This window comes from Dunckerocampus dactyliophorus, chromosome 14 (assembly GCF_027744805.1).
Source record: "Dunckerocampus dactyliophorus isolate RoL2022-P2 chromosome 14, RoL_Ddac_1.1, whole genome shotgun sequence".
Taxonomy (NCBI): domain Eukaryota; kingdom Metazoa; phylum Chordata; class Actinopteri; order Syngnathiformes; family Syngnathidae; genus Dunckerocampus; species Dunckerocampus dactyliophorus.
Window position 1 is genome coordinate 16,944,346 of NC_072832.1, and position 238,520 is coordinate 17,182,865.

The window sequence follows — 238,520 nt, forward strand, 5'->3', positions numbered from 1 at the left end:
TGGAGTCAGCCGTGGTATGTCCAACATGACGTATGAAAGCAATTTCTTCTCCCATTGCATGTGGAAGTGGTAAGTTTTTGCTTCTTACTTTGTCACTCTTCCCCACTCCGTTTGAAACCCTTTCTTAAGTTTAGAATAAGTAAATTGAAGGCTAAGTAATTAGCTTGGTATACGTAAAGCAGCAGTCGTTACTTGTGTCCCTGCAGTGATCCCGTAGCCTGAGCATGATTTTTGTTAGATGTGCAATGTGGCGTAAGCAAAGATTAATAGGAGTGTGAAGATGACTATAGGGGTGTTATTTCATGTCTGCAGGGCTCTAATAATGATAAAAACCTATTTAGAATATCATAAACAGGTTTTCTGCGCTTTAACTACAAAAACAACATTCAGGTTGGTTGGCCCTGCCAACAGGGTGTCCCTTGGCATTACAATTTTGCTGGTATTTAGCCTACCTAAGTGTTTTTCTCACCATTTCCGTATTAAAAATGGTCAGTCTTGTCTTTTTGAGGGACAAACGGAATATGGTGACACATTTGACTTTTTTCATCATTCAGGCCAGGCTCCGTAAGCTCATGTTGTCAGCAAGTTAGCTTTCAAGAAAACAAAAAAAAACCTATTAAATCATCTTAAGACAGACACAACCTCAACTCCAAATCCAGCTCTTTGCTTCTAACTTGTTCCGACAACACTTCTTTGTTGGTCTGCTCTCTGTTTGGATTGTGGTGGTCAGAATGCTTCCAGCCATTGTGTTTGGTGTTTGGTGTTTGGTAAGGCAGCTTCTTACAGCATACTCCAACAACACAGGGCTACAGCATTGTTTACCAGAGCCGCTTTAAAATGAATCCTGTCTCGAAGTCCTAAAAATTCATGTGTGTCGCATTACAGTCGTTCGAATCAAGGCTCCAGACTGCCACTAAATGGCTGCATTTTGCGACAAAAATTTGAGACATTGCGAGTACATTTTTCGTCTACTCGCGCAAGTGGGACCAGTTAATTTGCCGTTATTATTGAATATTTTTGGTTGTTGACAAAACTCTGCTCGACACTTCAGCCCAGTAGTTGTCAGTAATGCCCAAATGAGCTAATTTGCCAACCGACATTAACTCCAAAGGAAGAAGAAAGGAGACGAATACCAAAGAAGAAGAAGCTTGGGGACAAATGGCCACTGTGATACTGGAATTATGATGTACGTAATGTAATGTAATGCTATTTCATTATGTGTTGCGTATAAAACAAGCACAAGCACAATGTAACCGAGGGTCTTTTTTACACTGACCACTAAAGTTTGGAAAGCTTAACGTGAAGGAAAGGTGACTACCGACAACACACTTCTGGTCTTCTCAATGAAAGTGCTGCGCTTTACATGTCTGAATTCACTGAACAAAAGTCTCAGAAAAGTAGCTCCCTACAACATCAAATTAAAATCACAAAATGAATACAGACTCACCGTTGATACGAGCCGGGGGTTTGTTTTCCACGGAGAAGATAATCGCATCGTTGTTTGATGTAGGCGGCAGTCAGTGTGCTAGCATGAAATAACTTGACACTGAACAAATTAGAAACATTTAGCGCTCAACAAAGACAAAATAACGTCATCAAAAATCACCTTTATGCATTCACAGCATTTGGAAACAACAATGTATCGGAAAAATATGTCTGTTTGTCAAAGTTAGCGAAACTCTCACTTTGTCTCGTTCAAGGACCGCTGGGAAATGTAATGATACAAAACAACATAAACATGCAAAAACTGTGGGCTTTTAACAGTATATTATTTTCCAATAAAATAACAGGCCAGGCATGGTGACCTAGCGGTTAGCATGTTGGCCACACAGTCAGGAGATCGGGGAGACCGATGGAGTTCTCCCCGTGCGTGCGTGCGTTTTCTCCGGGTACTCTGGTTTCCTCCCACATTCCAAAAACATGCATGTTAGGTTAATTGGTGACTCTAAATTGTCCATAGGTATGAATGTGAGTGTGAATGGTTGTTTGTCTATATGTGCCCTGCCATTGGCTGCCGACCAGTCCAGGGTGTACCTGCCTCTCGCCCGAAGTCAGCTGGGATAGGCTCCAGCATACCCGCGACCCTAGTGAGGATAAGCGGCATAGAAGATGGATGTATGAATAACAGGCCATGTTTCCAAATTCATATGCATTTACATAGAATTCAACGCAGTTATTTACAAAACATTTTAAAAACATGTCTTTTCTTTACCATTGCTTCTGAAAGCTTTCCACAGCCCAGTTCGGCCCTACTTTTGGACCGGTTGGGACCCCTATTTGACATCTAACAAACCATGTTTGAACTCAACATATGATGATAATGATTAAGCTGTTTTTGGTCTACATTAAAGTATTGAAGGAGTAATAAATAATTGTGCATGACATTCATAACATGACATGTCATGACTATTGACGTCGCATGATGTGATTTCACTTGTGTATGTGTATAGAATGCCACCAAAAAGGCCTTCCAGAAGCTAGGGAGAGAAACAAGGTGCTTACAGAAGACAGTTATCATATATTTCTCAAGTATTTATCAGTAAACCAGTGACAATGAATATTTACTTTGCAAGTCGATTTCGGTTTGTGCGCCTACATTTTTTGCTTGCACTCCTAAAATTTGAAGTTATGGGTCACTGTGCTCCTGTTAAAAAAAATAGTTAGCCTGAAGCCCTGAAAGGCCTTGCTGTCTAAAAAGTTGTATTTCCTGTAGATCGTTTTCTAATTAAGAAATATCAGCCATGACTCTTGAATGACTCGTGGCTACGTGCTAAACCACAAAAAAGCACATGCTCAGTTTAAGTGATCTTTACAATACTGTAAGTGTACATTAGCCATAATTGGGCCAGGTTGTCACAAGGGTGAGCAGCGCCCTCTACTGTTCTGTGTAAACACAGACAACTTAGTCCAACCTAAGTTGCTCGATTTTAAATGGAATGGGCATTTTAAACAGAAACTCTCCCCCCCACCCCCTTGTTTTTTGTTTTTTTTGCTAAGGCTGTGTTCAATAGGGTTGGGGATTGTTTATTTAGAAATGGTCCGATACCAGTTCAAAATTAGTACTTTTCCAAATGCGCCGGCATTTTAAAAAAGGAAAACATACAAATATTGTACAGAATTTTGTGATTGCAAGTTTCAATACTTTTCAATACGTCAATAATATCAATGCAATGATAACTAAGTAATGCATTCACCAATATGAAATACATTCTAGAACAAATTGTCATAAATATCACAGCCAAACACAGAAACGATGCAGAACACAGGAGGGAAAAACACAAGATTTTACAGTACTTTAAGTGCCGACATTTCACTGTTTCACACAATTCGAGAAATTGATAGCTGATACACAAAGATTTGTGTATTAACAGACCAAAATGGAGTTACTTGCCTTAAAGCACTTGTTGCAGGTGGCCGAGTCTGCATCTTTTGAGGTAAAGTGCAACCTAACTTTCAGCGTTTCGGCCTGAGTATTTTAGCTCGATGCTCTTTGTTGTCTGTGCAGGTGAAAAATGAACATGAAACATAAGGCATGGCAGTAGACTCCGGAATTAGGTGGCGGTAACTATTGTATTGTATTGTATTGTATTGTATTGTATTGTACTTTATTTATCCCACAGCAGGGAAATTCACTTGTTACAGCAGCAAGCTTAATACGCAAGTAAAGAATACATAGTGGCTACAACATGGTTCAGGTGGTGCAGGTGTTGTAGAGCCTGACAGCGGTCGGTATGAAGGACCTGCGGAACCTCTCCTTCTTACACCGTGGGTGTAACAGTCTGCTGCTGAAGGAGCTGCCCAGGGAAACAACAGTGTCATGTAGCGGGTGAGAGGTGTTGTCCATGATGGATGTCAGCTTAGCCAACATCCTTCTCTCCCCCACTTCCTCCACGGAGTCCAGAGGACCGTCCAGGACAGAGCTCGCTCTCCTGATCAGCCTATTGATCCTGCTCCTGTCCCTGTCCATGCTGCCCCCTCTCCAGCAGCCCACAGCATAGAAGATGGCTGAGGCCACCACAGAGTCATAAAAGGTCCGTAAAAGAGTCCTGCACACACCAAAGGATCTCAGTCTCCTCAGCAGGTGGAGGCGACTCTGGCCCTTCTTGTAGAAGGCGTGGGTGTATACCTAATTTTAGTGTAATTTCACTGCGCTCAAAACAGTAACCCAAATGAGGCACCGATATCCGCATAGTTTTTCTTTAGTATATAGTTTTAACTTAGTTTTAATCGTAACTAATAATTTATAGTGACTATTAATTTACCCAAATGAGGCACCGATATCTGCATTGTAAAAAAACATACTGTATCCATAAAGAAAAGACATCACAGAAAAGCTCCATCCATCCATTTTTCATTCACTTATCCGGTCCGAGTCAGGGGCGTCAGACTTGTCGGTCTCCGACATCCTTATCAGGAAGGCGTTCGGGAGACGTCTGATCTACAGTAGATGCCTGAGCCACCTCAACTGGCTGCCTTCAGTGTGAAGAGAGAACACCTGGTGGCCCCACGGGTGAAGGCCCAAGCACCAGGTGCTCGGCCCTGGTCTCCCACATCCGGGAGAGGTGCGTTCTCTCCATTAGTTGTTTTTCATTGGGTCTTCTGAATAACTTTTTGTATAGTTCCTCGACAATGACTTGTTTGCCTTGGGAGACCCACTCGAGCTCCTCCATCAGAGCAGCTTTTGTGACTTACTATGTGACGAAACTCAAACATTCAAAACATGCTGGGTTAAATATGATTGTTATTTTTTTATAATTCGTTTTACCAGGCTCAGATTCCACAAAAACCACGCAAAACATACTTTTAAAGAGTGCCATTGCCACATGCCACATCCGGGAAGCACTCGGTCGTGAAGGCTACACAGACCAAAGACACAGGCCGTTGCTAAAATTACAGAAAAGAGCATGAAGAATTTGCCAGTATATCAGAGAAAGTGCATCAGAAGCGCTGTCTCTGCTCCATTCTCTCCCTCTGTGTGTGTGACATTGGCAACCTGTTAGTTTGCGTGTATAAACAGCAAGCGATAATCCTGAAAACACAAAAAAGACAACCATTACCACTGTAAACATTAATTTTACCTTTTTTATTTCAGCAAAAACACGTCACCCATGATGATTGTGAATGAGTGACGGGTCTTGGCTCACTTTGCACCTTCGCAAAACCACACAATGTCAAACGAATTAAACAACACAACAGGCTCAACAGTTTTAAAGTGGAACTTTCTGGATGTGTTTTCTCCTCTCCCAAGGATTATGTCCATGAAAAGCACCGTGAGAATCCTATTTTTGTATTGCAAGGCGAGACACAAACTCATCCATTGTGTTCTACATGTTTTGGTCATATAAGTGCCTGTGAAATGTATTTATACACTAACTATTCCTATACAGGATGCCACAGCCTTTGGTTCTTGTCTTGTGTGAAACCCAAACATGTTTGTGGGCAGTAATTACTCTATTATGTGGTTGTGAGCTAAAAAGAATGAGTATAAGTAGAATGTACTTGCTGACATGTGTGGAACCAATGGGTGGCACACTGCCCGCACTCAATTATTTCGCCAATATGCTTTACAGCATATATATATATATACTGCTCCAAAAAATAAAGGGAACATTCAATTGACACTCAGTCAAAACTGCTGTGCTGTTATTCAAACTGTCCATTTTAAAAGCAACACAGATTGACAATCAATTTCACATGCTGTTGAGCAAATGGAATAGACAACAGGTGCTGTCTTTTTCCAATTTCATTTTGAGTGTCACTCCAAATCCAGACCTGCATGGGTTAATAAACTTGATTTCAGTTGATAATTTTTGTGTGAATTTGTTGTCAGCACATTAAAACTATGTAAAGACCAAAATATTTCATAAGAATATTTCATAAATTTAGATCTAGGATGTGATATTTTAGTGTTCCCTTTATTTTTTGGAGCAGTATATATATCCATCCATCTTCTGTGCCGCTTATCCTCACTGGGGTCGTGGGTATGCTGGAGCCTATCCCAGCTGACTTCGGGCATATATATATATCATTTGTTTCATTGAATGAGCACCATTTTTTGTGCAAATTTAAATTACATGTCTACAATTAGATTAAAGGCAAATAAAAAGACAATATAATCAATAATTAGTAGACAATTTGAAAAATACACCTTTAATTTCAGGTATTTCACAAAACACTGGCAAATTTGTTCATGAACACCACCAACCACAGCTTTAATGTAGCTCTAAAACCAATAAGCCAGAAACCCTTGATTAGTTACCCTAACATGCCATCTAGTGTTCATACATGTGTGGTGCAATTTTAATCTGCACATTGGTACATACAGAATGAATAGCTAAATCCAACAAAACAAATGTGTTTGTCTGGGTGAAAAAGACAGAGAGGGAAAGACAGGCGGAGGTGAGACATCTGCTGTACTTTATGCTGGCCTCCCTGCTGACTTTTAATGGCAAGACCATCTTACCATGTTGCTGTGCCAGGGTGTTACGTGTTTGCGGTCTGTCAGCGTCCTGCATACAAATGGAACGTAGATCAATAACAGCACAATGAAGGTTACACAAGACGACAGACGTGTCCGCAGCATTGTACAAGTGCTACATGTAAGCAGCCGCATGGTACTGCCATGAAATGTAATGCCGCTGAAGGCTTCCCTCATTTTTTTTCTGTTTGCTAATGCAAAATGTTAAAACCCCAATAGGAAATACTTCTGACCTTCTGTGATTGATAGTTAATTATATATACATTTACCTGATTTAAAGTTTCACTCTATGGCTTTACCCCCTTTTTTGACCCACTTGTGTTCCCATAAATCTCCCGCAGACCGGGGTGTGTGTGTGTGTGTGTGTGTGTGTGTGTGTGTGTGTGTGTGTGTGGTGGTGGGGGGGGGGGGGGTCGTACGTTTAGCGATCTAATTTATCTTATTTATTATGTATTGTGTAAAACTAAGACATGAACAACATCACATTCAAAGCACAAAATGAATGCCGACCCACAATCCACCAGTTCAACTTTTTCAGAGAGATGATTACATGGCTGTTTGACGTGTGTGGTAAAAGGCAGTGTGCTAGCATGAATTAACTTCAGACAAATGTGCACATTAGCACACAATAAGTCGTCAAAACTTACCTTTATATTAGTATCAGCATTTGAGACCAAATTTGAGGTGAACGAAAAATGCTAAAAATACAGCAGCATTGGAGAGAAAGTTAGTACACGTACAATGGACATGCGTCAAGTGAGACCGGTGTAACAGAGAGAATCCGGCCACTTTTCAAAATAAAACATCATGGAAATTATTTTTTTCTTTCTGTGCGGCCCGGTACCAAATGACCCACAGCCCGGTACCGGTCCGCGGCCCTGGGGTTGGGGATCACTGCTTTACCCTATTCTGCCTCCAACAGCTATTGCGTCCCCTGTTGGAAGTCATCATGCATGTCTTCTGCATGCCTTCATAGAGGATCATTAAATGCATGGCTACTTTCACTTGCTATAAGATGGCAAGCAATGCCATTAACCTTCTGACATCACTCACAGAAATGTCTTTAAAGGCTCGCTGAGGATGACAAAGGAGTCACTGAAACACCATCAATCCCACCCATCAACCAGTGTATCTATAGTAACAATGGGAGTGGCAAATATTCCCAGCTAAGCCATGGTGACTGTGGTATCATCAATCTCTAACACTAGCTAATGTATAGTTACCTGTCTGGGCATCTTTGATTGATGATTTCATCAGTGAGGATCTTGCCCTTTTTAAAAGGCAAATTGGTATTTTTAAACCTGTCTCATTCTGTCACATGTGCACACTAAACAAGGACTCAAAACTATAAATGGAACACATTATATATACCGTATGTACATATATGAATTGAATTCATCTTGTTGCGTACAATAGAGAAACGGGTGTGGAAACACACAAGTGTGAGGCAGCCCATCAAAATTCAGTGATGAATCCACCGATTGCCCAGTTTTGAAAGCCAATTAAGGGCAACATCACATTAAGTCTCAGGAAAATAAAGTACATACAGTATAGTGTACTTGCATGTAGTGTAATGGCATGGCTGGATACTTGGATGGTACAGCTTCTGCACCATTTTTTCCATCAGAGCAAACCAGCTAAATGTAGCTACGCGCATCAGCATATCACAATCCATTGAGTTGATTGCTGTTGTTATTTGATGTTTAAGGTCATCAAGGTTAGTGGGAGGAAGTGGAACATAAAGGAGATCTTTTATATATCCCCACAAAAACATAAATAAATCACACACGCTGAGGTCTAGGGATCTCGCAAGCCAAGCACAAAAGCCCCCTTCCGACTAACATTGCTGGGTAAAAATGCAACTACACCCCCATGTGACAGACCTTCAAAGAGATTAGTGTGTCACTATTCTTGATTTATTTTGGGTACAGTGGATCCCCACACATTCACAATTCAGCAGTCACCCACAAATTACTTGACTTGTTTTTTTCTTTTTTTCTCCAAAACTAGCCCAGAAAACATACCTCATTCACGCTAAGTTGGTAAAAATTTGAAATGCGTGTTAATGCAGGTACAATGTTCAGCATATGTACACCACTGTGCAAAAAGCCCACAGTTTATGTCTTCATGCTTCACTGATAATGTTTTGTCCTTGAACACACCATAGTTGTTGTGAGCGTGACAGAAAAGTGAAACATATATAGATCACATTGTCCAAAATTAATTAGTTCATAAATGATTGCTGTTTTGGCTGCACGATGTCCTATTGGTTAGCATGTTGGCCACACAGTCAGGAGATCGGGAAGATCTGGGTTCGAATCTCACGCACGCAAAACCCACGCATGGGTTTTCTCCGGGTACTCCAGCTTCCTCCCACATTCCAAAAACATACAGGTTAGGTAATCGGTGACCCTAAATTGTCCATAGGTATGAATGTGAGCTTGAATGGTGGTTTGTCTATATCAGGGGTCACCAACGTGGTGCCCGCGGGCACCAGGTAGCCCCCCACGACCACATGAGGTGCCCACAAGCCTGCTTTTCATTCAGGTTTTAAGTTCATAATGAAAGAACAGTAGAAAGAAATGCATTCTGAAATACAAAATGTGAGTTGTGGACACCAGCATTTTGTTCATGTTCTGGTAAAACAAGCATATTTGGGTTTAAAATAAGCTCTGAAAATAAATGTTACAAAAATGAGTAGCTCTTGGCTATTTTCATTTTGTAAAAGTAGCTCTCACACGGAAAAACATTGGTGACCCCTGGTCTATATGATTGGCTGGAGACCAGTCCAGGGTGTACTCCGCCTCTCGCCTGAAGTCAGCTGGGATAGGCTCCAGCATACCTGCGACCCTAGTGAGGATAAGCGGCATAGAAAGTGGATGGATTGCTGTTTCGTGGTTGACTACGGCCTATTAGTCAAAAAAATGCATATTTAAGCAAATTGTATGTATTATTAGCCTAAACTAAACATTTGCAAGTGTAAAAGGGTTCTTAAAGAACTGAAATACAAAGAGTTAAAGGCAATACGAGATGTGGTTGATGAACTGCCACGAGGTGTCACGAGTAACACGCACCAGATTTCATCGCCAACGACAGCCTTTTATTGCCGGTTTGAATTATCTCAGGCGCAGGCACAATAATAATAATTATCATCATAATCATAATAACAACACAGGCTACTGTTGTGGCCGTACTTATTCCACCCTAAAACTCAACTCTGAATCCCCAATGTCACTTCCTGTCCACACGTCCGGAAGACATGTATTGAAACACACATGAGCACGAGTCTTATTGGTCTCTTAAATGCCTTATTTTCTCTGATTATAGCTACTCTATTGGGTAATGTGAGTGAAAAGGTGACTATAGGGGTATTATTTCATGTCTAGCGCCTTCTAATAATGTTAAAAACCAAACAGGTTTTATGCTGAAAAAACTACTTGGCGGAAATTCACTTACCGCGGTCGGGGCTGGAGCCACTTCCGGTTTATGCCCCGCCCACCCTGAATACAGATACGGATCATTTAGATGGGTGCACTCGCTCATCCCTAGTCCTAACCCAAACCCTAAGAAATTACACTGGTTTTATGCACTATTTTATGCAATATTTCAAAGTAAATGTTGAAATGAATACACTAGTGGCCTAAGCCTAACCCATGGAGGCAGCAGGCTGTCAATGCAAACATTTTATAATGATATTGATTATTTCAGGGCAAGCAGAAGATATGTAAAAGAAGCAAGGGATGCACCATGACACGTATTGAGTGAGCGATGTATGCTTATCACCTTTTTCCTTCTACCTGAGATCAGCTCAACAAACGGCACCGCTTGGAATTAATGTCCCCGTCATGCCCGCTCGTAACTATTCCAGAGTATTTTCCTGCAAAACGGCGGCAATCAAATAAATTCTGGCGAAGAAAGAAAAAAATGAAGGAACTTAATGTTGCAAAAGGGGTAAAGGTGTTAACGAAAGAGAGATCGCAAGCGATCCGACGTTCTTATGGAGGAGGATTCATCTTCCAAACAATAACCTCCTCTCCTCCTTCTCGCCTCCCCACCGTCTTCCACATGCCAACAAGAGCTTTTTAATAATGGTACAAGTGTTGTTAAAAATTAATTTGTCCATTTCATCATATTTATTTGTCTTTAACTAGAATTATTCTCTATGAAATGTATTTTTTGTTAATATTTTTGGGTGCCTGTAACAAATAACTTAATGTACATTCAACTGCTTCAGTTTTTGTACATTTTGGTTTTTGTCTGACTGAAATTTCACCCTATGTACAAGCATAGCAAGCATCACACTAGCTGAGTTTCGAATAATTTGACATACTTCCCTATTAAATGTCTACAGAGGCTGAAGAACAAGATGTGCAGAGACAAAACAACCCACCATGTTGCCTCCAGGTGTATATTTTTATCATAATCCAGGTTGTGGGCTGGCTGAGATGTTATATCCCTGCCAAGTGGTGCAGAGCTGCCAGTGGATTTGCAGATATTTGTTCTCACAAGTGAATCGCTGCTGTCAAAGTGGCCAGCTGCCTCACAAGCAAACGTAGTCCCTCTGTACTGGTACAAAGCCAACTTGCTGCAGAATGGAGACAGAAGACTAGCTTAGTCAGGCAGTGATTTACTGCCATGCTGTCAATTCAAGTCAAGGCCACACCTATCTATAAGCCACAGGTGTCCACGTCGTTACATGGGATGTTCAGTACACAGAAAGATGTTACACAGAAAGAGTTTTAAAACTTTTTATTAAATAAATGCTTTTTTTCCCCAAACAGTGCCGAACAGTGCGTGTAATAGGACTAGTTAAGAGTAGCCTACCAGAAAAATAATTTATCGCTATCCTCGTCCTCCTCCTGGGTACTAAAACCACTAAAGTCGTCCTCTTCAAGTATTGGAACCGAACAATACATCTCTCTCCTTTTACCTTGTCGCGAGCTCATGCTGTCTTCCCCAGCACGCAGCAGTCCAGCCCCTCGAAACACGCCGGCAACAGTGGTCTTACATTCTTGATTTTATGAGCTATGCTACGATTTAAAATATACTACCTTTTAACATTTATCCGACACGTTAAGTGAATTTGCACAAACTATCGGCATCGCTGATACCAGCCTGAATTTTACTCCGCATCAAATCGGAAAAGAAATCAGTGGTATCACACATCACTAATGATGAGAGCGCACGCACAAAATGACTGCTTCGAAGCGCGCAAAATGTCCCGACTGTATAAACCACAGGTTTCAAAGCATGACAAAAAAGAGCGCGACTTATACACCGGAAATGACGGTATACTTTTGTAAAATAACAGGGACGGGCATGGGTGGCACTAAATCTAATGCAGTTGGGTCATTTTATTTTGAAAATCCGAGACCGCCCACCATTAACGCTGACAGTATTCACTGTAAAATTACAAAGGAAATTAAATCTAAGATAGCAAACAAGATTAGTGACATTATTATTTGTAGGTAATCATTGATAATCTGCTCTCATAATTTCTCATTTTAACTTCATCCGGTGTCATGGTCTATTTCCGCGATGGATCATGATGATAATTTCATGGACTGATCTGTTTAACATACGAGTTGGCTTGTATATTTTTTAATTGAAATGGTAGCGGCATACGTACGGTACAATAAGCACGCGCTTTGTAGAAAAAGATGTAAAGATAAGTGTTTCAGTAATTTAAGCAGAGAAAAAGAACAAAGTGTGTTAGAAAAGTTTCAGGAATGTTGATGTTGATCGCATTTTCCGACGTGAGGGTGCATCATCCACTCCGAGACATTAAGATGATTACGATTAACATTAAGACGGCCATGATGACGGAGCTGTAGAGGATCACAAAAAGAATCCTTCCAGGAGTGCATGAAGGTGTGGCAGAGAAGGCTGGGGAGTTGCATTAGACCCCAGGAGGAAGGGGAAACTTGTAGTTTGTATTTGAAATACAGTGGAACCTCGGTTAGCATACACCCCGGTTAGTGTGTTTTTCGGTTAACATAAAACATTTAGGCCAAAATGTTTCCTCGATTTGCATACATTTTCTGTTTAACGAACAATATTTCGCTCGTTTTGTTATTAGCACACTCATGAGTCCAACTCATCATTATTTATATCTTAAATGGCTTATTTTCTCTAATTATGTTAAATATGTTGGGTAATATTAGTGTAAAGGTGACTGTAGGGGTGTTATTTCCTGTCTAGAGGGCTCTAATCTTGGTAAAATTGAGAAAGTTAAACCGGTTTTCTATGCTCTAACTACGAAAATATTCAGTTTTTTTTAATTAATTTTGAAAACTACTTTGCGGAAATTCACTTATTACTTACCAGGGCTTACTGTATACCTTTTCTGACGCCAGTCCTGGAACTTTTTTGACCTCGGAGGTTAGGTTAATTTGATACACAGTGAATGAAGTGTGTGTGAGTCATGTGACTTAATTTGATCATGTTCCCATTTGAGTATCCACTGTCCAGCCTCAAATATTACACTATATTTTCATGGTAAGGAACCCCCCTTAGCATGAACCTCAATACCAACATATAGTTTATTTACCTGCCCTTCGCCAGACTACATTTTGCATGGTTGAAGACCTCAACACTGTTTCCACTCTCTATTCTATGGTGCAGTTGTGTTATTGTGTCTTTTTTAAAAACACAGTCACATATAAAGGTTAAATGCTCTATGTTGTTTCGGGTTGATGGCTACTTAAATGTAAAAAAGGACAAGCAGCACCCGAGGGAATGACAGAAACACCGACAATCACTTATCTCGACTTCTTTTCAAAAACCTTTTGAACAAATATATCTAATCCTCAAGTGTCCACCTCAGGGTCAACTTCTCCTACACTTTCAATTCATTGCAGCAGGAAAAATGAGAAATGACAGCCAGCATTGACCCTTGTAGGCGATGTATGCTTGGCGATGTTGTGAGATTTGTTTCCTGGGTAGCGACCACACACTCCATCACTGCTCTTTAGTGCTGCATCTAAGAGGTGACCTCTTGGGTCATTTTTGCCTGCAGAGGCCCACATCCCAAATGATTCACAGTCAACCCTCGCCACATTGCGCTTCGAATTTGGCGGCTTCACTCCATCATGGATTTTCAAACATATAGTAATTAATAAATCATGTTGTTTCGTGGTTGAATGCGGCCTATTATTGGTCACAAAATATGCATATTTAAGCAAATCCTTTGGATTTTTTCCCCCAAAGCTCTCCTGTGTCCAAGAACTTATTACCTTCATTTGTAAATAATCTAACAGCAATGTCAAAAATACGAACACAACAATAAAAACACGGATATTTCTGAAAATAAACGGAATAAAAAAATATAATAACACTGGTTTGCTATCCGATGCGGCGATACCAATCCGACACTGATACTTTGTGCAAATATGTGTCTGCTAAATCTTTCAAAGTAGTGTATTTCAAATCATAGCACACAACGTATACAATACATTTATTTCTTTTAAATTAAAAATATACTGAAGTAGTGGTGTGATGACACAGGAGACGAGCAAGATTAAAGCCCAAGAATCCTTGGTGTTATATGAGTTATATTTGATTATTCGTCAATATATATGCGTGTTATATGTACAATAACTAATACATTGCCCTTTAAACATGTTTGCCCATTTGAGTTTAATGTGAACGCTAAAGCAAAAACTGTGCAAACTAAGAAGGTGATGCGGAATTGTAGATAAGAAACACCAAGAAAATATTTATTTAAAAGACTCGAGATTTGACCTAATTAGAATTTTGAAATGATTTACTATTAAGGGGTGGTTATTAAGTTTGTTCGCTCACATCACAGTTAAGCTGAAGTGGATTTTACTCTTATCTGCTATTTTGAAAAAGACTTCCAAGGTCCAATCATAAAATGCTAAAGCCCCAAGAGAAGCTAAGTGCTGACTCACATAATCATTACACATACCTGCCCTGTCTGGACGCCTGTGAGTGCAACACAACTCATTTAAAAGCAGTGCACGCACACACACACACTCACACACACACACACCGGTGTGGAAAATGTACCTTAACTGTTGTATTAATAAGAGATGTCTGAAGAGAAGCACAAGTCAAAATGATGTACCTCTTTCTATAAAACATATAACATACAGAAAATGTAACCAGTAAACTCTGAAATTCTATTGTAAATATTAATGATTAGTATTTCACATTCGCATTTTCAAAGCTTACAGGTAATCAAAGTAGTTCCTATCGTAATTCACTTCAATATGGAAATAAAGATAATTACACATAACTCCTAAATAGTGGTGTACATAACCTGAGTACTGGTAACATGTCAGTCAAATTAGCTAAGTAACGTTCATTAGGGTACACAGGTCATGTATTACATCCAGTTAGCATTTGCTATCAAACATTACCCATATACAAGAATTTAAAATGATGATGCAAAAGACAATGCAGCCGAAGTCAAGGCAACATATTGAAAAGGTTTCACCAACGGGCACATTTTTAATTTCATCATGAAATAATAGTTTAAGAAGCGAACGTGTAGAAAACACTGATTTCTGTAGGAGAGTTCATGACGCCAAGCAAAGCCAGTAAACAATAGACTTTTTTTCTACGTAACTAGCCGCTACAAGTAAACAGATAACTTTTGTTATAGATATAAACATCTTACCGCAGAGTTAGTCCATCCATAATCAGAATAATAAAGATGAAAGTTGCATCTTCGTGCGTAGCTTCGCGAATCAGGAGGGGAGCTTCATGTCGGCTGACTGATGTCATATGACAACGACAAAGTGACGTTTATGCGAGCTACCTCGGGCGATCTACGGGTAGCTCGCGATCGACGTAATGGCCACCCCTGATCTAGGCAGTGACGTGCAGTCGGGTCACGATGAATTACGTTTTTATGTGTTTAAGAGTAAACAAAATACTACATGCATAATACTACATACTGTAACTACTGTCGTGGAGGCAATTCAACAAGAACACTTTGCCAGACACATAGAATTATTTCAGCAGTGATAGTGCCACAGCCGATGGAGTTCCGTCATGACGATAAAATGAGCTACACTTCACAGAATGGTAGTGATAATCTGCTACATTTGAATAAAGAACACGTTTCATCAATTTTTAGTTTTATATTCAATACATTTTGCTGACAATTGCGAAATAAACGACTGAACAGCAACTTTGCTAGCAGTCCACATGTATCTTTTCCTGTGAATCGCCGTGTTTGCTGTTGTGCGTCTTTGCAAATGACGTTTCTGATTGGCTGAAATTGCCTTAACAGTCCAAGCTACAGCGCCACCATTACTTGCATACACATGCATGACAGCCTGTGAAGGCGCATGCAGTACTCGCTTCATCCTGAAGGGGTCGGGGACGTGCGTGAGCTGGAAAGTGCGTCCCCCTGCTGTCCTTCCATAGAGAGGAAAAGCCAGTGCTTTTATTGGACAGTTGGAGAGCAGCAAGTCAAATGCAAGATATTTTTATGCTCTGCTGAATAAATGATGGATTTGACTGATGGAGGATTATATATCTAAGGTCCGCAGGAAGTGATCAGGTTTGCAACTTACAATAAAGGATCAGAATTTTTCCTAGAGAAGGACAGGGTGCATGTGCTTTATGCATTCATTCAGTTATTCAACTAAAAAGTATTGGAAAATAAAATGTAACCAAAGTCAATTATTTTCTTCTTTTTCTTGTTATCCTCTTAATGAGCAACCTGTATAAGTACAGGTTGTTAATTAACATAAAAAAAACTCCAAAGGAGTCAGTGCCTCACCAGCCATGAACTTCACGGCGTGTCACTGATTGTACTGTAACTAAACTGCAGTCCACTTACTGAAATGATATTTTGGGCTGGCTGGATATTCACATGTAGTCGTCAAAGTACACAAAGCATTCCAATGAGAGGCTTCTCATCTTGTTACCAGAATGTGTATTGCTTCAGTACCACTCTGTAATCGATAACACCAACGGAGAATTTCATGAGAAAAGCGTTTTTGGTTAAAAACAGCGGCATTTAAAAGCATGACACAAGGCCACTGATGGATTTGTTCTATAAAGAAACATCCTGTAATTACGCTCATGGGTGGGTGGAGCGAATGTCTCCCTCAAAACAATGACAGTAAATTGAGGGTTCAGTTAAAAAGCTTTCCATCGAGGACGTTGTCAGCACTGTTCAGTGGCATCCAAACCACATAATCACAGCCTTTCAAACATCGATGAGGGAGGCTGACTAATAATGCATATGTCAAGGTTGTAATACTCGAAATTGAATTTGGGCACATGAAGTTTTACCATTATGACATGCAAGTATTTTTATTCTATTTGTAGAAATGAGTGTGTAAAGTGACAAGGGGTGACCGCTGACAGTATGTGGGCAAAGGTGTTTAAATGAAGATAGTAGCGTTCCTCTCCACTGCTGAGGACTCCATTAGTGGCCTGTCACCACGCTGCCAGAGAAAGAGCAGGACAAGATGAGATCGCTTGGCTGATTCTTCTCCACTGGGGACTCACTCTAACAGATGAGGAGTACGCTTTACGAACAAAGGTCATCAGTTTAACAAAGGTTATGGGGCTGCGAGTGACACTGACTGACAGTTCAAGGCAAAGCGCTTCAAGGTCTCACAAAGCAAGGACTATTCAGCACATTTCTGCGTTTGTTGTTAGTGAAGAGTTACTTCCAATGATTGCAAAAGCATTCATCCTGATCAACCCTTTACTAGGACGTTCTATAAAGTTGCTCTGGCTATTTTATTAGAAAGAATATAGAGTCGTCCCTCGCCACTTTGCGGTTCAAATTTTGAGGCTTCACTCTATGACATTTTTTTAAAAAGATGTTCTATATAATATACTAAAATAAATCATATTGGGCCGCACGATGGCCAAGTGGTTAGCATGTTGGCCACACAGTCAGGAGATCTGAAAGATGCGGGTTTGATTCTCCGTTGGGCATCTCTGTGTGGAGTTTGCATGTTCTCCCCATACGTGGGTTTTTACTCAGGGTACCTCCTCTCACATTCCAAAAACATGCATGTTAGGCTAATTGGTGACTCTAAATTGTCCATAGGTATGAATGTGAGTGTGAATGGTTGTTTGTCTATATGTGCCCTGCCATTGGCTGGCGACCAGTCCAGGGTGTACCCCGCCTCTCCCCTGAATTCAGCTGGGATAGGCGCCAGCATACCCTCGACCCTAGCGATGGTAAGCGGCAAAGAAGATGGATGAAGGGCTGTTTCGTGGTTGAATACGGCCTATTATTAGTCAAAAAATGCACTTGAAGTAAATTTACCCGATTTTTGCATAAGTTAAAGGGATAGTTTCGATTTTTTTACATGAAGTTGTATGACATCCCCATTGGTAGTGTAGTACATCAGAGGTGACTTTTCCCCCACTTTGTCCTGTGAGCCGAGCTCTGGTCGGTTTTCGTTGTGGAGGAAAGTAGTTCCTGGGGTCTCTTAAGTGAAGCGTTTTGCTTCTCAACAAAACATGCGTTCAAAACAGTACAGTGTTCCATCGCGGTTCATCTCTCGCGGATTCGCAGATTTCTTTAAAGTGCAATCTTGCATGTTTTTTTTTAACAGCGTATGAACTGTTCTGCGTCCTTGTGGTGTATTAGAGCGATTGGTGCTCTGTTGTATGTGTCTGTTATTTGTGTTTACTACCGCTACAAGTAGAGGGTGTATACTCATGTGAGAGTTGAAGCCGTGCTGGAGTAAAGATGTCTTCCCTCCACCTCCTCTCAGTATGTGTAGCCGGCTAAATATAGCGCCACAACAGTCCTGATTGGCTAAGGGAAAACCCGCCCAATGTATTCTGCGTTCTGATTGGCTGTAGACCACAATGTCAATCAATCTCCTTCATGCAGCACTGCCTTTGTATGATCCATCCAAACATGTACATGAATCTTCGAGGAGGAGGAGTAAAATACTACGCCAGGACCAATATGTTTTAACAAGGATACAAAAACGCTACAGCCGAACGGCGCCAGGAAGAGGTACAGTCAGAGGAGTGAATACGCTTGAGTCACTTAAAAATTTCTTGTGTCCGACCTAGAAGGCTGACCATTTCAATTCAAACGAGGTTTGAGCTTTGAGACTGAGAGATGTGAGTAAATGTTCATGCCTGTCTGAGAAAAGTGTATGACGTGTATGGTGAGGGGTTTTACACCTTTAAAACATATGTAATAACTGTAAAAAAAAAAAAAAAAAAAAAAAATTGGCTATTTTGCTTTGATTTCACTTGTTGCGGGCTATTTTGGGAACCTACCCCCCGCGATAAATGAGGGAACACTAATACATTTGCTTCACAAAACCGTTGCCCGCAAAAAAGTCAGACCTCTCAGTCACTTGGCGTTATTTTCTCTCCGTTTGTCTCGTTGCGCGCTGCCGCTTGTCCATTGTTGTGTATGTGTCCCAGCGTCTACATGAGCGGAAGATCATCATCGTATTGCGCAAGTGTACTTAATGTTGTGGCCAAAAAGTGTATCCAGTCCACTGATTCATGTCATTGTTTGGAGACAGATTGGAGACAGCATATTGTGACTGCCTGTCTCTCTATGAAGCGCTGCCTGTTCGTTCAGAAGAAGCAAACACAAACAACTTGCAAGCAGTCATACATCTAAATCCTAAATTCAGTCAGCAATGTGAATGACTGTCAGGCAGATAAACATAGATTGCGTGGCAAAGGTCAAATCCCGAGGAGCAAATAAAACCAACCAACTGAGTAAATATGCGACTGTCATGAACAAACACAGAGCCAGCATTCATTATAGCAAGCAAGAGGTTCCCTGACAGTTCACACCACAGTAACCACATAAAATGAATGTCCACCAATGACAATGAATGTTCATGCTTGTATTTACCAAAAAGACCCTGCACATTCAAGATGTAGCAATGACTTTTGGTCAAAACATTACCGTAATTTCCCGTGTATAAACCGCTCGTTTTTCTCAAACCCTGTGGCTTACACATCAGTGCGGCTAACATGTGGTTATATTCTAATCCCGTGACATCTCGTATACTTCAGCACTACTACTAATTGTTTAAATATGAATGTCGGAAAACGCTATAATTAAGATGGCAAAAAGCGCTCAGGAAACAGCCAAAAAAGGCAGAGAAGCCACCTTTCTCTGCATTTTGTTGCTCTAGTTGTGTGGAGCCAGGTATGCACATTGGTGAGAGCAATGTGGATGGATCCCGGTATGCCGACACGAGGACAGTTCAAGCAATTTGAGCAGTCGTTAATAGAGATGCACAACCAAGGGGAAAACGGGAATTTAGGGTGATGGAGCAAAAACAGGAGCGGCACCGTGGAAAAAAGCAGAGGACAAAAATACTAACTAATAACTAAGGATACTACTGGGCTGGAGGACGGCAGAAGAAGACAGTCGCAAACTAACGTGTGGTTAGCAGGAGCATAGAAAGGGAATAATCCAGGTCTGGCTAGCTTGAGATGAAGTGATTATGAATGGTACTCACGAGGCACAGCTGCAGGGGTCCAGTAGCTCTGCCCAGCTCAGGAGGTGTCAGCATCTGAAAGGCCAACAGAAGAGACACAAGAAGCAACACTACTGAATAATAAACACAAACAGACCTGAGTCACAGTGGAGCATGACATTGGATTTGGATTATTCAATGAACGCCACCAAATGCACCGCCAAGATTGCAAAGCCTGTTATGTTGAATGGAAAAAAAAAGAGGGGACGTATTGGAATTTCTGCAGCGTTTGCGTTGTTGACACATACCTGCATCTGCCGGGGGCGGCCACCAAGGTGCCACTGGATCGTGGTTCTTATGAAGTCCAGGGCCGGGTTGTTCAACACTGGGTTATTGTTTTAACCACTGGTTAACTAGACTTAACTGACCGTTAACTTTAACGGCACGTTATCTTGTTGTCAAAAACTCAGTTAACTTTAACGGGCTGTTAACTTGACGTTGAAGTTAACCGACCTAAGGACCGCCGCTAGCATTTTAACAGTGTGGTTAACTCTCAAGATGGCTAACGCTGCCTTCATGATGCCGTGCTGTCATGTCTCCTTGCGTGCTTTGCTGACGTCTGGGTCATGCATTACTTCACACTTTACTCTACACTGCAGCTTTCCAGCACGCAACAAATTATTTATACTTGCAAGACAGAAAAACACGCTTTTAACTGCCTAGATTTTAAAGGAAACTATTTTATTGACCCGTGTTAAGCTTGCTAATTCTATCTTAGTCATGTTTAAAAACAACTGTTTTGATGGAATAATTGTACATAGAGCTATTTGAGGCTTTATCGGCATCACAAGATTGTATTTTTATGAGTTAGCATGTTGGCCAACAAAGACAATTGAAGAAAGAAGTGGACGGTCCTGGAGCTGAATCTAATCTAATAATGACAACACTTGCTTTTAATGCAAATGTTGATCCCAAATTGGAGGAGAATGTCAAGGGCAAGCTAATACGAAGTTTGGAGGCTGACCCACTCACCCGCCAAGACAAATTAACACAAAGAAGCTTTGAGTTAATTCACATGATCTTGATTGTTAATGAGGAACTGTTGTAGCAATACGAAACTATTCGCCAATATTGTAAAGCAGAAAAGTTTTCAAAAGTTTTTTCTTAAGATTTAAAGGCCCTGTGGCTGAAGTGGATCGGGTTGATCCGCCATACGAGGCACTGAAGGGGGTTGAGGCAGCCCAACCTTAAATGGCCGTTTTATCCCACACCAAGCTAAAACTAAACTCTGAACCCTCCTCGTCACTTCCTGTCACCTGGGATTGGCTCAGTTTACCGATGACCCTGAGGGCGAGCACTATAGAAAATGGATGTATGGATGATTGTGGTTAATACCCCTCTGCTCAGCCCCCGGCGTTGACATGTTTGTGTCTGCCGACACCACTCTTCCAGGAGCTTCTGTCAGCCTGTGTATCAGTGTGTGTCTGGCCTCATTAGAGGTGGTAGTGGCAAGCAGCCAGATGCCAGCTTTTCCGACTCATTTGTCACAACACTGCCTTTATCTGCCGGCGCCGATAACCACCTCCACTAAAGTGTGATGAGGGAGGCAGTTCATGGGAGGGTAAAGGGGGAGAAAGGAATGGAAACCAAAGTGAAGAGACAGGAGGCTAGACTCAGCACTAAAGCTATGAAACATGCCAGTCATGAATACACGATAAATCGTTTCTCAGCACCTGACCCGTTACAAGCAACGCAGTGCGTGAGGGAACGAACAACATATTTTTATTTATATTTTATTTTTTTATTAGCCAATTCCGCGATTTCGTTCCGTTCTCTTTAAAGCTATAGTCATTTATTGACAGTCCGGAGTATAAAGAAGCAGTGGTTAGAGCGGCACTTCCCGTGCGAGCTCACCGCACCATGACACAGCAGTCCGGTCAGAGTGAGGGGGAATTACCGCTGTAGCCAAACAGCTGGAGCGAATTATCCAACGTCCAACGTGAAACTAACTTCACCACGGTACACCGCGGGCATTTCTGCATTGTGGTGTTGCGTTTTCTTCTTCTTGCATGTGGCGGGAGCCAAGTGGCAACCAGCTTTGAGGCGCATTACTGGACCATGTTGGAGTGTGGCTCAGAGTTTTACGAACGTTATTTGGCAACTGGATCGGCCCGATCTCGTGATGGAAGCCGATATTATCCGATCTTCAAAATACAGCGACCCGGGAGCCGATGTCGATCCTGAACTTCGGATCTGGACATCCCTACTTGTTATGTCTGAAGTGGACAAAAAAGAAAGCTACATTGTGAATGAAATACACCTTGCTGACCTTTTCAACACACACACATACAAGATACCACAGAATGGAAGTTGAACGACCTCAGGTTCAAGGTGTGATACTACGAGTGTGCACGCCTGAAGGCGCTCACAGGTCGTTTGTGTGTATTCTCAGACACTTGAAAAATTAGCAGCATTGGTTTCAAGCCTATCTTTAAATAAAACAACAACTAAAGACTAAGACTAAACTTTCTTTTGGTTGCACATGGTTATGTTGGAACTCCAGGCATATTGTAACCTTGGACTGTTTACTGTTGCAGTTTTCCTCTTGTTTTGGGTCATCAGCAATCCATTTAATCAATTTGGTTGATTTTGTCTTTTCTTGCTGCCCCCTCCATCACTCCCTCACTCGCTACATCCTCCTCACTGACCTTCAAATACTCTTTCATCCTCACACACTGCACCATGTCCTCAAAACCACTTTACACACACACACACACACACATCTTCTTTTAGTTGTGATGTGATGGTTGCTATAGTTACAAATAGCGGGATAACAGCTAATATATAAACTAGTTATTATGTTCTAGATTCATATGGAGATGATGAATGAGCAATTAATCCATTATTTTTTGGTCTTTTTTAAACTGTTTTTTAATCAACAACAATCGACAATTACAGATTATGCCAAATTCAACAATATTAAAAAAACAATAACCAATAAACCAAACAAAGCCAATACGTTATTGCTGAGTTTATAGAGAGAAATGACTTAAAAACTGTGCGATTCAGTCAAAATGTTTGTTTATGCTCAATTCTTTGGATGTACATGTTTATTTAATGCCTCTGTGTATTCTAACTTATTTCTATTTATTGTTAGCAATATATTCCTATTGTATCACTTTTGCTACATTTTTATCTTACTTTATCATTTTTTTTTGTGAAAATTTATGGAAATTATTTGTGAAAATGAATGCACTGTAAAAGCAGCAGCGTCACGGTTGTCCTCAAATCACAATAGACAGTAAAAGGTTTGCCGCCAAGTGTCTCGATAATAAATGAGGCCCAATCGATAGCCCGTCTGTTGAGAACAAACCTTAAGCGGAGGAGAAAGCGATAAAAAGACTCTTTGTTGATTATGCATAAAACGAGGGTGAGATATTTTCTTGCCGTCGCACAATACACGCTGTTGTGCGGGGGTCTCAAACACAATTTACCTGGGGGTCGCTGGAGGTAGAGTCTGAGTGAGGCTGGGCCGCATCAAGTATTGGGAGTAGGGCTGGGAATATCGGGGTACCTCACGATACGACACGCAATACATGGCTCACAATAACAATAATATCTTGATACAGTAATAGGGTGAATCAAATAAATAATTTCACAGTTTATATTTTGCTGCATTCAGCTGGGATAGGCTCCAGCTTACCCGTGACCCTGACGAAGGCAAGCGGCATAGAAAACTGTTAGTTCAGTGTAGACTTATGTGTGCATCCTACGAGTAACATTGGCTTGTCGCAGGCCGTATCACAGTCATCTTTAAAGACAAGTCGCGGGCCACAAAATGCGACTCGACGGGCCGCAAATGTCCCACGGGCCACGTGTTTGAGACCCCTGCTGTAGTGATTTTTCAAATGTGAAATTATTGATTGCTGAATGTCAAACAGAAAGTATGATATACAGTATTTATATATACTGTATGATATACAGTATTTACAGTATTTAACCACCGCCTTCGGCGTGGTTCTTACTTCACTTTGACATTGAAATGCAGTCGCACATATTCAGCTGATGCAATTTCACAGCAACATGTCAGAGCATTGCTGTTCCGCTCAGGGAATGAATATGATTTGTGTGTCTGATGTATGTGCACGACTGCCCTACATCTGAATCTACATTTGATTTCCAAACAAATTCTCACTGATACATTTTATGAATTCCACTTATGTTACATTACCGCCCCAAGGTTTGGGCACAGTTTCTCTGTCTGTAGACATTCTATTGTATTGCACAGTGGAACCTTGGTTAGCATCATTAATCCGTTCGCGAAGGTGCGCTTCTAACAGAAACGAATGCTGACCAAATACATTTTTCCCAGAAAGAAACAATGTAAATCCAATGAATCCGTTTCAGAAAGCCAAAAATGTTAACACAAAACACATTTTCGGAATTTTACAAGTATAGTTTTACATGCTGAAAACAATTCAAAATGCACATAATGAATGAAAGGAATAAATTAACATTTAAGGTTACTTTTACCTTCAATGAAGACGTGATAACATGTCGGCAAAGACCCGACGTGGCAGTGAGATCAACACGGACACCACCTTTGTGAGTTATTTCTTGAATTCAACAGTGTTTCTCACCTCAAGTCTTTGCTTTTCTTATCGATCACGGAATCAGTGGGAGACAGATATAACGCCGAGCGTTTTGTGAGGTCCAATTTTTTTGAGAAGGCATTTCTGTGATGCAAATGTTTTAATCTTTAGAACGCATATTGTTTTCAGAAACCAGACTCTTTACTTAATTGTCCCCAGCAACTAAGTGGAACTATGTAATTCATCACGGAAATCTGACCAGAACTGGACTTTGGAGACCAAGTGGGGGGTAAGTCGCTTTTATTGGACTACAACGCTGACCGGGATGTCATACAACTTCAAGTCAAAAAATCGGAACCATCCCTTTAAGTTGCTGTGTGATGAGTTTAGTGTGATGAGTCAGACTGCTATATTGAGTAATGACCTCCTGAAATTTCCAAAGGGTGGACAAGCTCGATGGGAGTTTTTTCATAGCTCATGATGGTCAAATACAGAGCTGCCTGGTCCTCACGGACTCGTGCATGCCACAATGCGCCATTTTACAACGTGGCCACATGCGGCTTATACACAGGTGCTGCTTAATACACAATTTAGGGTATATATAGAAGAAAGAGGGATCTGGAGCTGGATCTAATAATTACATGCCACTTTTATTGCAAATGTTGATCCGAAATTGAAGGAGAATGTCAATGTCAAACAGGCAGGAGGGTTTGGAGGGCATACAGTCGTTGAAAAAATGATTAGACCACCCTTGGAAGTTGCTAGATATTAGCGCTTAAATTAAACTCTTATGAGCTCTATTTGTTATCATCATTATATTTGTCCAAACAAATGTAGCTTTAGTTGTCCCAGGCATTAAAATGGATCAATAAACTGGGTGGTCTAATTATTTTTTTCCATGACTGGATGAATTACTTGCTGGAAGGCGTGGAACGTAACACACACGAAAAACGAGGATCTACTCAATTCATCCACTCAGTGGCTTGAAGTACTGTAGAGGTTCTGCACGACAGCCGGATGCGTTCATCAGTCATCCCTCCCTCGGAAGCCATGTCAATGAGAAAATATGGAACTAACTTTGCACTTCGTGTGGGTGCACAGACATTGAAATGACTGTCATGGACATTTTGCATGTTAAGTTCAAGTTAAAAATCGCCAAATATGAGAACATTTTCAGTATTCTCCCTGCAGGGTAATGACATATGCTTTTTTACAGGGGGAATAAAACGGCACATATAAAATTTCTGTCATTTATGATAAAACATGGTTGACATCAACCTTTCATAAAACGTAATGAAATCTGTCATTTTTACATTGTCTCTGGAGTTATTTTGTCCTTGGTGCCGCTCATCCATCCTGCCGTTACATTAACTGCCAAAACACGTTAAAAGACCTCTGAGCGGAGAGCCCACATTGATCTAATCACATTTTCTGCATCAGTTGCTATTTGCTTCAAATAATTTGGCGACACTGGAAGGCTGTCCGCCTCCACTGTGCTTGAAAACCAGTGTGCGAGTCAAGCGGGACTGCTGGGGGCATTAAATTAACTTAAAAGTTATTTGTGCACAAGCCAGAATGAACTGTTATTCCTTATTTGTAAATATACAGTAGAACATACTTGTTTTTTCAGTTGGGACAAACTGCGGTGACATTTTTCTGACAGTAAAGGTAAATGGGCTGAATTTCACGCAAACTATACACTAGTTCCGGCAGATACAGTCACTCTCCACATCATGCAGAGATGCATTTAGATCGGTACATTAGGTGGTCATCCACGTAATGGACTGTAGGTGCCGAGGTGACAACAGATTGGTTCATAATGTGTTGGCAGTGTTATGGCCCATTGATCTGAGCCTGTAAAACAGAAGCATGTTAGGAGCAGTAGTATCGAAAAATTTCTGTACTCACCTTAAATAACAGCTTTTGTTCATGAGCACTGTCACAGCCGCTTTCCAGGAACCATACTTTAGCCAACAAAAAGAGGCAAAAAAAACAGGGTACATTGTCAGGAGTGTAACACATTTTATAACACATAACACATCAGTTGTCCCCCAATTTTGATTGCCTCGTTAGCTGTCACTCACATACATCCCTATACTATAGAAATACACACACATGCACTCCTCAGGTACATCGAGGTCAGCCCTCCAGAGCTACCTCCTCCGTTCCTGGGCGGGGCGTGGGGGTGGGTGGCTGGCGCTCCCAGCCGTGGGCAAGCTTTATTCCAGTTGGCGGGGGTGGCTCTGGGCTCGCTGGTGTGTGGCCCCTGGTGCCCGTCTGCCCTTGCGGGGTGCGTTCTCTCACCGGTCTTGGGGGTTGGCTCTCCTCCGGCCTGCCGGTGCACTGTTTCTGGTTGGGGTTGCCTCTCTGTGGCCCCTTGCTGGTCTCCTTGGGCGGGGGGGCTTTGTGGGCTGCCTCTTGGGGCGCCGGTCTTGGTTATGCCCACCAGCGTGGGGTCGGTGGCCGGTTTCATTGTCACTGTTACCACTAATAACTAGGACCGTTTCAATTCGGTATGGTCTTTATGGCCGTTATAGACATTTGCTAATGTAGTCCTGTTTGTTTTTGGTGTTGCTGTTGTTCTTGTCCGGCCTCTCCAAATCTGCATAACAACAAAACATCAAATTAAGTCAAATAAAATCTATATAACAGGGGAAGAGTATCTTCTACTTTTCCCTGGCAGAGCACATCTGTTTAGCATGTAAGGGCATTTAGATCACCAATACTAAAAAAAAGATTATAACACATTTCACTATATCAGCTTAAACTCTAAGGTAAACTAAGATGTAGTGTTATTGTCATATATTATGTATGTAATGGAATATGCTGCTGGGTGTTTCGAATATCGCTCCTTCACTCTATTGTGGTTTTTAAAAAGTAATTAATTAGTAAATGATCACTGTTTCGTGGTTGATTAGTCGTGATGTTATTAGTCAAAAATATTGAAAGACAAGGTGTATGTAGTATTCTGGCCACGAGGCGTCAGTAATGTTACATTGAGACGACATGACATTAGATTGCATCACCTACACACTGCATGGAATATGCCATTTATTCATATTGATTCTTACATCACGGAAATTCAATTATAACAGTCGGGTCTGGAACCAATTAACCGCAATAAACAACAGATGACTGGACACTACTTTTTACAATTCAGCAGACACATTAGGTGTATTTGCACAAAGTGTCAGTATCACATCGTTATCGCCGATACCAGCCTGAATTTTAGCCAGTATAGGATCGGAAAAGAAATCAGTGGTATCGCAGATCACTAAGAACGACTAAAAACAACACACTTCCAGTCTTCACATTAAAAGTGCTGTGCATTACATTCTTGCCTGACTGCGCTGAACAAAAGTTTCAGAAAAGTTACAGACTCACCATTGGAACACGCCTGGAGTTTGTTTTCCAGAGAGAAGATGATGTGTGGGTAACAGCCAGTGTGTTAGAATGAATTCACTTGACATTGAATAAATACGAACATGAGCACTCAATACACACATAATGACATTGTTAAAGCTCGCTTTTGTGTATTCACAACCAGCACCGGCATTTGGGAGCAACGAAGAGGAAGTCTATTTGTGACAGCACCAGAGAAACTTTTACTTTGTCTGTGAGAACACAACTATGGTGCGTTCAAGGAACCCTGCGAATAAATGCTCCGCGTAACTCGTTTTAGACGATTATCCGTTACGGATAATGCATTTTTTCCGAGTATGAGCATGAAACAAGTAGCTCGTCTTTATCTGTAATCGTGATGAAGGACAATCCTCACGGGGTAACTACTTATGTTTACACAGCGACCGCCCCTCCCTAGACAGACTCCCTTCAGCCAGAGAGAGGAGTATGCGGTGCATTTGACAAGACAGAGTTATAAAAGGCTCGTGTCGCCTCCACTCTGGATGTTTTTTTTACGTTTTTCCTCACCTCAGCTCGTATTTAAAGCTACTTGGTAAACTTGTTTCGTTACGTACACCGTGCATTTGACAAGACTGTAAACGACTCGTGTTGCGTCATTCACTGCTGGTGTTTTTTTGGGGGGGAGGGGGTTTCGTCTGCTTGTTTGTAATTTGGCTGGTGATATAAAATCAGTTGGAAAACTTTGCTTGTAGTACTGAACGCGGTGCTTTTGAGAAACTACAGTGAACAAGGCTGACAGATGAATTCCCTGTTTGCCACCAACTTCGCACAGATCATGAAAAAATTATTAAATAATAGTCTTACAGATCACAAACACACATACACAGTACGATATAGCTGAATAACAAATACATATAGAAACTTCTGATGTCTCCGTGTCAATTTCAGACTTAAAATAAGACAGATTTAAGCTCCACCCATTTCAGGTTAAACCACGTCCACTTTCGGTTTATGCCCCACACACACTCTGAGTACAGATACGGATACAGATCATTTAGATGGGTGAACAGAAGGGATGTGAACGATAAACCGATGCGACCGGATATCCGGTTTGAGCAGGGAACGATTACATTGCCAGGAGGAAACCTCCTGTATCGATAATAATCAGCCATAAATCTTTAGATTAATCGATTGTGGAGACATGCACCGGGTATCGCGAGAGAAGCAATCAATTGACGGTGTCTTATAAACAACGTGAGAGGATTGTCGCGCATGCCTCATAACTTGCCGTGGCTGAAGACAAGAATGCTAACTGCCGGCTATCAAGCCAGCTACCAGCACGCCCCGGCGAGCTACAAGCATGCCGGCTGGCTAGCTAGGGAAGCTAACCTGTCTCATGACGGTGTAATCCCGCCAAAGTTTGGATCGTCTTTGGATTAATTTCGAGTAGGGTACGAACTTGACCAACCGGACCAACAGAGGCGGGTATGGTAACTTCTAACTTCATTGCTTTGAAATGTTGCCTCTAGAGTTTTGAAAATGCTATGCTCAGTCTGAAATGTTGTACGACTACCAGTTATGACATTTTGAGTATGAGATTGTTTACTTTTCCAAGCTAAAACAGCATTTTCATTGCACTCATGACAAATACTTCTATTTACTTATCTGCGCTTGGAAGAGATGTGTCATTACATAAGAGGGGCTTTGCACTGTTTATTCATTGTGTATTATTGATTGGACTGAAGGTTAAGTCTTGTGTTTTGTCATTGTCATATTTTATATAGATCGATAGATACATTTTTTATTGTCATTGCACGCAGTACACAACAAAACTTCATTTGGTGGCTCCACTTCCATTTCTCGCAATGTAAAACCTTAAATGTTATAAAAAAATCTAGATATAAAATACAGAATGTAAAATATTGATCCCATCAAAGAAAAATATGTTCATTCAGCAAGTCTTTTTTTGTTCTGGGTCTGAATGATATATACCTGTACATTTGACATGTTATTCAGTTGACTTTATTTTTGCCAGTGCCTTACAGGATGCTTGGAGATATGATGTGCTCTTTTATACATTTAGAATGACTGTAAGAATGGCACTTTCATATAATTGGCATCTTTATTTTATAATGTAGGATTAATATCTACTGTACATCAACAAACATTCACCGTAGAATTGAATAGAATTGAATCGTATTGAATCGTATTGTTTTTACACTGCATCGAATTGTATCGAATCGTTATGTTATTTAAAAATATCGTTTCTGAATTTTTGTATCAAGATTCGAATCGAATCGTCTAATGCAAAGAGATATACATCCCTAGTGAACAGATACAGATGGTGGTGTACTCGCTCATCCCTATTGCTGACCGTTGAGGTTGTATCTAAAGTTTTGAACGTTGAGCAAGAACTTCTGAGGTTTGCGTCAAAGTGAAAAAATTGTCGTAGTAGGAGAAAAAGCAAAGTGATTTCATACAAAAATCCTACAAAAGTATTGAGAAAGCGGGCTTCATAGGGAGTCACCCAACGGACTGGAGGACACTCCGGTTATGCTACCTATCAGTATTAGGACTATGCTACCTAACTGCCTCCTGTTGTATTTTTAGTCTTTTTTTGAATACACACTCACTGTTCAGGAAAACAGATTTGGCATTTAGTGTAACCACTATTTTCACTTTTACCTGCTTCCTTCTCTCATATTATGAGGATACACGACACAAGCATGTTCTGTCGTGCTTGTTTTTTATTGTTATTATTTATTATTACACTGATTATTATATACAAATATTATATGGAAAGCAGGAAGTGAATAATATGTACTGTATAAGATGTGGAATAGATGGGGGGGTAGGATTAAATAAGCTTTGCTTCTTTCTACTAGCAGGCTTGCACATGACTTACACAAATCCGTGATCCTCCCAGCACCACACAGAGGGAAATAACCTGAGGAAAACTGCATATTTTATTGCAGTCTTGTGGCAAGTACCATGCATACTGATGAATCAATGGATGGATGGTAGACTGTTAGCCGCAAGTATTTGAACCTAGGTTTTTGAAGGCCTTAATTCGGTTTGGGATGGATATTTCCGTACAAGTTTTGCCCCAGTTTTCGTACACGTGTTTGTAGTTATATAACATTGCACATTAAAAACTAGTCTGTTTGTCCTGTACAGTTTAGTTTCATTCTGCAGAATCGAGTCCCCATACAAGCATCCCACGTGTTGCTGAGTGCAACTGATACATAACCTGCCATGGGGCCAAAGAAAGTTGCATGTTGCAGAAATTTGATTGAATTCAGAAAGAACTCATCATAAAGTACGGCGTGGCCGATCTCACCAGGGTATACAAGAAGTCTGCATCAACGATAAGTTCCATCCTGGCGAAGAAAGAAGAAATCAAGAAAGTTATTTTTTGAGGTTGAATACAGCTTATTATTAGTATAAAATATGTATATTTAAGCTAATTGTATGCACTTTTTCCTAAATTAAGCATAAAAATGACTTAATAAACTAAAATACAAATATAAGGCCTTCGGAAGACGCATTCAAAGACAATGAAGTCATGTAGTATTCTATCCTGGTCGCTTTGTGTCAGTAATCTTAGTGAAATGTTCGGTGAGACACACAAGCACCGGACTTGATCGCCGGAACAACAGGCTTTAATTGCAGGTTTGAAAGACATAAGAAAGACGCTGGGCAAAAACGGCCTGCATGGAACATCTTGATGATCCCCAAGACCTTTGGGAAAATACTCTGTGGTCTGTTGAGACAAAAATTTAACCTTTTGGAAGGTGTGTGTGTCCAATTACAACTGGCATAAAAGTAGCACCACATTTCAGAAAAAGAACATACCAACAATAAAATATGGTGGTGGTAGTGCGATGGTCAGGGGCTGTTTTGCTTATTCAGGACCTGGAACATGGACATGGAACAGTGGTGAACCTTCCCAGGAGTGGCCGGCCAACCAAAATTACCCTAAGAGCACAGCGACGACTCATCCAAGAGGTCACAAAAGACCCCACAACACCATCCAAACAACTGCAGACCTCAATTGCCTCAGTTAAGGTCAATGTTCATGACTCCACCATAAGACAGACACCGGGCAAAAACGGCCTGCATGGCAGAGTTCCAAGACCAAAACCACTGCTGAACAAAAAGAACATTAAGGCTAGTCTCAATTTTGCCAGAAAACATTTTGATGATCCCCAAGACCTTTTGGGAAAATACCAACAGTAAAATATGGTGGTGGTAGTGTGATGGTCTGAGGCTGTTTTGCTGCTTCAGGACCTGGAAGACTTGCTGTGATAAATGGAACCATGAATTCTGCTGTCTACCAAAAAGTCCTGAAGGAGAATGTCGGGTCATCTGTTCGTGACCTCAAGCTGACACCAACTTGCGTTCTGCAGCAGGGCAATGATCCAAAACACACCAGCAAGTCCACCTCTGAATGGCTGAAGAACAACAAAATGAAGACTTTGGAGTGGCCTAGTCAAAGTCGTGACCTGAATCCTATTGAGATGCTGTGGCGTGACCTTAAAAAGGCGGATCATACTGGAAAACCCTCCAATGTGGCTGAATTACAACAATTCTGCAAAGATGAGTGGGCCAAAATTCCTCCACTGCGGGTGGCCCAACCAGTTATGTTTTAGGGGGCAATAACTTTGTCAACAGGGCCATGTAGGTTTGGATTTTTTTCTCCATTAATAATAACAAGTTTATTTTAAAAACTGCATTTTGTGTTCAGTTGTGTTATCATCAACTAACATTTACATTTGTTTGATGATCTGAAACATTTAAGTGTGACAGACGTGCAAAAAATACGAAATGAGTAAGGGGGGAAACACTTTTTCACACCACTGAAGATGATCTTTTCTACCCCCGAAATTGAGTTTGAACAGCAATCAAGCTGTGTGACATCTGCCACGTTAGTTACAGTGAAAAAAGGTGCAAAGGTCCTTGCTACAGAAACTAAAGTTTTAAACATTTTCCTTTTGAAAAAATGTACAGGCAGGATGCTGTGAGATGAATCTCTAAGTTGGTAACCAAAGCAGCCATTGGGGAAAATGTATTTCATCCGAATGGGTGAAAAATGGAACTGATTTTAGTCACTTTACCTGTTTTCCCCTTTCATGTCGATATGAGGACTGTGAGGGAAAGAAACAGTGTAATTTACCTGATAAATACATGCATATCATGGCATATCTCTTACAACAAAAGGGTTTCCAAGGGCAAAGAAAATTTTCAGCGTCTTCTCTATGATCACTGATATTACCTTCAGCATTTATCTTTCAGATACCACTATCCGCACAACAAGCATTTTCCTTCACAAACACCTATTTTTTGGCAGGTTTTTCCTCAGTGTGTCATGACTTTGACATTAAGCAGGAAGTAATTGTTATTCCTCACATAGCAGGCCCATACTCACATCAAGATATAAACCCCTGTGGTTACACATTATACCTGCGCCACTGGAGATTTTACTCCGAATGGACCTTGAATAAATTGACCTGCTTTGCACCGCCTCACAATGGAAGCATTTCTATTGGACAAAATAGTACACAGTATGTCAGTATTTGCACCACACACTTAATGTAGCGTCATTGGTGTAAAATATTCTCTTATTTCTCAAAAATTCTATTCTGTGGCACACAAATGATTGACTGAAAACAGCTTGACTGTTAATCATTCAATTTTTTATGTCTTGAATTTATGACAGACAATGACCTACCCGTCATGATGGCCTGACATTATATCACTGTTAGACCGTCATTACAGGTGACAAAGCAGTCTACTCTTGGAAACAAGAGTTTAGATATTAGGAATTATTTTGCTTTGTACACTCTAGCACAGACATGGGCAACGGCCCGTATATGTTTTTTTTAATACAGCCTAATAGTTTCCAAATTATTGTTTTTAAAACTGACACGCCTCGAGGTAAGAGGGATTCCAAATGATGCCGTAAAGCAGGTAGAGGTGAACAGAAAGAGTCTTTTATTGGTCGTTCCTACAGCATACAGCGACCAAGAAGATAAAAGGGCATCAACAGAGAGCTATGCAGCAAAAAATAATTAATACAACAAAAGGCACCACGAAAAAAAATAGCAAACTACACTGAACAAGGTGGAAACTAACTGGCTACATACTGGGAGAAGCTACCTGGCCTGGCAGGAAGGCGCGAATAGCAAAAGGTTAGGTCCTCTATTTTTAAAGTTAGGAACTGTCAGGCAAAAGTCTTGGCTGAAGCCGAGAAACAGGTAGCGTGCATCCATGTGGAGCAATCAAACAACGCTCTCCTGCAACCACAGGTGTGCCTAAAAAGGTGTAGCGTAGATATGAAACACCTGTGGCTAGTTAGGTAGCTCCTCCCATAAGGACACCCTAGGGTCTGAAAGGAGAACACCAAACCATAAGCAAAGAAGGAACACTAAACCAAAAGCAACCAAAGAGAAACTAATAGGCAGCTCACCTGAAACAGACATGTGTCACTGCAGGGCGTGACAAAAACCTTTAACATCTGGAAATAGGATTTGCATTGTTGTTTTTAAATTACCGTAAGTTTTGAACTATTATGGGAATTATTCCAATGGCTTCTCAAGCGAGAGACTCTGCACTTTCTAGTGATATACACGTCATTACAGTAATCACAGGGACTATGTCGCAGCAGCTCCAGGGAGACGAGGCTTTGATAGAAAGCAGTGAGTGGGTGAGGGTCTGTGTACAGAGCAGCTGGAATGTTTGCTACCCAGGCAGTACATTAGGGACATCCAAAAATGCGGATAGAAGTATTTATTGCATAAAAATGCCTCGGGTTACTCTATTAGCGGGTATCATTGCAAACATCACCACAATCATGCCAAGTAGATGATTAATACCTTTTTTTTTGGGCATTTTGTCAAACTTTTCCAAAAAGGTTTTAAGCCCAGACTTTACTCTGAAATGTTTATTTCTTACAATAGAAAAGTCATACGAGTATGTATAGTCGTCCCTCACTACATCGCGGTTCAATTATCGCTCCCTCACACCATCACAATTTTTCAAAATTTACTTAATTAATAAATGATTGCTTGTTGTGCTTGAATACGGCCTATTATTAGTTTTTAAAAATGCATATTCAAGCAAATTGTACTTATTATTGGCCTAAATTAAGCAAAGTATAAAATGGTTAAATGAACTAACTTAAATGAACTAAAATACAAATACCGTACAAGGCAGAAGAAGCATTCTAATTGTGAATGTAGTATTTTACATTGGCCACTAGGTGTCAGTAATTGTTCGGTAAGACAGGCACGAGACTCGTCGCTGAGGTTCCCTAGGGAGCACTGTTATACATAACAAATATGCCTCAGACACTGAAATTGAGACCTCTCATGTTTGACCCACATACTTGTATATGGGTGTGTGTCTATAGATATACTGTAGATCCTGTTTCCCTAATTGTGATGGGGGTACGTGAATAAAAATGAAAAATTAGCACCTAACACTCACGGCGGGAGGAGACCGGAGCAAGAAGGAGTCAGAGCGTGAAGTTGTTCATTGCTCCATGTGCATCACAAGTACGTTTGCTGATTATTTTGCGCATTAAGAGTGCTTCATCTTGAAGATTTCATTTATATTGTTGTTCCAATCCCCACACGGTGCAGCGGTGAAAACCTGTCACTGTGAGTGGGGATTCACACGAAAATGAGGTGTTGCTTGTATGTATTTTTGTATTTCCGATACTATTAAGAAGGGGGTTGTGGTTCTTTTAGAGTTGGGACACCATGGAAAGATTCGGGTCAGATAATCATTTAACCATGTTTATTACGCGTGTGGATAGGCTCTTTTAGCAATATATATGTGTGTGGCCAGAGGAGCGTGTTTTTTTAAGTGTGCAGGAGTAGGGGGGTACATGGCTGCAGGTCAAATGCCTGAAGGGGTACTTCACTTTAAAAAGTTTGGGAACCACTGCCTTTAATCCAATGTGGCTTGCGAGTCAAAAAATGTGCCCACCCCTGCTCTAGCATCTTATGATTGATATCACAATAGACATAGTAGGTAGCATTAAACTCAGTCAGGGACACACATTTGTTTTGAAAGCTTTTCATTTGTTGATTTGCATAAAGAAGTGTTGTTTGGAATGATGTGTTTGTGTGAATGAATTACCAGCACACTGGACTATTCTGTTGGTAAGACACATACAGTACAATCGCATCGAAAAGGCACCCCAAACCTCTTCCTTCCTTCGAGTCTCATTCTTTCCAGAGTGGCAGAAGGCCTTATTTCCCATCCGCAAACTGATTCCTAATTAGATTAGAAGACTTCAAACACGGCTCTGACTCAGCCTTGCTCCCACACAGACCAAGGGTAATGCATAAAAGATGAAACCATCTCATCGTTCTGTACCTGTTTCCGTTATCCCTCTGCACTTTCAGACAATTCACCCGTTAACATCCACACACTTGGCTGGCTTTTAGTTTCACTGAAATGGCAGGTGTGTTTAATTGACAAGAAAGACACAAAATAATGTTTAAGGGTTGTTTCTGAGGCTAAGCGGGACGGTCTATGGCACAGCCCATGGAAACATTATGATGGAAGTATGGTTTCATTTGCAGAATGAGAATGAGGGAATGGAAACTTAAGTAAATATAGTTTGGAGCAGGGGTCACCAACCCGTCCACTGCGAGCTACTAGTCGATATTTGGGACTTTGCTGGTCGATAGCGAAAATGTGAAATGAAAAAAATGCATTATTATATCAGTGCCCTTCCCTCCCGCAGAGTGACCACTGAACACACCCGTACGCCTCGCCGCACTCCAGGCACGCAACCCGCAAGCTCCACCCAGGAGCCCAGTCCCCAAAACCCAGCACGCACACCTGCTCTCCAACAAGCCTTCCGCAACAAGCGAAAGAGAGAGCTTGTGTGAGTTTGAGTGCAGCGATGTCTGTGAGCACACAAGAGCAGTTACTGAACGTTAATATGGCTCAAAATCTGCCTTTGCTACCTCAAAATTAAGGCACAAATATAACTCCGTACACGTGCACCTACAAAAAAAAAACCTCCGAGCTGCGGCTCACTAGGGCTGACTATTGCAACACACTGAGCAGTGTGTCTCCTCGAACCGCTCGCTCTCCTACAACACTGAGCCAACAAGCAGAGTTTAAAAAAAAAAGCAAAAATGGTAAAAATAGAGCAAAAGGCACAATGAGAAATGTTGACGGCACTAACCAATAATAACACAAAGCTTTGTATTTAAAGACATCCATTTTCTCCTCATTAGGGTCGCGGGGGTATGCTGGAGCCTATCCCTTCGGGCGAGAGGCGGGGTACACCCTTGACTGGTCGCCAGCCAATCGCAGGGCACATATAGATATTTAATGTTTAGGAGTTATTCGGCTAGTCACAGACTCCAACATCATTTTTTTTCAAAACACATATTTTTATAAATGCTTTGGCCTTTCATCCACATGCAAAATTCGGGCCAAGGTGACGATAGGACACACACACACACACAAAATGATGAGGTGTCCAAATCATCATGATTGTTATCACTGTCATATTTCGGTGAGTGCAAGGATTTATTTTTCACTATTTTTCATGAATTTAACACTGTACATTTCTCATTTTACATATTTTTTATGATGTGGCCGTGATTGAACAATGCAATAACAATCACATTTTGTCAGGTTTTTAGTCATCAGGTTGAGCGAATGTGTCATATACAAAAACTGGGGAGGTGTTCAGGTCACGTCTGACCCGTAGGGGGGCTCAGGAAAGACCCAGGACATATTGGAGAGACTATGTCTCTCAACTGGCCTGGGAACGCCTCGGGATCTGCCGGGAGGAGCTGGACGAAGTAACTAGGGAGAGGGAAGCCTGGGCTTCCCTGGTTAGGCTGCTTACCCCGCGACCTGACCTCGGATAAGCGGAAGAAAATAGATGGAGTCATGTGAAAATTGTCATGGAGGTAACCTAATTTTTTCACACAACTGTACAGTAAACATCTCGAGACAGCTGGTGTGTAAATACCTTTTTTCATGAAAAAAGTAAAATAAAAGACAGAGATTTGTATGATCCTTAACTGCGAAATTGTGTCCAACAACCCACAAAATGGCAATTCTTAAATAAAAGGTAATCTTGTGGTTCATTGATTAAACCATTGCATGCTTAATGGTAGCCCATTATCAGACAATGAAACATATTTAGTTAATTTACTGTGCGTCTGTAAAATGGACCCCTCACAGTGTTTCCACTCCTGCAAGCTGGAATAGACTCTAGTTACCTGCAACAGAATATGCAGTAGAAAATGGACGGATTGGTTGTTCAATTTATGGCCCAACTGCTGTAAAATGCTAAATCCCTAACAAGGATAATCAGCAAAAGCAACCATAAATCAGTTTAAGGATTCTTTGTGCATCATTTGACTTTTTTTTTTTTTTTTTTTTTTAACATTGTCACATCCTTTACTGACAACACATGAAAGCTGTTTTCTACCTGTACGGTGGTTTCATTGTGGGTATTTTTCTGTCTTTGTATGCACCTGTCACACTGAGGTGGGATATAACACTGAGTGGGCTTGATGATGATATTCATGCTTTGTACTGACACTGTACTGTAAAGCTGTTTGTCACCGTTGTGCATCACATTTATCGTCTCTCACATTGTTGCGCTCAATGCGATTATCAGTGAACCGTACATAGCTCTTTCAGTCTTTCAACACGCAAGGAGTTAATGGTTTGGGCATTGACTTACAGTATTTAACTATATACATTTATACATATACAGTATATTTTGTTGCTGGATCTCTGTTACATTCAATCCTCCACTTGAACTCTGTTCACATGAAAGCAAGCCAGGTGGTCTGTCCCCTCCGTGAGGTCACTCAGACTCAGACATGATTGGCATCATCTTCTCACTGTCTTCTCAGGTTTCAACCTACTGACTGGCTCCTTTTTCCAACTCTGTGGGGGTTTACACACTGGGAATAGAAGCTATCGTCGTTCTCACCACTGTCATATCACATTGCAGGCTGGTGTCCAGTTGTGGTGGGGAGGACTTTACAACCATACAATAGTATGAGGCTACTACAGCAAATCCCCTTCCAATAACTCATCGTGTGGGTTTCAGTCATCATTGTGCTCCATGCTAATGTTGAGCATTTATTTACAAAAAGGCATCAATACGCATCGCATGCATCAATACATTTGTCCAGTGGCTGTGTGACATTTACCTGGCTTTTACAGATCGAATGCATCACTTTCAGTATGATCATGATTTCCACTTGTTTCATCCTTGTTCCCTGTGGATTGCGGTCAGGGAATTCAACACACAGGTACACTAATCTTGGAGTTTGCAGTCCTAGTTTCTCTTCTGCCATGTATTATTATAACCTTTCGACTTTTGATATCTCAGTGCAGCATCTGTATCTGTAATGTGATACAGTTGGCCTTACAGGAAGCCTTTGTCTACACCAGGAATTCCCCAAGTTTTTGGGAACACGGAAACCCTTACAAGAAAGAACGTGTCGATTTGCAAAAAAAAAAAGTCTGCTACAAGATACCATAAGAAATTGGGGAACAATCATATATTTTGTTATTTTGTTAAAAAAAAATAAAAAGTTTAAAAAATGTCCATCCATCCATCCATCCATCCATTTTCCTCCGCTTATCCTGGTCCGGGTGGCGGGGACAGCAGTCTTAGTAGGGAAGCCCAGACTTCTCGGTCCCCGACCATTTCCTCCACCTCCACCGGCAGGACACCAAGGCGTTCCCAGGCCAGCTGTGAGACATAATCCCTCCAGCGTGTCCTAGGTCTTCCCCGGGGCCTTCTCCCGGCTGGGCATGCCCGAAACACCTCACCAGGGAGGCGTCCGGGAGGCATCTTGACTAGATGCCCGAGCCACCTCAGCTGGCTCCTCTCGATGTGAAGGAGCAGCGGCTCTACTCTGAGCTCCTCCCGGATGACTGAGCTCCTCACCCTACCTCTTAGGGTGAGTCCCGCTACCCTACGAAGAAAACTCATTTCAGCCGCTTCTGCGATCTCGTTCTTTCGGTCCTGACCCAAAGCTCATGACCATAGGTGAGGGTGAGAACATAGATCGAAGGGTAAATTTGCCTTTGCCTTCCGGCTCAGCTCTCTCTTCAGATTTGGAGGTGTTGAGTCTCATTCCAGAAGCTTTACACTCAGATGCAAACCGTCTCAGTAAACACTGCAGGTCACAGCCCAATGAGGCCATCAGGACCAAGATGAGATCCTAAGACCCCCGAACTGGACTCTCTCGACACCTTGGCCGCGCCTAGAAATTCTGTACATGAAAATTATGAACGAAATCGGTGACAAAGGGCAGCCTTGGCGGAGGCCAACGTTCACCGGAAACAGGCTTGACTCACTGCTGGCAATGCGAACCAGGCTCCTGCTCTGGTTGTACAAGGACCGAATGGCACGTAGTAGCGCGCCACCAATCCCATACTGCCGGAGTACCCCCCACAGGACACCGTTTAAAAAATGTGATACATATTTTTGTCATTACATTATCTCTTTACTTACTGTATTCTTAGCAGATTTGCTGTTTAGATTTGTTTTATGTCATTTACATCATTGTACAGCTAATATCTCATACAGTGATGGACAGAGGTGTTACAATGCACGACCAGTCAAATCCAAACCTACATGGCCCTGTGTGAAAAAGTGATTGCCCCCTAAACCTAATAACTGGTTGGGTCATCCTTAGCAGCAACAACTGCAACCGAGAGTTTGCGATAACTTGCAATGAGTCTCTTATAGCGCTGTGGAGTAATTTTGACCCACTCATCTTTGCAGAATTGTTGTAATTCAGCCACATTGGAGGGTTTTTGAGCATGAACCACCTTTTTAAGGTCATACCACAGCATCTCAATAGGATTCAGGTCAGGACTTTGACTAGGCCACTCCAAAGTCTTCATTTATTTTTTCTTCAGCAATTAAGAGGTGGACTTGCTGGTGTGTTTTGGATCATTATCCTGCTGCAGAACCTAAATTGGTTTCAGCTTGAGGTCACGAACAGATGGCCGAACATTCTCCTTCAGAATTTTTTTGTTGACAGCAGAATTCATGGTTCCATTTATCACAGTAAGTCTTCCAGGTCCTGAAGCAGCAAAAGAGCCTCAGACCATCACACTACCACCACCATATTTTGCTGTTGGTATTTTCCCAAAAGGTCTTGGGGATCATCAAAATGTTTTCTGGCAAAATTGAGACTAGCCTTAATGTTCTTTTTGTTCAGCAGTGGTTTTGGTCTTGGAACTCTGCCATGCAGGCCGTTTTTGCCCGGTGTCTGTCTTATGGTGGAGTCATGAACATTGACCTTAACTGAGGCATTTGAGGTCTGCAGTTGTTTGGATGGTGTTGTGGGGTCTTTTGTGACCTCTTGGATGAGTCATCGCTGTGCTCTTAGGGTAATTTTGGTTGGCCGGCCACTCCTGGGAAGGTTCACCACTGTTCCATGTTTTCGTCATTTGTGGATAATGGCTCTCACTGTGGTTCGCTGGAGTCCTAAAGCTTTAGAAATGGCTTGATAACCTTTTCCAGACTTATAGATCTCAATTAATCTCAGTTAAGTTAGGTTTTAACAGGGGGATGCAATCACTTTTCACAAAAAACACATAAAAAAAAATCTATGTAAAATTATTAGTGGGGGAACATGGATGTTCTGTAAACATGCAGCTGCTCACTTAACTTATTAGTTAAAAAGGGTAAAAAAAAAAAAAACATGAAGTCAAATGTTCTGTGTTTTACAATTAACAGTTAACATTGGGTTCATTTTTTTGTGTAGCTATGCAAGATCATGTTTGTTTACCCCAGTAACCACAGCACACTGGTAGCCTTTTTCAAAAGGGAACATCAGAGACAAACAAGCAATTCATGACAAATGTGTGTCCTTTGAGAGGAGGAGTGCGGTACTGCTACTTAATATGTTTTATGTACTGAAGCAAGAAGGAGCGCTAAGAAGGTTTTTTGAGAGAGAAAGGCGATATCTAAAAGGAGGAAGGTGTGAAAATGATCACTGGTAGGCACATAGCTACATATCGTCCTCATATAGTACGTAAACAGTTATTGAAACAATTATTTTTAATCCAAAAAGTGTCAGTCATCTGTCAAGTCATGGTTATGCAAGGTTGCATCATGCATTACCAGCCATCAACAAAAGGTGAAGAATCTGCCGAGCAGACAAGCAGGAGTGAGCACCATCTCCGTAATGCCATGCAAAGAAATAATAAAAAATCTCTACAATGCAATCCAGCCCCTGACCAACAGAGCCAAAGAGTTTGGACACAATCGCTTGCCGCACCACGCCACATGCATGGGTGTCCAAATTGTGGCGCAGGGGCCATTTATGGAACGTGGCTCATTGCAGAAAAAATAAAAACCCAGCAAAAGTAGAAAAATACTAGAGCTAGAACCTGCTAAAACGATACAAATAAAAAGATGTCTTTAAATATATTCTGTATGTGTGTGTGTATATATATATATATATATATATATATATATATATATATATATATATATATATGTGTGTGTGTGTGTGTAGGTGTGTGTGTGTGTGTGTGTTTTTTATTATAAATTGTTCATTTAAAAAATTCTAAAATGTCAAAGTACAGCTGGAAAGCCCTGATGTAAATACTTGTAGACAAAGACAAGTAGTTAAAAGAAAAACAGTGAGCTGTGTTATTGTTGTTATTCCATCCATCCATTATCTATGCCACTTCTCCTGTTTAGGCTCGCGGGGGTATGCTGGAACCTATCAACTGACTTCGGGCGAGAGGCGGGGTACAACCTTGACGGGTCGCCAGCCAATCGCAGTATTGTTGTTAATATTTATTTTTATTATATATTATCACACAACAGTGGTTTATTTGGTCTCAAAAAATATTGACAATAATATCTTTGAGTGTTAAGTTGTGGGACAGTAAACATTTCATTATTGCATTATTTTGTGACTTGGTTAAATAAAAAACAGTCTGTCCAGTCATTTTTTTTGTTTGTAAGTTGTTGCAAGTCTCGTTCTCATGGACACCATCTCGTGCATCATCTCGTCTTGTGAGTTGGGTGTCTTCTGACAGCCCTACTCATTACGGAGTCCTTTTTTTGAACATTTTATTTCAATTTTAGAGGAGTGGGGGGGTTAGCTATGGTCTTCAACATTTGATCAGCTGATGAACAGCCACACTCCCATTTCTTCTGTTTGCGTTTTGAAGTTCAACTTAGATCCACCTTAAGATCCAACAGTGCAAAAAGTAAAATTCCTGCAATTAATTTTTTTTTTTTTTTTTTTTACAGAAATAAAAGGTTTGTTTCTACTTTTTTTTCCGTTGTTTAGTAGTCAGCAGTAGAAAATAGGTACGTTGATGGCCAAAATCTGATGGCAATTGATAGCGTTGATTAATACAACAAGAAAGTAGGGCAGTGGTCTGATTTTGTCAAGGGGGCATTTTTGTCATGCAAATGTATTACTCTTTCCAACGCATATTGTTTTGAGAAGCCAAACTAACTAACCGGAACTACGTTTCTCATCACCGAAATATGACAAGAACTGTGTTCACGTGACCAAGTGCGGGGTAAGTCACCGTTGATGGACTATACTGCTGATGGCAATGTCTTCATGTCAAAAAATCTGAACTATCCCAGGGAGCAAATTAAGACAAGTTTAAATCTGCAGCACAACAATGACAATTGGCATTTGAATTTGACATGGTATGTGTGGGGGAAGCAAATGCATTTGAAACCCACTGATAAAAAAAACAAAAAAACTAAAGCAATGACACTTCTGGCATACACTGGTGCATACTCTGCGTTGCAGACTGCAGTGAACATTCACAGATATCAGTAAGATGTGAAAGAGAGATAGAGGTGAAAACACCCTTCAAAAGGACAGGGGACGATCAAGGAGCCATGAAGAGAAAATAAAACCTCAGACTCTGTAAAGACAGATGTAGGTCATGCATCACACATCATGTTGTGTAAAGAAACTTGAATCACTTCAAACACAAAATGTGTGTCGAGGCCACAGACAAGGAAATTAAAGCTTGGACTTTCACACAAACACTAGACTATTATAAGGATACCATGAATACTGCACACTTTATAACTGAACATACGTACGTACGTGCTCTAATGTTTTTCTGTCAGGTTTTCCACTATAAAAAAATACAATTTCATGTGAATGTTTGGCAATGTTGCCATACATACCAATACTGGAGGAATTGTACAGGATTTTGTCTGTGTAATATCAGCTCACGGCTCGCTAACGTTGCCACGATTTTAAAGACTGAACTTTGCAAGCAAAAAGTTAACCAGTTAATAAACAATGTTCATACAAAATCAAAAAATGCCAGTATTTGGATCAACATATATTACGGGTGTCGCAATATCTTGCGAGATTAAAATGTGACAAGATTTCTCAGAAAATTAATCTTGTGGACACTAGGCCTGGGACAATTACAAATTCATTAAATCACACACTAATCAAAATGAATTTGATCATTTTGCCGGCCTTAATATATTGCCACGTGCATGCGTGTCTGTTTTCCTTGTCTCTCGCCTCCAAACAGGCAGGAAAAGGGTTCATTTTTATATTTTTTTCATTGTACTTTTCGTTAAAGTAATGTTAAAATCCCGTCTCGTCCCCGTAGACCCGATCTCATGTATCGTCACGTCTTGTGACACCCCTACTTTAGATAATTTTTTTTCTACAATACGCTCAGTATTTTGGCTGTCTCCGAATGCTATCGTCTGTAAAAACTATTTGTTCTCTTCAGTCTTTCTTCCTGGTTCATTGGACCGTGTTGCTATCAGAGAAGTAATCAATGATCACAACTAAAAAAGGCTTTCAAGTTGTTTTAAAAAAAATAAGGGCAATACACAGTACTTTGTTACAGCGCTGGACTCTGTAAATTTTTCAAGCAGATTGAGGAAGAGCCTACGATGAAAGTACACAGAATGTATATATATAAATATATATATATATATATATAGAGAGAGAGACAGAGAGAGAGAGAGAGACCAGTTGCCGCACACCTCCAGAAAGTGAAACTTAAGCTTGTGTGCCTGGAAAGTAAAAGTTATTCATTATTCAAAAAATGAAAGAAATGCCTCTCTCTCTGCCAAGAGAGTCAAGTAGAGCAGTGGTTCCCAACCCCCGGGCCGTGGGTCATTTGGTACCGGGCCGCACAGAAAGAAAAACTAATTGCCTTTTTTTCATTTTTTTTTATGTGTTATTTTGAAAAGTGGCCAGATTCTCTCCGTTACATCCGTCTCACGTGACACATGTCCATTGTGCGTGTGCTAACTTTATCTCATGCTGCACAGATAGACTACTGCTGTATTTTATTTATTTTTTTTTTTGCTTTCACCTCATATTCGGTGTCAAATGCTGATACTATGTGAGAATGCATAAAGGAAAACTTACCTTTATGCATTCCCACATAGTGGCATGACTTATTGAGTGCTAATGTGCACATTTGTCTCAAGTTAATTCATGCTAGCACACTGCCTTTTACCACACACCTCAAACAGCCATGTAATAATCTTTCTGGAAAAACTTAGCTGGAACTGTCTTAGTTTTACACAATACGTAATAACATAAATTAGGTCGCTATAATGTACGACACCCCCCCGGTCCGCAGGAGATTTGTGGGAACACAAGCCGGTCTGTGGGTCAAAAAAGGTCGGAGACCACTGAAGTAGAGGACCAATAGAATGGCAACGAACATCACCAGTAGGTAAATCCATGACATTCATTCAGCACAAGCATACAGTATTCAAATGCCGGTGATGAGTCAAGTAATGTAACGATACTGAGCAGACAGTACTGACACGCAGATATGTGACCTCTGATGAGCTTTTCTATGTTACAGTTGGCGACGTCTTTGTTTTAAATTTTACACACATATAGGAACGACTCAAAAAGGCAAGCAGAGTTCAGTGTGCAGTAAAGTTTTACAAAGATTAAAAAAACTTTAAAGTTTATAATCTATGTCATGTTTTGTGGCTCAAAAATATTTTTCTTTACTGGAGGAAGAGGCAAAATGTCTCTTTTGATGATGAAGATTGCCAACCCCTGTCCTAAGCAAACCAACCAATAGGAACACACTATGAAATGACGTCAATATCTCTAGCAGCAAATACAAAAGCAGATGTAGAATAAACAGAGATGGGGAATTTCTATATGCGTGGTACTCAAATAGAGGTGCATTGTTGTCATGTCATGCCCTGTGATTGACTGGCGACTCACCCAAAGTCAGCTGGGATAGGCTCCATCTCCTCGCAACCCTGAACAGGATAAGCATTAGAAAATGAACTGACAGATGGATGTTGTCCAGTGATGTGCAGCCAGGGGAGGCAGGTGCGGCCGAGCCTCACCAGTCATGATTTAAAAAATAAAAATAAAAAAAGGAATCATAATAACATAAAACAAATACTAATATTTGTCCACTGTATACTAAAATGTATTTTCTGTATGTGTGTGTAATTGTTTTTAAAATTTTCTTCAGTAAAAATAGTTGAATTTGCACATTTCCTGATCATGTGAGGCTGCCGCGAGCGTGCCATTCTACCGTCTCAGTGTACACTACGCACTGAAATGGATCATGACGCCTGCTAGTTTGTTTGTCAGCATGTCGCTAATAATATATTGTGGCAGAAACATTTAATGTACACCGTGACTTTCTACAGCCTGTGTAATGTCTTTAATGTAAGTGTGACATCATTATTCAATATAAGACATAGAAATGTCATATGGGAGGCACTTGCTGTACCGCTGCATCCTGAAGAGGTCAGGCGTGTGTAAGGTAGAAGGTGCTTGTCACTGTCGTTCTTCCATAGAAAAAACGCCAGCGTTTTGTTTTTGACAGCAGCAACACTAACTAGCAGAAGGTTAAATGTATTCAATATATTTTTATGCTGTGGTGAATGAATGAATGGATGTGACTGTCAAGATGGAAGATTATATAGCCAAGATCACGAGAAGGCTTTACAACCAAGTATCAGAACATTAAAAAGATGAACAACATAAATGTTTTCCAGTTAGTAAAAAATTAAATAAATGGGAATAATAAATATTTGAAGACAATCTGAAGACTTTTCGTCTTGTTTTTTTTTTTTTGTGAATTATTCTATTTTGTTATCCTCTTAATGAGCAACCTGAATTAACATTAAAAAAAAGAGTCAGTGCCTCACCAGCCATGAATCTCACTGCACATCAGTGTTGTTGTCATGTTAGCTGGCAAAAGCTAATGCTAACTAAGTGTAAGCCAAAATTTCTGAGCACACAGCACAAATAACAAAGAACACTACTGGCTTGGTCACAAACACAGCGATGCTTGAGAGAGCGAGTAGAGAGGGAAGTGATTGCTGTCTGCCTCCTTTATGCCAACTCCACCTGATTGTCAATCACCAACACCTGGGATGCACCTTCCAGGTGTGTCTCCACTCTGCAAAGGGGAGAAAAAAAAACACAGAGACACACACACATGCACACAAACAGCCACACCCACTACGGGACGTAAGACGGCCCTATTGCTAATAGTGTGTATGTTATATGGGCCAGCACTACTGATTCTGAAGGCCCTGGGCAGATTACATTGACATGGCAACACATAGAAGCTGAAATGTGATTGGACTAAAAAATCTAACATACACACCTGTACTAGCAGCAGTGTAACCAAGAGACTACAAAATGAAGCAAATAGACTGTTGGGAATAAATTAATACAGTTTAATGGAACAAATACTAAAATTGAAGTGGGTTGAAGAAATTGAAGAAATGTAGGTCAGTGTTGATGGTGTTTAGGCCAGCAGAGAAGGCCTTGTTAGTCCTGACTGCGCACCACTGAGTAAATGAACGATCTATCTATTTTACACGGTTTGCATTACAAACGTTGTACAGTGACAGATATGGAAAGCGACATGAGGTCATTTTTGTTGTGAATTGGTGCAATACTTTTATTACAAGTGGACTGAATTGCACAGGGCAATGTTCCCTCTAAGCTGCACACGTGCACAATCACGACAACCTGAACTGTAAATGAAATAAACACATAGCAATTTATTGTGTACCATTTTGGAATGCATCTCAGTGAGTGACAGGGAACAAGAAGCAGCAACAACACAATGACGAACACTGTCCGGCCAATTATAAGATCCTGTTTGCACATATTTACTTACGCAGCCAATCAATTCATAACCAATTCATTATGTAGTACATGCAGCTGTTTTGCAGGTTAGCGTATTGCTAATGCTGCAGCGGAGTCAAGAGAGCTAAATGCTGCTTGCTATCCCTGTATTATAGCAAATAAGTCTGTAGTTTCCTTACAGCAAGCATAAACCTTGACTATCATTGCACTATATTGTTATACTAACACCTTCCTCACTATTTAAAGGCAGTAAGTACATTTGGAAAACAATAGGTGAATAAATGTATTACAGCTGATGTGAAACTGATGAGGGGTAGGATTAAATTAGCTTTGCTTCTTCCTACTCCTTTATGGACATGTGAAACTGTGAATTGTGCTATGTGATGTGCTACAGTGTAACTCTTGTGCATGTTCAAGATGAACTAAACCATTACATTTGCCATTACCATTTGGTCAACTTGTGTTCATTGTGTTGCCACATTAACATCTTCCACGGCAAACTCAATTAGAGGCCAGCATACAAAAACAACAAACATAACGCAAAAAGTGCACCTGCATATATTCCCAGAGTCCCCTATTAACATTTTGGCACCACAGGTAGGAGCATTTTACAGGCTGCATTCTCTCTATTGACAACAGTGTCCAGATTTGGAAACACAAGAAAAACAAGGCGCCTGGTTGGCTGTGTGCCATCACTGAAGCACATGCAAGAAGCTACAGGGAAGGAAAATAAATGCAAAGAATCCAGTAATCCCCTCTTTCCCTCTCTGACTGTCTAAGAACAGCAGGCGCCTGGTAATACAATATTAACCTTTTAGATGTACACTGTGACTCGTTCAATGCCACAGCACAGGTTTTAGTTTACATTTGCCATCATTTAGCTATGATGTCTTGCTTTTCTCACACATCTGACGATCCAATTACTGCAGGAGAAAGATTGTCATGAATTGTTCAAAAGACAATAACGCTCTCTTTCAAAGGTTATATTTAAATCTTGATCTGTCTTTAACTTCCCGTCAAGGTTTTACTACATTGTTTTGCTGTTGCGGAATTGGGCCACTAATCTGGGACTCAGTGTGATTAGACGGTAATTCTGTCTGCCCTCACAGCACCACATGGCATTTGACTCGGACCTGATAAAAAGGAACATTGTGACATTTTCTCAACACTCACTAATGATTCGCACTCTCGATCACCATTAATCGCTCAAGGACAGACGCGCAAAGTGTAGATCGCTTCTTCATCGGTTCACCAAGCACGTTCTTCGTGCCAACATGGCGGAAGATTACATCTCTATTTGATTTCAGGCTGGAGTAACCTTTCATGCCTCTTTTACACACTATGAACACAATCATGCTGCACGACTCAAAAAATGTATACGTTCCTCCTTTGACAGTATATGTTATTTACAGCTTTTTAAAGGAAGTCAGTCTGGGAATGATGTCTCCATGTGACCACCTAGTGTGATGATAAACCAGTGATTATTTTCTCACTCAATTTACTACCTGCGTGCCTTTTGAAACTAGTGATGTGCGGATTGATTCGGAAATATCCATACCTCCGATACCAGATATTTACGCTCTAAGATTGATTCTTAAATCATGATATCAATACTTTGATACTTAAGTGATTTGAGGTAATGTATATCATGAACAGGATCACAGTGGAAGGTAATTAAACGATTGAGAGCTTGTCTAAATGATATGCGGTTGGTGGGAAAGTCGCTTATCACACTCAGGTCTGGAGCCAATTAACTGCGAAAAACAAGGGATTACTGTATATATAATCTAACACTAACCTCACAAAAGGTTTTTTATGACATTCTCTGAGGGAAAAAAATCCGGAGAAGAAGTAAAAATGCAGACCTCAGTCACACTTGCAAATCTGGGAGTAGAGGATCACAACAGTATGTGAGTTTATATTGCGGTAGAGAAAAAAAAAAGTCTATTTTTTCTGCAAAGGTATTTTCGGACAAATTAATGAATTTGTAAAGGGCATAAAATGAAATAGAACTTCATTAAATTGGTTACCTGACAATACTGCTCTGCACAGCTAACGTTCCCATAACCATCAATCCTATTTATCAAGTCAGTAAATAATTGCATTTTAAATGTTATAGATTGTAACGTTAATTGGTTTCATTCATTAGTTTGCATGTTAATGAGTGGACAAAGTGTTCTGCTTACCTCAACACAGCAGCAATTAAGGGCGTCAGGAATAATGCAAAGTTTTATTTATTTATTTTCTGTTTGTAATATTGATTGCATTAGACTACATTCAGAAATCATAAAACACAGTTCAAGATGCCATCTAGTTCAGGACTGAATTTCATCATCTAGCATCTTATGCCCTGTCAATAAGAAGCGGTGACCATAGCCTGCTCACAGCCTGGATTGTTGTCTTTATTTTTACAAATCGGTGGGAAAGATTGTCCAACATACAGTAGTAGACTATGTTTTCTCCGAAGCATGCAGATCTCTATTGTAAACTGAATACTCCTCTTTTTTGAGGCTGTGTGCTGTAGTTTTTATTTCCAGTACACTAATTTGCGTCATTGAGTCCAAAGTGACAAGTCAACAAATTTGCGCCTTTATTTTCCCCTATGGTGGTGGGGTCTTGCATGAAAAATGTGTGTAATGAGCAAACAAGCCTGCAGCCATGCACACCTTCTGCTTCACATTAACCAGGCAATGTGCAACGTGCTCTGTGGGGTGACTGGAGTACACCAGCAGAGGCGAAAGGGAGACGTGTGAAATCAGTTCAGACCTTTGGCTTTAGAGACCTGCTGCATGAATATTAGACTATTTGACAGTTTGATTTGGAGTCTGATTCGACTAATCATATGAAAAAGTCACATGATCAAAAATGTACCATTCTGACTAAATGGGGGTGCCCACAGTAGGAGTGTCTTGGAATAGTCGACAAATCGGCAATTCAATTCGTAGGAGTCTGATTGAAGTATCAATCTTGCCGTCAAATCATATGAAAATGTCAAGCGATCAAGATTGTAACATTCTGACTGCACGGGGGTGCCCACAGCTGCTACTGAGTATGTATCTTAACATATAAGGTCTTATTTTTTGTTATAAATTACCTATTTTGATACAAAATTAGCCTAATTTGTGTTAATAAAGAATTGAAAATGAGGGGTGTGTTTAACTGTAAACGGAAAACCTATACTTACTACGCATGAGTAAAATCACCCACTGCAGTTGCACAAGATAAAGGAGCTGAGATGAGCACTCGGACGACCCTTCAACATCAGCTGACTTATTGGCTCATAATAGCTACAAAAAAATCATTGTGTGCAAGTGTTTTGAAAAGGTTAAAGATGAGCCCAAGAAACTAAAGTGCAAGTGCAGTAAAGTGTAGTGATGGAAATTTCGGCTCTTTTTAGAGAGACGGTCCTTTTGGCTCAGATCACTAAAAAGAGCCGGCTCTTTCGGCTCCCACGTGGCTCCTCAGATTTTTTTGTTGTCTTAAATTAATTTATTACCAAATTATGTGTATTGTGTAAAATTATTTACTAATTTAAAAAATACATGATATCAAATGTTTATTATTTAAATGGATTTATTTACACCTCAATGAACAGCTACAAAAACATATTATGTTATATGACAAAATACAAAAACAAAGTCCCATTTCAATAGACAAATTTGGTCAAAATAGGTCAAATCTCTTCATGCAAATTTCTCACGGAGGAATCGCCTCTAAGAGCACCACAGCGTGTTTGACCCCGCCTCTCCCCCTGCTCAGTGTGGACACACAGACGCCGCCACACATCCTCACCAATGACATTCGCCTTTAACCGAAAACAAGACGGGGTAAAAACTAATCAGCTCCCAATTGGCTCCCAACGACGCAAACCGGCTCCTGTCGTTCATTTCAAAGAGTTTGTTTACATCACTAGTCAGCAGCTTCTTACATATCACATGACGTATCATTTAAAACAGGTCTTCATTTTCTGTCCAAGCTGTGGATTTTAATTCAGTAAATTAGGCTGCTACCTGAGATCTTTGCCACGTTGTTGGATTTCAAGCCGTGTTGTTCCTATTTTATGTGCGCTTGGCTGATGTGTGATATGCCCACTTTCTGAAAGGAACCTGGCTTCGCTTTGGTTCATCTTGCTTTCTGTGTCACTAAATAAACAAAGGTACTGTTGTTGCACACCCACCGTGTTTATTTGTTGTTTGACGATTAGTCGACTACAGGCAAACTCTGACGAATCAGATTCAACTATGAAAATCAGCCTTCTTTAAAAACTGTCCACTGTCCATCTAAGAGTGCATTTGCATCTTGGATGCTTGTTGTTATGAGAGATTGTTTTCCCAAGAGAGAAGGCACATCTGTTCAGAGATTACACTTAATAACATCCCATTCAATCAGGACCTACCATGTCCATTGCCTGTTATTAACTAAAGAAGGGAGGGGAAGACAGCAACACAGAGATAGACTGCAACAATTGTTTACATTGGAAGTGCAAAAATGGAGGGAAAGTGTTCCCTCCAGATCCACTTCTCCCCTCCGCTACCTTTCTTTTTTTTTGTTGTAGCGCCCTGATGTATAACTCCTTAGAAGGCCTTGATGTGGAATCAAATGCCTTAAACGCCCGCCCGGAGGAGGAAACCACCAGATTGTTATCAACTCTCTAGTGGTGACACCAGCTCTCTTCGATGTTCAAGTAAGATTGTTTCTTTGTGTTTTGTGGTTTTTGCCACTCCTTTTGACCCCCTGCTTTTCGTGCACTTTTTGCAGTGTGAGTCACCTTCTTCCCTGCCTGACCCCGCTGCTTTGTTCGCTGCCCAGCCTTCCCCGCACTGCCCACCGAGGATTCCCTCCACCCCTATTCATGTACTCTGAGTATCAATAAATGACTGTCTTTTGCTCACACTAAGGTGTCTGCATTTTGGAGTTCAGCCCACGACCCTAGTACCTATCCATGACAGAAGGGTTGTCAGTGAAGTTAAATAATATGCTTCATCTGTATTTGAGTGCTCTTGACCTATTTATCAGGGGACTTTTTTCTCTTAAACTGTTGCAAACCCACATTAATCAAACTCAGTCAAGTAGAGACTCTGACAACAACCCCTCCTACAGTGCATTAGCACCAAATTTTACACCTTCATAGACACCCACTAATATTCATGAATTATTCGCTGAGAAATTCAAATCTCATAATGTTCACAAAAGGAAAAAAAATCCTCACCTCATCACTATCGCTTGTGTCCGGTCGGTACCAAAAATGGAGGGTTTTCAAGGTCTAATAAACGTGAAAAATTGGTGGAGAGAATAAAACATGGACAGCATTACTAATTGTTATGCCGCTGCACTGTTACATGAAACAGGCACCTTCACACAAAAATAAGGTAAAAACCAGGAAGAACAGGCTGACATGTGTAGGTGAGTGCGCAAAGGAAAACGAGAGTAAAATGAGTGGTTTGCATCAAGCAAACACATTGCATTTCATCAAAAGGTTTCTGTGTCACACAATTCCAGACAGGTGTAATACTTCTACATATCAGCTATTGTCAATCAACCCAAAGCTTGTGGAAAGCGTAAACAACATCACAGCAGGCTTTCAACATTTCACCACAGTGCCGTTCCTCTGTGGACGGAGAGAACACCTCGAAAGGTCACCAAAATTACAAATGCCCCGACATAGGAGCTTGGTTGTTTCAAATCTCGCATGAACTAGCGCGTGTTCACATCTCCTATAAGGCATTCATTTGTCCATCTTGCTCCCAACCTAAAGATTTAACACTGCCATGAAAACGCCCATACATCATGAGTGCACTCTTCCGTATAGGAGGCAGAGGAAAAAGATGTCACACAAGCGTCTCAGTGAGTCGCAGGGGACTGAAAATCACGCTTTGTGTCACCTTCGCTGCAAGTGATAAAATGCAACCAGATGTTAAAGGCACCACCCACATTCACTCACTCATTTGCACATGCACACACACATTACCCTGCCATATTATACACACAAAATTGAAATTATGAGCTTCATTCTTCCCAAATGTATGCAGGAAGTTGAAACATTTTAACAATGTTTGTTATTATGGTTGTAGAATTGCATTGCATCATGGTGAGAGAGTTCTAGATTTAAAGTGACATTTACATTGCAGCATTTAGGGACCTGCCAATTTCTCAGAATTTCTCAGAAAATTGGTAATTTTTTTCCAAAAAACACGTCATTCACACTAATTAATAAAAGCAACTGAGTGGTGGAATGGACAGGAAGTGACGCTGGGGGTTCAGAGTTTAGTTTTAGCTTGGTGTGTTACGGCTGTAACAGTAGCCCGTGTTTTTCTTAGGGATTTTTTTTAGGGATTATTGTGCCTGCGATAATTCAAACCAACAATAAAAGCAATGAAGTCTGGTGCTTGTGTGTCTCACCGAGCATTACAGTAGCATTACTGAAACCTAGGCTACGTTCACACCACATGTCAATTCTGATTTCTTTTCATGTCAGTGTGAATGGTACAATTCTGATTTTTTCAAATGCGACCCAGGCCTTGTTTGTATGTCGATATAAAATTCAATATGTATGGGATCATACTGCAGTCATATCGCAGTCGCATATATCCGACCAAAACGTCATCGAAAGGTGTGGTTTACTGTGCGAGACTTGGATAAAGTTACTCACCGATGTAGTCAGAAGTTCTCCTTGCTCCTCTCCTCGGAAGAGACGCCACCGCAGGATCCCCACGAACTGCCAAATTCTTGCCCTCTTTCATCTTAATCTCCTACACAGAATCATGTGGTTGAGAAAATATTGACTCCCATTGCACAGAATCCTTGAAATTGCCACAAACGCATTAAGGAGAGCACACACGACAGCAATCTTTACTTCCGTAAACACATGGAAATGTGTGTGACATCATGATGTTGCTTCCCAGACACTTTGCGTTCACTTTAAGTCACATTTTTTTGGTAACGTGAGCGATCACGTTAAAAAAATCAGATTTTTACCCTGCAGTGTGAACGTAGCCCTAAGACCAGTGTTGTGTTGTTGTTGTTGTGTTGTTGACCAGTGTCTAGAGACTATCACGTCTTTGATTGTGTCTTGTGAATACCTTACATTTGTATTTTATGTGCTTTAATCATTTTTATGCTTTAAAATGCATAATTTAGGCACAACTATGTACAATTTTCTTCAAAAAACATGCATTAAAACAAATTAAAGGCCGTATTCAACCACAAAAACGGCATGATTTATTAATTAATATAGTTATGAAAAACAGTGATAGAGAGAAGCCGCGAAATTTGAACCGCAAATGTTGGGCGGGATGACTGTAATGTACCTTTAGTTTTACCAGGCATTAAAATGAACAAGAAACAAAGGAGGTCTAATCATTTTTTCCATTCCTCTGTAGTTACGTCGTCACATACGGTATGTCTTTGCCTAAAATCTTTGCCCTGATTTATTGTGAATATATATCATGATGAAAAACTTCAAGGAAAACATCACAAAATCATTCAATAAGCTTGAAAATTTGCAAATAAAAAGTATCAGCAATACTGGCCCTGGACAGTAGAGCCCCAGGCATCACTGGAATGGCGAAAATGAGTAAATGAGACGCCAATGAAAACGCCTCCCCCCAAACTCACCTGCTAGCTTGATGTTGTCTTCTTTCTTCACTATGTCTCACACACTTATTAAACACATTTTAAAATATAAAATGTATAGGTACTCATCACTAATAAATGACGTTGTAAGATGATCCATGAATAGATGGAATCTGAGTCACGGTGTAGAAGTTGTACTGTAAGTTTCACTTTTGTGTCTCGTAATTGCTACGGGGATTTTTCATTTTTCAAAATAAAAGTATGCAAATATTAAAGCTTTTACTTCAGTAAAATCCATAATTCATCTGAGTGTTTGTCTATAAACTTGTAGGTTGATATGACTTTAGATGTGTGAATGCGTGTCATGTGACAGTGGTACACTGACCCAATTTCGGAGGAGGCGTTCTGCCTTCTGGTTTGTTTGAATGAGCAGCGCGCGCCGTGCTGATGTGCAGGACGCGCGCTCGACCCGCACGCTGGAACCAGCACGTCACTACACCACCATCACAATGCCAGAAACCACGCTTTTATCCCCGCAATGAATTCTGACAACGAAACTAGAGCCGAGAGAAGCACCGAACGTGACATATTTGCGTTTGGTACCTACAAACTTCTCGCCTTCACCATCGGAACCATTGGAGTGTTTGGCTTTTGCAACAACGTTGTTGTCATCATACTTTACTGCAAATTCAAGAGGCTCAGGACGCCGACGAATCTGTTGCTGGTCAATATAAGTTTGAGCGATTTGCTGGTTTCGGTCATCGGAATAAACTTCACGTTTGTTTCGTGCGTCAAAGGTGAGTGGATTTGGAGCCAGGCAACATGCGTTTGGGACGGCTTCAGCAACAGCTTATTCGGTAAGAATGTCTTAAATATAACCTTATTTAGGTCATTATTATTACTATGTCATTATATTTTTGCCTACTTATTTTCCGTTCATTAATGGAACTGTTACCATTATTATCCAATCTGACTGCTTCTCTGTACATATTAAGTGACTTTAAAAAATGACCTTGAAATGTAGTGGTTATATTGTGTAAATAATAGATCCTGTAAATATATGAAAAGTACTGTAATATAGGTCAGTGGACCATTTTCAGTCATCACTTCTGTCTGCTCACCATCATTGAATTTGTGAATGAGTCTCCACCCTTCAGTGGTGTTTTTTGTGCATTTATTATTTGTATATGTACGCACAGAACATTCTTCATGGCTGGGAATGCTTTTGACACACGGGTATGGTAGTGACGTGTGAATGAATACTCTGGGGTCATTTCTGCCAGATGCACCCCTGGAGGAATTAGAGCTCAAGATGTGTGATGATGCTCCCATCAGGACAAACTGTCATTTATCAGCAGACTAAACACGCTACATTTGTGGCCCACACTTTACAACTTTGGTGCTTTTCTTTGACATCCTCTGTTCACAGCTTTACAGTTGGCAACATACTTGTTAGGCTAATGTGTATTGCGAGCACAGGCACGGACAAGAAGTTATCGCTCAGGCAAAGCTGGTTTCAACTGGTTTTCTAATTGACATTTTTCATCTCATGAATTGTGTGTTTCATCAGTGGAGTGACATTGAAATATTCTGTAGATTTGGCTCACAATGAGAGGACAAGGCCGGCTTTTAATGCAGATTTCAATAAAAGCAATACCACATCTCCTCCCTTGCGTTCCAGATGTTCTATGTTACAAGGGTGACGTTTTATACCCCAAGGTCATGTGGTTTAGAGAGCGCACCATTCAAAGTGAGACCTTAGAAAAAAGGTGCACTCGATGCTTCATTCAATACACATCTACAATCTAAGAAGATCCATGACATCGCAATTCAACCTTTACGAAGACCATACCGTACTGAATCCAATGAAAGATGAGCCCGAACAGTGTTTCCCATACATTCATTTATTTGTGGTGGCCCGCCACAAGTAGGTTTTACCCTACCTGTTCACTCTCACTCATAAACATATTATAATGGGACTGTCTGTGACTGTACTGTAGCTTGACGTTCCAAATCCATACAGTAGATGGCATCATCACGGCGGTTGTGAAGACACCTCATGCGCATAAGAAGACGAAGCAGGAGGGATCAGTTGTGGATAGCTACTGTATACAGTAATCCTCCGTTTATCGTAGTTAATTGGTTCCAGACCCAACAGCGATAAGTGAATTTCCGTGAAAGATAGAGCAGTTAGAGCGTTTAAAAAAAACTGATTACAACCTTCAAAATATGGTTTTTAACATTATTAGAGCCCTCTGGATATGAAATAACAACCCTATAGTCATTTTTACACTCATATTACCCAATATGGTGTACTTTGGTGTACTAATGGTGTAATAACAGAAAAGAAGACATTTTGAAGACATAAATAAGACTCATGCTAACGTGTGGTGCTGTAAATGTATTCCGGTGGCTCGGACAGGAAGTGATGTCGGGGTTCAGAGTTGCGTGTCAGCTCAGAGAGGGTCACGGTAACATTACTGACACCTATTGACCAGTATAGAATACTAAATACTGCATCATCCAAGCGTCTTTCGTAGGTATCTTCTGAATGCCTTACATTTGTAAGGCATTATATTTTTATGCTTGAAATGCTTTAGGCAAAAAAAAGAGTACATTTTGCTGAAATATGCATAGTTTTGTACTAATAATAGGCCGTATTCAACCACAAAACAGCGTGATTTATTCATTAATATATCTTAAACTAGCGACAAATCAAGACTTTTTCTGATTTTATTGGATTTTTTGGAGACTAACATAAAAATAATAATAATAATTAGGGCTGTCAAATGATTAAAATTTTTAATCAGATGAATCACGGTTTTCAAATTAATTAATCATGATTAATCACCATGTCACACTATGTCTGAGATGTGCCCATTTTTACTGTATTTTATTAAAAGAAAGATAAATGACAGGGAGGGATTAAATATATATTTGTATGTATTAACAGTGCCAAATTAACTGAAAATTTTAATCTAGTTAAGAGATGGCACACGTCTGAAAATCTATTTACCCAACACTGGTCTCTTTAATAGCAGAATATTTGAATCATACTTTAACTGTTATTATGAGCAATGAGGAGTTGCGTTCAAAGACACCACATCATTTAAGTTGAAGTCACGTTTTGAGTGAATTTTGTGGGATTTCCAAGCATACTTAAATTCAGCAAATTGTACTTCCGCATTAAAAGTTACAAAGTAAGTGATTAGAATATCCATTTATTGTTTTCTTTGCATTTATGTTTACTTTGACCGCACATACACACATAATAAAGACGTTGATGTGATGTTCGCAGTGTCTGTGAATGCAATGCATGCAGCATTTCCCTCACCCCTTTTGAAAGTGAAGCTTAATTGTGTGTGCCTGGAAAGGGAAAGTTAAGTTTGTGTAAAAGTGAGCGTTAAGCTTGTGTTAGTGAGAACCATGCATCTATTGTGTGATTCCCAGTCATTTTTTGCATGAGTCATATCTAAGTGTTGTGCAACTTCGATTGTGCTATGTGAAGGTGTGTGTCAAGAAGGCCAACAAGCAAAGAGACTGCAGTCGTGTGGGAAAACATTGCTGATTAGAAAACGAAATATATTTTCAAGACAAAATAAAAGACCAAAAATATCATTATATGAGAAAGATAATTAATATCAGTGAAATAGCTGCTCGATTTCTATTTTTAAAAAAGGCTATTGTATTTTTTAACTGCTCAACAATTGAGGACTCATTGCTTCTGCTACATTGAGCACCATTACCTTAAAATTAACATCATAAATCCTCTTCCTTGTTTGCCAAACCTTTGAGACACAAGTGGGTCTCTGTCATGGCTGCATCTCTCTGCAACCTGCCTTTTCGGACTTTTTTTGAGGGAAGATGACTGTCTAATATTTGGGTAAAGCCAGAACAATGTATTAATTCAACAACATGACATCACAGACCTCTGATATGGCAGTTCTACATGGCAGCATTGTTTTGCTGAATACACAAGCATAAAAACAGCAGTTCTGAGAAATGATAATTACCGTAATATTTTGAAAATACCGATTATTTATTTAATTCATTTTAGTCAAGCGTGTAAATGTAGGCAAATGACCATGCTTAGTGTTTGTTTTTATCATCAGTTTACAGTGGACCTTGATCAGCATCATTAATTTCTTCCAGAAAGGCCGACTAACTGAAACGGATGTTTCTAACCGAATCAATTCTTCCCATAACTAATAATATAAATCCAATTCCAGAAAGCCAAAAATGCTAAGACAAAACACATTTTTTATAGTTTTTACAATTGCAGTTTTACATGCAGAAAAGAATTTGAAATGCATATAAATATATATAAATGATATATATAATATAAATGATGAATGAAAGCGATAAATCAACATGTAAGGCTACTTTCACCTTCACTGAAGACGTGATTGTTGATGACTGTTCCCAAAGACAAGATGTGGCAGCAAGATCAACCACCACCATCTTCTTGGTTTGCCATGAGTTATTTCTTCAATTCATTAGCGTTTCTCACATTCCAAGTGCCGGCATTTTGACAAAGGTGAGAAACACTATTGAATTAAAAAAATAACTCATGGGAAAACAGGAAGGTGGTGGTGGTTGGTCTCGTTGCCATATTGTGTCTTCTATTTTGGTAAGCCTGTGCCTTGCTCAGGTCTCATTCAATTGTGCTGCAACATACTGTACGTGTTGGTGGCGTATATATACGGTAGATCCTTGTGGCATTGAACCAAAATGAATATTGTTGTTCATCCTTCTTCTCTGTCCTCCATTGTGAGGAAACAATGTTCTCTGTTGGCAAGTATGCCATTTCATCCTTGCACCTCATCCAAAGTATTACTCAGTGGAGGTTGTTGAATGACACGTATGCAAAAGCCAAGGAGCTGCAGCAATAATGGCTGTCAGTTCAGGCTCAGCACGTCCCTCCTGCTTAAACTCTATCTGGGAAGTCGTGATTTGAACCCGCACCAACTCCCTGCGAAGATTGTCTGTCCATTTATTGATGCCGATGCAGCATTTCATCCTTTAATGAGGAGATTTATGAATTATGACAGCTTTGACAAGGGTATTAGTCTATGTAATTGGATAGCTATATAGGTTGTGTTTGTGTGTGTGTGCGTGTGTGTATTGACCGAAATTCAACGATCAGCTCCATGACAGACATGATGATGAAAGGGGCTCTGTGAAAGAGCAGGAAGTACATTGCACATTCATGTCTCAAAGGTGTGTGTGTGGGTGCGCGCGTGTGTGTGTGTGAGTCTGCAAGGTTTCAAGGATTTACAATAAAAGATCTTAGAATTCTGTTTAATGATGAAACGCAGAGTAGCCACTGACCCAAATCCTGAGTTCTGGTCTGTGTCTCTCTCCCACTGTCAGGCATCGTTTCCATCATGACTCTGGCAGCGCTGGCCTATGAGCGCTACATCCGGGTGGTCCACGCCCAGGTGGTGGACTTCCCCTGGGCATGGCGGGCCATCGCCCACATCTGGGTGTACTCCCTGGTTTGGACCGGTGCGCCTCTCCTGGGCTGGAACCGCTACACACTGGAGATCCACCAACTGGGATGCTCCTTGGACTGGGCTTCAAAGGACCCAAATGATGCTTCATTTATCCTCCTCTTTCTCCTGGCTTGCTTCTTCGTACCTGTGGGGATCATGATCTACTGTTATGGGAACATCCTCTACACTGTGCAAATGGTGAGACATGCAAATGTGCTTTTTATCTGGAGTTTGAATAATGAATGAGTTAGAATAATCAGTTGTAAAAACCTGTGAATGGGAATGGCTGATTAAAATTCCTTGTAAAGCACAAACATGATGCAGTGTTTCCAACAGGACTGCGATCTATCTGTGTCTTTAGGTTGCAGGGTGAAATGATGTCATCATTCAATTTGCATAATGTTGCAGTGCTTTGAGGCCATGTCCGCACAAATACAGATATTTATTCTCGTCCACATGCAAACTTAAGTTTTTGTCCTTAAAAACTGAGCTTTTGGAAAACTCCAGCCACATGGAGATTTAAAAGAAAAAAATCCAATTTCGGTGTTTGTGTGTTGATGGGTAAAGCTGAGCTTTTTGATTTGTGTCACATAAGAAATGTGCAACATTCCACCACAAATACATGTACGGGAAACACTGTGATGACAATGCTCCTTCCAAGATGAAAACAAGTGTCTTTTATGATAACTGTCAAGATTTATACAGATTTTCTCTTGGACTGAGCATTGCACTACTGGCAGTGTTGTGCAAAAATATTCAGCTACCACCTCTTTGTTGTTTAAATGACCTTTTCTCAGTACTGTAGTCCTTTTGGCATACATCACATAACATAACATGAAGTGACGCAGAGAAGACGCGTGACGAAGAGACGCTAATACTTAAATGACTGTAATGAGAGAAGACCGGCGAGACCAACTATTGTTGCTTCACGGTACAACAGTGGTTGGTCTGAGTTGTGATGTCATACTATTCCTCTTTGATTTAAAGGTTATCAACCTAACCTGACAAGATCCTGTAAATAGTTGAGTGAAAGTGTGAAATAAAACTCCTGGAGTTGAGTTGATACAGCGTCCTCGGCAATCTTCTCAGCTTTTTCAAGTGCAGGCTGGCTTTAGTGCAAAAGAACTTAAGATACATCGAGTTAGAAGGATGACACATAAAATCCAAAAGCGATTTCCACAAATCCGGTTACATTACATACAGTACATACATTACATACATAAATGAGCTGATCCAGGAATTACTTTTCAGCATTTGAGTCACCATGGCACCAGTCAAATCCTCCACCCCCTACAATCATAATGGCACCATCCATTATTCTCCATGAAACAGGAAGTAGCCTTTGAACAGATAACAGATAAACTGTCACATTTGCGTGTGGGCACGACCTCAAGATGCAGAGACAGGACCCAAGTGTAGGTAAGAGTCATTAATAATTGTAAAAAGCTGAGCAGAAAAAGGAATTTGCAGAAGCATGTATAACTAAACATGCACGGAAGGCACCATACATAGCAACCTACGCCCAACAAGCAAGAAACAAACATGGCAATGCTCCGACAAAGGGAAGAGCTGAAATAAATAGACCCTTAAACTAATCAGCACCAGGTGCGCTCAGAAAGTTGCCAAAGGAAAGGTAGAATTGCTGCCCACAGTGCAAAACAGTAAACAGAAGATACAAAATAAGAGCCTAGAACAGGAAATAAAAGGAAGACACAAAACAGGGTCCAACAAGTCATGCAGGGCGTGACATGAACAAACAAATACAACACTGCACAATTCTTTTGCGTCTGCACTACAGTGAGAGCAGTGGAACCTCGGTTGGTATACGGCGCTGTTAGCATGTTTTTCAGTTAACGTCAAAAATTCAGGACAAAATTTTGCCTGGGTTTTTGTACATTTTCCAGTGAGCATAAAATATAGAGCGCATCATGTTATTGATACAGTGCGTGAGTCCAACTGTGCTCTTAATGTGTCTTTATCACAAAATGTGCTCGTTAGCAGCTTGTTAATACATGACAACAGGAACTGGAGGTCCGCTACATCACCTGTCTATGATGTCATCAGTGGTTGACTGTGTTAGTTAATTGATAACTAACACAGTTACGCCTCAAGTCTCAAAAATGTTAACACAGACCACTTTTTAATAGTTTTACAATTCTAGTTTTACATGCATGAAACAATTCTAAATGCATATAATGAAAGGGATAAATGAACATTTAAGGTTACTTTTGCCTTCTTTGAAGATGTGACTGTTCCCAAAGACACGACGTGGCTCCACCATCACCACCTTCCTGTTTTACCACGAGTTATTTCTTAAATTCAATGGTATTTCAGTGTTTCTCACCTTCAAAATGCCGGCACTTGAAACTTTCTTTGGCTCCATTTTGGGTTATTGAGATGAGAACCACTACTGAGTTCAAGAAATGACTCATGACAAAACAGGAAGGTGGTGTCCGCATTGAGCTCAATGCCACATTGTGTCTTTCTCAACAATCACACCTTTTACGGAGGTAAAAGTAACCTTAAATGTTCATTTACCCATTTTATTCATCTTTTATATGCATTTCGAATTGTTTTATGCATGTAAAGCTATTGTAAAACAATAAAAATGTGTTTTATGTTAACATTTCTGGCTTTCTGAAACTGCTTAATTGGATTTACATTATTTCTTATATTAGTACGTGTTGGTTAGAGTCTGACATTCTGGAACAAATTAATGACGCCAACCAAGCTTCCACTTTATACATTTTTGTTATATTTCATCAATTTGTATGGCTTTTGTATTTTGGGATCCATTGCACTTCATTGCAAAAGCTGAATTACAATAAAGTGGATTAGTTTGGACCCCCTGCATGATTGTCAACGCATTGGTCATTAATAATTCTGACGGTTATGTTGAATTGATTGTTGATGAATAACATTGTGTAAGGCATGCAATCAAAATGGAGTGTTCTGCTTGGCTGTGAACAGCAAAAGTGCTGTTCATTCAGTCTCAGTTTGCTTTCTGAAGAAGACCAACACGATGTCGTCTTCAGGACATGCAGAACAGAACATTCATGACATAACGATATCTATCTCTATGGAAAAACACACTTCATGTAATATTTTTTTCCATCTAAAATTAATACAAAAAGTAGTATTTAAAACTAATTAATATGTTTTTTTTTCTTCTTTTACCACAATCGATCAAGGAAGCTTGGTCAAATAGATCTGAACTGTAATCGCATTGCCAAAAAAGTCGTGCGCATATGTCAAATACATTTATTTTGGAATTAATATCACACGGCATAACATTTCATAAAAATCCTGCAGCACTCTTTTGCAGCGTTTTGGTTTTCTGAAAAGAAGCTGTGACCTTCACTGACTGACTGCTGCCTTTCATTTCCGTCTCTATTATCATAATGACCTGTTGTGGCTTCAGGGTTTTGTCTTCTGTCGCCTGATAAAAGACAAGTGTGGGGGGGCTATTATGATTCAAATTAAATACCTGTATTAAGGTTATTATTCCTACACACTGCTTCACAGATCTGATCTCTGTGTGGGAGTTGCAGGTATGTACCGGTAATTAGAATTTTGTTGGTTTAGTGTTTGGACACGGCAGATGTGTTAGTGTCAGTCTGTCAGTAGTGTAGTGTAAGTGCTCCATCTCTTCAAGTGTTTGTAGAAGTATGAGCTGATACACCTCCTTGCCGCAAGCTACTGGCTTGTCTGTTAAGTCCCTGAAGGCCTCAGAGGCATGAGTGAGGCTTAATACACATCACATCATGTTGACGCGGCTATCAAAATCTTCAAAAGCCCACAGAGTAGTTTTGGTGCCAGGAAAATCCCACTACAGATGGGGAAGATTTCAGGGACACAAATACAGTGCGTTTGTATAAAAACAGAACTCATCAAAACAAATTTGAGCTTTCAGATGCAACGGAACATCTTTTTTCCATCATTAATTTGTTCCAAAAGGTTGGATGAAAACTGAAACAAACAAGGCAAAAGGCAATTTTTCCCACAGGAAATAATATAAATCCAATGAATCTTTTCCAGACACCAAAAAATATGAACAAAAAAGATACATTTTTATAGAGAATCATTACAGTTTTACATGCAGAATAGTAATTATTGAGGAACCTTGGTTAACGTCATTAATCTGTTCCAGAAGGTCCGGCTCTAACTAAACGTCCTTTAACCGAATACATTTTTCCCATAAGAAATAGTGTAAATCCAATTAATCCGTTCCAGGAAGCCAAAAATGTTAAAACAAAACATGTTTTTATAGTTTTACAATTATAGTTTGAGATGCAGTAAACACTTAAAAATAAAACAAACAATAAATAAACAAATAAATAGATAGAAATGACAAATCAAAAAGATAAATGAACATTTAAATTTAAGTTTTCCTTAAAAGATCAGCACAGACACCACCTTAGTTTTTTGCCATGAGTTATTCAATAGTGTTTCTCGCCTCAAGTCGCTGCTTTTCTTTTGATCACGGCTGCAAAATACCACAAAATGGAGCCAAAGAAAGGTGCAAGTGCCAGCATTTTGATAAACAAGGTGAGAAACACTGTTGAATTCAAGAAATAATTCATGGCAAAACACACAGGTGGTGTGTGTTTTGGTCTTGGTACCACGTCATGTCTTTGGCAACAATCACATCTTGGAAAACTGCACTTTTTTTGGAATTTTTCTCACCATCCACAACCCTGATGTGAGACATGAACACATACGTCTCTCTATTTTCTGTACGTTCTAAAGATATAAAAACAAATGAAAAGAAAGAGCTAAGAATGCACGTAATGGGAAGCACTTCTGCCTATAAAGCCCGCAGTGCGTCACAGTTACCTAAGGGTAACGCAACATATTGGAGATGCTGATGTGTTCTTATTTTTGAGTTTGCAAAAGTTTTAAAAACAAAGTTTGCAGTAAAACTACAGAGTACTAAAACGACCTGCGATTAGCTGGTGACCAGTCCAGGGTGTGCTCCGCCTCACGCTTGCCTCAGCTGGGTTAGGCTCCAGACCCTAATTAGGATAAGCAGCATAGAAATCGGAAGGATGGATAGTAAAACTACATTCTTGAAGCATTCTTGACCCATTTTTTTATACACTTGTCCTGTTTAAGGTTTAAAGTTGGAGCCCGTCCCAGCTGCCTTAGAGTAAGAGGCGGGGGAAATCCTGGACGGATCACCTGTCAGTCAAACACAGACAACCCTTCACCCTCACATCTCCGGGCCATTTAGAGTACATGCTTTTGGACCGTGGGAGGAACTGAAGTAGACGAGAGAAAACACCCAAGCATGAGAAGAACCTTAACCCACTCATACTTGTTCTCCTGTTTCCTTTAGCTGCGCTCCCTTCAGGACCTCCAAACAGTCCAGATCATCAAGATCTTGCGATACGAGAAAAAGGTAGCTGCGATGTTTCTTCTCATGATCTCCTGCTTCCTTGTGTGCTGGACCCCCTACGCTGTCGTGTCCATGATGGAAGCCTTCGGCAGGGGGAGCGTGGTTTCGCCCACCGTGGCCATTATCCCCTCATTCTTTGCTAAGTCCAGCACAGCCTACAACCCCCTCATCTATGTATTCATGAACAGAAAGGTTGGTTGTCATATATTCATCAACTTTTACAAATTTTCCACTTGTGTGGGAGGAACTATTTATTCTTGTCTGAGAAAAGCCAAATGGTGTAGCATCAGTATAGTTTCATCTTTTGTCAAGGGATGTGGTATTACTCTTCACACAGGACATCGGAACTTAAAATAGAAATGAAAAGCAGATGAATTATGTTTCTCCACTTGGGGTGTAAGCAGAATGTGTTAAGTGAACAGGTAAAATGGCATGTAGGGGTGACAGTATCACATCTACTGTATTTGTTATCCAATGAGAGATGTCTTGTGTTCCTGGTAGACAAATGAGCATGCTGAATTTCATGGTCACATAAAGCACCAGCCTTAAATGTTAGGAGTCTTGGGAATCGCAGACGTGGGAAATGCAGGCACAGCCTATTACGTGGCGTAGCATAATGACGAAGCCACACAGAGGCACCCAAAAGTGCAGATTTCAAACTGCCTACAAGACTTTTGAGAAAATCAGTGAAGTAAAACCAGATTTGTGACAAATAATGATTTGTCATTCTGTCGTCAAGTTGAATGAAACATGACGCCGCCTTTGTATCGGTGGAAATAAGCTTGTCAATCAGTCAGTCAAAGCATGAACAGCTGTTTGGTTGCACGGGAAGAGGGGAAAGGTGAGCCAACAGTGACATCAAGTGGCCAAATGACGCCAAGACACACATCATTTCACGGCATCACTCTATGACGGTGTTTTAAAAAATATATTCATTAATAAATCATGCTGTTTTGTTGATGAATGTGGCCTGTAAGTCCAAAAATATAACAAATAAAAATTAAGCATTTTCATTTCGCCGGGACGGTGAGCTCGGCGGAACCACAGGTGCCCTCCGGGGACGGCCAGGACGGCATGTGAGGCGGAGCCGGCGAATGGGTTGAGCCACAACAGAAACCTCAGGCGAAGCGGGCTTGAGTGTGGAAACCTCGAACACAAATTAGAGGCAGGTGTGTAGGAACATAAAGAGGCAGAAAACAGCACAGGCAAAACAGGAAGTACTCCAAAATAAGAGTATCAAATCAGGAACTAAGGCGTCAAAGTGAAACTAAACAAACTGTCACGCAGGCTACAACACAGCGTGACAGCAACAGTAGCTCGTGTTAGGGATTATTGTGCCTGTTGTGAGATCATTCAAACCAGTAATAAATACCTGTTGTTTCGGCGATGAAATCTGGTGCTTGTGTGTCACACTGAACATTACAGTAACATTACTGACACCTAGTAACCAGTGTAGAATACTACATATCATCACATTTGCGTCTTCTGAATGCCTTTTATTTGTATTTTAGTTCATTCAGCCGTTTTTATGCTTGAAAATGCCTCGTTTAGGCAAAACACAAAAACAGGCCGTATTCAACCACAAAACAGCATGATTTATAAATTAATATTTTTGTGAAGCTGTGAAATTCAAATTCAATATATATATACAAAATATATATATATATATATATATATATATTTTTAGGTAAACACAAAAAGTATGTAAAAACACTAAAAACTACCATGGACTCCTAAGTGTTAATCTCTCCCTTCTTCCTCACCTCACAGTTCCGACGTTGTTTGCTGCAGCTGCTGTGTTCAAGGTTGTCTTGGCTGCAGCGCAGCTTCAAAGAGCGGCCCCTGGAGCCGGTCGAGCGCCCCATCCGACCCATCGTTGTTTCAAGTTCATGCAACAGCAGAAAACGACCCAAGAAGAAGGTGACCTTCAACTCCTCCTCCATCGTCTTCATCATCACCAGTGATGACTTGCACCGCTTAGATGTGACTTCCAATGCCGTCGAGTCTTCTGTTAACGTCATTCAAGTGAAGCCACTGTGATCCCCAGAGACTGAACTTCTCATCCTCCTGTACAGCTCAGACCTGGCATACAAAGTCAAGCCAAAATCCACATCATCTCCTGCAGGAGATTTTTTTTTTCAATCTGCACAAGACTGTGAGTGTAAATACCACTGCTGGGGCTGAAGTTCAGCTCCTCTCTAATGCACTTATTACTGACAGAGTTTCATCTAAACGCAGGTCGAGAGTATGTATGATATTCTCATTGTATATCACTTGTGGTGATAAGACATGACATATTTGATGCAGTTGCAATTTATATCAACTTTCCCATGCCATATATGTGTTAAGGACTTTATCAAGTAATGTGTTTAGCTATGGATTTCCATGTGATAAGAAATGATTTGGTTGTGTGCATCACATTAAATACTACAATAAGAAAATGAGCATTTTAGCTCACTTGCCATACATGCAGACACTGACATTATTGATTCAATAAAGAGATCCTATTTTAGACTCCCTGGATCGTGTGCCTTGTTTGTATTTTCAATCGAAATCTCTCCAGCGTGACAAGGGCAGCCACTGTTGGAAGTGTTTGACTTGTATGTCTGAAGGGTAGTGAATTGAACTTGATGAGAGGAGGTGAGTCTTGGCGCTCAGTGTGCTCCTGCACGTTTCTTTTATAACCTCCTGGGCAGTCAGCTATGAATATATAGCGATGCTTGATCAATGGATTTTTAAGGCTGTTTGAGACCCAAGGTGTGGACATGTGCGTTGCATTTGTGTGTACTCTTCAACTGCAAATATGTTAGATTATTTTCAATATTAGCAATGGAAGTCAACACGGTAACTATTTTTATGATGAGGTAGGTATTCTTCTATAGTTATATAAATATACTGTATATATTTTACAGTATGATGGCATAGCCATAGTGGTTAGTATGCCTGTCTAACAGAGATACAACTTTGACTCACCGGGTACGGTGGCTTCCTCTCACATCCCAGAAACATGCATGTTAGATTAATATAATTGTCGTTTAGCGTGAATGTGAGTGTGAATGGTTGTGTGTCTATATGTTCTCCATCATCGACTGGCGACCACTCCAGGGTGTATCTTGCCTCACAACCAAAGGCAGCAGGGACAGGCTGCAGCTCAATCATGGTCCTAACGAGGACAAGCAGTATAGGAAATGGATAAATGGATGGCTCTTTTCTGACAAAGAAAAACACTTGTGAGTCGCTAAAAAGGGTTTGGGCTCAGTTCCTGTTCTGTGCTCTTATTTTGGAGTTTCTTCCTGTTGTGTGTGTGTAATGCGTTAACTTTACGCCAGTGCTGCTGGGAGACGCAGCTGCCAATTAGTAATTAGGTGGCACAGCGTCATCTCTCAGATGCTGCTATTACTATCTTCCATCCTGTGCCAGTCCACAACCATAGTCCTTGCCAGTTTGTATTTTTTGGATGTATCTTTGCCTAGGTTTGTTTTGTTTGTACTTTGCATTTTTGTGTGCCTTTGCCCCAGCTAGTGCTGTGATTTTGTTTTGTACTTCTTTCCCTTGCTGCTACCTTTTGCTACCAGCTTGTATTCACATTCCTGTGCCCCTTTCGTTACATTAAAGACACTTTTCTGCACTTTGCCGTATGTCTCTGCATTTGGGTGTCTAACCTACGACAGCCCTTGAGGCCCCCGTGACATTAAAAATGAAAAATGAAATCCCTGCACATTTGCGATTTAGTATTCACAGCCCAATTTGCAGATTTTTGGTCGAAAAATATTTCTTGACTTTTTTTGAACATTTACCATCCATCCATCAATCCATCCATTTTCTTCCGCTTATCAGCAGTCTCAGTAGGGAAGTCCAGACTTCCTGGTCCCCGACCACCTCTTCCAGTTCCACGGGGAGGACACCAAGGCGTTCCCAGGCCAGCTGTGAGACATATCGTAAATCACGGTGTATAAACCGCACTTTTTTTCCACCGGTAAGAAGCAAAAAATCGAGGTGCGGTTTATACACGATGACAGGTCTGTGACCAGACTCGGTACGGGGGAAATTGACAAGAAGCCCATTTTAGAATAGTCGTCTGTGGGTCAGACAGTTGCTTTGACTTTAGCGCCCTCTGCTGTACAGCTGCTGAAAATGCTTGTGTATGCAACTAACTTATCTGACAGCTGTCTGTATTTTCACACAGTGAAACGATCTCTATATACACTGAAGCTAACCTAAGCTTCCATTAAACATTGCAGTTGTAAAATACAATACAACGTTGGAGTTTATTCAAACTCACACTGAAGCAATGCAGCGTTGTGTGTTATGTACAATACATGGATAACTGATCCGCATGCGCAGAACGTCGCTCTATCACCGCTCGCGTCACCACTAAACCAACAATCGCTACCGTTAAATCAAGGCTAAAGCAACGCCGGCTTCAGCGGTGCACCGCTAGGACAACGCCCGTGTTTTCAATTTTTTTTTCCTATTTTGTGCGCGGTGACGAGCGTTGTCGAAATTCGGCCCCTTCTTCCTACCGTTCAAGGGACGCTACAGCAAAGTTCGGGCGATGTGACCAGGCCTGTACCCTCTCAAAATGCCAAGGTGATCTTTCACCGCAGCGTTCAAACTCTCCGTCTGCTGGTATGCAGAAGAGTTTGGGAACCGGGCAGCAGGACGGCAGCACGGTGTGGACGAGTCAGTCATCCGGCGTTGGAGAGCGGACATCATCGGCAAGTTGACGGCAAACTTTTCTTACATGAATTCCATTGCAGATTAATTGATGGACGGCAGATTTCTCCTTTCTTCTTCTTTTTGAAATTGCTTAGTACCTTTACGCATGTTGATTTGAGATGAAAGAGTTGGCAAGCATTTATGAATTACATTTTTTTTTTTCCCCGCCGTGAGCTTGAAAATGGGGGTGCGGTTAATACACGGGTGCGGTTTATACACCGTGATTTACGACAATCACTCCAGCATGTCCAAGGTCTGCCCCGGGGCCTTCTCCTGGCTGGTCATGCCCAGAACACCTCACCAGAGAAGCGTCCTGAAGGCATCCGGACTAGATACCCAAGACATTTCAACTGGCTCCTCTGGATGTGAAGGAGCAGCGTCTCTACTCTGAGTCGCTCCCGGATGACCGAGCTCCTCACTCTATCTCTTAGGGTCCAGCCACCCTACGGAGGAAACTCATTTCAGCCGCTTGTATCCGCAATCTCGTTCTTTCAGTCACAACCCAAAGCTCATGACCATAGGTGAGGTTGGGAACATAGATCGATCGGTAAATTGAGAGCTTTGCCTTCCGGCTCACCTCTCTTCACCACGACGGTCCGGTACAGCGACCACATTACTGCTGATGCTGTGCCGATCCGCCTGTCGACCTCACGCTCCAACCTTCCCTCACTTGTGAGCAAGACCCCGAGATACTTGAACTCCTCCACCTGGGGCAAGACCTCGCTGCAAACCCAAAGGGTGCGATCTACCCTTTTCCGACTGAGAACTGTGGCCTCGGATTTGGGGGTGCTGAGTCTCATCCCAGAAGCTTCACACTCAGATGCAAACCGCCCCAGTGCATGCTGAAGGTCACAGCCCGATGAGGCCATCAGGACCACATGGACTCCTCTCCATGCCTTGGCTGTGCCTAGAAATTCTGTCCATGAAAATTATGAACATTTACCATATTCCTGCAAATAGTGGCCTTTTATTAAATGCCTTTAATAGATACAAAATAGTTTGCCGATTGATTTATGCCATGCTTTTGTTCTATCAAATATTAAACATTGTATCCTGTCTCTGCCTTGTTTAATAGTAAGAGTTTTCACAAATACAACTGTACAAAAAGGTGAATAGTAATAAAGAATGTACTACTGGGCTAATTTTCACATGATTAATCTCAATAATGAGTTTAATTGAACATGAGTTATGACATTTGGTCTCTCTGAAGTGGATGACTAAATTACCGCAAGTCAGGTTGTAATCACCGCAATCAGGTCAGAGAAATGGTGCCGAGTACTCAAGAGGTCCCAAATGGTGTGAGCTTGTTCCAAACTTTCTCAATGGTGATGCAGAGCTTGTTGATGTCTGGGGGATTTTTAATGAGAAGGTAAGAGCCTCCCAAAATTGCTCCTGCTGCACCAAAAAACAGTCCACGATTTATCACCTGTAAAAATACACACAAAATATTTCCATTTTGAATTCCATGCAGTCAGCTAAATGCTTGTATACACAAAGTCCCTACTAACGAACATCCGACGTGCGAACATTCGGAGATACGAACACAAGCCGACTGGTCTATATTTTCATGTGTTTTGCCTTATAAGTCCATATTTATACTGCTAGATGCTTGACCAGCAGAGGGCACTGTGACACTGCCAATGGGACCAACAGATACAGGAAGACGAGGAGGAGAGAGGAAGGCTAAGAGTTTTATGATACAACCCCGACAGAGCGTGTGATTAAAGTTTATGAAGAGTTAATAGGCCTGCTTAATTCTACACCACCCACAGAACACTACCTCTTTTAGAAGAGTCTAACGACGACGACAACTTGTCCTTTTTTTCAATAACTCCTCCTCCTCCACCACAACCAACGACGTCTGCTCGACCACTCCTCTTCAAAGGTAAATAATTGCATTTTCTTTTGTCATTATTTGATTTTTCTTTGTAAACGCTGAACTGTATTACAGCTCCTCTATTACTAAAGTTTTCAGGCGTCCAGTCCAGTCCAGTCAGTGTTTGTTTTTGTTTTTTTAATAACATGAACAGACCACTCCGTAGGTACAATGTACTGCGGATATTGCTGATTTCTCTCCTTCACAGCTCGTAAAAGTTGTTTCGCCCTTTGGCCACATCCCTACAAGTTCAGGCAATTTAGGAAAAGGTACAAAAATACTTGCTCCATCCATTAGGCCAGAATCCATCAGTGAGGGTCAGCTCCAACAGTTCACAAGTGCTGTGGTAGCTGGCAAGCACGTCCATACTCAAGAATGATATATTTGAAATGTTTTGTGTGAGAATGAAAGGAGAATTCACCCCCATGCTCACTGCTACTTCAAAAAAACACTAGGTGCAGTTTAAAAGGTGAAAGGGTTAAACTAATGCTGAAAAACACAAATACTGTATTACCTTCAACCGTAGCCGCAAACAGCTGTTTATATGAAAAGGATTCATTCGTCTTTTATTTGTATTATTAGATTATTATACATTTAGGTTCAGTTTAATACCTTAGTGTATTTCGGTCTAATAGCTTCTCATGGGAATGCTTTCATGACACCACCACTCACATAGCACAACTAGAGTTGCACAACACTCAAAGATAACTGATGGAAAAGTACTGACGGGAGAAGATAGTAAACAGAAACGCTGTCAGCATTGTTAGAACCAGTTTGAGCTAGTCTCTCACACACAAGCTTAACTGTTACAGTACTTTCCAGACACACGAGCTTAACCTTCACTTTATATAGGGGTACGGCAACTGTTATATAGACTATGTGTACTTTCATTCTGGGATCTTCTTCGACCTTCAGCATTGATGATAGAGTCCAGCGCTGTAACCAAATATATTGCTCTTTTAACACAATTTGAACACCTTTTAATTTGTGTGATCATTGATTACTTCTCCAATAGCTATGTGGTCCCAAGAACTAGGAAGAAAAGCTAAAGAGAAGGGATAGCCTTTACTGTATAAAGGCTTGTGCATGGATGGAGCAAAAAGAGGCTTCTCAATGGAGACAGAGACTTTCATTTTCAGCAATGGAATGGTTAACCATTCCAATGGTCACTGAAGAGTCGCTTCACATCGAGAGGAGCCATTTGAGGTGACTCGGGCATCTAGTCCAGATGCCTCCTGGAATCCTCCCTGGTGAGGTGTTCTGGGCACTCTCAGCCGGGAGGCGGCACAATGGCAGATCGAAGGCACGGTGGAGGGATCATTTCTCACAGCTGGCCTGGGAACGCCTCGGTGAACTCCCAGTGGAGCTGGACGAGATTGCCAGAGCCTGGGAAGTGTGGACTTCCCTACTGAGACTGCTGTCCCCGCGATAAGCATCCGAAAATGGATGGCTGTATGATTGGAATCTGTCTATAGTGTCCAAACTCTGAAAGAACCACTATCTATTCCTCACAGAGCCTGAGTCACCAGCGCGTGGTTGCTTTGTTTGGTCACTCAATTCAGTGAAATGATACGCAGGGAAAGAGACTAGTTTGTTTGGTGTACTGTTTGGCTGTATGGTAACTGAGACAGTGTAGGAAAACCGACACATATTTTTGGGATTCATTTTTATCAAAAACCAAATCCTACAAAACCCGAGGTTCTACTGCATATGGTATTTAAAAAAAGGCTTACTTTGTCTTGCCAGTGCCAGCGTGCCACAGCTTCATGATACCGTGTCCTGGTGAATGTAACCTGGAGACAGTGGAGAAAAATTAAAGATACTAAAGTTTTAGTTTTAAATGACTAAATGACACATGACATTCTACATATTATAAATTGTACTTGCCATTGTGTAAAGTGGGATTATTTTCTGTGGCATAAGAAAGTGGAGGATGTTATCAACACGTTTTCGGAAAAGGAACCATTTAGAGTTGACATGTGCTCGCATCTGCAAAACAAATGACATGCGAGTTAATTCATTCTTATTTTCACGTAAAAGAATCTCACAACCATATCTAGTCAGAATTGAGGAATAAACAGAACTCATTTAAATCAAAGAGCCACCTTTTACTGTCACTTTTAACGTCAACAACAAGCAGTCTGTAGCAATAATGGGTGATGCCTACCACCGACATGATGAGTGCATGAATGTGAATGATTGTGCAGCCTGTCACATGTCACGGAGCATACATTTCAACATATAAATTGACTCATAAATAGCTTGTGATGAATTTGCTTTTGGGCAAAGTCAGGCAATGTGAAAGATAAGGTTGTATTCAGTTTCCGAAGTGTCTTTGTTTTTGCAATGTCTGTGTCAGTTACTATTTATGTTCCTCATTTGAATTTTACATGAACGTCACAGTCAGTCTACAAGAAAAGCAATGCATACATTTGCATATCGTAGAGTCATTAGATTCATTACAGCTCATTGGATCCGCTTTTGGCTAAATCAAAAGCTGTTTGCTTGCTCTGATGACAACAGAATATTATTCTATGTACATGATAAATACAGTCGCTTTGGATTTTTTTTCTATACAGTGACTAACAGGTATTATAGCAATTTGGTGTTGCCCATTCATAATGGATTTAACTAAAAACTTGATTATTAGGTATTGTTCATATTAGGTCTTGTGAAAACCTTAATTGGAAATACAGAGGCTTTTAAAATGATATTGGATCCCAGTGGGGCACTAAGATTCTCTTAATAAAATAGGAGCCATTTGCGACTCCTGGCTTGTTCTTCCCAGGTCTTTTTTTCAAGGTTTTTTCCATATTGTTCAAAAAGAAAACCAAAAAATATATAAAAATTGGGTAAATACAATATAAGGCAAAATGTAACAAGAAAAAGCGGAAATGTTGATATTAATAACTAATAATAACGTAAGCCTGTGTCATGCGTACCAGTTTTTTTTTCATCTTTTTTACACATAAAAAAAAGTCATCTCCTGAGACCTGAGCTTTTGTCTGCAGTGCATTTTTTATTTCTCTTTGATAATTGGGATAAGAAGGACCTAATAATTATAATAACTAAACTTTGCCTTTGTACAGGAAGTAGTTTTTGCAAAAAATGATGTCCTTACATGTCCACCCAGTCCTGGCCCCTGTCCAACATTTGACATCATAATATCTAACCATCTCTTTAATTGCTGCACTGTTGTGTCTTAAAAGTGTGAAGTCAAGTTGGACACATGAAATAAACATGCATTACTTCTACGTAGTTGTACATGGCCAGGTCTGCGATTGCATGGTCATCTGGAACTCGCAATCTGGTGTACTCAGGCAGTACAGCACCTGTGTACATTCCACAAGGGAAACACTCAGACTCTCCTCGAATTGATTAATCCACTGTCCGTATCACCTTTCATCTTTGTCCGAGCACTTACCGAAATCCTCATTGAACTTCTCCATTACTTCATCAAAAACCATGCAGTCTTCGAAACCCTATGACGCAGAAATGGATAAACAAATCTATTCTTGTAAAAATCTATATTACTGTGTTCTTTCCCCCCCTTGGTACACTTACAGCATTCATTCCCTGCCCGTAGAACGGCACCACTGCATGCGCAGCGTCACCCATAAGGACACATTTGTTTCCAATGTGATATGGGGAGCACTTGATGGAGACCATGGCCTGGGCAGGCAGGCGGAAATAATCCCTTTTGAGAGCATCACTGGGAGGTGCAAATGGAAATAAAAAGTAATTGCAGGACTCATTTGTTTAGACAGCTGGATCCTTGCAAACAATGCACATGTGGGTTTGACTGGCTTCCTAAGGCATCTTTCCCTGCTGAGTAAGCTAGAGCAACTGTGTGTTGAATTGAACAGCCAGAGAGGTTGAAAGAAAGCCTGGAGCACTGGTACAGCTCGTTCTATGTTCTCTGTCTGTCAGCCACAACACAGTCTTCACCTCCAATTAAAACCAGCCGGCACAAAGACATGTAACAGTCTGACTTCAATTTCACGCTTCATAGACCGTGCTCATCTGGCTGGAGTCAACGGGATGACAATGTTCTTAGGATGGCGTGCCAAAGCTTGGATGGGGAAACAAAGGCAAAGGACGATGAAAGGGGAAAGTGGGGGGAGAGGTGGAGGTGAGGAAGTGGCTTACACTCCTATTAATGGTATGGCATCAGGGAAGTATTTCTGGAAAAAACCAATGACTTCATCTCCTTTGGTGATCTTCTGAAACTCTTCAAAGGGCATGAAGAGAGTGCAGGTAAAAGTCTTGTCCTATAAAAGAAGAAGAAGATGGACAGATTTCAGCCCTTCATTTTCAAACAGTCATTGCGAGATGCTCAACAGTATTCATTATACTAGTGTACTAAAAACATACAACTTTAAGTAGAAGATCTACTTTGAAAAGTGCCATATAAATGGGTGAGGCAAAATAATAATATAAAAAAATATTTTTCTAGTGAGCTGTATTATAAATGTTTGGTTTGGTTTAGTTTATTTGAACATGAAGGTTACAATGGAATACATCTCGTGAATCATTCTTTGACAGTTCCACATGTCCAAAAGGAGTAGGAAGAAGCAAAGCTTATTTAATCCTACCCCCCATCCATTCTACATCTAGTACAGTACATGTAGTTCACTTCCTGGATTCCATGTCATGTTTTCAGTGATAGTCAGGATAACACATAATAGATAACGGTGAGATAGCCCTCCCCCCAAAAAAAGAAAGAACATTAATAATAATAATAATAATAATGACCTTTTTTTTTTTTTTTTTTTTTTTTTAAGCACAACAAAGAAAATTATAAAAATAAATAAATAAATAAATAAATAAAAATAAATAAATAAAAAATAAAATTTAATTAAATAAATAAAAAATAAAATAAAATAAAATAAAATAAAATAGTAAAAAAATAAAATAAAATAAAATAAAATAAAATAACAAACCTGACAGAACAATCAGGACTCTTCTGCCTTGTATTTAGCAAACATCAACTGCTTGTATTGTTTTTTGAATTTGCTCATCTCTGTACTCTGTTTGAGTTCTTTACTCAATCCGTTCCATAATTTAATTCCACACACGGAAATGCTGTGGGTTTTCAGCGTTGTTCTCGCATATAAATGTTTTAGGTTTAATTTTCCTCTAAGATCATATTTCTCCTCTCTAATTGAGAAATACTTGATTAGATTTTTGGGTAACGAGTTATTATTAACTTTATACATTATTCTAGCGGTTTGAAAGTGTACTAAATCTGCGAATTTTAATATCTGTGATTTTAAAAATAAAGGGTTTGTATGTTCTCTATACTTGGCATTATGAATTATCCTCACAGATCTTTTTTGCAGTACAGTGAGTGAGTGAAGATTGCTTTTGTAATTATTTCCCCATATCTCCACACAATACGTTAGATATGGTAATACTAAGGAACAGTACAGAGTGTGGAGTGATTTTTGATCAAGAACATATTTTGCTTTATTCAATATAGAGATATTTCTCGCCACCTTTTGTTGTATATATTTAATATGAGATTTCCAACTCATTTTTTCATCCATTATAACCCCAAGGAATTTATATTCTTCCACTTTTTCAATATCCGTTCCATTAATTTGTATTTGGTCGTACGTGTCCTTTCTACTATTATGTATTTTGTACTATAATGTATTATGTAATGTATTTTCTATAAGACTTCAATGTTAAAAAAAAGTAAAAATTGCTGAATTTGCACATTTCCTGATCAAATCTTTCATTTGTTTTCTTTCTTTTCTTGGGAGAATGAACAGAATAAGATTTTCATTGCATGGTATAACTGCTGTTTTACTATGCACATGACAATAAAACTCTCTTGAATCTCTTGAATCTTGAAATACAGGGGAGAAACCTCAGATGAGGCTGCCGCATGCGCCTCTTCTCGAGTTAGTGCGCAAGCCCTACCGAAAGTCTGAGTACACGAGTGCACTGAGTTGGACAATGGCGCCTGTCAGTTTCTCTTTGTCAGCATGTCGTCAATTATATAATTTAGCAGAAACACCATTATACACCATGGCTTTCTACTGCCTGTGTAATGTATTTAATGCAAGTGTGACATCATTATTCTTGCTAATCAGACTATACAATACAGGAAAATGTAATGAACCCGATTTGGATGTTGAACAATTATTTTAATAAAATTACAAATTAAACAGCTTCATCTACTTTTATAAAGTAATCCGTCGTCTAATTATGCTTAAAGTAGAAAAAAAATCACTGAAAAAAAGTATTGGCCTGTATAATATTTCTAAAGTATTTGAAAAACCAGGAAATGTATTAATTAATTACAATTTTACATTTAAAAAATGTAGTAAAATATAGTATTGGCCTCAATTGTGTATGTAGTCAAGTGTATTTAACTACTTAGCAACACAGTGAATCCTGGTTTACACCCGATTTAGCATTCACAACCACACAAATTTGCGGATTTTTGGTTAAAAAAATTATACGAAAATAAGCTTTTCTGACTGCAGAAAACACATCTCATTCACCCTAAGTTAGTAATCATTTATAAATACGTGATAATACAGGTCAAATCTACAGCATACATGTGCCACTGTTAAGAAAGCCAACAGTTTGTACATGTTTATTTCTTTACGCTTTACTGATGTTTTTTTGTGAAATGTTGAGATTTTGCATTTTCTTTGGCAGTCCTTTAAGGCACCATAGTTGCGATGAGACGCAAAAGTGAATGTATAACTTCTACACCGTGACTCCGATTCCATGAGTTGAAGGATCATCTTACATTATCATTCATTATTGGTGAGTACCTATACATTTTATACTTTAAAATGTGTTTAATACGTGTGTGAGGCATTTTGAAGAGAGTCTTGGAGAGTGTAGAAAATATACATTTTTAGTTTAATCTCAATTCCTCAGTTTTTCACCAATTACTGGTGGTCCCAGAACATAACTACACTATCTACTGTATAACAATCTGATTTAATCCTATTACCATTATTAGTTTTAAATGTTGATCAAAATCTATATGTCACAATCTGGTGACGGGCTGATTGGTGTCGGAAGCTTGACCCCCAGTATGCAGAGACGAGACACAACAACAAAAAGCGACAGAGTGGAAGGCTTTGCAAGAAAAACAACACAAGTAACTGTCCACGGCAGAAACGACAGGTAGGGAAAACGTGTAGGTGACACAACCGGCGAGGAGACGAGGATCAGCAGGAACAATGAACCAGCGCCGTCGAATGTGCGGCCTTTTAACCGACACTAATGTTAATTATCCGCAGCTGCGCTGCCACCAGGTGTCAAGTGGTTGCCTCTTCCTCTCTGGAGAAAGCACAGCCCGCCAAAATAAGAGCGCAGGACAGGAGACGCTTGCTCCTGTCCTGCAGTGCATGACACTATATTGAAAAAATGTACAGAAAGTGAACTGTGAGTCACTCGCAAGATTTGTTTGACTTAATTTTTACACCGGACACCCTTCCTCAACTCCCCCATTTATTCCAAGCTTGGGACGGGCACTGGAGCACTGCAGTGGCTGAATGTGCACATGGTTTGTTTGTTACTATCAGTTGGGACCTGTCAATCATTCCTCATTCCCACTTGCAACCATGACACAACTCTACCTAAAATACACTCTGATTCAAAAGTGAGTTGGTTGCCTCAAAAATCCATATCATTTATGCCCAACATTAAAAATTGTACGGACCCCTCAACATATTCTCCAGAAGTATCATGCTAAAATATAGACAAACTCTTTGTGAAAGGTTCAGCAAAGGTCTTTCCTTCTAGTTGAGATGACATCAAGGTCTATTAAATAACCTTTTTTGCTCGTCACAGTACTGATCTGGCCTTAATGTCAGCGCTGAAATATGGTAACAGTGACAATGCTAATTAGCAGCTAATGACATTTAACACTGAAATCTGTCCTTTCCCAAATCTGATGATGGAAAAGAATCATGTGGAAAGAAAGCAGTGTCCGATGCAGAAAACACAACTAGAATCTTAAAATGATGATGCCTTCACTTGGGCAATTGATCCATGTAAATATCCTTAATGGTTTTTTTAATCAAGTGAAAAATAGGAGACAAAGCACAAAGTCGACTGCAGACCTCCGGCAAAGTGGAAAGATTCTTGTTTGCATATCCACACTTTTAATCATTGGTTGACTTTAGTGTGTGCTCAATGCAGAGTTTTGACAGACCTGTTCCAACTCTGGGGAGGGGGTAAACTGCCGTAAAGTGCAATACAATGACTGGCCGCACCTGTGCGATTCAGGCAGTTTTTTCACCATTTTTTTTCCCGCTTCACCATAAGTCGTTAATAATTTATAAATACATTGTAATACAGCTAAAATGTACCACTGTTACAAAGCCAACAATTTTTACACACCATGTCTTCATTTTTCACTGATAATGCTTTTTGTCAAGCATTGAGATTTAGCACTTCGGTGGTCCTTGAACGCACCATAAGCCTAGTTTACACTTGCACGCGTTTTGTTCTTGCAGTGGCACACAATTTGCGTGCCATTGACGTACCAATGATTAAATTAGTCGTAAACAGGTGTAAAGTATGAGGTGTGTCAGAAAGGTTTTAGGACTGTTCATGCTGTTCATATTCTTCTATGTGAGAGGCAACATCCACTGCAGGTTCTTGCCACAGAGAAAGGATGATCAGCCAGTACGTCTACAAAGAGATCTTGCAGCGTTTCCGTCTTTCAGTGCACGAGAAAGGTGAGAGTTGCGGCAGGACAACTTGTGGCTGCTCGCAATGCCATGAGTATCCAACAGTTCCTGGCCGAGAAGAACATTACTGTGCTGGAGCAACCTCCCTACTCACCCAACATGACTCTGTGTGATTTTTTTTTTTCCTCTTTCCCAAACTCAAGACTGGTCATCAAGGGGACCCGTTTTCAAGATTTGGATGATATCAAGATGGCCTTGACGACGAAGCCGCAAAGGATCCCGGAGGAATCCTTCCAGGAGTGCGTGAAGGTGTTGCAGAGAAGGCTGGGAAAGTGCATCAGACTCCAGGGGGATTTGAAGGGGAAATCTTGTAGGTTGTATGCAGCTTGGAGGTCCCCCAGACACCATCCGTAGTCTCATTAGGAGCATGCCCCGACGTTGTCAGGCATGCGTACAAGCACGTGGGGGCCACACAAACTACTGAGAATCATTTTGAGTTGCTACAATGACATTTTAGCTAAATGGACCAGTCTGCTGCATCATTTTTTCACTTTCATTTTTGGGGTGTCTGTGATTTACCCCCTCTATAGGGTGATCATTTTCATTTCTATCAAATTATGTGGCATCATTTTGTTACTAATACATCACCCACTTATTATCAAGAAAGATATTCAAGATCATTTTTCCCCCAGTTTAGATCTGATGTGTTTTCCAAGTGTTCCTTTAATTTTTTTGAGCAGTATATATCAATGCACGTAGCGCAGACGTAAACATCTTTCCGGTTATGTATAACATACATAAATAAATAGAATAAAACACATAAAATGCAGTGATATTTCAGTGTAAACAACCATCAGCATTGTGCAATGATGGATTAATCTGGAGGATTCAGCTTGAGTTTTTTTGTAAACACAGAAATATCATCCATCTAAACATATCTTTGCAGTTTATTAACACGGCAAGACGCGCGCCATATTGTACGCTAACCAGAAAATGTACACAAACAGGCACAATTTGGGCATGAAGTTTCAATGCTAACTGAGACGTACGCTAACCAAGGATCCACTGTACTTTCTTTTAATGTATTTTAAGGACATTCAGTTTTTCCTTCACTCAAATATCTTCAGTATGCAATTTCTACACGTTAAGTGGCATTCAGCAGTTAATTATTATCCAAAACAGGGTATTTTATATGTCACACTCCATGTCAGAGACAGCTCTTTCAAGATATGTCTCCAAGGTCAGGAGTTAATGCTCATGTATAATATTTAGTCTTTTTTTGTGTCAATAATTTGCATGAATTCATACCGCATTTGCTCAGGGAAATAGTGGTTTCCCTGCCTTCCACATATCTGCATAAGACATTATTCACAGAGTTTCCTTGTAAATACGATAATCACCGAACTCCACCCGCTCTACCTAATGGCTGTCATTATCTGCTCATCAGAACAGTTGTTTCCATCAACATAGTTCTCCCAGTGGGGACTGATGTGCACTGATTCTGTTACCATGGTAGCCACAGCAGCAAATACGTGTGCTCTTTTTCTCACAGCCCAAAGCTGTCCTGGGTGCTAAGGACAGTGAGTGACAGTGCTAATGCACTTTAAAGTATGCTGCTTTAACCTTGCCTCACAAGAGACAGTGAAGGAGCGGCTGCTGACTCAGCCATGGAGAAAAATCATTTTGGGATTAAGAAGGACAGGAGAAATGAAGAGAGGTTTTAATGGAAGCAGAAGAGAGAGTCATGACATGGAAGATAACAGCTGTGTGAAAAGTAGGTCAAAACCACAAGGTGGCTTAACATTTTGCAGTGTAAGATTCCTGATGACTAAGTCTGCGCGGGCAAATTAGGCAAACTAATCTTCCGCATGTCTCGGTTTTCGTACGCTGTCTCTGTTATTGTACGGCCAAATAGTGCGCATAGCATAACAAACGCACCTAAAAGCATCTACGCATTGGTGACTCAGTCTCTGTGAAGAATGATAAGCTCCGCTTCTTCCCACTCCTTTTCGGACGCGTTGAATTGTCGAACTGCTGTATTCCTATGTATGGAATGCATGTATGCATGGAATGCATGTATGCATGTTCAAAATGAACTGAAAACTGAAACTGACTGAACTGAACTGAATGGATAGTGGTTCTTTTAGAGTTGGGACACTATAGACAGATTCCGGTCAGGAAATCCTGTAATCAGTAGTCCCTAAGCTTTTTGTACCCATGGACCGGCTCGTTGGAATTTGTTTTTGTTGTTTTGTATCAGGCAGTGTGCTACCATGAATTAACTTGAGGTTGTGAACAGAACAAATATGCACATTAGCACTGAATGACATCATCAAACCTTACTTTTGTGAATTCGAACGTAGTATCAGCATTTGGGACCATATAGAAGGTGAAAGAAAAACGGGTTACAAATATGAGGCGAAAGAAAATACAGTACAGTAGTACATCTGTGCAGTGTGGGAGAAAGCTAGCACATGCATAATGGTGCGTTCAAGGACCGCTCCTCGCACCAAACAACAAAAAAATGCAAAAACTTTGGGATTTCTAACTGTATATTATTTTTGGAATAAAATAATGGCCCACATTCCTAAAATTGATATGCATTTACTAGGGGTGTGACGTGACACCCCTAGTAATTGGGTGAGATTGGGTCCTCAAGAGATTACGAGACTTTAACATTAAGTACAATGAAAAAATACGACTGGACAAACTTTTTTTTATTTAACCGTGTCACAAAACCATGCAGGTGCGTTTTGGAATGTTTATTGTCCCACAAATTAATGCTGAACGATAGTATTGCTAAAATTCATTGAGAACAAAAAAAACACCGTTATGATAACAATAATAATAAATAGTATATGATAATAATGCAATATTTTATATTAAAGTACGAAAGTAGTGTCTGTTACAATAGGATTGTAATGTAAAGATTCCTTAGCTACAAAGGTTGCAGGGGGAACGGTTTAATGGAGACACATAACAGATAGTGAGCTGGGCCAGTGTGTGTAATGATTGTACCTGCTGCAGATATACAGCTCTATCTGTTCACTCTATAGAGCAGAGTTTAATGAAACAGCGTCTGTGTGGCTCTTCTGTTGCCTCCCCTTCTCCTCCCTGCACTAATTTCTACTGCATACAGTATTTACTTTGTTTCTGCGTGTAAAACTAGAATTATTCTCAATAAAATGTGTTTTGTGTTCATTTAGTTGGGTGTCTTGAACGGATTAATTGGATTTACATTATTTCTTATAGGAAAAATGTATTCAGCTTTTGTACGTTTTCATTTTCGTCTGACCTTCTGGAACAAATGACAGTAATCCTTCATTTATCACCAGTAATTGGTTCCAGACTCGACCGTGATAAGTGAATTTCTGCAAAGTTGGATTCATTATTTATGAATGGAATATTTTCGTAGTTAGAGCACGGAAAACCTGTTCACAACCTTCCAAATACGTTTTTTAACCTTATCCGAGCCCTCCAGACATGAACTAACACCCCTATAGTCACCTTTACACTCGTATTGCCCGATATAATAGACATAATGACTGAAAATAAGACATTTGAGACATAAACAAGATAGTGCTTTTTGTGTTCCAGCGGCATGGACAGGAAGTGACGTTGGGGGTTCTGAGTTGAGTTTTAGGTGCAACAGTAGGTTGTGTTACAAATTATTGTGCCAGTTGTGAGATAATTCAAACCAGCAATAAAATCTTGTTGTTCCGGGGATCAAGTCTGGTGATTATGTGTCTCCCTGAACATTACAGTATCATTACTGACATGTAGTGACCAGTGTAGAATACTACATATCACAACATCACTGCCTTACAATTTGTACTGTATTTTAGTTCATTTAGCCATTTTTATGCTTGAAAATGCTTAATTTAATAAACAAAATACATAACATTTGCTTAAACCCACATATTTTGACTAATAATAGGCTGTATTCAACCACAAAACAGCATGATTTATTAATTTATATATTTTGGAAAAAACGTGATAGAGTGAAGCTGCAAAATTCACAGCACAAAGTATCGAGAGACGACTGTAATGACGAGAACTGAGGTTCCGCTGTCATGTGAGGTAATGCCATTTAAAATCATACATCCACACTGACGGGAAGAAAATGAATGACACATACCATGTTGGGGAGCGCAATCATCATGAATGTGTTTCGGGGCCAGATGTGAAGATAATTGGGCTTCATGGCATACTGGGAATGGGCATACAGTACATGCAGGGTCAACACACTTGTTTGTAAAAAATGTGATCCTTGCACTCGGGGATAAACTGACCTCTCCATTGATGGGCGGCATGGTGAGCTCCATGTAGCCGTGAGGGATGTAAGTCTGACTGTAGTTGAAGCGGCTTTGACGAAGGAATTGTTTGCGGACAGCTGAAAAGGCTCCATCACATCCTACAATGAGGTCTGCTTCTATCTCTTGCTTGGACCCATCTGGCCTGATGAGCACAGCAAGGCATTAAAACGTTCACACGCCAGTCATTTCATTAGGTACACTAGCTAAATCTAATGAGAGCCAACACAAGAGCTGTATTTACAATGGCACTACAGGTATTACTCGGGCATTTTCCCCCAGTGTAAATATACAGTATAATGAAATATATAATATGATTTATTAACATAGTAACTGGATTAAAAAATTGAATGCAATGCACAGTGACTGACAATCCCACAATTGCACTCACTGCTGCGCATTGATGCTCCATAATTATATCTTGTGGCAGAAGCAACTCAAACATGATAGCTGATTTTAAACAACATATTGGCCCTCACAAGACCACCAATATCATACTCTGCAAGAGGAGTTTCTGTTTCCACGCATCCAAGCATTTCTATCCGTGATGTTCGTAGTTTTACTTTCACATGTGCTTGTCATTCAATGGCTTGGTATTGATGTTATTTATTTGTACGTTGTTCTTGTTATACGTCTATCTGCCAGGCTTGTTGCTCTACTTCAGCCATCGCTGCGAAATGTTTTTGGACATTAAATGACTTTACCGCTGCATCTTCTCTGCATCGGGTTACTACAAACGGAACAAACTGTAACAAAACATTCCTGTAATAGTCCCTTTACCCAAATCCTCAACAAAATATAATGGATTCTTCATTAGTCCATGAAGCACCTCTCTACATATACTGCAAGTACTGTATATTGTATTTGTAGAGTAATCTAAAAATCATGCTGTGTATGTTTTTAATTTTTTTTAAGTACCCCACTTTGGGAACCTAGGCATTAGAGTGTCCCACAACGGACGGAAACGTAGTTGTAATGCTAGCCTGTGACTCAAATTCCATCTGTTCTATCATCATTCTTTGTCCTTAGTCCTTGTCCTTGGCATTAGTGTACCTATGCATTTTGTAAAATGTGTTTAATAAGTATGCATTTTGTGCATTTTATGCATTTGGTAAAATGTGTTTAATAAGTACGGCTCGTGCTTTGATGCATTTAGCTTGTTAGCTTCTTTTATCGCGTATGAATTGATGAATATCAATTAAAGTATAAAAATGCTCAAGAGCGGAGTCTAATCTAATAATCACAAGTCACTTCAAATCAGTGGCACCTCGGGCATCTCAATTACTTGCGTTTTATTTGCTTTTCACGGGTAGTTCCAAAATGTAACCCACACAAATAGCAAGGCCCTACAGTAATCCCTCACTTATCGCGGTTAATTGGTTTCAGACCAAACAGTGATGAGTGAATTTCCGCGAATTAGGAGTCCTTATTTATAAATGGAATATTTTCATAGGGCATAGAAAACCAAGACAAGTTTTAACATTATTAGAGCCCTCTAGACATGAAATAACACTCCTGTAGTCACCTTTACACTCTTATTACCCAATATAGTAGCCATAATAACAGAAAATAAGACATTTAAGTCATAAAAAACATTCGTGCTTGTGTGTGTTGCTATAAATGTGTTCGGTTATTAGGGGAATTGAGTGGTTGGTGGACAGGAAGTGACGTCGGAGGTTCATGGTTGAGCTTCAGCTTGGCGTGGGTTATGGCTGCAACAGCAACCAGTGTAGGGATTTAGGGTGTAGTAGGGATTTTTATTAGGGGTTATTGTGCCTGTTGTGAGATGATTCAAAACTGCAATAAAATCCTGTTGTTCCGGCAATCAAGTCTGGTGCTTATAAGTCTCACCGAACATTACAGTAACATAATGACCAGTGTAGAACACCACATATCATCCAGGCATCTTTTAATGTGTCTTCTTAATGGCTTATATTTGCATTTTAGTTCATTTTGCCATTTTTATGCTTGAAAATGCTTTGTTTAGGCAAAAAATAGCTAACATTTGCTGAAATATGCATATGTTTTAACAAATAATATGCAGTATTTAATCACAAAACAGCATGATTTACTAATTAATATATGTTTGAAAAAAGGTTATCAAATGAAGCAGCAAAATTTGATGCCCGAAGTGGCAAGGGATTACTGTACTGTATTTCTGATTAATGAAGAGGTTGACGTTTCAGTCAATGCTATTCATAAATTAAGTCTGTTATACGGTTGAATGTGTTCACTGCCTCATTAAACCTTCATTAACATTACATCAGTCTTATGAAAATATAGCCTGGTGATTAGTGAGTAAACTATACAGTATTAGGAGAAACAAGTCATCCATATATAAGTGGCTCTTGAGTACATTTATTTGTACTAGCTGCAAAGAACACATATGAGCTGTCATTTTTGAGCATGTAAAAGCTAATGAAAGGTTGCAGTGTCCTGGATGTGTGACGTGCTCATGTTCCGGTGAGTGTGGAGTTACAGCACACTCACTGCCGTTGACATAAAACCTGATTAAAGTGCATTCACTCGTGACTCATTCACCCATATTTCCAACCGAGTACATTATTGGCAACCAGGCATAACATACTGTAAATAAAACACAGGATGAATATGGATTAATTCAATCCAAGAAACTGTTTGATTCAATTAGACGTGTTGCCCTCCTGCGTACTGCAATTCCCTCGAGGAAAGTCCTTGAGGTGTTTCGCTGTTAATTGGGTTGTAAATTGTGTGCCGCATTTACCTCCAAAGACAACCAATTAGAAGGCTAGTAAAAGTCGCACTTGCAGACTGCTGAATGATTACCACAGTCAAGGCAGTAAACATGTTCAAGGCCGCATGCACTTACATGCAGGTACACGGAGGGAACATAATCAATGATGCCAGAGTTCAAACAAAGAATCCAAATGAGCAGCACCCCCTCCCACATTAGCCTTCATGTATTATGCTTGTGTTTGTGTGTCTTTACACGTGTTCCACTGGTGCCAAGACTTACTTTATGAAGGTCATTAGCCCTGTTTCAACACTCCAGTCCTGTAGTTTGTACTCAAAGTTCAACTTTGTGTTTGCATATCTCTCAGCTTCTGTTGGAGTACAATTACACAAACAAATGAAGCTTAAATCACCAACACATTTTGTGACATAACAACAGCAGTTTCATGTGATGGTAACATCTCAAGGAAACACTGTGGACTTTTAGTGCAAACATATATATAAAGACATTCAGTGAACTTTTACGTCCATCCCCTGCTGAACTGGAACGAGTACCCCATGCCCATTTGTATTCATATTGAAAAATACCTAACACAGCAGTGTATTTTTTAGTGGATATGCTTTTGTGCAAACTAATGGTTCAGGAATATCTTAATGTCTGTTTTCATTCCAGGGGTCTGGTGCAGTCAGATAAGATCAAGTTCAATTAAAAGATAGAACCATGCTGTCACCCATTATCTCACAGCGTAAACCGGAGAAAGTCACCACATAGAAAAAATCTACTTTGAACTGGACACGGACAAACAGCAAAGATTTAAAAAGTTGAATTCTAAAAGCAATAAGACAAACTTAAGATTCAGTACACTCAGGGATTTTGCAGTTACAGTATAGACAAATTAATTTTGTTGAATGGTCATAATTGCTCAAATAAACTCATACGGTAATCCCTCCAACAGTGATAAGTACATTTTTGCAAAGTAGGTTCATTATTTAGAAATTTAATGTTTTTGTACTTAGAGCATAGAAAACCTGTTTACGACCTTCTAAATACGATTTTAACATAATTTCAGCCTTCTCAAAATGAAATAACACCCCTATAGTCACCTCGTCACCTTTTACACCAAATTACTCAATATAGTAGACAACAGAAATAACAGAAAATAAGCCATTTAAGACATAAATAAGACTCATGGTTGTGTGCATTGCTATAAATGTATTCCGGTGCTAGGGGACAGGAAGTGATGTTGGGGGTTCAGAGTTGCGTTATAGCTGTAACAGTAGCTCATGTTAGAGATTATTGTGCCTGTTGTGAGATAATTCAAACCTGCAATAAAAGCCTGTTGTTCCGGCGATCAAGTCTGGTGCTTGTGTGTCTCACCGAACATTACAGTAACATTACTGACACCTAGTGACTAATGTAGAATACTACATATCATCACGTCTTTGAATGCTTCCTCTGAATGCCTTATATTTGTATTTGTGCTCAATGAGCCATTTTTTGTTTTGGACCAAAAATACCGGTAGGTAAAAATTTGCTTAAATATGCATATTTATTCGCAAAATTTGAATCTGAAGTGGTCACTTATACACTTCATAACACTTATTAAGTCCAGCAGTACCTCTCAATAAGTGGCAGCACTGTACTGCAAACGCTTTCCTCTTCTCTGTCCATCATGTGTCTGTATAGGGCAAGGTTGTCCAAAGTCTGCCTTGGGGACGATTTTTGTCCCGTAGCTTGTTTTTTATTGGCCCTGAATATTCTGGAAAGTCAGTTACAGTGAAACCTCGGTTTTTGCACGACCTGGTTTTCGTAGTATTCGGTTTTCAATGAAAATTATTGCTAAAATTTAGGTCTGTCAAAAATAGCGCGTTAACGGCGGTAAATAATTTATTCCATTAATTACGTTAAAAGCTTTAGAGTGATTAACGCATGCGCTTTATGTCCAGCCAAATCTGGGTTGGCATCTCTGTGTGGAGTTTGCATGTTCTCCCCATGCGTGCTTGGGTTTTTTCCGTGTACTCCGGTTTCCTCCCACATTCCAAAAACATGCATGTTAGGTTAATTGGAGACTCTAAATTGTCCATAGGTATGAATGTGAGTGTGAATGGTTGTTTGTCTATATGTGCCCTGTGATTGACTGGCAACAAGGGTGTACTCCGCCTGTCGCCCAAAGTTAGCTGGGATAGGCTACAGCATACCCCCGCGCCATTAATGAGGAGAAGCAGCACAGAAAATGAATGGATGGATGGATGGACACCTCTCTGTTATGGCAGCAGATGAAGCCACAGTAGTTTCCCCACAGAGTTACACAAAGTCTGCTGCTCTTTAATAACTTTATTCTCACCTGAAAACATCAACAGCAGTGCAATCCCAACACCGTACATGTATCTCCAACTCACAAACACGTCCGACACTTCCTCATTATCAAGAGGCTACAGCAAGATGCATTCACTGACACTTTGAAAATCACAACGTCTTTATTATGAATAAACAGAAAGAAAAAGAAAAACAATAAGTGTAAAAATGTATTTGGTTTTCGTCTGACCTTTTGGAACGGATCAATGGCGAAATCCGAGGTTCCACTGTAATTCATTATCAAATGTATAAAAGTGGCCTTCGGCATCCTTTTATTTTTCTGCATGGGTGGAAAAAATTTGGACACTTTAGCTATAGGGTCTGTAAAGGGTGAGAAATTTTACTTTATTTTAGTTTATTTCTGATTTATTATACTGTGGCGACCTTCTCTTTATTCTTGTATGATTATAGTTGAAATGTTACTTACAGCATTGCCTGAAGAATAAAACAGCGACAATTTGAGTCTAGAACAAATGAATTCACTTTAAATTACATTTTATTTGTGTTGATGTTTAGAACCTCTTGGAAGTCATCCAGCATCACAGAACTGACGTGAAGTTAGAGGTTCCACAGTATTATAATCCCTCGCCACTTTGCGCTTTGAATTTTGCAGAGTCACTCTATCACCGTTTTTCAAAAATATATTAATGAATAAATCATACTGTTTTGCGGTTCCATATGGCCTGTAGTGCCTATTTAAACTAATGTTATGTATTTTTTGCCTAAATTAAGCATTTTAAGCATAAAAATAGCTAACCAAATGTAAGGCATTCAAAAGACGCATTCACACGATGTGATGATATGGAGTATTCTATACTGGTCACTTGGTGTCTGTCACTGTAATGTTCGGTGAGATGCGCAAGCTTTTGTCTAAATGTCAGTACTAAATGTCAGTAATACCTACAGTAGTTGAAAAAAGTTGATAAGCCACTATCGTCAATGTTCAGAAATGTGTTTATAGATTAAGTCTCATTTCCTTTTGGATAAAAAAAAAAATGTAAGTGTCGTGTTAATTTGGCCATTGTTATTGTGGCTGTCACACTCTTATCACATTCATTGCTCAGTGTTAACATATTGAGAGCATTTCAGCACTATTATGTGAAGACAAAAAGGTCTGACCTGTTAGCAGCTCCTTGTTCAGATTGGCTCGGTCCACTGACAGGATGTACTGAAGAGAAAACAATGTCTCATTATAGTGCAATTCTGCAGGTGCAGCTTCACAAATAGGCAGCATGATGTTCATCTAAATTGGAAAACCATTTTCCACATTCATTATGCCTCCATATTGTGTATTCTTCTTTCGTTATTGGCACATGAAAATAACAGCAGCAAAATTAAACAAACAGACATGCAAACCATGAACACTATAAGCACATTATTCTAGGGATAGAGGAAAGTAAATTTGACACCAGCCAGCTTTCTGTGTGTCTACTTGCATGAAATTTTTGTTTGGCTTGCTTCATTGCCTGCAAACATGCTTATCTTGGTGTCTTTAAGTCTACTGAAGTGCAAAAATGAATCTTTAATCTTCCTACTGGCACGGTGCAAAAAGAACCTCAGGCAAAAAAAAAAAAAAAAAACGCGTTATAGAGAATGGTGTGTGTGTGATAACAACATTTAGCTATTTGATGAATTCTACACTGCAAATGCATATGCAAACACATGTTATGAAGGCAAAATATTGTTGCAGGTTTGAAAAACATTCGATCCGAGGTGCTTCGTAGTGGTGAGTTTGAATGCCATGGAAAAGATTGGAAGAGTGGCTCACCTGGCCCTTCTTGCCATATGGGATTGGAGATTGTACCCCATTTAATGAATGGATCATTCTTGCATGCATGGGGATTCCCTGGGACACAATCTGTAAGAGAAGAGAAAGACATTGTAAAACAGTCACATCAAGTAATCCAAATGCACTACACAGTGGATCCCTGCACATTCGCAAATCAGTATTCATGACCCCGCAAATTCACAGATTATTGGTCCAAATGGTCCTCATGTTTTCTTTTTTTCCACAGCAAGCCACACCTCTCTGTTATGACGGCAGACAGAGGCAGAGTTTAGAGCCCCCACAGAGTCATACAAAGTCTGACACTCTATTCTGACTTGAACACGTCAAGAGTAGTGCAGTTCCAACACCATATGCAGCATGTATCTCCAACTCACAAACACACAAACTACACCGTGCATCCGCAGAACGACACTTCCTCATTCTCACCAACCTCTTTGATTCTCACTACACGACCACGAGGTGCATTCACAGACACTCCCAACATCACAAAATCATCTCTATTATGCGATCATGTGTGGACTAAATCAGTGGTCCCCAACCCCCGGGCCGTGGGTCATTTGGTATCGGGCCGCACAGAAAGAAAAAATCATTTCCATGTTTTATTTTGAAAAGTGGCCGGATTCTCTCTGTTACATCCGTTTCACTTGACGCATGTGCTATTGTGCATGTTGTGCTATTGTCCATTGTGCATGTGCTAACTTTCTCTCGCCGCACAGATAGACTACTACTGTATTTTTACCATTTTTCTTTCACCTCATATTTGGTGTCAAATGCTGATACTGTGTTGGAATGCATAAAGGTAAGTTTTGATGACTTATTGAGTGCTTATGTGCACATTTGTCTCAAGTTAATTCATGCTAGCACACTGCCTTTTAGCACACACGTCAAACAGTGATGTAATAATCTCTCTGGAATAACTCCAGGCTTGAACTGGTGGATGGTGGGTCGGCATTCAGATGTTGTTCATGTCTTTGTTTTACACAATACATAATAAATAAGATTAGATAAGATATTATTAGATGGCTATAATGTACAACCCCCCCCCCCCCCCACCCCACCCCCCACTTTAGTCTGATGACTTGAAAATACTTGAGATTTTCAGTGAGTGTGTTGAGTGAAATCTGTGCCCATTAAAAGTATTCAACTAACGTGACCATTGTTATCATTTCCAGCAACACAACAATTTTTTCCAGACTCTGTCTCATTAAATTTCATTTAATTGCATAATTTTGCCCATCATCCATGTTTGAGATGAAATTTTCCGGAGCCTACTAAAGATCAAAAGGACCACTTTAGAAAATTGATTAAGCCAATTTCACCTCCCCTTACAGGTTCGTTAATCTCCAGTTATGAGAAGGAAAGAAGACTCACACACTGGTATTAGATTTAATAAATGCACTGAAAAATAAATCAGAATAGAATTTGCAATTTTGAAGCTCCGGACTGTGTCTCTTCCCATGGACGCCTGCAGCCTCCTCGCTAAAGGAAGAGAGACAGGTCCCTCTGCCTTTTTAGAATTGTTTTCCCCAGACCATTGGCGCCAGTCTCTCCAAAGATAACTTTCTCCTGGATTCCGGATTCCCGGAAGTTGTGTGACGCCAGCAGGTGATAGTCGGAGCTTTCGCTGACTTGTTGACACTTTTCTTGCACAAACAGCACATACTTCCCAGTCTGTCTCAAGGCTTATTTTGACGATGTTTTTGTTCCCATATCTGGCTGCTGATCCTGGCTGGCCTTTGCTGATTGTACACTATGTGTGAGGTCACACTACTTCTGTTTGACCTTTGACATACTTAAATAGTTGTTCATCTGCTCAGCTAATTGTCTAATAAAGCATTATTTCTATAAACTACTTGTAATCACTTAGGTTAATCATAAAATAGTTACATTTATACTATACTTATATTAAGGCACTCAGTTAATAATTCAATCAATAAACATCAATGCAAACAGTTATTCTAAAATCTACTTGTAATATTTACCCACTCAGCTAACAACTTAATAAAACAATATTATACTACATCCACAATCCTTATGTAAGACATGAACACATGTCTCTCTTTTCTGTGCGATCTAAAGATATAAAAACATAAAAACAGACAGCTCGAGCTGTCTGTTTCACTGTACATAATGGGATCCACCTATGCTAACGTTTATAGTTTTATATCCATGCTGTGACCATGTAGTAACAGGCATATTCATGACAACATGTAATACTTACAATGATTTGTGTGTTTTGTTTATTACCGGAACTTCCTTTCTCGGCGCATTGATTTCACATAGCAGCATAGAAACGAACACCTACACGTAGCGTTAACTTAACAAACTCAAAAATAAAACCACAACAGCACTGGCTGTGTGAAGCTCATCGCTAATTGGCTAAATTGGCTAGTAGCTACACGGTGTGTTGCGGCGAAGTGTCAATGTGGCAGTAACGTAGTTCGATCGGCGTAACAATGTCAATAAAAATAATGACAATGTCGCTGTAGGGTGGTTAATATGTATGTCAGGTTATATGTAAACGGAGCGTTGTTGCCGCTTTTTGGAGACTTTTTCAGACTTTACAGACATATTGTACGTGAAGCAGTGAGCTGTCTATTTTTATGTTTTTATATCTTTTGAACGCACAGAAAAGAGAAAGACATATGTCTTCATGTCTCTCAAAAGGTTGTGGATGATGGGAAGAATTTTTTTAAAAAGTGCAGTTTTCCTTTAAGAACAAACAAGGATGTGGCTTACACATACACACACACACGCACAAACACACACATCCAAGGTTAATTTGGTCAAATGAATACATGAACATCTTGAGAAGTTCATTTGTTGTTGTACTGGTTTTCACTTACTAAATCCTGAATGCTATGGCAGCACTTTTTCTGTGACTTATGGGCGCCACGCACGCGAGGCGACAAACGACCGCGATTGTCGAGAAATACTATGCTAAGCCATATGGCAACTGCACTTGATGCAATTAAATCTCCCCCCTCAAGATCAGTATTCTGACCGTGCAGCAGCACGAAGAGCACATCAGGGCCTTTGGGCCGCCGCTGCCATCACCCACAGGCACCATCAGCATTCCCAAGTTGCAGTTGCAGTTGCATTGCACAATTTGTCCATACAGATTTACAAAACACAACTTCAATATAATGTTGTATTATTGCTTTTTCATTTCTCGGGTTATTCAGAACTGGCAAAGGGAACACGTTGAATGTGAAATTAACAAATGTATCAGCAATTGATGTGAGATGTATTAGCAATTTGATGTGAAACAGAGCGCTGTTAATACATACACTCAACAAAAATATAAACGCAGCACTTTTGTTTTTGCTCCCATTTTTTATGAGATGAACTCAAAGATCTAAAACTTTTTGCACATATACAATATCACCATTTCGCTCAAATATTGTTCACCAATCTGTCTAAATCTGTGATAGTGAGCGCTTCTCCTTTGCTGAGATAATCCATCACACCTCACAGGTGTGCCATATCAAGATGCTGATTACACACCATGATTAGCGCACAGGTGTGCCTTAGACTGCCCACAATAAACACATATAATACATGTATAATACATAATCCTGCCTAGTTATTTACTTTTCTGTTAATAAAGTACTAAAATTGGCATATTTCAGATATACAGTAGTTGCAAATGGTGATTCATCATAATTAATTAATTTGGAAAGTGTAATTAATCTGATTACATTTTTAACTAATGTCACAGTCCTAGTTGTAATACAAGTAAAATGTAAAGCATACATGTACCACTGTTTAAAAAGCCCATACTTTTTTTACATGTTTATGTCTTTATGCTTCGCTGATCATGTTTTTTGTCAAGCATTGAGACTTCACACTTCAGCGGTCCTTGAACTCACCATAATTGCTGTGAGATGCAAAAGTGAACGTTATATCACTCATTAGTGGTGAGTACCAATACATTTAATAATTTACGTGTAAATTATACGTGTAAATACGTGTAAATAAGTGGGTGAGGCATATGAAAGCGAGACGGGGAAGGGTTCTGGGGCTGAATCTAAGCTAATAATCACAAAAATCACTTTTGATGTTCCAAAATCAGAGAATATCGACTTCAACCTAGCAGGAAGGTTTAGACGGGGAGGAGGAGCAAACCGTGTGCCAAAAATGACATTTTTATGGCCGTCTCAATTACTTGCGGATTTTGCCCATTGGCTGGTGGTCCTAGAACGTAAACCCCCGCGAACAGTGGGGATCTACTGTATTGTATATTTATATATGGTATGAGACCATGCGTTGTGTTTTTCTACACACAGATAATAGCAGGAAATAGGAGGAGATGGACAACATGTATCCCATTAACTATAGGGGAAATTAGAATAAGATTTTAGTATCAACAGTAAATCTACATAGACTGTATCTGATAGCTGGACATGTCTTACAATAAGACTAAATCAGATCGACAAACCTTCTCCTCCATTCCAACATGCTTCAGTGACTGTCGGCCTCTGTGAGATAAAGCCAGGTTGATGCTTCTCCCTCGGACAGTTTTTGCTTGCCGGATATCTGTCCGAGAGATCAGACAGTGAGTTTATTATCATCTGTTTCCAAACTGCTCAACAGTAGCATAGGTCTATGGGTCATGAGATATTTAAAATAGCCATCATACCTTCCCGTGTTTCAAAAACATGCACATCAAAACCTCTTTTGGCAAAGAAGCAGGCATTCAGTGCACCAACCTAAAGAACAATGTCAGAAAAAATAGTGTGCTATAATGTGTATTGGATTTCTTCTTATCTGATACAAGCACTCCTTGAAATGTCAGTATAAAGATCAGAATATGCAATGAGTCAACATTTAACTTTCACTTGTTCTTACCAATCCACCACCCACCACTGCCACAACTTTTTTCTTCTCCGCTCGGTCAGTCAAGTTGTCCATTGTCTCACCCGCTGGCTGTCCTCTCCAAAGTGACAGAGCTGAGTAAAGGTTAGCGATATAAGAGAGGTGGTGTACAGAGGCCTATGAATGTCAGTCTTTTCAAAGTAAACAGACAACTCTGTCCTATGCCCTTTGCACTTTAGCCTTTGTTTTGTGAGAGGATATGTGGTCCAATGCAGTATCCTAGACTGAAATATAAATGGATAGCAAAAAAAACATGAATATTATCTTATTAAGTTAACTATTGACTATTTTTACAAATACAGTAGTTTTTATTTGTGCTGGTAAAGAAATTTGTCTCCATCTAGTGGTGGTGATCAGAGCAATTGAAACTGTAACCGGTGTACAGAACACACTCCAGCAGAGGTCCGGAACCTTTTTGGCTAAGAGAGCTGTGAAAGCCACATATTTTAAAATGTATTGCCGTGAGAGCCATATAACATTGAATACAAGTATAAGTGTGCATTTTTAAATAAGACCAACAATTTTACAATATAATAAGCCTCTAAATGTATTCTTTTTTTAATAACATTGTTATACTGAAGCTATCCAATAATGAATAAAATACTTCTTACCATGAATGCGACGTGTGATGCTGCATGGTTGTTTCTTTTCGCCATCTTCTTCGTCAGAAAGGTTGGCTCTGCAGATTTAGCTAGCTGATTATTTGATTAAACGAGGGAAGTTTCCTTCTTGACATCTCAATGACCCAGGAAGGCTACTGCATTATCCAGTAATAATCCAGTTTTGGTGTCTGACCCGGAAAATATCTGAAGCACAGCTGGCATTGGCTCTACGGTCACACGCATTGCGTTAGAAAATAGATGGCTAGATTAAAATGCATACGAAATGTTTAAATTTTGAATGTTATTTTTAACACTGTGATTTTTGGCATGTTTTACTTAAAAATGTCAGCAGAATTTTTTTTTATTGTGTTAAGAAATGTCTGAGAGACAGATGCAGTCATAAAAAGAGCGATCTCTGGCTCCCGAGCCATACGTTCTGTACCCCTGCACGACATGTATATACTGTAGGCATATACAGTACTATAGGTGGGCGCATTGATCCAAATATTTGTTTCTATTTGTTAATAAAAATAATTGTTTGTGTGACATTTTTGTCCTGAACCATAGTTACTATTATTTTTAAAGTACACATGTTTATTATGGATCATTATTGCGATGGATCTTTTGTTTTATGGACGTTCTATTTTTAGATTATACACTACCGTTGGTACTTACAAATAAACGTACTAATTTGAAAAGAAAATGCAAGATTATCCATGATTTAGAATCCAGATGTTGTATATTGTTCCCTTGTAAACCCCGCATACACCTATATAAACCCCATTTATACAGTATAATAATATTGCTGACTACTATTAAGTTACGTATGTCTATGTCGTAATCCCTCACTCAGGAAATTCATTATGACGTTACAATAATGATCCGTTTTTTAAAAACACGTAGCATATTCAACAGGTTTGTGACCATTTGTCTGCAAACAACTGCGAAAACACTGACTGGACAGGACAAAGCTTTGAAACCTGAGTCACCCATGACATTCGACGTGCAGGCTTTGTAATCGATATTACAATCAGTATTACAATTATGTTGCTTCAAACTATGTTCCGTATTATTTGAGTATCAGCAATAGCTTGTATAACCTTGAAAATTACACACGACTGTTACAAAGTCATACGTCAGAAGGTTGAACTGAATACAGAATTTCCTCTGGGGGGCGATGAGTGATCGGTCATCGGCTCTTTTTGTCTAGCGCAAGATGGCGGTCTGAAAGGCAAGGTTTGTTGCCCATGGGTGCAAAGTATGTTTAAGTGCATCAACCGAACGGCACAGTGTACGAGATATTTCCAGTCAGCGGCAAACGGCTTCCATCTTAACCAAGGAATAAAGTAAGTGTTGGGGGACAAAATGTAAATGAATTAGTTGAAATAAGTATGTTGTTATCGCACCAAGTCAACAGTAAGCGCCCGGGCCGTTAAGCCGGGTGGTTGACCTCATCTTTGCAGCTTCAACACGTTTGTTTGCTACCTCAGTTGTTAGGTTGAGGTCAGTTATGCCGCCGTGGTCATAAATCATCCACGCAGTTTTGATATATTTCCAAATAACTACACCATTGAGTTAGGCGACTACAGAATTGTGCAATTCGATTGCTATTTAGTCCGCTTGGTTTCTCGCTTACAATGATGGAGCTGCATGGATTGGGGCTGAGTCACAAAATACTAGCACGCCACGGGTTTTTTTGTACCAGCTGTAGTTGTAGATGCTGCTAGAGGTTGCTAGTGTTTGCTTTTTGTGTCCATAGTAGTTGCTAATTTTGTTTGGTCCCTTGCGTTGTGAGTTGGACCAAGTAACGTTAGCATCCCAGCTATTTTTTGTAAAAGTCACAATACCTGGTTTAATTAACATGACATGACTAATGACTGTTTACATGACTATACTGCATTTATATATGCACATTACTCTACACGAAATTGTCTCTGTTGTAGGCTGGTGTCATCGTCCCCCCTCAAAATGACTGACCCGGCTCTGAATAGGGTGGTCGCTGACATAATTCGTTCCCCTGAAGACAAACGGGTTTACAGGGGCTTGGAGTTTAAGAATGGCTTGAGGGCCATGCTCATCAGTGACCCAACAACAGACAAATCATCGTCTGCCTTAGATGTCCACATCGGTAAGAAATTAAGACTATCACTGTGCCGTACAACCACACGTTTTACTGTTTATTTGACAACAAAGCATGTTCAATAGGTAGTTATCCATTTGCTCTATTGGTAGATATACTACTGTTATAATAAATGTACTGTATATGTTAGTTTGTTATAACTGTTGCAGAAAGGAAACAGTTTTCTCCTACAATTTTAAATATCAGTGGTAGTCTGTGTTCCTCAAAAATTTGTGGCTACACAAAACAAAACAAAAATGTGCATTTATAACTATTTGCACACATAGTCAAATTAAAATGCATGCACCGCATCTTTGGCTGTATTTCAATTTCATTTCACTTTAATTTGCAGGTTCCCTATCGGACCCAACGAACATCGCAGGGCTGGCGCACTTTTGTGAACACATGCTGTTCTTAGGGACCAAGAAGTACCCAAAGGAGAATGAGTACAGCCAGTTCTTGAGTGAGCATGCTGGCAGCTCCAATGCCTTCACCAGCGGAGAGCACACTAACTATTACTTTGATGTGTCTCATGAACACTTGCAGGGAGCTCTGGATAGGTAATTGATTATTGATTTGATTATATTTCATCTGTGGAACACGGTTACAGTACTGTGCAAAACTCTCTTAATTCACTCACGTAATTTCGCCTTAGTAAATAGCAGGATTATGGTAAAAAAAAAAAAATGCATGGAAAAACAATTACATTTTAGTGAGGATCTGGATTTATTCCAACATTTGTGTCACAGTAACGTCATGGAAACCATCCATTCTCACCAGTATCATAATATAGTACTCACAAAAAGTTAAGGATATGCGCAATTGTTATGTTGGAGAACAGCAAGTTGTGTGTTAAGTGTAACGTAAGTATTGAACATGTTGGACACGTGCATTCAAAATTAGAGAAGCTCAAATTAAGGTCATCTGTAAAGTTTATACAGTAGTACGTTTTAGGTTCATCCTGAAATGTATCTGACATATCCCTAACTTCTTGTGAGTAGTATAACACCACCCATCTGTTCATCTTACATAAACCAGTATGCAGCTTGCTAACACATAAAACAGGACAAATAACGTTTGGATAGTCCTGTATACGTACATTGTTTACACCCTTTGTGTGTGTCTTTCGCTCATGTTTGTCTTTTTTACTAGATATGATGACTCCACTGTGTGCGTGATGTTCTTTGTTCTGTATGGTGGATTGGATAAGACAATCAGTCAATTGTGGGATGACATTACCTTCTTCATAAATGAGGAGTCACCTAGCGTACACCTGTTTGTGGTATCGACTAAATGTCCTCCGCTGCTAGTGAACTGTGAGGACCATCAGGTTTAGTGAGACTGGACAGTGCAGGCTAGAGTGTGATGAAATATTAACGGTGCACCTTATACGTGTTAGTTAACTGACTTGACGACACCTGACTCTTACAACATTCAAATTTTAAACCGTAACAGGACTTATCTTGAGCAAAAAAAGCTCATTTTCAATCACGGAAATGACATTCAAAAGTAGTCCGTTGGCAAAGCATGATTTATGTACATTATCAACGATCTTGTCAACTGATCACATCAATTTGATTGTTGCAACCTCTAGATTTGCCCAGTTCTTCCTGTGCCCGCTGTTTGATGAGAGCTGTAAGGACCGGGAGGTGAACGCTGTGGACTCTGAGCACGACAAAAACCTAATGAATGATGCTTGGAGGCTCTTTCAGCTGGAGAAGGCCACTGGCAACCCAAATCACCCCTTCAGTAAATTTGGAACAGGTAGCGCTTACTTCACAGGAAGCCCCGCTATACACTTGCTTGAAAGACCTTTTTGTCAGTGAATAGCAATAACAATTTTCAACAGCTTTTAAACTGCCGTGTCCTTTATGGAGGTACGCACATGATTGGCAAGGTCTTTTAGGATGGCTTATATATCAGAGATAGCAGGATCGCCGGGGCAGCAGTGTCAATCAGGAAGCTCAGACTTAGACTTACCTGTCTAAATCCGGTTCCTCCAATTCCATCGGGGACACACTAAGGCGTTGCCAGGCCAGCTATGAGACATAGTCCCTCCAGCGTGCCTTCACCAGAGAGGCATCCGGCAGGGATCTGAAGTATATGCCCAAGCCACCTCACAGCCATTTGATCTTATTATTCTGTTTTGTAGCAGTGTACACATGTACTAGTATTATTAGTATCAGTAGTAGTTGAATACAGATCTGTGTGTAGCATGCTGTTTGCTGCCCCTGTCAGCTGCAATTCAGGGGTGAAAATAAAATATCATTGATGGGAGTTGGAAATCATGGTTAACAATGAAAGCACATTTTATCTTCTGTCTAAAAATGAACACCTGATGGCAGTCTTGGATGATATTAGAACATAGTCCCTTACAGAGGGGAAGCAACTTGCATTTGGTGTGTTGTAACTGTCTCCTTAAGTCTTATCATGTTTAATATAGTACACCTCCGAGGGCTATAAAAAAAGCTCACCCCGTGGGGCCAAATGATAACAATTGAAGATCAGATTATCAGTTTTTTTCAGACATGCAAAGCATGTAAACTGCTTTGTTTGTGAAATTTTAAAAAAGTCACACATTTATACTGTAAATTGATAACCTTTTGCATTTGGCATTGCTGAAGCCATTGTGCAGTACTTCAAAAGAAAATGATATGCACTCTTGTTTTTTTGTTTAGGTAACAAGTTGACCCTCGAGACCAGACCATCAAATGATGGCATTGATGTCCGCCAGGAGCTGCTCAAATTTCACTCGATGTATTACTCCTCTAATTTAATGGGCCTCTGTGTTTTAGGAAGAGGTAAGACTTTGTTAGTGTTCCTACATGGACATTCATTGAATAATTACTCAAACACTAATACCATATTTAATATTCTTCCATCAGCTATTTAGTGTCAAATATTTGGTATTCAATATCTAAATAACATCACCTCAGTCATCATGTTAATGGAATGCAAACCTATGAGTGTCCTAATATTAATGCTCGAGCCAAATGTATGACGTAGTTAATTATGGTTATTATCATTAATGATGTAGTCATACTTGATTTAGTTTGAGATTGTTGTAAGCTCATAACAATTTAAGTTCTAGTGAATGGTACTTGGCAGTTTAAACAGTAACTAGTGTTTTAACAGAGCCAAGGCTCTAATATGACACGTTCTCCGAACCTGCAGAAATCTTTAGAAGGATCTTCTATTCCATGTGCATTTTGAAATTGTTAATTGCAGGTGAAAAGGAAATTCCATGGTTACATGATTGAGCTGTAGTGATGGGGATGATAAATGAGTCATTATTGGTGTTTTATTAGCAAAATACGCACAGTTTAAGCTACACCGATAATACTGCCTAAGTACAGGAAACATTTGGAAATCCACTAACAGTCATTACATTTCGTGTCCGTCACTGTCACGCGCGTTAATTAGTGTGGGAAACGCTTTGAATGCCTTGCTTCTAACACACACCAGGTGCAAAACAAGAAGCTAGTCTATACCTGTGGGGCCAAATTACTCCGTATGAATAAAACATGAAATTGATATCTAAAAGTCACGTTGTGTCCAAATCATCATGCTCGTCATCGCTGACACATTTTGGTGAGTGCAAGGTTTTCTTTGCGCTATGTTTATGAACTTAACATTGTACAGTTTTCAGTTTTTACTTTTATTTTTATTTTTTTTATGCTGTGGCGGCGATTGAACAATGTAAAAAAAAAAAAAGCACTTGAATGCACCTCAACTTTAACTATTGGCTCCCTTGTCAGGTTTTTAGTCAGAAGGTTTCGAGAACGTGTCATATTTTATCACCATTTTAGCAAAATGCATTTACTTATTATAAAAGTGTTTAATCATAGGTTAATGTTTCTGCCTTTTTTTTTACCCACAGAATCCTTGGATGAGTTGACCTCCATGGTGGTCAAGCTATTTGGAGAAGTAGAGAACAAGAATGTGCCTATCCCAGAATTCCCTGATCACCCCTTCCAAGATGAGTACCTCAAAGTGAGCATTTGTTCTTCACTTTTGCTGTTTTTTTTGTCATCATTTTACAAATAACTGTGAACTGTTACTATGCTGTTATCCCTCGCCACTTTTTGCTTCGAATTTCGCAGCTTAACATCGTGGTTTTTCCCGAATACAGTATATAATTAATAAATCATGCTGTTTTGTGGTTGAATACGGTCCATTATTAGTCAGAAATATGCATATTTAAACATATGTTTAATTACGCAAAATTAAGCATTTTCAAGCTTACAAATGGCTAAATTAAGTAAAATATAAATATAAATGTGTATAAAGCATCGATGCATTCAAAGGTGTTGATGTAGTATCCTATTTAAGTCACTAGGTGTCAGTAATCTTACTGTAATGTTTGGTGAGACACAAGCACCAGACTTAATACCCAGAACAATGGGCTTTTATTGCAGGTTTGAATTATTTCTCTCTATAATCCCTAACACGGGCCACTGGTGCGGCCGTAACCCACGCCAAGCTAAACTCAACTCTGAAAGACCGGCATCACTTCCTGCTTGCACCACCGGAACACATTTACAGCAACACACACGAGTGTGAATCTTATTTACGTCTTAAATGGCTTATTTTGTTTTATTATGTCTACTATACAGTCGTCCCTTGCTACATTGTGTTTCGAACATCGCACACTCACTCGATTGCGTTTTTTCAAATATGAATTAATAAAGGATCGCTGTTTCGTGGTTGGAATACGGCATACTATTAGTTAAAAAAAAAAAAAGAATAAAAATAAATGCAAATTTAAGCAAATTGTACTTATTATTGACCAAAATTAAGCATTGTCAAACCTAAAAATGCAAGCGCACACAGCTTGATGGCCCTCCAGCAGGAACCCCAGGCAGTCGGCAAACCCAATTTCGGCCGACCTTCCAGTCTGACGAATCCAAACACTTTTCAGGCTATCCGCCTTGTACCTCCGATGGCCATGCACACATGGTGTCCTGTGTTTTGGCTAATTTGCCACCGCCCGCCCGACATTGCGAGCCTCAAACTCACCACACCCTGCCAAGTGCCCACCCCCCAAATGCTGCACCAAGCTAAAGCATTTTTTGTGGCATGTTTTGCACGGGGGAAAATTTATATCACTCTTACAACGACAGGAAACGACAGGAAGCACAGCAGACATGCTTGTTTTGGCTTTGTGAAGGGAAAGTGGGCGGGAGACGCTATAGGCTGGATGCTGCAATGGGGGCGGAGGTGATCGGCAGAGCTGATCTGCGTTAAAATGCAAGTATCGGCATATGCCAATACCACGTTCTTTCACGGAAATTGGCTGATACTGATCGATCGGAGCACCCCTTAAAAAATGTATTGAAAAGATTGTAAACAGTATGAAAATATTCCATTACGTAATTCTAAATCCTACTTTGTGAAATTTACTTATTGCATTCGGGTCTGGAACCAATGAACCACGATAAACGAGGGACGACTGTATTGGGTCATACGAGTGTAAAGGTAACTATAAGGGTGTTATTTCATGTCCAGAGGACACTAATCATGTTAAAAACAGTATTTAGAAGGTTGTATGCTCTAACTACTATATAATATATAAATATTCCATTCATAAATAAGGAATCCTACTTTGTGGAAATTCACTTATCACTGTCGGCTCTGGAACCAGCTAACCACAATAAACGAGGGATTACTCTATAATTGTCCTATTGTCTATAACTGTCCTGGACGGTCCTCTGGACTCCGTGGAGGAAGTGGGAGAGAGAAGGATGTTGGTTAAGCTGACATCCATCATGGACAACACCTCTCACCCACTACATGACACTGTTGTTACCCTGAGCAGCTCCTTCAGCAGCAGACTGTTACACCCACGGTGTAAGAAGGAGAGGTTCCGCAGGTCCTTCATACTGACCGCTGTCAGGCTCTATAACACCTGCACCACCTGAACCATGTTGTAGTCAATATGCATTTCTTTACACTGTACTCTTTACTTGCGTATCTTGCTTGCTGCTGTAACAAGTAAATTTCCCCGCTGTGGGATAAATAAAGTACAAATACAAAATACAAATACAAATTATAGTATTCTTATATAATTATTGATTTATGTTGTACTTGTGTGTTGTACTAGCAATTCTACAAAGTTGTACCCATCAAAGACATCAGGAATCTGTATGTGACGTTCCCCATCCCGGATCTGCAGAAATACTATAAGTCAAATCCAGGACATTATCTCGGACATTTGATAGGTCACGAAGGACCTGGAAGTTTGTTATCTGAACTAAAATCTAAAGGTAGGACATATTGAATCTACACATGCAGTCATGATGAACGCAAAGGAGATCTTACGTTTTTATATGTTGAACATATTTACTTAAAATAAGGCTTTATATTTCTCAGTTTAAAAAAAAGGAAACAACCTTATTGGGAATGCCATTTTCTTAAGGTTGGGTGAATACGCTTGTTGGAGGTCAAAAAGAAGGAGCCAAAGGATTCATGTTCTTCATTATCAATGTGGACCTGACGGAGGAAGGACTTTGTAAGTCGTGCTTGCTGTTTGCCTCTCAAGTGTTCTCCGACCTTATGTTTGTGTGGAAAATGAAATGTCAATAACTTCATTAAAGCTTGGATTTTTGCGTCACCACAGTGCACATTGAGGACATCATCTTTCACATGTTCCAGTACATCCAGAAACTGCGCACAGAAGGGCCTCAGGAGTGGGTGTTTCAGGAGTGCAAGGTAGCTGTTAAGATGCGAGGATAACGTGTTATGGGTTATGATTGTTGGATTACTGCAGCTCTCATGTGCTTTGTACTTGTCACACACACACACACATCACTTAACCACACATACAAAATGTCAATGTATACATTTTTGTTTTTGTGTCTCTTTAGGATTTAAACAAGGTAGCCTTCCGGTTCAAAGACAAGGAACGACCCCGTGGCTATACCTCCAAAGTGGCTGGTTTACTACATGTAGGTTTCCTAAGACATATTGCAACTTGTGGCCCCTGTATTGACTATTGTCAACAGCCCCCTGATGCAGCTCTTCACTCTGTTTCGAGGTAGTCTTGGCCTCTGGTACGCAAATGGGTTTGCACTTGCGATTCAAGCAGTGCTGTGTCTGTTTTTCAGTATTACCCTCTTGAAGAGGTTCTCGCAGCAGAGTACCTTTTGGAAGACTTCAGGCCTGACTTGATTGAGATGGTGCTGAACAAGCTGAGACCAGAACATGTCAGGTTAGTGGAAGAACATATACAGTCAAATACAAGCTCAACTGAAAATGATTGAAAACCGCAACTGCTCATAATATTTGTTGGCTTCTTGCAGACTGCTGTAAGTTCATAAACATTTCAACATTTCATGAGTATAATTTAAAGTAGGAGTTAGAATGATTTTGAACACAACTGTCATTACAAACATCGAACATTGCGTCCTCACTCGATCAGTTTTTCAAAATTAATTGATAAATGATGGCTCTTTCGTGGATTGACTATGGTTGACTATGGCTTGTTATTAGTCAAAAATATGCCTATTTAAGCAAATGTTATGTATTTTTGGCCAAAATGAAGCATTTCAAGCATAAAATGGCTAAATGAACTAAGAAAGAATTACAGTATAAGGCAGGGGTCTTCAATTCAAATGACGTAAGGTCCATTAATGCAATTATTTTCACATTGACGGTCCGAACCTCATTGGCCTTAAGCTGCATCAAAAAGACCAGCTCATATGAATAAGAAACATAATGAAACTCAGCACATCTCCCTATTGTTTCAATACAACACAATTAACTTGGCACATACCTTACATTAAAAGAAAACAGAACCAAATAACAAATAATAAACAGTTTTAGTGTGCAAACAATAAAATGAACACATAAGACTATTTTGTCATTGTTGTAGCTGACATTGGGATTTGCTTGATTTTGTCATACAATTCCTCTTTTCGTTTACCTTTGAGTAAGGTCTGTGCAGCAGAAGCATTCCTTCAAAAGTCTCCCATCAGTGACGGATGTTTTGTTTTGCCCCAATATCCATACAATCCTTAGTGAACACTCTAACACTCTTTTCTTTTCTCTTCTTCTCTATCTCCTCCTGCTCCGGTCCGTCCCCTCTAAATTTGCATAACATTTAGAGCCTGACCAATATGGGATTTTTGGGGCCGATACTGATATTTGGGGCTGAAAAAAAGCTGATATCCAATATATTGTCCAATAACTGATCTATCGGCCAATATAAAAGAGCACAAGATATATAAAACATAAATTTGGAACATAAATTCTTATAATACAGTGTTCCCTCATTTATATAAAATAGCGCACAAATTCTAACAAGGAAGTTTAATTAGTCTGTCAACAAAAGTACATGCCTCTTTGTGATTTACTTTTAGGTGTTGCCGCACAGTAGTAGTGTTCTTTACTTGGTGGTGCTGGAGCCCTGGCTAACTTGCACACTGCACATGTTGCATCTAATGTAACGCCTCCACACTTTACTCTTCCCTTCCGCCTGTCAAATGAAAATATATACATTTAGTGCATTTTGGTAATTAGCCTAGAATTTGATACTATACAGAGTATCAAAAAAAGGTACTCTCCAAAAAGTAGCCACAAAAGTTACAATCGAATATTTTCCTGATATTACTGTTGGAATGGACATCATCCTTCGGTCCATACCAACATTTATTGCATAATTGCATGCATGACTGAACACAGGCCCGTTTTCCGGTGTGCAAAAAAAATAAAAAAATTCCTCCAAAAAAATTAAAGGGTTAAAATTTAAGGAAAAGTATTTTTGTTCTTCTATGCTGTGATACCCAGATTAACCCTTTGTTTTACGCTATTTGCACTGGGGTGATGGATGTAAGTTTTTGTCAACTTAGTCCTCAACATGACCTCCATTTCTTTAGATTCACAGTTGCGCTCTCCTCCGCATGTCCTTCACTGCTCGCCTGGTCATTCCCCTGTCCCTCCGGTGGATGTTAACTTCAGCTCTGATTCGCTGTTCAGTGTCGTCAAGGTCATGTGGTGGTGTCATATACACTTTTAATTTTAGAAAAATGTCCAGGGGTCTCAAATCAGGTGACCTCGGGGGACATTCCACAGGGCGATTCAAAGCAATAACATGGTCACCAAAAAGCTCTGTCAGATGATTAGTGACAGTTCTCCGGTATGGTGGAGCACCATCTTGGGCTCACCAAGCACATGCCAACCGACTTTTTCTTTGAAGACGAAAACGCGGCATTCCTCTGAAAGTACGAACCCAATGCTCATTCGACATTCGGAGATAATCGTCACCGTTGATGTTGTTGCGGAAAAAGTAAAGTCCAGCAATTAAACTATTGACAAAATTGGTCTTGTCGGAAATTTTCTGGGTATCCTCTGAGAGTATGAACCCAATGCTCATTCGACATTCGGAGATAATCGTCACCGTTGATGTTGTTGCGGAAAAAGTAAAGTCCAGCAATTAAACCATTGACAAAATTGGTCTTGTCGGAAATTTTCTGGGTACCGCAGCGTAGAAGAACTGAAATTCTCGTTTCGCATCACAGTTTATGACTTTTCACATGCAAATAACAAAATTTAAGGAAAATATTCAATTGTAACTTTAGTGGCTGCTTTTTGGAGGGTCAACTTTTTTTTTTAATACGGCCTGTAGTTTATCACTTTTAAAATAAAAACAAGTGGCTGCATTGGGCTGAAAGTGATAATACATAAAATACAGAAAGTAAAATAAAATCTATGGAACCGGAGAAGAGTATCTTACACTTTATCCTGGTAGAGAAAATCTGTTGCGCATGTAAGGGCATCTAGATCAACAATACTATCTGCCCCAATGTCTGGACAGGATAAAAAAAAAGCAAGCCATGGTTTTGTCATTCACCCCTCTGCAAGTAAACAAACTATTTCATTGGCTCATTTTGACTGACGTTGCCGCGTTTCCCATCACTGGGTCCGTATCCGGACTGAGGTCTGCCATTGGGTGATGGCTGGTACAAGGCATTTAAAGACATCAATAAAATGTTGTCTTCTATACTAGTCGCTAGGTGTCACTAGTAACACATGCACCAGAATTGACTGCCGGACCAACAGGCTTTTATTGCAAATTTGAATGACCTCAAAACAGGCACAATAATAGAATAATAATAATCATAAACATGATAACACTGGCTAATGAGGCCGTAATCCAGCTAAAACTAAACTCTGAACCCCCAATATCTCTTCCTGTCCAAAGAAAGGCATTTACAGCAACACACATCTTATTTATGTCTTAAATGGGTTATTTTCTCTGATTATGTTGACTGTATTGGGAAATAATAGTGTAATATATATATATATATGTGTGTGTGTGTGTGCGTGTGTATATTATATGTATATGTGTATACATGTACATGAATGTTGTATTTTCTTCTAGTTTTTTTTTGTTGTAACCTGACAATTGCTCCATTCTCTTTCTAGAGTTGTTTTGGTGTCAAAGTCATTTGAAGGACAAACAGACAAGACAGAAGAATGGTACGGTACACAGTACAAACAGGAGGTTATCTCTGAGGAAACCATCAAGGTGAATCAATGCGCTCATACTGTGCAGATAAAATCCGTCACTACTGGCAATCTGCTTATTTTTCTTGAGAAACACATGTGATGAATAGTCTGTATGTGCATGTTTCAGAAATGGGCTGGTGCAGACCTCAACGGCAAGTTCAAGTTGCCTATGAAAAATGAGTTCATCCCTACCAACTTTGAAATCTACCCTCTTGAGAAAGACTCCCCATCTGTTCCTGTTTTAATCAAGGCAAGTGTGTTTGCTGCTGTTTGATCATCAAAGTTGTGCCACTCTTCATTACATACTCTAGCAGCCTGATTAGACCTCCAAATTTATACAAAAATAAATTTAAAAATCTTCTTTTACTTGGGATTTTCCTTTTGCTGAAAGCGACACACTGGCAACTTTCTAACTGTTGTCTGTGCCATCTTCTTCCAGGACACCGCTATGAGCAAGGTGTGGTTCAAACAGGATGACAAATTCTTCCTTCCTAAAGCATGTTTGAACTTTGAGTTCTTCAGGTATGTAATTATTCAGCCGCCACTAAAGCGAACTACCTTTTTAACTAACTGTTAGCAAATGAAACACGACTGCCAAGATATAAATAAAATAAAATATTAGTGATGAAAAATATTTACTATACAGTAATCCCTCGTTTATCGTGGTTAAGTGGTTCCAGACCCGGCTGAGATAAGTGAATTTCCGTTAAGTACATACACACATACATACACACAAAGTACATACAAATACAAATGTTTAAGTAAGACTCCTTATTTATAAATGGAATATTTTTGTAGTTAGAGCATAGAAAACCTGTTTAAGACCTTCTAAATAAGTTTTTTTTTGTTTTAAACATTATTGGAACCCTCTAAACATGAACACCCCTATAGTCACCTTTCCACTCATATTACCCAATATAGTAGATATAATAACAGAAAATAAGCCATTTAATTCATAAATGAGACTCAAGTGTGTTGCAGTAAATGTGTTCTGGTGCTAGCGGAGCTAAGTGGGGGGCGGACAGGAATTGATGTTAGAGGTTCAGAGTTGAGGTTTAGCTTGGTGTGGGTTACGGCCACAACAGTAGCCGTTTTAGGGATCATTGTGTCTGTTGTGAGCTCATTCAAACCTGAAATTCAATAAAAGCCTTGCTTGCGCTTGTGTCTCATAGAACATTACAATAACATTACTGACACCTAGTGACCAGTGTAGAATACTACATATCAGCTCAACGTCTTTGAATGAGTCTTCTTACAGTTGTACTTTAGTTCATTTAGCCATTTTTATGCTTGAGAATGCTTAATTTAGGTTAAAAAAAATGTATATTTTACTAAAATATGCATATTTTTGACAAATACAAGTCCGTATTCAACCATGAAACAGAATGATTTATTAGTGTGTTTTTGAAAAACCGCGATAGAGAGACGGCCCCAAAATTCGAAGCACAAGGTGGCGAGGGATTACTGTAATAACACCCGTTGAGGAAATGCTAATATATGAAAACATAGCAGTCTTATCTGTGTACAATATCTACCGCTCTCTGTTTCCATTTAACATGATCGACACAGAAAAGTTACGATGGCAAATATCCCAGACCATCATGTGAATTACCAGAAAAAAAAACAATGTGTTACCTTTGGTGTGCAGATGATTTTCATTATGGCAGACTGAATTTAGAATGTCAGTTTTCGTGCAAAATTTGCCAGCACGGGACCAAAATATTTCCACTGTCCAAAAAATATTTTTAGTAAATATGTAATGACTTTTCCAAGATACATGCAGTAATATAAAATGTAATGTTGATGGATAACATTGATAGGTTGGGCTGCTTTTGCCCTATTCTGTAGGTGATTTAATGTTAAAATCTTAGATTTTTTTTCATCACTGTATTTGTTTTTTTACATTAAGTTAGATATTGAACCACATTTGCTTAAATTGCTGACCTTTGTTGAGCACAACAAAAACAGGGAAAAAAAAAACTGTTGTTTTTACTCAGTGCATTTTCTCACAACTGCTATTTTTCTACAGCCCATTTGCGTATGTGGACCCATTACATTGTAACATGGCGTATTTATACCTGGAGCTCCTAAAGGACTCCCTCAACGAGTATGCATATGCAGCCGAGCTAGCTGGCTTGAACTATGACCTCCAAAATACCGTCTATGGGATGTATGTAAGTATCCTGATTCCTTCACTATCATATTCATGCTGCATCCCAGATCTAAAAGAATCCTTCAACATTTAAGCACCTAGACAGGGTAAATATTGGCTCAGCCAGGCCTCATAATCATAAATATAAAATACCTTTTCTTCAACCCAAAAAATATTTGATATATCTACACAAAACAGGCGTGGCTGGTGTCAGTATTACCTTTCTTCTATGTCCATCTTCCTCTCTCTTCATCGGTCTTAATTTCCCCTTTTCAAATCCAGCAAAACATTCCTGCCTCTTTTAGACTTTTTTTTGTGTCTCACATAGTCAAGTACAGCAAATCATTGCTGTTGCTCTTCTGTGCAGCAAACAAAGTTAGCTTTAAACTTGTTCAAATGTTTTTATGTCCGACACAAAGCCAGTCATGGGTCTGCATATTCATACTCTTCTGTCATTCTTCACATACTTGTTTTGTCTGGCGTCTCCATCACCTATCTTTGTTTTGTTCTCCTTCCCCACCCTTCCTGTAGTCGCTACCTATATGCAGATCCGCTGCACTGCAACATGACCTACTTGTTGCTCAGGTTACTGAAGGATGATTTAAAAGAGTATACATATGCAGCTCGCCTGGCAGGGCTGGTGTATGGTGTAGCCTCAAAGATGAATGCCATCCTAGTAAGTAAGCTGTTCAGAAACCTGCAGGGAAGTGGGGCGAATGTTTAGGGGTTGCATTTGTGCAAGTGTGTGCAATAAATGGCTTGCTATTGCTTGATTGATTGTCTTGACTGTACCCTAAATTTAACTTCGTACCATAAGACCAGGGAAAGGTATAATAAATGATTCAATAATTAATTCATTATTAAGAATCTGGTTGATTGTGTCTCAGAGCAATTGTGGCAACATGTGTGTTACTTAGCTGCAACAACTCCAGCAGACATACGTTGTGAGTGGCGCTGCAAACACCGAATGCAGGTTGGATTGCAAGGTTTATAGTGTGCGTACAGCACTTAATGTGTGGTTCCAGTGCTGCCTCACGCACTGCCACAGCCATATTTATGTGTGCTTTTCTCCAAACGAGAAATCTGGTCACGTTTTAACCTTGCAAGTTCTCCATTTAGGCACCCCTACTTATTACAGTGAGATCTGGAACCAATTCACCCAATAAACGAGGGATTACTATACGTTGAACGACCTTTAATTCAAAAGATATTAAAATAATATTTTTTTCAGACTTAAATGCCAATTGAGCTTCTCAAAATGTGCATTCTAACGCACTTTTTTTTGTCAGGCTGGCTGATTTATGGCTGCAGTGGGCATCAATGTGATTTTGAACTGTATTTTATTATCAAGCTGTGATACATTTCAGTGGTTTGTAATGGTTAACAACAAAGTGATAGAGAATGACATTAATTTGCATGCTAAGGTTTTTCTGTTCCACGACACACTGCATTGGTTGGGAAAATAACCTACTAATCTGTTTCTACTGCTCGTATTGATTTTTAACGACATCCCATCATCGCAACCTCCCTCTCCTTGGACATGACGCCATGGTGCATGTGTGAGCTGTTTGTAATTAGATTGAGTCAGCGCTATCAATGTGGCCGGTTGGCCATTTGTCAAGGTTAACGATGTTAGTAGAGATGACTTTTAACATGTCACCCATGGGACTTAAGATAAATAGGAGTGATTGCTGAATCATGAAGGGCCTTGAAAGGTGCAGATGACACTGCAATTTAGTGGCTTTCAGTAGTGCTGCCTTTTCTTCCTCCATTTTTCATTCATCCTTATTTCTTCCATTTGTGACACACAACACTTGTCTTTATCCCTGTAGCACTACAGTGGAAATATACTGCATATGTGACTAAGAAGAGAGTATGCACCGTGACACCCGATCACAGTCAGCTAATGAGAGGGAAAGCATTTAGTTGACATAGTCTTTTCAGCTAGGTTGTGTGTGTCAACTATTTTAAGAGAAATCCATCAAATTGATAAATGATGACCACTGGCTCATTGATCATGCTTGTAAACCATTTGCCCTCTGTCACTGTTGCAGCTCTCTGTTAAAGGTTACAATGACAAGCAGCACATCCTACTAAAGAAGATCATCGAGAAGATGGCCACCTTTGAGATCGATGAGAAGCGTTTTGACATCATCAAGGAAGCGGTAATCACGGCAAACCAAAAAGCAACTGTTTATTGTGGAAGTCTTAACTCGTGCCTGCCGATTAAACCAGAACTTTGTCCTCCGTCTCTGCAGTACATGAGGTCTTTGAATAACTTCAGAGCTGAGCAGCCGCACCAGCACGCCATGTACTACCTCCGTCTCCTCATGACTGAGGTCGCTTGGACCAAAGATGAGCTCCGAGAGGCTCTGGAGGGTGAGATGTCTTACTTCTTTTTTTTTATGCCCAATTCGAGACCGGTAATACTCATTTGAGCTGATCTTATAGTTGGAACCGGGTTGTTCTGTAGAAAGGGTAAATATTGATGATCATTAACAATTGGAGGATGCACTGTGAGAGGCATTGTGGTCATCTACTGACATGGAGTCAGTCATGGCTGTTTTGCTCTGCTCACTCTTTTGCAATGATTTTCATTTGGATGCTTGAGCTGACCTCCAAGCTAATAGTTACTGACGTACTTTATGTTCATTCTGTGAGTCACTATAGGGGCGTAACTCTTCTTAAATGCAGGTCAGATGTAGCTTAATTAAAATTCTACATTGGAATTAGCTTGTGTAATCCTGTGACGACCGTGGCAGGAATACGAAACGATGACATAGTCTCATCTATAAACACAATGATTTGTTGTCTTGAACCAATTATTCATTGACAGCAAAGTGGGTCATTGCATTGTGATATTTCTTTGATTAATAGCTCTTATCTGTATTCCAGATGTAACTTTCCCACGCCTCAAGGCCTTCATACCACAGCTGTTGTCACGGTTACATATTGAAGCCCTTCTCCATGGCAACATCACCAAGGAGGTTTGTTTGCAAGTCAATGTGTTTTTACTGCTGAGCAAAATTGTATTTTTTTGTCTGCTGTTCGCATTCAAGCTGCAATATCCTGGGATTTGTTTTTTTTTTTTCTCTTGAAGTTTTTACCGTATTTTCCAGACTAGAAGTTGTTCCGGAGGATAAGTCGCATCAGCCAAAAATGCACAATGGGGGGGGGGACATAAGTTGCATTTTTGAGGGGAAATTTATTTGATAAAATCAGAGATCAAGAACAGACATGTCATCTTAAAAGGCAAGTTACAACAGGCTTAAGAGTTGTCTGTTAAAGTAACATATTTAGATAACTATAGCCTAAACAAAGTCATCTATAATTTGCCTTGGCACCAACCTTGGTGTGGAGACCTAACTGCACTGTTGGCAAGCCTCTCCTGGCAGCACGTTGTTCACTCTTGGTTAGCTGTGGCCAGCTAGCTTTTAGCTCACAATTAGCTTTGTTGTCTTCATTGCAGTTAAGAGTATCCTCCGCTTTTCGCCAGTTTCTCACAAGTTTCTCATTCACTCCAAACTTTGTTTCTGCTGCTCAATTACTGTTTTCGGCTGCATTGCACTACTTGCAGCTTGTAATCTGCAGAATATGATTTTCTCTGCGGGGGCATCTGTGTTCCGTCTTTCTACACACTTTCTTTCTACACTACACGTCTTTCTACACTACAGAACACTGTTCTGTTCTCTTTACTTGCGTATCTTGCTTGCTTGCTGCTGTAACAAGTAAATTTCCCCGCTGTGGGATAAATAAAGTACATACAATACAATACACCTACGTGTGGCGTTGTGAACAGGCACGCAGACGGAACCGCGTGACATTCCAAACCATAGAAGAAGAAAGAACGGATGTGTGTAGGTCCGTCGTCTTCCACACAATTACTTCCGCGAATCATTATGTAGTATAAGACAACAAAATATCAGGAGACTGTCGACTGAGGTGAGTCATGTCCGTCGAAATACTCAGATATTATGTTTGCTTGTCGTCAATGTGACGGTGACGAAGTGGTGGTGGGTCGGTCATGTCATTGTTCTCGTATCGCCTGTATAGGAGTAGAAGATAATGGCTGTGATATCTTCATATGTCAACTAAAAATAGACAAACTTATCTCTTGTTTGGGTGGCTTTATTTCAGAGCAGTCAACAACATCTTGTCTCTAGCATAGCGACAGCACAACTGACAGCTCCTCCATACCACAGACATACTCCACAGATGCCTAACACAGTAGTGCCATATAGGGGCATTGAAGTGTAACAACATGACAAATACACTCACTGGCACACAAGCCTAGAGCACGCTGTCGTGCCTGTCATTGTGGAAAAAACACATACACATACTGTATAAGTCGCTCCGGAGTACAAGTCGCAGGTCCAGCCAAATCATGAAAAAAAGTATGACTTATATTCCGGCAAATACTGTATTTAATAATAAACTGTGCACAAATTAATGCCATGTAATTGGAATTTCCAAAACTTTTAAATAAGATGAATTAAACAAACAATGTAATAAAAATAAACAAAGAAAAAAGACAAAAACACCCAAATTAAAATAAAATGGACTCTCTCTTTTAGCAAAATGTGCACTTGCAATTTGCACTAAAAATCACAATCACAATATTTGTAATTTTGAATCAGTGTCACTTCCGTTATTGTCTGAATAAAAAAAAAAAAAAAAAAAAACGGAGACATAACCCGGAAATCAGATATCAGCTCATTTGCATATATCCTTCCTTGATTCAATTTTATCAACAATTGTGTGGAATACACTGTTTACGTTTAATGTTTTTTTGGAGTACATGTTTTGGATTCAGCAAAATGCGTTTGGTGCACACTGAGGTGTTATAGTTTGAAAATCACGGCGGCCGAAGCATAATTTCTACCGTTTTGTATTTATTTCATTGTCGCAAAAAGGCTGAAACTGACCACAGATCGTGTTTTATACACAAGAGGCATGTAGAAAGTATTTGACACTGTTTCCTTTTGTTTATTCAGTATGTTTTCAGTATCTTTTCACATGGCTATTGCTTCAAATCACCGTAATGGATGCGTCATGACCCTCGAAGTTGCTGGTACTGTCGCTGGTACGCCTGTGAATACTCACATTTGCTGGCCCCTTTCAGGAGAATCACCCATTTGCATTTGCTTGCTTGTTTAACCCTTCCGACACGCCCTTGCATCACTCAGTGTGTACAGTTGCTAACGCCTTGCTAGTGCCAACAAACGCGCTTGCACATGTCAATTTATCGAGGCCGAAGTTTAAAAAGGAAAAACAGCTGCAATTTCGTGAGAATAAAGTCAGTGGGAATTAAGGCATAATATTATGAGAAGAAAATTTATAAGAAGAAAGTTTAAATATTTTTAAAATAAAAAAAACAGCAAAAATGGGGTGAAAAAGTGCTGTAATTTTACAAGAGTAAAGTCAAAATATTAAGAGAAAAGAGTAAAGTGCCGTAATTTCTGGACTATAGGCCGCACCTGTCTAGAAGCCGCACTTGTCCATGTTGTAACATGTGATATTTAGTACACAGATGCAGGTTGGTTTGCAAAACACCACATGTTAGACAGAAAGAGTTCTTTAACTTTAAATGAAATAAAGAGAACAGTGCGTGTAACACGGCAAGTTAAACAGTCCCAAACTAGTGGCTAGTTAACAGTAGCCTACCAGAAAATAATTCATCGCCTTCCTTCTCCTCCTTCTGCTATTCAGCATCACAATTGAACAGCCTCATAATTCTTTCATCACACACTTTGTCAGTCTCTCTCTCTTTCGATGTCGCTCTCTGTCACTTTTGGCTAGAGACATTAGCCACTTAGCTTGAGCTAAATCTCTTCATCACGCAGTTGTCCAGCCTTTGATGATAGTGGATGGTTGGTGGTCCGAGTAATGCAAACAGAAGCTGTAGTAATTCTACAGTTGATCAAACTTACTTAAGATGTGTCAGAGATCGCTGCATAAGACTTCAAAACGAGATATTAGCTTCTTCCACTTCACCCGTCCACGTCACTACTTCCTGAAGCTGCACTCTAAGCATCATGGGAAATGTAGTTTTTAAGCCAGAAATTAGCCGCATCACTATACAAAACAGGGCTAAGCATGAGAACAAGGTAGCGGCTTATATACTGGAAGTTAGGGTAAGTAAAAAGGAAAAGTCATGATTTTATGAGAATAAACTTGTAATATTATTGGGAAAAATGTCATTTTAGTAGCATCGAGTTGAAATATTAAAGAGAAAAATATTATTATTTAAAGTCGTCATATAAGAAACACAATAAAGAATAAAGTTGAGATTTTTGGAAAATTTGGTTGGGGGAAAAAGTCATAATATTATGGGAATAAAGTCATAATTATGAGAAAATTTACAATAAGAAAGTTGAAATGGTTGGAAAATGCAAAAAGAAAAAAAAACAGTAGCTAAAAGACCAAAATTAGGACTAATAATATGCTTTTTCACCTATATCACAAAGCTGCGATGCAGTTTTTTTTTTTTTTATATATCATTTCTTAGTGTAGCTACGTGTTTGTTTACAAAATATCAGCCTTTGATTTTTCAGTATATGGCCCTTGGTGGAAAACGTTTGGACAGCCCTAACTATAACATATTCTTCCTTCCCGCTCCTGTCCATCATATTTTAGTCTGCTCTTGACATGATGCAAATGGTGGAGGACACGCTCATCGAGCACGCACACACCAAGCCTCTCCTCCCGAGCCAGCTGATCCGCTACAGAGAGGTGCAGGTTCCGGACGGTAGGCCTCACACTCCCTCACACTACAGTGAAGAACTTTTAATCAACACCCAGACATACCAGTTTCCATAACAACCACCCAGAAGGGCTCTCACCCTTCCTACATGCTCACGTCATCTTGACATCGCCTTTCACTGGAAAAGGCTTCAATTAAATCCAACCGTTCTCATTTCCGCATGAGGAAACTCTTAGAGTCACTCAGTGGAAATTGACGTCATTGAGCCAAAACAATTACACACATACAGTACACACACGTTGGCAGAAAGACACACATTCATACAAGCATGTTGAGTGAACTAGGATTGTGTAGGAACACCAGGAGACATCCTGCGTCCTGCCGTGAAATGGGGGGGATGTTTCCAGGCTTGGCTCCAGGCAGACATACATGCATGTATGTGTGTACATACTGTGCCGTAGAACCGTGTACTGTTTGTTTGGGTCCTGCACAATCCACCTTATGAACCGGCTGTGTGTGTGTGTGTGTGTGTGTGTGTGTGTGTGTGTGTGTGTGTGTGTGTCCCTGTCCCATGACGTAATGTCCCATTTCCCACACTGTACACTCTGCCTAAAAGCGGAGGGAAAGACGAGGCATTTGGCCACACAGTATACATCGGAGAGTATAGGCGACAACAGCCGCATGGCCCTGCCTGTCCGTCTGTGTCGGTGATGCACGAAGGTGACTCGAACCTCCTTAGCAACGGTGCCCGTTGGGCCCCTCCCGGCCTGCTGGCCCTGACGTTGAGGTGTGATGCACCTGTTTTTGGGCGCTTCACCTCCGTAAACGAACAAAGATGAGTGCATGAGATGAAAGCGGCATGCTGCTGTCGTTCAGTAGAGATAAGAACGGTCTGCACGCTGCAACTATTAATGATGCACTTCAGGTAAGGAGCTTTACTAAAAATAAATTAATCATCACCCTGTTCAAACTCTTAACTGTTGCACTTGCACCTCCTAAAAAGAAACAGTCAACCAGGGGTGTCCAAAGTGCAGCCTAGGGGCTGTTCTTCGAATGAGATGTATTAGATATGACACTAATTTGCTTTGTCACCTGTAGCACAAAGCTTATATAGCTTATAGTACAATATACTGACCTACTTTGGGTTGCTTTTTTGCATCTTTAATGTACACATCGAAGTGGCCCCTACCGCCTTCAATTTTTCTGTATGCTATATTCATATTTTTATTTTGTATTTGAGAATTTTATTTTTGGGAGAATTACTTGCCAGTAGATTGCAATTTCATTTTCATGCTACATTTTTAAAATAATTTAATAATAATAATAATAATAGACAGAATTTTGGGAGAAAAATCTTTTTTCTTACCAAAACCAGACTGAAACTGTAGCCCAAATACAGAGGCATGGACCATACCGTTTGCCCCCTCTTGATTTTTTTTTTTTGTCACACTTAAATGTTTCAGCTCATCAAACAAATGTAAATATTAGTCAGTGACAACACAACTGAACACAAAATGCAGTTTTTAAATTAAACTTTTTATTATTAAGGAAGAAAAAAAAATCCAAACCAACATGGCCCCATGTGAAAAAGTGATTGCCCCCTCCGTTATCACATAACTGAGATTAGTTGGTATCAATCTGTCTGGAAAAGGTTATAAAGTCATCATTTCTAAAGCTTTGGGACGCAAGTGAACCACAGTACACACACTGTCCACAAATGAGGAAAACAGTAGTGAACTTTCCCAGGAGTGGCCGGCCAACCAAAATCACTGCAGGAGCGCAGAGACGACTCATCCAAAAGGTCACAAAAGACCCCACAACAACATCCAAAGAACTGCAGACTTCACTTGCCTCAGTTAAGGACAGTGTTCATTGGAGGTACCTATTTAAAAAAAAAAAAAAAACACCAACAGTGTTCCATTTACATAACTGACCTGTATATTAACCAAGCTACAGCGATATTGTTATTGTAGCATCTAACACGAAAAACTATATCTGGTGGAGTAACATCACTCCTTGCTTGTATCAGCGTCACCCACAACGCCTCAAGCCACCGCAACAGGACAGACGGAAAAGTTCATGTTTCACATAAGGATTGCGGATGATGGCCAAAATTTAAAAACATTTTGGCCAGAAAACATCTTGATGATCCCCAAGACCTTTGGGAAAATACTCTGTGGTCTGACAAGACAAAAGTAGAACGTTTTGGAAGATGTGCGTCCCATTACATGTGGCAAAAGTACCACTGCATTTCAGAAAAATAACATGACTTGCCGTGATAAATGGAACCATGAATCTACCAAAGCATCCTGAAGGAGAATGTCTGGCCATCTGTTTGTGACCTCAAGCTGAAACCAACTTGGGTTCTGCAGCAGGACAATGATCCAAAACACACCAGCAAGTCCACCTCTGAATGGCTGAAGAAAAACAAAATGAAGACTTTGGAGTGTCCTAGTCAAAGTCCTGACCTGAATCCTATTGAGATGCTGTGGCATGACCTTAAAAAGGCGGATCATGCTGGAAAACCCTCCAATGTGGCTGAATTACAACAATTCTGCAAAGATGAGTGGGCCAAAATTCCTCCACAGCGCTGTAAGAGACTCATGGTGGCCCAACCAGTTATTAGGTTTAGGGGGCAATCACCTTTTCACACAGGGCCATGTAGTTTGGATTTTTTTTCTTCCTTAATAATAAAACGTTTCATTTAAAAAAAAAACTGCGTTTTGTGTTCAGTTGTATTGTCATTGAGTAATATTTAAATTTGTTTGATGATCTGAAGCATTTGTGTGTGACAATCATGCACAAAAATAACTCAGGAAGCGGGCAAACACTTTTTTAAACCACAGTACCGGTACATGTTTTTGTGTGTGTGCATTAGCGTTTCATCAGCTTCAAATTTTGAAAAGCAGAAATTTACATTTGACATTTTGACACAAATGTTTTACTGCTGTGCTACGCACAGATGTAGTGCTTCCTTTATTTCACTTGATTCTACCAAGGTGAGCAAAATGTAGTCAATAGTCAATCACTTGACTATTGCGACCATCATTAAGGATAAAGATGTTATTGTAACGTCAACCTGGCTGCTGTAAGGATGAGGAGCAGGTGGTCGATAAACGCTCTTTATTGCAAAAATCAAACCATATCAGCAAACTCAACTGTCCTCTCTGCACGCAGCCACACACGGTCAGGAAAGACCCATGTCACGTTCACAGACTGTCGGAAATCAAGTACATATGCCTTCCAGGTCACCGATCCTCTGAAAGCGACTGACGAAGCACTGTAGTGGTCTCGTTATTGTTGCTAGTGCTTTGGCTTCTATTTAATATAACTGTTTAATGTAGTTATTGGATGTAGTGTTTTAGGCTGTACTTTATGTTCTGTGTTAGTGTGAGTCACTGGAACTCTTCCGTCACCTGTGGCCTCAAAAATATTGCTTTCTCCTAAGGTTATTTTAGTAGATTTTAATGTGAAGTGAGATGGTAAGGAGAGTGCAAGCCTCTAAGTGCATGAGCAAAATGCAATTCCTTGGCCAAAACCTTGATCACTGTCGATCTCACAAACTGAAGTTGATCTCAAAGCAGGCAGTTCACCTTGCATGTCGCCACACTTCATTCTAAAGAAAACAGCAACTGAAATAAAAAGCTTTAAGGGTCCACTGTGCTGAAAAGCAAGAACAACTTGCCATGACTGTCCTCCATCTGAACCCTCTTATCGTATCACGCTTGCCACATAGCAGGGTTCTCCTATGTGCACTTGAAATAAACATTTCTGCTGGAAAAAGCTCTGCAAGGTAGTATAAGCCCAGGCCTCTTTTTAAAAAAAATATATATATATATATAATTCATTTTAAACAAAAATGATGGGACACATCACCTGAACAAAACAATCAGTCCAGTGAAATGAATCAAACCTTGTCATGCCTCTCTGGCAGGGGGCTGGTACGTGTATCAGCAGAGGAACGAGGTGCACAACAATTGTGGCATCGAGATCTACTACCAGACCGACATGCAGACGGCTCATGAGAACATGCTGCTGGAGCTCTTCTGTCAGATCATCTCGGAGCCTTGCTTCAACACTCTGAGGACAAAAGAGCAGCTAGGTGAGATGTTTTCAGATCGAAACAGTCAAGTATTCGATCATTTCTGGGTGTTTTTTTGCTTTAAACATGGCAATGTTTTCTTGTCGTTTCCGTGTGTACTTTCTGAAAACAATGACATAATATATAATAATATTCGATAAATACTATATATATAATACATAAATCTGCAACTTTAAATATTACGTGTGGAGTACCCCAGGGGTCAATAATGGGACCAAAACTGTTCAACTTGTGTATTAATGATACCTGTAAAGTGATGACAGACTTAAAGTTGCTATTATTTGCAGATGATACTACTGCTTTTTGTTCTGGGGAAAGCACACAAAGAGATAATTTTTAAAAAGTCACAGATGAAACGGCCATATTAAAAAGATGATTTGATGATAATAATTATCCTTGACCCTACGTAAAACTGAATTAATGCTATTTGGTAATAGCAGGAAGGACATGCATGCGCAAATACAAATTGACGGTGTGGACATTGAAAGCGTGAACGAAAATATATTGAATCATAATAGATGGGAAAAATGAGCTGGAAATCTCACATTAAAAATATACAACATAAGGTGATGAGACATACTTCAATATTGAATAAAGCAAAATTTGTCCTTGGCCAAAAATCACTCCACACTCTTTACTGCTCTCTGGTATTACCACATCTAACTTGCTGTGTGGAGATATGGGGTAATAACTCTAACAGCAACCTTCACTTGCTAAATGTCCTGCATAAAAGATCAGGTAGAATCATCCAGAACATACAATTCCTCTATTTCTAAAATCACAAATGTTAAAATTCGCCGATTGAGAACATTTTCGAACAGGTAAAATTCTGCATAAAGCTAACAATAACCTATTACCCAAACATATAATGCTTTTCTACAAGAGAGGAGAAATATGATCTCAGGGAAAAACGAAACTTAAAACACGTATACGCGAGAACATCGCTACAAACCCACAGCATTTCAGCATGTCGAATCAAATTATGGAACAGATTGAGTCGGGAACTCAAAACAATGCACCGAGATTGAGCCGAGCGATTTTAGGAAACAATACAAGCAGTTGATGTTTGCAAAATACAAGGAAGAAGAGTCTTGAACTGACGTTTATTTGTATTTATTCTTATGTAGGATTGCTATTTATTATATTCTCTGCTGTACCCCCAAGGCTACATCGTGTTCAGCGGACCGAGGCGGGCTAACGGGGTCCAAGGCCTGCGCTTCATCATCCAGTCAGAAAAGGCGCCTCACTACCTGGAGAGCCGCATCGAGGCGTTCCTGTGTACCATGGAGAGATCTGTGGAGGAGATGAGTGACGAAGCTTTCCAGAAGCACATCCAAGCCTTGGCTATCCGCCGCCTGGACAAACCCAAGAAGCTATCCGCCGAGTGCGCCAAGTACTGGGGAGAGATCATTTCTCAGCAGTATCATTTTGACCGAGGTGAGATGCAATCCTAAATAGAGCTCAATAGATTTTAGAGCAACTGATCTTTCGCATTGTTTGTAGCTTGTGTTGCATGCGAAGTGTGATTGCAACATCCCAGTATGGGACAGGTTTTTGGGTTGTTTTTTTTTTTACGCCAGCCCTCCCCTGTGCCAGCACGGCTTGTAGTGGCTCCCGATCCACCGCTAATCTGCCTAAAGCCCCGAGTGGTGGCACACTGGACGGCGGCCAAAGGGAGTGGCGGTGATTACTTACTGATATCAGCTGCTATTAATGGACAGCGATGAGTGGAGGGAGCACGGCCACAAAGAGAGCACAGCACGAGCCACGATACGAAGATTAAGATGCGGCGCGTGTAAGGTACCGCTGCTCTTTTATCCGTCATCGCTTTTAACCTTTGGTTAAAAGTTCAAAATGCGCACACGAGTGCAGACTATGTAGCCGCAAGACTGAGGACACACCTCCTAAGTCATGGACAGTATTGGGGAAGTGTTCCAGCATGGCTTGTGTCCAAGTGCACAAAGCGATGTCCATAAAGGCATGCTTGGATGAGTTTGGTGCAGAAGAACTTGCGCAGAACCCTGAACTTTGAGATGCACCAGAAGGGAGAGGCTTTTAGTGCCTCGCACCCCACAGTTGCATTCCAAAATGTTGTAGGAAGTCTTCCCAAAAGAGCGGAAGCTGTTACGGCTACAGAGGGGAGACCGAGTTCAAATTTCCTTCTATTTTCATTTGTCGTAGGTGTAATGGCCACACGTCCCAATACTTTACCCAAACATAGTATGCATGTACATGGAGGTCACGTCAGTCGAGGACGTTGTCATATTTTTGCGCTGTGTTGCAGATAATGTGGAGGTGGCCCACCTCAAAACGTTGACAAAGGACGACATTATGCAATTCTACAGAGTAAGTACAGCAGCTTCACATTACCTTACATTGTTACGTGTTGCGTTGTTAAGTTGGTGTTCTTACTTTGTTACATGCGGCATTGCTGTGTGTTACATTGGCACGTTCTTACGTTGTTCTAACGTTGTTCTTGCGCTGTTACATGTTGCTGAATGTGACTTTGTTACATGTTACATTGTTCAATTGGAACATGTTACGCGTTACTTTGTATGTTGCTTTGTTACATTACTGCTACATGTTACATTTGTGCGTGTTACTTTGTTACATAGTTTGTTACATGTGAAGTTGTTACATTCTTACTTTGTTACAGTCTTGCTTTGTTTCATGTCACATTGCTACTTTTGCTCCGTGTTACGTTGCGTTGTTACATGTTACTTTGTTAAATTGTTGTATTACTTTCTTACGTGTTTCATTGTTACATGTTACTTTGTTACATTGATATGCATTCCTTTGTTACCTTGTTACATGTTAAAGTGTTGTTCTGACTTGTTTGCATGCTAAATTGTTACATGTTACGTTGTTACATGTTACTTTGTTGTTAAATTGTTACCTTACTTTCTTCCATGATACTTTGTTACGTCACATTGTTATGCTGTTACTCTGTTACATGTTACTTTGTTTCATGTTGTGTTTTACTTGTTACATGTTACTTTGTTTCATGTTGTTTTACTTGTTACATGTTACTTTGTTTCATGTTACATTGTTACATGTTGTGTTTTGACTTTGTTTCATGTTACATTGTTACTTTCTTACTTTGTTTCATGTTACGTTGTTACATGTTACGTTGTGACATTGTTACTTTATTACATGTTATATTATGTTACATGTTACGTTCTTATTTTTTACATTGTTACTTTATTACATGTTATGTTTCATGTTACATGTTACATTCTTACTTTGTTACATTGTTACTTGTTATATTGTTACTTTGTTTCATGATACATGTTACATTGTCACGTTTCGTTCTTTTTTACATTATTACTGTTACTTTGTTAAATGATGTGACTTTCTTACATGTTACGTTACTTTGTTGCGTCATTGTGTGTTACATGTTACATTGCATGTACGTAACTAGTCACTAGACATCACTCTGTTTGCCAAAGTTTTGGGCCAACTTTCACCATATTCGTTCATGTCCCCGCCAGGAGCGTCTTACCCTGACCGCCCCCAAAAGACACAAGGTGTCTGTGCACGTGCTGTCCAGGGAGATGGACACCTGTAAGTATCCGCAGTCACATGACCATCGTCACGACGCCTCACAGGTCAGCCTTGGCTCACCTGTGTGTCTCCCCTAGGTCCTGTCGTGGGAGAATTCCCGGCCCAGAATGATGTCAATTTGGCCCCTGCACCCTCCCTGCCCCAGGTGAACTTGAAACTTCCTTTGACTTCATTTTGGCTTATTTTGCAGCCTTGATCAAAAGAAAAGCAGAGACTTGAGGAGACAAACACTCTTACTAGCTTACAATGGCAATTATGCTTGATGCTTCAGCCTTGATAGTACAGACCTCCGTCAGTGTGTGCTAACAACGTGTGAACCTCTGAATTGTTGTGTTTTACAGCCATCGCTGGTCCAGGACATGACTGAGTTCAAGAGGAGCCTGCCTCTCTTCCCCCTGGTCAGGCCTCACATCAATTTCATGGCAGCCAAACTGTAAGCGAGCGCCTTGTGCGTCTGCACGGGCCCACGGAGCCGCCAAACGCCAGGAAGACTCGGATCTGCCTGAGCCTGCATGAGTGTGTGTTTACGGCCAGAGCCGCTATAGGAGATGCTTGGAAACAAAAATGTGTGTGATTGACGTACGAAGGTCAGCGTAGCTGCGATTAACGCTAGAGCCTCATGTTCACGTGGAACAGGAGATGCAACACTCGAAAATGATGTCACAGTCCTGTATAAGCTTTTTGTAGGTGAGCTAGCGACCACCTAGCCTATTGATTTCCGCAATCAAGCAGTTTGTTCCTTCAGCGTCGCCACATTTCCACAAATGTCACCTGCCTCATCACACAGGTTCATTTTAACCTGAGATAATGTTGGGACCCTTTTGAGGAGCTGTTTTAATCATCTTATTGGAAAGAACTTTACCCATACAGTTATTTATTATTATATTTTTATTTCATCTTAAAACGCCACAGCAAGACATCTCAGGGGCACCGACATGCTGATTTATTGTTTTTTTAACTTTCAGTTTTAGTGATTGAAGATAACGTTTTACCAATCTGCATTCATCTTTTGTTCACTTCAATAAATGTGATGAAATACTCATTTGAAGATTGTAGTGTGACTTTCCTGCCATTTTGTTCCCCCATATGACCTCAACAGCCGAGTTTGTTTTGCTTTTGTTGGAAAATTAATTTATATTGTGGTTATTATGGTAGTAAGGTAGATGTATTATACAGGAGGAACCTCTTGGGTGTTGTAGTCAATGAATTCATCAGTGGGGATGAACTGGACCTGAGACTGATATTATCAAAAAGTACTTGCCCGGAGTTTAGGACTGAGCGATGCTGCAAATGAAAGTTTTTAAAAAGTAAATACAGGACCAGTATTGCTGAGCATGATAGTTTTTACTTAAGTTTTTGTGATTTATTTAAAAAATGTGTAATTTTTTTTCTTGTTGAATGATTACAATCAGAATAAAGCACACAAAAATACTTATTTGTGAACAATTTAACAACATATTAACAACAATATAACCTTAATGTAATAGCATCACAAAATAATAGTTATTTCCATTAATTACATGCTGTTGCTTGAGCAAAGTCAATGGTGCAAAATAAGTAAAGAAAAATGCTTTGGCTTTTTTTCCACAAAGCCTTCCTGCATCCAACTTATTCCCTGAGTTTGTAAATAATATAACAATGTAACACAAAGTATTTTTCATTTTTACAAAATAATTTGACGATGTGGTGTCGCGGCGATAAATAATAATAGTAATAATTTCAATTTGTTAATTTCTAGGTAAACTCGGAATACACCCGTGGCTCGAGTTGGCGAGTAGGAACTCCGAGCGGCCTTAAATGCACTTTTTCCGGTTGGAGGTCGGTAATTTACGAATGTTATTGAACGCACTGTCACCGTGTCGATAAGAACGCTAAGTCGAGAGAGGTGTTTAAAACAGCGTCTGAAAATTGTTAATTCCATCCATCCATCCGTTTTCTATGCCGTTTATTCTCAGTAGGATCCCGGGGATTATCTTAATTCATTATAAATAAAATTTACTGTTACATATTACGCTATTTGCTTTGTCACCTATAACACAAAATCTATGTTTTCTTCAAACAAATAGCATATGGAATATATTGACCTAGACAAGGCTGGTTTAAACATCCTAAATGTATCAAAGTGGCCGCTCACATCCGGTCATTGACTGACAATACTGTAATTTGCATAAACTGCATTGCATACATGCAATGCACGTTTTCAAAAGGAAGTTTTGGTCGCCTGAAAACAGTCCAAAAACAGTTATGCTACAGTAAAACGGAAATCACGCACTAGGACCAAGCGGGCAACGGCCGCTTAAACTGAGGCCTGTTTACCTTTATACCTTTAGACCACCCACAAGCTAATCGATTGGGTCAGCTGATTCTTTTCTAGCGTGTGATTGGCCGTCCCCACTGTCACTCCTGCGGTGCCTGGGCGGGTGTTTGTGTCAATTAGCCAGAGCCCGTGTTCAGCTGCCACAATGTTGTCAACATGTTGGACGTTTGTTCTGTTTCACATCAGCTCGACGAATTTTAAATATTTAACATAACGTTTGAGTTTCTGCCTGCGTGCGTTTGCGTGTTTGGTTACCCCGCTCTCGCCTCTGAAATCAACATTTCGTCCATATAATGTACACGCTATTGTGTTACTCGGTAAACATTAAAAGACAGCAGTTTTTATATTTGGAAAAATACATTTATTGACATAACAGATATCAAAGGACTGCACTGAGAAGCAACTTGTGAGACTACAGTGAGTTTGCAGGTAAAGCTTGCCAAGCTTACACATGCAGGTTAAATATTCCAAATGTCTTCACAATAAAGTCACATTACACTTTGTGACTTTTCTCCTTGAAAGGAAACCAGCAATGTACAGCTTTTATTGTGGAAATCACCCCACTCACACACACCATTGTAAAAATCAAGCAGTGAAACCTACTTTGTAAATGAACTTATTACAGTCGACCCCTTTCACATTCCTAAGTGTTCCTTGAGTTAGTATTGTTGGATCACGGCGGCTAAGCGGAAACAGAGTGGAAAAAGTCAGCCATCTTGAAGATGTGACGCATTCCAACATTCACAGTAATGAGTGACGACCACCAAGCAAGTGAAAGGTGTCAAACTTCTAGCTTTTGCGTTGCACATGCGTGTGGACGTCCCTCACGAGACAAATCCTTGAGATGATCAGACGTGATTGCAAAAAAGCTTGCGACAATCGAGAAGTTGAAGGCTGCCGAGCCCTGAAAACGAAAGAAAATCAAAGAAAATGATTTTCTTCTACCTGGTTGTGTTTGAAATATTGCAAAGCAACATTTTATTTCATCTTTTTAATACTTCTCAAACACTGGAAGGGCTCCCAACAGAAAGGAACTTTACCAACGAACATGATAAAACAACCGCTGATGTTTATTGTGATTATAAAACCTTGCATGGCTTCCATTTCGTCACCTTAAAATACAACAGAAGTGTTTATGATTGTGGAGCACATTCTCTGCTTCGTGTGTTTGTGTGTGTCCATCTTTGCCAGGCTGGCGCGTCAAAAGCAAAGGTGGTTGGCAGGAAGATGCTGGGGTGTGAAGGTCATTGAGGGAGAGGGTGAAGCTGATAGTTGAGTCTTCATTACCAACAGTTCATCTCCTCCCACCCTCACCACCGCCCAACCCCCTTGATGTCCATCTGCTTGGTCCTCAGGCGTCCTCCTGTTCAGGGAAGTTGAGGATCTTACGGTGTGCTTGCCGCAGGTACTGCTGCTGTTTGAAGTACACTTTAAACGCCCCCTTGATGGCCACAAAGGCGATTCCTCCCTACAGGGGGTGAGCGGAGACAGACCAAGGTTTAAACACATAATGAAACATTTAAAAAGCAAGCACACCCGCTGTGTGTGTCGTGGGTCTGTGTGTGTGTGTGTGTGTGTGTGTGTGTGTGTGTGTGTGTGTGTGTGTGTGTGTGTAGGTAGGCGCCACCCACCAGGATTGTCCTCTGCAGGTTGGAGTTGACGCTGCTGAACATGAGTTTCCCCACGATGGTGGCGATGGTGGGGAAGACCAGCGCACCGCAGAGGATCCGGGTCGCTGAGACGTGATCGGCCAAGGGGCTGGCCTCTGCTGGGATGCGAGGGACTGGGCAGCCTATCCCTGTGGAGATGATGCAAGGAGGGAGAACTGAGTGTTGACGTTCATTAGTCACTGATGGAACTACTGCTGATGACTCAATCAGCTTGGACGAGTGTCCAATTAACTGTTTTTTTTTTTACACAAGCAGGGAAAACTGTTTCACACCTATGTCATTTTTTTCTTGTGGAAACATCCAGCGCTGGCGTGACCACTCGCGTCGTCATATACTCCTATGAGAAGGTGAACTGCCTTAACACCATCTACCTAAACCAGGGGTCGGCAACCCCGCACCTCCGGGGCCGCATGTTGCCCTTCAGCCTCAACACCGAAGCAGGGGAAATGTCCATTTCCTAAATGAATGTGAAATATCCGACTCACTGCAAGTCCGTGAATGCATCTGGATTGCGTTCTGACTGCTGATTGGACGAGCAAGGGAAGGGGGAAATAGGTTAATGTATGTTGAGTTGAGTTTGAAGCAAGTTACTGCACTGTAAAATAAAACAATGCAATTGATGTAAAACAGGAGCATAGCAATATGTTTTATAATGAGAAGCGCGCTGTAGCTATGTGCTCGGAGCCCGTGACACGCTAATCGCCGAGGTGATGACGCCAGGAGAGGCAGACAGTGTGCCACGGCAGCTGACCGTACACTCACCGCTCAAAAAAATATGTGCTTTCACTTTCACGTCTCCACATATCGGAAAAGTCTCCCAACGACGATGTCAGGAAAAGTCTTTACATTTGTCGCTAGTCGCTTTTGAGAAAACAAGTCACCAAGAGGGTTTGGAAAGTCGCCAGATTTAGCAAGAAAATGGGGTTGCACATGAGATGGGAAGCCATTCACAGATTGAGAACGCATGAAAGAATCGTTCATAAAAATATCAGAGCATCTATTCTCTGAATTAAAAAGTAAACAGGAAATTATTCAGAAAATGAAAGAATGTCTGTCTTTGCAAAGCCAGTCAAGGGCAGGACCAATAGAATGGTTACTCATGACCTTTCATGCAGGCATAAATGCTAGCAAACAACACTGATGTGCAGATATGTGAACTCTGATGGGACTTTTTTTAATCTTACACTCGGCTACATTTTGTTTTAAGTTTACACAAATATGGGAACCACTCGGGAAGACTTAGAGTCAAGTGTTAAAATGGTTTCAGAGTAGGCCTACACATGGAGGCGCATTTCTGTTTGTTGAATTTTGTGGTTGTAACAGGGAATATTTTAAAAAGATTACAATTTTTACAAGTTCATAAGCAGTGTCATGTTTTGTGGCTCCAACAGTTTTTTTTTTTTTTTCTGGAAGAGGAGGCAAAATGGCTCTTCTGATGGTAAAGGTTGCCGACCCCTGATCTACTGTAAACATAAAAACTAAGGAATGCCTAAGTCACAACTGGACCTAGTGTACGATTTTTTTGGCCGTGCAATTTTTGGCATTTTTTTGTTTTGTTTGTGGGGAACGTAGTTGTGGAGACCATGAAGATCTTGGACGAAGTGCGTAAGTTTGTCTTGCAACCTGACAAAAACAAAAGCGCCTGTAGAGTTTGTCTGACTTATCAAAGAACCTCTGTGGCTAGTCTACGGCTCATAAGTCAGCACATCAGTGCCCTCCGTGCGTTTCTTGCATTTTTTTTGCACGTAGACCGGCCATAGGAGCCCGTACGACCGGTTGTGACCTAGGCTGAAGGTCGACTGGCTCGTGTATACTACACTATTTGTCACTGTTCTGCAAATAACATGAACAGGGATAATGTGGCCCAGATTTTACATTCGTCAACATTTGCATGGCGTCAAATCAGCGCGCATAAAAACTACAGCCTGACCGATTAATCAGCCCACCAATTTTGATGCATCACCGATGAATTAACGTTGGTGAATATGTAAGCGATATATTAAGGTTTTTGCTGTGTGGAGATTCTGTCACGCCATTCCTGTGTGTGTCTGTGCTGCCCCTTACCCCCCCACACAAACACACAGACCAGCGAGGTGCAGCTCTGCCTGTCGCACTCCCTCGGCTGCAGCAGAGAAGCCGTGACGTTGTAAAACGGTATAACACTACACTTCAGTGCCCCGTAAGAATACTGTCCTTGCAGAAACACATTGTCAGGGCACGTCAAGGAGAACATTCTAGTTCTCCACGGAAGTTTTAGAAAGCGTATTACATTGTACATGTACAAGTTGTGTACATTATCTTTGTGAGATAAACAAAGATACACGCAACTGTTAATCCACGTCCCCCATCATCTAGTATAAGACTATTATACAGTGTTTTAAGGTGACATAAAAGGTATATGCAACTGTTAACTCCCATGCCCATCATTAATATAAGACCACTACACAGCGTCCCCCTTCACGTCATACTTGCATGCAGTATTTACAGGGGCTCATACATTCACAAGTTAATGTCTTCATTCAAATCATTTTGGAAAAGTTCCATTTATTTAGTTGTAATTTTCTATATTCCATGTTTTGAAAGCAGCTACACTGTTACACCTTTTTCAAGGCTCCCAATATTGGTATCGGCCCCAAAAATCTCATATTGGTCGTTCAATTAAAAAAACTCTTATATTGTATAGATTCACTAAGACAGAGTGAAATATTTTAAGAATGTAATTCTTAATAATTTTGCTGATAATAGTTCCCCGCTAATAAAAACCCCAAATTCAGTATCTTATAAAATCTAAAAATTTGTCAAAAAACTGCTAGTTTGTGCTCTAACCAGCAAACAAACCGCAAAAACCTCCAAAGTCTTTCATTGGTCTTTTTATCTGAATTGAACTCCAGCAATAAAACACGCTATTTCTGCTAGCTGATATTTGCCAAAAGGCTCGTAAAATATACTTTCAAAGAGCTCCGTTGCATTCTGCCACACACAGAGGGAGAGAGCGGAGCAAAGGGATGGTGCTCCTAATGCATTTTCTCTAACATTTTTCAGCGGAGTGCTCTTGCAAGTGGATCAAGATGTACCACATCAAAAATCTAGCAGAGCAAATGCACCCATTTTAGGCCAACCGAACATGACAAGTCATCCAGTGGATGTACAACATATAGCTTCTAGCAACCAAGCTTGGAAAAAGCCACGGCTTTCTAAATAGGAGGGGAAAAAGAAGGTAAAGCAAGCTGACCTGGGAAGATGCTGTTGAGGATCTGCAGTTTGTTGGAGTACTTCCTCCACAGGCGCAGGACGTAATCCTCCCAGCGGATCATCTTGCCGAGGATCAACATGACCGGGATGGTGGGCAGGCCGATGAGCAGGAACAGAGGGTCGGCCCGCTCCATCACATCTAGACCCTCCTTGTGGCCCACCACCTGCGGGAAGGACAGGACTCGAACTCAAGCTACAATCACTTGTACATAAATACAAACACAGGTCCATGCTGCAATAACTGAACAGTCGATGACACAACCTCGCATCGTCACGACTAGTCACACCTGCATGACGGTGACGGCACCGTACGTGACAGCGGTCCAGTAGATGGAGCCCACCATGATGCCAGCGGCAGCAAAGGGTCCAGCCTTGGAGATAAGTCGGTCGGCCAGGTCCAGTACGTAGACCACGGGACCTGCAACAAGAACGCAACAGGAGTTGTGAACACCGTCAGCCTACAGCAAAACAGGTATGAGGCTCAGTGTTTCAAACAGGTGCGCAGGAGAGAGGAATAACTCTGTGGGAGACAAAAAGTCAGTAAAAAAAAATGAAAACTGCAACAATTAGGTTGACAACTTTGTTCCATCACTTTTTCTGGTTGTTTTTTTTGTCACAAACAAGACGGAGCCGCTTTGAGATGGTACCCGCTGCTCGTTGAGAAGAGCAATACGTGCTTTCATGTTAGAAAGCCCACAATTTTTACATGTTTCTGCCTTTGTTTCGCCGATGATGTTTTTCGTCTAGCACTGAGATTCCGTACTTTGTTCAGTGGTCCTTGAACGCACCACTGCCACTGTACGTGCCACGACAGTGTTTCCCAACCTTTTTTTGTCTTGTGTACCCCGAGATCCTTTTTGTACGCCCTCACACACATGTGTTGATAATTCTCCAAAAGTAGAATGCAACACAAAACTGTTATGACTTTGGAGCAGGTTATTGTCTGCCTGGGGAAACCAGTTGTATCGCACGCGTTCCATTTTATTGTCTGGCTTAATATGAAATGACTGAGAATATTTGCTCATCATCTTGGAAATTAAATGTTTCCATGTACCCCCCTGATATTTGCTTGCGTACCACAAGGGGTACCCGTACCCCTTGTTGGGCATCACTTTGCTATGAGATGCAAAAGTGAAATCTATACATTCTATATGTTCCTGGAACACTGCCACAGTTTACTAAACTAGGGAAATAAGAGGCAGACTGTTGTGTCCTTTAACTTGAACACACACATCTATATTCCTTTGCCACTCTAAAGCAGTTCAAGCCCAGGAGACAAGTCATCCTCTTGAGAGCTTCTCCATTTTAGTCTCCAATGGTCTAGCTAAAAAGAGCGTCAAGAAGGGTCTGATTACTCGCTAAATAAGGTGTAAAACTGATCCCTCCTGCTTCACCTTCTTATTCTCATATAAGATATGTTAAACTGACTTACACACTCAGTCCCATAATATGTCAATGAGCATAGGCGAACAGGTAGAGCCAAATCTGTTAGTGGCGGGCTGCCACAAATAATGGGAAACACTGACATTCCCTGCCACATATCTGGGAATGAGATCACTCAAATGGTCATGTGAAGTGAGAGAATGTCAATCCTCAGTGGACATGAGGCGATAGAAAGTGCCGTCTCCTCAGTGCCATTCCAGGCCGACTCCACTGGGAAATCATGCAATATTTACAGAAAGGCAACCTGCCTTCCCCCCTCACTCAGCCCTCTGCTTCCTATTAATAACTACACCAGGATGCAGTTTGAGGAAAGGGGGGTGGAAGCTCAACAGTAACAGCTCGAGAAATTCAGCCTGTTAAAAAGTGAAAACCAACACAGAAAACCTTCAACCTGCATGTTATTTTTCTTGGAATTGTGTTTTACCACTGAACTTCCGGCCATTATGTGTGTGCCGGTGTGTCAGAGATGAGAGCGGCGCTTTATTCACAAAGCAGTTCAATTACCATATACAGCCGTCCCTCGTTTATTGCGGTTCATGTCGGCCACTGTCGACACTAACCTGCTGCTGGCACTCAGCTAACAGTCAACTCTAGCCAGCTAACGTCACACACGTCCCTTCCCAGGCCCCACTGCGCACACAACAGGTCAGAGATACTGTATTACACTTCATATCATGTCTTTTGAATTCCTTATATATGTATTTTCGTTCATTCGGCCATTTTTATCCTTGAAAATGCTCAATTTAGGCCATGAATATGTATAATTTGCTTAAATATGCATATTAAAAAAAATAGACCATTTTTAACCACGAAAAAGCAATAATTTATTAATTAACTTTTGTGATGGAGAAAGGGTGCAATGTTCACTCACAGGCCACATCTACATGGACACGTCATTAGGTACACCAGCCTCCAAATATCTAATCCAGTGCTTCTCAAATAGTGCAGACCTGCCAACATGTATGAATTTGTTGTACTCAGCTTGCAATTTGACTCGCTCGTATGCTTCACTGCTCTCCATTTTGCTGCATTTCGCTGGTTTCAGTTTCCAGTTCAGCCTGTACAGTACAGATAAATAAATAAATGTTATCACTTTCTCAATAGTATTTCCAATTGGGGGGGCGCGGAAAAATGTCCATCCCCCAGTGGGGGCGTGACAGAAAATAATTGAGAACCACTGATCTAATCCAACATAGGAGCTACAGCAAAAATACTGCCTCTCAGTATGGTTCGGTGCAGTTGTACACCACGGGTATGTTATAAGAAGTGATCAATATACGGTGGTAAAATATTGTTAAACTGCATTTGTGCATTTCTAAAGCAAGCTTTGTTGTATCAGGGAACACAGTCGGTTGTGATAAGAGTATGCCTAATCTCCTGATTGTGTCTATATAGAAAGACTAAACCTTCCGGCATAAATAGATGATTTTCTTTCCATTTTCCACGATCAACAAGCAGCAGAGCAAACTTTCTGATATGACCAGCAAGGAGAAATTGTGTTGACCTACTTTGCTGCCCCAGCTAAGCGGGTAAAATGTACATCCGTTGTGACATTTTGTCATGAAAAAGGGTACACCCCATTATTTTTTTCCATATAGAAATGCCACAAGATGCACCTAATGTCATGGCCTAAAGCCTGCCTTATGTGAAACATGACTAACTGCTTATTTGTGCAATATACAGGGAAAACCAAAGGCGCAAAAACTCCAACCAACTCAAGTTTGTGTGTGGGTGTGAGGCTAATTAAAACATTTCAGGCTCTGAGGGAATTATTCCGAACTTATGGGCTTTTTTTTGGCCGTTAAGAAGCTGTTTACAGAACTAGACCAACTGTTAACCATAATTATTTTCCACAGATACCGCTCTCTCCACAGCAGGGTACATGAGAGCTGTGAGCTACTGGACCACAGGTGTCCAAACGTTTTCCACAGAGGGCCGCATACTGAAAGGGCCACTTTGATATTGTGTAAAACAACACACAGATATGCTAAGAAGTTATATACTGTATATCTCAAGAAAAAAACTGCATCTCAGCTTTGTGATTAGGGGTGCAACAATTCCTTGAATAACTCGAGTACCTCGATGACAAAAAATTATCGAGGATTTTTTTTTGCCTCGAGGAATCGCTTACATCACCATCGCGCTTACGTCACTCACGCAGAGGATGAAGAAGGAAGCGTATGGCGCGGGAAGATTGAAGAGGCAAGAGAATGCGACACGGCAATGACCTAGAAGGAAAATAAAATGTAAAAAACAGACAGAAAATGTGACTAAACAGCAAGTTGAACACCGTGACGTGTATCCGCTGTAAAGCGGCACTTGCATACCACAACAGCACACCTTATATGTTGCATCACTCCTCCCGAATGGAGCGGAAGAGCCGCGACTAGGTTAAATTAATGTAGCGCAAATCAGTGAGATTCATTTTAATGTATCTTACTAACATAACTTTAGCTGTGTGGAGGGCTAGCTTTCACTTAATTATGACTACTGTCTAATGTGTGGCAGTTTATTACGATGGCAACGTGACTTCATACAAGGTTTATTTCATCTGCAAAAACACGGCGCTGTGAGTTAAGAAGAAGAAAGCATTTTAGCTCACTAATCAGTAGCTGGTCATTTCTAGCAGACAATACTGTGTAATGGAACAAGGAAGCGAGTGTCTCACTCCGTTGAGAGTAATGTGTTCCACCACAGAAAGTGCCTTCATTTTACTTTGAACACTACAAAAAGTCAATATCTTGTAAAGAATATTTGTCTTATTTTTAGTCAGCCTGTCTACGTCTAGGATTTATAAATGCACAGCCATCAACATCATGTAATATGTAATTTAGTCTTAGTAATGTCTTAGTAAAGTCATTATCATTTCTCTCCTTTTCCAGTAAATAGTTAGTCTGGGATGGATAAATTCATCTACGTAAGCTCCATCATGTAGTCCATCAGACCCAAGAAAATACAGTTTATTCCTATGCACAATGTGAATTTAAGAAATAAAACAGTTGATTACCTAAAAAAATGTAATCAATTGGTCGTTGTGTGAAATGTTTTATTTTCTCGTGTGTATTTATAATTGCACTTTAACCAAACAAAAATATTTTTTTTCAAATTACTTGATTAATACTCGATTGAATACTCGATTGCTAAAATATTCGATAACTGCAGCCCTATTTGTAATGTAGGTTAAAAAAACAACAAAAAAAAAACGTATTATTAGTATGAACTCTGCTCTTCCCGACCTAATTTTCTAAAAATAACTTTATTTTGTGTGGTTTGTTTCTCATAATATTACGCCTTTGAAAAAATGTATCTTTAATATTTTAACTCTATGCTGAAATGACATTATTTGACGTTATTCTTTTTGTTGTTTATTCTTGTAAAATTGTCTTTTTTCCCCTTCATTAGACTATGACATTTTTCAGAAAATTACAGCTGTTTTTTTTTCCCCATTGCTGCTGTAACATATTTTTCTTTCATATTTTAACTTTATGCTACTATAATGACATATTTTTCTTTTTAGATTGTAACTTTTTTATCTTAATATTTGGATTTTATTCTTGTAAAATTACTGCTGATGTTTCCATTTGTTTGTTTGCTTGCTAAATAGTTTTTTAGAATGTGCTGCAGACCAGTAAAAAAACAAATGGTCTCCGGGCTGCACTTTGGACACCCCTGTACTGGACAAACTCAAGACATGAAGACAATAAAAACATTGAAAAAGGAAGATAGTATTTAATATTTTCCTCAGCACTTATTACTACACCTGTTTTGAAATGTAGTTGTGGACGGACTTGCTGTGCTTGAGTGCATTCACGTAGTTTATTTTGATCAAAGAGTAAGAGTGCCTTTTGCTCTCTACATCGTCACAGAGAAATAGGTCGCCCCATAAAAGCAAGCCAAGCATTTCATTGCATCCACTGACAGCTGATTTTATAATTACAATAATGAAAAAGGGAGAGTCAGGGGTGAGTAACTACATCGCTTCAGCAGCATGTGTGTGTGTGTGTGTGCATGGGCACGCTGTTGTGTTTATGTTCTGTGGGTAGACGGACTGCAAAAGAGGAGCAACCGAGGACACGGTGTCCTCTGAGCCATGTTGTTGATAGCCTCTCTTTGGCTCTGCAGTAGGTGCTGATGGGAGTAATGGCACGCAGGAATACAGAACCACCACCCAACTTCTACCACTTGTGCACCATTCACCTCTTAAAATTAATAAAACGCAGGTCAATAGTAGGGATTCCACAGTGATTGTCTGTGCAAGTGAGCTGTCATTAGCTCCATCTCCCAAATTAAAAGGTGTCGTCTCAGTGTGAGCAAGCTACAAAATTGCAGCGTGTGCAGTCAAGCAAGGACAATTGCAGAAATTCATTTTAAAATTACAAATAAACTACACTCGAAGAACAGGCTGTGTAAATAAATGCACAGTGCCCTTGTGCCTTCACAACCACTGCAACAAAAGGTTGCAAGAAAATAGCAACAAGTCACTGCAGCAATGGAGCAGCAGTATCATAATCACTTTGCTCACTTTTAGCCAAAATGAAGCTCGGTAGATCTGATTAATTGGTTAAAATATATAGACAGTAATCCCTCATTTATCGCGGTTAACTGGTTCCAGACCCGACCAAAGACATTTCACCAAATGCTTCAAATGATCTGCAAATATTTGGCAATTAGAGGAAAAATCATCAAGTTTCAAAACATCAAATCTTATCAGCCACCTAAAACACCAGCATCCCTACAATGGCCGGGGCCCAGGGCTTGTTCCTATCGCCATGTCTAATGAAAGCGCAAAAACTTTTGCCAGGGACGACACGAGGGCTAAATGGTGCCCAGCAACTAAGCAGAACTGCGTTGCCCGTCACGGAAATCCGACCAGAACTGGACTTGCGGGACCAAATGGGGGGGTAAGTCACTGTTGATACAGTCCACTGCAGATTGGGGATGTCATACAACTTCAAGTAAAAAAAAATCCGAACTATCCCTTTAAAAGGAGACTGGACCAAAGGGGGCTGAAATAGCAGATGCTTTGCTTGTCAGTATTCTGAACCGCACAATTTAAAGTTGATCTTTAAACTTGCTTTACTTTATCTCGGAGACATGCGGTTCACAGCTGAGCTCAAAAGTCATATGGATGCTTTTTTTTTGGTCACTTCCAATCTGTACGCTTTTGCTGCAAATGAAAGATTCCTAGTTATTAGTTATATGATTAACAAAAAAAAAAACAATAAAGATAGCATGCAATAACTGCAGTACTGCAATATTAGACACATCCTGTCACAAATCATCGATTGTCCAGGAGTAGCAGCGGCAGCAGCACACTCCTCTCAGCTTTTGATGAGCTGCTTCATCAGCTCCTCCCTTGACCCAGTTTCACTCCTACTCCCAAACTCATAAAGCACCACAGCACTTCTGACATTTTTATTTCTAGATGAGATGGCAAGGTAAACTCAATGTGCTTTAAATCTCCACAAATCTGTAACTGTCGGGAAACCATGCCATGGATTCTCACAATGAAGCTCATATTTGAATCATCACTATTCATATCTCATAGATCACCTAAAATGAACTCCTTCATTCGGAGTCCAACAAGGACTTGAACCCCATTTAATCCATATTATGCAAACTGCAAATATCACATGTAGCAGGTTATTTACTGGGCCGAGGGAAGTGAGCTGAAGTTTCTGCTTATAACACCCCGGGTAAGTGACAGCACAGCTTTGTTCCCTATAAATATAAATGAACCTTTTTACCAGCCAGGCTTCCAGCAGACAACGCTGCCTTGAGGCCAGGTCTCATTTCACGTTGTAGCGTCTTGCTCTTTGAAGATAACATTCTAGTAGCTCAGTGACTGATGGGTAATTCAGTGCGTGCACTAGTAACCACAATGTGTGTGTAGTTGATTCTTAATGCACCTTGTACCAAAGATTGCTGTCTAACGAGGAATGGCTGTAGATTAAGGACAACAGAACTGGAAAGTAAGCAGGCAATAGCTGGCGTTTCAAAACCCTCGTCACAAAGACAAGTCAGGATAATTGAAAATGCTGGTTTCTCCAGAGCAGTGATTCCCAGCCACTGTGCTGGTGCGCCGCAGGAAATTACCCAATTTCACTTAATTGGTTTTGAAAATAAGTATATATTACAGTGTTTTTCGCTACAAATAGATTTGGCGCTGCCTGTTCGTACTCGCTTATAAACACATTATAATGGGACTGTCTGCGTAACTCATTCACTGTCACAGTGCATGCAGTCCCAGACCACAACGTTCCCGCCACAATGTTTGACACGGGCACGGCACAATTACCCCACTTGTGTTGCCAGCTATTTAGACAATGTGTTGTGTCATTTTCAGTGGATAGGATTTTTACACTTCCATACAAGCTGTACACTAGTTTAATTTCTATAGTGTTGTCCCTTGAGAAGACATAGTGTAACTCGGGGGTGTCCAAAGTGCTGCCCGCAGGTCAATACATTAAAAAAATCGAATTTAACAACAAAACAAAAAAATATATATATTTTTTTAAAGAAGCTAAAATTGAAAAAACTGTCATTTTATAATATTAAAGTCAAAGTATTAAGAGAAAAAAGTTGTACTATAACAACAAAAAGTTGAAATTTTACGAGAAAGAAGTAATATTATGAAGAAAAATAATGTCATTGCAGTAGCATAAAGTGTAAATATTTAAAGAAGAGACTTTAAAACCTTAATGAATTAAGACATATCGAATAGTATTAGTATAAGAAAGTTTAAAATAGCTGGAAAATAAAAGAAAAAGTCACAATTGAATGAGGAAAAAAAGGCTGCAATTTTACAAGAATAAACCTGTAATACAGTGTTCCCTCGCTCTAACAAGGTTCACCTTTCGCAGATTCTTTCTGTGCTTTTTGTTTTCTGCATCCTGATGGCTGTAGACCATAGACCATAGGCTGTAGACAATGAACCTCCTTCGTGCCTGCCGTGTTTTCTGCAGTACGCTAGCTTGCTTGCTAGCTTGTAAATGAATCTTCGGTTGGAAGGAGGAGGAGGACTGCAACGGGAGGAGTGCTGCAGCAATATGTTTTAACAAGGATACAAAAACGCTACAGTGCAATGGAACAGCACCAGGACGAAGAGGCACTGTCACGGGACACGTGAGTGACTTATAATTTCTTGTGTCCGAACTGTGGTTGACCATTAAAATTCAAACAAAGGTTTGAACTTTTTTGAGTGTTTAAACAACAGAGAAATGTGAGAAAATTATTAAAACATATATAATAATTGTAAAATAATGAAGTTGGCTACTTCGCGGATTTCACTTATTACGGGCTATTTTTGGAACCCATCCCCCGCAATAAACGAGGGAACAGTGTTTATTAAAAATAAAAATTTTAGTAGCATGTAGTCGAAATATTAAATATACATATATGATTTTTTTTTTTGTAATTTTGGGAAAATTAGGTTGGGGAAAAAGTTATATTAAGAGAAGTCAAAATATCATGGGAATAACGTCATACTTACAAGTACAAAATTCATATGAGGAAAGTTTAAATAGTTGAAAAATTAACAAAACCAGCAGAAATTGAAAAACAGCTGTAATTTTAATATATATGAATAGAAAAACGGCTTCATTGAATGAGGAAGAAAGTTGTTTTACGGGGTGAAACTCATAATATTATGGGGGCAAATAATGTCCTTTTAGTAACATTTTACCTATATCACAACGCTGAAACGCATTTTTTCCTTGAAATATAGACATACCTGATCAAAATCTGAAGACCAGTTGAAAAATTGCTAGAATTTTAAGATCCAAATGTGCAAAATGCAAATTCTAGCAATTTTTCCAACTGGTCTTAATATTTTGATCAGGTCTCTATAACTTCTTAGCATATCTACATGGGTTGCTTTACAAAATCAAATCAAAATCAAAGGCGCCTTTGCACCATTTCATTTTTAGGTATGTTGCTCTCAGTGCAAAAAGTTTAGACACCCCAGCTGTAACCGGACTTCTCTTTTGTATATAACATATTCACTTTATACTGTACTTTTACTTCAGTAAATGGCAATATATAATGTCAGAAAATCATAAACTGAAATAGTATTCAAAACATGTTAACACTAATCAAAGATCCTCTCTATGACAGGAACACTGATGTTTTAAAGAAACTACAGAAAAAATGCTCGACAAACATCCTCTATATGACAGGAGCTTGGCTGTTTTTTAAGAACTGACAGCAAAAACAATGTCAAAGATCCTCTGACAGGAATACTGATCTGTTACCTAGTCAAAGATCCTCTATAAGACAGAGTGCCATTCTACCTACTGCAAAAATGCTAGTCAAAGATTTTCAATATGATAGAAGAACTCTTCGGTTTTTAAGGACCTACTACAAAAACCAAAACCCTAGTCAAAAATCCTCTACGTGACAAGAGTGCTCAGCGGTTTTTAAGAACCTACTGCAAAAATGCTAGTCAAAGATCATCAATAAGACTGAAGCACTCTTTTGTTTTTAAGGACATGCTGCAAAAAAAAAAAAAAAAAAAAACAACAATATAAGACCCTCTATAAGACAGAGTGCTCTGCTACCTACTGCAAGAATGCAAGTCAAAGATCCTCACAGACGAAGTGACAGAGACAGGGTGCTCTACTGTCTTTAAAGACCTATTGACAAAAAAAAGCTAGAGTCTGTGACAGTGTGCTCTGCTGTTTTTAAGGACCTACCGCAAAAACATGAGTCAAATATCCTCGCTATATCAACAGGACTAGGTTCTCAAATTGGGGTACGCAAATTGTCGGGGGCTACGTGAATAAAAATGAAAAACAATTAGCGCTTCACACTCACAATTACAAATGCACCTGAACGTCTCACAGCGCAGAGCGCCCAGTTAGAGCAGAAAGAAGGAAGGAGACAGACCATGAAGTTCTTTAATGCTCTGTGTCAGTTATATGAACAAGTAAGTAAGTTTGATGATTATGTTGAGCATTAAGCTCAAGTTCAACCCATTCAAACGGAAGAATCCCAGCCTCTGGCTGAAATAAAAGATATGTAGGACAAATACTAAATCTATTTATCAGTGCTCATGTAAAACTTTAATCAAAATGTGACAAAGACACATTTTTGAACCAGAATTACTTACTATGAAATTAATTAACCTATTAATCATGTTCAATATTTCAAGTTAATGAAGTTTTTTTTTTTTTTTTTTAAGGAGGAGCGGGTACATGGCTTCTAGTCACATGTCTGAAGGGGTAGGCAACTGTGAAAAGTTTGGGAACCACTGCTCTACATGACAAGTAGGGATTTTCCCACTTCCGAGCCGATACTGCAGCCTTGAATATTCGCTGATACCGACATCGATCCAATAACAGCACAGATCATACATACTTTTATTACTTGTTTAGTAGTGTGGATGTGGCTTGATCAAGTGATATAACTCAAACAGAGAATAACAGTCAGCAACAGTACGTATGAGAAAATCTCATACTTTGTTGATGCATCGAGTGTGTACTTTTATCCACAATGTAGCGAGGCTCGACATGCTCAATGAAGCGCTTGAACCTGACATTACTCAGTACTGACAGAGGCTGGCTCTTTTCTCTTATAGCCAAGGACTTTTTGTCGTCCCGTGGGAATTTCTCACACTTTGGAAATGTGTCAAACAGTGGTGGATGCTTGAGGAAGCCATGGTGTTGCAAAAATTCTCCTTCAAAAGCACGATGAGGTTGGTCGTATTAAACTACCCAGGTTCTGTGCCACTACAACTTGTGCATGACAAGTCTTGAACTCGGCCTCAATCTCTTTTTGGATTAGAACAAAAAACACAGCCACACGGCTGACATCACTCCTACTCTTGCTAAACACGCCTAGCACAAGATGTCGTCGTGATCACGTGGGTTCTGCATGTTGAATAGAAATGATGCTGCAATCAAGAAGAGAGCTTACCCCAAGTCGCACAACAACTATTTTACAGATTTTGGAACTGAGTGCACACATATAGCGCACCGGATTATAAGGCGCACCGTAGATTTTTTAGAAAATTAAAGTCATTTAAGTGTGCCTTATAGTGCGGATAAGACGGTACATCTCACCTGCACCCCGCCCATCCCCCAGATTGTTTTCAAGGTGCCACCTACCAAGCTTGGGAAAGACGATGAGATATTCTGCATTACACTGCGGGCAGGCTACGCGAGCTGTGCTGTTGCCACGCTGCTTCTCGTCCACCCAGCGCTGGAGGCAGGCCTGGTGGACCCACTTTGTTGAACCACGGCAGCGACACGGACGCACCCACTCTGCTGTGCGGTCATCTTCGTCTGTTGCAAAGCATACCCAGCAGCTCCTACAACAAACACATTCATTTTTATCATCATGGGTCGGATGAAGACAAAACACAACCTGGGATTCACATCAAAAGGCATTGAAAATCAATCAAAATTGCCATAAAGGTCAGGCTGATGAATGCATGTGCTTAGCAAGATCAAGGGACAAAGGCCATTAGACAAATAAGAAATGTAGCTTGTAGAGTATCTGACTGTAAAACAGGAACTGGTCCATGCAAACTCTTGGTCAAGCCATCAATGGCCCTTCATCCAACTGTCTCGCTAAGAGATTTTCCAGATTATATTTCAATATAAGCAGTTTCCCACAGATGTGATTACACTTCGGGTGGTGAGTGGGCCTGGCACGTGACCAGAACTACTCAGGGATTGGGGTGCTAACCATTCAGATCCATATCCTGTACTGATACATTTAAGCAGGGAATCGTACACGAGTAAAATTACTGGACAGGACCCTGGAGCCGAGAGTAGATAGTTCATCAAGGTTAGTACAGAACTCATATGAAGTATAACTGTAGAGGTCTGATTAGTCAACAGCATGCATGCTGGGCAGCATAGAGTCTACATTTATCCCCTACTAGTTGGGTTGCTGGTGCTTACATAGTCTCAGTAGACAGGACAGTTTGTGACTAAAAACAGAGAAAAACTATCTGTTTTTTTTTCTTCTTCTTCAGAAAATAGACCATTTACTGGAGGAAACACACCTCATTGCCCCTAAGTCAGTAATAACTTACAAATACACTCATTCCTCGCTACATGGCAGTTCAAACATCGCTTGAAAATTAGAAAATTAACTAACTAATAAATGACAGCTGTTTCCTGGTTGACAATGGACCATTATTTGTCAAAAAATATTGAATAACAAGATGTATGTCGCATTCTGGCTGCATTCAGTCAGTCATGGCATGTCTGACATGACATAAGGAAAAGATGTTCTCCTCCCAATCCGTGTGCAAGTGGTAAGTTGTGGTTTCTTACTGTGTCCTTCTTCCCCACTCTGTTTGAAACCCTTAAGTTTAGAATGAATAAATTCGAGGCTAACTACTTAGCTCGGTTGCATGCTATGTTTAAAGCGGCTGCCGTGTCCTGTCCCTGCAGTGATCCCGTAGCCTGCGCATTACAGTTGAGCAATGTGTTGTAAACAAACAATAAAAGGACTGTAAAGGTGACTATAGGGGTGTTATTTCATGTCTACATGTATCTAATAATGCTAAAAAAATCGTATTGAGAAAGTCATAAACACATTTGCTATGCTCTAACTATGAAATTATTCCATTTATTGAATCCTACTTCACGGAAATTCATTTATCGTGGTTGGGTCTGGAACAAACATGTCTGCCATGTGGAACTTGTCTACTTATCTGCATTTGTGAAAGTGATGTAAAGTTGGCATCCTGAAACACATGCCACAAAAAATATCTTGCGGGGAAAGCACGTTAAATAGATTCAATTTAATACAGCATTTGAAGAACAAACACTTGACTGACTATGGTGAGCTTTCGAGACTTATGGTGCAGCATCAAACAGCAGCTAACATAGTCGTTACACTCCTGTATATCGGACTAGATGGCCGGCCTTTCTCAGCAGTGGAAGACACCGAGTTCCGCCGACTGTTCTTTTACTTGGAGCCACCGCTACCTGATACCTGGAAATTCTGACAATGTGCTCTCACACTGAAAGTCTGCTTAAAGAAGGCGTCTCATCCTCTTAAAGTTTCAAGAGCCATATATGTTCTCTTGAAAAAGTAAGAAAAACGTTTTTGTCTAAATTAAGGTGATTTATTCTTAAGTATGTCAGCTTTTTAATGATTTATAAGATTCCCTTACAAAAAACAACAGGAATCTAGGAAACTTCACCTGCACTGTTGAATATCCCGGTATTTATTTCACAGTCACGCTGGTTGAATTTTTGGCAAAAAAGTTACTGAATCTATTTAACGTTACTGAATTGTTTTTGGATCGTATCGTTCTACATGAACCAATATCGTCCATGTATCGTATCGGCAACCGCAAATCGTGATACGAATCGAATCTTTATTAAAACCAATCGTTACACTCCTATGTGTAATAAAAAAGTACTTTGGTTGCATTATTTTTAGTGCTTTTAAGAGTTATTTCATAACCATATTCAATTCCACGAATTCATGTTTGTAACAAAAGCTTATTATTAAAAAAAAAAGCCCAGTAATGGAAAACCATGGAAAAACTGACAAACTATTGATAAAAAAAAAGTAGCGAGATGCATCGATAATCATTTTATCATCGCATCGCAGGCCTCTGAATCGTAATCGCAATGAATCGTGAGGTGGCCAGAGATTCCCACCCCTCGTTACTACCGCACTCAACTACACTTTGACAAGACTGAAGACTACCTGAGGGGCAATATTCATCCTTTCAATGACCTGAGATAAGCTGCCAATGTCAATGGAGATATTTGAACTTGTAAAAATATTTGTCGACAGACAAAGACTGCGACTGGGAGCTGAAGAGCTCACGTGAATGAGAGCAGTGAACACAGCAGGGGGTCAAAACTGAGTGCTCCTTCAGATTCATTAGCTCCTATTTTGGTAACCCAGTCCGGCAGCAGCACAGGATTTAATGGAACACCACCGAAATGCAATCCTCCATGCGAAACTCGAATCCCCAGCTCACCTTTTTGCCTCTGCATCAGTTAACAGAGCTCTAAAGCAGGTATGGCTTCAACTATCAACAACTACAACTATCAAAAACATAATGTAACTAATAAGCTAATAAAACATATTCAAGAATATAGTTCTTTGCCAGTGATGCAATGCTACTGAAAGTGGCCCACCGCCAAAGGCATGGGTTTTCCCATTTCAAGAGCAATTGTTTACATCTCACACAGCCTACATTAACTGTAAAGAGTATTTATGGTAAAAAAAAAAAAAAAAATACCCTCTCTATTATTAGAGGCAATGAACAAGGCTGTAAAAGGCATACTGTGTGGACACCAAAAGCAAATTCTACAGAAAGGCTGCTGTCATGCTCAAGCTGAGATAGGAAGGGTTACAAACAAAGTGTTATGAAATGATATGACAATCCAACTCGGCTTGAATCTATGTGTGCACACATAGGCATTGACAACAACAACAACAACAACTAATGCAGATTATAATTTATCGCGTGATCTGCGTTTGCACATCACCACATTCAAGTTTCCCGTTTCCTAATGCTTATCCTGAAATCGCAGAGAAGATGGAGCAAAATTCTCCTATTCAAGGCACACAGAACCAAAATGGAGTGCAATACTTGGCTGCACTCAATAGTTTGCAGTCTTTACCAAGTGTATTCATCAATGCCATGAGCACAGGCTTGGTCATATTAAAATCATTAATTACATACTAGGGGTGGCACGAGACACTCCGTTCATGAGAAGCGGCCGATACGCAAGATTGGGTGTACGAGAGCGAGAGAGGACGGGATTTTAACATTACTTTTTTAAAAAAGTACAACGAAAAAATATTAATATATTGCAATCTACTAATTTAATTTCAACTACATTACACTCTTCTGCACTCTGTGTGTATGCTACCAGCCCCGCCTCCACCCACCAAGACAAAGAAACTGTATGACTGACAAAATGGCTCACTCCGTTCATGTCGTTGTTCTGTGAAACAAACGCGCCAAGGTACTGAAACCAATGCACAGAGTGAACTCTCTTCCTGCCTGTTTAGAGGCGAGAGATGAGGAAAACAGACACGCATGCACATGACATTATATTAAGGGCGGCAATATAATTTTAATTTATTGTGTAATTAATTCATTAATTTATTATCGTCCTAGACCTAGTGCCCACGAAACACTTTTTTTCTGAACGAGATATCTTGTCAGTTTTAATCTTGCGAGATCTTGTGACACCCCGATTATGTACTGATAAACTCCCCAGAATAAATTCTAAAAATAAAACGATTTGACTATTTTCCCAAAGCATTCACACATAATTATCTTAAGTAAGCTTATATCTAGTTCAATATGAATCTCAGACTGTACGCTCCTAGCTTGCCAGTCTCTTAAAGGTGCAATAAAAGAATGCTTGTCAGCCTCAGCAGTCCTGTAATTGAGCATTTTTAGAGCGTAATCTATAACATTTGCTGACCTTTCACTCTTACAGGTCTGTGTAGGTCAGCACACCTGTCAGTTGGTAGCTCAGTGATTGTTCTAAATCAATCTGTGTAGGCTTTTTACAATGTGTCCCCGTGAGATTTTTATCAGGGATGCACCGATCCACATTTTTTCACTTTCGATCTGGATATAGCAAAGCTCTGTTTATAATAATAATATTATTATTATTACCAACACTGTTGATTTTATATGAGGCTGTAATAAACTCTTCTCAACAGGCAAGTATGATATGTACAAATGTATGCATGTATATTTCAAAAGGCACAGTATAAGGTCATTAAAGTCTTTGGTATATAAATTATAATAGGATCATTTCAAAACAGGTTTCAGGTTCAAAGGCTCCTCGTTTGGCTGCTGGCGTGTGCAGGAACGTAATGCGTCATTGCTGGTTTTCGCAAGTATGCGGTCACAATGTAGTTTGTCTGTGTAGATGCTGTCTTATTCTCTCTCTAGACTAGTGCAACTCTGTACTTTGAAAAAACATACTTTAGACGCACAAGGTACAGCACGCTCCATCATCAAGATTTGCTTAGGTTTGCCCCCCCCCAAATAACTCATTTGGAAGTATGGATTGGAAAACACAATGGGGCGAAAATTAGAGCTCTTACCTAATCCCATTTCAAATTTTACAATTAGGATTAGGATTTTACACAGGTTTTTCTTAAATTATATATATATAATACATAATATAGAATATAATATAGAACGTATTGTCTTGATTGTTTGGAAAATGAAAACTTCAAAAGGTGCAATGCTAATGCACTGTCCATGCACAGTCCATATTTTCCTTTGCATATTTTCACAGGAGTTCCATAATTTGTCGACAGAAGTCCACCCAGAAACCACCATATCTGGGTTCTCACAATTTCACTGGTTATTCAATGTGTCAGTCATCATTAGGATTCAATAACATTTGCCCGGGCTACGTACACTGGAAGAGGGGCTGTGATTTTTTGGCTCTCAGAAGTTAACAGAAGTTAATAGTCTATTGCTGGGGTAAACAATTGTCTATTGAGCCAAGTGAGGTGCTGTTATATATTATTACATCTATAGAATGAGTTTAATCGCTTCTCATGCCTTCTTGACACACACACACTCACATAGCACAACCAGAGTTGCACAACACTCAGATAACCCATGGAAAATACCGAGAGACACACAATAGATGTATTGTACTCCCCTCACACAGGCTTAACTCTCACTTCTACACAAACTTGACTTAGAAGGGAGCTAGAGGCTCTTGCTCAATCTTCATTGATGATAGAGTCCAGCGCTGTAATCAAATATATTGATCTTATTTTTTCTAATACAATGTGAACACCTTCTAAATTGTGTGATCACTGCTAAAGAGCTAAAGAGAAGCAATAGCATTCACAGTGCCAATCAAAAGTTCAGAGTTTATTAAGTAGCGTGAGGTAGCTAATGCATCAATGCTTAACGACTTTTAGGATCAATGATATGTCGAAAATATGTGCTTCTGATGAAAATGATAAAAGTCAATGTGTCTTTATGGACGTAAGGCTTGATGTGGACTATTTACATTTACTGGACCATTGTCAAAGTAACAGGACCCTATTTTTCGGACTTTAAGCGATCACAATAATTACAGGACAAGTCTTTACTTTGACTTGGAGAATTTATATCTTATAATTATCGACATCACCATAAGTTGTGGCGACGATTCTTTCTTGTGTTTTCTTTCTTTTCTTGGGAGAATGAACAGAATAAGATTTTCATTGCATAGTATAACTGCTGTTTTACTATGCATATGACAATAAAACTCTCTTGAATCTTGAATCTTGAATAAAAAGGTCTGGCAGGACTGAATGGACATCCCACCATCTTTTTGTGAAAAACTGCACTGCAGAGGTAACCTGAGTGCCTGAGGTAGGCGCAGATAAGAGCCTGCGGAGTCTTATGTTTGTCAGTGATAGAGGCTGAGCACACAACAGTCTAGGAGCAAGAGAACATGACGCACATCCTTTTGCTATCACCTTCTCATATATGACCAGTGATCATTGCTTCTAGCTATATGCTCACTAAAAGGTACGTTTACAAGACAATCTTCAAGTAGTGTATTTGCAACTTCCTAAAAGGAAACACTGTAAACCAGGGGTGTCTAAAGTGCGCCCCAGGGGCTATTTTCCACCTGTAGCTTGTTCTTTTATTATTAGATAATACACTAATTTGCATTGTCACCTATAACACATAGCTTATACAGCATATAGTACAATATACTGACCTATATTGGATTGGTAGGGCCCTATGAAGTAAATTCCATTTTTATTCTTTTAAAGCGGAAATCATAGGGCTTTAGATTGGTTTTAGCATCTCTAATGTACACATCAAAGCGGCCCCCACAGCCTTCATTTTTTTGTATGCTATATAAATGTTTTTATTTATTATTTGAGAATTTTATTTGTTGGCAAATTTCCTGCCAGTGGATTACAATTTCCTGGTACAAAACCTGTATCATTGCGCCCCTATTGTACAACACCTGATTCTGTATCCTGTACTTGAGAGTTACAAAACTGAGACTCGGCTTCAGCATTTTGTTTCAATTTGGCATTTCAGTCTCAATTCCTCATCAGTGTAAAATTTGAGAATAATTTCTTGAAAAAATGGGTGTCCCAAAAAATCATATACATACACACTTGAAATAATTGTAAACTGGGTGTTTATACCGATCATCCAGGACTGAAATCGGCCGATACCAATACCGATCACGTGAATTAATTATACATTTTTCATTTTATTCATAAGTGCTACTGGACAGGGGTGCTGTATAAAAGGGAAAAGTTAGGACAATTCCAAGGTCCCTTGACTGCCATGTGACCCAAAATATAGGTAATTTTTACTAACATTTTTAATTAATTAATAAACGGGGGGGCAACGTGATTTTTTTTTTTCCCCAATGGGACCCAGAATTCCTGGCTGCACCCCTGCTACTGGCTATATGATATGAAAAAAGAAACCATAAAATCACCTTAATTTAGACAAAGGCATTTCACTTACTAGACAACTCCTAAAATTTCCAGAGGATGAGACGCCTTCTTTAAGGAGACTTTGGCAAACTTCCACTGCTGCGAAAGGCTGCTTTCGTCCGATGAATTCGATTTCGGGTTATCAGCTTAGCCTTCCGACTGTCACACAAACGTTTGTGAGTGGCTGCGTTAGCGGTCACTTCACGCGAGCCTGCTGTGAGCCTCCAAAACTCACCATCCTCCGTCAAGTGTTGTTCTTTAAATGCCGTATTAAAGCGTTTTACCCCCACAAGGTAGTTTTCGCGACATGTGTTAGCATTTCGGTTCCACATCACAGACATGATTGCTTTTGTTTAGAGGGAAAGTGGGAGGGTGACACTGCCCAAGATGTTAGTTAGGGCAAGACATGACACTAAACAAAAGCAGTGCTGCCAGCCAAAGGTGCTAGCCACAGGTGATCGACTTTTGTGATTGCCGTTGAAAGGCATTTACCGGCATATGCCGATCACGCAATTTTTTACGGAAAATTGATCGGTGGCCGATCTACCGGACCATCCCTAGTGTATACATTTTTTTGGGACACCCTGCAGATTTGGCACTACCTGTTTGCCCTTGGGTCTAATAATGGGTCTGTCTGTGAATTTAGCTTGTCGTTATAACTCAGTAAGTAGCGGTATGCATCGTAATTCTGCTTCTTAACACAACTCATAAGCACCTTATCTGCCTGACAATAAGAACACATTGCAAGAGGGATCAGAGGCGGCAACCTACTCTGTATATTTAACGAGTATTACGACCCCTCCAGGTACTCTTTCAAAAAAAAAAGTAGTGACTTTTTGTGGTGTTTTTGGAGACTGACTTGAAAGCATCTATCGCTCTTCTCAACGAGGATGGGTGCCGCCGCGGGCCCCTCTTCCCATCTAAAACCACTCACAGGTGGCTCCGTCTTGTTTGCGACATTAAACAAAATGACAACAAGAAGCAACAGAAGAAAGTTTTGTTTGTATTTCTAAACATATTTGTCTCACTCACACCGTCCAATGCAATTACATGCACATGCGCCATGTAAGCAAATTAGACAACAACAACCCCCTCCCCACCACCAAAATAGATGGACATCGTATTTCATGTAGACACTGAAAATATTCATGTTGATGACTAAATGTAAAATCAGTGGGCTTGGAGACAAAATGTGGTTCCAAAAAGCACTATTAGATTATATTAAAATCTGAAATGGTAACCAGATTCTTATAAAACATAACTATTTTTTAGCATAATCAACTATGAAAGTATAGCAAGGTTAATAGCTATCAAACCAAATATATGGTAGAAAAAAATGACTTTGCAGCACCGTGTTGTACTATACAGTACAGGGGATACGAATACCAAGTACTAGTCCAGGAGCAAATCCAGACTAGGTCAGACATATTTGTATCTAATTCTCAAAGAACACAAATCACGCTAGTCTCGTTTAGTTATAAGACAAAGTGTCGGTGAAATTACTTATTACATCAACTTGCTTGAAATATTCTGACACTTCTAACCCATCAGGGTTTAAGCAACCGTTGAGATTTCACGTAACGCACATTGCTGCCATTAGCATGATAGCGACACACTCACCTGTCCAGGTTCTGTTGCAAGACCACCGCATCATCTTCAGCCATTATCGACAAGAGGACAATGTGGTTTAGGCGCCGTTATGTTGGTACAGGGGATTTCTTGATTTGAAGATTAACATAAAAACGACAAGCCCGTTAAATCACGGGCATCGGGAAAGGCTCCTAGCTAAACAAGCTACAAAGGCCTTCGTGTTGACGCCGCTCGCCTGCTAGACACTAATCTATTTCTGAGCCTAAATATGTTCATTCGCGGTCATTGCGGTCTATCTAGCACTTTAAAGCAGCAAAACAAATAAACATTATTATTCTGGCTACGGCCTAGTCTGTCACTCATATTATCACACTAGCGTGACCGACAGACTTTGACTCCGTTGACAGGGGACTGTCAGGTAGCGCTGGGTAGTACGGCCATGCGTGACGACGTCATCAAAACAAGGACGTTGACACGTGACTCCACTTGTCAGCTCAACTTGGGAAATGTAGTTTAGTAGGAGTCTCATGTCACTTCACAATAGTGGCCTTTATGAATATAAAATGTTCATGCTCCAGTTGATTTGTCTCAATTTCATAACCACCAGATACACATTTAATAATTATATGTTAGATTATTAGAAGTCCAACAGGTTTACTCGCTGGGAAACATTTGATTGTAGTTCGCTTCGGGATTGCATCTCAATAAACTACTATTCCCAACAGCCCTTGCTGCACCGTCCATGCGCCGCAGTCAATCAGCTGTTGAGGCAACTGCTGACTACTTCGGAACAAGGGTTGCTCGTTAGTCATTTCTAACAGAAATATTATTTATCTTCCGAATCCCATAAGGGTGAACGATAAAGGTAATTCTAACTCGACGACGGTCAAGGAAACAACTACGTTGCATGCTGCTTGTGTCTTTTTTGTGCTGTGGGGGACTCACATATGGATTAAAGGGGGATTTCAAGGCAAAGGCAGGTTCATGAAATGTATGGCACGCCTTTATTGCTACGATAAAGGGCTGTTCGAAAAGTCACCTTGCACCACTGCGTTTAGGGAGAGGACGGATAAAAACGGGGAGCACTAAAGTGCTCGGATGACCTTGGGAAGCGCACCTCTTGGGGAGAAAACGCGGATTAACTGCTGGCGGTGTGTGCGTGCAATGCAGGCTGTTGGAATTTATTGTCATCACACAGCTCAAATAATTGTTCAATTTCAAAGTCCGGTAAACTGCCTCTGTTGTGCTCGGTTGCTGCTTATGCAAGCGAATAGCCTTGTCGGTGTTTTAAATGCTTTTCATTTGATTCTTTTGTTAACGCTGCACGATTTAACGTTTACTCTTGCCTTTTTTCTGATGTGGTTTATGACGTTTCTTGGTTTAAGATGCATTGCTGGATTTGTTTTTGCTAGATTTAGACTAGATTATAGTTGTTTAATCCAAATAAATGCAAATTGATGTCCTGCACATTTTAGCTTTGTCATGTGTGAAATGAAATGTTTGCCAGTAAAATGTAAAGTGTCGTATTACAGAATATTAGATTTAAAAAAGCAGCTTGTCATGGCTTCATACTGTACCACTGCGGAGCCCGACCGGTGCGCTATAGCCAAGTAAAATCCCTTACGCATTGGGATCTGGCCTATTTTTGTCCTTCTACAGTATATAATCTGTTCTGATATTCTTGCATGTGCATTAAAAACATTTTAGATGCGTCACTGTTGTGTGCCATTGCAGGCACGGAATTGCTTGTTTATGGGTCAAGGTGTCTTTTTACCTTTATGGAAGGACAGCTGTATTTACTGACGTATGCAAATAAGCACATGCAGGGGAGGTCCTTTGCGCGCACACAATTCAGTTTCCCATTGCAGCTGTAGAGTTCCTGCGTGGAAGGGAAAACGCAACGTGGCGAAATCGAGGGAAAATCTCCACGCATATGCTACGGGTAATTTGTCGTATATATACATCATTCTGATATAGAGTCTTGGGAAGGTGACACTTGCATGGTGCTTCAACATCAGTTTGTCCACTTGGTCCAAAAAGCAAAAAAAAAATGCAGACGTGATGTGGTGACATATGGTAATTATATTTTTAATTTCTCACTTTTACAGCTCCTCAAACCATGCAGGATGATTTACTGATGGACAAAAACACAGCCCAGGCTCATCATCAGCAAGACCCGACGCAGATAGACCCTCCTCCATCCGCCTCCACGCCGACCCCGTCATCAGAGCCCTCGTCCTCTTCGTCGGGATCGGACAGCCCGTCGACCGGTAGCAGCCAAGCGGCGTCCGCGCTGAGCAGCCGCACCACGGACGAAATGTCGATGGAGTCACCGATCCTGCCGGGGTTGAACTTCCACCAGCAGCCACAGGAGACCGACGGTCCCCTTTCCTCCCCTCCCTCCTCCTTCGGAAGCACTTGGTCCACGGGAAGCACCAACGCCGTGGACGATGTTTTTTTCCAAGGAATACCCTCTGTGAACGGGACGATGCTTTTCCAGAACTTCCCCCACCACGTCAACACGGTCTTCGGAGGCAATTTCTCCTCGCAAGTCGGCCTCGCCCCCTCTTCTCAACAACCGGCGCAGCAGCCCCAGCAGAGAAGATCCCCCCTCAGCCCCAGCCAAGGCCCCTTCCCCCAGAGAAACGCTTATCAGACCGTCATGAACGCCGCTAAGGGGCCGTCTGCGTCGGCATCGTCGCCGGCTTGGAATAATCACCAGAACGCGGCATGGAGCACTGGCTCCAACCCGTGGAGCGTGCTACAAGCAGGCAGGGACCCACGCAGAGCGGTGGGAGTCGGTGTCGGAGTTCCATCTCCCATGAACCCCATTTCACCGATGAAAAAGCCCTACGGCAGCAATGTTATTGCTCCCCCGAAATTCCCAAGACCTGGCCCCCTTACCTCTAAGACCTGGAATGAGGACGGTGCCTTCAGGACTGACAACAGCAACATACTGCCTTTCCAGGTAAACGCTTTTATTTTTGAATGTTTAGACCTGCTCTTTGCAACTATTACAGGTGAGAAACAATCAGATTTGTTCCTGTTTGAGAAACATTGCTTTATTATTCATATCATTTGATGGATTTGCAGCAATTGAATCCACCAGATGTAATTTTCATAGTAAAGTCATTATGTTCGCTGTTTTTTAAAAATCCCTGTCACATAGACTGCAGGCTGGCATAATTACAATCATGCGAAAACCAAAGCAATTCTTCCCTTAGGAAATAAGTCCATTTAATTTGTTCCAGACACACACAAAATATTAACAAAAAATAAATGCATGTTATAGAGAATTTTTATAGTCGTACAATCAGAACTCAATACAAAACAAATTATAACTGATAAATGAACAATTAACACCGTTTTTATCTTTATTACAGACTCTTTTTGGGGAAGGGGATGCCGTACAGGGCAAACGGGCTAGTTTGTTACGCGCAACATTGTATGACAACCTAGACAGTGTGCGAAAACCAGGGCAAAAACATTTTTTTTGTCGAGAACCTAATCATATGAAAACTAGGGAGTTCGAAAACAAAAGTTTGACAGAATAGTGTATCGATTTACTACTAAAGAGCAACGTTTTCACTGCTTTAGCATTAGCATTGTTTCATAGATGCATTTCAGCCGCACGCAAAGACGTAACAAGCGTGGTTTAACACAGAACAAAAGAAGCACTAAGTCATTTTTAGTCAGCTTCAATTACACTTTCAGTAAGTATTAATTGCTCCATCCAACACATTTGTGAGAATATGTGATTGGGCATATGGTGAAGCCCTGTGTGTAAAAGCTCCACAGCGATATTTAAGAGTATGCTCTGTTGGACAACCTGCCCCTACATGTATAGGTCTATGTGGATATACATAATTCCTTCATGTTTGCTTGTATGAACATCTTCAAGACTGTTTCAGGGCCCATCTTTCCACGACGGGCGTTACCGATTCAGACTTGACTACACGACTGTTGCCAATACTGTTGCTTTTCACATGGCCCGCCATGTTTTTTTTCCTGTGTTTATTTACACCGCCTGAAAAATAAGTCAACATAAGAGGCCGGCTGAGCTGTCCTTGCGTTACGTCGCCGCTCGCCAGCTGACTTAAAATGAGGCTTCATTCACATAATGAAAACATGCATAAACTATTCTTGCAGTGATGATGAGTACATGGGTGGGATTAAACAGTAGAATTAATACATGATGACAGAATTCATTTTCCTCCATTTTGACAAAGCCTTGGTTCACAATTACATCCTAAATGACGGTGTGGTGTTGTTTGTCAAATAGATCAATTGTACATAAATAATTGAATATCCTACAATGGCGATAGAAGTTGAATTTTAGCGTAAGCCAGAACTTAACCCCTAAGTCACAGAACAAATGAAGGGCATATAAAATTCAACAATAAAACAATTATATCTAAAAAAAAACAAAAAACAAAAAAAAAACAATAGTATGACAAAAAAGAGAGAACAACTCGTTACTATTATCCTTGTGGTTGGCTTGGTCACTGGAAGGGGCGTTGCAAGGGAGGGAGAGACTGGCTTATTGGGAGGAGGACTTCTCATTAATAAGATCCTTTCACAGTTTGAAAGATACCATCTTTATCCTTGATGATGTTCGCAGCAAGCATGCGGTCAATGTTGGCTGGCATTTCTCCACTTTCTGAGCACTTTACGATGTCTAATTTCACTTTCACGTTTCTTTTCTTTGACCCACTTCACTGCCTCACGCTTGGGAGTGGGGCTGCAACTAGTGATCAGTTTCTTAGTCGACGGAACAAATCAATATGAACCAAACACAAACAGTTAGTGGTTTGGTCTGAAACATATGAGAAAATAGACAAACATTTTGATTAATCATCGATTTATCGACTAATCATCCAGGGCAAGGGAAAAGGGTAAAAAGTTAACTGACAAGAACAAAAGTGACGTTGTCCTCCTTCAGTGTAGCGACACATGACCATGTATTTTTCTGCCGCACGCATTTAACGAGTTGTCTTTTTTTTGTACAATATTAATAATTTATGGGAGTGTGGCGTAACCTACGCACTGCCGTAATACGAGGACGGCCTGTATTCGCATACAATGATTGTGTAGGGTTGCAAGCAAAGGATTGGCGAATCGCTGTCTGAAAGCACTCGTATTTCCATCGCAGTGTGATTTTGAGCAGAACAATGCTGCCTGGACGAGTTGGACACAGTGCAGGTCTGTGTGGATGTAGGCCTCAGCTGATGTCATGTTGTTCTTCAGGCTACAAAGTCGTTGAGACAGAATCAACAAGTGCCTTATGAAGCTAGACTGTGATGTAAGTCGGGTTTTCGTGTAAGTCAGAATTTATACCTAAATTAACACCTAAGTCACTCACACTGTACACAGAACACATGAAGGACATATAAAATACAGTAATAAAAATATGAAATGCAATAATTAAAACAGCAATAAAATGAAAACAAGTCCTTACTTTTATCCCTATGGTTGTCCTACCTTTTTAAAATATTGTCCCAGGCTTGTCTCGATGGATACCCTCCCAGATGTCTTTGTAACAGCATGCAGAATCCATGACCCCTCTAGCGTTCATTAGCATTCAATAATCATTACCCTTAATGATGGCGACGACATTCGAGCGGTTGAAACCAAAAGAGCGGACAATATTGGTTGGACTTTCTCCATTCTCATACAGTATCTTCACTTCACTTCACTTTTTCACTTCCATGGTGATGGCTTTCCTTTTCTTTGGCGCACTGCCACTTGGGAGATATCATGAATTGCAAAAAGCTAGCTAATAAGCGGTGTTATCCTTCCTCAGTATAGCTGAGCAGGCACACACTGTATTCTTTAACCCAGACTTGTGTTTACAGACCAAAATTATGTTTTTAATTAATTTAGGGAAGTTTGTTTTAACCACGAAACGTCACAAACCGAGGACCCCCTTTACTATCAACAATGTAACATACAAAGATAAACACTTAAAACATGCGGTGACCTGTACTGCGTGTAATGTGACAAAAGCATATTCAAAAATAAGGAGGAGAAACATATAGGAACACTCAGCAAGTTTAAGAAGGCCATTGCAGAAGGCTATTGCAACTTTATTCGGTTTTAGTCTGTGTCCACCCTCGACGCTGGCCCCACCTGAATTGCCCTGCATTTGCTGACAAAGTGACAATTCGCACCGAAAATCTACTGAAAACCATGTGGAAAGTCCTTTTAAGCAACCAAATACAGTGGAATCTCGGTTAGTATGCCCCCCCAAAATTGATGCCGAGATTTTTCTCCAGTATGATGTACTTTTATCACAGAACGTCCTTGTTAGCAGGCCATTAGCTTGCTAATACATTCAAACGGGAGCGGCAAGTGAACTCTGTCGCCCGTCTATGGTGTCATCAACGTTTAACTGTCGTTTTTTAATTACAAAACATGGTTTTATAATTGTACCATTTTAGTTATACATGCTCATATAAATGATGCACGAAAGGGATAAACAAACATCTGTGATTACTTTTACCTTCATTGAAGACGTGATGACAAAGACACAATGTGGCAGGGAGATCAACACAGACACAAAGTAACCTTAAATGCTCCTTTATCCCTTTCATTCATTATTTCTATGTATTTACACTATATGCATTTTCAAATGTTTTCTGCGTGGAAAACTATAAAAAACGTGTTTTGTGTTAACATTTTTGGCTTTGTGGAACGGATGAATTAGATTGACATTATTTCTTACAGGAAAAATTGATTTGGTTAGAGTACGTTTCGGTTAAAGTCAGACCTCCTGCTCACCAAGGTTCCACTAACACCAACACCAAGATGTTTCCTTACGATTCATGAAACGCATGGCTTGGTGATTGTTTACATGATGACTGTATGCCCTTTGTGTGTAAAAAAAGTCGACTGTCGCTCCAAGATAAGGCAGAGTATGTGAATCATACAATGTTTTACAGCCGCCATGGTCTTATCAGTGCTCGTTATTGCGGTGTATATCTGCAATCACCTTCACCCACTGAACAATATCTCAGATACACAGGGTAGTTTTCCTATTTGGTGCCTCGCTGATGTCATCTCGCCCACAGCTCACACCTAACTGCTTAACTATTACAGCCATAATTAGAGAGGAGTTATCACCGGGACGCAAGGTCAGGGTGCCACGTGTCAACTTGGCTTCTTTTCCTAAAGTGAAACTCCAGGCAAACTGCTGAGCCAAGAGCCGTGTCACATGTAGAGCTCATGACAGGTGTGCTCGTTGTCGTTCTGATGTTCTTCAAATGCCTCGGGTGAAATCTTGGGTCCCGTATGCCCCAATGTGTACTGTTGCCGGCTGTTTAAAGGGTGGGGAATGTGTGGAATTCTTCTTAGCGTATCAGTGTGAGGTTTAAGTCACAAAGTCACATGAGCATCTTGGCTATACCCTGATTCAATGAGATGGTCGTGGGTATTGGGATCACTTTGGCTCCCATCAGGACTCAGAAAGAAGTGTGCGCTGGTCGTGTCAAACAGAAGGAGCCTTAATGACTTTGAGGGTGTAACCAAGGAAATTTACATCCACAAGGTGGTGTAACTTGTTTTCCAAGATCATGTTTTGCATGATATACAAAGATGTCCATCCCCATAGACGTGGAATGTCACATGTTTCACAACAAGAAAACATATGTGTAGTCTATGGACAGGAGAGCACTCATTATGAACTCTGCATTATCCATTATCTAAAGGTTTATCCTCTTTTTTTGCTGCTGGAGTTTGAGCCACAGTGAGAAATCTGCAATGTCAACTTAAAATACAAAAATGGCATGTCACAATCTAAATAGGCTAATGAAGTCAATGGGTCAGAATCCAAAAATCTTTATACACTGTCCTCCTTCTCCATGACTCGTATTAACTCGGATGATTGTTAATGTTGACTTAGGTTCTTGTTTTAATTTATTAATTTGCGCTTGTATGACTTTTACTGCATCATTCCTCTTAGAGCGCACACTGCTAATGCAGAAACTGATGCTGGCCACAATAATCAGTGTTTCCGAAACATTCATTTATTTGTGGCGGCCGACTACAAATACATTTAGACTGTCACAAATAGATTTGGCGCTACCTGTTCGCCCTCGCTCATAACCAACTTTGAATTTCGCGGCTTCACTCAATCACGTTTTTTAAAAATATTTTAATAAATCATGCTGTTTGGTGGTTGAACATGGCCTACTGTTAGTCAAAAATATGCATATTTAATCAAATTGTATGTATTTTGGGGCTAATTTAAAAAATGGCATAAGGCATTCAGGAGACTCATTCAAAGACGATGCGATGATATGTATTAGTATATACTGGTCACAAGATGTCTGTAATGTTACTGTCATGTTCGGTGAGACACACAAGCACCAGACTTGATTGCCGGAACAACAGGCTTTTTTTTGCATGGTTGAATTATCGCACAATAATCCCTAACACGGGCTACTGTTGCGCCCGTAACCCACGCCAAGGAAAAACACAACTCTGAACCCCCAACGTCTTTTCCTCTCCGAGCCACTGGAAAACATTTACCGCAACACACGACCATGAGTCTTAGTTATGTCTTAAATGGCTTAGTTTCTGTTATTATGTCAACTATATTGGTAGTATGAGTATGAAGGTGTCAGTAGGGTTGCTATTTTATGTCTAGAAGGCTCTAATAATTTTAAACAACATATTTAGAAGGTCGTAAACAGGTTTTATATGCTTCAACTAACAAAATATTTCATTTAGAAGGAATCCTTCTTCACAGAAATTGACTTATTACGGTTGGGTCTGGAACCAATTAACCGTCATAACCAAGGGATTACTGTACAGAGCACCTGGTATTTCAGAAAATATGAGGACTAAGCAGGAGGAATCAGTGTTGCCACCTTAGTGACTTTGTCACTACGTATGTTTGGCGAGTAATCAGACCCCTCAAAAACGCAGCTAGTGACAAATCTAGTGAAGAGTCTTTTGGTGACGGACATTAAAGCACGTATTGCTCTTCTCAGCAAGCAGCGTGTGCTGCCGTGGGCCCCTCTCCCATCTAAAAACAGTCACAGGCGACATTAAAAAAGTTCATGTGTAGTTCTAAACGTATTTGTTTTTGCTTGTCACGTTTTTACTCACTCTTTTGCTAAAGCGTTATGGACAATTTCAGTCGTCACATCATCCCCCCACCTACCCCCAAACCACCACCTCTGCCACAAATAGATTGCAGTCCTGTGGGAAACACAAATACGTAACAGCAAACACACTGCTGCATTAACTGTAAAGTCTGTGTGGGAGTTCAGAGTATATAATCTGTTTAGGTCATTGGACCACGGTGAGCTCCGTGACCCCTCCCCCGCTGTGCGCATCCACATGGATCGCAGAAGAGGGGAGGGTGAGAAAACTAAAAGCTCAGCATTTTAAGTATTTAGCATTTGTAGCAAGTGGGCAGATTTTTATCTGGGCGGTGCTGTCGGGTCCAGACTGCGGGTGAATAACCCGTTTGAATGCTCAGCCCAAAGCATAACAATAGTGTTGGTCTACAAACAATGCAGCTGAGCTCGGGCTGCCAAGCCTGGAGGGAGACGCTGTCAGGCCTCACCTTTGGCACACATGTTGCTCTCATGCATTCATTCACAAACAGTAGGCGTTTGATCAGCTGTGAGTGCTTGACTTCAACTTCAGCATTCTAAAATAGTATTGATCATTGTCCTGGTCTTCAGGGGGGACAGTCTTTCCCAATACATGTATTTGTAGTGGCCTGCCATCAATACATTTGGACTGCCACAAATAAATTTGATGAGTGTTGTTTTTTGTATAGAAAGTCATATGCCTTGACTAAGATTTATATTGAGGATACATTATGAAACAGCAAATACAGTGTGCTTACTGTAAACAGTTCCTACCCTACCCTAAACATTTTTAATAAGCAAAAGTCATTCTATTAAATGTAATACACATGACAATACTATTACAATCCATCAATCAATTTTCTATGCCGCTTATCCTCAATAGGCTCGCGGGGGTATGATGGTGCTTATCCCAGCTGACTTCACCAGCCAATGGCAGGGCACATATAGAAAAACAACCGTTCACGCTCACATTCATACCTATGGACAATTTAGAGTCGCCAATCAAACATGCATGTTTTTGGACTGTGGGAGGAAACCGGAGTGCCCGGAGAAAACCCACACGCACACACGGGGAGAACATGCAAACTCCACACAGAGATGTCCAAGCGGAGATTCGAACCCAGGTCTTCCCGATCTCCTGACTCTGTGGCCACCATGCTAACCACTCAGCCACCGTGTGGTATAGTATCACTAATTGAATATAATTTGTACCTGTACTTTTTGGGACCTAGAACACATAGCCACCAATTATTAGGAGTGTAAAACTTGAATACTGAAGGACGATTAATTATTTGCTGTTAAAAATAAATGTAAGACAATAAAAACTGTTATATTTCTGATAGTACAGTCGTCTATCACGTTTTTTTTCAAAAATATATTAATTAATAAATCATTCTGTTTAATGGTTGGATATGGCCTATTAATAATAAATCATATGCATATCTAAGCAAATGTTATGTACTTTTTGCTATTTTCAAGCATAAAAATGGCTAAATTAACTAGAATAAAAATATAAGTGGTTCAGAAGATGCATTCAAAGATGTGATGATTTTTAGTATTCTACACTTGTCACTAGATGTTAGTAGTGTTACTGTGATGTTTGGTGAGACACACAAGCAGCAGGCGTGATCGCCAAACCAACAGGCTTTTATTGCAGTTTTGAATGACCTCATAACAGGAACAATAATCCCTAACACGGGCTACTGTTGTGGCCATGCCAAGCTACAATTAAACTCTGAACCCTCGATGTCGCTTCCTGTCTGAGCCACTGTAACACATTTACAGTAATACACGAGTACGAGAATGAGTGTTATTTATGTTTTAAATGGCTTCTTTTCTGTTATTATGCCTACTACAGTATATTGGGTGATATGAGTGTAAAGGTGACTATAGGGGTTTTATTTCATGTCTAGAGGGCTCTAAAAAGGTCGTGAACAGTTCTTCTATGCTCTGACTACGAAATATTCAATTTATAAATAACCAATCCTGCTTTGCGGAAATTTACTTATATTAGTCGGGTCCGGAACCAATTAACTGCAATAGACGAGGGATTACTCTATAGCGGTTTGATGATTTTACAGTATATTTTTACGTATAATGCTGCTGCTACTTTTTGCTGAATGTATGTGCTTAACCTATTTTCATTTGGTATTGTATATTTGCAATGTCTGACAGTTATTCTCTTTTTTTTTTTCTATCTTGTAGGACCGGAATCGGCCCTTTGATGCTTTTAGCTTGCACTCTTTGGAGAATTCCTTAATGGATATGATGAGGACTGACCACGACAAAGGTAAAGCTCACCTTGCTGATGGCCCACCAATGACTATCGCAGATATTATATGGCGGAATCATTTAGGTTAGAAATATTCATACGTCCACGCTTAAACATACATATGGGTTGTTCTTTTGCCTCGTCACATCTTTGCCTCATTCATTTCTCATGTGTGGACGTAAGTGGATGAAATAATAATGATTAATACCATCAACCGTAAATGTTTATTTCACATGTTACTATTTTAAAATGGCTGTTTGACTGAATGTGTTGTGAGGCTTATTGCAAGCGAACATTTGCTAGCTGTAGGTGCTGTTCACACATGAATAATCTTTAAAAAACTGGTCTTAGCCAAAGGTATCTTTGCATATATTTGGTTTAGGAATTAGATTTATGGGAGTAAATGTACAATTCACCTATTTCTCTCCAGGAAAAGCACTGATACTTTGTTGTAAAAGTCTGATCACCTCTTGGGTGAGCTTGGGTATATCACCCTCCAACTTGACTGTCAAATTCATTCATTCGTTCAGCAGATATAAAAAAAAAAAATCAATCGTTTCATTTGACTTGCTTTTCTCCAGCTGGTGCTGCTGCTGTTAAAAAAAGCTGGCTTGCATTTCTATGGAAGGAAGACAATGACAAGCACCTTCCAGCTCACACACACCCACAACCCTTCAGGACGAAGCGAGTACTGCAAGCGCATCCCTTATGACATGTATTTTATTGTCCGATGAGCAAGAATAATGATGTCACACTTAGTTCAAGAAAAATTGCACTTTTTTTTATTTTTCCCATCATCCACAATCCTTATGTAAACATGAACACATATTTCTTTCTTATACTTTCTCATTTACTTTCTTTCTGTGCGTTCTAACAAGAGAAAACGAGTTAGTATGAGCCAGCTAACAATGCACGTCACGGGAGGTACCTATTTCGACAATGAAGCACTCGTAAATAACCTCTAATAACGTTTTATCGTTTTACATACATGCTGTCCTCATGCATTAACAGGTACATTGATGATAACATGTAATACTTACAGTATCTTGGCGTATTTTGCTGATTTAAAACATTACCAAAACGTCTTTCCTAGGCGCATTGATTTCACGTAGCCCATAGGAGCTAACGCTACTTCCGTCAACAACGGCGGCATAGAAACACCGACGACACTTACAACGTCCGCTCTCATCGAGATGGCTGTGTCTTCCAGCGCAAGGCTTGTGCTCAAGACCTCAGGTAAAAAGTACTGACAGCAAGCAAGCATCTTGTTGAGTCTTTGTAGCGAAATTGAGAGCCAGTAGTATCCACTCTTCCGTCTGTCCTGTTGCGGTGGTTTTGGGCATTGTGAGTGATGCTAAGACAAACGAGGCGTCGTATTAGAAATATAGTTTTCGTGTAGTTTAGTTAATATACTGGTCAGGTATGTAAATGGAACACTGTTGGCGTTTTTTGTTAAAGGGTTTTTTGTTAAAGGCTTTAGCATAAAAATAGGTACCTTCCATGATGTGGATTGTTAGCTGGCTCGTACGAACTCACTTTGTCTCATTAGAACGCACAGCAAAGGGAAAGAAATATGTGTTCTTGTTTCACATAAGGATTGTGAATGACAGGCAACATTCACTTTAAATTCACTGTTTCCTTTAAATACATTACACAGACTGTAGAAAGTCATGGTGTACAATACAAGTTTCTGCAACGTTATATTATTGACGACATGCTAGCAAACAGCCTCAGACAGGGCTTGCACACTAAGCCGAGAACAGACGCTCACAGCAGACTCGTCTTAGATTTTTGCCCTCTATTTGATCAGGAAATGTGCAAATTCTGCGATTTTTATTGAAGAAAATATAAAAAATGATTGAAATCATACAGAGGCCGCACGGTGGGCGAGTAGTTAGCATGTTGGCGAAGACCGGGAAGACCGAATCGAAGTTCCAAACTCCACTTGGGCATCTGTGTGGAGTTTGCATGTTCTCCGCGTGCGTGTGTGGGTTTTCTCCGGGTACTCCGGTTTCCTCCCACATTCCAAAAACATGCATGTTAGGTTAACTGGCGACTCTAAATTGTCCATAGGTATGAATGTGAGTGTGAATGGTTGTTTGTCTATATGTGTCCTGTGATTGGCTGGCGACCAGTCCAGGGCGTACCCCGCCTCTCTCCCGAAGTCAGCTGGGATAGGCTCCAGCATACCCCCACGACCCTAATGAGGCTAAGCGGCATAGAAAATGGATGGATTGATGGAAATCACACCGAAAATTAATGTATAATACATGTGTTATACATAAAGACTGCACGTCACTAAGTACCTTTACGAGATTTTGTTATTCAAGGTTTGAACTGCCACACCTATATACTGTAATTCACTCTCTCAAATGGGCCTCTTTCAGACCTGGTGGAGGGCTGTTGCCTCCACAATCCTCTTGACCACAATTATAAAAGCAGAACAGGATGGGTGGTACATACAGCAGACGTGGGAGTGCATCCTTCTTTGCAATGTTTACTATTGTGGTTGTCATATAGAGAGGTGTGTGGCTGTTGAAAACCTTTTGCTAACCACAGAGCAGCTCCTCCCAGTTAGCATAGAGCTCCGTGCCTTGGTCATCTATGTGCTGTGTATTCTAAAACTTTCAAAACATGAGTGAGGCCCATGAAAAAGATGTTGTTTTTTAAGGATTCACTAATTTGATAGGTTCGTCTGCTTAACCGTTATTTCCTGGTCTGGAATCACACTTTATAAGTATCTAACAACTACATCCATCAGAGCAAATTAGCACAGCAGGCCCAGTTTTGGCATTCGCAACTGAACAGGGAACACCCACATCCATCCCATCACGGACATTTCTTGCATACCTCTCATTGTGATTGGAATGTTTTCCTTCTGTGTGTTTTGGAGGTGAATCACTTATGATGCAATTAAGCAAAGTGGGCCATAAAGTGAGGTGACCCCGCCCACACTCCTTTTTCCTGGAAGAGAAGTGAGACTCATGTTACGCTTTTCCGATGAACACTTCTTTGGAGAAGTGCAGGTGTGACACTCGGCTGTAGTTATCCTGTTAGTTTTAAGGTTCAGAGGGGCAACTCGATACATTTGTGCTTCATGCAGCACCGCGACCTCTAACACATTAGTTGTTGAACTGAACCACCTGAGGCGCAGAGCACGAAACATGCACACACATACAGAGCGAATGCATACAGACAGTCACATTTGTACATGTCATGACTCAAATACAAGCTTGAAATTTAGATGTTAATGTTTATTATTGTGGTTGTAGTGTAGCAGTGGTATACAGTATAGCTGCACTGTATCATACTGAGAGCTAGTTCTAATATTTTTCCCATGTTGTAGCTGAGTAATATACTACATTAATATACTAAAACCTGCACCCTCAACAGTAAACATATTGTTAAATTAATACTTATATGACAAACGCAGAGTGTTTTCTTAAGTGGGAGTTGCATCCCAACGTACGTGTTCCCACCTGCACGGGCTCCGCAAGTTTGGGGAAATTTGTTGGCCGAGTGTGGCATGCGACTCGTGCAAGCTTGGTGTGCTTCATGTAAGGCTGTCGTACGTTTCACTCTCTGGGGACGTACCGTGTGTGTGGGCATTGTAAGAGGCTCGTGAAGCCCACTCACTTGGATTGCAAGATGGGAGTACTGGCTTCCCACGGCACCTACGGCTATCGTGACCAGGAGAACCAGAGTGTACAGCGGGAAGAGCCACCCGCCGTAGCCGGGAAAGGTGCATTAATGTCGGATACGCTGTGTGAGCAGCCGCCGTGCGTCCACGGAGGTCGAGTGTTCAGCTGGAGTCACCGCCCGCCGCGGGAGGAACCGCTGCCGTTGCCGGGCAATGTACACGATGTACTTTTAAACTTGCGACACACGCACTCCTCCTCTCCCTTGCTCTTGCGCCCTGGCTGCGTGCAAGGTTTTCCTGTGTGCACGGCATTATTATTAAAATAACTTGCATCCCAATTTTCTTCCTACGGACTTTGCGGACTGGCTGCGGGTTTGAAAAGCCGTCTGGGAAATGTGCGTGTCTTTTGCGAGTTTCCCGTTTTTGCATGAAGCCAGCACGTAGGAGCACGTACGTCAGGATGTAACTCCCTCTTCAGTTATGTTTGTAAAGGTAGTATTTTCAACATGACTGCGCTTGTGGCCGCTGAGTGTGCGCTACTCTGCATTATATGCATTCTAATGGTTTACAGGCTCATTTAATTTGACCTTCTCTAAAACTTTGAATGCACATGTCCAACTGACCAGTGTTTAAGTGCTTTTTGCACAACTTTCTGTTGTCTTACAAGGAACTGAATGGTAACATTCACAACATGGTACAAATTTGCATTTATTCATCTGTATCTTTGTTGCAACCTTCTGGTGACACACCTCCCTCTGAGAACATCCTGTTTGAAGCCTCACAGTGGTGAGGCACTGGTGATCAATTGTCAAAATGTGAACAGCACGATGAAGAGGACTGTTTAGAATAGAACAGAGGTGGGTGCCATTCGGTGTTTTGCAAGTCTCCAGTCTTTAATCTCAAGTCCCGAGTCACATCTCAAGTTAAGACAAGACAGGTGGAATCAAGTCTCAAGTCATAGGCTTGACATCTTCAAGTCTTTACAAGTCATAAGCACTGTTTAGTGTCTCCCAAATAAAATGCCATTTTAACAATGTGACATTCTATTCAATTTGACAAGTACACTAGGTCCCCAACTTACGAACACACTCGACTAGCGAACATTCGCGGATACGAACACAAGCCGACTGGTCTATATTTTATTTTATTTTGCCTTCTAGTCACTCAATCAGTATTTATACTGCTACTGTACATGCTTGACCAGTAGAGGGCACTGTGACACTGCTAATGGGACCAACAGAGGAAGAGTTAGACGCTGGGGAGATAAAGCTCAATGGAAAGCTAAATTATACAACCTGGACAGAGCATGTGATTAAAGTTTATGAAGAGTTAATAGGCCTGCTTAATTTTACACCACCCACAGAACACTACCTCTTTTAGAAGAGTCTAACGACGACGACGATTTGTCCTTTTTTTCAATAACTCCAACTCCACCACAATGACGTATGCTCGACCACTCCTCTTCAAAGGTAAATAACATTTATCATTACGTATTATTATATCACTTTTATTATTGTTTTTTTCAATAATTATCCTCGTTTAATATTACTACTGAATCCAAACTCATATTTACATACTTACACATATACTGTACATGTATACACGTATATGTAGTACCTATATCATTGGTAATATTACCTTTTCCCCTACTTAAGAACAATTCGACATAAGAACGGTCGTCTGGAACCAGTTGTGTTCGTAAGTTGGGGACCTAGAGTACAATGAATGCATGTTTGAATACTTTTATATTTTAAATAAAATAAGACCAGTGTGACAAGACCTAGTCACAGAAAACAAGTGCTGACATAGCATTCAGGATTCATGTAGGCTAATCCACACGTTCGTTGTTTATTCAAAGGGAAACTATTGTACTTCGTCTTGCTGGAAAAGACCAATCACGGTAGTTGAATACTTTGAATGCGGACACATCTTACTCAACACATTCGCTGAAAACAAGCATTTAAAAAGTATTTCCAAGTCATCAGACTAAAGTCTGAGTCAAATCCTGAGTCACTGATGTCAAAGTCCAAGTGGAGTTGCAAGTCTTTGATGTTATTATCAAGTCCGTCCAAAGTCATCAAAATGCTTGAATGAAGTCCACACCTATAGAGTAGAATAGAATGCTTTTTATTGTACACGTGTACAATGAGATAAAAAGCAGCCCCTTCTCCATTGTTAAAATATTTACAACACACAATAAAATAATTAAAAAAAAAGATCAATTGCAAAAAGTACTGAAACACATTATATTCACCTGTAAAGGTTATACTGTGGATCCCTGCACATTTCATACCTTTTCGGATTTTTTGTCAAAACAGTATACAGTGGAACCATGGTTAGCGTCTTTAATCTGTTCCAGAAGGTCCAATTCTAAGCAAAATGGATACTAACTGAATACATTTTTCCCATGAAAAATATGTAAATCCAGTTACTCCGTTCCAGAAAGCCAAAAAAGGTTAACACACAGCACGTTTTTACAGTTTTACATGCAGAAAACAAATAAAAATGCTCATCAATGACAACTGAAAGGGGTAAATGAACATTTAAGGTTACTTTTACTTTCATTGAAGACATACTGACATGTTGCCAGAGACACAAAGTGGCAGCGAGATCAGCACGGTCACCACCTTTGTGTTTTGCCATGAGTTATTTCTTGAAATCAAAAATGATGCTCACCTCATGTCTCTGCTTTTCCTTTTGATCACTGCGGCAAAATAAAGAAGGTGAGAAATACAAGTCGGAAACAGTTTATAAATACGCGCTAATAGAGGTCAAATGTAGAGCATACGTGCACCACTGTTAAAAAGGTCACAATTTTTTTAGAACACTTTTATTGGCAATGTTGATTCGAAATCATAGACGAACATCCACCTCAAGCTACGTAGCAGGAGGGTTTGAGCGAAGGGTGTGAACAAACCATGTGTCAAAAATATTCATTTTTATGCTCATTTTGATTATGTGCAGATTTTCGACATTACTTGGCGGTCCCGAAACGTTAACACCCCCGAAAAGTGGGGCTAAACTGTGCATACAGTGCATTTTAAGTTCATCCTGAAATTTCACACGGAAGCTGAATATCCCTTACTTTTTTTGAGTAGGGTACTGTATGTTTCATGTTCTCTACGAATTGGACTTCTTCCATAAATATATACAGTAATCCCTCGTTTATTGTGGTTAAATAGTGCCAGACCTGACCGTGATAAGTGAATTTCTGCAAACAAGCCTTCCTTATTTATAAATGGAATATTTTGTGGTTAGAGCACCTAACCTAAACCTGTTTACGTTTACACTCGTATTACCCAATATAGAAGATAAGACATTTAAGACATAAATGAGACTTGTGCGTGTTGCTAGTGGACATGAGTGGGTGGCGGACAGAAAGTGATGTCAGGGGTTCAGACTCAAGTGTTAGCTTTACCGAAGTTGGGTTACAGCCCGTTTTAGGGGTTATTGTGCTTGTTGTGAGATAATTCAATCCTGCAATAAAAGCCTGTTGTTCCAGTGATCAAGTCTGGTGCTTGTGCGTCTCACCGAACATTACATGAACATTAATGACACCTACTATAGAGTATAAAATACTTCATACCACAGTTTCAATGTGCCTTCTGAATACCTTATATTTATATTTTAGTTCATTTAGAGATTTTTATGCTTGAAAATGCTTATTTTAGGCAAAAAAGTGCCAAATTTGCTTAAATATGCATATTGACTAATAATAGGCTGTATGCAATGTCAAAATACTATGATTTATGAATTAATTTTTGAAAAGCCGTTACAGAGTGAAACAGCGAAATTGAAAGGGACGACTGTGTGTTTACTGTGTACCTTGTAATATTCAAATTCAGCTGACAACCTCTTTGAGGCTGATTTTTGTGCAAAGAGAGTCTAAAAGACACGCATGCACTTGTACACACAGGCTCGACTTGTCTGACTCACATGATCTTACTCATGCATCAGTTACTATTTGCATTGTTACTGTGGGTGTGAGAGCACACCGGGCTTACGCAGATGACACCATATGAACTCAACATAGGGCTGCATATGTGCTTATTTACATTATTAGTTCTTACATATGATTCTTACCATTTATTTTGTTTTAGGAAGGAAAAAATGCGCATCGCCTGTCAGTTTCCGTTTGTTTACATTCAGACACAAGTGGTCACTTCTGGGCACTTTATGCACATGGGCAAGGGGCAACTTTGACATTCGTGGTACTGGTATTTAGTACATGGCTATGTTTGAGCTGTTCCTTAAAAACTATTACTGTGACTTACGTTGTGGTAGAGAAGGTGCCAGGAGGTATAAATCATCAGAAGTTGAAGGAGAACAAACACTGCTGCTGTTTAACTTTGTGAACTTGTTGACAAGAGCACTGGTCTCTAGATAAGAGTTGATACAGGGTCTTTATCACCAGCAAAACAAGCCTTGCAGGCACAACACAAGTCAAATGACTTGCAGACATCAGAAGCCCGTGTACACACTGTCAGGCCGAGTACGTTGCACCACTCTTACGCCTCATTGCTTCATTTGGGTCAAGCCTGAGTGCCCATATAGAAAAGTCAATCTGACACAATTCAGTCTGTGCATAACGTCATAAGATGGTGTAATGCTTAAAAGTTGAGACTCAGTGACACTTGAAGAGAAGAAGTCAGTGGGGATTCCTTGCTGAGTTTTGGAGAGGCTAAATAAAGTTGAGGTAAGAGGTCAGTTCGCGTCTCTGGCAAGCTGAACTTGATCTCACACCCTTTCAACCCCACAACTCTGCTGAGATGATCACACGAGTAAAATCAGGTCCTTGTACTTTCAACCTAAACCTGTCATGGCCGCATAAAGATAAGGTCATGGGTTTGGTCGTGTTAAGGGTTACATTGCACAGAATATCCAATAAATCCTCCTGTTGTTATGGTGGAAAATTCATGACCCCTGCAATCATGACTGGGCTGATCTCATTTTCTAGGCTTGTTTTGTCTGCGTAAACAATTTATCTAGATCTCACTGAAAGCTTGATATTTACTGCCTAACCATGCAACTGACTCTACTGGATTCTCAAGCTCCCAACAATGTGAAGTATGAAAGGCATTGTATATTTTTATTACTGGTAATACAAATACTTGTACCTTTATGAATAAAGTGATTGACTAGTTTTTCTTTCCATAAATCTCCAAAAGATCTCATTGTGTTGACGGCCTGGGCTGGGGCAGTTGGTGCAAATATGAATGAGAGGAAGTAGGTCAGGGTGACAAATACAGAAGATGACTCAGTCGTGATTATTTTCAATCTTTCCAGTCATCTGTCAGGTGCCTCCAGTCAGTAAAGTGGAACCTTGGTTAGCATCATTAATCCGTTCCAGAATGTCCAACCCTGTCTGAAACTTATGCTAACCAAATCAACTTTTCCCATAAGAAATAATGTAAATCCAATAAATCTGTTCCAGAAAGCCAAACATGGAAACACAAAACAAGTTTTTATAGTTTTACAATTATATATAATGAACATTTAAGGTTACTTTTACTTTTAGTGAAGACATGTTGTTGGCAAAGACACGATGTGGCAGCGAGATCAGCACAGACACCAGCTTTGTGTTTTGCCATGAGTTATTTCTTGAATTCAGTAATGTTTCTCACCTCAAGTCTCTGCCTTTCTTTTGATCACGGCTGCAAAATAACCCAAAATGGAGCAAGAGAAAGTCGCTAGTGCCAGCATTTAATAAAGAAGGTGAGAAACACATTTGAGTTCATTCAGAGTTAAAGAAATAACTCATGGCAAAACACGAAGGTGGTGTCTGTGTTGATCTTGCTGCCACATGTCTTTGCCAACATGTCGTCACATCTTCAGTGAAGTCTAAAGTAACCGTCAATGTTCATTTATCCCTTTCATTCGTCCTTTCTATGCATGTAGAATTAAATGTTAACATTTCTAGGACTTGTGGCGTAACTATGGTTAGTTAGCACAGAACTACAAAGTCAACCGCTGATCATGTCCTAGACGGGCGACGGTGCTGACCTGTTTCCATGTATTAGTAAGCTAATCGACTTCTAAGCAGGACGTTTTGTGATTAAAAATACATTAAGAACACAGTTGGACTCATGCGGTGCATTAATAACACGACAAGATGCGTGCCATATTTTACGCTAACCGGAAAATGTACGCAAACGGAGGCGACATTGTTCAGTGAATTTTCAGCGTGCACTGAAGAACACGCTAACCGGGGCATACGCTAACCGAGTTTCCACTGTATTAATGATAACAGCCACCGTGTATAATAGAAATTAGGGATTAGCCGGATACTCGTTTTAGACGAGTATGCATTACGGATAATGCATTTTTTCCGAGTACGAGCATGAAACGAGTACAGCTCGTTATTATCTGTAATCGTGATGAAGGAAAGTCCTCATTGGGTAACTACTTATGTATTCACTCTTCACATTCTTTGATTGGCCAGTCAAACACAGTGACTGCCCCTCCCTAGACAGACTCGCTACAGCCAGAGAGAGGAGCCATGCCTCTCACTCTTTCACACACCGATACAATACAGACAGTGACCCTCTGCTTGCTTGGCTCGACTCAAGCTCACGTTCTCTATTCCGCTCTATTTCGGTTTGTATAATATTTAAAGTTAGTTGGTAGACTTGTTTCGTTACGTGTGCGGTGCATTTGACAAGACGGAGTCGAAAATGGCTCGTGTCGCATTGGTCACTGCCTGCACCCCGTTTTTTTTTTTTTAAGGTTTCCCTCAGCTCAGCTCGTATCTAAAGTTACCTGGTAAATTTGTTTTGTTACGTACGCGGTGCAGTTGACAAGACAGAGCTGTAAACGGCTCGTGTTGCGTTTGTTGGAAAATGTTGCTCGTAGGTCGGTGCTTTTGAGAAAACTACAGTGAACAAGGCTGACAGATTATTTCCCTGTTTGCCATCACTAGATGTTTGCATGAATCACCAACTTCACACAGATCATTAAAACACATACACACACAGTACACATGTAGCTGAATAATTAACAATAAATATAGCAACTTCTGATCAATCCACGTCAATTTCAGACATAAAATAAGTACAGATTTAAGCCCCACCCATTTCCGGCCCACCATTTCACGCACACTACCGGTTGATGCCTCGCGTGCTCCGAGTGCAGATACGGATACAGATCATTTAGATGGATGAACAGACACAGATACAGATAGATACTCGCTCATCCCCAATAGAAATGAAAAGAAAGACTCAAAATCCTATCAAAGCCCAAGACATGCCTGCTAACACACGAGCACATGCATGCGCAAAGTTGACGTTACATATTATTACTGCAGTCATCTTAAGCACAACCTTGCCCAAATAAGGATACTAATACAGAACTGGAACCCTTGAAGAATTGAGTGCAAGGGTAGCAGGGGGGAGGAGCGAGCCAGTGCAGTGTAATCCAGGTTTCAGAGACTGAACTCGAAACTGAAAGCGTATCACAGGGTGACAATGTGTGCAGAGTACAAACAATACGTACATGTTGGCAGGTCTGCTAATAAACAGAAGGACTCAAAATAAATCCACAACGTCAGGGAATGTACGGTTTCTTTGCATTGCGCCCTTGAAAGCACCAAGTTGTTATAAATGCACTCCCCTTCTTATACGACAGACTGGGCTGTTCATCAAGACCCTGTTAATAAAATAAAAATGACAAATATTTCAACTTTCTTTTCGTACATTTTTGTTCTTGGAATATTTTGTCTTTATTGCCATAATATTTGGACTTCGTTTTCTTTTTCCCAACATAATTTTCCTAAATTGCAAATGTATTCTTTGTTTTGCTTGTTTCTCATAATATCACGGCTTAACAAGTATTTTTCTTTAATATTTCAACTTTATGCTTCTGAAGTTAAAATGTTGTTTCTCATAATATAACAACTTTATTCTTGTAATATTGAGACTGTTTTTATCGTAAGAGATCTACATCTTTTTCCTCAACATTTTATGGTTTTATGCTCATAACATTAGTGGGGTTTTTTTCCACTTTTTTCCGTTTTATTTTATTATGATTATTTTTTAAACATTTTTCAGATTGTGCTAAGGACCAATAAAAAAATGTCACGGGCCTAATACTGCTCTTTTCTCCTTTTTTGCTGTGGTTTTATTTATTTATTTATGTTATTTAATTATTATTATTAGTATTATTATTATTTAGAATGCGCTGAGGGCCAATAAAAAAATGCCACGGGCCACAAATGGCCCCTGGGCCGCAATTTGGACACATTTGCCCCATGGTTAGTGCTTTTGCCACCACCTGTTGCTTTAGCATGAGTTTGACAGCCTGTACATGTGCTTTCATGTGGAAAAATGCCCTTGGTGCGGCTGGAGATTTACCTATGATAAAACTTTTTAATTACACTCGATTCATGACTATAACAATTTGGCCCATACTGTAATCCTTATTCAGAAGCATTCACCGTTAGGTTATTGGCTGACCTTAAGCAAAGTTACCGTTCAAGCTTTGAGACGTGCTGTATTCTGAGTGGCAACAATGTTCATAATAATAAATTATTCTTTTTCCCGGATGAAATCACATCGGAACAGTAGCTCCAGCGCTGCTCAACATCTTTGGGGAGCATATGGCAGAAACCCAGAGCTATTTTAAGGTGCTGGCAAAGCAACTGTCTCCCTAAATTACTACTCGTCAAAGATGAATCGACAGACAGCAGGATTTGTCACACTGTTTAATCCAGTCATGCATCCAAGTTGCTTATGTGGTCCTCTGTTGATCCTTTGTTGACTGCTCTACATAACACAGCATGGACGTTGACCACGTGGAGGTCAACGTCCATGGTGTGTTATGTAGAGCTGCCGCAGGATTCTTTCACATTTATGCCTCTGCCGACGACTGGCCAACTAAGAAACGTAGGGAAAGCCATTAGAACAGTGGAACCTGGAGAGAAAAAGCAGAGCATCGATGCTAACCCAACACTTTTCATTTCCACATGCTTGAGGCAATGCGTGTGTCATGTGCTTTTATGTATGGCTGCCAAGCCCAGAGTGTTGTGTGGATTTTGACTGGCAAACAACTTTACACTGTTTTAACCAGGTCAAACTGCTTTGTAGTTGTTTTTTTTACTGAATCGGGGCTCACGCGTACTTGTCTCCGTTGACTCGTTCGCTTACCCCTGCTACAGGTAGCATGTCAGTAATTCTGCAACTGTTACTCTAACTGTATTTGTATAAATGCATATCCCTGTGGAAAAAGCAACTCTGCTAACCCCAGGGGTGAACTGGGACAAAAATGTGGCACATACAAACACGCAAGCCCTTAATAACACCACTGTACTAAACAATATCTCTTTATATTCTGGAGCCTTGAATAAATAAATGACAGTGAAGTTTAATGGGTGGGCTCATTGGGCGGCAGGGGTCTCTGGTGAGGTCATGTTCACAGTAAAGGTTGGTGCGCACATCACAAATCTGGACATGAAAAGCAGAGCACAGTGTGTAGTGAGTCGTGTACTCGATTCACTTCAGTGAATGACTCACCAGAACTGAAGCCAGTAAAAGGAATCAAATCTCCCATCACAACTTGATAGACTTTTCCCTACAAGCTCTATTGTATTATGTTCTGCCTGTGACTTTTAGCAAACCGTGGTGTTTGCGCTACATCAACCTGCAACATGTAGCTGGTCAGGCTCTCAAATTCCATGTGACTTTAGGGTTAAATCCACACCAGCATATCATCATCTCTCAGCACGAGTAAGCTGACTGGCTTACAAAGCAGGACTCATTGGATCCTTGTGTAAATTGCCAGTTCTTGAAAATGTACTCAGTTGACAGTGTGGCATCACCTCTGATTAAAGGTCTCCTCTGTAGGTTGTTATGTGTTGCATGAAAAGTGAGTGTAGGTGGATTTTGACGCAGCATGTGACCCTGGTGCTGCCATAGACTTGGACTGATGTGCACCAATGAGGGAACAATAGTTTGTGCAGGTTGGATATTTTTACGGGAGGTTTTTGTTGATGTTGGTTGGTTGGAACGAGTAAGATAAGCAGACAGACGATGTCTCACGACCGCACCACTCCCCATGAAAGCACTGACAGATGGGGCTGCCTTTGTCACTATAGCAGAATGAAGCCTCTGTTGAATTCTGTCTTTTAGATCCCTTTGTTTGCTTGTGTGTGTTCCTGTGTGTGTGTGTGTGTGTGTGTTTGTGTGTGCATATCAAAGATGTAACAACAAATGAATGACTGTTCTCTGATACTGTGTGTCCGTGTGTTGTGTATTCACATATTCATGTCAAATTTTTCATCATGTTTTTTTTCTTTTTCCCTATTGTCTGTAGTAGCAGAAAAGGTTCCACCAAATATCTGTCAGGATGCTGGATTATTCTTGTTTTGTTCCTCCCTTTTTTTGTGAACTCTTCTTTTTGTCTTTGACAGGACGCATGGGCATTAACTTCCATCATCCTGGAGTAGACCACATAATGCCACTGAACAGTAAGTTGTATTTCATTGGGATTTCATCGTACGTTTTTCATTTTGTCTAAAGAATGAGAGGCATTGTGACATTTTTGCATTGACCAAATACCATATTCTCTCATAGCGGTGAGGGCCTTAATTTACTCAACTACAGAGAGTACTAGGTGTCGATTTAAGCGTTTGTACGAAAGCTGGTATTATGGTCGAGCTCGACACGTTGCTGTCTGCTGGTTGGTTTATAGAATTGTTCAGGGTTTCACCTAGGATTTTATGAAGCTGTGGTGGTAGGCTGGGAAGGCGGACTGCTGTGTCGTGCCGCTGAAAAAAAACGTATTTATTATTTCACTTTGCACATTGCGAAACTGTTTATTTAATGGCAAAGCTGCTGAGAGCACTTCCAACATTTAAATGGCACTTTATTTACAAAGGACATCTCCACTCAATGTGCTCATTTGTCATTAAATACAGGTGTCATGTTTGAATAGAACACTAATAAAAATACAAAGAAGTGAAGCAAATATTGTTTGGTGAACTACTCAACATCAGCTGGTGAGCTGCTGCTAGCTTACGTGCTACCTGTTGGAGACCCCTGTGATAGCATCACTGTCTAGCGCTTTCAGGTGCACAACTTCGACACACAACTAGTGTTTTGGAGACAAAGCCGTAAGTATTATAATGATAACGAGAGCAAGATTTTGAATTGACACTTTGAAGAAGTAAGTTGTGATGATAATGTATCCCATGAACGTAATAGCCCCTTGTAGCACCGAGCTAGCGAGATGCGCATAAATAGGCTTAGCATGTGACAGCTGTCGTCAATTAACTACACATTTTACCAGCTATTGTTCATTCTCCTATTGTTCATAATAAGAAACAAGGTGAAAGTCAACTCCATCAAGTGCCAGCAAGGCAGATAGGCAATTCCGGTGCATGCTTATCAAAATAAAGCGCAGTGAAACATTTTTATGATATTTTCAATCGTTTTCAAACTAATTGTGGTCAATATGTATGTAAATAATAAGCTATATATCAGCTATGTCCAAAGTGTGGCCCGGGGGCCATTTGTGGCCCGCAGCTGTGTTTTTAATTGGCCCGCGGCACATTGTAAAAATATAATTTAACAAGAAAACTTAAAAAAACAGCAAAAATTACAAATTCAGCTGTAATTTTACAAGAATAAACTCAAAATATTAAGAGAACAAGAAAAGGTCGCAATTTTATGAGAGTATCGAGGAAAAGGCTTCTTGAGACGTCATCTGTACTTCTGTAAAGAAGGTGTCGGACGTTTCGCTCCTCATCCGAAGAGCTTCGTCAGCGAACTAATAAGTGCTGGTAGCCTAGGCCTTAAGTACAGTAAGAGTGGGTGGAATTGGTGTGCCAACACCCTCCTCCTATTGGTTCCTTACACTAAGCCTGGGCGGAGTAGTGGTATAATCCTCTCCTGACATTAGCACCTCCGATAAAAGGGAAGTGTCGCTCCCTGAGTTGGGTATGAACGACTCTGATACTGGCTCGTTAGCATCTATTGTTCTGGCTCGGCCCTGGCTTCACCTCATTTGCAAGACTAAGAGCTGTGGGTTTTGGTCTCAGTAACCTGCTGAACACAGGGTCCAAATTAAACCTCAAACCACCATTCCGATTCAATGATGGGTGCTGTTGTTTGACAAAAATAGCTTTCTTTACTCCTCTTTCAAACCATCTGTTTTCTTTGGCCAAAATCTTTACCTCGCTGTCCTCAAAAGAGTGATTGGTTGCTTTAAGGTGTAGATGTACTGCTGATTGAGGACCACTAGAATTGTCCCTGCGGTGTTGATAAAGCCTTTTTTGGAGCATTTGCTTAGTTTCCCCAATGTAGTGCTCTTTGCATTCCTCATCTTTACAGTGGATGGAATAGACCACATTGCTCTGTTTTTGGTTTGGAGCCTTGTCTTTAGGATGCACTCATTTTTGTCTCAGGGTATTTACTGGTTTGAAATAGGTAGGAATTTTGTCTTCCCATAAGATCCTCTGGAGTTTTTCGGAGACCCCAGCTACATAAGGGACTACCACTCCTCTCCTTTTTGCTTCTGTGGGCTTTTGGGTTTCTTTCCCTACTCTCTTCTTTTGACATTTGTTCAAAGCCCACCGCGGGTACCCACAGGTTGAGAGCGCTCTCTGGACATGTTGTGTCTCCTTTTTCCTTCCCTCAGCACTAGTTGGTATTTGTTCCGCTCTATGTTGGAGGGTCCTAATAACCCCTAGTTTATGTTGTAGTGGATGGTTTGATTCAAAAAGCAGGTATTGGTCAGTGTGTGTGGCCTTTCTAAAGACCTCTGTAAGTAGCTGTCTGTCCTTTCCTATAATTACCTTGCAGTCTAAGAAGGCCAGTTGGTTCTCTTTAGCGTCCTCGCGAGTAAATTTGATATTGGTGTCCACCGCATTGATATGATCTGTGAAAGACTGAATTTCCTGTTTTTTGATTATGACAAAGGTGTCATCCACGTATCTAAACCAGTGCCTTGGTTTTGTCCCCGAGAAGGATGTGAGAGCCTGTTTCTCCATCTCTTCCATGTACAGATTGGCAACTATGGGTGAGACTGGTGAGCCGATAGCACAACCATGAATTTGTCTGTACGATTTCCCTCTAAACTGAAAATATGTAGTGTTAAGGCAAATTTCCAATAATTGGTAGATGTGGTCAGCACTAAGTTTTGTTCTCCGATGCAGAGTTGAGTCCTCGAGCGGAAACTTGTGCATGACAGGGTTTGCACTCAGTTGCAATGTCATTTTTGAACTTTTAGTAAAATCACTCCCACTCTTTGCTAAACACGTTAGCACACGCTGTTGTCGTAATCACTTGGGCTCTATCTGGCCGCTGTTGGATAAAAGTGCTGGGGCGGAGTCTGGAATCGCTGCTCATATCAGAGTGCCAATATTGGAGATTTTAGATCCAGGTCAGTATAATCTGATACATGTTTTTTTTTTTTTGCTGATATCGACCCAATCCTCGTAAAATGAATACAATTTCATGGAACAAATACGAGACTTGAAGTTGTAAATGTAGGCCAGTGCTTTTGATAGTGTTTAGGCCAGCACCAAAAAGAGAGCGTATTTGTTTATTTTGTGTTTATTGTACTGTCGTGTTTTCATTCTTTAATTAGTTGAATTTACCGGCGAGTTCCATGCACGTTGTTGCTCTATCACATTGTTAACGTACGTAGCTCATGCAGTTATTGTCGTTCTGCTCACACACCCACCGTAAAAATGCTACCCAAACGAGCGTGAAACATGACTATGATAAATTGCTATAGACACGGCTTCTTCAGGGGATACGGTAGGGCTTCACCACTGTGATCCACGCCAAGAAACACTGCGTGCACCTGCCTACCCTTTTACTCAGGCCTGGCTTCCCTGACAACATAAACCAAGGATGAACCTCTTAGCACCGTTGACCTGTGAATAACATTTCTAAAAATAGCCCAAACATGTAAGACTAGAATCTCCTGGAGTCCCATCAGTGTACCGAGGACCAACCAAATGCAGTAATTAGGTCTTTATCCCACATGCTTATGTTTTCCAATAAATGCCCTTCCCATCCTGTGGAAGATATCTAAATGACCTGCTGAGAATTCCCCATGGCCAGCATTCTACAGGTCCGACAGACAAAGGCAGGAAATGTTCTTGTGGGTACCACCATCAGATCTCGCCAACACTGCACCTTCTTCATGTTCTCGTATTCACAGCTACAGAGAATGTTCCTGGTATTGATGTTAAACTGTTGTGTCGTGGGATTACGCGGAGGCAAGCACAGATCTTCCAAAAGCTGTCAGAAGTAGCTCGCTCCTCTGTAGACAGTGATGTGTGCAGACGGGGGGAAGCTTTGGTTTCAAACTTTAAAGTGTTTCACCAACTGTTTCTCACTCCAATAGCTTTGAGGCTTCAATCTGTGAGAAGTTGCAAGGGAAGAACTTTCTCCGGATGGAATGAAGTGCTGGTCTGTCGTCACTTTGAAGCTGTGCTAATAAGGAGACACCAAACCCGTCGCTTCCAGAGAAATCCAGCTTAATTTTTCCTTCTGCCAAGACACAAAGCACAAGTAATCTTAAAGGGCCCCTGACATGAATCATTAACTTTGCTTAAATATGTTATATATTGTTCTTAAATATGTTCAACATTGTTCGATGTTTCTTTTAAAGCGAATGGTAAATTTGTAAAAATTATAGCATAGTTCACGGTGCCACCCATGATGAACTAGCCCGCAGCTAAGCCTCATTTCCAGTGAAATGAGTGACGTATTTGGAGTAACACCTCTCAGCTAAAGCAGAGTAAACAAACACTTCTCAAGGCAGACCGTCGAGTTGGTTCAGTATGTTTTTCATCAAAATAGCAGTCTTGCCAAAACGTTGTGTTGCTGCTGCGTGTTCACAGTATCCGAGTGACACTGTAAGTCCAAAAGAGGAAGGTTTAAGACAACAATGGACGAGACAAGTGCAGAGAAGGAGAGACGGATGGACGCCCACCTCGGGTTCCGTTCTTTGCAGTGATCATTTCACGCAGGACACCTTTTGAAGGAACACCTCTTCTAAACACTATTTCACGATAGCGGCAAGGCTGCAAAGCATTACACATGTTATATAAACATTGTTTGACAGCGATGTGTTTCCTGTGGGGGGCGACGGCGGGGAACATTATCCTCGAGGTGCGGCCACATCTACAATAAAACAGGCTATAAAAAACCCTTTACGCTCATTAAAAAGCTAATTTAAAACAATAATTGAAGCATAAGCAACTCCAGAGTAATTTACACTTACAATTCCGTGTTTCGAAGGCCACCAATCTTCATCTGCATGTCTTAAGGCTTAAATCCATGTTCCGCAAGTTCCCTATTTCACCTCCAATTGTTTCTTCCTCCTCGAAAACTATTGACACATTGCTCAAATCTTCGCTATAATGCCCGTAAACATCCCCGGTCTCGTACACCGGACCGATATTACCCCGATGATGTCACTTGCGGAACTGAGGCTGAAAAGTGAGCGCTAATTCGTCATGAACTATGAATTTTTGCAAATGTACCATTCGCTTTCAAAAATTGAACAATGTAGAACATAATTGCAACCAATATATAACATTTTCGAGCAAAGTCAGTGAATCTTGTCGGGGACCTTTTCACCCATCACTTCTTGTGGGATTATCACCCCGCCCCACGCTGAAGTATCTGCTTGTTTCCCTGGTTGCTAGGTGACTTTAGTCACTGCCGAGGCCTGACAGAGAAAGGGCAAAGCTGCAGACAGCCTGCCCAGGTTTTTTGGCGTTGGAAAGCCAGATCTTTTTTAATGAAAATGTTGTGAGGGAGAAGAACCTCCGAGGCAATATATTCTCGGATAACAGTCCCACAATGGCTCCCTTGTAGTACAAAGGCCTGTATTTGTTTTTAGAGGTGAGGAGTCCAGAGAGCTTTACTTGCATATGTGGAAACATATTTAGCCTCTTTTTGGGTGCAGACAAGACGGATAGGTTTTATTTATCCAATGGGGGAAGATAATACAACTGCTAGTGTTCAACTATAAATCACGGTCCACTCACTAACTCTTCTTGAAACTCTAAACTTTATCATAAATTATCATCTAACTTGCCTCTGAATTTAGATCTTGAAACTAATTACTGTATTTGAGTCCTCCAGTCTTTCTCAGCAGCCAGTTTGAACACAATGGAATGGAACGCGGTCTTTCCCGCAGGGCTGCAATCTATTTGTGGCTGCAGTGGGTTGGGGAGGGGGTGGACTGACATAATATAATTCTTCAAATTCTATAATTGCTTATAAAGTATTAGTAAAAACATAAAAAGCAAAACACATATATAATACTTTATGCTGTCGCTTCTTTCTGTGGATTTTTTTTTTTAAAGCAAAACTTCTCTTTAAAAAAAAAAAAAAAAAAAGTGCCCCGTCTGGCCTGGGGCATCTTTTCCAGTTGTGGAAAAAGTTTATACCACTGCAATGTTTGTTAGCGCTAACAATCAATTGTTCGTTGCGATGATTGAAAAAGGCAGTTGCAGCATGCAAAGACAGGAATATTAGTGAACTGGAGGCCTTTGCCCACAAGAAACAGACTAAGACTCCTCAGGAACGTTGAAAGGAGCTGCTGTCTGGCTATGAATCGCTTTTGCAGCAGGTAAAAGGTCTTCCACTTAGCGCTTTTCCGCCTCCAAGGCACTCAAAGCGCTTTGACACTGTCAGCACATTTACCTACTGATGACACAGCACCAGGAGCAACTGGGGGTTCAGTATCTTGCCCAAGGATACTTCCACATCAGCACGGGAGGGTCGAACCTGTAACCTTCAGGTTGGGAGACAACCACTCTACCACCTAAGCCATGCCGGCCGTAGCAAGTACGAAAGATGCTTTTGAGCCATGGGAATTATTCTTATTTAATGAGTTAATAGCAAACAAATGCTACTGTATATTTTGCCAATAAAGCTAATTTGGAGTGCCGGTTGAATCATTTTGATTGCAACAATTGTTTGGTGCTTCTGCATTGACTCATGCTGAGAAATCGTACCATGTTCCCTCCTCCTACATGCAGCCTCTTTTCCAACCGTACTGAGGCAAGGAAAGTTGACCAGACTTGTCAGACTTGGCGTGATATGATTTGCTCACTGTGCGCGGGACCTCGAGTTCCGAAGGAGTTCCATTCTTAGACTGTGATGTACTGTAAGTCGAGTTTTAATATAAATCGGAGCTTATACCGAAGGTCAGGGCTCCAGACTGCGACAAAATACACGCATTTTGCGACTAAACTATGAGACATTGTGAGTACATTTTTCATGTACTCACGCATGTGTGACCAGATAAAACTACGCGTCCCTTATTGAGTACGACAAGGGACGTTCCTTCTTACTGTGAAAATGGAAAATAGTTTGGAAAATTTGTAGTCAGTTGACAGCAGCATCTTCTGTCATCTTTGTTTATACATTTTGCCTGGCTGTCACTTTGTCTCTCGGCTGTAGCTAGCTCGGTAGCTAGCTACTGTATATATAGTTATCTGCCTAGCCTCTGGTCCATGGACTCCAAATGTGACATTTTTTTTCACACAGTGACATTTTGTCTTTAAAACATAGAAGCAATGCGATTTGTTCGGAGCTCGTTTTTGCACGGGCAAACTACAAGTGGGATACGTGTTACCTTACTTTTTTAAAGTGTCACTTAACAACCTTGCTCTCTTGTCACCATTATAATAATAATGTCTTGTTTTCAAAACACTGTGTGTCTAAGTTGTTTAACATAAACACATATTGTGTTCAGCTATAAGACAGTGACACTGTCACAGGGGTTTTCCACAGGTAGCTTCTAAGCTAGCAGTACCTTGCCAGCTGATTTTCAGTAGCTCACCCAAGAATATTTGCTTCAACTAAATATTTTTATAACTGTTCAACTCAGACATGATGCCTTTATTTAATGACAAATGAGCACAAAATAGCATAAAGACAATGACAATGAGAACACTGTTAGAGTGGAGACGTTCTTTGTAAATAAAGTACAACTGAAATGTTGCCAGTCGCATAAAACCTTGTTTTTGTCAAACTATGTTTAATAGTGCTGGAAGTTGGATACACCTGGACACTCGGTTCACATTTCTAGAAGAAAACGTTATTTTACTCTGCAAATATAAGGCATTCAGAAGGCACATTCAAAGATGTTGTGATGGTATGTAGTATTCTACACTGGCCACTAGATGTCAGTAATGCAACTGTGATGTTTGGTGAGACACACAGGCACCAGACTTGAACAACAGGAACAACAGGCTGTTATTGCAGGTTTTAATTTTCTCAGGCAAAATAATCCCTAACATGAGTTAATGCTGCGGCTGTAACCCATGCCAAGCTAAAACTCGACTCTGAACCCCCAACATCACTTTCTGTCCGCACCACCAGAAAACATTTACAGCAACACACACAAGTATGAGTCATGTCTCAAATTGCTTATTTTCTCTACTATATTGGGTAATACAAGTGTAAAGGCCACTATAGGGATGTTATTTCATGTCTAGAGAGCTCTAATAACGTTACAAATCGTATTTAGAAGGTTGTAAACAGGTTTTATATGCTCTAACGGCAAAAACATTCTATTTATATATGAAGGAATTCTACTTTGCGGAAATGAACTTATCACGGAACCAATTGAACTAATTAACTACGACAAAAGAGGGATTACTGTATGTCTCTCAATCTCAATGGGAGACGGCTTTGTTCGATTCAACGTAGAAGCAAACAATTGGAAGGAGCACTTTCAACTGGCACTGATGTTGTCCATACCCTAAGGGAAGTTTCCACTCACCCACGGTCTCCCACTCCTGACCCGAGAGTGCATTTGAATATTTCACCACGGTCATGATAATGACTAACCAACTCGCCGTTAAGCCGTGCATGCATTGTGCATTATTGTCTCGTGTGTGATGCGTTATAGAAGATTAACACCAACGGCTGCCATCGCAGGTTCATTAAGCATAAAAGACGATGTCCGACATTGCTTCGTGCCCCTAAATGTGTCCAAGAGTGTGTCGCCAGTTTGCCCCTTGTGACCCATCTTAAATGTGGCCATCTGTGCGTTTCCTGTTGCCTTGGAGATGATCCCGTATTGGTGTTATTTCCACCGAATCCATATGTCTGTAAATCTTTCCTTCCCGTGTTAACGCCCCGATCCCTGTCTCTTGTCTTTCCTCCCTCCCCTTCCCACTTTGCTGACAAGCAGCTCGGAGCTTTGGCCGCAGAAGAGGTAACGTGTGGCTCTTTCTCTGGGCTTCTGCTTGTCTTGCCCACTACTTGTAGGTCTCTGAGGATGAAAGGCTTCTTGGCATGGTGTCACTCTCTGCTCCTCATCTGTGCTATGATTGATTCAATCATCCAAACATACATTTGAATTTAATTAACATGGCGCAAGAAAATCTGTTTGTTGTTTTTACCTTTCCTTTAAACTTGGCTTAAATCAGGGGTGTCCAAAATGCGGGCCGGGGGCCGTTTGCGGCCCGACGCTGTGATTTTATCGGCCCGCAGCACAGTTTTAAAATGTCATTTAACAAGGAAACTTGTTAAAAGCAGCAAAAATGGGAAAATCAATCAAAAGTCAAAATATTAAGAAAAGAGAAGAGAAGAGCCATAATAGTATGAGGAAAAATGTCATTTTAGTAGCATCAAGTTGAAATATTAAAGAAATCTTTATTTTTGTTTTTTTTAAGTCCAAAACAATGAATAAAGTTTGTAATTTTTGGAAACTTAGTTTGGGGCGAAATCTATAACATGGGAATAAAGTCAAAATATTAGGAGAAGAAAGTTGAAATATTTGGAAAATGATACAAAAATAATCAACAGCAGAAAAATTTGACCTGAGTTATGTCAAAATATTTTTATAACAAATATAACAATTTTCTGATGGGAAAAAAAGTTTCAATTTTATGATAATAAACTTGTAAAATGAGGAAAAATATCATTTTAGTAACAACTTTGAAATAAAGAAAAAAAAAATTTGTTTTAAAAGATATAGTTATAGTTAGAAAAGTTAGAATTACGAGAAGAAAATTTACAAGAGGAAAGCTGAAATTAAATATATGGAAAATGTAAAAAAAAAAAACCAGCAGAAATGGAAAAAAGAGCTGTAGTTTAACGGGAATAAAGTCTAAATATTAATAACAAAAGTCATAATCAAATGAAGAACAAAATTTTACAAGAATAAACTTGTATTATTATGGAAGAAATGCCTTTTTTAGTAGCATATCACCTGTATTACAAAGATGTTTTTTCTTGAGCTACATATAGCTTCTTAGCATATCTACATGTGTTGGTTTACAAAGTATCAAAGTGGCCCTTGCATCATTTCATTTTTCAGTATGTGGCCCTTGCTGGAAAAAGTTTGGACACCCCTGGCTTAAATAATAGAAGTATGATTTAATAGCCAAAATGCATCCCAGCAAACTGATGCTGCAGCCTGTTTGCTTGGAGTCCTTCCAAAGTGACCTGAGGGACTATGCTGACTTAGAGTTGAATCATCTGATTGGCAAATGGGTGCTTTGAATTCTTGAACCGCTTCCATTCTCCTGCAGACAGAACTGTTAAGCGTTATATGGTTACTGTTGATAAGCCAGCATCGTCTACAGTGGTCTTTGTTGGCCAAATAAGAGCTGGATTCTGTTTGTTCTTCCGAAAAATGCAGTGTTCATCTGGCTGTAATGCCCCTTATCTGCTGCACGATAGAGCTGCAGCTATTAATCTGATTAATCCATTATAATCGACAATTATTCTTTTTTTTAGCTTCAAAAATGTAAATGTATTGTGATTTCAGCCTCTCAAATGTAAATATTTTTAATTTCCAACAAAAACAGACCCATTATCTTTCTGTTTTAGGCAAAACAAGATATTCACACACATCAGCTTTGACTGGAAAACAGTGATCGACAGTCTTGCCTCTTTTCTGATGTGTTGCAGACCAAACCACTAACTGTTTGTGTTTGGTTCATATTGATTTGGTCCACCTAAAGCAGGGGGGGACATTTGCGACGCACAGATTTTTTTTATTGGTCCGTGGCACATTCTAAAAATATAATTTAACAAGAAAAATGGAAAGGTCAGCGGGGATTTAATGAGAATAAAGTCAAATTAGTGAGAGAAAATTGTTGTAATCTAACGAGAAATGTCATTTTAGTAGAAGAGTTGAAATATTAAAGAAAAAATTGTATTTTTTAAAAACTGATAATATTGTGAGAAACAAACAAAACAACAAATAAAGTTTTGTTGGAAAATTTGGTTGCGGAAAAAGTTATGTTCCTGTAATAAAGTCAAAATATTATGGGAATAAAGTCGTAATTACAAGAAAATTTCAAAGAAGAAAGTTGAAATAGTTGGGAAAAAACAGCTGTACTTTATGAGAATAAAGTTAAAATTTTAAGAGGAAAAAAGTTACATTCTAACGAGAAATAAAAGTCGCAATTTTTCATCATAGTGTGAGGAAAAATAATGTCATATTAGTAGCTTAGAGTTGTAAAGTTGTAAGAGCAACAAACAAAACAAAATAAAGTTGTCATTTTTGGAAAATTAGGTTGGGGAAAATGTGTATTATGGGAATAAACTCATTATTACGAGAAGAAAAATTTTACAAGAAGAAAGTAGGTGGAATAGTTGGGGGGGAAAAAAAGTACAAATGGAAAAAACAGCTGTCGTTTTACAAGAAACAGTTTCATTCTAACAAGAAAAAAAGTCACTTTTTATGAGAATAAACATGGAAAACTGAAAGCATAGACCAAAGTTCATATTAATAATGCGCTTTTTCACCTACATCACCTGCATTTTTTTCTTGAATTATACATATTTGACAAAATATCAAAGTGGCCCTTGCATCCTTTCATTTTTCAGTATGTGGAAAAAGTTTGGACACCCCTGGTCTACTGACACCTGATAAATCGAAAAAAAACTTCAGATTTATCGACTTAAAAAAAGTTGAAGCCCTACTGCACGGTACTGTATGTGCACTTCAAAATAGTAACGCGTGATCTTGCAAAAACCAACCTGCATTGACCGCATCAAACAAAATAAGACTATCAAACAACCACAACGGAGGAGAACAAGGGTCTCCTGTATTGAGGGAAACTTAGAAGAGCCTTATGGAGTATAGCACGTTCTGTTTACTTGTAGTATTTCTATCTGTGTATTCGCAAAAGTTACAATAATTACAACCAATTACATCAGTCCTTTGGCTTAAAACCCCAACTGAGCAGACACTGGAAATTTCACCGCATTGTACCTGCTGGTGGAAAAGCGCCAAAACAGCGAGTGGAGTCTTGCCAAGAGTTCCCGTACAGTAGAAAAGAAGCCATAGTTTATGCTCAGTCTTGCGCTATCTTAACTGTCTCATCAACTTTTCTGCTATTATCGTGCTCATAATGTCCATCTTATATTGTGTTGGGGAAATGAACCCATTAGTCAATCACCAGTCATGCTCTTAATTTGAAAAATGTGATTTTTCCTCTGTGTTTACTTGTGGAATCACTCTTAAATTGCTGCATCTTTATGATAATGTGAATTAATTGGTCTTTCTATGTGTTGGTTTCTCTTGTCTTTTAATCAACCATGAAAATTTGGTAAAAAAATAAATGTATCATGCAATTATTGTATGCATGCTTTGCATAATACTTGTGCAGGATGTCAGACTGAATGGTTCGTCAGCATTTAGATAATGATGCTAAAAAGCAAGACAGTGTCGTAAAACGTGTGGTGTAGTCAGATACTCTTAGCTCCACGCTCTTATCTTTCATCTCCCCTTCTGTCCTCCCGGTGTCTTCCTCTCCTCCCCTCCATCGACTGCAGGTCGTTCCTACCTTTTTCCATTTGAAGATGGTTTCCTCGACGATGGCCATGGTGACCCCTCCTTGACCCCAGGCTTGAACTCCCCAACGCGTTGTCAAAACGGAGAGAGGATGGAGCGCTACTCCAGGAAGGTCTTTGTTGGCGGCCTGCCCCCTGATATAGACGAAGGTAAATAACGTTTGTGCCGTCACTACTGTTGTGTACGTGATATGGCTACCATGCTAAACAGCATGGCTCTTGGTCAGTCCATCATTTTTTTGTAAAAAAACATGAAAACAAAACAAATATGGGGCCCTTTCATGTCAGACTCTTGAAAGGTTTCTTCGCTGGATTTGTCACTAGTCACTTCTTTTGAAAAAGAATATCAAGAGGGGTCTGATTACCCGCTAAAATAAAGTTGGCAACACTCATTTCCGACCAGGTGCGTTATGTGTGAACAGGTCGCGGCAGATAAATTAGTGGCGGTCCAAATTTATTTGTGGTGGTCCGCAAATCTGTTTGTCTCAACCCAAGTTGGTTGAGACTGGATGGTCACCCCATACCATCTGTTTGTATCCAAAATAGCTTTATTTTGTGCTTTACTCATATCACAGTAGAACCATTAATATACACCAGGTTCAAAACATTCAGTTATCTTACCACAGATGGGTTCAAACACAGAGACAAAAACTTTGTCATTTGTCATTTTTTAAAATTGTAAAACAAGAGTTTTTCAACAACAGCAGCAAATAAAACAGAATAAATCCATTCTGCAGCTATTTTAATATTTTAAAAGTAACTTATTATACAAAAACAGCAATTTTTATTGCTCTTATCAGGTACAAAGGGACGTCGGTTAGCGTACAATTAGTGTTTTTCAGTAAACGTCGAAAGTTGCCTCAGTTTCCAATATGGCGCACATCTCGTTGTGTCACTAATACGCTTCAACTGTGTTCTTAATGTATTTTCATCACAAAATGTACTTGTTAGCAGCTTGCTAATACATGAAAACAGCTCCGTCGCCCGTCTGTAATCTCATCAGCGATTGACTGTAGTTCTTTGCTAACTAACACAGTTAGAAATGTTAACATAATACACATTTTTATAGTTTTACATGCATAAAATTGACCAATGAAAGGGATAAATCAACATTTAAGACGTGATTGTTGCTGAAGACAGGATGTTTATGTTGATCTCGCTACCACATCGTGTCTTTGGCATATATATGTATGTGTCCCCTAATAATTGTATTTATATATATATATATATATATATATATATATATATATATATATATATATATACATATATATATATAGATAATTATTAGGGCTGTCAAATGATTAAAAATTTTAATCAGATTAATCTCAGTTTTAAAATTGATGAATCATGCAATATGCCCATTTTTACTGTATTTAATTAACATAAAGATAAATGATAGGATAGGATTATACATATTTGTATGTATTAACAGCTCCAAATGATCTGAATATGCCAATCAAGCTAAAAGATACCACACAAGTCTAAAAATCTATTTGCCTAACACACGTTTCTTTAATAGTAGCAGAAGATTTGAATCACACTTTAAACCCTGTTATTATGAGCAATGAGGGGTTGCGTTCAAAGACATCATGTGATTTAAGGTAAGTTTACTTGTTTTCGGTGTATTTTCCAGCATACTTAAATGTAGCAAATTGTACAGTACATCCGAATTAAGAGTTACGAAGTGAGTGATAAGAATATCTACATCATGTTTTCTTTATCTTCCTGTTTATTTACACACATGCACACGCATTATACATTTTTGTGATGTTCAGAGGGTCCCTGAATGCATCTTGCGCTCTTGTAATGAGAATGAGGAAGTGTTGTTCCCAGGATGAACGGACGAGAGACGCGTGTGAGTTGGAGATACACACAGTATATAGTGTTGGAATATTGCACTGCTGTTGATGTGTTCAGGTCACAATGAAGTTATAAAACAGCGTCAGACTCTGTGTGACTGTGGGGACGCTCCACTGTGCTTCCGTTTGCGTTGTCATAACAGAGAGGCGTGCTTGCCCTGCTGCGCATGCGTCAGTTACACTAAAAATGTGTACGTAATTAATGAAATAAATTAGTTACCCCCGTTAACGCGTTATTTTTGACCGCCCTAATTATTCTACCTACATTAACTCTTAAGTCACTCACATTGTCCACAGAACACATGATGGACATATAAAATACAGTAGTACAAAGATGAAATACAAAAATGTAAACAGAAATGAAGACAGAACAAGTCTTTACTTTTATTCCTGTGGTTGTCTTGCACACTGGAAGGGGTTGTTGCAAGGACGGGAGAGACAGGCTTACTGGGAGTAGGATGTCACAATAATGACCCTGTCTATTTCATAGTAGAAGATCCTTTCAAGAATACCATCTTTATCTTTATCTTTTCACTTTCACTTTCTTTCACGCACTGCCACGATAGGAGTCTGCCTCACGGGTGGGAGACATCATGGAGGTTACCGTTAAAAAGTTAACTAGGAAGACGTCAAGTGACATTGTCCTTTCTCCGTCCAGCAATGCCCGACTTCGTATTACACCGCCGACATATTCTCTTTTTTCTTTTTGTACAGTTTTAATATTTTACAGGAGTGCGTCGTAACACGGAATGTCATAAAACGAGGACCACCTGTAGATTTGAGCTCGTTGAAAAATGCATGAGTCTCCAGGTACACACCACAGGATCCAAGCCTGTCTTTGATTCCATTTTAATGCACATTAGTCACTGATATTATCTGCTCTAATAAGCGCAAGAATGACGTCTGTTTTCTTTTCCTCTCCTTTGCATTTGAGCAGATGAGATCACCAACAGTTTCCGTCGCTATGGACACCTGGTAGTCGACTGGCCCCACAAAGCCGAGAGCAAATCCTACTTCCCGCCTAAAGGTAACACAGGTTTCTCCAAACACAATCTGGATTTTCCCATCACACATCAAAACTACACCAACAAATAAAACCTTGGGTGTTTCTCGCCGTCATAGGGTGCTGAAATTCTTCATGTTACCCAGAAATCATAGGTCATGCTGGGGAGAGCATGGGGGTGTCTGTTGATGGTACTCCATTTTGTTTTCAGTTTATTTGAACAGTTACCTGAGCAAAGTTTTCCTCAACAAACTCCTGGGTGTTTTATTTTTTTTGCACCCCTCCATCACTCTCGCTGGCCCAGGAGATGCTGTGTGTCATATAATGGAAGCTATTAAAGACACACTGGAAATAACTGGCATTCCACATGCACGTGGTAATACACTGCATCTGGAGGACTTGGGGAAATTCTCTCCCACTCTCATTTCTCGATAGATGTTTTTTTTTTTTTTTTAAATGGGAGGCTTGACTCTCCTAATACCACACCCAACGGAAAAAATATGTGTCAACCTTTTAGGGGAATGAATGAGCTTCCAGCAGTTGGAAGAGGCTGGGGGAGGCAGGCCTGGTTATGTGTCATGTTGCTCAAATTAAAAACAAAAACACTTCCTTCTTTAAATATCCCGGGGGAACGCCTAAATATGATGTCAATGTCACATTCTCCATTATAACTGGTCAGGTGAGTGAGACGAATGTGTATGAAATGCCCTGGTGTTTTGTGTGACTATATATACAGTGTATGTGTATATATATATATATATATATATATATATATATATATATATGTATATGTTACTCTGTGAGACACACAAGCAAGACTTGATAACTGCAACAACAGGCTTTTAGTGCAAGTTTGAATGATCTCACAACAGGCAAAATAATCCCTAACACGGGCTACTGTGGCGGCCGTAACCCATGCCAAACTAAAACTCAACTCTGAACTCCTGATGTCACTTCCTGTCCGCCCCCCCACTCAGCTCCCATTGTACCAAATCACATTTATAGCGACACACACAAGCACACAAGCACGAGTCTTATGTTATGTTATTATGTTGACTATATTGGGGAATGAGAGTGTAATGGTGACTATAGGGTGTTATTTCATGTCTAGAGTGCTCTAATAATGTTAAAAACCGTATTTAGAAGGTTGTGAACAGGTTTTCTATGCTGTAACTATGACAAATGTTAGATTGATAATAAGGAATCCTACACAGTCGTGTCTGGAACCAATTAACCGTGATAATGAAGGGATTACTGTATAATGAAGAAATACAGTTTTTGGCCCAAGCTGAAATCTCACAGCCTACTTTACAGCCTACGTAGGAGCTCAGGTGTGTCAATTTGCTGTTATCAGCCACACAGACAAAAATAGGAAATTGTTAAAGGCCAGCAAGTATTTTTAAACAAATGGTAACGTAATAGTTCCATTTGGCTGTAAGATTGTATTGTATCTTTTTCCCAAAAGGAATATAGTTGTCATGTGTGGACCTTTGGTGTGGGTTTTCTCCATTTTCCCTTTATTTACGGTTCTGTGCTTTTATTTTGTTACATCTCTTTCATGTCTGGACTGAATGCTTCACCTTTGTCCTGTTTAGGCGGATCTGGGGAGTGCACTTGCGTATGATTTGTTAAAGGGTTCTATTTAATTGAGCTGAGGCTTCATTAGTGGATTATAGTTACCTGTGTCCGTGTTTGCATCTCCAGAAGCTGTTTTCCTGCTTCCTGGTATTATTCTCATTTTCTTGTGCATTTCCACCTCCCATGGTGTGTTTCTTTGCTGTACCTCCTAGCCATCTTAGGTGCCTTTTTGTATGAGCTTATCGTTTGTGAATTCAAGACTTTATTGAACCAACCTGCCACCATGTCCTTGCATCCTGGGGTAAACGCTACACGAAAGCAAAGCGAAACATAACAGTGATGATATTAAATGTATGTATTCAGTGCATCCTTTGAAATGATTGTTCTCTAAAAAAAAAACAAAAAAAAAAACATGACGCAAATACACATCAGCTTTGGGATCTCGGATGCCTGATGTCACGGCAACTGCAGTGAGGTCTGGTCACTATGGTGATGTCACGTACATCCCCTCCTATTTTACCCAACACCGTCATCGCTGTTGATGCTGCAAATGTTAAGCTGCTATTTTGGTCTGTGAGCAAGGATAGTAGGAGGGGAGGGGGGTTGTAAACGGCTACCAGTGTGATAAATGACATCAAACTGCTCTCAATCACATTTGTTTTTCAACATCAACTGTTCCTTAACTATTAAAAGATGTGTAGCTACGAAACTGCTGATCACTTTGCACAGTCTACAGTAGCCAAAATGTAATGCTATTGTTCAGTTATAACTTTTGGTAGCAGTGCATTTTTGTTTTCTCATTGTAGCAAAGTAATGCTTCCCTGCTGTGGTAGTACTTATCACCCTGCCTCCCTGGTCGTATAAATCTGAGAGAGCCACTGCAGATGTGCCTTCCAGGAACAGAAGGAACAGAAGCCCACGTGCACACTTCCCCAACAGGAAGTTACCCAGCATGCCTTGAGAGTTATAAATGATCATAAAATAGTCTTGTTATGCATGAATATTAGTGTGTGTTTATTTCGATACTCGCGGAATCCGAGCGGTGCAGTTACATTGTGTTCCACATATATTAGTTGATGTGTTATTTTTGGTGGCACCGTGAGTGAGGCAGGCGTTTGGTTTGATGACTTCTTGGTTTGCGTTCGAGCAGGGGTGGTCCATTTTCCACCGGGGGCCCAAAAAAAATGAAAGGACGCAAGTGCCGCTTGAATATTTTGTAAACCAACACATGTACAGTAGATATGCTAAGAAGTTATATAAATATTTTAAGAAAAACAGCATCTCAGCTTTGTGATATAGGTGGGAAAAAAAATGTTAGTATGAACTTCAGCCTTGGATCATTTTTCCCATTTTTGCCGTTTTTTTTAATTTTCCAAATAGACTACCAGTCAAATGTTTTAGAACACACACACACTGGAGGAAAAAACTACATTTTTAAGTGTTAAGATAGTCTGTCGCACGGTGGTCTAGTGGTTAGAATGTTGGCCACACAGTCACAGTCAGGAGACCGGGAAGACCTGGGTGCAAATCTCCGTTGGGCATTTCTGTGTGGAGTTTGCATGTTCTCCGCGTGTGTGGGTTTTCTCCGGGTACTCGGTTTCCTCCCACATTCCAAAAACATGCATGTTAGGTTAATTGGCGAATCTAAATTGTACACAGGTCCATAGGTTGTTTGTCTATGTGTGCCCTGCGATTGGCTGGCGACCAGTCCAAGGTGTACCCCGCCTGTCGCCTGAAGTCAGCTGGGATAGGCTCCAGCATACCCCCGCGACAATAATGAGGAGAAGCGGTATAGAAAATGGATGGATGGTCTGCCTCTCTTCCATTGTTAATCCCCTTTTTTGTTGCCATTTTTAGAGCAACAAAAATTACTTTCTCCAGTACAATCCTGTTCAATTGATGTTCACGAGGGTGTAGTACCACACTGTGTTCCGAACACTGTTTTTATGCAGACAGAGGAGGTAGTAAGTACTCCAGAACTTGGAGCACCTGTAGGAATTAGTTGCACCAACTGCCAAGGCTTGATCAACCTCCATTTCTGCAGAACAGCTTTAAATTGTTGACCCATTTTGTGGTCCCTGAAGCAGGCCTTTTTGTATAATTCTGAAATACACATTATTTTTCAGTTTTGAGTAACCTTAACTTTTTTTTTTTAACCCCTGGAACTTCACCACTTACCTTTGTACCATTTTTGAGCTATTCATTGGACTTGAACGACTTGAATTTCAATAAATAACTGGAAAAATGTCTGTGTTCTGAAACTTTTGACCGGTAGTGTATTTCAACTTTCTTCCTCAATAATCTTTCTTCTCATAATATTATGACTTCATTCTCACTTTTTCCCCCCCAGCCTAATTTTCCAAAAATTACAACTTTATTTTTAATTCTTTTTCTCTAATATTTCATATATATGCTACTAAAATGACATTATTTTTCCTCATAATATTAGAAGTTTATTCTCGTAAAATGGCAACTTTTTTCTCGTTAGAATATGACTTTTTTTCTCTTAATATTTTGACTGTATTCTATTAAAATTACAATTACAGTTTTTTCAATTTCTGCTGTGTTTTCTTACATTTTCCAACTTTCTTCTTTAAATTTCCTAAAAATCATGACTTAATTTCCATCATATTTTGACCTCATTCCTATAATATAACTTTTTTTCCTCAACCTAATTTTCCACAAATTGTTATCTTGTTTTGTTTCTCGTATTACGACTTAAAAAAAAATAGCATTATTCATGTAAAATTACGACTTTTTCTTTTAATATTTGGACTTTATTCTTGTAAAATGACTGCTGGTTTTCCCAGCTTTGCTGTTAAAAAAAAAAAAAGTGTCAAAATAGATGCCTGTGAATATAGGGACTAAATGATTGAATCATTTAGGAAGGGATCCATGTGGGGGAGAGATGGCGTCGTAGTCTGCCCTCCCCATTCAAAGATAATTTCTCAGCATTGACGTAGATGGCCTCCCTCACTCCCCTTTCGAACCATCTGTCTTCTCTCCCCACAATATGTACATTTTTGTCCTGGAAAGAGTGTTGTTTCTCTTTGAGGTGCAGGTAGACAGCTGAATCTTGAGCTGAAGAGTCAGCCCGTCTGTGTAGTGACATGCACCAGCTCAGTTGTGCTTGGTTTCCTCAGTATAAAACATTTTAAGGGAGTCCCAAACCTCAATTTGCATGAATTCATGCATGTTCTCTTCACCCACCTCTCTCTACTGACTCACTCATCTTTCCTGCCCAGGGCCATGGAACACGTTGTTCCCTCTTTCAGAGTGTGAGCTGCAGGCTAGCTGACATTTCATGCGCTTTTTTTTTTTTTTAAGGGGCAAGTCTGTAGTATTTAGTTTTGCTGATGCATGCAGGCCTTATCAGTTTTAAGTTGAGTTTATTTCTGATAGTTGTGTATTTCTAGTAACTGGACAATGGAGGGTCCTGACATTACTTGTATTTCTCAAATCTACCATAACACATGTTTTTAATGAGTCACTCTGGCTAAATGTAAATCTAAATCTAAATAAAACCGCTTTTCGCAGAAGTTGTGTTCCAGTCAGTGGTGAAAATTGCCATCATTGATATGCCCATAAAGATGTATTTTTAACACATGGCTTGTTCCTCCCCCTCCAAATCTTCCTGCTAGCTTCATGTAGCCTTTCTCCCCCGATTTTGCATCAACATTTACAAGAAGAGTGATTGCTGGAATTTGCGAGACTAACCACCGCCCCCTCTTCAATTGCCATTGTTTAATCGCAACAGAAGCTAACAAGCTAAATGCATAATGCAGCTTCAAGTCCTAAATGTGCCTCACACACAAATTAAACACATTTAAAGTATAAAATGTATAGGTACTCACCACTAATGAATGATGTAAGAAGAAGATCCATGAACAGATGGAATTTGCTGGTCACACCACACAACTATGGTGCAGGTCTTCCAGGTTCTGAAGCAGCAAAACCACCCCAGACCATCACACTACCACCACCATATTTTACTGTTGGTATGCTGTTCTTTTTCTGAAAGGTGGTGTTACTTTTATGCCAGTTGTAATGGGACAGACGCCTTCCAAAAAGTACTTTTGTTTGTCAGACCACAGAGCATTTTCCCAAAGGTCTTGGGGATCATCAAGATGTTTTCTGGCAAAATTAAGACAAGCTTTCATGTTCTTATTGTTCAGCAGTGGTTTTCGTCTTGGAACTCTGCCATGCAGGCCGTTTTTGCCCAGTATCTTTCTTAGGGTGGAGTCATGACCTTAACTGAGGCAAGTCTTTGGATGTTGTCGTGGGGTCTTTTGTGACCTCTTGGATGAGTTGTCGCTGTGCTCTTGAGGTAATTTTTGTTGGCCTTTCACTCCTGGGAAGGTTCACCACTGTTCTCTGTTTTCGCCATTTGTGGATAATGGCTCTCACTGTGGTTCGCTGGATTCCCAAATCTTTAGAAATGGCTTGATAACCTTTTCCAGACTGATCTCAATCTCAGTCATGTTATGTTTTAACAAGGGGGCAATCACTTTTTCACACAGGGCCATGTAGGTTTGGATTTTTTTTTTCTCCCTTTAATAATAAAAAGTTTCATTAAAAACTGCATTTTGTGTTCAGTTGTGTTGTCATTGACGAATATTTAAATTTGTTTTCTTGTTTGCAAAAAAATAAGAACTCACACCACTGTACATGCATTCAGACCATGTACTGCAGATCCAAGTGCAACACATCATACAATAAAACTGTACCGATACTTTTTTGCCATATACGAATGTCAGTTTGGTTGATTTTGGGCAACCAACTGCACCAAGCTTGATCAAAACCCCCTTTCTCTATACTGCAATCTTTTTCCCCTTAAAATATTGTGGAATTTGTTGAATAGTGAGAGGTTGTGCCCTGACGCGCTAATTGTCTATCGTTTACGTTTCATGTTTCCGTGCTACGTCGTGCGGCGTTGATTGGCTCATAAAGAGGCATGTGAGACAATGCATACCAAGCGTCGTGCAGAATGTATCCTGTGTGTGTGTGTGTTTGCTCATAGCATGTATTGAAGGGATCCAATTATCCTACATGATGTGTTGGGAATTATTGATCCTACATTGTGAAATAATCGTACAAATGCAATAATTATTGTACATCTGGCAACGCTGAGTGTAGTTATTTTTTTATGACATTACATAGTAAGTGCGTTTCTGGCACTATTCTGTCAAGTAATCAGAACTGCTCATTTAAATGTCAGAACAATGCTCATCGTCATCGCTTTGGCCAGAAGGCAGCTATGAAGGACACGCCAGGCACATGGACATACAAAGTAGGAAGAGGGTAAAACTCTCATAGTGTAGGAGCTATTTGCAGGAGGACACACACAATACACTTGCTTTTTTATGGCACTTTTAAAACTGTGATAGCCTCTTTGTTCCCTTACTGTCTTGCCGCCTCACCATTTCCTGTCGGCATCCCTGCAGCACATGCTCACGCTTTGTTACACGTCGCAGTGCATCCACTTGACTGAGTCGTCTAAGACCGTTCTTCTTCTATGCACCACAGCTGCGGAATGAATGAATGTCAGGGAGAAACATTTGTGTTGCATTCAGGGGGAGTGAGTGCGTGTGTGCATGCATGCATACAGTATATTTGTGAGAAGGTTCTAAAAGAGGCAGCACTATTATAAAACCACACTGTCAGGCACGATGGATATTAAAACTCCATTTTTTGCGACTTTATGTACATAATTTCCCTCCCAAATTTGGAATTGTGCGACCTTTGTGTCATTTGAGTGTTTTCAGGACATTGAATCGATCACAACTGGACTGTTCAGGTTGTCTTAGAAAACATTTTGCCTCTCTTCCGAGCAGACTTTATCAGTTCAGGCTCAAAGACTAGATAGGACAGCTGTCGTCCGAGAGGACGGTGCACGATCCAAGCAACCAAGGCTGGTTTATTTCTTGTGTGGTGCAAAATGACAGTCGTTAAGCAATAGTGAAGTGACGTCTCTGCCTGCCAGTGACAGTTGTTTGTGAGGAATCCCCCTCTGTAGTATTTCAATACAAACATCCCCTCAGACTAGAGCTGTCCTATCTAGTCTTTGAGAATGAACTGACGAAGCCTGCTCAACAAGTAAAGGGTAATAATGATTGTATTGGCTATTTATGTATTTCCTGCTAGCCACCTTGTGGCTTACTGAACAGGTCTCTGTCCCACTTGAATGGCCCTAATGGTGCTGACCTGGGGGAAGTTTTATGCTCTTAATGCTAAATAATGCACCAGTACAGAGACTTTCTATTTGCATCAAAGACATCAGTGAACGCCATCTGGTTCTCCCTGGAAATTCGGCGGCGTGTGTTGATCAATTTTGCATGCTTTTGCATGCTTCCTGCTCCTATGAGTGTCACTAGAGGCAGCAATGCACCTTTAAGTCAATAAAGGACATACAGCATGTGACATCTGCAGAGGCGAACCCACCTCAAAGGATGCATCACATTGACAATACATTTACAACAATGTGGGGATATCTATAAAAGGAAAGATCATTTGCAATGGAATGATTTTGGATTCTGTTTACTGCTTTCCAGGTTATGCCTTCCTACTGTTCCAAGAAGAGACTTCTGTTCAAGCCTTGATTGACGCCTGCATCGAGGAGGACGGCAAGCTCTACCTGTGTGTGTCCAGTCCCACTATCAAAGACAAGCCGGTAAGCAGATACAATACAATTCAAACTACATTCAACACATAAAGTTCGGGCTCCTGGGTAGGAAAGAGATGTGGTTGATAGCCCAGTGTGGCCTCAAAAGGTGCGTACTTAATCCGAACTAATTGTTCTGCCCAGTTGGTAGGATTGGTTTCAGTAACGCTTCTAAGCATCGATTCTAAGTCCTGCTTGGCTTTTTCACATTGTCCATTTGACTGGGATGGTACCTCGACGTGAGGCAGGAATTAGGTCCCAGCTCCCAATCTGAGACTGTGTCTGTGGCTATTCAGTGAAGTCTGAAGACATGATCTACAAGGAGTCGGGCTGTCTCTAAGGCTGAAAACCAATCTACAATTGTCATGATGATAGTTTGGCCACCAGGGGACGGAGGCCCGGCAACAAAGTCTACTGCAGTGTGCGACCAGGGTCGTCCAGGAAGTGGTAGTGGATGCAGCAATCCCGAGGGTAGTTGGTGGATGGACTTGTTCCTGGTGCACACTTCTCAGGCTAAAACCAAGCTCCTGACGTCTTTGTCCAAGGTGGACCACCAAAAAATGCCTCCTGATAAAGGAGCTGGTTCTATTTATTCCTGGGCGGCCATGCGGGACTCATGGGCCCATTGCGGCACTTGGGTACGAACAGCGTCAAAAATGAATCTGTTCGATTCCGATTCAATCTCCCACTAGAAGGCCCCAATTATCCGTGAATGCGGTAGAATCATGTCTTCTGACACCTCGTCAGTGGGGACACTGAACTGACGACAGAGGGCGTCCGGCTTGATATTTCTAGAGCCTGGTCTGCAGCTAAGCTGAAACTGGAATCGGGGAAAAAAACAAAGCCCTTTTGTCTTCATGCCACTATAACTATACTTTATAATCCAGCATGTTTTTCTGTGTGTGTCTGCAGGTCCAGATCCGTCCATGGAACCTGAGTGACAGTGATTTTGTCATGGATGGTTCTCAGCCTTTGGACCCCCGTAAGACCATCTTTGTAGGGGGGGTGCCACGGCCCTTGCGTGCAGGTATCTGACGTAGTATTTGTAGGATATACCTTGGGGCATGGGTGTCTTAATCCTGGTTTTGGTCTAAGCATTGCTGCCGTTTGAGACCTCAGCACTGAAGTGCAGTGGTGCCTTTAAAAAATAAATAGGCCAAAGCATTGCATTTAGGCTGTAACCAACGATTACTTCCTTAGTCAATCTAATCTGAATCTTGTTGTTTTGCTTAATCGAGTAATCGGTTAGGCCCGAGACAAGGGGTGTCCAATTTATTTCCTCCAAGGACCACATATTTGAAAATGAAAGGATGCAAGGGCCACTTTGACATTTTGTAAACAAACACATGTAGACATGTTAAGAAGATATATATATATCCTCAAACTATATATATATATATAGATATAACTATATATATATATAGGTATAACTATATATATATAGGTATATATATATATATATATATATATATATATATATATATATATATATATATATATATATATATATATATATATAGGTATATATATATATATATATATATCCTCAAACTATATATATATATATATATATATATATCCTCAAACTATATATATATATGTATAACTATATATATATATATAGGTATAACTATATATATATATATAGTTTGAGGATATATATATATATATATATATATATATATATATATACTGTATATATATATATATATATACTGTATATATATATATATATATACTGTATATATTTCAAGAAAAAAGTGCATTTCAGCCTCATGGTATAAGTGAAAAAGGTCATTATTAATATGAACTTCACTCTTTGCTCCTTTTTTTCACACTTTTGCACAAATTTTCCAAATATTTCAACTTTCTTCTTAAATAATCTTGGTAAATGTTCTTTTTCAGAATATTATGACTTATTCCCATAATATTTTGACTTAATTGCCAAACTTTTTCCTCAACCTCATTTTCCCAAAATTACAACTTTGTTTTGTTTGTTTCTCACCTTTTTGTTTTTCATCTTAAAAACGTATTTTTCCTTAATATTTCAACTCTACCCTACTAAAATGACATTATTTTTCCTCTTAGTGTTACAAGTTTATACTCATAAAATAGTGACTTTTTCTTGTTAGAATACAACTTTATTTCTTTTAATATTATCGCTTTATTCTCGTAAAATTACAGCTGTTTTTTTCTCCATTTCTACTGTTGTTTTGTGGAAATTTTCCAACTATTTAAACATTGTTCTTGTAAATTTCCTTCTCATAATATTTTGACTTTATTCTCTGAGCATAACAATTTCCGCAACCTAATTTTCCGAAAATTACAACTTTGTTGTTTTGTTTGTTTCTCATAATACAGTATTAAGACTTTGAAAAATACTTTTTTCTTTAATATTTCATCTTTATGCTACTATTTTTCCTTATAATATTACAACATTCTTCTCATAAATGTATGACTTTTTCCCGTTAGACTACAACTTCTTTATCTTCATAGTTGGACGTTATTCTTCTAAAATTACTGCTGATTTTCCATTTTTGCTGTTGGTGTGTTAGTGGTTTGGTCCGCAACACATCAGAAAAGAGGCAAAAACTTCAATCGCTGTTTTCCAAAGTCAAAGCTGAGTCATAATAGTTGATTAATTATACGATATTGAGGGGACACAGGCTGAAACACTAATCGTCTGTCTCCCTTTCACCGTTATCCCTCGCTGCAGTGGAGCTGGCTATGATCATGGACCGTCTGTACGGGGGTGTTTGCTATGCTGGCATCGACACAGACCCGGAGCTCAAGTACCCAAAGGGAGCCGGTCGCGTTGCCTTCTCCAATCAGCAGAGCTACATTGCCGCCATCAGCGCCCGCTTCGTTCAGCTGCAGCACAATGACATCGACAAAAGGGTGAGCGAGTTCACGCGCCTTCCTGTTAGAAAAGGCATGTTGACCAGAGCCGAGGTTTTCGCAGTCATTCCGACGGGAACTTAGCGTCAGCCCCGTGCCGTGCATCACAGCGTTCATTATGATGGACATCTCAGACGGCTTCCTGAGCACAGCAGACTCATAGGGTTGGTTTAATTATAGTACTTCCCTATACATGCAGAACCACCCGTGCTCTGCTGCTGTCTGCTTCTTTTAGCCACACCAGCCAATAGCAGACAGACAGACTGTGACCGAAAGAGACTGGTTGTCAGCCAGAACGCAGTGCCTCTTAAGGGCGGGGCCTGATTTGTCCCCACCTACACTATGCGGAAATAGTCCACACCTCTAAGGGGCTGGACTAACCCCGAGTTCCCTCTGAATCTGAATTCCTAAGCACACCATATTATTATGGTATGCAATTCCACGGTAAGAAGTTTGTGGTTTGAACAGTTTGGGGAAGGCCCTTTTCTGTTCCAACATGACTGCGAAAGCATGAAAATACCCCATAAAGCAGGGGTGTCCATAGTTTTTCCACTGAGTACCGCACACTGACAGATCAAAGGATGCGGATGAATTTTAATTTCGAAAAAAAATGTGCACATTGAAGCAAATGTTACTTATTTTTTTTGCCTAAGTTAATCATTTTCAGAATAAAAATGACTACTTGAACTAAAATACAAATATAAGGCATTTAAAAGATGCATTCAAAGACATTGTGATGATATGTAGTATCCTACACTGGCCACTAGGTGTCAGTGTTGTTACTGTAATGTTCAGTGAGACACACAAGCACCAGACTTGATTCCCGGAACAACAGGCTTTTATTGCGGGTTTGAATCATCTCACAACAGGCAGTAACCCATGCAAAGTCAACCCTGAACCCCCGACGTCACTTCCTGCCCCGCCCACTCAGCACCGCTAGCACTGGAATTTACAGCAACACACGCGAGCATGAGTCTTATTTATGTCTTACACTGTATGTCTTATTCTTTCCTCCCTCTCAGGTGGAGGTGAAGCCGTACGTCCTTGATGACCAGATGTGTGACGAGTGCCAGGGGGCGCGCTGCGGGGGGAAGTTCGCCCCCTTCTTTTGTGCCAACGTGACGTGTCTGCAGTACTACTGCGAGTACTGCTGGGCCAGCATTCACTCGCGAGCGGGCCGAGAGTTCCACAAGCCACTGGTGAAGGAGGGGGGCGACCGCCCTCGACACGTGTCCTTCCGCTGGAGCTGAGTAGTGGTGGGTGGGGGGTGGCGGTGGACCACCCATCCCCAGCCGCACACAAAAAAAAATATCATCCGTATCAACCACATGATATCACACCTCCTGTCCCCTTTGGGAAGTCATATTAGAGTTTGCACTTTGGTACACACGCACACACACAGGATGTAACTTCACTTGACTACTTTCAGCTCACTCTTCTGACGACTGGGCGGCGAGGTCCTGCTGAGCCCCCACCCCTTCATAATAACAGAGGTGGGACCATATGAATATTTAAAAAAAAAAAAAAGGTGTCTATTTTTGTTTTATATCTAATACACAAGTATATGGATGATTTGAATTTTATGTTAAAAAAAGCATGCACTTATTTTGAAAAGCTATAGATATACATCCCCTAGAGACAAAAAAAAAAATCACCAAAGGCAATTTAGAAGAAACTAGGTGGAATTCGATGTAGCATCGCTAATCCTGGGGAATGAAAATAACACGCTTTAATATATCTATTTTTTAATATTAATACCTCATACACAAACGGATTAGTCGATTTCCTTTCTTTCAATAATAACCTTATTTTTTTAAATGTAATGCTGCAATAGCTTTGCTGCTAATTTGACGGTATGATCCGATACCACGAGTACTTTATCGAGACAAAGATGGCTGCCGCGGAAGCGCGTGTCTATCGACTTTTATTTCTCCCCGTCTCTGCACAACACGCTACAGAATCACGGAGTGGCGGTGAACGCATCGCTGCTGTCTGTTGGTGAGAGGGGGGCGTGGGCGAAGACAACTTGACAACTTTTAAGTACCACAAATCCATATGTAGGATAACCATGACAAATCGAAGTACTTACTTGCAGTGATTGTTGATAGAATTGTGCAATTTTTTTGATACAGAGTAAGCCTCCAACGAGGCAGCGATTCGCTTTGATGTCCGAAGTAGACAGTCATGTGAAGTATCCCCACAAGGACAGGATATACTTGTCCACACATAACGCTTGGCCCTCCAACGCACGCGAAACAATCTGAAGAGAAGACAACTTTGGATTTAAAAAAAAAAAAAGAAAGAAAAACACACTAAAAAGCGTTGGACTGGTTTTATACTGCAGATTTAAGTTCCAAAAGTCAACCGATGTGCTCATAATCATTGACATGCAGCCTGTTTGTAGAGCCGATATACTTCCCCCCACAAGGGGGTGCTGCTGCTGCGTGTGTGTGGAGTCTGCAATCTGTTAAAGGAGGCAGCGACGCTGCACATTTTGGTATCGATCCAATACCGAGTAAACACAGGGCCCGTATTGCCCATAACGATACTTACTTGAGATTTTTCAAGATCCTTGAATGATTTGGTGATTTTCACTTGTTCATTACGACACAGAGGAAATATTGTTTTGATCAACAAATGTATTTGTTAACAATTTAACAATATATTAATGCAGCAATGCAGTAATCCCTCGCCGCTTCGCACTTCCAATTTTGCGGCTTCACTCGTGGCGGTTTTTCAAAAAATGTATTCGTGAACCATGCTGTTTCGTGGTTGAGTACGGCCTACTTTTGGTCAAAAAACAGGCATATTTAAGCAAATGTGACGTAGTTTTTGCCTAAACTAAGCATTTTCAAGCATAAAAATGGCAAAATTAACTAAAATAGAAATAGGAGGCATTCAGAAGACGCATTCAAAGATGTTGCGTTGATATGTAGTAATCTACACTGGTCACTGGGTGACAGTAATGTTACATAAATGAGACTATAGCCACGGAACGAACGACAACAAGGAACTCTTCCCAATGCTAACATGTGTAAGTCTAATAGTCTTATTTTCTGTTATTATGTCTACTATATTGGGTAATACGAGTGTTAAGCTGACTACAGGGGTGTTATTTCATGTCTAGAGGCCTCTAATAATGTTAAAAACTGAATTTGAGGGTTGTAGACATGTTTTCTATGCTCTAACTATGAATATATTTCATTTATGAATAAGGAATCCTATTTCGCCGGAATTCATTTATCACGGCCCGGATCCGGATTAACTGCGATAAACGAGGGATTACTCTAAAAACAGTGTAACAATACTCACAAAAGAATACAATTATTCCCTTTCCTGAAATAACAAAACAAAAGCAAAAACTACCACGGACTCCATTTAAATCCTTTGGCTTTTTGCTACTTCTGTGTCCAAAAACATATTCCCTGAGTTTACACACAATATAACGATATATAAATAGAACACAACAAAAAACACATATGTTTGTGGAAGTAAACATAGACGAGACCTGAACAATTTTGATATTGATACTACCCCCCCCCCCCCCCCCCCCCCCCCCCCCCCCCGATATCGACCAACACTATTTGGATCGATCCGCCCACCCACTCATGGGTGTTGACTCGTGGCACAATGTTCTCTCTGTCTCTATATATACAGTATATATAGATGTAGGTGTGCAAATAGGGGTTACCTTCTGTATCCACGTTTATTTTGTCCTGCAAAGCTTGAAGTAACAGACCTGCTAACAATCTGTGTTTTTTTTTTAATGAAAAGGTGACGGAGCGCAGCGATGACACTGGTTTTAGCAGTTTTGTGGACAATCCAAGTTCATTTATGAGCAGTCCGTCTCCTCTTTTAGTCTCAAACTGTTTTTTTTGTTTTGTTGCTGTTGTTGTTGTTTAAAAAAAAAAAAGGCAGGATATAAATTTTTTACTGATAGAAGCTAACCATAAGTATCCCTATGAAAGTGAATTCTGGGTGTGTTTTTTGTTGTTGTTGTTGTTGTTGTTGTTGTTGTGACATTTCTTTTCTCCACCCAGGCCGGTTTTTATGTGAGTCCACTCTCTGTAGGATGGTTTGTTATGCACTACTCTTTCTATCCTCTTTCACAGTCAGCGGACAGAAAAAAGAAAACAAAAAACGACAAAGCTCGCTTTTTCTGACTGACACCCATCTTTTGCAATACCTCAATTTTGAAATGCTGTTTTCTAACTAAGTTTATCCAGATGAAAAAAATATATTAATTTAATTCAAGAGAAATTATTTAACAGATGATTTTTTTTTTAAAGCTTTATTTTAAGAATTTATTTTTGAAAAAAAGATGACAGCTGAAGGAGTTTGAGCTTTATAATGTGTAAATGAGTGTGCGAGTACATTAATAACAGTGCAGTGGAACCTCGGTTTTTCCAAAATGTACGCTAAAATCTTGACTCTGTTCCAGTTGGCATGCGTCTTGTCGTGTTATTAATACACTGCGTGAGTCCAACCGTGTTTTTAATGTATTTCTATCACAAGACATCCCGTTAGCACCCTTAGCTTGCTAACAAAATGGCAACCGGAAACGTAAGTCAGCTATGAACATTTAAGGTTACTTTTTACCTTCTTTGAAGACGTGATTGTTGCAAAGACTTGATGTGGCAGCGAGATCCCCCAACTTCCTGTGATGTTTTATTTAATTCAGTACCGTTTCTCGCCTTCTTTATCAAAATGTTTGCAACTTTCTTTGGCTCCATTTTGGATTATTGAGGTGAGAAACACTACTGAACTCAAGAAATAACTCATGGCAAAACAGGAAGGTGGTGTAGAAGAGGAAGAATGATCTCGCTGCCACGTTGTGTCTTTGGCTAGTAAAAGTAACCTTAAATGGTCATTTATCCCTTTCATTCGTCATTTGTGTGTATTTTCAGTTGTTTTCTGGATGTAAAACTATAATTGTGAAACTACAAAAATGTGTTTGTGTTGACATTTTTGACTTTCTGGAGCGGATTAACTGGATTTACATTATTTCTTATGGGAAAGTAGTACAGCGTAGTCCCCAAGTTGGACCTTCTGTAACAGATTAATGACGCTAACCGAGGTTCCACTGTACAGTTTATTAGCTGAGAGCAGACGTTGGAAGATATCAAGGAAAATGTAACTTTTACCCCACTTTTTGTATTTTTTTTTCATTTTTCTAAAAACATGTGCTCCTGTATTGTTGTTTTGTGTTTTTAACCCTGTCTTGCTATGTTGTCATAGGGAGTGGATGTTGTAAGAAAAGAATGTTGTTTGACGAAACACAAAGCAGACACAGGTTGAGTGAAAGCCCCCCGAGTTGCATCAATCGACTGGTGGCCTTCTCATGCAACACTTGAATTTGTCCCATTTGGTTTGTTTTCTAAAGCTAAGAACTCTTTGTTGTCATGTGCAATACCCTTTGTACTGTTTGTAGAAAAGATGAAAACAAGAAGAAAAAAAAGCATAAATCTTTACTGCAGAATTATTTTCATTGCATTGTGATTCACAAAAAAAATCATTTTCTACTGTGTATTGACCTGCTCAACCTGCTAGTACCTTCCAGTAGTATGTAGCCTTTGTACTGAGAAATTTTTCATTATTTTTTAGAACATTTTGCTAAAAAAAAAAAAAAAAATTCCAAGACTAACATATTTCCATATTTTTATTTCATATTTGCTTTATTTCCCAACCTTATCTGGGGACACTTTCATATTCGGTCAATGTCTTTCATAATATTATTTTGTATTTTTACTTGGAGTAAATTCATTTTATGAAGATTATTCTTTCAAATTGATTTTATATTTTCACTTTTTTTTATTTTTGAAGGTGGAAAAAAAAATACATAATGTTACTTAAGTGTCTGGACTGCTTAGCTTTGTGTGTTAACTGGCTTATCAGTGTGGAAAATAATATACAGTAACTACACAAGCAAGAGATTGGGGCTTGATGATGTTAAAAGTGATCTGCAATGTAAAAGAAATCTAATAAAAAACTGACGGGAGCATATCCAGAAGTTGTATGTTTTAACAGCACAGCCCACGTGCTTACTTACGGCTACGCTAACACAACCCAACTGTGTAGTACAGTGTCACCCTTCCTCACCTGTCCTGCCTAGTGTGACTGTATTTAAGTGAGTTCCCTCATTTATTATTGAGAAATAAATAGGATTTTTTGTTCTTGTCCATGTCTTAACGGTACAATTTCGTTATGTAGCCAATGCTTGTGCAGTCTGAACGTTCGGGTCGCGTATAGCCGAACTATACGTCATCAAACGGTATATTTTGCAATGCAGGAGTTGGGTAAAGTTACTCACAGATGTAGACAAAGGTTCCTCTTGTCATCATTTTAAACATCTGTTGTCAATGTCCCATCACTACTGGCTCCGCCTCCAACATCCACCCATGCGCTCCTGGAACAGACGTCTCAAACTGCCATAGCCAAAAGTCTTTCCTCTTTGTCTTTTTAATCGCCAACGCCGAATAATTTTATTGTAAAAAATGCTGACTCCGGTTGCATAATATCCTTGAACTTGTCACAGATGCGCCAGGGAGACCACGAATTCAAGCGATGTACACTTCCGTAAACACACGGCACTGTGTGTGACGTAGTCACTGTTGCTAACGTTTCAGTAAGAAAATAAGCTATTGGCTGTCCTAGTAGTCGCGAGATGACGTAATCGTCTAATTTGCATATGATGTGGTAAAATGCTGTAGGAAAAAAAAACAACCCGAGACAAAAAAAGTGAGTAAAACACATTAATTAGAAGTACACATTTTAAAAGTACAAATAAATTTGATTATTGCGCCTCCCAAGTACTCCCATCACACGTTGGCAATTGAGAACTTTCTTAAATTAGCACAATTGATCGGCGAATAACAGATTATGCTGTGTTTCTTCCGTTAACATGGCTCAGTGTGGTTCGTGAGTAGCACACTCTTCTGGTGAGTATATGTAAAAGCAATTGAATACATACAATAGCAATACAGTCGGTTTATCAATTACTTATATTTACCCGAACGATTGTAAGATAATCCACTTCATTTTACTAATAAAGCGTAGCAATAGACTAACAATACAACATAAACACACCTCTTTTATCCAGGCTTACTGAAGACTAAGACATTTTTTTAGCGTTTTTAGCGTTTTAGATCTTACTAGGTGAAACGGGGGCGTCCCACCCCCGCGGCATCGCGGCTCGGAAGCTGACGGGGCGGACCTGTCAACAGCACCCGCCGTTGCTCAGTGAGAACACAAAATGTAGACGAAGCGCTTTCACGTTTGAGTCCCCAAATACCAAAAAACTACATTTGTCGCTAGTCACCTCTGAGAAAATATGTCGCCAAGGGTGGTTGGAATGTCCACAGATCTACCGATAAATTGGCAACACTGCACGTAGTGTTTTGTGCGCATGCGTGTCACTTCCTGGGCGATCACGGCCCTCGTAACGTTGTTCCCTCACTCTATAGCGGTTTTTCTAACATTTCTGACATTTTTCGTGGCTGACTAGGCCTATTATCGGTCAAATAATATGCAAATTTGTAAACTGTACATCTCTTGCCCAAATTAAGCATTTTCAAGCACAAAAATGGCTAAATGAAGGAAACTACAAATAAGCATAGAAGCCATTAAGACAACAACTTGTGAATGTAGTATTCTATATTGGTCACCAGGTGTCATTAATTGTTCGGTTAGGCCACCACCGAATCTTCTCAACCCCACTGACATGTCTACGTGTGCTTTGTGGACTCGTGAAAGGCATTCAACCGTGTCCCTTGCGGTGTCCTGTGGAGGGTGTTCCAGGAGTATAGAATTGGTGGCGCGCAACTACGTGCCATTCTGTCCTTGTACAACCAGAACAGGAGTTTGGTTTGCATTGTCAGCAGTAAGTCGGGCCTGATTCTGGTGAACGTTGGCCTCCGCCAAGACTACCCTTTGTCACCAGTTCTGTTCATAATTTTCAGGGACATAATTTCTAGGTGTAGCCAAGGCGTTGAGGGAGTCCAGTTCCGTGGCTTTAGGACCTCGCCTCTGCTGTTCGGTGACCTTCAGCGTTTACTGGGGCGGTTCGTAGCGAAGTGTGAAGCTTCTGGGATGAGACTCAGCACCTCCAAATCTGAGGCCGTGGTTCTCTGTCGGAAAAGGGTGGATTGCTCCCTCCGGTCAATCTATGTTCTCACCCTCACCTATGGTCATGAGCTTTGGGTTGTGACCGAAAGAACGAGATTGCAGATACAATCAACTTAAGTGAGTTTCCTCCGTAGGGTGGCTGGACTCACCCTAAGAGATCATCTGCGTGGGGCCGGTGAGTAGAGCCGCTGCTCCTTCACATCGAGAGGAGCCAGTTGAGGTGGCTCAGGCATCTAGTCCGGATGCCTCCTGGACGCCTCCCTGGTCAGGGGTTCCGGGCATGCCCAGCCGGGAGAAGGCCCTGGGGCAGACTTAGGACACACTGGAGGGATTACGTCTCACGGCTGGCTGGGAACGCCTTGGGTGTCCTCCTGCTGGAGCTGGAAGAGGAGGCCGAGGACCTGGAAGTCTGGACTTCCCTACTGAGACTACTGCCCCCGCACCCCAGACCTGGGTAAGAAAATGGATGGATGAATGAATAATAACACAGGTTACTGTTGTGACCATAGCCCACAAGCTAAAACTCAACTTCCTGTGACTCAACCTCACTTCTTGTCCACCATCGATTCTGCTTCCCCTACAAGGTAGTCTTAAATGGCTTATTTTCCCTTCGTTACTTATACAGTACATGTGTGTTCAAGGCTAGATGCTTCTAATAATGTTATAAAAAACTATTTTTGTTGTTTTGTTGTTTACAAAAAACAAGTCACATTTTTTTAGTAACGTGAACTCCATTTGATCGGATTTTAACAAAAAAAAAATCATATTCTTTGGGACCAAAAAGTGAGTTACGCAGCCATTTTCAGTGAGTCGTGGGCCTCTGCCTGGAAAAAAACAATAATTTTGTAATAACCCAATGACTGTGAATGCACGTCATTCTTGTCTGCGCTATTTGCTTGCTATGCCGTCGCAAGGTGCGTGCCATGTTTCTAGGCAACTTCGTCAAGCTTGAGTGGGAAAGAAAGGACATTTGAGCGGAGACTTAACGCGCTGTCTGTCCAACACACAGATGCAGATAACAGCTGGAGAAGAGTGTGCCATATAGATAGTGAGGTATTTCGTGTTGAAAACAGTCACCACTGGCCTAGATATACAGGGTGATTCAAAAGTAACTCGTAATTAGTAAGTAGTAATTTAAAAATACTTATTACTAGTCCTTATTTATTGTAATTTCAACATTTTTTGTGTTTTTGAATGTCAGAATTTAATGCATTTTTTCCCCCAAGATGGCTTACTGTATGTTTGAAATTTGGAAGCCTTACAAATTCAAAAACACAAGTTTTGTCTTCCATCCCTCAAGAATTCCTGATGAATCAGTTGACACAATTGCTGGGTGGTTTGAGAAGCTGGTAGCAAATTCTGGGGCTCATGGAATTTCTAATAAAACCCCATGCTAACCGCATAAAGTGGAGTTCATAAATACATCCTAAGGATAGTATTTTCAAATAAGGAGTCTGTTTTAAATCACTCTGTATATGTCGAGATATGAAGACACACACCACCACACTGATTATATTTCAGTTTCGCACTTCCAATTACTTATGGTTTTTCCTCATTTGCATTTACAAATTTCTAGCATCTTTGTGAGGATTCAGATTGTCTGTGATGGCCTGATTTAACAGATTTTTACCAAGCTGGGTCTCAAATGCTGGATTTCCTTTTTTGTGTACTACCGTAATGGGCAAATGTTATGAAATGTAGCTGTAGGACGCTGTGACATGCCTTCATTTTTGTGTTGCATTTGTAAAAACATGTAAAATGTATGTAAGGACTAAAGCATTGAAATTGTTTTGTTAAGATGTACAAAACACTCTGATGCATGTAGCTCAAAAAGGTACGTAGAATTTATTACAATTCCACTTTCATAAACAAAAAGCACTTTCATAAACAAAAAGCAGCTATTACAGAAATATGTACATATCTATTCTTTTAAAATACTTGTGACAAGTTTCAGAAAGCCTGAAGAAGTAATGCTGCACCAAGTGCAACAACTAAAAAGGTAGCGCCATCTGGTGGATGGGAGTCTTGACAGTACAAATGGCAGTGCTGGGCCCCGACTGATGAGCTCTTGCTCTGTTTGCCGAAATGAAACTGAGAGCTGCGTGACAAGATGTGCTTCTAGAACTTAATAACGTTGCTGGCGCTAGCACTGCAGTGTCAAATATATTGTGGAGAGATACCCATTTTGTTTTCTCTGGGGGACAAGAGTTAGAAATGAATGGAGGAGTACTAATACGGACACTTAAGCCCTGCGTCCTATGAATGCATTTGAAGAGGTTCTAGCAGGTTTTGTCGCCTTCTGACCAGCAGATGTGATGTCACGTGAGGTCATGTCACTGCAGGGAGTGCATGAAGCTGTCCAGGTTGTACTCCGTGTCATACTGCTGCTGGTCCCACAATTCTCCCAGACCATCCAGCACAGACTTCATGGAGGCCTTTCCATGGGTCGAGTGTTCACCCTTCTCACCTTTGTCGTCCTAAAATAACAATGCAAGTGTTCAGCTCAGAAATGTAAATAGAGGGGAAAAAAACACTCAACTTTTACAGCAGTTGTGTAAATGGCCTATTTAAATTTGAACAAATGAAAAGGTTGAGTTTCCACTGTAGACTAAATTCTGACGGTTATCTTTACGCAAATCAAATGAAGTCATCCCTTGCAACTTTGCATGGTGTGTGGTTGAATACGGCCTATTAGTCAAAATATATGCATATTTAGGTTAATTTGATGTATTAGTTTGCCTAAATTAAGCATTTTCAAGCCTAAAAATTGCTAAATGAACTCAGGCATTCAGAAGACTGATTCAAAGATGTTTTGATGGCATGTAGTATTCTACACTGGCCGCTCGGTGAGACACACAAGCACCATACCCGACTGCTATAATCCCCAACACGAGCTACTGTTGCGGCAGTAACCCAAACTCAATTCTGAACCCCCAACATCACTTCCTGTCCCCTAGCACCAGCTATAACTACGAAAATAAGCCATTTCTAAACACAACCGCGATAAACGAGGTATTGCTGAATCAACAGGCATGTATTCTCACCTTGTCTAGTGTGAAGAGGTTGAGGAGTTGGTCTGTGCCCATGCTCTGCAGGCTGGTGTTCTCCTGGCTGATGATGGTGTTGGCGATGTTCATCTTGAACTTCTGCAGGCCCATGATCTTCTCCTCCAGGGTGCCTCGAGTGATGAGCCTGTATACGTTCACTACGCGTTTCTGCACAACACAAAAGGTGTGTTTAGATGAGGACCACCCTACCAAGTGTAACCATAGCACACAGTGTACCTGGCCTATCCTATGTGCACGGTCCATGGCCTGCAGGTCCCTCATGGGGTTCCAATCATGTTCCACAAATACCACCGTGTCTGCACCAGTTAGGTTCAGACCGAGACCACCAACATGTGTGGTCAACAACAGCACATCGATGGACGGGTCATTGTTAAACCTAGTGCACAAAAAAAAAAAAAAAAAAAAAATGGAGGTAGTTGAGATGGTGTGGCGATGGCGTGGCGCGGCATTCAATACACACCTCGAGACAATGGCGTGGCGCAGGCCGGCCTGCACGCTGCCGTCCAGCCTCAGGTAGGTGACACTGGGCATTTTGGGTTTGAGCAGGTCATGCTCCACAATATCCAGCATGCTCTTTAGTTGACAGAAAATGAGCACCCGATGCTGCGCCACCACCACCTCGGTGCTGCCCTCGGAGCTTCCTCCACCGAGGCCGCAGTCCAGGAGCAACTGGATGAGAAGAAGACAGCATGAGGTGCAGGTTAGCGTGGTCAAAGGCTCATTAACAATGCCCATGTGGGGATGAATAATGTTTCATCCATCTACCTGCTTTAATTCCTACGCGTTCTTACGTATACTATACTGTGCCAGACTCATACTGTACCTGTTTTAGCGCAGACAGTTTGGGAGCATGCTGAATGTCCCGCAGATTGGAGTTTTGGCCTGCAAGCTGTTCAGTTACTCGTTTGTACTCTGGATGTTGTGGGGTCAACACCAAGCTTGGGTGGTTGCATAGCTTCCGCAGGTACTGCAGTGCCTGACAGAAGGTATACGGTAGAATGTGTGTTAAACCTATTGAATGTGACATACTGTAATACCGATTGGGCCGACAAAATGTACCTGGAAGACGTGACCTGTGGCCTTCAGTTTGGGCTTTTCCTCCTCCTCAGCAGAGGCAACTGAGATGCTGTCATCCACACTGGCTTTGGCGCGAGACTTTGCAAAGTCCTCATAGAGCTGAACCTTAAGGTTTAAGAAACCAGTTCGCAGTATGTAAAAGCACATTCAAATGAGAATAACGCTCACAAAGTGGTTGCAAATTTCTCACGTATCCTAAGTGCTGCAAGATGGGGCAACTCAATGATTAATGTAGGTCATGAAAATCAAGTGCATGTGGGATACCTGCAGAGGACTCAAATTGCAGTAGTAGTCCTGAATTATTTTTGGAGGAAGGTCTTGCAGTACATCCTCCTTCATTCTTCTCAAGAGAAAGGGCAGCACCTGCCGATGCAGCGCCTCCATGGCCAGGACACCTATATGGAAAACAGCTCGGTTCACATTCACATATGGAAAGCATGGCGACATGTTTAAGCCGCTTTCATGTAGGACGCTTTTTATTTTGCCGCAAGGTTTAGTACAGATTAATGGAGGGGAGGGCACACCAGCACAAAATCCATGGTGTGAATTGCTAAGTAAGTTTATTACCTTAATTTCCAATTATATATTCAAATTAAAGTATTTAGCTCATGTAAATCACGACTTCACTTTATTCCCGTTTGGTCCTTCAACGCACCATGGTTGCGGTCAGACGCAAACGTAAAACTCATAAAATTAAAACTTCTACATCATGACTCCAATTTCATCTATTCATGGTTTATCTTCCATTATGATTCATTAGTGGACTGCATTTTATACTTACAATGAGTTTAATAAGTTTGTGAAGGGCAATGGTCTGGAGTTGAATCTAATCTAATCAGTTTTATTGCAAATGTTGATGTGAAATCTAAGTGTCATTTTATTGTGATAGAAATGAGGGGAAAAAAAAAGACTGATAAGCCTTCGAGCTTGTGTCATATAGTTCAGACTGAGGAAACTGACTACTACGCTGATCTGTCAGAATCCAGCCCCTCCCTCTAAATGCACTGTGCTGACGTCACAGAGTGGTACACCCACATTAAAAAAAAATTGAAATGAAACTCTTTATTCTGAGAATGAAGAAGTTGTGTCATACCGGCCTCCTGTTCCCGTGATGAACTTTTGGCATCACGACTGGCCAAGATAGGTTTGCCGTAACGTGCCGCAAACTGACGCTCTGTCCCCAGGAAGCCCGGCATGAGGAAGTCAAAGAGGGACCAAAGTTCCAGAACGTTATTCTGGGGACGAGATAAGGTCGGGAAGCCTTGACAAAACATTTAGCAAATAAAAATATGAATAAAAGATATTTGAAGGAGGACCTCACCTGAATTGGAGTTCCTGATAAGATGACACGGAAGTTGGCAGCCACTTGCTTAATGGCTTTGGAAAGTTTTGTTTTCCCATTTTTGATGATATGACCCTCATCAAGGATACAGTAATTGAATTTTATATTTCTGCAAAAGTGGAAAGCACAAGTCTTGTTAAAAAATACCTAACAAAAACACCTGATCAAGAAACAAGAGGAAATCATAACAGTACTCACTTAAAAAAGTCAATGTCATTTCGCACAACATCATAAGATGCAACTACAAGATTGTGTCTTTTCACTTGATGTTGTAATCTGAAAGGTAAATGAATGGTCATTTAGAGTGTAATATTGTTATTGTTCTCATTACTAACCTCACAGACCAAACATACTGTAAAAAACACATACAAGACGTTTGTATGTGTCTATTTTGACTATGACGTCGCCCTCATTTCACAAATTTGCCCTTACCGCATTCGCTCTGTAGGCGGCCCAGTGTAGTGCAGCGGGTTGAGGTACTCTTTGGCACAGAACTTGCCCACCTCATCCACCCAGTGACCAGTAAGTGTGGGCGGGCACACCACTAGAGAGGGCAGTGGGCTGCAGTCTGCTGCCTTTGTTTTGGCATACTCCTGAGCCCTGAAAATGCGTCAACTAAATCAGTCGGCTGTGTCCAGCTTCCTCACATCAAAAATCATTAACATTTTTTGATGAGTTCATTTCCACTAGGCAATACCGTTGTCATTATAACAAACTGTACTGTCCAGTGGAGCTAATGTTAACCCATAGAAATGTTGTTCAATCGATGCACAGATGCATTAAAATTGATTTATCAGCAGATCAGTTGCGCTTCCAAAAGCAAAACATAACACATTTTGACAAATAACAGTAACATTTGACCTTTGGACAGTACCTGAGGTAGTGATCTCCTGCTAAAATGCAGATTGACTGCAGAGTCTTTCCGAGGCCCATGTCATCACATAAGATGCCATGCAGCTTGTACTTGTTTAGGAAGGACAACCAGTTCACACCGTCCTACAAAAAAATTGAAATGATACAAACGACGAAATGCAGAATCACAGGCACATTAGTGTAAAAGACCTATTGATGGCATATGGGAGGGATTCTGGGATAGTGACTCGAAACATGTCCGTCCAAAAGTTCATGACTACTAGAAGGAAAGACTGAAGACCCGTGTTCGATGGCTGCTTTTCTCCACTAGAGGTTGCCAACCTGTGGCAGGTACATCAAATTTTAGTGTATGTTGGAAGTCATACATCGACATAAAATGCAGCAATAAAACCACTCAGCAAGAATCAAATGAAACGGTAAAAAACAAAAGAAAACACTGCTGTTTAGTTATTTCTGTCTCTTGCAGAGGAGATCTTTCATCATGCTCAAGGATACCGTAGAGACTTGGCAGTCATGTGTCATATCAAAGAGTTGTGTTTTCCAACACTCTGAAGCCGTGAACATGACATGAGTCCTGACTGTGTGTGTGTGTGTGTGTGTACGTCAATGAGGATGATTTTTGCCGTGCGGAGAGGAGCGTTGAGTTTGCTGATGTTGTTTGGGTGTGGTTCGGCCCCTCAGCCTCTTTTGTTTTTGTAAGAGATTGTTTATAGACCATGTCCTCGTCATCCTTACGTCTGGGTAGACCTTAATGATGGTCTCGACAGTCGAGTAATTGAGACAAATGCGCAATTTTGATTATTCGTCAGCCACGTGCTGTAATTAGTCCTTGAGAGAGTCTTGTGTTTACTAGGGGTGTCCCAGTTAGATATTGATATCGGATATCAGGTCAATATCAGCAAAAAATTGAGTACAGTCGTCCCTAGTTTATCGCAGTCAATTGATTCCAGACCTGACCGAGGTAAGTGAATTTCCATAAAGCAGGATTCAATATTAACAAACTAAATATTTTCATATTGCATAGAAAACTTGGTTGACTTTCTAAATACCTTTTTGTAACATTAGATCCCTGTACACATGCAATAACACCTTTAGTCATATTTACACAAACACTTATTCTTTTTTTTTTTATAAAACACCACATTGCGCAGGCTACGGGATCACTGTAAGGGCATGACAGATGGCCGCCGCTAGCGTAGCAAGCTACCGAGCTAACGAGTTAGGCTCTCTAATTTACTTTGTTCTAAACAAAGAGTTTCAAACAGAGTGTGGAAGAAGGACAACTTCAAAAACTTCCCACTTCCACATGGAATGGGAGAATTTTTCCATTCTATCACGTTGGACATGCCATGGCTGACTCCATGCAGTGTGACAGTGATGCAATATAACGTCATGTCTCATCGCCTAGTGACCAGTATATTACATATAACTTGTCCTTCAATGTTTTTTTTTTTTTTTTTTTTACTAATAGGCTATAGTCAACCACAAACAGCAGTCATATAACACATTTTTAATAATCACGATAAAGTGAGGGAGTGACGTTCAAACTACGATTTAGCTAGCACACCATATTCCAGTGGAAAGGTGCATGAGTAGGTATCGCTTGATACACAAAGACGCACATACCTGCTGGTATTTCCTCAGCTCTGCCTTGATGGGCACGGGGATGTTGTAATTCTCCAGCTTTCTTCCATCTAGCAGTTGCTCTAAGAAATGTCGCTCTCTGGCCTTCTGACGGATCAGGTCAGCAGACATGGCAGGGGGGTCCGGTATTCCTGCCTGAGAGACAAAAATGTGCTAAACAGTCCCATAAACCTATGATCAAGTTTGAGACAGTGCATGTTGGATTATTTGTGTGTATCATTTATATGCTTCTACCTCTAGTGGCAACAGGCGGATGAGTGTAGCGAAGCACTGAGTGGCCATGAAACGGATGCTGTCACTGGGATCACTCATACGCCCCAATACTGGCACTACCAGCAGTACAATGTAGGGTATGATATCCACATCCAGCTGTTCCATAACACCTACAAGTACGTCTGTCAAGGACAATCTCATCCAAATATAAAAAATAAAACTCTTTACTTTGAATGCACCGTTTCCTGAACACAAAACACACAAGACATGTGTGACGGATACAAGCCAAGGCCTCGATGGCTCCCTCCTGTTTGGTGCAGTCATCAATTGCAGCTAACCATGGCAGTACACACTCAAGAAAAGCATCCATTGTCTCCAGCATGGATATCTTACTAAGTACGCCCACACACCGTGCTGCCATGTGACGCACTGCTGTGTATGGATGCTGCAGGCAGGTAAACAGATGAGGAAGATGCTCCAGTAGCTAAAAATAAACACAGAATAGAAAAACAAATACTTTTCAGTGCATTACACTGCAGGAATCCCTCTGTTGCTAACAATTCGGAGCCTGAAACTTAATGGCCCAAGGAAACAAAAGGGCTTGTCAGTGCATTTTCTGGAACTGGATTTGAGATGAGGTCATCGCAAATGCAATAAAACAGAAATAGGGGTTGAATCATACCAAAGGTTTGAGCTCATGGGACATGGCTCCAGCCATGACTTCCAACACTTGCAGAGAGTTTACCAGTTCCTGAGATGCAGCATCACCCCTCTCTAGCTGAGCCTGCCTATCTGCAGCACAAGAAACAGAAAGGAAAAAGTGCAAAGTTTTATTGCACTGAAAATTACAGCTACAATTGTGAATTTACACTTCACTCAAAATTTCAAACAAACTATGACAGTGATGCTTAAAAAGGTTGTATTAAAATGATATTAATGTATAAATCAGCTTACCGATGACATAACTTTCATTCACCACAGTCCTCAAGGGACCCACTGTGTTTTCCCAAAGGTATGGAAGAGATCTGGTGAGGTCTGCACCAAAGTGCTTAGAAATGGTTGTTAGGGAGAATTCCGCCCCTCTCCTTTGAATAAGAAATGGTTTTCTCTACAAAAGGGCAAAAGCAAGTACAACCCATTTTACATCTTGAGATGAACACAAGCTTGGGTCCTATCATTCTTTCATACCTCATCATTGTCTATGCCAACGATGCTGCCTGGAGGAAGCTCCGTGGAAGGCGTCTTGGAGGATTTAGGGACAGGACCCCTTTTACTGGTGATTGCAAACGCTGCCCTTTGGTGACGATAAAGAGTGAGGATGCCTCGAGTTTTGTTAACCATGTGATGCAGGCAATCCTTCTCCAAACCACTGCCTAAAGTTAAAACAAGGAAAATTAAAGCAGTCAGTGGTAAACCAGAGAGAATACCAAGAAAACCTTGACACAAGTGCCTGTCACGTCCCAAATGATTTGGCTGCTTCCCATCAGTCAGAATGACCAGTAAAAAACAAAATTCAACCCAAAATAGTACTGAAAATACGCATCACTCACATTTTAATTGCCATTACCTTTAGCATTTTCTTGCATGGGGGGGACAGGACAAGCAGATGAGGGGGTCACTGAGGAGTCCACACAGACTGAGGCACATAGGTTTTTGATAATCTTGGAGTTGGGACATGGAGAGCGTCCAGCACACTGCTGCAACAACTTGGCAATGAAAGAAGCAGCATAACCCTGAATAAGAGTGTTCTCCTCCCGCTTGATGGCCTCCATCAGAGGCCGGACCAGTGGGTTCAGTTTGTCAGGAAGCACTTGCAGGTTGATCACTGCACAGGCGCAGAACATGTGGACGCGGAGATGCAACTGCTGCCATTCATTGCTGGTCTCCAGTACTGTGGCTTGGGCCTGCTGCCGTTTACTGTCCAATACCTGCCACTGTTTTGTCTTCACATTCAAACCTGTTGTTGATTCTGTGAAGATGGTGGTTAACTACAAAATAAGCAGGAGAATGGGAGTTGTTACATATTGCTATATGCATTCACATCTACTAATCCCCCCCCCCCGTTATTATGTTAACTATATTGGGTAATAAGGGTGTGAGAGTTACTCCAAGGGTGTTATTTCATGTCTAGAGGGCTCTTATAATGTTAAAAACCATATTTTGAAGGTCATAAACAAGTTTTCTATGCTCTGACTACAAAAATATTCCACTTATTTATAAATAAAAAATCCTACTTTGCGGAAAAATCAGCAAACCAACTAACCACGATAAACGAAGAATTACTGTAATACAAACAAGCATCCATAATAATTAAAAAAAAAAAAAATCCCAAGGTTTGAGTAAATGATCTTCTATAAACATGTGCGCAAGCAGGTATTTCAGTGTTTGTTGGTGGTCATACCAGTTCATTGGCTTGATCAATGGTGAAAACATTACAATTGAGGCGATCTTGAAGGTCTATGTGAGCCTCAGAAAGAAAGGCGATGAGCTGCTTGCACTCATTCTGCATGCGCGTGAAGGGGATGGCAATCTCGTCGTAATATAACTGCTCTGACAGAATGGCGAGCAAACGAGGCTGCACTATGGCAGACACAATCTGGCAATCCTGATTGGGGAAGATTGAAATTATTATTTTTCAAATGTATGATACTGGTGGCTCTAGTAATAGTAGAAAACAAAAAAAATGTTTGACCTTTTGAAGAGCAGCCCACTCACAAAGCACAAGAGCTACAGCTATTCGTTGAAGTGCAGACTTTGAATTGAGGTGAAAAAGCAGCAACTGGCCCAGAGACTCGGCTGGACGGATCTCCTGAGATGCAGCATTGAGCTGAGGGTCACAGATGCACCTACACAGAGACCCCAGCAATCTGAAAGAAAGAGATGAGGCAGAGCAGAAAACCGCCACATATTAGATATCTAAAAAGAAGCACCTTGGTGATGAGAACAAAATACAAAAAACAAAGCATATTGAGACAAGACAACATCACAACGTGTAGAACACTTGTGCGGTACAAATCTGCCAAACCAACTTACTTGGCTGCCATGAGGCGAGAGCGGACCACCACATAGTCCCTTGATACTGGGTCATCTGTCACAGTCTCTGCCCCTGCTATATACTCTTGGACTGTTTCCTTTACCTGGTTGGTCCCTTGACGTGCCTTTGCACCAGCCTTATCCTGTTGATTCAGCATAAAAAGTACTCATTGCTATGTCAAGGAATCTACACAGCTATGTTAGTCCAATTGAACAGTTTGCAATATGTCTACAGTACCAAAAACCATCAAATGAAACAGTGACAAGCAGCTTTTGTTGATGTGAAAATATAAAAATACAAAGAAGACCAACATGAATACAGTAATCCCTCGTTTATCACTGTTAGTTATCCAGATTCCACTGTGACAACTGATTTCCACAACGTGAGATTCCTTATTTATAAATTGATTATCTTTGCAATTAGAGCATTGAAAACCCATTTACAATCTTCTAAATATGGCTTTTAACATTATTAGAGCCATCTAGACATGAAATAACACCTCTACAGTCACCTTTACAATCGTATTACCCAATATAGTAGCCCTAACAGAAAAGTACCTATTTAAGGCATGAGCTGGAAATATGTTGCAGTGGCGCAGACAGGAAGGGACATAGGGGTTTAGGGGTTGAGAGTTGAGTTTTAGCTTGGCATGGGGCTACGGCCACAAAAGCAGCCTATTCCAGCGATCAAGTCTGGTGCTTGTATGCTACATATCTTCATAACATCTTTGAATGAGTCTTTTGAATGCCTTATACTTGTGTTTTTGTTCATTTAGCCATTTTTATGCTGGAAAACACTTTACACTTTTTTTTACTTGACATTTAACTGTGGTCTGATCAGACATAAAGAACTACCTTGGAGCGTGACTTTACTTCAAGCAGCATGTTGAGATCTATGGGAATGTGCGAGGCTTGCATCATGAGACAAAGCCAGGCGCCCATCCATGGACAGCTGGCTGCTACCACATACTGCTGGGGAGCCTGAGTGAGTAGCTCCATCCACACCTGCATGAAGTACAATGACATATTGTAGACATAGAAGCCAACACATTACAGGGCAACTAAGTGAAACATCCAGGGATGAAAGACAACAACGCTGATTGTGGCTAATAATTACAATTTTTACCTTGAAAATAAGTTTGAAGAACTAATAACGCTGCTTCATCAATCACCATTATCTTATCCTCCTCCTCTGTTGTTTAAAAGTGTGTTTGGACTGCGTTTGCTCCGCTAATGCGCTTTGCGAGTGTGTACCCAACCTAACGAACCCTGATACGCACCAAACAAGTGAACCAAGACCACTTGAAAGTCATACTGGTGCAGTGCAGTTCACTTGAGCTTAATTGTAAATGCTACACAGACCAAACACAACAACCAGTGTTAAAATAACAGCAAAGGAGAAATAGCAAATATACATTTATAGTCTCTGCTCTACACTGTGTGTGTGTGTGTGCGCTCCAGACGTGCACCAGCAGGCGTCATGTAACAACCGCCTGTTGGTTATAAAAAGACAAGCAGTCTTTTTCAGACTTTTTTCTAGAGAAAAAAATAGCGCCTTATATTCGGCTCAATATCGTAATGTCTTAACTCCTCATAGACAGCATCACTGTGGTCCACGCAACAAACCTTTTGGATAAGTTCCAGTATTTCCTCATTACTTTCCAGGATGCAGCACTGGAAAATGTGCCGAAGCATATCTTGTAGGATGGGGTTGATCCACACTGTACATTTCTGATGCACATGAAACCAGAAACCAAATCACAAACAACAAAAACAAAGCTCACAGTATGAATGCCTACCAATATTAACATAAAAAAGCAACAATATTTTAAATGTTTATTCCATCACATGGAACATCTCAATACCCTTATCCAAATATTACCTGGTCAGATTTCGACAGCAGTGTGAATAGAGTTTCCAGCGCCGCCCGTCTAACTGATGATATAGTGTGTCTCAAGAAGGGCCAAACCCGGGGGACCAGCACAGTCAATGACTGCTGCATACTAGAGGGGAAAAAGGAGGTTATCAGTCCAAATATATAACATTGATATAACTGGTAAATCCAAGTTGTATTTTGGGGGGAGTTAATCTACTGTGAATAAGTTATGAGCATTTTAACTGTAAAAAAATGTGATAAAAGATTTTGAACAACACCAGGATACAGGGCTGGACAATAAATGTATTTTCTTAAAATCGAGTTTACGGGTCCGGACAATTCATTTATTTTAAGTGTGTGTTTTTTTTGTTTTTTTTTTTTTTTTTACAGACTTTGAAGTTCAAAGCATGTCACCGCTGACGTGCTGAATAATTTTCACTTTGTATCCCGTAAGACAAAAGGTTATCAATTTGGTGCCTGCGGGAACCACAAGAAAAGGGGTTGGAGATCCCTGATTTAGTCGCGCCAATTAGCCTCACATATCTGTTTTCTGGCGGTGGGAAGTAGCCAGGGTACCCACAAACGCACAGGCAGAACTCCACAGAGATGCTCAAACAGAGATTTCAACCCACCAACCTCAATGTCCTGACTGTGACGTCAACATGCTAACCCACTAGGGCCACCGTGCGGCCCAGAACCACTTGTGTCTTAAATCATCTGTTAAGAGTTGTAGTCAAATTTCTGGAGAAGCTGGAAGTTAAAAGCTCGCAGTAAAAAAAAAATTACAATAATAATAATAATAATAATAATAATAATAATAATAATAATAATAATAATAATAATTAAATCTTGTTTTGGATGCAGGAGAAATTTAAACCAGATACCAATTTCACTGCCATTTGTTTTTTCTTTTAAAAACGATCAAAATCAGAAGTTAACATGTTGAAAAATGTAGGGTTGTGAAATGAGCACAATTAGTCATTAGAATAATCAGTTTTCAAATTAATCATGATTAATCACCACTTGCAGTATGCCTTTATTATTGTAAATCCCAGAATACGCTAATTGTGATTTTATTTTGAATTGTGGACAAACTACATAACAATATAAATCACTATAGAGACATTATGCAGTCTCCAACACAGCATAAATTGCTATCAGACCAACCTGCACTGCTGAACTTGTGGGTAGGTGAGCAAAGACGAAAGCAGTGTCATGATGCTATTGGTGGAAGCAGTGAGGTCGTCCAGATCCAAAAGAGCATCCCATAATGTGTTCACGATGAATGGCACCTGACACACACACAATTACACTACTACAAGGAAACATTGATGATGATGTGGGGAAAAAATAAACATGCCCTGTGGACGTGTTCTTTAAGGCAACAGAAATTGCTCTTTATTCTCCAACCGACCTTATCTGGCAGTAGCTGTACCAAGCCCTCAACCACGGGAATGAGTGCTGCAGCTGCCACCGCCCTGACATCATCATCAAGGTCCTGCAGGCCCACAGTGATGGCTGGGAGCAAGCGTGGGAGTAAAACGGAGATCAGGTCCTAAAAAAAGGTTTGTACAGATCTGTCACTATAAAAGAGTATATTTATCCATATAAAGAGCATGCTCCACGAATGGATTACACTATACATCTCCGTCCACCAGTGGCATCTATATTCAAGACCATATGTTGATCAAACCATACATGTTCATGATACTACCAGAGCAGGTGGTACCTGTCGGACAGCAAGAGCATATTTGATTCCTAGCAGGCCTCCATGACGGACCTCCCATTGGTCTTCTTTGAGCAGCTTCAGCAGAACGTCTACAGTCATGGAAACACCAGTCTCAGTCATGTAGCGAAGGGCCACACCAAGTGTTTGAGCACAAGTCTCCCGGACAGGTGCCACTACCTGGTAATGGAAGAACAGAGATAACATGACATTTGACTTTGCTGCAGCAGCAACAGCAGAGTCTGAATCAAAGAGATTAGGAAGAGTCTTTAATTATTCCTTTTAGATGATGGTTAATGGTGACAATTACACTGTAATTACTTATTTCTATCAAATGTGTTATATATAAAAGACATGATAGCGGAAATTAACCAATGTTCTTATGCAATTACATATAGATGCCTAAGCAACTTATCAATTTTTTTAAATTCAAAAACAACTTTAATCAGTTAGATGGCAAATCAGTGTTTTGAAGACAAACCTCATCAGATACAAAATCTCCAAAACGGTCTAGAGCGAAGACGCATAGCAAACGGATGACAAGGTCTTCTATCCATTCCTCGTGCTGTCGCAACATCTTTGCACACAAATAGGCCATAAAGTCAGTGCTAATCACTTCAAATAAACACTTAAGAACTTGCATGGATAACTATGATATACCTGCTCTGCAGTGCTTCCCACTAGTTTGCCACCTCCAGCACCATGGGACTTGAGGATTTCTCTAAGACCAGTGCCTGCACCATGACGGATCTATAAACAAAAAGATGTGTTGAAAGAGTTCAGAGATATTGCAGGCAGATGCAATTCATTTTCAGAATGTGTTAACGTCAAAGGTTAAGGCACAAGCATGCAGAGTGTATGTGTGATTAAAAGTTTATTATCCAAAAAAGGTTTAGGAACTGCACTAAAAAGAAAACTCAAAGTTTAATTTAATCTCCCCCCGACCCTAATGAGGATAAGCGGCACAGAAAATGGATGGATGGATGGATGGAATTTAATCTTGAACTATAACACCTTAGCAGTTTGCTTATTAATAAGTAAACAATGGACTGTTCATGTACTACTGTGTAGTGAAACTCTTGCATGGCTGAGCAGCAGTTCTCTCAACAGTGCCAGACATAGCTGCTACCTAAAGGCCAAAACTACAGGCGGTCCTCATGTTACAATATTTCAGGGTTAGGACAGTACAAAAAGAAAAAGAACTAGTTTCGCATGCATGACAGAAGTATAGTCACGTGTCGCGATACTGAGAAAGGGTGTCATCACTTTTGTTCTTTTTATTCCCCCCTTCACTATGTCTCCCAAGCATTAGGCACCCTTCTCTTATCAGTGCGCCAAAGAAAAGAAAAGTGAAAAGTAAATTGAAATTAGATATTGTAAAATGCCCAAAAAGTGAAAAAATGCTGATCATAATGGGCTGCATGCCTGGTCCAAGCCGCGACTATCATCAAGGATAGAAATGGTATCTTTGAGCATATCAAAGAATCATCTACTACGAAACAGACAGTGATAACCAAGCAGCATAGTGAGCTCATTATTGAGCCTTCCTCCACTCAATTAGCCTGTCTCTCCCTCCCTTGCAACGCCCCTTCCAGTGTGCACGGCAACCATAAAAATAAAAGTTATCGCTTTATTAGTTTCATTTAATTCTTGTTTTTCATCTTTTTATTACTGTATTATACACGTCCGTGTGTTTTGTGTACAGTGTGCGTGACTTAGTGTTAAGTGTGATCTCAGTGTAAGTTACGACTAAAACTCGACATAAGAATCAGTCATAAGAAGAGACCTCATTCGTAGATTTCTGAACAGGCCATTTGTGGACACAGACACCACATGTATCCATGTTTAAACAATTCATGCTGCTAATATTACGGAGTTGTTCCTTGGCTTAGTTAAATGCCACATTTGTTTTTACCTCCCAAGAAGGATTAAAGAGGTCATTGCAGAGCTCTTCACAAAAACTTTCCAAGGGCCACTCTTGTGTCTAAAGACAGAACAGAGAGGTCAGTAGAGTATTCATACAGGTCCCAGTAACAAAAAGATGCCTTGTTTCATTACCTCCTCCGATAGACTGGCATTATTTGAAATTTTGTTGATTAGAACTTTGTGCTCCGTTGCTGGTTGGTCAACAACAACACTGGTGGTTTTTCGTCGTTTCTCTTCAGGCTCACCTTCAAAACTGTCATTACTAAAAGGGAATTATAAAAAGGTAAATTACAGTACTCCTTTTATTGGAAAAAACATTTCAAAATTCAACAACTAGTATTTTTTGGAGCTGGTAAATTGCAATGTAAAGTCAATAAATCAGTAGTTTTCCTTAAAGCAACATTATGGTAATTGATGTAGTGATTTACTTAAGGTAAAACACTTCTACTTTGATTTGTTTGGATCTGTGAATAAATTTAATAGTTAAAAGCGATGCAATTGCTCACCTTTTTTCATTTGTATCCATGTCTCTAGACCTTTGTTTTGCAACTAACTTAGCAAGCCTCTTTGCCTTATTCTTCTGGCGATTGCTCATGCCTGGCCGGAATTCTGAGTCGATCAATTCAGCAGCCTGAATGGGCTGAAATAATTCAAATTATGACAAAACACAAACACACCGTTTAAGGAACATAATTAATGGGGTGGAATTATCATAAACATCTGCATTGTAGACCAAATGCTTTTTAACATTTTATATCAGTCACTTGTGAATGTTATCAACCGTACTGAAGCTGCATTCAAACAACTGAAATAAGGGATGCATAAATACAACATGATTCATAACAAATACAAAAAACATCTTGGATCAAGGCACAGCCTAAAGTCAAATCCTGGTGAATTTTACATTTTCATAAATGTCAATAGAATAAAGTGAGCATTACTATGAAGTGATGACAGCATGTACTGTATGTGACTATAGCAGACATGCTGAGATGTTAGAGTGATGGGCTCGCAGACAACGTGGAACACCTGAGGTGAGGTTGGGGGGTTTCATGTCTTCCTCTAAGGAACCTCAACAGTAGTTGGGAAGCAGACTAACACCTCTGGTAGTACAGCCTGCTTATGCTACAGTCTGGCAAGCAAAGCAAGGATGTTGAAAGAAAGACCCACCATGTGATTGCGGGAGCTGGATCCTGCTGTGATTTTGCTTCCATGAGGTCTTGGCCCACTGGGCTGGCACGTATAGTCTAGGTCCTCATCATTAAACAGCTCCTCCGTGTCCATGCCAATCGCTGCACCTATGTCAAGACCCAACTTCTTCTGAAGGAGCTTTCTCTGGCAGGCCAGACGTTCCTTGGGGTCCATCTCACCTGAGAATAAAAGGCAGTTGGGAGCTTGTCTACCAATCAAGTACAATGTGGTGTTGCAGCCATACATAATTTATTACATATGTCGTCAGTGTGGAATAGGATTTTGACATAAAACCTGACATACTGAAAGTTACATGACTTTACATTTTGTCCTGCAAGGTTAAATGGACATAACTTTGCCCAACCGGTCGTGTGGAAATGAATCTCACCGATTTTGTCATCCTGTAATTCAAACTCCGCCCCAGCAGAGCCCAGCAGAGATGCACCATGTTTGAGTAGGCGGGAAATGTCAAAGTGGTAGAAACTCAGTCTGTCACAAGCTGGGTCCTCTGGTGATAAATTTTCAGACAACTCTGTAACAAAACGGACGACTTTCACTACAGTAAAATTCTGTTTCAGCAGTAATAACTTTTTTTTTTTTTAATCTCTTATTATTGGCCTTCTGGCTACCACTGCATTCAAGCCAAGATTCTCATTTCTTTTGCTCCACTTTTAAAAAAATCACAACCACTTTGCAAGGATCAGCATCAAGACAGTTTTTCTCATGCTGAATCTTTCATAAGGAAATTAACAAAAGTCAAAAACATAATTTCAAATAATGTCCAAAAAATTATAATTAATAAAAGGGATAGTTCGGATTTTTTATACATGAAGTTGTAGGACATCCCCATCAGCAGTGCGTCAACAGTGACTTATTCCCCCAATTGGTCCATAGTTCTGTTTAGCTGCTGGTGCCATTTAAGTAAAGAGTTTGGCTTCTCAAAACAACATGCATTCAAAAGAGTAATACATTTGCACCACAAAAATGACTCCTCAAAAAAATAAATTAAAAAATGAAAAAAAAAAAAAAAAAACCCAAACAAAAATCAGACCTCACAAATCGCTCGGCATTATATTTGTCTGCTGCCGTATGCCTACGCACTGTCGCCTCTCCATTCTTGTGGATGTGATGAAGACGCTCGCATCTTCTGCGATGGACCGCCGCTGCCATCCTGTTTACTTGTGTGCTCCACAGCAGAAGATGCGAGCGTGTTCATCACATACACAGGAATAGAGAGGTGACAGTGCGCAGAGATACGGCGGGAGACAAATATAACGCTGAGTGATTTGTGAGGTCTGATTTCTTTGCGGGGGCATTTTTGCGATGCAAATCTATTATGCTTTTGAACGTATATTGTTTTGAGAAGCCAAACTCTTTACTTAACTACTTCACTATTGATACACTACACTGCTGTCATACAACTTCATGTCAAAAAATCCAAAATATCGCTTTAAATGAATGTCTGCAGTGAAAGATGCAGTGTGTGGCTCTCACCTTTAGGCTTTGGGGCTGGATTCCACTCTGAAATATTTTTCACAATGGCCTCTACAGCTTGGCCTGCTGCAATACGAGTGTCCCAGTTGGGACTCCTTAGATAGGTCAAAACCTTGGAACAGACAATCATATTTCCATTGGTAATTCAAACATCAGATGAGCAAAACAATTACTTCTAATTGTGTACATTCTGGGCTCTTCCTCGTTGATGACAAGAGTCCAGCAATTTAACCAAATATATTGCTCTTATTTCTAATACAATTTTAAAACCTTTTAAATTGTGTTATTATTGACTACTTCTCCGACAGCAAACCGGTACCAAGAAAAGGCAAGAAAAGCTGAAGAGAAGAAATAGCTTTTACAATGGTTAGGGTTGGACTATGGAACAAATTATTCCAAATATAATGATTTAATTATATTAAAATAAATATAATATCAGTTGGAAAAGTTGTTTGAAAAAAAACAGATCAAATATCAAACAACATCATCAAATAGACTGTGGTTGAACATGAAAGCAGCGCTGCATTTCATATTTGATGAAGGCGCTGAACAGGTTGGTATCACGGTTTAACAATGTGGCAATCAAGTATACCTTTGATAGTAGACTATTGAGCTCATGTGGGTGGAGTTTAACCACTTCTCCAAGCTGCTGGGCGGCAGCTTTCCTGGTTACTGGAGTAGTCCCGGTGTCAAGTAGGATGAACAACCGATCAAGTCTGAAAGAAAAGCATAGGTTAATTATAAACGATACACAAGAAACAGGACAAGCAACATACTGATATGTATCATCCACTATAAATTACAGGTCCGGTGCACTTGACTGACAGTACACCACGGTTAAGGTGCTCACCTTAGTTCTCTTTCTTTGGAACAAACCAATGCACACGACTGTGGGATCGTGCCTAATCATCAGCGGTTTACAATGCTTTACATAAGAAGTCTATTAATAAAATGGAAAGGATTAGAGGTGTAGAGGTTTTGACCATAGGTACTGTAGAACTAAAGCTTTGAACTCACCTACACAGAGGTCTAGTTTGGCATGTAAATGAGGACCACTACTACGAGCAACAAGAGGAATACGACAAAAGCTGCAACCATCAACTTTGTACACATGCAAGCAAATTTTGACATAGTGGTGAATTCCAATAACAGGTGCTAAGTATTTAAAAACCCTTACACAGTATAGTGGGTTTGTTGACCCAATCCTACCATCACACTGTAGTTATTCTGCATCTATCTGCTAAGTTATATACGACAAGTAGTAGTGGTGCTGCTCCAACACTGCTGCACCATAACATAAAAAAGTGTTGTCATATGGTGGCTAGGGTAAATACGATTAACCGGAATGTAAATGTGCCAAATGACGATTGATTTAAGGTTTACCCGAACGTGAGATTGTGTTTGCTTACCAGTGTAGTGCATGCCGTTCTTTAACATTAGCTATAAGTAGGCTAGCTGGCTAACTGCTAAGTAAAGTCCAACATATAAAACCTCCGTGTTAGCACACGAAGCTAGGTCTTACCTTGATAAAGCCATGTTCAGCAGTCGTTTGGCTCTTCACGTCCCACATTCAACATGTAACTAGTGACTCAGCACGTTTGTTTTTCCGATGCGGTACGCGAAGTCATTAGCTAGTTAGCAGCCTAGCGTTAGAGGGTAAGGGCCCAGCCGATGTGCTACTGACGGCCCCAAGTGTGTCCAACCAAGACGCGGAGTTCACAGCCAATTCATGGCTTCAAAGTTGTCTCTCTTGCCTCCTCGTTATCTTCAGGTACGAAATTTTACCACGTACCGTACACATATCAATCTATAGCTCGCGTTACCCTTCAGAGCTCTTAGCAGATAAACATTTCAATCTTATTAAGTATAAAGACTTATTTTGCTGCGGTATGAGGGCGACCGAGTAGACTGTTTTTATATGAGGAGCCATCTTGCATTTATTCCTTCCTCTGTAGTAGGCGGCCGCTGATTGGCTACAAACATCACAGGGAACCAATCAACACGCACGTCAAAAGGGAGAAACGAATAAAAAAATGGTGACGGAACAGTTTATTTTTTTTTTCTAATCTTTGAAGCGTAATGCATTATTTAATGTCGTCGATGTAAAAAAAGGACGACGTTAGCAAATTGACGTATTTTCGTGTGTGCACAAAGAACCTACAAAAACGTAGTTTGCACAATATTTTGGACATTTAGCTTTGTTTCAAAAGGTTATTATTTGAACTATTCACAGTTGTTCCAATGTTTTGCTGTATATTTTTAATGCTTGAATGTATATATTTTTAGGTTATATTCAATAAACTGGAAATGGGCCATAGAGCTGACCATGGTGCTGAACCCCTCTTTGCATACTGCATTAAAACGTTTAGATGTGTCACTGCAATCAGGAAAAATAAATCCATCAACTGCAGCCGCAGAAACACCTGCAAGAACCTAGCTTACATGCATATTGACCGTAATAGAGTTATGTAGTGGGGTTTCCAGCAAAGAAAACACATAAATAAGGTGAGAGTAGAAGTGTGTTTCTTCAGTCACTATGCGTCTACCCATTTATAAACACATTTTCTGAACATAATGCTAAAAAAAACAACATAATGACACTTCATTTTTTTACACTGCTTTTTCTATTCATGGTCATAGGTGAGCTGGAGCCTATCCCAGCTGATGTTGGATTAGAGGCAGCCTACAACCTGGCCTGGTCATCAGTCAATCACAGTACAAGACAAACCATTAGTTTCTGATGAAGCTAACACGCATGTTTCCGGACTGTGGGAGAAAACAGGAGTACCCTGCAGAGAAAACCCACATTAGCACAGGGAGAACATGCAAACTCTACATGCAAAGCTACGCATAGGTATTTGAAGGCAGAAGCACCTGTGAGGAATATGTGCTAACACAAACACAAATGTAGAAGAAGAATCTCAGCGGTTGTGGGCGGTGTCACATAATGAGCATCCAGTCTCTTTTAGCATTTTGGTTATGAAACGTGGTTATGCAATCGCTAAAATAAGCACAGTGCAGAGTAGTTTGGAGTACTATCAGGTCCTATTTAGATGAAAGTGAATCCCAGCCAATCTTTTTGAGGCTAACTTGCTATATCATGTATATATATATATATATTTATATAAAATCAGTGTATTTATAGTATATAGAAATAGACAATTATTCCCACATTGTCCAGCTGCAGTCATAATCGGCATAAACGTCTTGGTCATTTTAGGCCCGTAATGATTTATTTTAACAATTTTTCCAGGGTGGAATCATTATACAATATATATCATGATTTAAAAAAAAAAATCCATTCATCCATTTTCCTCAGCAGTCTCAGCAGGGAAGCCCCGACTTCCCGGTCCCCGGCCACCTCCTCCAGCTCCACCGGGAGGACACCAAGGTGTTCCCAGGCCTCACCAGGGAGGTGTCCAGGAGGCATCCGGACTAGATGCCTGAGCCACCTCAACTGGCTCCTCTCGATGTGAAGGAGCACCGATTCTACTCTGAGCTCTTCATTTCACTCAATTTGTATCCGCAATCTCGTTCTTTTGGTCACAACCCAAAGCTCATGACCATAGGTGAGTGCATATTTGACCCTGTATATAATTTTCACCCTGTATAAATGAGAAAAAAACCCCAATAACATTGTGCACTCAATTCTTGTTTTTAGAAATCATCGAATCTTATAAATTGTAAATGTCCACTCTGGAAAAAGAACAATTAACATAAATCGTTAACAGACCAAAATTCATGCACATGATGAGTGTATGAAAACTGATGACATTTGCACCATCACCAAGTGGGAACTGAGGTCAGCCAAGTCAACCATGACACTATCATCAACTATTTATTCTTAATCAAAACGCTGGCACGTTCTTTGGCTCCATTTTGGGTTATTATGCAGCTGTG

The 238,520-nt window shown here is 40.2% G+C and overlaps 7 protein-coding genes across 16 annotated transcripts; 3 read left to right on the plus strand and 4 right to left on the minus strand.

The window, feature by feature from the left end:
• Nucleotides 1-4,856: 4,856 nt before the first annotated feature.
• LOC129194296 (uncharacterized) lies at nucleotides 4,857-55,750 on the minus strand. The gene is made up of 8 exons (XM_054799430.1): nucleotides 55,610-55,750; nucleotides 54,645-54,744; nucleotides 31,189-31,228; nucleotides 26,601-27,087; nucleotides 26,394-26,449; nucleotides 19,936-19,989; nucleotides 6,464-6,509; nucleotides 4,857-5,029 (listed from the first exon to the last, which is right to left on the minus strand). The coding sequence occupies exons 4-8, from the start codon at nucleotides 26,956-26,958 to the stop codon at nucleotides 4,857-4,859; spliced, it is 687 nt and encodes a 228-aa protein (XP_054655405.1). The 5' UTR covers nucleotides 26,959-27,087; nucleotides 31,189-31,228; nucleotides 54,645-54,744; nucleotides 55,610-55,750.
• Nucleotides 55,751-56,067: 317 nt separating this feature from the next.
• On the plus strand, nucleotides 56,068-70,079 carry opn3 (opsin 3). Its single transcript, XM_054798918.1, has 4 exons — nucleotides 56,068-56,424; nucleotides 60,941-61,260; nucleotides 66,401-66,652; nucleotides 68,231-70,079. Exons 1-4 carry the CDS (start codon nucleotides 56,106-56,108, stop codon nucleotides 68,498-68,500), a joined length of 1,161 nt encoding a protein of 386 aa, XP_054654893.1. The 5' UTR covers nucleotides 56,068-56,105; the 3' UTR covers nucleotides 68,501-70,079.
• LOC129194028 (kynurenine 3-monooxygenase) lies at nucleotides 68,247-98,519 on the minus strand. 4 transcript variants are annotated; one of them, XR_008573669.1, is made up of 18 exons: nucleotides 98,384-98,519; nucleotides 97,746-97,846; nucleotides 97,537-97,606; nucleotides 97,336-97,433; nucleotides 92,874-92,963; nucleotides 92,225-92,273; nucleotides 89,033-89,120; nucleotides 86,017-86,182; nucleotides 85,863-85,934; nucleotides 77,205-77,326; nucleotides 76,620-76,767; nucleotides 76,480-76,537; nucleotides 76,305-76,387; nucleotides 74,943-75,044; nucleotides 74,789-74,848; nucleotides 72,406-72,605; nucleotides 70,258-70,384; nucleotides 68,247-68,542 (listed from the first exon to the last, which is right to left on the minus strand). XR_008573669.1 is itself a non-coding variant. In XM_054798915.1 (16 exons), the coding sequence occupies exons 2-16, from the start codon at nucleotides 97,806-97,808 to the stop codon at nucleotides 72,459-72,461; spliced, it is 1,416 nt and encodes a 471-aa protein (XP_054654890.1). In that variant the 5' UTR covers nucleotides 97,809-97,846; nucleotides 98,384-98,519; the 3' UTR covers nucleotides 72,052-72,458. The 4 variants fall into 4 exon arrangements, 2 of the variants coding, with proteins under 2 accessions (XP_054654891.1, XP_054654890.1); XR_008573670.1 differs by lacking the exon at nucleotides 70,258-70,384 and having other exon boundaries at nucleotides 68,252-68,542; XM_054798915.1 differs by lacking the exons at nucleotides 68,247-68,542; nucleotides 70,258-70,384 and having other exon boundaries at nucleotides 72,052-72,605.
• Nucleotides 98,520-99,590: 1,071 nt separating this feature from the next.
• Nucleotides 99,591-128,565, plus strand: ide (insulin-degrading enzyme). Of its 2 annotated transcripts, none has more exons than XM_054798825.1 (25): nucleotides 99,591-99,720; nucleotides 100,318-100,502; nucleotides 100,846-101,053; nucleotides 102,088-102,257; nucleotides 103,172-103,294; nucleotides 104,374-104,486; nucleotides 106,597-106,759; nucleotides 106,912-107,004; nucleotides 107,113-107,204; nucleotides 107,360-107,440; nucleotides 107,600-107,703; nucleotides 110,919-111,021; nucleotides 111,130-111,252; nucleotides 111,442-111,524; nucleotides 113,032-113,176; nucleotides 115,209-115,319; nucleotides 115,413-115,533; nucleotides 116,050-116,141; nucleotides 119,791-119,902; nucleotides 123,792-123,959; nucleotides 125,124-125,396; nucleotides 126,244-126,305; nucleotides 127,451-127,523; nucleotides 127,601-127,668; nucleotides 127,865-128,565. In XM_054798825.1, the coding sequence occupies exons 1-25, from the start codon at nucleotides 99,635-99,637 to the stop codon at nucleotides 127,958-127,960; spliced, it is 3,048 nt and encodes a 1,015-aa protein (XP_054654800.1). In that variant the 5' UTR covers nucleotides 99,591-99,634; the 3' UTR covers nucleotides 127,961-128,565. The 2 variants fall into 2 exon arrangements, with proteins under 2 accessions (XP_054654800.1, XP_054654801.1); XM_054798826.1 differs by lacking the exon at nucleotides 113,032-113,176 and adding an exon at nucleotides 113,686-113,830.
• A 1,294-nt stretch (nucleotides 128,566-129,859) lies between these two features.
• On the minus strand, nucleotides 129,860-155,676 carry marchf5 (membrane-associated ring finger (C3HC4) 5). Its single transcript, XM_054798831.1, has 6 exons — nucleotides 155,259-155,676; nucleotides 146,312-146,514; nucleotides 135,050-135,180; nucleotides 134,743-134,926; nucleotides 131,472-131,638; nucleotides 129,860-131,308 (listed from the first exon to the last, which is right to left on the minus strand). Exons 1-6 carry the CDS (start codon nucleotides 155,300-155,302, stop codon nucleotides 131,192-131,194), a joined length of 846 nt encoding a protein of 281 aa, XP_054654806.1. The 5' UTR covers nucleotides 155,303-155,676; the 3' UTR covers nucleotides 129,860-131,191.
• Nucleotides 155,677-155,966: 290 nt separating this feature from the next.
• Nucleotides 155,967-209,341, plus strand: cpeb3 (cytoplasmic polyadenylation element binding protein 3). 4 transcript variants are annotated; one of them, XM_054798829.1, is made up of 11 exons: nucleotides 155,967-156,093; nucleotides 157,337-158,196; nucleotides 166,538-166,622; nucleotides 180,647-180,703; nucleotides 189,412-189,435; nucleotides 193,014-193,181; nucleotides 195,831-195,920; nucleotides 204,026-204,144; nucleotides 205,048-205,162; nucleotides 206,852-207,033; nucleotides 208,056-209,341. In XM_054798829.1, exons 2-11 carry the CDS (start codon nucleotides 157,348-157,350, stop codon nucleotides 208,281-208,283), a joined length of 1,917 nt encoding a protein of 638 aa, XP_054654804.1. In that variant the 5' UTR covers nucleotides 155,967-156,093; nucleotides 157,337-157,347; the 3' UTR covers nucleotides 208,284-209,341. The 4 variants fall into 4 exon arrangements, with proteins under 4 accessions (XP_054654804.1, XP_054654805.1, XP_054654802.1 ...); XM_054798830.1 differs by having other exon boundaries at nucleotides 156,064-156,204; XM_054798827.1 differs by lacking the exon at nucleotides 155,967-156,093 and adding an exon at nucleotides 156,324-157,170.
• Nucleotides 209,342-216,976: 7,635 nt separating this feature from the next.
• On the minus strand, nucleotides 216,977-236,562 carry btaf1 (BTAF1 RNA polymerase II, B-TFIID transcription factor-associated). Of its 3 annotated transcripts, none has more exons than XM_054798835.1 (38): nucleotides 236,143-236,562; nucleotides 235,213-235,336; nucleotides 234,621-234,732; nucleotides 233,515-233,634; nucleotides 233,106-233,305; nucleotides 232,442-232,575; nucleotides 232,068-232,197; nucleotides 231,925-231,993; nucleotides 230,670-230,759; nucleotides 230,491-230,586; nucleotides 230,013-230,189; nucleotides 229,698-229,838; nucleotides 229,451-229,575; nucleotides 228,290-228,410; nucleotides 228,034-228,138; nucleotides 227,263-227,412; nucleotides 226,408-226,550; nucleotides 226,067-226,241; nucleotides 225,776-225,979; nucleotides 224,942-225,362; nucleotides 224,563-224,747; nucleotides 224,329-224,482; nucleotides 224,057-224,166; nucleotides 223,657-223,858; nucleotides 223,396-223,544; nucleotides 223,144-223,296; nucleotides 221,519-221,640; nucleotides 221,077-221,244; nucleotides 220,843-220,920; nucleotides 220,624-220,753; nucleotides 220,396-220,537; nucleotides 219,567-219,697; nucleotides 219,285-219,407; nucleotides 219,049-219,201; nucleotides 218,686-218,894; nucleotides 218,442-218,601; nucleotides 218,202-218,372; nucleotides 216,977-217,634 (listed from the first exon to the last, which is right to left on the minus strand). In XM_054798835.1, exons 1-38 carry the CDS (start codon nucleotides 236,154-236,156, stop codon nucleotides 217,491-217,493), a joined length of 5,535 nt encoding a protein of 1,844 aa, XP_054654810.1. In that variant the 5' UTR covers nucleotides 236,157-236,562; the 3' UTR covers nucleotides 216,977-217,490. The 3 variants fall into 3 exon arrangements, with proteins under 3 accessions (XP_054654810.1, XP_054654809.1, XP_054654807.1); XM_054798834.1 differs by having other exon boundaries at nucleotides 232,442-232,566; nucleotides 233,515-233,658; XM_054798832.1 differs by having other exon boundaries at nucleotides 233,515-233,658.
• Nucleotides 236,563-238,520: the final 1,958 nt, after the last annotated feature.

Excerpts from the sequence above, each read along its gene's own strand:
- ide (XM_054798825.1), top strand. The coding sequence starts at position 99,635 with ATGTTTAAGTGCATCAACCGAACGGCACAGTGTACGAGATATTTCCAG. Across the intron at positions 103,295-104,373 it reads CCTCTGTGTTTTAGGAAGAG|AATCCTTGGATGAGTTGACC; the intron begins GTAAGACTTTGT and ends TTTTACCCACAG. Across the intron at positions 127,669-127,864 it reads CTGCACCCTCCCTGCCCCAG|CCATCGCTGGTCCAGGACAT; the intron begins GTGAACTTGAAA and ends TGTGTTTTACAG.
- marchf5 (XM_054798831.1), bottom strand. The coding sequence starts at position 155,302 with ATGGCTGAAGATGATGCGGTGGTCTTGCAACAGAACCTGGACAG. Across the intron at positions 146,515-155,258 it reads TTGCAACAGAACCTGGACAG|GAGCTGCTGGGTATGCTTTG; the intron begins GTGAGTGTGTCG and ends TGTTTGTTGTAG. Across the intron at positions 135,181-146,311 it reads CATCGTCTTTCCCAAGCTTG|GTCCCGTGGTCTACGTACTG; the intron begins GTAGGTGGCACC and ends TTCTTGTTGCAG.
- cpeb3 (XM_054798827.1), top strand. The coding sequence starts at position 157,035 with ATGCAAATAAGCACATGCAGGGGAGGTCCTTTGCGCGCACACAATTCA. Across the intron at positions 180,704-189,411 it reads CCACATAATGCCACTGAACA|CTCGGAGCTTTGGCCGCAGA; the intron begins GTAAGTTGTATT and ends GCTGACAAGCAG. Across the intron at positions 204,145-205,047 it reads CCACTATCAAAGACAAGCCG|GTCCAGATCCGTCCATGGAA; the intron begins GTAAGCAGATAC and ends GTGTGTCTGCAG.
- LOC129194028 (XM_054798915.1), bottom strand. The coding sequence starts at position 97,808 with ATGGACAACTTGACTGACCGAGCGGAGAAGAAAAAAGTTGTGGCAGTG. Across the intron at positions 86,183-89,032 it reads GGGCTAATGACCTTCATAAA|GCCAGATGGGTCCAAGCAAG; the intron begins GTAAGTCTTGGC and ends TGTGCTCATCAG. Across the intron at positions 74,849-74,942 it reads TAATCCCACTTTACACAATG|GTTACATTCACCAGGACACG; the intron begins GCAAGTACAATT and ends CACTGTCTCCAG.
- LOC129194296 (XM_054799430.1), bottom strand. The coding sequence starts at position 26,958 with ATGAAACCGGCCACCGACCCCACGCTGGTGGGCATAACCAAGACCGGC. Across the intron at positions 6,510-19,935 it reads GACCCCTGCAGCTGTGCCTC|GACGCTGACAGACCGCAAAC; the intron begins GTGAGTACCATT and ends ATTTGTATGCAG. Across the intron at positions 5,030-6,463 it reads CACCCTGGCACAGCAACATG|GATTATCGCTTGCTGTTTAT; the intron begins GTAAGATGGTCT and ends TTGTGTTTTCAG.
- opn3 (XM_054798918.1), top strand. The coding sequence starts at position 56,106 with ATGAATTCTGACAACGAAACTAGAGCCGAGAGAAGCACCGAACGTGAC. Across the intron at positions 56,425-60,940 it reads CTTCAGCAACAGCTTATTCG|GCATCGTTTCCATCATGACT; the intron begins GTAAGAATGTCT and ends TCCCACTGTCAG. Across the intron at positions 66,653-68,230 it reads ATGTATTCATGAACAGAAAG|TTCCGACGTTGTTTGCTGCA; the intron begins GTTGGTTGTCAT and ends CTCACCTCACAG.
- btaf1 (XM_054798832.1), bottom strand. Across the intron at positions 229,839-230,012 it reads ATGCTCTTGCTGTCCGACAG|GACCTGATCTCCGTTTTACT; the intron begins GTACCACCTGCT and ends ACCTTTTTTTAG. Across the intron at positions 219,698-220,395 it reads ATCACGGGAACAGGAGGCCG|GTGTCCTGGCCATGGAGGCG; the intron begins GTATGACACAAC and ends TTTTCCATATAG.